Source organism: Ipomoea nil, unplaced genomic scaffold, assembly GCF_001879475.1.
Source record: "Ipomoea nil cultivar Tokyo-kokei standard unplaced genomic scaffold, Asagao_1.1 scaffold2610, whole genome shotgun sequence".
NCBI classification, from domain to species: domain Eukaryota; kingdom Viridiplantae; phylum Streptophyta; class Magnoliopsida; order Solanales; family Convolvulaceae; genus Ipomoea; species Ipomoea nil.
Genome location: NW_017619038.1, coordinates 154,945 through 443,302, shown reverse-complemented (window position 1 = coordinate 443,302; position 288,358 = coordinate 154,945). Strand labels below are relative to the sequence as shown.

Here is a 288,358-nt window from a genome sequence, read left to right as displayed (position 1 = left end):
CACTTATCCGCATTACACGATGAAATGTGGGAAGTTATTACTAGTGGTCCTATTGAAATTTTACAAGTCAACACTTCATCTGTACAAACAAGTGAGACTCCGCAATACATTCCAAAACCGAAGGTAGAATGGTCTCGTGAAGATAGATATTTCCAAAAGTTCGAAAATGCCAATCCGCAAAAGAAGTTTGGGAAACGCTCATTCAAATTGGTGAAGGAGATGAGCAAGAAAAGGATAATAAGCTCACCATAGCATTAAAGAAATTCGAGGATTTCAAAATGCTAAACGGCGAGAATATTACCGACATGGAAACAAGACTTGCTAAAATCTTAGGAGAGATTAATGATCTTGGAAAAGATATTAATCAAAAGGAAATTTCACTCAAAATTCTACGTGGTCTACCATCTACATGGGACATGAAGGTCACGGCCATGAGAGATCATAGGGATCTAAAAACCCTATCAAGCAATAAGCTCTTTAGTGATCTAAAAGCTTATGAGTTTGAGATGAAATCAAGGATAGAGGAAGATCATGAAGAAAAGAACAATGCACTTATAGCCGAGCAACCATCAACTTCAAGGTCAGAACAAAATGTTGAATTATTGCCTAATGATCAATTTGCTCTCTTTGTCAAGAAATTTAGGAAATTCATGAAGAGAAGCAACTACAAGAAAAATCCACAAGGAAAACAATGGAATGCAACGAAAAATTCGAAGAAAGAAATGGTTGAGGAAGATTCAAATTTGTGTTACAATTGTAGAAAGCCTGGACACTTTGCAGCAAGCTGTCCACACCCCAAGGTAAGTAAAAGTCAATACACAAATATTTCTAACTCTCAATAGGAAGAATTCAAGACCAAAGATAAAAGATTCACAAAGGAGAGAAGAAAAACACTTATGAGTGACCCACTTGAGACAAGTGAGTCAGAAGAGTCTTCAAGTAATGAAAGTGACACCTCAAAAGATGAAAATGCAATGTTTTGCATGAGTATCTCCAACAACTCATCCTACGAGGACATGTGTCTTATGGCAAATGAAAATGAAGAAAATAAGGTAACATCTAATTCTTATGATTCTGTAAATTCTTCATTCTCTAGAGAGTCCTTCTTTCACTTAATGAAAGATTGCCAAACCGTAATGGACACTCACTCTCAACTCAAAGAGCGCAATAATTTTTTAATTCTTGAAAAAGATGAATTAAATGAAAAATTGCAAAATGCTCTACTTGAAGTGAAAGACTTGAAGGATAAAATTATTTGTCTTCAAGAAGAGTGTAAATCAAGGGAAGTGAGAGAACACAACCTTAGAGAGGTTATAGCAACATTTACACATTCATAAAAAATAATGGACAAAATGGTAAATATGCAAAAACCCTCAAATGATAAAACCGGACTTGGTTATGATCCTTCGTGTTCTCAAGCTTCTACGAAATTGACCAATTTTACTGCTACTTTGAACAATAAAGTCCAAGTGGTAAAATTTGTAAAAAGTCAAGATAGCACAATGAGACAAGGAATTGGTTATCCTGTTAGACTAAAATATCACATGCATCACTATAATATGTGATAATAGGATCGACTAACCTCCAGCCATAGTTCTTGATACGGTTGAGCGATCCGGACTGCTGCAGAGATAACGAATATTTTGTCTTTCACTTTACTCAGCTCTCTCTAGATGGTGTATGAGGTATGTAATGTGAGCAGTGAGAGGACTAGTGACCTTATATAACCACTGGCCATCATTGTGGTTGATTGTCTTTAGGTCTCCTAAACCCTAACTAGACTCCTAATCATAATGGTAGTCTAGCTATTAGGTTATTAGTGTTGCACCACATATCAAATACTGAATATTATCATAACTTATCCTAATGTTATAATAATAGTAACGGATAAACGTTACATTCTCCCACTTGGTGCAAGAACTACCACTCATTAACAGAAAAACACCAACCATAATGATATGTTCTCATTAGCACGAGTAGTATCCATTATGATCAAATGCAAACTGCCATTGGGCACTTAATTAGGAAACAAAACCCAACGAAATAAACCCTATGTTTATTCCAAGTCCCTGAAGTACATTTTCTCATCAATATGAAGCAAATGAAGGTGTACACACTTAATTGAGAAAATGTCTGAATGCCAAAGAATTTTATTGAAACTGAATGTATATACAAATCACAAAGTGGATGAAAGTCTCATTTTCTGAACCAGATCCTTGAATTTAACTGAAGGCATGCATTTAGTCAAGGGATCTGCTAACACCAACTCAGTATGAATGTGTTCAAAGAATATAACTTCATTTTTGACACGCTCCCTAATTGCTAAGAACTTGATGTCGATGTGCTTAATTCGACTCCCACTTTTGTGGTCTTAGCTAGGAAGACTGTAGCTGAGTTGTCACAGTAGACTTTTAATGGCTTAGATATAGAATCCATAATTCTAAGCCCAGAGATAAATTCTTTAGCCAAACACCCTATGAAGTTGCCTCAAAACTGGAAACGAACTCGGCTTCCATGGTAGAAGTAGCTATTAAGGACTCTTTAACACTTCTCCATGAGATAGCCCCACCGGCCATAATGAAGACGCACCCAGAAGTTGATTTTCGAGAATCAACACAGCCAGCGAAGTCCGCGTTTGAATAACCGACAAGATCTAAATTGTCCGTCTGCCTAAACCCAAGCTTGTAACCTTTGGTTCCTTTGAGATACCTTAGAACCTTCTTTACAGCTCTCCAATGGTCCAACCCCGGATTGTGTTGGTAACGCCCTAGCATTCCAACCGCAAAAGCAATATCTGGCCTCGTACAGACTTGAATATATCCAAGACATCTAACTGCTGCAGCATAAGGGATGTTCTCCATGGATTCATTCTCCAAATCATTTTTCGGACATTGGTCCAAACTGAATCTATCCCCCTTAGATATGGGAGCAGCGTTTGGTGAACAATTTTGCATATGAAATCTCTCTAAAACTTTGTTTATATAGGTTTCTTGAGATAAACCCAGTATACCCCGGGACCTATCTCTCTGAATTTTAATGCCAATAACATAAGAGGCATCACCCATATCCTTCATATCAAAGTTCTTAGAAAGAAATTGTTTCACATCACGAAGCATCCCCTTATCATTGGTGGCAAGTAAGATGTCATCCACATATAAAACAAGAAAGCAAATTTTACTCCCACTCACCTTTTGGTATATACAGTTATCTGAGGGATTTTCAACAAAACCAAATGAAGAAATTACCCCATCGAATTTGAGATACCATTGACGGGAGGCTTGTTTTAAACCGCATATGGATTTCTTAAGCTTACATACTAAATGCTCACCACCCCTAGAAGAGAAACCTTCAGGTTGTTTCATATAAACCTCATCTTCTAGATCACCATTTAGGAAAGCGGTTTTCACATCCATTTGTTGCAACTGAAGATTAAAATGTGCAACTAATGCCAGAATGACCCGAAGTGAATCTTTCTTTGATACAGGAGAAAATGTCTCCTTGTAATCGATTCCTTCTTTTTGAGTAAATCCCTTGGCAACAAGCCGGGCCTTGTATCTCTTAATGTTGCCTAATGAGTTTCTTTTAGCCTTAAAGACCCATTTACAACCAATGGCCTTGGCCCCATTAGGTAACTCAACAAGATCCCAAACTCCATTGTCCTTCATGGAATTCATTTCATCTTTCATGGCTTCTAACCATAAGTTAGACTGTGCACAATTTGTGGCTTGAGAGAATGTTTCAGGATCATCTTCAGCCCCTATGTCAGATTCTTGTAGATACGAAACATAATAACTAGGAACTGCCGATCGCCTTATCCGAGTAGACCGTCTTAAAGTTGGACCCTCATCACCTTGTACAGGCTATGGGGCAACTACCTCTTCAGAAACTGGTGGCAATTCTTGAATCGGTTCAGTCTGCTTCGGCTCAGAATCTTGCTGTATATCATAAGTTGGTTCAACCATTGGTTCGAAATCTAGTTCAGGCGGTTGCTGCAAGTCCTGAACTGGTTCTTCCAAAGGCTGATCCTCAACAGTTTGTGGAATCTCAACGGTAGGTGGTATATCTGCAGGCATAACTAAAGGAGCACTGCGGATAAGTACAACCCCACTAGATGAAGTAGAGGGTTGAGAGTCAATATGATCGAAGGAAAGAACTAAGTCCTTAAACCGATCACTCCCACTAATCAAGTCATCTTCAAGAAATTTAGCATTCCTTGATTCCACTATCCTAGTAGTATGAGATGGACAATAGAATCTATAACTCTTAGAAGACTGTGCATATCCAATAAAGAAAGCACTAATCGTCTTTGGGTCAAGTTTCTTCTCGTGTGGGTTATATATGCTCACCTCAGACGGACATCTCTAAACGCGCATATGTTGCAAACTCGGTGTCTTATGGACAACCTTGGTTGGAACACGAATTAATATATACGTTGCCGTCTTAAGTGCTTCATCCCACAACGACTTAGGAAGCTTAGAGTTGCTAAGCATACTCCGCACCATATCCAGAAGGGTCCGGTTTCTTCTTTCAGCTACACCATTTTGGTCCGGAGAACCAGGCATGGTGTATTGGGCAACAATCCCATGTTCTTAAAGAAACTTAGCAAAGGGACCAGGTGCTTGTCCATTCTCAGTATATCTACCATAGTATTCACCACCCCTATCAGACCTAACTATGTGTATTTTCCTGTTACATTGGTTTTCAACTTCAGCTTTAAATGATTTAAAGGCATCTAATGCTTCATGTTTATGATGAAGTAAATACACATAGGAAAATCTTGAGAAGTCATCAATAAAGGTGATGAAATATTTCTGACCAGGTATTGTCATATCAGGACAACATATGTCAGTATGAATAATTTCCAACAACGTTGAACTTCTATTGGCACCTTTCTTTGACTTGTTTGTCTGCTTACCCTTAATGCAGTCAATACAAGTCTCAAAGTCAGTATAGTCTAGAGTAGAAAGTACTCCATCCTTTACCAACGTTTTAATACGCTCAAGGGAGATATGACTTAATCTCCGATGCCACAACATTGAGGAATTGTCGTTAATACTACACCGTTTGGTGCCGTTTTGAACATGTAAAGAATTGTAAACTGAATCATTCTTTAATTTAAGACGGAAAAGACCATTAGACAATGTACCAGTACCAACACAAGTAGAATAACGAAATAACTTGATATTATTGGTATTAAATTCAAAAGAACAACCGAAGGGTACAAGTCTAGATACTGAAACTAAGTTCCTAGAAAAACTAGGAACATAAAAAGTCTTTTCTAACGTCAATACAAAGCCATTGTCCAAAACTAAATTGCAAACTCCGGCAGCTTCGACTGGTGACGCAATCTTGTTTCCAGAGAAGATGCTACACTCAGTTCCCGTTGGCTGTCTCAATTTTGTCAAATCCTGCAAAGAGTTTGCAATGTGGATTGTTGAACCAGAGTCAACCCACCAAGAATTAGTATTAACTTCTGACATATTAGATTCGAAACAAACAAAAGAAGATGGAACATACCCAAGCTTAGCCACAAGCCTTTGTTCGTCCATTGCACACATGGTTATCAACTCATTGATAGACCAGTCCTCTTTATGTGTGATGTAGGAAATCTTAAAAGGATTGTACTCCTGAGGGAGGGTATCAAGTGCAAAAAGCACCAAATAATCATCTGGTAGAATGATTTCCAACTCCTTTAATTGAGCCACAATATCCCTGAGTTGCATAATGTGTTCACGCATTCCCTTGACAGTGGAAAGACGCATATTGATAAACTGCATTATCAGGGTACTTGCTAGAGATTTGTTCGCGTCAACAAATTGATCATCGATGCCCTTGAGTAATGGCTCAATGTCCTCAATATCATTGACGGGACCACGAATTTCTCTGGCAATTTTAGACTTAATGAGGAATACGCCCAAGCGATTGGCTGTTACCCATCGCTCATATAGCGTTTTTTGTTCCTCAGTGTTTTTCGCAGTAAGCTCAGTAGGCTTCTCAATGCGAAGAGCATAATCAAACCCTAATATTCCTAAATTCAATAAAACAGCGTCATTCCACTCTTTGTGATTATCATAATTAAGGATAGGAATATCAATTGTTATTGATTGAGTGATTGGAAGAGTGACTGTAAAAGAAAAATTGAAAGCTTGGTTAGAATATTTTCGAGGCACAAAATTAGAGAGAGATACTGAAGTACATAATATTACCAATGTAAAATTATGCAAAAGATAAATTCGGATGCCATAAAAATTGCCTGTGGGCTAAATTTTTACGCATAATGAATTTACCAAAGCTGAATGGTGGAAACGGAATGAGTGCGATTTTAATTTTTCCACCCTTAATGACAAAACTACCAAAACTATATGCCGATACATAATCCCTGTGGGCAAATTATGATCATAGCATGGTATCTCATCCTAATTAACCCTACAAATATAACAAAATTGCCTGTGGGCTAAATTTTGCCATATCACGCAGAGTGAATTACAATATTCTTGCATTAACTTTATGTGAGTAAAACTTAATATGTAATTTTGGAAAAATTAAAGATGCTGTGGCTACTCTTTAATTAACCGAAGAACATAATCACATTAGCAAGAAAACCTAATAAACAAACAGATTAAACCAAAATATGATAGACAATCCTTAGGTATACTCTCAGGAAAGTTGGTCGTGGTGAAGCTCGGTTAAAAACCAACTCCTTAGACAGAGTAGTGTCGCAAGGGGACTAGTAGCAACAAGGCTTTTAAGCCAGGGCCATAGAACTAGTATTCCTCCCCAAGAAACTTCCCTAATTCATGTGTTCTCATTTTTGAAGTAAAATCGTTTGAGAGATCTAAAGAGTAGTTTCACCTATGGATAAGGCTTTGAATAGGGTAAACTACGAATTGTTTATGTACTTTATGTGCTTTAGGAACTTTATAAAACACGAGTGGAGTAATAACTGAAGATTGAGTAATAATTTGCATAATCTAACCTGAAATCACTAATTCACCTAAAAGGCACTAAATCATGCATAGCATATAATTCAGACCTTAAAGGCTCTAAATTTTTCTTAATGAACATGCTTCTCTACAGGCATAATTATAACAGTCAAATAATTATTGCAACAAAGAGATAAATGTCATGCTCAGATTATGCATATTACTCACAAAATACTCCACAATTAAATTGCAACACTTAATACAATTTAAACTGAAAACATTATTAAATTTAAATTCAACTGAAGAATTAAAACTGAATAATTATTCAAAGTTGAACAATAATTTAATAATAGACTTAATAAAAAAATTTCAATTGGATAATTTAATTAGAAGAAGTCCAAATATGATGAAGATGTTAATCTGAATGAATTGATGTAGTCCAAATATCAATTCAGATCTGACCCAAAACCAAAACAGGCCCAGATTAAATTAAACAATTTTTTTTTTAATAATAATGAGCCCAAGTCTGGCCCATTAACTTAAACATCTTCATTCATCATCTTCTTCGTCTAAACATCTTCATTAAACATCTTCAGTTACAGCAGCGCAGTAATAATCAGTTGTTCGTCCGTCTCCAGCGCCGGAACCCTGTTCTTGATGGAAACTGAATGGAGAGGACGACCAGAACCAAATTTATTGTTTGTTCGTTGATGAATCGTCGTCTCCAACCATGAACAAAGGGCCGACGATGTACTGAAGACCGGCGACCGGAATTCCGAAAGGACGGCGAAGCAGAAAATATTATCCATTTTTTTTTTTTTTAATACTTAATGCGGAAAAAACCAAATTTCCAGAAGCCCAGATTATTTAATTGCGAACTCAAGAATATTCACATAATCTCAATTATATAACAAAGTATATAAAATATGCAAATATTTAAGCAATTAAAAAAAAAATAGGCAGAGATTATTTATGGCGACTGATACCAACTGTTAGACTAAAATATCACATGCATCACTATAATTTCAAGCACATTATGTGATAATCGTACGCACATTAATTCTTACAACAGGAATTCTGCACTGGTTATGCACAGTCTCTGCAAAGGTTTTCTGATGAGATGGTAAGCCTAATTGAGTACTCAAAAACTTCACCAGTCTTGATTGAAAAAAATGAGAATGTAAAAAACCTGCATTCAATGGCTATAAATGCACTTAGTCTTGTGATTCAAGGCGTGCAATCATGTCTCTCCCAAGAAGAGCGAGAAGCATTTAGCAGCCAAGACTCCTTTTGGGGCGATCCACAAACATATATTGCAATTGACCTTGCAATACAAAAAAGGAAAGAGTATTTGGAAGAACAGCTGTTTGTATTTCCCAGTTTCAACCTTTTAAAAACACCAATAGCAAGCCCCATTTGCAGCAATGCTGATAGTGCTACAGTGACCCCCGTTGTCACTTCCAATCCAAAGGAAACACAAAGAGAAACAAGTATTTCAGATGAGGTTTTAAATATTACTGCTTGCTACGTTGTTGATGATCTTTAGCAGACTACATGGAATGGGAATAAGAATGACCAGGTTAAGTCTCGTGACGAAGAGCACCATGCTGACAGTACAAATAAAGTACGTGTTGAAAAACATGCTCTTGCCAAAGAATATGAAACACATAAGATTTAGAATACAATCAGGATAAATTCTAAAGAAGCTGCAAAGGAAACAGCAACACCTGCTGAGGGGAGACTATAGAGACACTGTTTGGAAAGCAAAATGATATATGCAATGGAATCTCCATGCTTTACAATGAAACTGAACTTCACTGCACCGCACACTCCGAATGAAATCATGCTCAACAACTGGGTTTATAACGCCAATTATACAAATATGTAAGTTATAGTTGAAATTCCTATGTATGAAATGAGTTTCATAACAGGTTAGTGTTTCCTGTGTGCTATTAGAGGTGAGTAATGTGTGTGAGTCTTATACTTAATGTGCCTGAGATTTCTACTTAATGTTGCGTTTGTGTAATGGTTAATGTGCGCTTGTGTAATGCCTAATGTGAGTGAGTTTTATGCTTAATGTGCGTCAGTGTCTACTTAGTGCGAGTTGTTGTGTGAGTTGTTAAAACTTTAAATTGCATGATTTGTGTGCTTAATGTGTGTGAGTTTTGTGCTTAAGGTGTGTGAGTCTTGTTCCTAAGATGTGTGACTCTTATACTTAATGTGCCTGGGATTTCAGCTTAATGTGCATTTGTGTAATGCTTAATGTGCGTGTGTGTAATGCCTAATGTGCGTGTGTTTTATGCTTAATGTGCGCCAGTGTCTACTTAGTGCGAGTTGTTGTGTGTGTTGTTAAGACTTTAAATTGCATGATTTGTGTGCTTAATGTGCGTGAGTTTTGTGCCTAAGGTGTGTGAGTCTTGTTCCTAAGATGTGTGAGTTTTGTTCTTAATTTACTTGAGTGTTTATTTAATGTGAATTGTTGTTAAAACTTAAGGTACATGTGTTTTTGTAGAAAGACACACCTATATTAATTGTACCAGTTAAGTTTGCTTTTTTATTAATTTACTTATTGATTTTTTTACTTCATATATGAAATTTTTTGTAGGTATGAATTTGTTTTTAAACATGGAGAGAAACGTTTATTGATGATTGAGTTGAGGTCATTGAGGAAGGGTGAACATGTGGAAGCTGATGTTTTGAATACTTGGGCTTTAATTCTAAATAACATGGAGATCTACACCTTTAAGTATCCTAACAAAAGAAGATTCTTTTTCTCAACAACACTAGTTATAAGTTATTTTATTATTGATTTACAATTTCATGCACATTAACAAATGTCTTGGAGCACATACTGCATTGCTGACAACATTATCATACTCCTGTAGGCATCTTCTATTTTGTATAAACCACCCGGATACAGTACTGATCAACTGTATGAAAAGTTTCAAGAAAGTGTTAATCATGACATTGACACTGCTACTGGTGACACTACAAACTCTCGTTTGGTAAATTAAATTCTACATACTTACATTACATTTGTATTTATAATTTCTCCAAACTAACATGTACAAAATGCAGCTCTTTTTTTCCAGTCATTGCAACTGATCAAATATATGTCATATGCATTCATTTGGATGTTTATCATACATGCATACACATACTTGACAACTCTTCTGCTGATGGTGCTGGTATTGCGAAATATGGTGATATACCATTTCTTTTGGTGAGTACTAAGTCACACATTTTAAAACATTTTATGAAGTGTAGTTTTTTCTGTTTTTAATGCTTTTCTATTTATTTGCAGAAAGACTACTTTGTGAGATATTTGAACCAAAGGGATTCATACAGTGCTGCAAACAGACTTAAAAAGTTACACCTGAGAGAATGCTAATGCAATGGAGTGATACTGAGAAGAAAGATGATTGTTGTGTATTTACAATGTGCCACATGCAAACATACATGGGGGATGGAATGATTGGTTTTCAAAGTGACAGCAGTAAAAATAAACCATCAGATCTTGCAGACCTCAGGGTCAAATACATTAGAGCAATTTTAACTGTTGAAATCAATGAACTGTCAGGAAAAAACATGGAATAGGCTGGTATTAAAGACAAAAAATAGTGAATATTTTTTAGTGTTAAAGGTTTTATTACATTACAGTAGTTCAGCATCTTGATATAAACTCCTTTGGTTTTGAAACACATTAATATATATTTTCACGCAACTTATATGTTGCATGGACGCATATTAAAAATCACCTTATTAATTCATACAATTGATAATCATAATATGCGTCCACTTATCCTTGAACGTGCTTTTTAAAAAATTTAATGTGCGTTCATTTTCGTGATAAATAAGTAATTGAAAGAAAAAAAAATAAACATGAAAAATCTTAACATGTTTATAAACCAAAGTTAATATGTGTTGATATTCGGTATTAAAAATTACATTACAACTTGCATAAGTTCATATCTTAATGTGCGTTCATTTGCATACTAAAATAACATGGAAAATAATAATTATTAAAAAAAAATTATAAATAAAAGAATACAAATTCAAATAAATTAATGTGCGTTCAAATTCACCATTACGTGCGAGTTATTAAAGTAGAATGTGTGGGACCTCAGTTCTTGATGTGCGTTCGTTTGAGTACCAATTAAAATAAATTATTTTACTCTCATAACTCTTTAATATGCGTCTCATATCTCTTTAATATTTGTCTCATATATCTTTAATATGCCTCTCATATATCTTTAATGAGCGTCCGTCCGTCTAACACTTACTATGCGTGCATGTATTACACAGTGTGCTTCAAAAATATAACTTAACGTGTTCCATTTTCATAACCAAATAAACTAGATCAATTTTCTGAGATGAAAAAAAACAAATGCAGATCCACGAGAAATAAATACAATATAACAACAGAGAATGGAAAAAGATTTGAAAACAAAAACAATGGACACCGCAATGCTAAACGACAGACAACTGAATGATTCTTTGAAAAACAAAAATAAAGGGGACAGCAATGCGAACGACGATAGAGAACAGTGATGAAGATTAATTTATTCAAAATTGCTAATTTGTCCCTCAGTACGCGAATAAAAGTAAAAATACGCGAATTTCAATCTTTGAGATCAATAGTGAAGATATTTTAACTCATTAAAAACGAACGACAGCCTTACAACCGCACATCCGCACCTAATAGTGCCAACCGCACCAGAACCCGAGGCGCAAAAATTGCGCCTAGGCGCTAGGCGGTGGGAGGCCACCGCGACTGGCCGACTAGACTTCTTTTTTTTTTTTTTTTTTTTTTTTTTTTTTTTTTTTTTTTTTTTTTTTTGGTTGAAAATATGGGAAAAGTTTCGTAAGGTATAACTTTTGACTTGGTTGTCCGATTTGAACAATTTTTTTTTTCAAATCGCGTATTTTTTGGAGATCTATCCACCTTCGCCGGTTTGGTCCACTAATTTCTCAAAAAAATGCTTCTTTTGCTCTTAATTTTAGTTTTTTAATTATTTAGATGTTTTAAACAATCCTTTAAACAATTTTCAACCACTTTCGTATATAGTTTCTAAGAAATAACTATTGAAACCTTATGTTTTATTACTAAATTTTGAAATTATTTTATTTTTAATAAAAAAAATAAAAACAAAAATTAAAAAATTAAAAAATCGGCGTCTAGGCGCCCCCTTGGCGCCTAGGGGGCGCTATGTATATATATATATACATACACACACACACACACACACACACACACACACACACACACACACACACATATATATATATATATATATATATATATATATATATATATATATATATAGGCGGGTTCAGGTGCGGCAGTGTCTTATGGTGCGGTTATTTCTTACGGTGCGGCAACACCAATAGTTTAACAAATATGCAACATCAACGTTAGGAAAATACACCACACAAAATAGAGTAAACAGAGCCCTGCATCACCAAACACACACCATTAGGTGTGAGTAAAAACACCATACACTGTTCGGAAATACACCATTGGGGGTGGTGAGTTATATGGTGTATTTTTTTGAGTCTATTGTGTATTTTGTGATGTTTTATTGCATTTCATTGTGGTGTGTTTTTATTACACTGTTGGTGCATATTGTTAACACTGTTGGTGTATTCTGGAATTTGACCGTACCGCCACACGATAAGACCCCGCCGCATATGAGCGCTCTTCTATATATATATATATATATATATATATATATATATATATATATATATATATATATATATATGAGTTATTACCAATCGAGGTCCTCCGAGTATAGTGGTTTTGCCACGTCTAGTCCTAAACTTTCAAATTAGCCATTTGTGGCCCTTCGATTTTAAAATTTAACCATCCGTAGTCTAAGTTTACCACTCATGGTCCTTCAACTATTAAATTTTAACCAACATTGGTCCTTTCAAGAGGACCACAACTGGTTAAATTTCCAAACTTGAAGGACCCTGGGTGGTTAACTTAGACCACGAATGGTTAAATTTGAAAGTCGAAGGACTACAAATGGTCAATTTGAAAGTTTAGGACTAAACGTGGCAAAACCACTATACTCGGAGGACTTCAAATGGTATTAACTCTCTCTCTCTCTCTCTCTCTCTCTCTCTCTCTCTCTATATATATATATATATATATATATATATATATATATATATATATATATATATATATATATATATATATATATATATATATATATATATTTTGAATCCGGTGCACACCCCCTTGTCAGCCGAGCCCGTGAGCACACTCCCTGATCGTTGATTTTAATTTTTAACGCTTCAGATGATGTTGTAATTAAACCTATTCTGATATACTATTGGGGGTAAGGCTGTAATTTCCGATATGCATTTATTTTCTTTCCGTTTAAAATTGATTCTGCACTAGTGTGTTTCCTTATGTATGTGGTTTATTTGGAGTCACGCACTCTCCTCTCATCGGAAACATCGCGGCAGAGAAGAACTCTGGAATCAATCTTCATTCCTTCATCTCGTCGCTGCAACTCTTGTTTCTCCATGGCCGGCTCTTCGTCCAGGCGGTTGAAGCATCTGAAGGGTTCTTTGTCCGGTGCTGCTCAAGGTATTTTCTTCTCCTTTGCTTATTTCTTCTTAGTTTTAGGTGGGTTTTTTTTTTTTTTTTTTTTTTTTATGTTTGTGTGGCCAGGGGGGAGTGGGTTTATGGTTCAATTCAATAAGGGGTTTGGGGTGAGATTTCGTTTGTTGTCTTGTTCGGTTGGGTAGTTCTGTTTTTTTTTTTTTTTTTTTTTTGGGGTTTTCACATGGGTGGTGTTCGTGCATTGGATTGGGTTTAGGGTTGGGGGGCGGCGGATGTGGTTGTGAGGGGTGTACGATTTCTGGGTTAGAGTTTTTTTTTTTTTTTTTTTTTTTTTTTTTGGATATGGGTGTTCTGGTGGTGTTGGGGTTTTTCTTAACATAAGGGTTTTTTTCTTTGTGGTTATTTATTATTATTATAATTTTTTTCTTGTGACTTTTGTATGTTGACTTCCAAGTGTGTATCCTTTTACTAGTTCTGCAAGTGCAATTTTCCCATTTTCTTGATAATTTTCCGTTCGAAGAAAGTGAAGGCAATAATTCGCGTAGCTCTGTTCTTTGCGTGAGAAAAGACAATGGATTTTCTAATTACTAAATAGTTCTCAGATGAACTCCAAGGCAAATATTGAAAACATATTAGACAATTAGAACCCCTCTTATCAATTCTTATGTTGGTAATTACTCGTTTTTTTTTTTTTTTTTGTATTCGTTCTAAACGTATGGGGTCTTAGTTTGGGGGTGGTTCGACGGTGTTCATTTTTTTCAGTTTTTTTTTTTTTTTATATGGGGGGCACGGGGGGCGGCGTGTATGAGTTTGATTTTTGGGTTGATTGCAGCTTTCTTCAAAGGGTTATGGAAGATTGGCAAAAAAAAAAAAAAAAAAACACTTGAGAGGTGCATATAAATTTTGCTTATTAGTGTTTTAAATTATGCTGTTCCTTTTGTAAATTATGTTCTTGGGATCATGCATGCAATGAGTTCTTAATTATGTAAGTAAGCTTTTTTTTTTTTTCCTGATCTAAATTCCATGCTTTTCCTTTCATGGAAAAGATTATATCTGTTGAGGCAATTCTTGTTGTTTCCTTAATCTTGAACTCCCCTCTCTGTGGGGTGGTGTGTGAAAATTTTTGGGTCTGTAACTTGTTTTTGTTTTTTCTTTTCTTTCTGCAAGTCCAACTATTTCCTATTTCTCTCTGTTAAACTCTTAATATTGATAGGGAACTAAGGATAAAAAATATCTTGCAGTGTTCATTTATTCAGAGAGTAAATGAATTATTTCTCTGTCAACTCCTTCACCCTGTCCCCATATTCTCTGTTATTTGTTCTTGGGTGGGTTGCATCAAGATCAGGCATGTACAGCAAAGTTAGTAATACCAATTTCTTTTATTAGGTTTTTCTTGCAGAAATTTATAGGCTTTATTTGTGTGTGTCTATGTAGAGTTGATCGGAAAATTGTGATGCTCTACTGTTTCTTCAAGGTTGAATTTTGTTTGAACAGTTACCTGATGTTCCTATTTATGGTTGTTATAATTATATCCTGCTTTCTTGAGGGTGGTTGTGTGTTTCATCCATATGGTTAGGTTAAGTGTTGTTGGTATTTACTATTGCTGGTTTTGTTGTCGGTTAAGCATTTATGTTGGTGCGTCACTGGTATTGGGTCGGTGCGTGTTTATTTATTTAATTTTTTGATTTTTTGGGGCTGCGTAGTTAGGTGTGGTGGTTTGTGCCTAATAGTATGTTACCTTGTGCAAGTTAGGGTGAAATTTAGGTGCTAATTGGCACTAGTTTTTTTTTTTTTTTTTTTTGTTTTTTACATTTAGGTTGGTGCGCTACTGGTATTGGGTCGGTGCGTGTTTATTAATTTATTTATTATTTGTTGGGAGTTCGGGGGGTACCGCGGCTACGGGAAGTGGTTTGTGTGTATTAGTTTGTTATCGTGTGCAAGTTAGGGGTAAAGTGTTTGTTGAGAAATGCCACTGCGTGTTTTCATTTTGATCAAGATGTGCTCGGTTTTGAAATTCCCTTTTTGCGGAAATGATAGTGTATATTTTGGTGGGTTTTGTTATTCTTGACCTGAACGAGTAGAAGACTCTTGATTAAATTGTCAATTAATTCTTTCTTCTAAATATGATGCTTGAGTGCTTAATTAGATCATAAGTTGAAGGTTTATGTGATGGTTCACCAGATCATATAGAAAAAGATAGTGATAATGATTAAAAACCTTGCCCGTGCTCTTCATATCGCTTCAATGGTATAGTGTTGCATTGCTCTTGTTTCTTTAACTGATTAGTAGCATTCTGAATCTCAAAATTTAGTGTTTCTGATCTTTGGCAGTCTTCATGTTTTTCCTTTGTTATCTCAAAAGGTTTTATTTCTGAGTAAATGATGAAAAGATAAAGAGACCAGAGAGTTAGATATGACTTTAGTATGTTTTAATGTTTAGCGATCTTTGCATGGTTTGTGAAATCAGGTGTGTGTGTTATTGGTTGTGGGTTTGTGCGTGTGTCCTTATTTTATCAGTTCTATGCTGTCATGCAGTTGTATATCTTTGTTTTTTTTTTTTTTTTTTTTCTGTGATTAATATTTGCCATCCCCAGGTGATTTTGTGGTTGAGCCGGTAGTTGTTGTTGTGGGTGAGCTGGTCGGTGCTGGCGATGTGGTGGCAGCTTTGCCACAACCCAGTGGTGCCCAAGTGCCGCCTCAACCCGCACAACTAGCCACTGATTCGGATGGCTCAGGGTTGAGCCCGATGAAGTTGATGAGGCAATATTCCCCCCTCTGAAGATTCGCGCTGCTCCGGAGCATCTGGTGAAACTGATGAAGCGATTTAATGGTTGCCAAAGGAAGGTGGTTGTTGAGTTGGAGTTGCCGTTGACGTAGTTGATGATGCATTATCATTATCCCCCCCCCCCCCCCCCCCCCCCCAAGATTTGTGCGTCTCCCAAGCATCTCGTCAATCCAATTAAGTGATTTAACGCTTGCATGATGTGCGTGGTGTGGTTTTTGTGTTTTGTTATGTGCATATAAGGCAACCAGCATGTGTATATTACTGTTTCTGGAGAAATGCATTTTTTATCATGTACCTAATCACATGGTTTGTACTAATGTTTAGTGGTAGCTAGTGTGGACACTGGTACTGCTATTAGTTGATCATGAATTGCCTAATCTCAATCATCTTCATCTTGATAGGTTGTGATAATATAAAAAAACAAATGTATGTGCGTACGGGGCAACTAGTCTGGGCAGATTGCTGTGTTGGTTAACAGTGTGTATTTGAATTTAATTATAATTTAATTTCTGATTTATTTTCAAAATAAACGTGCAATAGACATTTTAACCTCTAACTAATCACACGCCGCCCTCCCAATGCACAGCATTGCATTTCACGCTACTCACACCCACCATTCCGTCCAGCCAAACGCACACGCTTCCATTACTAAAATGCACACACAACCACCCATACGCACACACTACTTTCATAATATGCATCATAGTCCAAAAAACCAAACGCCCCGTATTCCTGCACAGTCTACCCCATACCATTCATTCCCGTCGAATCATGTTTACGCACGTTCCACCAAACACCCCCAAAACACCAATGTCATTTACTTCCCTCACCCAAAAAACAAATACGCCACTAAAAAAAACTGCCTCATGCGCACACGCTGTTGACAAATATGCACCTACCAATGTTCGTCTTATCATCCAACATCACAATCTATAATTTAAGCTACCACTACCTCTTTAAACATTCTGTGTCTTACTGCACTCTAACAAATAGGTTACTCACGCACACACGTCCCATTCTACGTTGTTTGTATTAAGATGCATTCTAAACAAACACGACAAAAAATGAAACCTAAAATATGCACAGAGCGGAAAAAAGTAATGCACACGCCTGTTGACAAATATGCATCTACCTATGTTCATCTTATCATCCAACATCACAATCTATAATTTACGCTATCAATACCTCTTTAAACATTTTGTGTCCTACCGCACTCTAACAAATAGGTTACTCACGCACACACATCCCATTCTACGTTGTTTGTATTACGATGTATTCTAAACAAACACGACAAAAAATGAAACCTGAAAAATGCACAGACCGAAAAAAAGTAATGCACATACCGGAGTTGCTAGAAGCCATTCCCCATTCTTGAGCTGCGCTACTACCTCCCGGTTCAGGTATACACTCCCAGTGGTGTGTCAAATAATTATTAATATCCATTTCCATTCATATTCTGCTAAAAATAAGCCAAAAGATTCCAATTTAAATCTATCCATAATTAAACAAATAACTACAATTACTATTTAACCCTTTTGGTTTCACTATATCCTTATTTAATTGAATATTTTCTTCTAATCTCCACCATTCATGAAGAATGAATCAATGGCTATTAGGAGATCTCATGATTTCATCTATAATAGGGGTGCACCGGATTCGAAGCCTATATATATATATATATATATATATATATATATATATATATATATATATATATATATATACACACACACACACACATATATATATATATATATACATATATACACACACACACACACACTGGTTAAATTTCCAAACTTGAAGGACCCTGGGTGGTTAACTTAGACCACGAACGGTTAAATTTGAAAGTCGAAGGACTACAAATGGTTAATTTGAAAGTTTAGGACTAAACGTGGCAAAACCACTATACTCGGAGGAGTTCAAATGGTATTAACTCTCTCTCTCTCTCTCTCTATATATATATATATATATATATATATATATATATATATATATATATATATATATATATTATATATATATATATATATATATATATGTATATATATATACATATATATATATATATATATATATATATATATATATATATATATATATATATATATATATATATATATATATATATATATGTATTGGTGTTGCCGCACCGTAAGAAATAACCGCACCGTAAGACACTGCCGCACCTGAACCCGCCTAAGGGGGGGGGGGGGTGTAACACCCCGTTTTACGGCTTTCAATCCCGGATTAATTATTTAATTAATTTCGTTAATAATAATTAAAAAGGGATTTAATTTGGCTATGATTCCCTTTAATTAATTAGTGTGGTCCACCATGGATCATGGACCCTTGCCTAAACTAGAGTTTTAAGCCTATTAGGAATAAAGAGAGTAAACCTTTTACTAATCAGATTCTAATTTGGAGTCCTAGACCTAATTATCTATTAGGAATGATGAAAGTAGGCCTTTAATATTCAGATTATTATTAGGATTCCTGATTCTATAAATAGGGGATTAGAAAAGATTAGAACCCTTACCACCATAGTTATATTACACAAAAGTATTCCCAAGGGGTTCCCCACCACCAAGCCTAGGGAGATCAATCGGATGGAAATTTTAGGGAAGATCCTTAATAGCCAAGGGGGGATTAATTAAGGCTAAGAGGTAACCCATGTCTCAACAAAACCTATTTTCTTTGCTCCTTCTTTGGCTCCTTCTATATGCTTGTGCCTTGATGAAATCTTCTATGATAATTATTATATGATCTTGATGATTGATGATATGATTTTATGTGTGATCTTGATAATCTTGATGATGATAAGAGGATCTTGATGATTGTGTGATATTCTTGATAAATCTTAATGTTTCTTGATATTAAAGATGAACTATGATCTTGATAATTTAAATATGATTAGAGTCCTAGGTTGAATCGTGAATTTCGTATTGGGATATTCTTGGTATATTTGGGTGGGAATTCACATGTTCAGGTGTTGATTATGTCTAGAAGTCACGATAGGATGTGTTCTATGTGATTCTTGCTTTTGATCCGTTAATTGTCTACGTGGTGTCATCAATTGCGTTTAAAAGTGTCTAAGCATGGTTTCGGATTCCACGAAGGATCCCGGGACGTATATTTTGGAAAAGAGTCAGTGGGGGGTAGGGGGACCTGCCACCTACCCGCGGCCAATTTTAACGCCGCCGGCAGCGGGCAGCCGGCGGGTAGACGTCTGCCCGCCGGGCACCCGCTGACCGGAGGTTCTTCACCGGCGGGCAGCCGGCGGGTGATCCTCCACCCGCCGGCCACCCGCTGGAATTTGTCCACCTTGGGACTACGGGTTCCCCGTTTGATGTTCCCAACCCCCGTGGTGTCCTAACGGACCCCGTTTGTCGTGCATGATTCTAGTTTGATGTTTCGGGTACCATTCGTAGGATAAAAGAGTATTGTGTATTGCATGCTAGTTGAATCGGTAACCCGTTGGCCTAGGAGGAAGATGTATGAACCCCTTAGGACTATTCTTAGTATGTGGATAATCATGCATAAGTTTATTTATACGCTTTCCCCCTTCCCAATGTGCTAATATGTGTTACTATGTGTTATGTGAGCATGATACCCCAATTTAGTTGCGATCAAATTGATTATACACAAGCTGCGGTTCGTTATCTTGGCTGCGGTTAGTGATCCACTTCTTGGGCTGCGGTCCACATGGGGCTTGTGTGCTATGGTCCACCGACTGGACGCGCCAGGCGGTGTGTAGGTCCACTAGCCCGAGGAAGGCCATAGTCCACCGAATTAGTGATCAGGCGGTGTGTAGGGCTATGGTCGGCTGCGATCCACCGAGTGTATGTGCCAGCGGTGTGTAGGGTCATAGTCCCCAAAGATCATTGCCCACTGAATGAGTCCCTCAGGAGGTGTGTAGGGCTTTGATCAGCTACGACCCACCGACTGAGCTCGTCAAGCGGTGTGTAGGGTCGCAGTCCCCAAAAGAGGATCACAGTCCACCGACTGAGCGCGTCAGCGGTGTGTATGGCTGTGATCCGCCGTTGAAACTATCGACGGTCTATACAGTTGGCTGCGGTCAACTCCTTCATGCTGCGGTATGAGGTAGGGTGCTGCGGGGCCGTGTTAGTACTATATGCACTAACCTTCATATTCGGGGCATGCGATTGGTCCCGTGGCGCCACCAACGTGTGCTTATGTGACATGAATGTTGATTGAATGATGATGTGAATGAGTTGAAAGTAAACCGTGACCTTAGATACATGTTCTTTATGATATTACCTCTATATAAGTGATTATCATTGTTAAATGTGTTTATCCCTATCTGTCCAGTCTAATCCTGGTTTTAAAGCTAGAGTCTCCTAAGTATATATCTTCCTGCTTCAAAATGGTTTTCATATATCTATATATATATTTACCTATAATGTATTTCAACCTGTTAGAGTGGGTTACCAGCATCATTCGCTGAACAGATATATTTGGCTTTCAAGCACAGATGATTAGCTTCCGGAGCGCGCTAGAAGAACTTGGATTAGATAGATAGTTTTTCCTTTCGGCCTGCGTGCCATGATGATGTATTGAGGATATTTAGTTAGTTTAGCCTGTGCATCTGAGTTCTCCAGCTCAGATGTGGCATAGCACCCCGCACTCTTATGTTTAGTAATGCTCTGTTTTGGGATTTAATGAGAATTTACCTTTATTATATAAGTTTTAAAAGTTTCGAAAATCTGGGGTGTTACAGCTACAGCTGCTCCGACGCTGACAATCACCACCCAAACCACCTCACCTCGGCTCACCATTTCGTGTCGATCAATCTCATGACACGGAACTATCTCTTCTGGCGTACACAACTCATTCCTTTCCTCCGGGGCCAGAGCCTTCTCGGCTTCGTCGACGGAACCACGTCGTGCCCATCGGCGTTGGTTATCACCGCTGTAAATCCGGCCTTTGCCATATGGGTTCAACAAGATCAGTCCATCTTGTGACTATTGATCTCTTCCCTCTCCGAGGAGGTCATGTATCTTGCGGTCGGCCGCTCCACCGCACGAGAGGTATGGTGCTCCATCGAAACCGCCCTAGGCTCGTCGATGAGAATCCAATGCCTCAACCTTCTTGGTCAGTTTCAGGAGCTTCGCCAAGGGGAGATGTCGAATGCCGAATACCTCGGCCGTGCCCAAATTCTTGTCGAAGACCTTGCACAAGCCGGCCGGCCGCTGCCCCTTGATGAGTAGAATCTGTACGTCTTCAGGGGACTCCGGCCAGAATTCCGGGCGATGGCCTCCAGTCTGCCAGTATCCAGCACTCCGGTTACCCTCCCTCAACTATCGGACTATCTCCAAGCCCAGACATTCATTCACTCCGACGACTTCGTGACTGGTACGGGTACTGGAATCCCTACTGCTATGGTTGCCACTCGGCGCAGGCAAAACGGTGGGGGCTGACAGAATCGCGTCGGCGTCCGCACCAACCAGTGGCAGAATCACGGTGGTGGCCTCGGCGGACAAGGCCGTGGTCGTGGTGGCTCTCCCCGGTGTCAAATTTGTCGGTCGCACGGACACACGGCCATCTACTATTTTCGGCAGTACTCTGATCAGCCACCATCACCGCAGGAGAATGTCGCGGTTCCTTCCGATGGCAGTCCTCCGCCGGAGGTTACAGCCTGGTATCCTGATACTGGCGCATCCTCCCACACCACTCCCGATCCGGCCGTAATGTCGTATTCCGAGGGTTACACCAGCAACGACGTTCTCCGTATTGGTAACGGTACATGTTTAAGTATTTCTAGTACTGGTTGTGCAACGATACCATCTGTTTCTAGAAATTTAAAATTGTCAAACATTTTACATGTTCCTGATCTTTCAGTTTCGTTATTATCTGTTCATCGGTTTACCACTGATAATGTCTTTTTTTGAATTTCATCCCGAGTATTTTGTTGTGAAGGACCACACAACCAAGGTGGTGCTGCTTAAGGGTCCCAGTTCGGGTGGTCTCTACTCCTTAACCATTCCGCAGCCTCATTTGGCTTTTCTATCGGCTCGGGCTTCCTCCGCAGTTTGGCATTATCGATTAGGACGCCCACATGCTCGTGTCTTACAACGTGCACTTCAGTCATGTCCCGTTACACCACAGAAATTGAGTTCTTTGAGTCTTTGTTCAGCTTGTTAGTTGGGCAAGTCTAGTCATTTTCCTTTAGATAGAATAACATAAACTAGTAGTTTTGTTCTTGATCTAGTGTATTCGGATATTTGGGGCCCTGTACCTGTCGTTTCTGCAGATGGCTTTTGTTATTTTATCTTATTCGTGGATGACCACACTCATTTTTGTTGGTATTATCCACTCCGTGTAAAAATTGATATATATATATATATATATATATATATATATATATATATATATATATATAAGGTGTTTGATGTGTTTCGTTCCATGGTAGAACGTTTGTTTTCACGTTCTATCAAGGTCATCCAGTCTGACTTAGGGGGCGAGTATCACCGTTTGCACAGCTTATTCGATACTCTTGGGATTGTACACCGCCAGTCTTGTGCATACACCTACGAGCAAAATGGCTGTGTTGAGCGCCGACATCGAGACATTATTGAGACCGGTTTGGCTCTTCTGGCTCAAGGATTTGTTCCGTTGAAATACTGTGACTCCGTTTTTGAAACTGCTACATATCTCATAAATCGTCTCCCTTCGTCAGCCATACAATTCAACACCCTGTATTTTCGGTTGCACAACAAAACTCCCGATTACACGTTTCTTCGGGTCTTTGGGTGCTTATGCTACCCTTACTTACGGCCCTATAACCGTCACAAAATCGAGTATAGTTCTGCCTCATCTGTGTTTTTAGGCTATCCTACTTCTTTTAAAGGGTATCGTTATTTAAACCTTGTTACTGGAAAGACTTTTATCTGTCGTCATGTCCGGTTTGATGAAACTGTTTTTCCATTTTCTAAAGCTTTAAAAGAACAAGATACAGTGCAGTCAACTAATCATAATGTGCCATGGGGTTCGGGCCCAATTATACCATCCACTGATGTCACACCAAACCCTCTGGTTCTCCCGGGAGCCGCACCACCAGCCACTCATGACAACCGTACCACTCGAAGACGTGGGGTCACTGACCCACAACAACGGGCTCATGTGATGCGTCTTCGTCATATGACACATGGCACTAATGAAAAATTTCATGCGCTTACAGTAACCAACAGCCCTACTGATCCAAGTTGCTACACCCAGGCTGTTGGTCATCCTCAATGGCAGGATGCCATGGACCAGGAATTTAATGCCTTGCGTCACAACCACACATGGGACCTTGTTCCTGCAACACCGGGCATGAATATCATTGGTTGTAAATGGGTTTATTGCACCAAACGCAAGGCAGATGGGTCTATTGAACGCTATAAAGCACGGCTTGTAGCCGAAGGGTTTAATCAGGTAGCTGATGATGAATTCTTTGATACTTTTAGTCCTGTGGTTAAACCCACGACTGTCCGGCTTTTGTGTTCTCTCGCTGTCTCTCATAATTGGACCCTACGACAACTAGATGTTCTGTTGGTCCCGATAGGGTGATAAAAGTCTAGGTGGGGGGGGGGGGGGGTGAATGGACTTTTACAACTTTTTTCTCAATAAATAACTCTTTGGTAATTTCAACTCTAAATAATAAGTAAATAGAGAAGTAATTAAATTGAATTGCACAGCGGAAAAAATAAGTGTAAAGAGTTATGCCAAATCAATAATTTGAATCACATGCACGTGTAGGATAAGCTCAGATGAGGTGTAAGGATGGCATGAATATCTTGAATATTTAAAGGAGATGGTGCACTCAATATTTAACAATAATATTCAAGACTATAAATAAGATTTCGTGTCACGTCAGCCGTATGATAAATGTCACATGCAACACGTTAAACTTGCTTAGAATAATTCAAATGTTAAGCATGGAAAGTTTGAGTTACATGCATACGTGAAAACACATTAAACCCGAAAGATTAAGATAGACTGTGAATAGTAAACGGTTTAGTCGGATGATAAATAAATAAAGCGAATTATGTAAGTGCGGTATGTAAATGAGAGAGGCAATTTATAGTGGTTCAGAAGTGGCGTAATCTTCCTAGTCCACTTTACACCATTCACTTCTAGGAGTAATTCACTATTTTCCACACACAGTTACAATAGTGAATAAGCGCTACACAAGCACTTCTTCCGGATGTCTTGCACACAGCTACACCTAACTCCGAGTGTGTCGCACACAGCTACACTCAACTACGAATATTTCGCACACAGCTATACTCAATGCCAACTAAGTGTCTTGCACACACCTACACTTAGCAACAACGAGTGGTTTGCACACAACTACACTCACTAGAGAATTTTGCATACAGCTATACTCTTTTAACAATTACAAATACAAAGGTAATTGTATCTCTCTCTCCAACTAGTTTTGAGACTATTCAGACTAACAAGTCTCTTTTCTAGATATTTCAAAGAATATTTGAGCACTTGAATTTTTAAAATTCGCACTTGTTCATCCGTGTGTTCTCTTCTTGTCTTCAAGTCTTCATGGCTTTTTATAGGAAATCAAATATATCCGTTGGAGTGGGATAATTTGATATTCGAATTTTGAATCTTATAGCCTGATATTGTTGACAATGGTAGGTCTTCAATTTTGATTTGATTGTCAACTTGCCTGACAAGATAATATTTTATTTCAACTTGATTTTCAAGTTGTTTCTAAAATATTATTATTTTTGCCAATTTTGAATTTCAAACGTATCTTTGAAATAAATCATTCTGATAGAATTTATTTCTAGGATAAGATTTTATATTCATGTCTTCATGAATTTATCACCGTTCTGATCATATCTTCAGGCAATTTGGATTCTTGTGGCATGTGGGGTGAATCAAAATAAATTCCTTCGAATTTATCCACTTTCTGATCATCTTGCTTCTTTGCCACATTTTGCTTCCTAGAAGACACATTGTGCTCCTTTGGATACATCTTGCTTGTTTGACTTCGGCACTTCTTGCTTGTTTGACTTGAAATATTGTGCTTTTCTGATAAGGCCACATTGGGCTCCTTAAGGCACATCGTGCTTGTTGACATTGTGCATTTCTTAAATAACATTGAGCTTGTATGAACATTGTACTCCTTTGGAACATTGTGCTTGTAGACATCGTGCTCCTTTAGGTCATTGTGCTCCTTGTGCACATCTTGCTTGTACACATCGTGCTTGTCCGAATTCTTGACTTGTAAAAAATAAGGCCTTAGGGGAAATCAATCTCGGGTGTAATCGTTATGAGTAATGACTTCTACCATTTCGCCGTTAGGCTTGTCCGATCATTTGTTGCAATGCCATTCCTTTATGCTTCTTTCCTAGATGAATACTTGTAGGACCAAAATTAATTGTTCAAATTAATTTTGTTCTTCATGTAGTAGATTTTCCTTTGACTCGATATTCTGGATTATGATGCTTATACTAAAGACCTAAATTCTAAGGGGATCTAAAGTACATTTGGCTCACCAAAACTTTATTACAAAAATATTCCTATCAATTTTCCCCCTTTTTGATGAAGCCAAAACCTATACTCAGTCATTTGGCTTGTCTCTTAAAAAATTATTTTTCAAAAGATTTTATTAATCTTGACATAGCCATGACGAGTTTAACATTTGATTTTGAATCTAGGAAAGGTATTTTTAGCAACAAGTTTCCTATTCGCATTTTTGGATTTTTAATGTTAATGAACTTTGTAACTTTTCCAATTATGCGATTTTTACAACCTAAGCTAAAAATGTTACCTTTCAAGACAAATAAAATAACAATAGATAAAATACTTAAAGGCATCATAATCAGATAATCAAGAACATCATTGCAAATTGTCTTATGGTCATACTCCAAGTTCGTAGACCATACAAAAATATTGTGACATCAATCATACAAATCACTTGATTATTCTACTTCTCCTTTCTTCTAGCACATGATTTATATGATTCTTAATTTCAATGAAATTGTCACTAATGGCATAATCTTTGCATACCTGCCCAATCACGTAATAGTTGAATGCTTCAATGATATTGTTTCCGGGTAGTATACCTTCTTCATACCATATGATGCATTCTTCTAGACTCTTATCTCCTTGAAGCTTGGCATCATTCACTTTGATGTAGTCTAGAAGTACCATGATCATCAAAGATCTTGCATAGCTCTTGATTCTCCTGAAATTCTCATTCGAAACCCACATGTTTTGGTCACTTGGACCACTCTTCTTCATCCCTTTTGGTAAATCATTTAGATTTGCCAATCTTGGCATTTCAACTCTGCCATCTCTTGGTGTGGATTCCAAATAAAGAGCTGCTTTGTTGTATCAGTTGATTTGCTCTTGATTTCCACCTGCACAAATAATATCACGAAATGATCTGTTAGTGGTATTGGTACTGCTTGATCTTCCTGGATTGCTTACATCACCACCGAACCAATATTCCACCCCTCCTCTTCTCGCAATGTTGCTTCTGCCACCAGATCTGCCTCCTCCTCTACTGCTGCTTGCACCAATATTTTTGGTAGCCATGGCAGTCCTGATAGTTTCCAACATGCCTTCCAAATGACTAAATCTTTCTTCCCCCTTTTTGGCATAATCAATCAGTGTATGTACCGATGCACGAAGAGAGGACACAGATTCTGATATATTTTCATATGAACCTCAAAGGCAGCCTACTTTGGTGTTGATGGAGATGAGATCTGTGTGGACATCATTGATTTGTTTCTCTTGTTGATGTACCACATTGAGAATTCCCTTGCTTTGATTCACGGAAATTTCTTCACTGGCTTTTCTATCATTTTTGAGGGATTGACTGACAGTAGGATAAAGAACTCATTGAGTAATCCTTTGACATTAGCATTCACTCCGCCAACTTCTCTCTCAAGTGCATGGTGTGTATCAATCAAGTGTTGTTGACTTCTTCTATTTTCATCAAATGAATTTTCGAATTTTTCTCCTTGTGTGTTGACAACATGATCCACATGAGTATAGATTCCTTGAATCATACTCTCCATTCGGTCAACTAGTCTTAGTACAACACTTTCCAGATTTTTCAATTGATCATTTGAAGTAATGCCATCAAGATTATGCTCTTCTTGGGATGCGAGAATATGTCTTGCTCCTTCTTGAGCAGAATTGTCTTCAATCATGTGAGATTGTGCTTGATTTTCTAGAACATTTCTTGCTTCTTCCGGTGTGTTCTCTTCCAACACGTGTGTGTCACCTTGAGTACTTTCTGCATGTCTTGACTGATTTTCCTCCGTATGGTGACTGGCTTGCATGGCTTGATCTTCATGGCTAATTTCAGTCTGATTTAACACACTAACATTGTAAAGATCGATGTCCATAAGAAGTGAATTCACATCATGTTGATCGAAAATTTGAGCATGTGTATCATTTCCTTCTTCTGAATTTGTGACGTGTCTAGAGAGCTCAATAGGTTGATCAAATCAGCAATATCCACCAGAAACTCATTTTCAGTTGGCACATTCTCTTGCATGATATTTACTTGAGAAGTCTCGGCCATCTTGGCTTTTAGCTTGGATAAGAAAACTCCATTGATGGTTGATATCATAGTTGCATGACCAATGTCTAGACTACCAACCCAATGCAAAGAGAATACTTCTTCTTCTTCCATACTTGGTCCTCTTGTCATCAATTCTTGATAAGAGCGAAGTCTCCACTTTCTCCATTTTCTCCATTTGAGTACTCTTTGATACTCATTTACCAAGACTAAGTCAAGTCCATCAAATTGGTAAATTTCTTCATTTCTCATTGATTCGAACAGGGCTATCCGAGAGAAAGGGTTCATGATATTTTGGCTAGCTAGTGTTGGGATCATAGTTTGAGGTAGGATTGTGGCTTATGGTGGGATTTTGGCTTGTGGTTGTGATAGGATTTTGACTTGTAGTAGGGTTATGACTTGTAGTAGGGTTATGGCTTGTGGTTGGATTTGCAGTAGATTGGGTTGTGAGTTGAGGGTCTAAACCAAGAATTTCTGCCACTGGTCTTTTTTCTAGTAGGAATACCTCTCGGTTTTCTTTTTCTTTTGGGGTTGGACTCAGTTGAGATCTCATGATCTTTGTAGAGTATCCGGTTATTCCCAAATGGCTTTCTAGCTCTCATTGTTAATCCTTTTCTCTTGATTATTTCTCCAATGAGTAACCCGAAACATAGAACATGGTTGAACTTGCCATTTTTTATTTTTGCACCTTTTACAAAATGAGCAATCCTGCTCAATATCAACTTGTTCTAGTCTCCCCTAACACCAGTCATCAAGGCATGCAAATATCCAATTCTTGTAGGTGATATATCCTCCATGCTATTTAATTTGCACAAAATACATTTGTAGATAATTTTGACTAGCATTTCATATTCTGCCTTGACGTCAGATTTTTAACCGGAAAGATTGGGCTCAAGAGATGCATTCTCGTTTCTAATTTCTGCCCAGACTTCGGCTTGATCATATGCATGTACGTCTAAGTCCAACAGTGGTTGTTCTGGACTAGATATAGGAAGTCCAAAAGTTGAGTGTAACTCTTGTTCATCAATGGTAATTAGAGTTCCATTTACGGTGGACTCAATGGTCCAACCAACAACTTTGGCATTGACATAAAAATCTGCTACATCTTCATCATAGAAGCCAGAGTATGGATAGGAACATAACCTCATTAGTTCGCTGCTTTGGAGTGCATGGATGATTTTCTGAGCCAATTCCGAGTCTTTGGCAGTTTTGAGAAATCCTTGGGGGTCAAATTTTCCTCCTGCTTTGATTCCAATGGCTAGCTTGGTGAGATTGACTTGAATGGACTGTTCTTCATTCGGATGAGAGCTTGAATCTCCAATGGTTGCCATAATGTGTTTGGTATTTTGATGAAGATTGAGAAAGATGAAGCTTGAGGGTGATTCGGTTATGGAAGATGAAAAGTTTTGGAGGGTTTTGATTTGAAGAGGTAGCTTTTCAACCGGTTGGGTGGAGGGGGTGTCTTTTACAAAGATATCCTCAAAAGTTTAATTTTGACTTTAAGATGTAAGGGTTGTTTTTGACATTCCATGAGATTCAAACCTTTGACCTAACTGATAGTTAGTTTAGGTTATATATTCTCCATCCAATTTGTTTGCTGATGTGGCGCCAAAAATTTAGATACTCGGACCAATTTTTACCTGGAATAAAATTTTACAAAGCACTAAAATTGTTCTGAAGGAAATGTATATATATATACACGTTTGTGTATAGTTAAGAGAAAAAAAAAATTGTTTCTTTTTAGAAAATTTATTATGTGCACCTACCATAGAAAGGTGTTCTTCATTTATGAAAAAGGAAATAATTGTCACACTATCTTGTCAACTCTTTAATGCTAAAGATTTTGTGTATCTAACCAATTTTGGTTTAACATATATATACATACATACATATATATATATATATATATATATATATATATATATATATATATATATATATATATATATATATATATATATATATATATATGCACGTTTGAAGAGGTATGCATTTTTAGATTTACAAAGTACAATTAAGATAGGTAGATACTAAGATGTGACATGTTTATGCATGTCAGACACATAAGCACGAAAAAAATATCACCTAAGTCAGATATAATTACATATTTACAGATAAAAAAATATTGAGCTCTTGAATTTAAATAGAGTTTAGAAACTTAGCTTAACTCAATCATGCCCATCTCGTGTCTTAGTTCTGAAAATTTTGATTCACACAGTGGTTTCGTGAGAATGTTAGCTATTTGATTTTTGGTCGGGATGTATTCTATTGTCAGTTCCTTCTTTTCAACATGATCTCGGATAAAATGATGTCTCACATCAATGTGCTTGGTTCTTGAATGTAACACGGGATTGTGTGTTATAGCTATAGCACTTGTATTGTCACATAATATGTTGACATTTTCACAATTCACGCCATAATCTTTCAGTTGTTGTTTCATCCAAAGAATTTGTGCACAACAACTCCCAGCAGCTATATACTCAGTTTCGGCTGTACTTGTAACTATAGAGTTTTGCTTTTTGCTAAACCATGATACCAATCTCCCCCTAAGAACTGGCATGTCCCTGAGGTACTTTTTCGATCGATTTTACATCCTGCAAAATCTGCATCTGAGAAACCAGTTAGTGTAAAATTACCTTCTTTGGGATACCATAATCCCACATTGACTGTTCTTTTTAGGTATCGAATGATTTTCTTGGTGGAAAGAAAATGACTTTCTTTTGGCTTTGATTGGAACCTGGCACATACTCCCACTGAATAAGATATATCTGGTCGGCTTGCAGTGAGGTATTTTATATATATATATATATATATATATATATATATATATATATATATATATATATATATATATATTATTTTTTAATTTTTGGTATACAAGTGTTTATTAAAGCACATTATAATATACTCATATTATATTAAAGGCACATATTATACAATCTAACGCATATAAAGATTTTACTATAGTCATATTGCCTTCCCTTTTTAACGCACATAAGGTTTAATGTTGCGCAAGTTAAATGGTTTATCAACGCATTTTTAAGCATCGTGAAAATGACCAACTTCAGCATAATAAAATTCATATTATAAAAACATTAAACACTGGACACTTATTACATCAAAACGTAATATTAAGAACGTGCGTCCATCATACCATAATCAAGCTTAACCTTTCCTTTCTTTCTTCACGAAGATTGGCCCATTTTTTGAGTCGACTTCTTCCTCTTCATCAGCTAGGTGGGCAAGAGCCTCCATTTTCCAAGTGTTGAAAGAGACTTTTGAGCCTGTGTCGCTGCCTGAATCATCAGGAATACTCTCAACACGGTAGTTGTCAATAAATGCTTGAAACCGTTCTTCGAAAGTTGGATCATTCAGATCCTTCTTCAGTGATGGTAGATCTTCTTTTGGTATTTTGGAAAGGGGTTTTCGGGCTTTCTTAGACTGTTTGACTTTCTCAATATTTTTTGTTTTTTTTTTTAAAATCCATCTTGCTTTTGAGATGAGAAGATGTGATGGATTATCCATTCTTTAAATAGACTGATCAACATATTACTGGCTTATGAACGGGTGCATGTTACGTGTTCTAAAATTACATATGGTTCTGACAACGAGATAGACATATGACTTACCTTTAAAATAAGTGACAAGTCTATTTCATTGTCAGCAATTTTTTCATTTCCCATAAACGAAATCTGTTAAAGTTGAATGGTCATTCAACTTATAAAAAAACGCACCCATTAAGGTTTTTTTTTTTATTGGGTCTAAGTCAGTTAGTATACAGTCTAATGCATATTTAGACAGAAATACACGAATAATAAAGTATAAATGTGCGCATATTAATGAATAAATTGACGCATATCCTTTTAAGAATACCCCAACGCACATTGTAATATTAATAGACGCATTTTAAATTACTTTGCTCCATATATTTTAAGTTATACATACACGCACATGCATGTTAAGTGTAGATGTAACGCATATTAGAGCAATAAGGTCTGTTAGATATGTAATTGGCATTGGAAATAAGTGACAAGTCAATTTCTATGTCAGCATTTTTTCTATTTCCCATAATGGGAATCTTTTAAAGTTGAATGGTCATTCAATCCTTAAAAAAATGCACCCATTAACGTTTTTTTTTCTTTTCTTTTTAATGGGTCTAAGTTAGTGAGTATACAATCTCATGCACACTAAGAATGATAGATACGCATAATAAAGTGTTAACATGCACATATTAATGAATAAATTGACGCATATTCGTTTAAAAATCCCCCCACGCACATTCAAATATTAATATAGGCATTTTAGATTATATTTGATGCACATGTTAAGTTATACATACACTCACACGCATGTTAAGTGTAAATGTAACGCATATTAGAGCAATAAGGTCTGTTAGATATGTACTTGGTATTGGAAATAAGTGACAAGTCAATTTCGATGTCAGCAATTTTTATATTTCCCATAATGGGAATCGTTTAAAGCTGACTGGTCATTCAATCCTTAAAAAAACGCACCCATTGAATTTTTTTTATTATTATTGGGTCTAAGTCAGTGAATATACAATCTCATGCACATTAATAATGAAAGACACGCATAATAACGTGTTGACGTGCGAATATTAGTGAATAAATTGACGCATATTCTTTTAAGAATACCCCATCGCACATTGCCAAATTAATAGACGCATTTTAAATTATTTTGATCCATATATTAAGCTATACATACATACGCATTCTAACAATGGAAAGGGATTTAAAAATGGAAGAAAAATATTTCAATATATCAAAGATAAATTAAAAATGGAATAAAATAAAAATTATTTGAATAACAATACCCTTTATCATAATAGAAAACGGATTCTTCAATGGTTGCGTTTTATTAGGCGTTGAATAACCAATTCATATTTAACTCAACCGCTAAAAAAACGCACTCATTCACGTACATTAAAATCTTAACTAACGCACACTAAAGTAGAAACGCACGCACGCACCCTGTACGTTAAGTGTGAACGTCAATTTATTTTTAAGTTCACGAAACGGTCAACATTGAATTTTTCCAATCGGTGAATTTTACCAAGTTATTCGCCTATAAAAATGGAGTATCACCTTACCATACATCATATATATTGAAACGGTGTCATTTGAGTTTTACAGACCATCATTTATTCATCGTCATTTTCTTCACATTCATCAAGATGTTTACCCATCCTCATCATACTCGCCCTCCTTCTACTTGTTTGTCAATGTAGTTGATTACAATAACAACACATTCTAAACATCCCATGGATCAAATACAATACCACAACCCTGGAAGTTTATACGAGGATGGAAAGGAACTATTAGCGAAGCCGACCTCATTTGAGTAGAGCACATGTTCTCGTTGTTTTCATCTAAAGCAACACATTTTAAGCCTGAAAAGATCTTCTTCTGTGGATCTAAACGCTAATTGATTTGGATGTATTGGACTGTCGGGTATGTTATATTCAATTTAGAGATCAAATTTGTCTGTAAGTTGAATATAACATGTGGTGCAGTCGAATACATCTGGATCAGTTAGATTTTAGATTCATAGAAGTCGATCTTTCCAGGTTTAGAATGTGTTGTTTTAGCCCAGACATGCGACAGGATCCTCTAGTCCATTTGGAGATATATCTTTTGGTACCTTAATGCAGGCTTAACCAAAAGGAATATCTCCAAAAGGTATAGACGGATCCTGTCGTTTGCCTGGTTTTTTTTTTTTTTTTTTGTTATTAAAAATAAGCTCTCATGTCCGCTTCATTATTATTACTGATGTTGTTATTATGATTATTATTATTATAGTTGTAGTAGTAGTAGTAGTAGTAGCAGTTCAAAGTGTAAATTATTTCAATGTAAATAATAAATCTTTCTGCATTTTATTAATTTTTTTTTGGGTTGTTTTTTATAATGGTTAAATAAACTAGCAAATCCGAGTAGCATTAGACAAAAATCAATGGAAGTTATGTAATTTGTGATCTTAATAGTTCCGTGTTACATGATAATTTAATAGAAAAAGTCAAGCACATTAAGACTTTTTTCAAGGAAATATAAGTTATAAAAAAAACGCACATTAAGATCAAATTCTACGCATATTACTATGTCCGGAAAAAAACACCCAGACTCACGTATTTTCTAATGCACATTATGTTACTGTATTGCGCATGTTAAGCTCTTTTGTATTTGCCACGGACTATAGTTTTAATACATAAAGCAACGCACATTTTATTGCTGTATTACGCATCTTAAGCGTACGTATTGAATTTTAAATATATTCATTTTTTTCTTTGTTTTTAATTTTCAGGAATTGTTGTTTAATATTTTTCATATAATTAAAGTAATGGATGAGCCCACTAACGAAATGGTAGAAGTCTTTGATCATATTAATTCCGCCCAAGATTAAAACCCCCCTAAAAACTTGTTTTTTTTTATATTTTATTTTTTTGTTTAATAATGAACAGGTGAGTATGGTCTTTGTCCAATTTACGATTATTAAGCTTTAACATTGCGCAAGTTAAATATTAATAAACGTAGGTAAAGCAGTTGGCATTCACGATCGATCAAAGTTTTTACGCATAAACAAAAAGCATGGTCTGTTAAAGTATTACGCATATTACGCTTGAATGTAGCGCACGTTAAATATATTGTTTTTTCAATTTGGATAATTGTTTTTCTTTCGGGTCTACAAAGTGTTGAGTTTAATGAAACAAGCGGATGAGTGCACTGGACAAATGGCAATAGTTTTTGAAAATGTTGATTATGTGTGGGATCGAATCCCCAATAAAGACTTACAGTTCATTTATCATCACTTCTTTGATGGTTTTCGAATTCGATTGATGCAAATAATATCACCAAGGTGCGTTAGATAAACTATTATATGCGTTGCTAAAGATTTTTAAGATGCGTGGATGAATAGATCAGGGTGCGTGGGTGACCATTTAAAGTGAATTGATTTTGGGTATGTAAGTTTTCATTTGGAAAAACATCTATTAAACATTGTTTATACAATGAATAAACTGATGAGATTCAAATGCCCTTAAAGATTTAGTTTTCGTAAGGTGAACAAATGTAATGGCATTTGGTAGTTGAATACATGCACATTAGGACTTAAATAAACGCATCTTAAAGTGATATTTCACGCACTTTAATTGGTTTTCGACGCACTTTAAACTTTTGGCTTTTAAAAATCTGTTATTACGATGCAATTTAATTAAATGTAAATTTACACGCATATTGTTCTTGTAGTTCGCGCATGTAACAGAGCAAAGCAAAGCACATTATGTCTTTTATACCAATCCGTCTTTAAGTAATATTCAAAGATATTCGATGTCAAAACTTTAAGGTATTTGTAGTTGGGGAAACGGATAACATTGAATGGTCATTCAATGCCTTAAAAAACGCACACATTAAAGGAAATCTTGAAAAATCTAATGTGTCTGTAAATCACACAACATCGAAATCTCAACGCAGTGCATGTGACCAAGTTATTCACCTATAAATTAGAAGGAACAACACACAACTGAGCATAAGGTTATTGAAATGGCTATCTCTCACGTTTCCGCACGTACAGAAGAACCCTCTTCATTTATTCCTCATCTTCTATGTCCTTTTCATCTTCCTCGCCCTCCAGCTTGTAGTGATTGTAACTAACTACAAAAACAACACATTCTAAACCTGAAACATCATTCGTCATTCTCAGCTTCAAGCTCATCATGCCGCAACCAAACATCATCCAAGGCTGAGAGTTGAGCATTGTGGCAGGCTGGCAGCATGTCGGATGCTGCCGGAACCAGAAGAAATGTCTTCAAAGTACTAGAAAACACACACTGAATGTGTTTGTTTTTATTTCAATGTGTATTTACGTTTACAAATACTAACATATTAGAGTGTAAATTATTATTATTATTATTATTATTATAGAAACCAACGCTCATTGTGTTCCCATATTACGCATTTTAAATTGATATGTCGCGCATGTTAAATTAAAATCATAAAGTACTAAATCGATCATGTATTTAAGCCAACAGGGGTTTACCACGGGAGGATTCCATGATAACTTGGGCGGACCACATTATGGTTTACAACCAAAAAAATAAAATAAATAAATAAATAAAAATCGATTATGTATGTGCCATTTTATCTGCAAATTATTTCATAATCAAACAAACGCACTTTAAGTTTTGCAATCGCGCATATTAGACTAATTTTTAACGCATCCTAAATTAACTAATAAATAAAGAAAAAGAAAGTGTAAAATATTGTCTTTGTCCAGATTACGCATCTTAAGCTTTAATGTCGCGCAAGTTAAACGTTAATCAACGCATGTAAAGACTTTGGCATTTACCACGGACCAAAGTTTTTATACATAAACCAACACACATTCTGTTTCCGTATTACGCATATTACGCCTTAGTGTAGCGCACGTTAAAAGTGTAATCAACGCATATTAAGAATTAACTGCACGCACGTAAAGTATTAATGAAACGCTATTTAAGCTAGTAGCAGTGATTGTTAAACACAAATCAGTGATAAAAACAAAAACTAGTAATGGCTTAACATTAAATTCAAGTATCTCAACTGTAAAAGCGTTCTAAAATGATTTAAATAAGTATTTGTGTTTCATATTTGCTATTTATTTTCGTTCTCAACTGAAAAGGCGTTGTAAAAATAAACTGCTATGCCTTTTTCTTACCCTGTTGTTTGTCCTTATTTTTGGAGTTAAGTGGGCAAGTCCTAGTGTCATGTTGATCTCCTCTAACACCACAAAAATTGCACCTCCTGCTCTTTTCTTTTTCCATTGCCAACTCATTGCTGCTTTTGATACGTTTGCCACTGCCCTTGTTCTTTGCATGTTTCGGTGGAAGTATATTGATCTCTGAAATCTCTATTGATCCACAAAATGATTCTATAACAGTCTTCCTGCTGTGCTGAGGGGATAACTTTTCCTTTCCTGACATTTGCAGCTGTTTCTGTTCATTAATCACTTGCGAAAATGCATCCAATTGCTCCATGTTTGAACCTGCTAGATCAATACAACAGTGTACATCATACCACAGTTTGTTCAACAACATCTTCTTTTCATCCTTTGGTCTATTCTGATCATAAATGACACCATCTATTTCAAATGAAGCCTTTAAAGATGCATCCTTAGTCCACCGATTAACCACATACTTCAGAGGGATCTTTTCAAGGTCTCTAAAGACCACAAATATGTGTATATACAACTGTCCAACCATCTCAAACATCTTGCAACTGCATTTGGCCTCATGGTCATTTACATTGTGCACCACAGTAAATATTTTGTTCTTTCCATCCATAATATCATAGAGTAACATTCCACCATCTTCTCTAACACTCAACACCATACATTTGAAACAGGAGGCACATATTTCTTCCTGAACTTTATAGAAAGCAGTAATGGTGTAGAGGATTGAAGCGTGTTTTTCGATCCCCAGAGGCGTCTTCATATGGATTGTAGCCTTCATTGTCACTGTTGAGCTTTGCGTTTGTGTTTCGTTGTGATTTAAGAACACTGTCAAAGTTCATCATGAATTCAACTAGGCTAGACTGTGGCCAGTAAAACGGCTGTACGTGTAGTTCTCACTTTCGGAACGAGACGTTGTCCTGAGTAGACCCCCCATAAAGTCATCTCTAAAATAGGCTGGGATCCAATGGTTTCTAGCCTCAAACATAGTTGTAAACCAATTGTGTTCGACTAAGTTGTACTTTTCCATGAGCTCTCTCTATTGTTTCTCAAAATCAGGAGGTTCCAAAGATGATGTCCAAACAATTGAGTTCAGTTTGTTCTTGAACTCCTCATTCTTGTTCAACGTAGGACCCACCTTTTCCCCAACTTTACACATAATGTGCCACATGTAATAACGATGCCTGGCTTGCTTGAGAACTCTTGGAATCGCCACTTTCATAGCTGGATCTTGATCAGTGACAATTATTCTTGATTCCATACCCATTGCCTTTTTAAATTTTTCAAAGAGCCAAACATAAGACGCAATGTTTTCTTTCAACAATAGTCCAGAGCCAAATGTTATACATTTTTTATGGTTATCAACTCCGGTGAAGGGTGTAAAAACCATATCGTACCTACAAGACAAAAAGCGACATCACAGTATACAGGTGTCAAACTGGCGCACTTAGAGCATTAAAGTAACACACATTAAGTTTTAAATTCGCACATATATGTACTTCAAGTCTAATTCTGGATGTTCCACATTAATATGCGCGACATTAGTGTTTAATATGCGTGGTATAAAAAGACAATGTGCGCTTATTTATATTACAATTCTTTTCAAGTAAACAGTGAACATGTCTAAATCTTAACGTGACTCAACATATAAGGCAATGCTTAATGTGAATTAATTAATGAAACGTACGCAAGAATCTGAATAGAATAATACCTGTTGGTTGAATATGTGGCATCAAAAGAGACAACATCTCCAAATGCAGCAAAATTCTTTTTTGACATTGGATCTGCCCAAAATAATCTACTCATCTGCTCATCTTCATCAACTTCGTAGTCAAAAGCAAATGCAAGGCACATCTCTTGTTTTTTAATAAGATTATGCACGAGTATTTGTGCCTCAGCACCCAATATGTATGCTCTGAGATCCCTTCTGACATTTTTAAAGTCAACTACAGTTGCCCCAACTTCAGAGTAATCCCGCACAATCTGACTGTAACACCCCGTGTTACAGCCTCCAATCCCTGATTAATTATTTAATTAGTTCCATTTAGTAATAATTAAAAAGGATTTAATTGTGTTAGGATTCCCTTAAATTAATTAATGTGGTCCACCATGGATTGTGGACCCTTGCCTAAACTAGAGTCTTAAGCCTATTAAGAATAAGGAGAGTAAACCTTTTACTAGTCAGATTCTAATTAGGAATCCTAGACCTATATATCTATTAGGAATAAAGAAAGTAGGCCTTTATTATTAAGATTATGATTAGGATTCCTGATTCTATAAATAGGGGATTAGAAAGCAATTAGAACCCTTACCACCCATAGTTATATTACACAAAATATTCCCGGGAGATTCCCCACCACCAAGCCTAGGAAGATCAATCGGATGGGAAATCTTAGAGAAGAACCTTAAATGCGAAGGGAAGATTAATTAAGGCTAAGAGGTAACCCATGTCTCAACAAAACATATTTTCTTCGCTATAATCTCCTTCCTTGGCCTCCTTCTATATGCTTGTGTCCTGATTAATTCCTCTATGCTATTTGTGATATATTCTTGATGATTGATAAGATAATTTGTGTGTATTCTTGATAATCTTGATGATCTTGATCATGAAAAGAGGTTCTTGATATTGATGTAATGAGTCTTGACAAATCTTGATATTTCCTGATGTTAAAGAAAAATCGTGATTTTGATGATTTGGGAGGGATTAGAGCCCTAGGATGGATTGGGAATTTGTGTTGTAATGTTCTTGATATATATTGGGTGGGAATTCGCATGTTCGGGTGTTGTTTAGGTTTAGAAGTCGTGATGGGATGAGTTATACGTGATTCTTGCTTTGATCCATTAATTGACTACGTGGTGTCGTTAATTGCGTCTAAAAGTGTCTAAGCATGGTTTCGGGTTCCACAAAGGATCCCGGGACAAATTTATGATGAAAGAGTCAATGGGGGGTTGGTGGGGGTAGGGGTACCCGCCACCTACCCGCTGCTCGAAGATCACCGCCGGGCAGCGGGCAGGCGTCCGCCCGCCGGCAACCCGCTGCCGGGCAGTGATCTCCGGCGGGCAGCCGGCGGGTGATTCCCCACCCAACGGTTACCCACTGGTCCGTTACCCACCCCGGGTCCTCGGCTTCCCCGTTTGATGTTCCCCATTCCCCGTGGTGTCCCAACAGACCCCGTTTGTCGTGTTTGAGCCTAGTTTGATGTTTCGGGTGCCGTTCGTAGGATAAAAGAGTCTTAGGAATTGAATGCTAGTTGAATCGGTAACCCGTTGACCTAGGTGGAAGTCGTATGAACCCCTTAGGATTATTCTTAGTATGTGAATGATCACACATAAGCTTAATTATATGTCTCCCCTCCCCAATGTGCTATTATGTGCTATTATGTGCTATTGTGTGTTATGTGATGCATGATTCCCCAACTTGGTTGCGATCAAGTTGGCTATACGGGCAGTTGAATGGGCTGAGAACCATCCCAACTGTTAACCAGGCCGGTTAAGATCGGTCAGGTATATAAATATTATATAGGGCTGCGGTCCACTATACGGGCAGTTGAATAGGTTGAGAACCATCTCAACTGTTAACCAGGCTGGTTGAGATCAGTCAGGTATATAAAGATTATATAGGACTAAAGGTCCACATGGGCCTCGGTGATATGACCCACCGACCTGAACGCGCCAGGCGGTGAGTAGGGCCAATAAGCCGAGGAAGGCTTTAGTCCACCGACCTAAGTAATCAGGCGGTGTGTAGGGCTACAGCTGGCTGCGATCCACCGAGTGATGGGACAGTGGTGTGTAGGGCCGTAGTCTCCGAGGATCTTCGCCCACCGACTGAGTTTAGCTCAGCGGTGTGTCGGGCTTGATCCACTACGGTCCACCGACTGTACGCATCAACGGTGTGTAGGGTCGTAAGTCCCCCCTTATAAAGGGGATCGCGGTCCATCGACTGTGCGCGTCAGCGGTGTGTTGGATCATGGTCCGACGTTGTGTTCATCAGCGGTTCTCAAAGGGTTGGTTGCGATCGACTCCCCTTATACCACGGTACTGAGGTAGGGTGCTGCGGGGCCGTGTTAATGCTATAAGCATTAACCCTCATGTTCGGGGCATGCGATTGGTCCAGTGGCACCATCAACGATTATGTGATATGAATGATGATTGAATGATGATGTGTTTGAATTGAAAAGTGTTCTGTGACCTTAAATGCGTAGTCCTTATGATGTTATGTCTACTTAACTGTTTATCATTGTTTGATGTGCTTGTCCCTACTTGCTAAGTGTATTCCCGGTTTTAAAACTAGTGTCTCTTAAGTATATATCTTCCTGCTTCAAAATGGTTTTTCGTATATCTATATATATCTCTATATAATGTATTTCAACGCGTTGGAGTTTGTTACCAGCATCTCTCGCTGAACAGATATATTTGGCTTTCAGGCACAGATGAGTAGATCCCAGAGCACGCTAGAGATTCGAGGCGTAGAGTAGCTAGTTCCCTTTCGGCCTGCGTGCCATGATTATGTATTGACGTTATTTGAGGATTTTAGTTAGTTCGCTTGTGCACATGAGTTCTCTAGCTCAGGTGTGGCATAACACCCCATACTCTTATGTTTGATTTTGGGATTTAATGGGGAATTACCTTTATTATATAAGTTTTAAAAGTTTCAAAATTTCGGGGTGTTACAGTTGGTATCAGAGCCTAAGTTTGACCCTAGAATAAGACTCTTAAGACCAGACTTTAGGACATTAGGCTTGAACTTTAGGTATTTAGGAACAGAGGATTCAGGAATCTTAGGACGCGCGGTGAGATTGTGAGCCTACTTATCATCACATAACTTTCCCTCACTCTATCCTGCATTTAGCTTAAAGAACTCCCCCTACACTTACCACACCAAGGTAAGGGTGCAGCACACTAACTCATCATTACAATAAATATTGACCCTGAGAACCAGCAGCATAGCGCCAACAAGAAGTCAGTCGAGGACCCCCGAACCCTCCGCTCACAAATCTCTAGCTCAGAATCTACAAACTAGCTCAGGTCACCCAGGCACTAAGCGACGCAATCCTCCGCAACAACAACAGACCACCACCACCACCAAACAGAAACTCAGATTTCACTCAGCAAGTTTCGAACCATCGCTCACCCACCTTCTCAGGGGAAGAGGGCCCCACACTCCTCGAAGAATGGATCCGAACCTTCGACAAAGTCCTCGGGTTAGTGGAATGCCCAAAGGAACGCCGCGTGGAGATAGCCTCATTCTACTTTCAGACACGAGGGCGATCTTTGATAAAACCACGAAGGACCCACTTATGAGCAACAACCGGAGATTCAATTGGGAATGCCTAGAAGCACGGCGACAAGAACGATTCCACCTCGAACCCCTAACGAAGCCTATACCAGTGCTACCGAATCCAACTTCTACAACGGGAAATTCAGGAACAAACCCAAAAGGAGGAGTAACAGAAGTGGGGGACCACTTGTAAAGAGGACGGGGAAACGCCAATTAAATGCAAGGAAGTGAAGTAGCACATAAACAATAGGTTTTCTTAATCTTTAGCGCGAATCGTCGAAAAAGACTCGACATGACAAGAAATCGCGACAGACGCGTAGAAAGTATCATACAACTAAAGCTTCCCTGCAATAAAGGTCTTACCTTGGAACAAGGACCTGGATGGTTTTAAGACACCGTAAGAAGTACATGTGACACACAAAATCGCCAAAACACTATGCGACGTCAAGGACAGCCAATCAAATGCATTCCAAGGAAGAGAAAGGCATCACTAAGCATTTGGTCACCAATGGATTGCACAAGGAACGGGCGACAAGCCGAACCCCAAGAAAAACCAAGAAGGCTTGTCATTAATCAAGCAAGGAAAAGACAAAGTTGGCTTATGACCAACTACCCGGTGAAGGTGACAAGGTTGCTAATTGGAAACCGGACCGACCTACTGGGTGGAAAGAACACGCAAGGGTCTTGACTCATCTAGGACTCGTACTTAAGGATCAACAACACAGTATGATGAGTCATTCTATGTATTCAAGTCCCTTTTATTGTTCACATGGGCATGGGGCTTGTCGGGACTTGAATCTGTGCACTCTTGGGATTTTTCCCAAAGGAATTCCCCCTTCCTAGTTACCTTCCCGCGAGTCCCCAACGGGACCTTGATGAGACCCTAACGGGTCCTTGACGGGACCCTGACAAGAGCTTGGCAGGCGGACGACCGCCCACCTTGCGCCCACTGGTACAATGCGTTGATTTCTTAACTCCTCGTTTTATTGATTCATGGCGCACTTGTGTGCCTCGGGTAATGAACGCGAGTCTTGAGAAAGGAATAATGGGTTGTCCAAACATGGTGACCTCGGTTAAAGACCTTGACCTGCGAAACACCGTCGGAAGAGCACAACCAATTGCATTACACAGGGAATTGTAGTTGGACTCTACGATGCAACCGATTAGGGGTGATCCGCGAGAAGGATTGTGCAAACCAAAGAGGCAAGTTGGGAACTCGTGCTAAGGACTCACAAAGGCCTTAAAATCAAAACGCTAAGGATGGATCGGGACTCCCTCAAACCATGGATATCGTTCAAGTAAATCAGAGGGTTCCTTACAAGTTGTATGAAATCAAGAATGACGTTGTCCGTGGTGCTAAGGAAAAAGTAAAAAGCACATTTGTTCCAAGGCCTCAAGGGTTATTAAGGACCAACAAGGAAATAAGATGACTCGTAAAGTCACCAAGATATTCCGCAACAAGATTAGGTAACCAACTGCACCTCAAGAAGAAGAGGAGCATGCAAAGGCACCCTCATCATTAAAAGTAACACGAAAGGGCACAGCAAGCCGAACCCCAGGAACACGAAAGGGCACAGCAAGCTATACTCCAGAGAAGACATGAAGTCTTACTAAGAATTCCATTCACTAAAAAGGAGATGAAATTCAATAAGGAGAGAAAGTCAACCCGAAGTTTATTAACTCCCAAGAGACTTTAGGAAGAATTTGGGAAGTGCGCCCTAAAAGATTGGCTTGGTTGACCAAGCTTGGTCAAGACCTTGGGCGCATTAAAGAAGTAAGTGTTGAATCATCACGGGACTCATCACAAAAATTCCTTCAAAAGCGGTAAAAATGGATGAGACTTTAGCATGGGAAGAAAATATCAACGGAAATCTTAGAGCCAAGCAGAGCCAAAACTAAAGAAAAAGGGCTCATCAGTTCGTCTTGACGTCATAATCGGGCTTCAAACAAGAATAATCACCCAATGTCAAAAATCCTTAAACCATCCTAGCCGAATTCCATCCCATCCCTTTGACAACCGAACCCTGTCTTATTGCAAAACCCTTTCTACCCTTCAAGCCTCATTCTTGATTCCCCATTTTAACGATTCCATACAAGGTAGCAACCTCACCTCCTAAGTTTGCGTTTGTGTTACGTTGTGATTTAAGAGCACTGTCAAAGTTCATCATGAATTCAACTAGGCTAGACTGTGGCCAGTAAAACGGCTGTACGTGTAGTTCTCACTTTCGGAACGAGACGTTGTCCTGAGTAGACCCCCCATAAAGTCATCTCTAAAATAGGCTGGGATCCAATGGTTTCTAGCCTCAAACATAGTTGTAAACCAATTGTGTTCGACAAAGTTGTACTTTTCCATGAGCTCTCTCCACTGTTTCTCAAAATCAGGAGGTTCCAAAGATGACATCCAAACGATTAAGTTCAGTTTGTTCTTGAATTCCTCATTCTTGTTCAACGTAAGACCCAACTTTTCCCCAACTTTACACATAATGTGCCACATGCACTAGCGATGCCTGGCTTGCTTGAAAACTCTTGGAATCGCCACTTTCATAGCTAGATCTTGATCAGTAACAATTATTCTTGGTTCCATACCCATTGCCTTTTTAAATTTTTCAAAGAGCCAAACATAAGACTCAATGTCTTCTTTCAACAATAGTCCAGAGCCAAATGTTATACATTTTTTATGGTTATCAACTCTGGTGAAGGGTGTAAAAATCAGATCGTACCTACAAGACGAAAAGCGTCATCACAGTATCAGGTGTCAAACTGGCGCACTTAGAGCATTAAACTAACGCACATTAAGTTTTAAAATCGCAAACATATGTACTTGAAGTCTAATTCTGGATGTTCCACATTAATATGCGCGACATTAGTGTTAAACATGCGTGGTATAAAACGACAATGTGCGCTTATTTATGTTACAATTCTTCTTAAGTAAATAGTGAACATGTCTAAATCTAAACGTGACTCAACATATAAGGCAATGCTTAATGTGAATTAATTAATGAAACGTACGCAAGAATGTGAATAGAATAATACCTGTTGGATGAATATGTGGCATCAAAAGAGACAACATCTCCAAATGCACCAAAATTCTTTTTTGACATTGGATCTGCCCAAAACAATCTACTCATCTACTCATCTTCATCAACTTCATAGTCAAAAGCAAATGCAGGGCACATCTCTTGTTTTTTAATAAGATTATGCACGAGTATTTGTGCATCAGCACCCAATATGTATGCTTTGAGATCCCTTCTGACATTTTTAAAGTCGACTACAATTGCTCCAACTTCAGAGTAATCCCCCACAATCTGACTGTATAAACCGTGTGATTTTGATGCTCCAATATTTTCTTTAGCACAATCTAGTATAAACTTCTGATGAACACTTGAGATGTTTCTATTTCCCTTTAGGAACTGCCTTGCCAGAACCGAAGACATGCTGTGATTATGTTTTTCAATAAATGTCGTAACTTGGTACCCAGCTACTCCAATGTACTTAAAAATAATCCTAGCTCTGCAACCAGTTCTGTTTGAAACCCTCCGTCGCTTTGGACGCGAAGGACCTTCCCCCGCATCTGCAGTTGATTTTGAGTGACAATGTTGAGCACCCGTATTCTTAAATCCCTCTCTATTGCAAACGATTTTCTTTAGAGTTTTCGTCCTGTCGCGTGCTCTAACGAGGGAACTAGACCTCTTTTCAAACCCGACTTTGGCAGCATAATTATTTTAGAATTCAATACCAGCATCCAATGTTTTAAAAATCATGTCAACCGCTGGTTTGATTTCATCTTCACAGTGCGGAGTCCAATACTGTGTCATTGTAGGAGATATGGTCAATGTATAACCATTGCTGCTGCTGCTGGGACTCAAACTTGGGTTGTTCATAGATTGAAAGTCACTAGGAACTGTAATGTATAAGCATGAAGTTATTATTGCGTTGTTGTAAGCCTCTATGTGCGTAGTGTGAATACTTGATATGCGTTAATTTAATCAGATTATTGTCAATATGGCAGATTTATAAAATACAAGAGTATGTGAATCTGAATAGAATAATACCTGTTGGTTGAATATGTGGCATCAAAAGAGACAACATCTCCAAATGCAGCAAAATTCTTTTTTGACATTGGATCTGCCCAAAATAATCTACTCATCTGCTCATCTTCATCAACTTCGTAGTCAAAAGCAAATGCAAGGCACATCCCTTGTTTTTTAATAAGATTATGCACGAGTATTTGTGCCTCAGCACCCAATATGTATGCTCTGAGATCCCTTCTGACATTTTTAAAGTCAACTACAGTTGCCCCAACTTCAGAGTAATCCCGCACAATCTGACTGTAACACCCCGTGTTACAGCCTCCAATCCCGGATTAATTATTTAATTAGTTCCATTTAGTAATAATTAAAAAGGATTTAATTGTGTTAGGATTCCCTTAAATTAATTAATGTGGTCCACCATGGATTGTGGACCCTTGCCTAAACTAGAGTCTTAAGCCTATTAAGAATAAAGAGAGTAAACCTTTTACTAGTCAGATTCTAATTAGGAATCCTAGACCTATATATCTATTAGGAATAAAGAAAGTAGGCCTTTATTATTCAGATTATGATTAGGATTCCTGATTCTATAAATAGGGGATTAGAAAGCAATTAGAACCCTTACCACCCATAGTTATATTACACAAAAATATTCCCGGGAGATTCCCCACCACCAAGTCTAGGAAGATCAATCAGATGGGAAATCTTAGAGAAGAACCTTAATAGCCAAGGGAAGATTAATTAAGGCAAAGAGGTAACCCATGTCTCAACAAAACATATTTTCTTCGCTATAATCTCCTTCCTTGGCCTCCTTCTATATGCTTGTGTCCTGATTAATTCCTCTATGCTATTTGTGATATATTCTTGATGATTGATAAGATAATTTGTGTGTATTCTTGATAATCTTGATGATCTTGATCATGAAAAGAGGTTCTTGATATTGATGTAATGAGTCTTGACAAATCTTGATATTTCCTGATGTTAAAGAAAAATCGTGATTTTGATGATTTGGGAGGGATTAGAGCCCTAGGATGGATTGGGAATTTGTGTTGTAATGTTCTTGATATATATTGGGTGGGAATTCGCATGTTCGGGAGTTGTTTATGTTTAGAAGTCGTGATAGGATGAGTTATACGTGATTCTTGCTTTGATCCATTAATTGACTACGTGGTGTCGTTAATTGCGTCTAAAAGTGTCTAAGCATGGTTTCGGGTTCCACAAAGGATCCCGGGACAAATTTATGATGAAAGAGTCAGTGGGGGTAGGTGGGGGTAGGGGTACCCGCCACCTACCCGCTGCCCGAAGATCACCGCCGGGCAGCGGGCAGGCGTCCGCCCGCAGGTAAACCGCTGCCGGGCAGTGATCTCCGGCGGGCAGCCGGCGGGTGATTCCCCACCCACCGGCTACCCACTGGTCCGTTACCCACCCTGGGTCCTCGACTTCCCAGTTTGATTTTCCCCAATCCCCCTGGTGTCCCAACGGACCTCGTTTGTCGTGCTGGAGTCTAGTATGATTTTTAGGGTGCCGTTCGTAGTATAAAAGAGTCTTAGGAATTGCATGCTAGTTGAATCGGTAACCCGTTAACCTAGGTGGAAGTCGTATGAACCCCTTAGGACTATTCTTAGTATGTGAATGATCACACGTAAGCTTAATTATATGTCTCCCCTCCCCAATGTGCTATTATGTGCTATTGTGTGTTATGTGATGCATGATTCCCCAACTTGGTTGCGATCAAGTTGGCTATACGGGCAGTTGAATGGGCTGAGAACCATCCCAGATATATTTGGCTTTCAGGCACAGATGAGTAGATCCCAGAGCGCGCTAGAGATCCGTGGCGTAGAGTAGCTAGTTCCCTTTCGGCCTGCGTGCCATGGTTATGTATTGACGTTATTTGAGGATTTTAGTTAGTTAGCCTGTGCACCTGAGTTCTCTAGCTCAGGTGTGGCATAACACCCAATACTCTTATGCTTGATTTTGGGATTTAATGAGGAATTACCTTTATTATATAAGTTTTAAAAGTTTCAAAATTTCAGGGTGTTACACTGACTGTATAATCCGTGTGATTTTGATGCTCCAATATTTGCTTTAGCACAATCTAGTATAAACTTCTGATGAACACTGGAGATGTTTCTATTTCCCTTTAGGAACTGCCTTGCAAGAACAGAAGACATGATGTGATTATGTTTTTCAATAAATGTCTTAACTTGGTACCCAGCTGCTCCAATGTACTTAAAAATAATTCTAGCTCTGCAAACAGTTCTGTTTGAAACCCTCCGCCGCTTTGGACGCGAATGACCTTCCCCCGCATCTGCATTTGATTTTGAGTGACAATGTTGAGCACCCGTATTCTTAAATCCCTCTCTATTTCAAACGATTTGCTTTTGAGTTTTCGTCCCATCGCGTGCTGTAGTGAGGGAACTAGACCTCGTGTCAAACCCGACTTTGGCAGCATAATTATTGTAGAATTCAATACCAGCATCCAATGTTTTAAAAATCATGTCAACCGCTGGTTTGATTTCATCTTCACAGTGCGGAGTCCAATATTGTGTCATTCCAGGAGATATGGTCAATGTGTAACCATTGCTGCTGCTGCTGGGACTCAAACTGGGGTTGTTCGGAGATTTCAAGTCACTGGGAACTGTAACATATAAGCATGAAGTTATTATTGCATTGTTGTAAGCCTCTACGTGCGTAGTGTGAATACTTAATATGCGTTAATTTAATCAGATCATTGTCAATCTGTCAGGTTTATAAAATGCATGAGTATGTGCGGCAAGTGAGCACTTAACGTGCGTCAAGGTAATAGTTAGCGTGCGTATGTTGAACATTTAACATGCGTAAGTGTTTTTTAAAATGTTAGGTCATTATTTAACGTGCGTCAGTGAGTCGATTAACATTAACATGCGTCTGGAAAGCACTGAACGTGCGTAACAGATAACATGCGTAAGGGTTGTTTAAAATTTTACGCGGGTACTTAACCGGCATCAGTGAAAACTGTAATATGCGCATTTGTAAAAATTAACATGCGGCTACCTAATCATCTACGTGTGTAAGTCTTTAGGCTCGTAATAATTAAAGTAGGTCAGTAATTCAGTTGTTAAGTTCCATGCATGTAATGTTTAATGTGTGTAATTAAGACAAGAATGAGGCCAATACAAGAGCAGATAAAATTAATTCCAAATGAGCGATAATACCTTGATCGAATTCTTCCATTCTTGATCGGTTGACATTGTTGCTGGGTTTAGGGTTTCTTTTGACGAATAAGCTATTGAACGATGAAGAGAATAGATTATATTGTCAATTTCATAGAGATCGCAAATTCGACTGAGATTTGGAAATATCGAAGATTAGGAATCAATGGTGAATTTTGAAAACACGCAAAGAAGAAGAAGACTAGAAATTTTGAATTTTTTTTTTAATATAATCAAAACGACCAAAATGCCCTTAATGAGCAATTCGCGTTTATATTTTGCTAATAATCTTATTCGTTGGATCAAGAGCTACGTAAGGCTTAGATTCAACCTCATTTTTCACGGAAAAGACTAAATGCACGCGAGCCCTTCCCTATATATATAATCCGGATCAGGTGAGGACCTAATCTTAGGTGAGGACGTGAGGACTAATCTTGTGCGTTTGTTTTTTTATTTGGATGGTCCAGATTTGAGTTTTTGAGATGACATGGATTGATCTTTTTTGTTAAAGTGGGATAATAGTGTCTTTTTTTATTTTTTTTTAAGTGTGAACGCATGTATAATCCTTGGACCCTATATATATATATATATATATATATATATATATATATATATATATATATATATATATATATATATATAGGTGCGGACCTACAGTGCACTGCCCCCACTCACCCCACGCCATCCCATATATACCCCTTGTATGTATGTATGTATGTATGTATATATATATATATATATATATATATATATATATATATATATATATATATATATATATATATATAGACGGGTTCAGGTGCGGCAGTGTCTTACGGTGCGGTTATTTCTTACGGTGCGGCAACACCAATAGTTCCCTAAATATGCACCATCAACGTTAGGAAATACACCACACAAAACAGAGTAAACAGAGCCCTGCATCACCAAACACACACCATTAGGTGTGAGTAAAAACACCATACACTGTTCGGAAATACACCATTGGGGGTGGTGAGTTATATGGTGTGTTTTTTTGAGTATGTGGTGTATTTTGTGATGTTTTATTACATTTCATTGGGGTGTGTTTTTATTACACTGTTGGTGCATATTGTTAACATTGTTGGTGTATTATGGAATTTGACCGCACCGCCGCACCGTAAGACCCCGCCGCATATGAGCGCTCTTCTATATATATATATATATATATATATATATATATATGTGTGTGTGTGTGTGTGTGTGTGTGTGTGTGTGTGTGTGTGTGTGTGTGTGTGTGTGGTGTGTGTGTGTGTGTGTGTGTGTGTGTGTATTCAAATGAGGACAAGTATATTATAGAGGACTGTGAGGACAGATGTAGTGTGTGCCATTAGCCGGTATGTCGTGTGCATGGCTGAATGTAGTCGTGTGTGACATTTTGTATGTCGCGTGCTAGATTTGTTAATTTATAGAGCCTGGGTTCGAAACCTGATGTTTACATTTATTCTTGTGTGCCATTATGTATTAAGTTGTGTGCCTGGTATTAATTTGTTGTGTGCCCATTATTTGTCCTCACGGTCCTCTATATATTGCTGTCCTCATTTGAACTCAACCCTATATACATATATATATATATATATATATATATATATATATATATATATATATATATATATATATATATATACATGTTTAGATATAAATATAAGAAAACAGATAAAAATGACTGTTACGCGTTTTGGGTGAGTTGGCAAGGCGCATGCCTGATGTTGGGAAGGGTCTGGGCACTACAAGAAAAATGCACATAGACAACACTAGAAAGACAACAGTTTTTAAGAAAAGTGTTGTCTTTTGTATAAAAGACAACAGTTTGGTCCAAAACCGTTGTCTTTGATGCAACACTTTTGTCAAAGACAACGGTTTTTACTTAACCGTTGTTATAAGTGTGTTGTCTTTGTGCATTTTGTGAAAAGACAACACTACAACGACAACGGTTTTTTAAAACTGTTGTCTATGTGCGTTTTTTTTTTTAAAAAAGACAACGGTTTTTTTAACCGTTGTCGTTGGTGTGTTGTCTTTAAGAGCATTAGAATACACAACACTAGAAAGACAACGGTTGTTTAAAACCGTTGTCTTTGTGCGCTCTTTTTTTTTAACAAAGACAACGGTTTTATTTAACCGTTGTCGTTGGTGTGTTGTCTTTAAGCGCACTAGAATACACAACGCTACAAAGACAACGGTTTTTTTAAACCGTTGTCTTTGCGCATTATTATTTTTTAAAAGACAACGGTTTTATTTAACTGTTGTCATTTATGTGTTGTCTTTAATAGCACTTGAATACACAACACTACAACGACAACAGTTTTATATAACCGTTGTCGTTGCGCGTTCTTTATTTGTTTAAGACAATAGTTTTATTTAACCGTTGTCTTTGGTATGTTGTCTTTAAGCGTATTTGAACACACAACACTACAAAGACAACAGTTATAAAAAATCGTTGTCTTTGCGCAATATTATTTTATAAAAGACAACGGTTTTATTTAACCGTTGTCATTTATGTGTTGTCTTTAATAGCACTTGAATACACAACACTACAACGACAACGGTTATATAAAACCGTTGTCGTTGCGCGTTCTTTATTTGTTTAAGACAACGGTTTTATTTAACCGTTGTCTTTGGTATGTTGTCTTTAAGCGTATTTGAATACACAACACTACAAATACAACGGTTATAAAAATCGTTGTTTTTGCACATCATTATTTAATGAGTTGTATAAAGCAAAGATAAGGATGTTAATAACAAGAGTCAAACCTTTAACCTCAAACTTAACAAATAAGGTTTAACCAACTAAGCAACATAAACTCTTGTGTTTGAATGTGCAACATTTAGTATATAACTGGGTTGCTTCTGTGTTGTTTGTGAAAACCAAGACAACAATTTTAGAAAATAATTAAAGGATCCCTTAGAAAGAATAGAACCCAAGACCTCTAACATAATAAACTAAGCTAAACCCACCAAACCAAATCAACACTTCTGTACTCAAGTAAACTAATATATATACTTGATATAACCAATTTTCTTATGTGTTGTCTTTGAGACCCAAGACAATGATTGTATAAAATAGGTTAAGGATGCCACCACAAAAGATAGAACCCAAAACCTTTAACATAACAAACAAAGCCAAATCCACCAAACCACACCAACTCTTGTGTACTAAAGTGTTACACCTTATCTTTTAGCTATTATATCCTGAGTGTTAACAAGAATAAAAATGTAATTAAATTTTTTTGTCCAAATATATTGCATAAAAATTTAACAAATAAAGAATACAATTCAAAAGTTAATTTAATAGTTATATTTTTGTTCATATTTAAATATAAAATTATTCACCAAAATTTCAAAGTCAATTCATTAAAGTTTTATTTTCATATTATAATTAAGACCAATCTATGAATTCAAAAAAAAAATAAAAATATCAAGTATAAAAAACAATAGATTATATCTATAATATTTTTTAAAAAAAATTTGGGCACCCAAAATTGAGATACGTGGAAAATGAATATGAAATAGTAGTTGATCGATGCCGTACAGTTAGCTATCACAAATTATGTCGTACATTGATCAAAGTCCACTAACGGCACCGTTACCGTGTCCACACTACAGTGTGGACACGGGTCCATAGCATAACGATTGGTTAGCTATATCCCATTTCTTTTGCCATGATCTTAGCTTTGTAATATAATTGGGCCGCGAGTTGTCGGTAATAAACCTCGGGGTATTAAAGGGCAAATTATGCTGGGCAACTGTTCTATGTTCATAATAGCTGAACAATGCATTGTGAACACGAGTCCAAAACGTACGACGTCGTTTTCAGGGAACTTTGATTTTGTCTCGCCGTTAACGGTGTTATTAATTTGTGGGATTATGAATGTATAGTTATGACTTTATGAATGTACAGTTATGGAATTATATATGAATGTACAAATATGGAATTATGAATGTACAATTATGGAATTATGAACACAGAGCTCTGACATTATGAACATATAGTGATAAAATTATGAACATAGAGCTATAAAATTGTGAATATATAGAGCTTCGAAAATTATGACTTTATAGTTATTGAATTATGAATGTACAGTTACGGAATTATGAACATATGCTCCTATAATGAACATAGAGCTATATCCCATTTCTTTTGTCGCGATCTTTGTAATATAATTGGGCCGCCAGCTGTCTGGGTAATAAACCTCCGGGTAATAAATGACAAATTATGCTGTGCAACCGTGTGCACCATGCATGATGCACACTGTTCTATGTTCATAATTACCGAACTATATATTCATAATTTTTGAAATTCATATTCATAATGATTGAACTATATATTCACAATTACAAAACTTTATGTTCATAATTTTCGATGTTCATATTCCCAATTGTTGAACTCTGTATTTACAAATCACAAAACTATATGTTCATAATTTGATAACTATACAGTTTAGAAATTATGAATCAACAATACAGAAATTATGAATCTGTAGTATAGAAATTATGAATCTATTGCATAGAAATTATGAATCTACCTATTTAAATTATGAATCTACGCTTTAGAAATTATGAATCTAGAGTAAAGATTTTATGAATCTACAGTATAGAAATCTGTGAATCTCGCGTTCTGTACCTATATACCCGGTACTATTTTAATTGGGTCTAGTGACCTGGGTAATAAAACTAATATTTTCTTACCCTGTTCTATATCTATATTGTCCGGTTTAATTGGGTCGTTCCGGATGCCGCAAAAAATTTATTATTATTTTATTAGAGAGCGCGAAAAATCAACCCAAAATTTAGCCCTACCCGCCCAAACTTAGAAAATTTTCATTTCGCCCCATTTTATTCCTCGATCAAGAGAGTTCTACCCCCAATATTCCAAAATTTCATTTCGCCGATCAGGAGAGTTCTTCGCTGCCATCCCTCTGCCGACGACGACAACCAACAGCCACCGCCTCAGCCTCAGCCACACTCGCCGCCGCCCTTCATCTCGCCCTCTCATTTCCGAGACCTCCTGCCGCCGCTCTTCCTTCGCCGACGACGACGGCCGACAGCCACAGCCTCAGCCTCAGTCACACTCGCCGCCGCCGCTCTTCCTTCTACAGCTCTCTGTTAAGTGCACAGGCCTCATTGTAAGTCTAATCTTGCTTGTCTTTCTGTTTTTTTTTTTCATTCCAGTCTAATCTTCCTTCTATACAGCTCTGTTATATGCATGCTATTTAGGTTTCACTCTTTGTGGTTAAAGAAAAGGTCTCAATTTCTTTAAAAGATTTGTTTGTGTGAATTGTTGTTGCTTTGATTTGCTTTTGAATTTTGCATTTGGATAAAATCTGGGCTAGTCTCATATTGTTTTAATCTGCTTTAATTTTTAAGGTTTTGCTTCTGTTTTTGCAATGATGAACAAGATTAATTCATATTTCTTAAGCAAATTTAATTATATGTGTGTTAAAAGATCTTCTATTATGTGATGTTAATTAGGCTGCATTGATTGTATAGAAATTGTTATGTTGTGGAACCGTATCCACCTTGCAAAGGAGTTCTATAATCTTACTTATGCACATGAGTAACTTGAAAGAGATGGTGTGTTACTTGAAAGAGAACTTCAATTTCTGAGGTAAATAAACAAGCTAAGTTCTGAGGGATTCTCACTACCAAACCAATCATTGCATGTCTAGTATTATGCTTTCCTTACTTAGTGAAACACTTTGCATGTTTAAGGAAAAGTTGAAATGGATACACGAATGGGAGCTGCTCCTGCACCAAATCAAGTTCTGGTGAGTTCAGTATTATGCTTTCCTTACTTAGTGAAACACTTTGCATGTTTAAGGAAAAGTTGAAATGGATACACGAATGGGAGCTGCTCCTGCACCAAATCAAGTTCTGGTGAGTTCAGGTAATTGCATTTTCTTGATATTCAACTTAGTTTAATCATGCATATAGTGGAGTCTTGTTGATACGTTCGTTTCTTGTGCTTTAGTGAAATTATGCCTCGGATTAAAGATTTAAAGCTAAAAAAATGCTTTCTCCTTCCTTCTTTACTTGAGTTTCAAGTTCAATGTTGGAAAAGTTGTAAACCTTTAGTTCTAATAAAATGCTCTAAATGTTATTCTGTGGTGAGGGAGTCTACATTATATTAGTATTTGAATCCTTGTTGTGCTTGCATCATTTGAAAATTTATGAGTCTGTGAGTTGAACACAAGTCATATGAGTGTTTGTAGGGAAGTTTGTCATTGTCTTGGAATGGTAGTCTATAGCAGGCACTCATATATACAGCCATACAGGATGAGCTCATACCTCCTATGAGGTTGTTGTCATGGAAATTGTCACTGCAAAGATGAACATTCATAATGGGTGTCCAAATCTGCATTCAATATAAACAGGACACAAGCTGATTGAATGATTTAGTGGTGATGCAGTTGTACATTATATGCCTTGTAAAATGAACTGTTTGATTTTTCCTCATGTCCACTTAATTGCTGGTGGATGAATAATTTTGATATGAAGTTACAGCATTCCCATATGTTAGCTTGGATTGAGATAGAAGTATTTTCTAGATTTAGTTAGCTTTCCCAGAAGGTGGACCATAATATCAAACAAATTGTCAGATGCTTTGTTGAAGTATTCAGATGCTTTCTATTCTACAAACTGCAGGCGCTCATTTCTAGAGCAGAAGTTGGCAAGCTTAGATTTGCCAAAGTAGGAGCAAAAGGTTCTTCTCAAGGACTTGGAACGTAAAGAGACAAAATATATACGTTTCCAAGTATGTTTAGATTATCTTTTTAGATTTAAATATATTATGCACCTATAAGTTCAATAAATAAATTTTTTTTTTTAGCCATTAGCATTATATTTCTTGCAAAAATGGTTGCTAAAGTACATATAAACAACACTTAACTTTACATATTAAAAAACATGTTTACCTAGTAGATATACTTTTCCCAACCAACCCTTATTTCTTCACTATGTAAAGTTGATTGTTGTGTATTTATGTTTTTGATCAACTATAATTGATCCTTAACTTTATCATCAGTTCTCAAACTTTTCCCTTTGAATTACCTAATTTTCAGTTTTGTGTTCCTATTTTAGGCTATACTTTGCAATTCATTAGGCTCTTGAACCTTTCACCATTGGCTCTTGGACCATTTTAATCATTTGGAAATTTCACCAAGGGCTTTATATACAAGGCTGCTTGACAGCTGCTCTTCTGGCAAGTCTGATTTTGTATGGCAAATTTGTGTTTCTTTAAATGTTCTTCTCTTCTTTTGTGAAACCACCCTCATCCTCTTAATCTTTAAAGTGATCAAACTCCTTAATGAACTAGTAAAGGCTTGTCCCATATTAGAGAAATATTGTAAGCTCTAATAGTCTAATTACCTCATCTTACCATAGCTGGTTTTTCATACGGATATGATGAATTCAATGTTTCCCAGGCTAACTTTTCTGAAAGTTCTGTTGATACAGATTGTTATTGCATTTCCTTATCGAAGGAATGGCGAAATTGTAAGCTGCAAATACCGGGATATAAACAAAAGAAAAAGATTTTGGCAGGTGCTTGTCAATACCATTTCTTTAGCTAAGAAACACATTGATTTTAAAGCTTGATATAGTGCTACAGTTTATTTTCTAAACTCCACTAGCTGCATTCACACATTATTCATATTATGATTATTATCCACATTTATTGATTCAACCCTTATTGTGTCTTATCTGTAAGGCTAACCTCTTCACCTTTGAGTTGGGGAAATTCCCTCTTAATTCTTTCATTATAAAAAGTGGTGACTACTATTCAGATTTTTCATTTTAAGATTTTCTTCTATTTATTGTTCTTGATGCTTTTGATTCTAAACTATGAATATCATTTGCTTTTTATTTTGTTTTTTGGCACAGTGTTACGTTACTAATCTCTTATTGTTGTGCCATTGTTACTTTTAGGAAAGTGACACTGAAAGGATATTGTATGGATTGGATGATATAACGGGAGCAAGTGATATAATTATTGTAATCTCAAGTCTCTTAAATTTTCCTCTTTATAGAAGCACTTAAGGATTGTGCTCTTTATAAATGCCTACTCTTTTATTGCAGATTGAGGGTGACAAAGCAATTATTGATCTGGTGCGTTCTGAATGAGCCGATATTCTATGAAGATATTAGAGTAGGTATGATTTGATCATTAGAACGTTGTGATCATTTAGACTTGGTTCGTGGAATTGTTTTTTGTAGTATTATGACTTGGATGATATATGATTCGATTAGAATTGGTCATGGAAGTATTTAGACTTGTTATTTTGAACCTTAGCTTGTGCAAAATTATGTAACTACACTTGGCCATGGTTTATGGATAAATTGATTTTTTATATGATTAAAATTTAAGCAGGTTAAAAACGGTTAAAAACCGTTAAGATAACGGTTAAAAACCGTTGTCTATTTTACAATAGACAACAGTTTGAAACTGTTGGCTTTTGTACAATAGACAACAGTTGAAACTGTTGTCTTTTTTACAAAAGACAACAGTTTATTGGCGTGACTTTTAACAACAGCGATTTCAACAACACACAATAGACAACAGTTAAAAGCCGTTGTCTATGTGCATCACTTTTAACAACATCGGTTTCAACAACATTGAATAGACAACGGGTCAAAAACCGTTGTCGTTGGTAGAAAAGACAACGGTTAACCGTTGTCTATGTGCGTGACTTTTAACAACACCGATTTCAACAACACTTAATAGACAACGGTTAAAAAACCGTTGTCGTTGGTAGAAAAGACAACGGTTAATAACCGTTGTCTATGTGCGTGACTTTTAACAACACCGGTTTCAACAACATTTAATAGACAACGGTTAAAAAACAGTTGTCGTTGGTAGAAAAGACAACGGTTAATAACCGTTGTCTATGTGCGTGACTTTTAACAACACCGGTTTCAACAACACTTAATAGACAACGGTTAAAAAACCGTTGTCGTTTCTAGAAAAGACAACGGTTATTAACCGTTGTCTATGTGTGTGACTTACAACAACACCGGCTTCAACAACACTTAATAGACAACGGTTAAAAAACCGTTGTTGTTTCTAGAAAAGACAACGGTTAAAAAACCGTTGTCTATGCGCGGGACTTACAACAACACCGGCTTCAACAACAGAAATTATACCCCTACGACAACGGTTATTAACCGTTGTCTATGTGCATTTTTCTTGTAGTGGGGGTTCAAACTCTTGTTGTTCAACAAGGGATTCTAGATTTTTAATCCCTTCTTATCTTTTTTAAATATATATAACTTTTTTTATATTAATAATGAGATGAGATGTGTAATTTATAATGTGTTTTCTATTTGAATCTTTTTTAAATATATATAACTTTTTTTATATTAATAATGAGATGAGATGTGTAATTTATAATGTGTTTTCTATTTGAATTAATTTATCAAATTAGTTATGTTTCATATTTTGTTATGAGTATTTTTATAAAGTTTTAATGTGTTTTATTTTTCGCCTACATCCAATAATATTTAATTATTTATGACTATATTTCTTAAGTGTTTCATTGTTCTTTAAACTATAATGTTTTGCCCCCACTGAACAAAAAATATAACTTTTTTATATTAATAATGAGATGTGTAATTTATAATTTGTTTTGTATTTGAATTATTTTATCAAATTTGTTATGTTTCATATTTTTTATGAGTATTTTTATAAAAGTTTTAATGTGTTTTATTTTTCGCCTACATCCAATAATATTTAATTATTTATGACTATATTTTTTAAGTGTTTCATTGTTTTTAAAACTATAATGTTTTGCCCCCACTGAACAAAATTTCTGGTTCCGCCACTATATATATATATATATATATATATATATATATATATATATATATATATATATATATATATATATATATATATATATATATATATATATATATATAAGAGAGAGAGAGAGAGAGAGTTAGGTTCAGGTGCGGCGGACTCTTTCCGTGAGGCGGTGCGTCGTCACCAATAGTTAAGTAAATATACACTATCAACGTTAGGAAATGCACCACAAAAATACACACAAATTACGTACGCATCACCAAAAACACATCATTAGGTGTGAGTAAAAGCACCCTACAATGTTCTGAAATACACTATTAGGGGTGGTGAGTTATATGATGTATTTTTTGATTTATTTTTGCATTTCATTGTAGTGTATTTCCCTTACACTGTTGGTGATTCTCGTTAACACTGTTGGTATATTCTGGAACTCCGCCGCACTACAGCACGGGAAGGGTCCGCCGCATTTGAACTTTTTCCTATATATATATATATATATATATATATATATATATATATATATATATATATATATATATATAGTGAAAGGTTCCCGTGCGGTTGAATGCTTCCCTTGCGGATGTGCGGTGGATTAATGTGCGTGAGATTTGTACTCAATGTGCGTGAGTGTTGTGCTTAATGTGCCTGAGATTTGTACTTAAAGTGCGTGAATGTGTAAAATGCAGCAGAAAATATTGATGTCAGCTTCTTCCCCATCCCCAGTAGCCATTGCCCCGTCCCTGATGATGATGATGCGGAGGTGGGCTATGGTGGTTAAGAATTATGGGAATAATACAATAGAAATCCACACTTAGCTGCTATGCAAATTTTACTGTGCGTGCGTCATCTATATAAACATTCAACTGCACTGAAGGTAGCTGATAATCCAGAATCCATGGCCAAATTGAAGGAAGAAGTAACAAGAAACTTGGGCGTTAATGTGCGTGAGTTTCTATTCTACTTCCTTCTGAGCTCGTAATTCTGAAATACTCACGCACATTAAGCACAAATCTCACGCACATTAAGCACAAATCTCACGCACATTAAACACAATACTCAGGCACATTAAGTACAAAACGCACACATATTAACATGACGCACATTAAGTACAAATCTCAGGCACATTGAGTACAAATCTCACGCACAATAACTATAAACCTCACGCACATTAATCCACCACACATCCGCACGTGAAGCCACAAATGCACCTGATCTCTTCCCTATATATATATATATATATATATATATATATATATATATATATATATATATATATATATATATATATATATATATATATATATATATATATATATATATATATATATATCATTCTCCCCATCATCCTTTGCTTATTCTTTTATTTTCTCCCTTCTTTAATTCGCTTTTCTTCCTCTTATTCTATTTTTTCCTCATTTGTTACGTTATATAAAAACTAGTTACAAACACATAAGTTGCACATAATTTTATGCCTAATGAAGTATTGAGTAAAATTTTGAAATTTAATTATGTATCTCAAATTTTGATAGTTGGATACAAAAAGAAAGGAAAACAAAAAGCTACATATGCAAACAATCTAGCAAGGCGATAATTTTCATTAGGGATAGACCGATGTTATAAATATTATTTGAACTAAAACCCAAAATTTAAATTGAATTTAAAATTTTGGGTAAACTCATAGAATTTTAGGTTTATATTTATTAAATTATGGTATATCTAAATATAAACATGATTTAGATATGGAGGGTAAAATTTTAACCATACCCAACCCAAAACTTGAAATGTACATACTAACCTAACACTCACATGAGCAAATATTACAATTATCACTTGATATTATTTTACTTACAAATAATCCCAAATTGGTGATGAAAATTTTACATTTTTCAATCACCCTAAAGAATAAAAGAAAAAAATTCAAATATAAAATTTCTAACAACCATGACAAAATATGTTTATATCGAATTCAAACGTAAACAACATTTTTATAGAATTGACACTAATATTGTTAGAGTGTTGACAAATAATCCTAACATGCCAAAAGTCCATTGGGTCAAAGAAACCAATAGGCATCTAGGTTTTTGTGGGTAGAAAAATTGAGATTTTTGTGGGTAAAATAACAGATATTTTAGTGGGTGCAAGTAAAATTTACTTTGAGCATCAATACTAAGTGCATCTATAGTTATAAGTAGTTGCACTTATAGTTATAAGTAGGTGCACCTAGGTGCATGAATGTTTGCGGGAAGTGAATGTTAATAAGGTAAAATTACATGCACTGATAGGTTAAAGTAGGTGCACCTATAGTATAAGTAGTTGCACCTATAGTTATAAGTAGTTGCACCTATAGTTATAAATAGGTACGGTGCACTTAGGTGCATGAACGTTTGCGGGAAGTGAATGTTAACAAGGCAAAATTACATGCACTTATAGGTGAAAGTATGTGTACTTGTAAGTGATTTTACTTGCACTTCGATGTTCAATTATTTACGAAAATATCACCGCGTTTTTTTTAATCTATTAGATCTAGACACGTGTCGCGCGTTGATTCGTTCGCATATTTCCTCTTGGACACTTATTCGCACCTGAGTGCATCCCTCTGTGTGTGTATTTCTATTAGAATCCGACAAAATTAAAAGTTTATTGTTTGTGTAAAAGCTTAAACCTAGCTCTATATTTTCGCTCACAAAAGTTTCAATTTTTAACAAAATTATAAGTTACTTTGCCACAAAATCTTTCATTTTTCAGCCCATAAAAAATATCAATTACTCACCTATAAAAATCTTGATTTCTCTACCCACAGAAATATCGATTAGTTCACCCGTAGAAATTTAATTTCTCTGCCCACAAAAACCTAGATGCTTATTAGGGATCTTTGACCCAGTGGACTATTGGCATGCTAAGATGATTTCTCATCACTCTAACAATGTTTATTTCGATTCTAGAAAAATGTAGTTTATGTTGAATTCAAAATAAACATATTTTGTCATGGTTGTTGGAAAATTTAGAGTTTATTTTTTTATTTAATTATTTTTGTGGCGGTAAAAAATGGGATATTTTCATCAAGATTAGTGACTAATTAGTAAGTAAAAATAATATCAATTGATAATGATAGTATTTGCACATGTGAGGGTTAAGGCTAGTACAATTCAATTTTTGGGTTGAATAAATTAAAATTTTCAATATCTGAGTCATATTTATATCCGTATATACCTGTAATATATATACAACTCTAAAATTATACGAGTTCACACAAAATTTTAAATTTGACGAGGAGAAAGCAAAAATAAAAAACTATATATATATATATATATATATATATATATATATATATATATATATATATATATATATATATATGGAAGGGCTCGCGTGCATTTAGTCCTTTCTGTAAAAAATGAGGTTGAATCTAAGCCTTACGTAGCTCTTGATCCAACGAATAAGATTAACAACAAAAAAAATAAACGCGAATTGCTCATTAAGGGCATTTTGGTCCTTTTGATTATATTAACAAAAATCAAAATTTCTGATCTTCTTCTTTGCGCGTTTTCAAAATTCACCATTGATTCCTAATCTTCGATATTTTCTAATCTGAGACGATTTTGCGATCTCTATGAAATTGGCAATAAAATCTATTGTCTTCATCGTTCAATAGCTTATTCGTCAAAAGAAACCGTAAACCCAGCAACAACGTCAACCGATCAAGAATGGAAGAATTCGATCAAGGTATTACCCAATTATTATCGCTTTTTTGGAATTAATTTTATCTGCAGTTGTATTGGCCTCCTTCTTGTCTTAATTACACGCACATTAAACACTACATGCATGCAACTTAACAACTGAATTACTGACCTACTTTAATTATTCCAAGCCTAAAGACTTACGCACGTAGATGATTACCTAGCCGCATGTTAATTTTTACAAATGCGCATATTACAGTTTTCACTAATGCCGGTTAATTACCGGTGTAAAATTTTAAAAAAACCTTACGCATGTTATTTGTTAAGCACACGCACTTTCAGTCCTTTCCAGACGCATATTAATGTTAATGGACTCACTGACGCACGTTAATTAATGACCTAACATTTTAAAAAACTGTTAGGCATGTTAACTGTTCAATATACGCACATTAACTATTACCCTGACACACGTTAAGTGCTGATTTGCCGCACATATTCTTGTATTTTATAAATCTGCCATATTGACAATAATCTGATTAAATTAACGCATATCAAGTATTCACACTACGCACGTAGAGGCTTACAACAACGCAATAATAACTTCATGCTTATACATTACAGTTCCCAGTGACTTTCAATCTACGAACAACCCAAGTTTGAGTCCCAGCAGCAGCAGCAATGGTTATACATTGACCATATCTCCTGGAATGACACAGTATTGGACTCCGCACTGTGAAGATGAAATCAAACCAGCGGTTGACATGATTTTTAAAACATTGGATGCTGGTATTGAATTCTAAAATAATTATGCTGCCAAAGTCGGGTCTGACACGAGGTCTAGTTCCCTCGTTAGAGCACGCGACAGGACGAAAACTCTAAAGCAAATCGTTTGCAATAGAGAGGGATTTAAGAATACGGGTGCTCAACATTGTCACTCAAAATCAACTGCAGATGCGGGGGAAGGTCCTTCGCGTCCAAAGCGACGGAGGGTTTCAAACAGAACTGGTTGCAGAGCTAGGATTATTTTTAAGTACATTGGAGTAGCTGGGTACCAAGTTACGACATTTATTGAAAAACATAATCACAGCATGTCTTCGGTTCTGGCAAGGCAGTTCCTAAAGGGAAATAGAAACATCTCAAGTGTTCATCAGAAGTTTATACTAGATTGTGCTAAAGCAAATATTGGAGCATCAAAATCACACGGTTTATACAGTCAGATTGTGGGGGATTACTCTGAAGTTGGAGCAACTGTAGTCGACTTTAAAAATGTCAGAAGGGATCTCAGAGCACACATATTGGGTGCTGATGCACAAATACTCGTGCATAATCTTATTAAAAAACAAGAGATGTGCCCTGCATTTGCTTTTGACTATGAAGTTGATGAAGATGAGCAGATGAGTAGATTGTTTTGGGCAGATCCAATGTCAAAAAAGAATTTTGGTGCATTTGGAGATGTTGTCTCTTTTGATGCCACATATTCAACCAACAGGTATTATTCTATTCACATTCTTGCGTACGTTTCATTAATTAATTCACATTAAGCATTGCCTTATATGTTGAGTCACGTTTAGATTTAGACATGTTCACTGTTTACTTAAGAAGAATTGTAACATAAATAAGCGCACATTGTCGTTTTATACCACGCATGTTTAACACTAATGTCGTGCATATTAATGTGGAACATCCAGAATTAGACTTCAAGTACATATGTCTGCGATTTTAAAACTTAATGTGCGTTAGTTTAATGCTCTAAGTGCGCCAGTTTGACACCTGATACTGTGATGACGCTTTTTGTCTTGTAGGTACGATCTGATTTTTACACCCTTCACCGGAGTTGATAACCATAAAAAATGTATAACATTTGGCACTGGACTATTGTTGAAAGAAGACATTGAGTCTTATGTTTGGCTCTTTGAAAAATTTAAAAAGGCAATGGGTATGGAACCAAGAATAATTGTTACTGATCAAGATCCAGCTATGAAAGTGGCGATTCCAAGACTTTTCAAGCAAGCCAGGCATCGCTAGTGCATGTGGCACATTATGTGTAAAGTTGGGGAAAAGGTGGGTCCTACGTTGAACAAGAATGAGGAATTCAAGAACAAACTGAACTCAATCGTTTGGATGTCATCTTTGGAACCTCCTGATTTTGAGAAACAGTGGAGAGAGCTCATGGAAAAGTACAACTTAGTCGAACACATTGGTTTACAACTATGTTTGAGGCTAGAAACCATTGGATCCCAGCCTATTTTAGAGATGACTTTATGGGGGGTCTACTCAGGACAACGTCTCATTCAGAAAGTGAGAACTACATGTACAGCCGTTTTACTGGCCCACAGTCTAGCCTAGTTGAATTTATGATGAACTTTGACAGTGCTCTTAAATCACAACGTAACACAAACACAAAGCTCAACAGTGACAATGAAGGCTACAATCCAGATATGAAGACGCCTATGGTGATCGAAGAACACGCTTCAATCGTCTACACAATTACTGTTTTCTATCAAGTTCAGGAAGAAATATGTGCCTCCTGTTTCAAATGTATGGTGTTGAGTGTTAAAGAAGATGGTGGAATGTTACTCGATGATGTTATGGATGGAAAGAACAAAATATTTATTGTGGTGCACAATGTAAATGACCATGAGGCCAAATGCAGTTGCAAGATGTTTGAGATGGTTGGACTGTTGTGTAGACACATATTTGTGGTATTTAGAGACCTTGAAAAGATCCCTCTGAAGTATGTGGTTAATCGGTGGACTAAGGATGCATCTTTAAAGGCTACATTTGAAATAGATGGTGTCCTTTATGATCAGAATAGACCAAAGGATGAAAAGAAGATGTTGTTGAACAAACTGTGGTCTGATGTACACTGTTGTATTGATCTAGCAGGTTGAAACATGGAGCAATTGGCTACATTTTCGCAAGTGATTAATGAACAGAAACATCTGCTAATATCAGGAAAGGAAAAGTTATCCCCTTAGCATAGTAGGAAGACTGTTATAGAATCATTTTGTGGATCAACAGAGATTTCAGAGATCAATATACTTCCACTGAAACATGCAAAGAACAAGGGCAGCGGCAAACGTATCAAAAGCAACAAGGAGTTGGCAATGGAAAAAGAAAAGGGCAGGAGGTGCAATTTTTGTGATGTTAGAGGAGATCAACATGACACTAGGACTTGCCCACTTAACCCCAAAAATAAGGACAAACAAAAAGCTGCTAATGTCAGGAAAGGAAAAGTTATCCCCTTAGCATAGTAGGAAGACTGTTATAGAATCATTTTGTGGATCAACAGAGATTTCAGAGATCAATATACTTCCACCGAAACATGCAAAGAACAAGGGCAGCGGAAAACGTATCAAAAGCAACAAGGAGTTGGCAATGGAAAAAAGAAAAGGGCAGGAGGTGCAATTTTTGTGATGTTAGAGGAGATCAACATGACACTAGGACTTGCCCACTTAACCCCAAAAATAAGGACAAACAAAAGGGTAAGAAAAAGGCATAGCAGTCTATTTTTACAACGCCTTTACAGTTGAGAACGAAAATAAATAGCAAATATGAAAAACAAATACTTAGTTAACTCATTTTAGAACGCTTTTACAGTTGAGATACTTGAATTTAATGTTCAGCTATTACTAGTTTTTGTTTTTATCACTGATTTGTGTTTAACAATCACTACTACTAGCTTAAACAGCGTTTCATTAATAATTTACCTGTGTGCAGTTAATTCTTAATATGCGTTGATTACACTTTTAATGTGCGCTACATTAAAGATTAATATGCGTAATACGGAAACAGAATGTGCGTTGGTTTATGTATAAAAACTTTGGTCCATGGTAAATGCCAAAGTCTTTACATGCATTGATTAACGTTTAACTTGCGCGACATTAGAGCTTAATATGCGTAATCTGGACAAAGACAATATTTAACACTTTCTTTTTCTAATATGCGTTTATTTATTAGTTAATATAGGATGCGTTAAAAATTAGTCTAATATGCGCAATTGCAAAACTTAAAGTGCGTTTGTTTGATTATAAAATAATTTGCAGATAAAATGGCACATATATAATCGATTATTTATTTATTTATTTATTTATTTATTAATTTTGGTTGTAAACCACAATGTGGTCCGCCCAAGTTATCATGGAATTCTTCCCGTCGTAAACCCCTGTGGGCTTAAATACATGATCAATTTAGTACTTTATGATTTGAATTTAACATGCGCGACATATCAATTTAAAATGCGTAATGTGGGAACACAATGAGTGTTGGTTTCTATATTAATAATAATAATTTACATTCTAATATGTTAGTATTTGTACACGTAAATACACATTGAAACAAAACCAAACACATTCAGTGTGTGTTTTCTAGTACTTTGAAGACATTTTTTCTGGTTCCGGCAGCATCCGACACGCTGCCAGCCTGCCACAATGCTCAACTCTCAGCCTTGGATGATGTTTGGTTGCGGGATGATGAGCTTGCAGCTTAGAATGACGAATGATGTTTCAGGTTTAGAATGTGTTGTTTTTGTAGTTAGTTACAATCACTACAAGCTGGAGGGCGAGGAAGACGAAAACTACGTAGAATATGAGGAATAAATGAAGAGGATTCTTCTGTTCGTGCGGAAACGTGAGACATAGCCATTTCAATAACCTGATGCTCAGTTGTGTGTTTTTCCTTCTAATTCATAGGTGAATAACTTGGTCACATGCACTGATTTGAGATTTGAATGTTGCGTGATTTACAGACACATTAGATTTTTCAAGATTTCCTTTAATGGGTGCGTTTTTTAAGGCATTGAATGACCATTCAATGTTATCCGTTTCCCCAACCACAAATGCCTTAAAGTTCTGACATCAAGTATCTTTGGATATTACTTAAAGACGGATTGGTATAAAAGAGTTAATGTGCTTTGCTTTGCTCTGTTACATGCGCGAACTACAAGAACAATATGCATGTAAATATACATTTAATTAAATTGCATCTAAATAAGAGATTTTTAAAAGCCAAAAGTTTAAAGTGCGTCTGGAAACCAATTAAAGTGCGCGAAATATCACTTTAACATGCGTTTATTTAAGACATAATGTGCATGGATTCAACTACCAAATGCTACATTCATGCGTAATATGTGTAACACTTTAACAGGCCGTGCTTTTTGTTTATGCCTAAACACTTTGATCGATCGTGAATGCCAACTGCTTTACCTGCGTTTATTAACATTTAACTTGCGCGACGTTAAAGCTTAATAATCGTAAATTGGACAAATACCATACTCACCCGTTCATTATTAAACAAACAAAAAATATAATAAAAAAATCAAGTCTTTAAGGGGATTTCGATCTTGGGCGGAATCAATATGATCAAAGACTTCTACAATTTTGCCAATGGGCTCATCCATTACTTTAATTATATCAAAAATATTAAACAACAATTCCTGAAAATTAAAAACAAACAAAATGAAAAAAAAAAGAATATATTTAAAATGCAATAAGTACACTTAAGATGCGTAATACGGCAATAAAATGTGCGTTGCTTTATGTATTAAAACTATAGTCCGTGGAAAATACAAAAGAGCTTAACATGCACAATACAGTAACACAATGTGCATTAGAAAATACGTGAGTCTGGATGTTTTTTTCCAAACATAGTAATATGCGTAGAATTTGGTCTTAATGTGCATTTTTTTATATCTTATATTTCCTTGAAAAAAAATCTTAATGTGCTTGAATTTTTCTATTAAATTATCATGTAACACGAAACTATTAAGATCCCAAATTACATAATGTCCATTGATTTTTGTGTAATAGTACTCGGATTTGCTAGTTTATTTAACCATTATCAAAAACAACCAAAAAAAAAAAAAGAATAAAATGCAGAAAGATTTATTATTTACATTGAAATAATTTACACTTTGAACTGCTACTGCTACTACTACAACTATAATATTAATAATAATAATAATAATAATAATAATAATAATAATAATAATAATAATAATAATAACAACAACAACAACAACAGTAATAATAATGAAGCGGACATGAGAGCTTATTTTTAATAACACACAAAAAAAAGACCCAGGCAAACGACATGATCCGTCTATACCTTTTGGAGATATTCCTTTTGGTTAAGCCTGCATTAAGGTACCAAAAGATATATCTCCAAATGGAGTAGAGGATCCTGCCGCATGTCTGGGCTAAAACAACACATTATAAACCTGAAAAGATCGACTTCTATGAATCTAAAATCTAACTGATCCACATGTATTGGACTGCCCCACATGTTATATTCAACTTACAGACAAAGTTGATCTCTAAATTGAATATCCAAATCAGTTAGCATTTAGATCCACAGAATAAGATCTTTTCAGGCTTAAAATGTGCTGCTTTAGATGAAAACAACGATAACATGTGCTCTACTCAAATGAGGTCGGCTTCGCTAATAGTTCTTTTACATCCTCGTATAAACTTCCAGGGTTGAGGTATAGTATTTGATCCATGGGATGTTTACAATGTGTTGTTATTGTAATCAACTACATTGACAAACAAGTAGAAGGAGGGCGAGTATGAAGAGGATGGGTAAACATCGTAATGAATGTGAAGAAAATGACGACGAATAAATGATGGTCTGTAAAACTGAAATGACACCGTTTCAATATATATGTTGTATGGTAAGGTGATACTCCACTTTTATAGGCGAATAACTTGGTAAAATTCACCGATTGGAGAAATTCAATGTTAACTGTTTAGTGAACTTAAAAATAAATTGACGTTCACAATTAACGTACAGGGTGCGTGCTTTTCTACTTTAGTGTGCGTTAGTTAAGATTTTAATGTACGTGAATGAGTGCATTTTTTTAGCGGTTGAGATAAATATGAATTGCTTATTCGACGCCTAATAAAACGCAACCATTGAAGAATCCGTTTTCTATTATTATTCAAATAATTTTTATTTTTTTCTGTTTTTAATTTATTTTTGATATATTGAAATATTTTTCTTCCATTTTTAAATCCTTTCCAATGTTAGAATGCGTATGCATGTATAAATTAATATATAGAGCAAAATAATTTAAAATGCGTCTATTAATATGACAATGTGCGACGGGGTATTCTTAAAAGAATATGCGTCAATTTATTCACTAATATGCGCACGTCAACACGTTATTATGCGTGTCTTTCATTCTTAATGTGCATGACATTGTATACTCACTGACTTAGACCCAATAAAAAAAAAAAACATTAATGGGTGCGTTTTTTTAAGGATTGAATGACCATTCAACTTTAACAGATTCCCATTATGGGAAATAGAAAAAATGCTGACATCGAAATTGACTTGTCAATTATTTCTAATGCCAAGTACATATCTATCGGACCTTATTGCTCTAATATGCGTTACATCTACACTTAACATGCGTGTGCGTGTTTGTACAACTTAAAATACATGGAAGAAAATAATTTAAAATGCGTCTATTACTATTACAATGTGCGTTGGGATATTCTTAAAAGGATATGAGTAAATTTATTCATTAATATGCGCACATTTATACTTTATTATTCGTGTATTTCAGTCTAAATATGCATTAGATTGTATACTAACTGACTTAGACCCAATAAAATAAAATAAAATAAAAAACTTTAATGGGTGCGTTTTTTTATAAGTTGAATGACCATTTAACTTTAACAGATTTCCTTTATGGGAAATGAAAAAATTGCTGACAATGAAATACACTTGTCACTTATTTTAACAGATTTCCTTTAACATGCACCCGTTCATAAGTCGGTAATATGTTGAAGAGTCTATTTAAAGAATGAAAATCCATCACACCTTCTCATCTCAAAAGAAAGATGGATTCTAAAAAAAAAAAATGATGAGAAAGTCAAACAGTCGAAGAAAGCCCGAAAACCCCTTTCCAAAATAGCAAAAGAAGATTTACCATCACTGAAAAAGGATCTGAATGATCCAACTTTCGAAGAACGGTTTCAAGCATTTATTGACAACTACCCTGATCAGAGTACCCCTGATGATTCAGGCAGCGACACAGGCTCAAAAGTCTCTTTCAACACTTGGAAAATGGAGGTTCTTGCCTACCTAGCTGATGAAGAGGCTGATGAAGAGGAAGAAGTCGACTCAAAAAATGGGCCAATCTTCGTGAAGAAAGAAAGGAAGGGTTAAGCTTGATTATGCAGTGTTATGATGGACGCACGTTATTAATATTACGTTTTGATGTAATAAGTGTCCACTCATTAATGTTTTTATAATATCAAGTTTATTATGGTGAAGCTGGTAATTTTCACGATGCTTAAAAATGCTTTGATAAACCATTTAACTTGCGCAACATTAAACCACCATTTAACTTGCGCAGCATTAAACCTTATGTGCGTTAAAAAAGGGAAGACAATATACATATAGGAAAATCTTTATATGCGTTAGATTGTATAATATGTGCCAATATAATATGCGTATATTATAATGTGCTTTAATAAACATTTGTATTCCAAAAATTAAAAAACAATATATAGTATGTATATATATATATATATATATATATATATATATATATATATATATATATATATATATATATATATATATATATATATACTATATATTGTGCAGGAGCAGATAGTGGTTACTTCTGAGGGGAATGAGTGCTGGTCTCTCTCCTACTTTGGAGACTTTACTTTCTCCTCAGCGTACGAGGCCCTACGCGAGAAGGCTGGCAGAAGTCTTTCGTCGCAAAGCATCTGGGGAGGTGGTTTGCCGTCGAGGATCTCGCTGTTCATGTGGCGCCTACTTCGGCGGTTACTGCCTTTTCCGGACATCATACAGAAGCTAGGAGTGGTGTGTCAACCGTCTATTTGCCCTTTCTGCCATTGTGACTCGGCATCCATGGAGCATTGCCTCTATCATTGTGCAATGGCGCAGCAGGTTTGGAGTTATTTTGCAGGACTTTTCGGGCTTTCCCAAACTCAAGCGAGCTCGGTTAGAACAGCGTGCCATGCATGGTGGCTGCTAACGCCATCCTCGGCAATCAGCTGGTGTGCAAGGCTTATACCTGCTATCATTTTATGGACCCTGTGGTGCTCCTATAATAAGGGAATTTATGAAGATGCATCTCTATCACCGCCAGAAGCCATCAACAGAGTGCGGCAAGAGATTTATTTAATCTCTTTAACGCGTGAGTGTAACAGAAGAGGACCGACCGATGACTTCCTTCTCACGGCTGGGCTTATATCTCGTTTTGGCCTAACACCGCGAAAGGTTACGGTGTGGGTACGATGGCTAACACCTCCAGCGGGAAGGTTAAAACTCAATTCGGACGCGGCATACGCGGCAGAAGGTGCGGCAGGAGGCGCCTGCTTGCGCGATTCCAGTGGTCGTCTAGTAGTTGGGCTTAGCTTCCGCCTTGACGCAGCCTCAGCTCTAGAGGCCGAAGCTGTTTCCTTGAATCTTGCTACCCAGTGGTGTTTAGCCTTTGCTAAGCGCCCATCAGAGAGAGAAGTGGACTCAAAAATTTTGGCAGAGTTGATTGCGTCTCGCACAAACAGAATACCATCGAGAATTAAAGCCGCGGTGGCTTTCATTCGTTCTTGCCTGAGCTGCTGGAATGCCCAGATTAGACATATCTACCAGGAAGCTAACCGGGTTGCCGACGCGCTTGCTGAATCTGGCATTGCTTCCTCTCACTCGATGATCTTTGTTGATTCTTGTACTTTGCCTGAAAAGGCCAAAACAGCTCTTTTGTATGACCTCAGAGGCTTTGCCTCCCATCGCACTATTCGCCATCAATAAAACTCTCTCATTTATTAAAAAAAAATGTATATACACACACACACATATATATATATATATATATATATATATATATATATATATATATATATATATATAGAAGAGCGCTCATATGCGGCGGGGTCTTACGGTGCGGCGGTGCGGTCAAATTCCAGAATACACCAACAGTGTTAACAATATGCACCAACAGTGTAATAAAAACACACCCCAATGAAATGTAATAAAACATCACAAAATACACCACAGACTCAAAAAAACACACCATATAACTCACCACCCCCAATGGTGTATTTCCGAACAGTGTATGGTGTTTTTACTCACATCTAATGGTGTGTGTTTGGTGATGCAGGGCTCTGTTTACTCTGTTTTGTGTGGTGTATTTCCTAACGTTGATGGTGCATATTTGGTGAACTATTGGTGTTGCCGCACCGTAAGAAATAATCGCACCGTAAGACACTGCCGCACCTGAACCCGCCTATATATATATATATATATATATATATATATATATATGTATGTATGTATGTATGTATATATTTAAATGGTGGTACATGAAGCCTTAATATGCGTAATAAATCTATATATATATATATATATATATATATATATATATATATATATGTATATATATATGTATATATATATATATATATATATTTAAATGGTGGTACATTAAGCCTTAATATGCATAATAAATCAACAGTATGCGAGTTGGCTTCTGTATTAAAACTTTACTGCATTATGAAATTTAGCCAAAGTTACATGCGTTAGATAACATCTAACATACATGACATTAAAACTTAAAATGCGCAAACTTCCCAAATACAATATTCTCCCTATCCTTTATCAAAAAAATAAAAAATAAATAAAAAACCAAAAAAAAAAAAAAAAACACCATGTTCATGTCCTCTGCGAGCTTGTAAATTTCTTGGGCTTTACAACGATCTATATACCCACTTTAGCAGCACCCCTAATGCACTATTGACCGTCCTGTGGATCTGCTTTGAATGGGCGAGAAGACCACGTCTATCAAACTGGAAGCCGTGGCAGAGAACATCCCAAATTTTCCAACAATCTCAAGTTGGAAATTTGCATAAAGGGGTGTTTTGTTTTCAGGTTTAGAATGTGTTGTTAATGAAATCAATTACAATAACAACAACAGGAGAAGGAGGGCAGGTATGATGAGGAGGGTATACATTGTGAAGAATGTAAAGAATACGACGATGAAGAACTGACGGTGGTTGTGCTAATGGTGTGAAAGACTCAATCAACGCCATTACAATGTGTGCTGTATTGATGAGTGTTCCTCCCCTTTTATGGGCGAATAACTAGGTTAAATTAAGTAATTTGAGAAATTCAGTGCTAACCGTTTCATAAAATAAAAAATATCCTTTTTCCATTTTTAATTTACGTATACTTGGTGTTGTATACAATTATCGATATAATCAAATATTATCTTTCCATATATCATAATATTTGCACCAAAAAAATGATTTAAAATGCGTATGTTAATATTTCAATGTGCGTGAGGGATTTTTAGCAATATATTATAATGTCCATCTATGTAAAACTTAATGTGCGTAATCGAATGTATTAACATGCGTAACGAATTTGCGTGAATTTAATCTCTAATATACGCTAAAGAATACTTTAGAATGCGTGTATTTAAATGTTAGTGTGCGAACAAACTTAATGTGCGTATCCAGATGCATTGACATGCGTAAATGAACACACCAATGACCATGCGCTAATACTTTAACAAATGTGCGTGATTTTCGTCTCTAACGTGCGCACATGAATAATTTAGCATGCGTATAGTCAGATCTTAGTGTGCGAACAAACGATCAAAGACAATTTGCCTTGATGGTTAATACTCTGAAGTTGTTTATTCGGAAAAAAAAAACTTAAGTCTTAAATAGGGAGAGGGTTCGATCTTAGGCAGAGTCAATATGTACAAAGACTTCTACCATTTTGCCAATGGGCTCATCCATTTATTTATTGTATTCCAAAAATATATATAACCTTTCAACTGATCACAAATTAAAAAGTGTGAGTGTAACGCACATTATGGCCTTAATGTGTGTAAAACACAAACTTAATGTGCGTCTCAAACCACTTTAACATCTGTGTAGTGTGTGTGTGAATGCTTCATTGTGCAATTGTACTGTTTTAACGAATATGCGTGAAGTTAGTTTTTAATATGCGAACAGTAATATTTTAACGTTTAATAATTTACATATGCAACATATTATTCTTATTGAATGGGAAATATAAAAATTGCTGACATCGAAATTGACTTGTCACTTGTTTCCAATACCAAGTACATATCTACCGGGACTTATTGCCCAAATATGTGTTACATCTACACTTAACATGCGTGTGATTGAATGTATAACTTATTATATGGAGCAAAATAATTTAAAATGCGTCTATTGATATCACAATGTGCGTTATTATGCATGTCTTTCATTCTTAGTGTGCATGAGATTGTATACTCACAGACTTAGACCCAATAAAAAAAACTTTAATGGGTGCGTTTTTTTATAAGTTGAATGACCATTCAACTTTAACAGATTTCCTTTATGGGAAATGAAAAAATTGCTGACAACGAAATAGACTTGTCACTTATTTTAAAGGTAAGTCATATGTCTATCTCGTTGTCAGAACCATATGTAATTTTATTTTTATTTTTTTTGAATATAGCACCATATGTAATTTTAGAACAGGTAACATGCACCCGTTCATAAGCCAAGAATATGTTGAAGAGTCAATTCAAAGAATGGATAATCCATCACACCTTCTCATCTCAAATCAAGATGGATTCTATCACGATGTTTAATAAGTGTCCACTGTTTAATGTTTATATAATATGAAGTTTATTATGGTGAAATTGGTCATTATCACGATGCTTAAAAAATGTGTTGATAAGAATGTGTACGAAATAAATAATATAACGCAGAGATGTCGTAAGGTCGCAGGGACCGTATATTGTATTAATTATCGCTAATAAGCTATTACAAGACTTGATTAGGACAATAATGCTAGAAGATAGTAGTTCAAGAATATGTTGTGTCCCTGTTTAGGACAAGATGGAGGCTTTTTATATCAGCTCAAACCCCCAACCGCACCCCTAGAACCAGGGGTGGTTAGATCGGCCCGCTTTGACCGCGTCTCCTCCGGGACCAGGTCCAAAGCGGGCCGACTCGGCATGGCCGAGCTGGGCACGTGCCGAGTCCACCATGGACCGGCTCGGTAATGGCCAAGTCCATGGTGACGAGCTCGGGTGTACCGAGCTCGTCCATGGCCGGGCTCGGCCCAAGGCCGTGATGCTTTGGGCCGACTCGGCCACGGCCAAAGGGATTGGGCCGAGGCGTCCCAGGTCCGTCTCTCCGGGTCGGTTCGTTCCGGGTCCAATATATCCATCACGAGTCCCCCACTCTCTTCGTTGTGATAAGTTGACAACGATAGAGAGCAGACACCTTGCGAGCCGACTCCTGCGCGATTGTCCCGAGTTGAAAATTGGCCGACCTCGTCAGAATAAAATCCTTGTTGCGGATAGAACTTTCCTTCCGAAAAATCCTCCTCAGATATGGTAGAATCCCACTCAAAATGCAACTCCTTCCCTATAAAATCTTGAGAATCCCCCTTATTATTCCCATCAAATCTACTTCCCATCCCCATCACCTTTTCCTTTTCCCCATACACCTTTTCAAAATTTGAATTTCTAGTCAACTCTTCCTCTTCCCCCTCTTTTCCACCATCCATCTCCTATTTAAACACCCCCAATCCTCTCATTTTCGGCCATATCACTCCCAACCACACCAAAAATCTCTCAAGCTCCTCCTAGGGTCACAAGCTCTTCTCCGGGTCTCCAAGTTCCGTCCCGAGTTCGGTTAGTTGTCTCTTTTCCCCCTTTTCCTCCCTAGCTTCGAGTTACACGTGATTTGCGTTTTTTTTTTTGTTTGTTTCGGCCGAGAGAGGGCTCTTGGTGCGATTTTCTACTTCCTTGTCTCCTTTGCATGTCTATTAGCTTTGACTTTTGTGTTCTAGGCGCCATAGACGAGAGTGAAATTGATATGGGCGACCCCCACTCTCCGAATGGCTCGATCCCACTTGAGGACGAGCTTCCACTTCTCCCCGAGGGGTCCGAGGACCGAGGGGACGACTCGGCCACTACGGGCCCGTACGAGGTCGAGGTCGGGTATACCGACCTCGACCCGCACATCCCGAGAACCACTATGGCCCGCCTCTCCTCCTACCAACATGAAAAGGCCCTTCAAATAGTGGGGCCGGGCATCGAGGTGTTGGCGCCCAAGCCGGATGATAATGTGACCTCCCCGCCCCGAGCCGACTTCTTTGGGGTGCACGTCGCTTCTCTTTCATACGGGTTGCGTTTCCCACTCCACCCCTTTGTCGTGTCTCTCCTCAATTACTACGAGATTGCCCCGGGACAACTAGTCCCGAACTCGCATTGTGTACTCTTGGCTTTCCTCCTTAGGTGTAGAGAGGTGCGGGTCATGCCTTATCACGATCTCTTCAATTATCTTTTCCAAGCCACCAACTCCACGGGTCGTTCTAGTAGGGGGTGGGAGTCCTTTTCGGCTCGTGCCTGTATGAAAACTTTCCAAGATCTCAACTCCTCTAACCACAAATTGAAACCCAAGTTTGTGTATGTCTCCGTGGGCCCTGACTTTCCCTTCATATCACCTTGGAGTCCCCGGTTCCGGAAGCATGTCACCCCTAGGAAAGGAGCCGCTTTGCTAGAAGACGTCCGTATTTTCCGACGGGGTGGCCCGATCATCTACATCACCCCGATGGTGACCGAGGAGAGCCTGACGGGTTTGGGCTTTGCCCGGGGTGCCCCACTTCCTCCCTCCTTGCCGGGTCCCCCAGCGGATGAGCCTAAGCCCATTGCTGTGGACTCGCCCTCCGGAGGTGAGAACTAGGATGACATGGTCTTCGAGTTTTTGCCACGGGATCGGGACGAGACCCCAGCTCGGCCCCGGCGGGGCCAATTTCTACACACGAGGTCCTGTTTGAGTCCGAGCTTGAGCTTACCATGGCTACGCCGAGAGGTCGGTGCTCCTCCCTCTAGGTTATTTCCCGTGCCCTTGTGACATCCCCTTGTGTTTTAATCATGTACTTTGATTGGTGATCTGCAGGAGACGTTCCCTTGATGGCTGATCGGGTCGCGAGATACCGAGAGAGGAAGCCCCATAGAGAGGCCGAGGGGGGTGAGGGCGCGATGCGTCCTCGTTCTACTGGGCCGGCGATCCCACCTCGTCCTATTGGGCCGGTGATTCCACCGCCCTGGCCCCCCGCCCCACCGCGAGCACCTCTTGTTCCTCCACGCCGGTCGGGACCCACCGATCTCTCGCGCCTCCGCACATTGCTCCAGGACTTGGTTTCTTCGCGAGGACCGGCTGTCGCTGATGAGGGGGCCATGTATAATCATTTGATAGAGGTGAGCATGTTTTGTGTTCCCCTCAAAGAGGGGTAGTCTTGTGTCTCTCCTCTAGGGGATGAGACTTTATGATTCACATGTTATCTCTAACTTGTATTTTCTATTTTTGGGTTGACAGGCTGTTCTCCACTGCACTTCCCTTTGCGGGAGCCATGAGGCGCTCCGGCGCGCAATGGTGCTCTTGAGGGACGGGTCACTGAGCTCACCCAGTTGTTGGACCAGGAGAGGGAAGAGCGCCGAGTTGATGTGAACAGGCTGAGAGAGGAGATGGGCCACGTGGTGCCGACTTACCAGAGGTCTCACCAGTTCACTTTGGATGCTATGTCATATGCTCGGGGCCGGCGGCAGGAGTTCATAGACGAGTGGCTTGCCTCGGAGGAGGGGAAGAGTCGCCTCGAGGACGAGGGGATGGCTGCTTATGATGTGGGCGAGTACACGATGCAGCAGGATATATATGCCATCCTGAAGCGACAGGATCCCACTTTTGATCCTGTGGCGAGGGGCTTGCCAGGTTATCTTCCCCTGCCCGAGGGCTCTGCAGCCGGTTCTTCTGCTGGGGCGGGTACTTCTACCCGCGTTGTTGGTGGAGGTGTGGCTTCTTCTGCTGAGGCAGGTACTTCTACCCGTGCTGTTGATGGAGGTGTGGCTTCCAGCTGTGCGGATGCATTGGGGAGGTTGGATGCCTTGCTCGTGAGCCTGGCCCCTCTTGCGGGTTCCGTTTCTCCCTCCACGGAGAACATCCATGCTAGCTTGAACACTTATGTCGAGGGGATGGCTGCTCCCGAGGTTGCCCGTGACGGCCCCGACTTGAATGGCTAGTCCGTAGTTGCTTTCTTTTTGTGGCCCTTAGAGCCAAAAACTGATTTCTTTTTGTGGCACTTAGAGCCAAAAACTTATGCTTGTTTTGGCTTCGCATGGAGCTCGTTTATTTTGTCCGAACTTATTGTCCGTGTGAACTCCGTGTTTCCTTGACTGGATATTGCACCTTCTATCTTCTATGGACTTCTTCTTGTTTTTAAATTTGTTAGAACACGCCTTGGTTGTCTTTATGCTTTCACAAAGGAAAAAACCAAAGAGAGAACACCTTGGTCGACCGGGGCCTAAACCTGGGGCCCGGGGTCGATGTGGGACTCGGCCGCGGTCGAGCCGCTGGGTCTCGGCCGTGGTCGAATTGTCAGGACTCGGCCATGGCCGAGCTGCTGGGTCTCGGCCGTGGCCGAGTCGTTGGTTCTCGGCCTTGGCCGAGTGGACAGTCAATTTATTTTATTTTATTATTATTATTATTTTTTTTGATAGCCGTTCGAACCGAGTTCTTTGGAAACTAGGTCGGGGGGCTCTTCCGTCGGGGTTGGTACGCGAGGTCGGACCTCGTGCCCCCTCAGGGTATGTTAGCCGCGATAGCCTAGTCTTTGCTGGACTAGACCATGGGTTTCCTCCGTCGGGGTTGGTACTCGAGGTCGGGCCTCATGCGCCCTTAGGGTATGTTAGCCGCGACAGTGTAGTCCTCGTTGGACTAGACCATGGGGCTCCTCCGTCGGGGTTGGTACGCGAGATTGGGCCTCATGCCCCCTTAGGGTATGACTGGGGAAGTCAGGTAAGAAGCCGCCTCCCTTCTTGACGAGTGAACAAGATTGGCTGAAAAAATGTTTCTTAATACATAACTTTATTCTGTTCATAGCAACGGAGGGGGTCTGCCGCCTCCTATGACATTATTTCCAAAAAATGAGTGGAGATGGCCCTAACTCCTAATGGTCGAGCCAGTTCATGGTGGATCACTGGTAATACCTCAACAAATGCTCCGAGTTCCAAACTCTAGGTATCACCTTCCCTTTGGGGTTCTTGAGTTTGTAGCTGTCGGGACGGACCACCCCTGCCACAATGTAGGGGCCCTCCCAGTTCGCGGCGAACTTCCCTCCGGCTTGGGGTTGGCTTGCTTCTCTCCTCCTGAGTACATAGTCCCCTGCTTGGAAATAACGGGACTGCACTCGTCTTTCGTGGTAGGACTCAGTTTGCCTCTGGTAGTTTTCAGCTCGGATGGAAGCTTCCTCTCTTCTATCTTCCACCATGTGGAGGTCAGCCCTATGGTGTTCCTCGTTGGTGTCGGGGTCATATTCTTCTTCTCACCGGGAAGGTATGACCGCCTCTGCGGGGGCTCGGGCTTCAAAGTCGTAAGCTAAAGAAAACGGTGTCTCCCCGGTGGCCCTTCTGGGGTGGTGCGGTAGGCCCATAGGATGGCGTCGAGCTCCTCCACCCATGCTCCCCTTGCGGATTCAAGTTTCTTCTTTAAACCGTTTACTATGGTGCGGTTGACTTGTCACTTGTTTCCAATACCAAGTACATATCTACCGGGACTTATTGCCCAAATATGTGTTACATCTACACTTAACATGCGTGTGATTGAATGTATAACTTATTATATGGTGCAAAATAATTTAAAATGCGTCTATTGATATCACAATGTGCGTTATTATGCATGTCTTTCATTCTTAGTGTGCATGAGATTGTATACTCACAGACTTAGACCCAATAAAAAAAACTTTAATGGGTGCGTTTTTTTATAAGTTGAATGACCATTCAACTTTAACAAATTTCCTTTATGGGAAATGAAAAAATTGCTGACAACGAAATAGACTTGTCACTTATTTTAAAGGTAAGTCATATGTCTATCTCGTTGTCAGAACCATATGTAATTTTATTTTTATTTTTTTTGAATATAGCACCATATGTAATTTTAGAACAGGTAACATGCACCCGTTCATAAGCCAGGAATATGTTGAAGAGTCAATTCAAAGAATGGATAATCCATCACACCTTCTCATCTCAAATCAAGATGGATTCTATCACGATGTTTAATAAGTGTCCACTGTTTAATGTTTATATAATATGAAGTTTATTATGGTGAAATTGGTCATTATCACGATGCTTAAAAAATGTGTTGATAAGAATGTGTACGAAATAAATAATATAACGCAGAGATGTCGTAAGGTCGCAGGGACCGTAGGTCGCAGGGACCGTATATTGTATTAATTATCACTAATAAGCTATTACAAGACTTGATTAGGACAATAATGCTAGAAGATAGTAGTTCAAGAATATGTTGTGTCCCTGTTTAGGACAAGATGGAAGCTTTTTATATCAGCTCAAACCCCCAACCGCACCCCTAGAACCGAGGGTGGTTAGATCGGCCCGCTATGACCGCGTCCCCTCCGGGACCGGGTCCAAAGCGGGCCGACTCGGCATGGCCGAGCTGGGCACGTGCCGAGCTCAGCCTAGCCGAGTCCACCATGGACCGGCTCGGTAATGGCCGAGTCCATGGTGACGAGCTCGGGTGTACTGAGCTCGTCGATGGCCGGGCTCGGCCCAAGGCCGAGATGCTTTGGGCCGACTCGGCCACGGCCCAAGGGATTGGGCCGAGGCGTCCCGGGTCCGTCTCTCCAGGTCGGTTCGTTTCGGGTCCAATATATCTATCAATGCCTATAGTAAAATCTTTATTTACGTCAGATTGTATAATATGTGCCTTTAATAATATGCGTATATTATATGTGAGTCAGAAGAATCTTCAAGTGATGAAAGTGACACCTCAAAGGATGACAATGCAATGTTTTGCATGAGCATCTCCAACAACACACCCTACGAGGACATGTGTCTTATGGAAAATGGAAATGAAGAAAATGAGGTAACATCAAATTCTTATGATTCTGTCAATTCTTCATTTTCTAGAGAGTCCTTCTTTCACTTAATGGAAGAATGTCAAACCGTAATGGACACTCACTCTCAACTCAAAGAGCGCAATTGTCTTTTGATTCTTGAAAAAGATCAAATAAATGAAAAATTGCAAAATGCTCTACTTGAAGTGAAAGACTTGAAAGATAAAATTATCTATCTTCAAGAAGAGTGTAAATCAAGGGAAGTGAGAGAACACAACCTCAGAGAGGTTATAGCAACATTTACACATTCATCCAAAATAATGGACAAAATGGTAAATATGCAAAAACCTTCAAGTGATAAAACCGAACTTGGTTATAATCCATCGTGTTTTCAAGCCTCCAAGAACTTGGCCAATTCTACTACTACTTTAAATAATAAAGTCCAAGTAGTAAAATTTGTAAAAGGTCAAGAAAGCACAGTGAGACAAGGAATTGGTTACCAAACTAATGTCAAAATTAATGCTGTTAGGTCGAAGCCTCAAAGAAACAATATTTCGCCTAAACAGTATGCAAAAAGACAAAAGTTTATTCCTAAATGGAAATACACCAATGAGTCTAGTGCACAAAGTCCTCATAGGAGAATGGGAAGGAATCCAAGAATTGAGGCAGGGAAATTTTATCCCTCCAAACAAGATTGGTTTGATAATATTAAACCATGGACTAAGTCCAGATTTAATGCCTATCATAGGCTCAAACAATCTACCTCCCACGTGCCAAAAAATCGAGTCAATTTTCAAAAACCGGCACAAAAAATGTTTTCAAAAATTAAATATGTTATACTGTGTTTAATGGTTACCAATCACCTAGACTTAGATCAGTGAGTACAAGGTGGATTTGGGTACCAAAAATGACTAACGCCCAAGGACCCAAGTCAAGTTGGGTACCTAAAACTGTGTAATTTATTTGCAGGAAGTTTGGTACTTCGATAGTGGATGTTCTAGACACATGACTGGAAATAAATCTAGTCTTGTGAATCTTAAAAATATCGAAGGACCAAAAGTCGTATTCGGTGGAAATGAACGATACGGCATAACCAAAGGAATTGGTACAATATTTCGAAATGGTTTGAAAATCGAAGATGTATCCTTTGTTGAAGGTCTAAAATTCAACTTGTTAAGTACAAGTCAATTATGTGACAAAGGATATCTAGTAGAGTTCTTCAAAGACAAGTGCCAAGTGAAGAATAATTCCTCGGGAGAAGTTGTGCTCGAAGGAATAAGGAAGAAAAATATGTATGTTGTGGATTGGAACACAACAAAAGAATCAGTGTGCCTATTAGAAAACAACTCACACGTGACAAGTTGGGAATGACACAAAAAGTTGAATCATCTAAACTTCAAGACTATCAACAAGCTAGCAAGAAACAAACTCGTTGAAGGTCTACCCGACATTGTCTACAAGAAAGATCAAATATGTGATGCTTGCCAAATCAAGTTATCTTTCAAATCCAAAGCTCAAGAATCTACAACAAGACCGCTAAGTCTACTACACATGGATCTTTTCGGTCCAGTAGACCCAGTAAGTCTAAGTGGTAAGAAATATACACTAGTTGTTGTTGATGATTTTTCCAGGTACACATGGACAATATTTCTCAAGAAGAAAAATGAAGTACAGCAAAAGTTGCCAGAACTACTCAAGCTACTACAAAACAAGAAAGACTTGAAAATTGAAAAGATCCGAACTGATCGTGGAACAGAGTTCGTGAATCAAGTAATTGAAGCCTACTGCAATTCTCAAGGAATTCTACATCAATTATCTGCCGCACGTACACCTCAACAAAACGATGTAGCCGAAAGAAGAAATAGAACGCTAAAAGAAGTCGCACGAGTGATGATTACGTCAGTCGAGCTACCTAAAAGATATTGGGCTGAAGCAATCAACACCGCTTGCTATACGCAAAATTGAAGCTTGATACACAAGTCTTACAATAAGACTCCGTACTAATTATGGAAAGGGAGAAAACCTAAACTTAATTATTTTCATACTTTTGGCATCAAATGTTTTATTCTTAATAATGGTAAAACATATCTAAAGACTTTTGATGAGCGTGCAGATAAAGGAATATTTTTGGGATATTCATCTACCAGCAAAGCTTTCAGAGTATTGAACAAGAAATCAATGGTGGTAAAAGAATCAATTCATGTTACATTTGATGAAGCTCATAAGAAGGAAACCCAGAGCAACAAAAATGATCAGGAAAGATGTCAAGTTGAAAAATCATTTAATGATACTGACATATCTTTTAAAGATCAAATTATACAGGGTATGGAGCAATTGGACATTGATTGCAATAGTGAAGGACACGTGGAAGCTAATGAAGGCTCACACGTGGAAAATCAAAATTCTCAAGTTGAAACACAAGTTGGAGAACAATCTGATGAGCAAAATGTGCCTACCTCCAACTTACCTACTGAATAAGGGAACGTGGAAAGCCCATGCAACCTAAAACCTGACTTGAGATGGCTCAAAAATCACCCTCCAGAGCTAGTGATTGGAGATCCACGAGAAGGAGTAAAAACAAGGTCCTCAAATATACATACTTTATTTTCTTGTTTTCTTTCTCAGGTGGAGCCCACAAGCATTGAAGAAGCTCTAAGTGATCCAGATTGGATTAATGCAATGCAAGAAGAGCTTGATCAATTTAAAAGTAGTGACGTATGGGAATTAGTTCCGAGACCTAAAAATTACAATGTAATTGGAACAAAATGGGTCTTTCGGAACAAGGCAAATGAGGATGGAATTGTCATTCGAAACAAAGCACGATTAGTGGCAAAAGGATATTCACAAGAAGAAGGCATAGACTTCGACGAAACGTTTGCACTTGTTGCAAGACTAGAAGCCATCAGAATATTTCTAGCTTATGCCGCGTACAATAATTTCACTGTCTATCAAATGGACGTGAAAAGTGCATTTCTAAATGGCTTACTTGAAGAAGAAGTCTACGTAGAACAACCACCCGGTTTCGAGGTAAAAGGTGATATTGATAAGGTCTACAGATTAAAGAAGGCGTTATATGGGTTAAAATAAGCACCGAGAGCTTGGTATGACACCCTATCAACGTTCCTAATTAACTGTGGTTTCACAAAAGGCCTTGTTGATAAAACCTTGTTTAGAATTCAAGAAAATGATCACATTTTATTGGTACAAATTTATGTTGATGATATTATCTTTGGTAGTACTGATAAAACTTTATGTGAGAAATTTTCCAAGCTAATGTAGAATAAGTTCGAGATGAGCATGATGGGAGAGTTGAACTACATTCTTGGCTTACAAGTAAAGCAACTCAACGAAGGAATATTCATCAATCAGGCCAAATACACAAGAGATCTTATAAAGAAATTCGGTCAAGATGGAAAATCCTCAATCAAGATCCCGATGAGCACATCTTTAAAATTGGATAAAGATGATGAAGGCAAGGACGTTGACGAAACAAAATATCGAGGAATGATTGGATCATTACTATACCTCACTGCAAGTCGACCAGATATATCTTATTTAGTGGGAGTATGTGCCAGATTACAGTCAAAGCCAAAGAAAGCCATTTCCTAGCTACCAAGAAAATCATTCGATACCTAAAAGGAACAGTCAATGTGGGATTATGGTATCCCAAGGAAGGTAATTTTACACTAACTGGTTTCTTAGATGCAGATTTTGCAGGATGTAAAATCGATCGAAAAAGTACCTCAGGGACATGTCAGTTCTTAGGGGGAAGATTGGTATCATGGTTTAGCAAAAAGCAAAACTCCATAGCTACAAGCACAGCCGAAGCTGAATAAATAGCCGTTGGGAGTTGTTGTGCGCAAATTCTTTGGATGAAACAACAACTGAAAGAGTATGGCGTGAATTGTGAAAATGTCAACATATTGTGTGACAATACTAGTGCCATAGCCATAACACACAATCCAGTGTTACATTCAAGAACAAAACACATTGATGTGAGACATCATTTTATCCGGGATCATGTCGAAAAGAAGGAATTGTCAATTGAATACATCCCAACCGAAAATCAAATAGCTGATATTCTCACAAAGCCTCTGTGTGAATCAAGATTTTCAAAATTAAGACACGAGATAGGCATGATTGAATTGAGCTAAGTTTCTAAACTCTATTTAAATTAAAAGCTCAATTTTCATCTGAAAAATTCGTTACTTTATCTGATTTAATCATTTTTGTGCTTATGTGTCACACATGCAAATTTGTCACATCCTAACATTTAAGTCTACAATAAATATTGAAAAAGCACACATTTCATGCATGTCTAACCGTGTATCTATTTACTTATATGCACAAATAAAAATTATTTAGATTTACACAATCTTACCATTTAAGAGTTGACAAGATGGTATGATGATGAGTTATCTTAAATGAGAACATCTTTTTATGGTAGTTGCACATAATAAATAGTCTAAAAAGAATCAATTTCTTTTTCTTTCTCCCAATTACATTTCACGTGTATATATACATACACATATTATTTTCGGAACAGATTTAGTGCTCTATGAATTTTATTTCAGGTAAAATCAGTCCGAGCATCTAAATTTTTGGCGCCACATCAGTAGACAAATTGGATGGAGAATATATAACCTAAACTAACTATCAGTTAGGTCAAAGGTTGGAAATCATTGGAATATCAAAAATACCCCTCACTTATTAAAAGTCAAAATTCAATTGTGAGGATATTTTTGTAAAGGCACCTCCTTTTTCACCCAACCGTTCGAAAAGCCACCATTCCACTCAAAACTCTCCAAAACCTTTACACCTTCCATAGCCGAAACCTCTCGAGCTTCATCTCTCTCAATCTCAAATCCAAAAATACCAAACACATTATGGCTGCCATTGGAGATTCAAGCTCTCACCCGAATGAAGAGCAACTCAATCTTGCCAAGCTAGCAGTTGGAATCAAGGCCGGAGGAAGTTTTGACCCTCACGGATTTCTCAAGGAGGCCAAGAACTCCCAACTAGCACAAAGGATCATCCATGCACTTCAACAAAGCAATCTCATGAGGTTATGTTCTTATCCATACTCAGGATTTTATGATGAAGATGTAGCAGATTTTTATGTGAATGCCAAGGTTGTTGGATGGACCATTGAGTCCACCGTGAATGGAACTCTCATCACCATTGATGAACAAGAGTTGCACACAACTTTTGGACTTCCTATATCTAGTCCAAAACAACCACTGTTGGACTTAGATATACACACATATGATCACACGGAAGTTTGGACAGAAATTCAAAATGAGAATGCTTCTCTCGAACCAAATCTTTCTGGTAAAAAATCTGATTTGAAGTTAGAGTATGAAATGCTAGTCAAAATCCTCTACAAATATGTATTATGCAAACTGAATAGTATGGAGGATATATCACCTGTGAGAATTGGATATTTGCATGTTGTGATGAATGATGTTAGGGGTGACTGGATTAAGCTTATTTTGAGCCGGATTGCACATTTTGTGAAAGGTGCAAAGATTAGGAATGGCAAGTTCAACCACATTCTAGGGTTCGGGTTACTTATTGGAGAAATCATAAAAAGAAAGGGATTGCCAATGAGGTCTAGAAAGCCATTTGGAAACAACCGGATTTTGTTTAAAGATCATGAAGTGTCAACCGAGTTGAATTCCAAAAGAAAGAGGAAACCGAGAGGTATTCCTGCTAGGAAACGGCCAGTAGCAGAAATTCTTGGTTTAGCCTCTCAACCCTCAATCCAACCCCATGAAAACCCAACCTCTAGTCACGAACCAAACTCAAGCCAAAATCCAAACTCAAGCCAAAATCCTACCACAAGCCAAAATCCCACCATGAGTCACAATCCCACATCAAACCTTAATCCCAACACAAGCCAAAATATCTTGAACCCTTTTTCCCAAATAGCCGAATTGGAGACAGTGATGAATGAGGAAATATATCAAGTTGATGGACTTGATTTGACATTGGTGAATGAATACCGAAGAATTCTCAATTGGAGAAATTGGAGACTTGGTTCCTATCAAGAGTTGATGACAAGAGGACCGAGTGTGCAAGAAGAAGAAATATTTTCTTTGAATTGGATTGGCAGTTTTGATGTTGGCCATGCAACATTGATTTCTATCGTAAATGGAGCTTTTGTGAGCAAATTAAAAGCCAAGTTGGCCGAGACTTCTCATGATGACACAGTCCAAGGAAACATGCCAACTGAAGATGATTTTTTAGTTGACATTGATGAGTTTGTTCAAAGAAACGAAGAAGAAGAAAATGTCACACATGGTGTACATTTGATGGACAGTGGTCTATATGATGTTAGTGTGTTGAATCAAACAGAAATTAGCCAAGAACATCATGCCATGCAAGTTAGCCACCATACGGAGGAAATTCAATCAATTCATGCAGAAAGTATGCAAGGTGACACACACGTGTTACACACGCCAGAAAGAGAAGGGAATTTACTAGAAAATCAAGCACAATCTCACATGCTTGGAGATAATTCTGCTCAAGAAGGAGCAAGGTGTATTCCCGCAACCCAGAAGATCAAAACCTTAACGGCACAACCTCAAATGAAAAATTGAAAAATCTGGAAAATGTTGTACTAAGCCTTGTTGACCGAATGGAGAGTATGTTTCAAGGTATCTACACTCATGTGGATAATGTTGTCAATACTCAAGGAGGAAAATTCAAAGCATCATTTGATGAAAACCGAAGGAGTCAACAACACTTGATTGACACACATCAAGCACTTGAGAGACAAGTTGGTGGATTGAACACAAATGTCAAAGGGCAACTCAATGAGTTCTACATCCAACTATCTCAAATCCTCAAAAATTCTGGAAAAGCAAATGAAGCAATTGCCGTGAATCAAAGTCAAGGAATTCTCAATGTAGTTCATCAACATGAGAAGCAGATTAGCGATGTTCACACAGATCTCATCTCCATCAACACCAAAGTGGGCTGCCTTCGAGGTTCATATGAAAACATATCTGAATCTGTTTCATCTCTTCGTGAGTCAGTTTATACACTCATTGATTACGCCAAAAAGGGGGAAGAGAGATTCAGTCATTTGGAAGGCATGCTTGAAATGATGATGACTGTCATGGCTACCCGAAACGTTGGTACAAGCAGTAGTAGAGGAGGAGGAGGCAGATCTGCTGGCAGGAATATTGCTAGAAGATGAGGATTGGAATATTGGTTCGGTGGTGGTGAGGCTGGCAGTCCAGGAGGATCAAGCAGTGCAAATACCACTAACCGTTCTTTTCGTGACATTGTTTGTGCAGGAGGAAATGTTGAGCAAATCAACTGGTACAACAAAGCAGCTCTCTATTTGGAATCCACACCAAGAGATGGTAGAGTTGAAATGCCAATATTGGCAACCTTGAATGATCTACCAAAGGGAATGACGAAAAGTGGTCCAAGTGACCAAAATTTGTGGGTTTCGAATGAAAACTTCATGAGGATCAAAAGCTATGCTAAAGCTATCGTTCTTAAAGACTATATCAAAGTCAATGATGCCGAGCTTCAAGGAGGAAGAAGTCTAGAAGAGTGCATCATATGGTATGAAGAAGGAATACTGCCCGGGGACAACATTATTGAAGCATTCAACTATTATGTGATTGGGCAGGTATGCAACAATTATGCCATTAGTGACAATTTCATTGAAGTTCAAAATCATATAAATCATGTGCTTGAAGAAAGGAGAAACAGAATCATCAAGTGATTTGTATGATTGTCACATTTTTTTTGTATTGTCCACGAGAACTTGAACTCATGATCATGGAACAATTTGAAATGGTTCGAATTATCTGTTTATGATGCTATTAAGTTTTCCTTATTATCTATTGCTATTTTATTTGTCTTGAAAGGTAACATTTTTAGCTTAGATTGTATCAAATCGCATAAAATGGAAAAATGCAAAAATTCGTTATTATTAAAATCCAAAAATGCGAATAGGAACTTAGTTGCTAAAAATACCTTTCCTAGAGTCAAAATCAATTGTTAAACTCGTCTTGGCTATGTCAAAAGTTAATAAAATCTTTTGAAAAATAATTGTTTTTAAAAGACAAGCCAAATGACTGAGTATAGGTTTTGGCGTCATCAAAAAGGGGGAAAATTGATAGGAATATTTTTGCAAGTTTTGATGAGCCAAATGTACTTTAGATCCCCTTAGTTTTTAGGTCTTTTAGTACAAGCATCATAAATCAGAATATCGAGTCAAAAGGAATCTACCATAGGAAGAACAAAATTAATTTGGGAAATTAATTTTGGTCCTACGAGTATTCATCCGAGAAAGAAGCATAAAGGAATGGCGTTGCAAGAAATGATTGGATGAGCCTAATGGTGAAATGGTAGAAGTCCTTACTCAAAACGATTACACCTGAGATCAATTCCCCCCTAAGGACTTATTTTTTTACAAGTCAAGTTTTCAGACAAGCACAATGTCTCAAAGGAGCACAAGTCAAGTTTTCGGACAAGCACAATGTCTCAAAGGAGCACAATGTTCCTAAAAGAGCACGATGCGGACAAGCACAATGTTCCAAAGGAGCACAATGTTCCAAAGGAGCACAATGTCCTTAAGGAGCACAATGTGTACAAGCAAGATATGCCCAAGGAGCACAATGTCTGTAAAAGAGCACAATGTTCTAAAAGAGCACAATGTGAACAAGCACGATGTGTTCAAGAGAGCACAATGTGACCAAATCAAAAAGAGCACAGTGTTCAAGTCAAACAAGCAAGAAGTGCCCAAGTCAAAGAAGCACAATGTGGCAAAGAAGCAAGATGTTCAGAAAATGAATAAATTTGAAGGAATTTATTTTGGATCAGCCCACATGCCACAAGAGTCCAAAATTGCCTGAAGATATTTGATCAGAACGGAAAAATATTTATGAAGACATGAATATAAAAATTTATCCTAGAAATAAATTCTATCAGATGAATTTATTTCAAAGATTCATTGGATATTCAAATTGGCAACAAAAATAATATTTTAAGAAACAAATTGAAAATCAAGTTGAGATAAAATATTATTTTGTCAAGCAAGTTGACAATCAAATCAAAATTGAAGATCTACTATTGTCAACAATATCAGGCTATGAAGATTCAAATTTCAAATATCAAATTATCCCACTCCAACGGATATATTTGATTGCCTATAAAAAGCCATGAAGACTTGAAGATACAAGACAGAAGTGCAATACACACGGATAAACAAAGTGCAAAATTCAAAAGTGCAAGTACTCAAATATTCTTAGAGACTTAGTCTGAATAGTCTCAAATCTAGTTGGAGAGAGATACAATTACCTTTGTATTTGTAATTGTAAAAAGAGTATAGCTGTGTGCAAAATACTATAGTGAGTGTAGGCTGTGTAGCTGTGCGCAAAACACTCGTAATTGCTAAGTGTAGCTGTGTGCAAGACACTTAGTTGGCGTTGAGTATAGCTGTGTGCGAAATACTCGAAGTTGAGTGTAGCTGTGTGCGAGACACTCGGAGTTGGGTGTAGCTGTGTGCAAGACATCCGGAAGAAGTGTTTGTGTAGCGCTTATTCACTATTATAACTGTGTGTGGAAAATAGTGAATTACTCCTAGAAGTGAATGGAGTAAAGTGGACTAGGAAGATTACGCCACTTCCAAACCACTATAAATTGCCTCTCTCATTTACATACCGCACTTACATAATTTGCTCTATTTATCTATCTTATCCGACTAACCCGTTTACTATTCACAGTTAATCTTAATCTTTCGGGTTTAGTGTGTTTTCACGTATCCATGTGACTCAAACTTCTCGAGCTTAAATATTGAATTATTCTAAGCAAGTTTGACATGTTGCATGTAACGTTCGTTACACGGTCGACGATACGATATTTATTTACAATCTTGAATATTATTATTATATAGTGCACCATCTCCTTTATATATTCAAGATATCTCTGTCACTTTACATATCATCTGTACTCATCTTATATGCGCATTTAAATTATTGGTTGGGCATAACTCTTTACATACTATTATTCCACTGTGCAGTTTTAAACTTACTCTATATACTTGTTACTTAGAGTTGAAGTTACCAAAGAGTTATTTATTTTGAAAAAGCTTGAAAGTCTATTCACCCCCCCCCCCCCTCTAGACTTTCACCACCCTATCGGGACCAACAGTAAAGAATACGACGATGAAGAACGGACGGTGGTTGTGCTAATGGAGTGAAAGACTCAATCGATTCCATTACAATATATGCTGTATTGATGAGTGTTCCTCCCCTTTTATAGGCGAATAACTAGGTTAAATTGAGTAGTTTGAGAAATTCACTATTAACCGTTTCATAAAAATAAAAAATATCTTTTTTCAATTTTTTTTACCTATACTTGATGTTGTATACAATTATCGATATAATCAAATATTATCTTTCCATATATCATAATATTTGCACCAAAAAATGATTTAAAATGCGTATGTTAATATTTCAATGTGCGTGAGGCGTTTTTAACAATATATTATAATGTCCGTCTATGTAAAACTTAATGTGCGTGAACAAATGTATTAACATCCGTAACTAATAAGCATGAATTTAATCTGTAATATGCGATAAAGAATACTTTAGAATGCGTGTATTTAAGTGTTAGAGTGCGAACATACTTAATGTGCCTATACTGATGCATTGACATGCGGAAATGCACACACCAGTGAGCATGCGCCAATACTTTTAACAAATGTGAGTGGTTTTCATCTCTAACATGCGCGCAGGAATAATTTAGTGTGCGTATAGTAAGGTCTTAGTGTGCGAACAAATGGACAAAGACAATTTGCCTTGTTCATTAATACTCTGAAGTTCTTTATTCGAAGAAAAAAAAAATTAAGTCTTGGGGGGGAAGGTTCGATCCTAGGAAAACTCGATATGATTAGAGATTTCTACCATTTCACCAATGGGCTCATCCATTTACTTATTGTATTCCAAAATATATGTAACCTTCTAACTGATCACAAATTAAAAAGCGTGTGTAACGCACATTGTGGCCTTAATGTGTGTTGTAGACGAACTTAATGTGCGTCTACAACCACTTTAACATGTGTGTCGTGTGTGTGTGAATGCTTCATTGTGCAATTGTAATATTTTAACGAATATGCGTTAATTTAGTTTTTAATATGCGAACAGTAATATTTTAACGTTTAATAATTTACATATGCAATATTGTATTCTTATTGCGTGCATTTAAAAGACAAAATCAACACATATTATGGATTTTGCACCACTCACATTAAAAAAAGGTATTAGTCCTACTGTGTGGATAATAATAACAATATAACAATAATAATACGCGTTTGATTTTTGTTTGTTTAATTAATGACTATCAAGTAAATAAACAAAAAAATATATAAGAGCCAAACAAATATTTATTATTTACATTGAACCAATTTATACATTGATCTACTACTACCACTAATGTAATTAAAATAATAATAAAGAACATCCCACTAACGATCTAAATCAACACCAACCAACACAACAATTCAAAGCAGGGCCACATGATAGCTTATTTTATTAATTAAAACCCCCAGGCAAACGACAGGATCCGTCTACACCTTTTGGAGATATTTCTTTTGGTTAAGCCTGCATTAAGGTACCAAAGGATATATCTCCACAAGGAGTAGAGGATCCTGTCGTATGTCTGGGCTAAAACAACACATTCTAAACCTGAGAAGATTGACTTCAATGAATGTAAACCCCAACTAATCCAGAAGTGTTAAATTGCTCCATTTGTTATGTGCAACTTAGTGGAGTATCACTGTTAGAGATTTATATAGTAAGGAGAGTTAATGGTTCATATGAACTACCATGAAAAGCTTAAATAATATTTGGAGTTGTGGAGTTATAAATATTATTTTAGTTTGGTAGAAAGTAAGTTGGGAAATATGTTTTCGTATCGTTGAAGTTTCGGCTATATGAAGTTTCGGCTATATGAAGTTTCGGCCAAATGGAACCGTTTGGCCAAATGAAACCTTTTAGCATTTTGACATCTTTCGGCCAAGTGGAGATAACGAAAGTGAACTTTCATTTAAATGAAATTTCACTTTCGGAATCGTAAGTTCACTTTGGCTTATGTTGAATCATGCATGTTAGTAATATATATATATATATATATATATATATATATATATATATATATATATATATATATATATATATATATATTATCTTGTTTCGGCCTTAATGAAAGTAACGAAATATTGCTTTCATTTTGTGTAGTTTATGGCTGCTGCATGCATGTCTTTATTATAATATATATTATTAGTTTATTTATTTTGCATATTAATATGCAATGAATAATAAATAAATATAATATATATATTATATTGTATGCAGTGCATGAACCTATGAAGGTCCATATGATATGAATATATATAATATTCAATTATATATTTCCCATGCTTGATATATCAGATAAGATATATTTTATGGAAGTTAAGTTTTAAATTTAAATAATTAACTTCCATGTAACTTCTCCAAACTGCTATATTTACATCTATAAATATGTGGAGAAATGTCTGAAAAGAAAAATGCAAAAAACTTGCATAAGACTCAGATATTTCACAGTACTGCATTTCAACAGGAAATTCTTAAACAAAGCAACTTAAGAATTTCATCATCTTCTTGTATCCCATAAGATTAAATCTTGAACCTTGTTGCTTTATATAAGGGAGATTTAAAGCTTATAGGAAAGTGATCACACGCCTGAAGATCCTGTTTCCTCACTTCCCTATCATCAAACACTCCACTTTTATAACAATCTATAAGCTTTAAAATTCTGTTTCTGAGGAAGGATGAGTTCTGGACTTCTGGACTTTGCAACCAACTTCCCTAAGTTGGAGCAGTTTGAAGGCGTGGGCTTCCGTAGGTGGCAGAAGAAGATGAAGTTCCTCCTTGCGGCTCTGAACGTGGCATACGTACTAAGTACCCCAAAGCCGGAGGAACGGGAGGATGAGACTCTTGAGGCTACTCGCCGGAGACTCAAATGGGAGAATGATGACCTTGCTTGCCGCGGCCATATTCTGAACAGTATGTCTAACACCCTCTTTGATATTTATCAGTATGAGGAATCCTCAAAGGACCTCTGGGATGTACTTGAAGCAAAGTACATATCTGAGGATGCCTCCAGTAAGAAATTCCTAGTAAGTGAATTCAATGATTATAAAATGGTGGACAATTGTCCGGTCATGGAACAATTCCATGAGATTGTCAGGATACTTGGGCAAATGAGGCAACATGATATGCATATGGATTATTCCATTGCCATAGCCAGCATCATTGATAAGTTGCCCCCTTCCTGGAAAAAGGTACAACGTACCTTAAAGCATAAAAAGGAAGCTCTTACCATGGAACAGTTGGGGGTTGACCTTCGGGTTGAGGAGGGAATCAGACTGCAAGAAAGTAAGAATGCTGGTGGTGCAAAGGCCACCGGGGCTTCAGGTTCTGTCATCAACTATGTTGATGAAGGCAAATCAAGTGGGAACTGTAAAGGAAAAAGGAAGCCAGGAAAGGCCACAAATTCTTCAAAGTTTAAGAAGAAAGGAAAAGGAAAAGGAAAAGCATCTGTACCATGCTGGGTGTGCAACGGTCCACACTTTAAAAAAGACTGTGAAGTCTGGAAGAAAAGAAAGACACAAATGGAAGGTAAAAATTCTGGTGATCATGGCCAGGGAAGTGGCCAATGGAAACAAGGTAAAATAATTAATCTTGTTTCTGATAGTACTGAAAATTTCATTGCTATGATATCTGAAATTTGTGTCATGCAGACTGATGACTCGTGGTGGGTTGACACTGGGGCAACTAGACATGTCTGCAAGGATATAAATCTTTATAAGATTTATAAAAGTCTGAATGATGGTCCAAGCCTGTACATGGGAAATGATTCCGTGGTGAAAGTCAAAGGCATTGGAAAAGTTGAGTTGTTGCTTACTTCAGGAAAGAAGTTGACACTCACAGATGTATATCATGCCCCAGATGTTAGAAAAAATTTAGTTTCTGGCATTGCATTAAACAAGTGTGGTTTTAAACTTGTTTTTGAAGCAGACAGATTTATTTTATCCAAGGCCGGTATCTTTGTAGGCCAAGGATTTCTTTCTAACAATATGTTTAAGTTGAATATTAATAATATTGTTGGTTCTGTGTATTCAGTTTGTACATCTTCATTATGGCATTTTCGTTTATGTCATGTAAACTATAAACGTGTATGTGAGATGGCTAAAGATGGATTAATTCCATCCTTTGATCTGAATATGGAACAATGCAGTGCATGCATGTTAAATAAAATAACTAGGAATCCATTTCCTAGTATAAAAAGGAATTCAATTTTACTTGAATTAATTCACAGTGACTTGTGTGATTTTCATAGCACCCCATCTTTGGGAAATAAAAAATATATAGTCACATTCATTGATGACTATTCAAGATTATGCTATGTGTACCTCCTGCACTCTAAGGATGAAGCCTTAGAAAAATTTAAAATATTTAAATTGGAGGTGGAATTGCAAACTAGTCAGTTAGTAAAAATATTACGTACTGACAGAGGTGGTGAATATTATGACCCATTATTTTTCCAATCTGTTGGTATCATTCACGAGACCACAGCTCCTTATACACCACAACAAAATGGTATAGCAGAAAGGAAAAATAGAGTACTCAAAGAAATGGTAAACTGCATGTTATCAGTTTCCGGTCTGAGTGAAGGTTTCTGGGGAGAAGCCATGCTAACTGCATGTTATATTCTCAACAGAGTTCCTAACAAAAGAAATAGGGTAACTCCCTATGAACTTTGGCACAAAAGAAAACCAAACTTGAATTATTTGAAAGTTTGGGGTTGCAGGGCCGTGGTACGGTTGCCGGAACCTAAACGGAAGGCTCTGGGAGAAAAAGGCATAGACTGTATTTTTATAGGATATGCAGAACACAGTAAAGCATACCGGTTCTATGTTATAGAACCAAATGACTTTATATCGGTTCATACCGTAATAGAGTCCCGGGATGCTATCTTTGATGAAAATCGTTTTTCATCAATAAATAGAACTAAGGATTTAATTCCTAGTTCTAGTGGGACCAAAGTTGATGATCAAATTCATGATCATGCAACTTCACAGGAACCTGAGCTTAGAAAAAGTAAAAGAACAAGAAAAGAAAAAACATTTGGACCAGATTTCCAAATGTACTTGATAGAAGGATCAAGGGAGTCTACAGAGACTAAAAATCTATATTATTTTAATATAGAGGATGATCCTAATACTTTTGAGGAAGCCATGAATTCTCAAGATGTTGCTTTCTGGAAAGAAGCAATAAACGATGAGATGGATTCTATAATGGGGAATAATACGTGGATTTTAACTAATCCACCGAATGGTTGTAAACCAATAGGCTGCAAGTGGATTTTCAAAAAGAAAATGAAAGTTGATGGTACCATTGATAAATTTAAAGCCAGACTTGTCGCACAGGGCTTTAAGTAGAAAGAAGGAGTTGACTTCTTTGACACTTATGCTCCAGTAGCAAGAATTGCTACTATTAGATTGTTAATTTCCATTTCGGCAATACACAATCTAGTGGTTCACCAAATGGATGTTAAGACTGCATTTTTAAATGGTGAATTGGAGGAGGAGGTTTACATGAAGCAACCAGAAGGTTTTGTGGTTGCAGGCCAAGAAAATAAAGTTTGCAAATTGATTAAGTCACTTTATGGCTTAAAACAAGCCCCTAAGCAATGGCATGATCGGTTTGATCAAGTGGTGCTAGCTAATGGGTACAGAATAAATCAGTCAGATAAATGCATCTACAGCAAATTTAATAACCATGGACAAGGGGTTATTATTTGCTTATATGTAGATGACATGTTGATTTTTGGTACTGATTTGGAAAAAGTTAAGGAAACTAAGAATTTTCTTAGTTCCAGTTTCTCCATGAAAGATTTAGGAGAAGCAGAAGTTATTCTTGGAATAAGAATAATTAAACTTCAGGATGGTGTAAGTTTAACACAATCTCATTACATTGAGAAAGTGTTAAAAAGATTTAATCACTTTAGTGGTTCCCCAGTTTCTACTCCAATGGATCCTTCATTGAAGTTAATTCCTAATGAAGGTGATCCGGTCTTACAATTGGAGTATTCTAAAGTGATAGGATGCCTTATGTATGCAATGACAAGTACTCGACCTGATATTGCTTTTGCAGTAGGGAAACTGAGTAGATACACTAGTAATCCTAGTGCAGTACATTGGATGGCATTAAAATATCTGAATAAAACCATTACTTATGGTTTAAAATATTCAAAAGATATTTCCATCCTTGAAGGATATTCTGATGCCAGTTGGATATCAAATCAGGAAGATTATTCCTCAACTAGTGGATGGGTATTTCTGCTTGGAGGAGGTGCTATCTCCTAGGCTTCTAAAAAGCAAAGTTGTATTTCAGACTCAACTATGGCATCTGAATTTATTGCATTTGCAGCAGCATGCAAAGAAGCTGATTGGCTAAGGAATTTAATTCTTGAAATTCCAGTTTGGCCAAAACCGATGTCACCTGTTTTAGTACATTGTGACAGCGCTACTACACTGGCCAAAGCATATAACAGTGTTTATAATGGCAAGTCAAGACACATAGGCTTGCGACATAGCTATGTGAAAGAGCTCTTAAGTAATGGTGTTGTAGCACTAGACTTTGTACGGTCCCGGTTCAATCTAGCGGATCCGTTTACAAAAGCCTTGGCAAGGGACATGGTTTTAAAGACATCGGAAGGGATAGGTTTGAAACCCGTTGTTAGTCAAGAGATGAAGGAAAGCTCAACTCACGCCTAAGTTATCACGTTAGGCCTTGAGTTCAATGTAGATGATTACTTCATTTATTGGCGGCAAGTACTATATTAAAAGGTATCCCTAAAGTAAGTACTCGGTCTGCATTGTAGTAGGGATGAGTTTTACTCTTAATTGATCTTTTGAAAAAATGCTTGGTGCAGGGCATGAAATAAAAGATCAACCTATGTGAGCATGAAGTGTGGCCGCTTCAACAAGTATGGGTTTGGCTTGGAAATGCTTATGAATGGATACGGACACAGGGCCTTTAATAGTGTCAAGTTATTTTGAGTTGTAGTAATTGTAAAGCTTGTGTGTATTATATCTACGTTTCTTCAAAGAGACTGCGTGATTCAAGGTTCGTCCATCACTGCAATCCGAATTAATGTAACGCATATAATACTATGTGAAAGTTCAATCTGTAAGACACTTTCATTTATGCATGAGTTTTGGATCTATCTTGGTACAGTATTAATTTTTACTATATAAATGGAGGAGGAATGTTAGAGATTTATATAGTAATGAGAGTTAATGGTTGAGATGAACTACCATGAAAAGCTTAAATAATATTTGGAGTTGTGGAGTTATAAATATTATTTTAGTTTGGTAGAAAGTAAGTTGGGAAATATGTTTCCGTATGGTTGAAGTTTCGGCTATATGAAGTTTCGGCCAAATGGAACCGTTCGGCCAAATGAAACCTTTCGGCATTTTGACATCTTTCGGCCAAGTGGAGATAACGAAAGTGAACTTTCATTTAAATGAAATTTCACTTTCGGCATCGTAAGTTCACTTTGGCTTATGTTGAATCATGCATGTTATTAATATATATATATATATATATTATCTTGTTTCGGCCTTAATGAAAGTAACGAAATATTGCTTTCATTTTGTGTAGTTTATGGCTGCTGCATGCATGCATGTAATTAATTACAATCACAACCAGAAGAAGGGGGCGAGTATGAAGAACATGAGGGTAAATATTATGAACAACATGAAGAACACGACGAGGAAGAAATGATGCTTGTTGTTGAGATGGAGTGGGTAACTCAATTGATGCCATTTCAACATATAATATAAAGAAAACCCTTAATACTCGATCGTTGGGTGTTCCTTCCTTTTTATAGGCGAAATACTTGTTCACATTCCCAGACTTGCCAAATTTAATTTTGACATTTCATAAACATTGAAATGAAATGGAGTTCACACATTTAATGTGCTTCAGATTGATTTATAAAGTGCACGAAATACTAGTACTGTGTACGTGAAATACGAATGCCTTAGATTTATCAATCAATACTTAATATAATAGATACGTTTTTTTATTACCAAATAAAAAAAAAGGATGTTCGTTTTTTTAGTTGTTTAAAGCATTGAATGACCACTAAAAATACTGTCTGTTTCGCCAACTACACATGCATAGTTAATAGTTTTGAATGACAATTCAATGTTGAAAGATTCCCTTTATGGGAAATAGATAAATTACTGACAACGATTAGTCTTGTCACCTACCTTGCCCATACGACTGGTAATTGAATAGTGACGGTGTTCAACAATTTTTAAGGTGCTTTAATTCCCTCTGTAATATGCGCGATTAAACACTACAATGTGCGTGTTGATAATAATTTATAATGTGAGATGATATCGAAAACGTTAGATTTTCCAAGATTTCCTTTTTGAATGACCATTAAAGTGCTGTCCGTTTCCCCAACTACACATGCATAGTTAATAGTTTTGAATGACAATTCAATTTTGATAAGATTTCCTTTATGGGAAATAGATAAATTGCTGACAACGATTAGTCTTGTCACTTGACCACGCAACCCCACCGTATGGGTGTGTGGTGGGGAGGATTTATAGGGGTGAGGTAGTTAATTTTCCTATACATGACAATTTTATATGTAAATCGCCTTATGGCTTTAGGGTGCGTTGGATTCACGCTTAATGTGCATGACCAAATACTTTAAAATGCGTTTATTTTTTACTTAATATCGGCTCATGAATACAATAATATGCGTATAGTCAAATTATTCGTTGATGCACGCTATATTATTTAATAACGCGCATAAGCAACTAAGTAAGCGCATATTAAAAGATGATCTATAACCACGAAAGTAAATGTCCCCCCTCCCCACCCACACCCCGTACCATGTTATTAGTGTGACACCCCGTAATCCAAAATCGATTAAGGGATTAATTAGGTAATTAATCCTAATTCAATTGGTATCTTTTTTTTTTGGAAAACGTAACTCAATTCATTAAATCATCCGCAACAATCAACACAAGATAATTGGGGGGTTCCTCTAACCACTCCCCAGGACCTGACACATAAACAACCTCCCTAGCTAGAACATGGGCCGCACGATTCGCAGATCGCCTAGCATATCTAAAGCTAACCCCATTCAACAAAGAGGCTACATTCTTTACATCATCTACTAAAAAACCAAACGCAGTAAAGAAAGAATCATAATTCAATTGGTATCTTAATTCCTAAAAATCCTGAAAATTCAATAGTCGGGGACTAGTAATTGACTAGTCAACCCCAAAGTCAAGGTTGTACCTTAAGCTTTGTGAGGAGTTGCCTTGTCCCCTTACACCTCTTCATTTTAGTAAGGGTATTCATGACTTTTCACCTTGTGTTAGTATTGCAAGCTAACCTAGTAGACACCTCATTTCTCTCCTTACACTTTCCAAACTTTAGACCTTCTCTCTAAAAAAGTATATAGCTTTTCTTCCAAGCCAAGTTGAAGCTTTGTCAAATCTTCAAGAGTTGTCTCCAAGATTCTACCTTTCATACATTTGGGCATCTAGGAGGGTAAGATCTATGTTCATCTTGTGTTTTTAGTGTTTTCTAAAGTGTCTTTTCGAAGATAGAATCTTTATGATATTTTGGTGTGTTCTTGAAGTGGGTTTGGAAGGTGAGCCTTATTAGGAGCTTGGTGAAGTGTTAAGTGAAGGTTTTTGTCTTCAAGAGGTAACCCATGCTCTACAAAATCTATTTTGCTTAACTATATGAAGATTTCTTGGATTCTACATGTGATTTTGCTATGAAATGTGAGTGTTTATGCATTGTCTTGTGAAAATGCATATCTAGAGCTTGTGTTTAGGGTTCTTGTAAGCCATTGCTTGGCTATTCCTTTGATTCAAGTCATTTTGTTGTATTTGGTGTGATTTGGCATGTTTTGGACTTGAATTTGAGCTTGGAGTTGAAAATCCCCGAAGGGATTATTTGGTGTACAGGTACGTACCCGCGGGTGGAACAGCGGGTAGGCGTCCACCCGCCGCCCACCCGCGGGGTACAAGTTGGTCGTGGGTGTGTACCCGCAGGTAGAACCACGGGTGGGAGCCTACCCGTGGGTCCACCCGAGGGGGACATGTTGGTGTGGTTGGGGGATTTGTTCCCCATGATTCTTTTGACTCCGTATTTGGTCTTTTGACTTCCCGTTGTTCTTTTGTAGAACTATTTGAGTGTCTTCTTGATGTTTCGTATGTCTAGAACTATATGGTAGGGATCCATGTAGGTTTTGGTGTCTTGAATCGTGCTAAGTGTTCAACATTGTGATTTGTTGAACCGCGATGAGTCTTGTGTGTTCTTTGGAACTACGTTTGGTTTACCCGTTTGATGAGCATGCTAGTTCGGTGTTTAAATGCTAGCGTGTGTGTTGTTTGTACATTCCTATCGTTGATGATGACTTGTGTTATTCATCGTTGTTGTTGGGTTGTGACCCATTCCTTGATTGAGTACGGTTTCATATCTTCGTTGTGATCTGTTGGTTGATTCCTGTTGAGGTGTGGTGTGTGTGGCTGTACCTGGATTGCACGATTAGTGGTATGGGACACTAGTCACCAAGGTACGGCAGTGGTCCTCGTGGTGGCCATGACGTGATTATGGAGTTTGTGGCCTAGTGTAAGGTTCACGTGTTTATTTCTGGGATAACATGTGTTATCCAGGGCGTGTGTTGCCATGTGTGATCGGTACCCTCGTGTACTATGAAATCGGTGGTTCTGTTGGAGATCTGTCGGAGAGTGGACGACGGTCCTCGGGGGAATAAGGTTGGACTTGGTGTACAGGGGTCCTGGAGGTAAAGGTTGGAACTAGACATAAGGTTGGGGGTAGCCATAAGGTTGGAACCGGGCATAAGGAAGGCATATCAATTCGTGATGAGTGATGTCACGAAGGCTTGTGTAGCCGTTGTTGTGAGTTCTCTTCTTGTGACGTGTGTTGTCACAAAGGCATGTGTTGCCTAGGCATGTGTTTCCATTGGTCGTGTCCTTATTCCTTTGAGTTGTGCATGTCGGGTGTTAATCTATTGTGTGATGATAGATTATACATTGAGCCGTCCTTGTGAGTTGTTGGTGTTCTTCGTAGTCTTGGGATGTGTTCCCTTATCTTGTTGTGAGTGCTTTGAGTCTTGTGTTGACCTTTGCTCTTGGTTTTGAACTTATATATATATATATATATATATATATATATATATATATATATATATATATATATATATATATATATATATATATATATATATATATTCCACTTTGCAAATGACTTTACAAATGTATATCTTATCTATGTATGATATTTCACATGTATTGGTGGGTTACCAGCATTATTCGCTGACTGGGCGTCGTCCCATCTTATATGTGTTTCTTTCAGGTGATGTTTAGACGAGAGCGCGGTTTAGTGCCAGCTAGTGTAGCTCCTTTCTTGTGTTTTGTGGCCTGTGAGCCAAGTATAGACTTAGTACTTTGAACATGTACGGTTTTAGATGTTGAACTATGCAGATGTTAACATGTGCGTTCACCTCTGGGTGAGCGTGGCCTAGCACCCCTTTTACCTCCAGTTTATATAAACCTCTTTCAGTCTTCCGTTGTGTTTGATGTTCTGTTTAGATATCTGCATGTTTAAGGCTTAAAATAGCATGGAAATTAGGGGGTTTTACAATTAGCCTATAAAAGGGAGGTAAGATGCAGCAATCGAACATCAAATTTTATTACCTATTGTCTAATTGTCTAACACTCGTACTTGGTTTCTTTGCAATATATGGATAGAAAAATTCCGTCAGGTGACTTTTTCACACCCACGCTGGATCCCTCATATTTTCTTCATCTCCTTCTTATTCTTCAAATTCTTTATCCTGCTCATATTCCCCCTCTCTCTGGTTGTTTTAAACATAATTAATTACTAAGGCAACACATTCTAAACCTTAAACAATTGACCTAGACAAAGAAGCCCAGGTGACGGTTTTTGACCTCTGATGAAGTCTTAAACCGTTTCCAATTGCTTTGTCCTCGTCAACTGCAATTGCCAAATATCAGCAAACCAATGCCAAGGATGCATTTGGCTTGCTTTTTGCTTCTTGGTGCATCGTTTGATGTTATTTGGCAATTAGGGCATGTTGTGAAGGTATAAACCTGGCAACAGGCTGCCCGCCCTCCAACCTCTTGTAGCAACATAAACCCCTAATCACCGCTGCCTGAAAGTGATTTTAAAAAAGAAGGCTTAGCTACAAAACATGTTTCTGTTGGTGTGTGAAGAACAAGATGAAGACAGTGGCTATGAGATGAAAGACGGCTGGAAATATGGTCATTATGAGGGAACCAGTGCACATTATTATTGTTATTGTTATTATTATTAATATTGTTGTTATTGTTATATCTAAGTATTTGTTTAAATGTGAATTTAAATTGAATTATCGGTGGTTTTGGTTATGAAATGAATTCACGCATTTGAATGCGTCATTATACTACTTTATATGCGTCTTGATACTTTGACAAATTGAAAAGAAAACAATATGCCTGCATTTAATTGTTTATGTGCGTTAGATTATTCAATCAATGCCTTTTAACAAAATCATTAAAAAATTCAGTTACTTTCATTTAAATTCGTCCAATTATCTCAATCGTATAATGTGCGCTTATGTATAACTTAATGAGCGTATCCACATGGATTAACATGCGTAACGAATTTGCATGAATTTAATCTCTAATATGCGCTACGGAATACTTTAATTTGTGTATATCTAATACTTAGTGTGCTTCGGATATCAGTGACATGTCCTAATTAACAACAAGCGGTCAAAAATAATTTGTTGATTAATACTCCGCCATTATTTATCCAAATAAAATAATTAAAGTCTTTATACGAGGATTCTGTTCTTGACTGGGGGTGAAAATCTACAAATACTTCTACCATTTGCAAAGTGACCACATCCGTCTATTAATCATATACCCAAAATACACAACCTTGGTTAACAACTAATCACAAATTAATCAAAAAAAAAAAAACAAAAAAAACAGAATATGCCTTTAGTTAAGCCTTTATATGCGTTAGATTCCATAATCAACAACTTTTAACAAGATCATTACAATGTGAATTTTGTTTATTTAAATTTATAAAATTCGTGCAATTATCTCGAGCATATATCATAAACAAGTATATGTTAATTAAACGAGAATATACTGATTTGAATCAATAATATAATAATTTGTTTAATTGTATATATTATGTGTGTGTGCCTAGTTAATAAAGGTACACTGCGCGTGTCCGAATAGCTTAATGTGTGTGTCCATATGCATTACATGCGCAAATGCACACACCATTGCACGTGCGCGAGTACTTTAACGAATGTGCGTGAATTTTATCTTTAATATATGCGCACAGTAATACTTTAATATGCGTATATTCAGTTCTTGCTGTGTGAACAAACGGCCAAAAAAAAACTTAAATCTTTTGGGGGGATTTGATCCTAGGCGGAGTCAATGTGTTCAAAGACTTCTACTATTTCGTCAGTGAACTCATCCGTTTATTCTTTGTATACTGAAATATATGTTGCCTACCAACTGATCACAAATCTGAAAGAAAACAATATTCCTGTATTTATATAATTGTTTATGTGCGTTAGATTATTCAATCAATGCCTTTTAACAAAATCATTAAAAAATTGAATTACTTTAATTTAAATTCGTCCAATTATCTCAATCGTATAATGTGCGATTATGTATAAATTAATGAGCGTATCCAAATGGATTAACATGCGTAACAAATTTGCATGAATTTAATCTCTAATATGCGCTACGGAACACTTTAGTTTGCGTATATCTAATACTTAGTGTGCTTCGGATATCAGTGACATGTCCTAATCAACAACAAGCGGTCAAAACAATTTGTTGATTAATACTCCGCCATTATTTATCAAAATAAAATAATTAAAGTCTTTAGAGGGGGATTAGTTCTACCATTTGCAAAGTGACCACATCCGTCTATTAATCATATACCCAAAATACACAACCTTAGTTAACAACTGATCACAAATTAATCCAAAAAAAAAAAAAAAACAGAATATGCCTTTAGTTAAGACTTTATGTGCGTTAGATTCCATAATCAACAACTTTTAACAAGATCGTTACAATGTGAATTTTGTTCATTTAAATTTATAAAATTCGTCCAATTTTGTTAATTAAACGAGTACATACTGATTTAAATCAATAATATAATAATTTGTTTAATTGTATATATTATGTGTGTGTGCCTAGCTAATAAAGGTACACTGCGCATGTCCGAATAGCTTAATGTGCGTGTCCATATGCATTACATGTGCAAATGCACACACCATTGCACGTGCGTGAGTACTTTAGCGAATGTGCGTGAATTTTATCTTTAATATGCGCACACTAATACTTTAATATGCGTATATTCAGTTCTTGCTGTGCGAACAAACGGCCAAAAAAAATTTAAGTTTTTTGGGGGGATTTGATCCTAAGCAGAGTCACTATGTTCAAAGACTTCTACCATTTCGCTAATGGGCTCATCCATTTATTTCTTGTATACCGAAATATATGTTGCCTACCAACTGATCACAAATCTAAAAGAAAACAATATACCTGTATTTAATTGTTTATGTGCGTTAGATTATTCATTCATTGCCTTTTAACAAAATCATTAAAAAATGAATTACTTTCATTTAAATTAATCCAATTATCTCAACCGTCGATCAAAACATAATGAATTCCGGTCATTTGAATTCAACTTCGTGCGATCACAACGGAAATTAACTAAAATACCACTCCGGGTATTATAAAAAAAAAAAAAAAAAAAAAAAAAAAAAAAAAAAAAAAACGAAACAAAATACGCAAACCTTTCTTCTTCACCACGAACAGTTAGAAATTCATTTTCAGATCTTTTTAGCTTTACACCCGCCATTTCCAATTTGTTTAGTGTTAGGGAGATACCTTTTCAAGCTTTTAGTACTTTGACAGTGTTTAACTACCAGCACCTTGCGTCGCAGCCCGTTTTATTATCAACTAAAAGCATATATGGCGTCTGAAGAACATGCAACCCCCACGGCCGAATCCAGCCAACTTCCACATTCTAGAAAAGGTAAATTTCATATATTCATTTCACATACGCAGTTTATAGATTAATTTCACGCACGTTAGGTTTTGTATGTATAATTTTAAGATTTCAATTTCTCACGCATTATGATTTTAGTTGACAATCCCTAATAAATTCGAATTCACGAATATTAAAGGTTTATTTTGCCGCACATTGTTTACTATTTATACGCATATTCTATTTCTATGTTTTATAATTAACCCCAAAAATTATGAAATTGTTGTACGCATTTTATTTTCATGCTTTAACGCACCCTAACTTGTAGACTGACGCACATAAATTATAAACTCACATACCTTCGACCAATGCACACACATTCTGCATTTAATCTCTTTTGCAGTTTAAAAGAGCAAATGTTTGTATTTGTTTGCAAATATAGGTTCCAAACGCAAGAGGGAACGTAATATGCAGATTGTTGTAGCTGAAGCGGATGAGGGGCCTATTCAGTCTTCAAAAAAGACTCGATCCCGAAAGCCTAAATCCGATGACATTCTTGCAAAGTTTAAAGAAGTTCAGAACAGGGGATCATCCTCAATGTTGGTTAAGGCCATTGCAAAATTTAGTCCACAACAACAATCTGCAGTTCAGGAGATGGGATTTGAAAGTCTAAAAATCTGACAATCACAGAGTTCCCGAACCACATATGCTTCTGGATCCTAAAACACTATGACGGGATGGCAGGCAAGCTGACACTACGTTCAAAAGAAACTTTGGACGTAACTAAAGATGATGTGGAAGCTGTTTAGGCTTCCCTAGGGGACCCCTTGAGATTAAATACAAGGGAGAGAGGATCTCCTCTACTAATGCATTATTCAATGAGTTGGAAGACTAAGATTGTGGCAAAAAATTTGTCGTCTGTGAAGTATTCGGAGGTTGTTACAGCAATGCATGCTTGCACTGATGGGGGGAAATGGTTCAAAATCTATTTTATTCTTCTCTTCAACTCCATGTACATTGAAAGTACAAAAAATGGATATATTAAGCCACATATTCTGGAAATTGTGGACAATGTAGACAAAATTCCCCATTTCAATTGGTGCAGATTCCTCCTCCAAACCTTGAGGGTTGCAGCTGTCAGTTGGCAGAAAAAATATACTGGATATTTTCCCGGTTGCATGTTGTTTATGCTTGTAAGTTTTGAGGCATATTGAATTTCTTTAAAAAAAATAAAAAAGAAGGCAAAATGTGGCAGTTATTGATGTTAACGATCTTTTCATTTGTATTCAGGTACATTATGTTGATAGGGTGATTTTCCACTTCCAACGACCTGTCGAAAGGTCTAATCCGGCATTAGTAGGATGGACAACTGCACTTCTAAAGGAACGACAGAAGACTGAAGCTGAGGCTGGTTGTTTTGGACGTGGAAGAGTCGAGCCACGCAATCCAGAATATATACCAACCCAACCAGCTTCTCACATTCCTGCTGTTGATGCTCAGAGTCACCCTGAGATAGAGCATGTTACGATTGATGCTGAGGAGGTATGTTCATTTTTTATTTTTTTAAACGCATATTATGTGATAATCATATGCACGTTAAGTATTTTTATCACGCACATTAGGATTTACTTTGACGCACACTAGTTGATAATCCTTTGCATATTACCACGGTTATATACATATTGGTTGAACGCACATTAACACAATACAGGACGCACATTAAGGTCTGTTAGATGTAGTTAACATTGATACACATCATGTACTAATCATACAAACGTTCATTTCCCACACAGGAATATTGCACTGCATATGAACAGAGTTTAAAAAACTTCTGTGATGAGATGAACAATCTTATTCAATACAACAGCAGATCATCCTCCGTCATCCACAACAAAGATAGGGTGACGAATCTGAAATCCCTTGCTCACAAAGCACTTGCTGTTGGAATTCCAGGGGTGGAATCGACTCTCTCCCAAGAGGAAAGAAGTGCATTTAACCCTGAAACATGTATTGCAATTGAATTTGCAATACAGAATAAACTGAAATATCTTAAGGAATCTTGTGATATCCCTGTTTCTGACTCTGGAATTAGCCCCCTTCAAACAACCCCCATTCCAACACAAACACATATAAATACTCTGGATGATATTGCACATGTTGCCTCTAACTACCTTACTGAAGAACAACAAGACGACGTTTCAGAAGAGGGGCATGAGGATTCAGACCAACTGCCAAAGTCCGCTGAAAAAGAGGGTGAGCAGGTTAAGGCTGTTGCCAGTGAACCTCGTGCAGACGTTGCAGAGAAAAATAGAGTTGAGGGGGTTGAGCAAGCTGAGCTTCCAGAACAACTTTCACTGCTAGATAGTGTTAGACATACTGCTGATGATGAGTGTGAGAAAACTATGACTGCTGGAAATGAACAGCACCTAAGAGTCACACAAGACATTACAGTATACAACATAGAGCAAGGTGAGATCGAAATACAACTTCAAATGTCACCTGTTGATGCACAGGGTATTGCGACGGATGCTGCGCATGCAGTATATTTTTCAGAAGTTGAGAAACAACAACATGAAAGCATACCAGAGCCGTGTCATGAAGTAGCTCATCTTTTTCTCGACGGAGTGTCTCCTAGTGTTCAAGCAGACATAGTACCAGTGGCAGTAGCTTCGAAGAAAGATGGAAAGGCTATATCAGAGCCTACTAAAGAGCATCAGCATAAAGAACGGAGAACACGAAAATGGTCAGATTCATTAAAATCTCTGTTCTTTTTAAGACAAGTGCAACTCACATCAACAATCACTGCTGCTGAGAATGCATTTAAAGTTTGGATTAAATAAGCAGATGAATCGATTTAGTAAGTTATACCTAAAATCTCTATTTTGGTTTTTGTTAAATTAACCTGCTAATATCTTAAATTTTTTTTTTTTTTGGTTTTTTCTAATCTTTATGTTAAATATTTTTATCTGCATATTTATAGCTTTCAAGAAGTGTTTAAGAATGGTGATAAAATCCTATTCTTGCTGAATTTGAGATCATTGCTAAAGGATGAGCATGTCGAATCTGCAGTGTTGGACACTTGGAGTCTAATTCTCAATTACCTGGAGTATAACAGCAGTTCTAAAGAATCGGTTAAGAGATTCTTTTTTACAACAAATCCAGTGGTAAGTTATTTTTTGAACCAGTTATAGTTTCATGCACATTTAATAACATATTGAAGCATATATATGATTGAAACTGTAATTATAAACTTTTTCATTTAGAAATGCACACGATAACATATGGTTTCACACACTTTGATTCAAAAAAAAAATAAATAAAATAGCATCACTTATTAATGAAATGTATAATTAATATCTAAAAGTCATGATTTTATAGACACATTGTATTGTGAACGCACCAACACAAGAGGGCACTGATGCATTCTACCGTAAGTTCGAAGAATATGTTGATGGCGAGCTTGACGTTTTTGACGATCCTTTGAAACGACGATTGGTACATTATATTCCAAATTCTTTACATAAGATTTGTATTTATTGTTTCTCTGTGCTAACACATTTAAAACAAATTTCAACTTGCAGTTCTTTTTTCCAGTCATCCAATTTGATCACATATATGTAATATGCATTGATATGATACATGAGTATACACGGGTTGATATACTTGACAATTCCTCTGTCGGTGGTACTGACACACACAAATATGGCAATCTACCTTGTACATTGGTAAGTATTGACTCACACATTTTAAGTCATTATACAAACTTTAACATTTTGTTATAATTTTTTTTTTAAATAATTTTCTATTTTATTGCAACAAGACTATTTTGCGCAATATTTGCAAAGGAAGATGATGTACACTGCTGCAGAAACACTTAAAAAGCTCTAACAACAAGACTGGATATGAAATGTAGAGATCAAAAAAACAAAGATGACTGTGGTGTATTTACAATGCGCCACATGGAAACATACATGGGCACTGGATCGAATGATTGGGACTATAGCATCAAGACAGGAAAGAAAAAAGATCTTGAACATCTCAGGATCAAGTACATTGCAGCGATTTTAAATGCTGAAAATAACCAATTGTCCCTTCAGAACAACAAAAACGCTGGTCTTGTAAAGAAATTGCCCACTTAGTATTAGTTTATGTAATTAGCAAACATTAATATATTTTTGTTATATAAAATCCTTTTGCTACATTAAGCAAATTAAGTTATATTTTGACGCACAGTACAACTTGCGTGAGTGCATATCTTAATGTGCGTTCATTTCCATACTAAAAATAACATGGAAAATAATAATTATTAAAAACAAAAAAAATTAAATAAATTAATGTGCGTCCATATTCTCCATTACGTGCGAGTTACTAAAGTACAACATGCGGGACCTCAGATCTTGATGTGCGTTCGTTTGAGTACCAATTAACAAACTATTTCTCTCATATCTCTTTAATATGCGCTTCATATCTCTTTAATATGCGTCTCATATATCTTTAATATCTGTCTCATGTTTCTTTACTGTGCGTTTCATATCTCTTTAATGTGCGTCCGTCCGACTAATACTTCAGTGTGCTTTTGTGTTAATTTATTTTGCGCATTGAACTTAAAAGATCACTGAATTAGTACTCCACAAATAAAAACAGAAATCTTCCTACCTTCGCGTTGTTCAGTTTCCAAAAGCGTTTTTCAAAAATTTTACCGATTACAGTCATCGTTCTCCATTCCAAGCTTTTTTTAACAACACCGCACATATGGCGTTGCCGGGAAATGCTCCACAGTCTGAAAAATCTACTCAACTAGCAACTACTGTACAAGGTAAATTCGACCCATATTCATTCCAAAAATATCGTTTACTGATTAATTTCTCGCACAGTATGATTTGCATGTTTATTTCAGAATGATACAAAATAAGGTTTAAATGCAAAAACAATGTCATACTAGTTCACGCACACTATGAGTTAAATTGCTGCAATATATATACATATATATACTCATTGACGCACACTGGTATCTAACTGTACGAACATCTTATTCCTGCGAATTGATTTTCAAATTGATACATTAAGTTTTAATTAAACACACACCTTAAGTAATGCTTGTATGCAATTTACTTTACGTCTTAACGCACAATAAGTAATAATATAACGCATCACTTGTACTCACCTAACGCACATTAAATTTCAAACTCACTGAATAAGTTATAGTTACACGCATATAATGTACTATCCTAACGCACATTAACTTTCAAAACTCCCATATCTTTATGTTTGATAAATTATGTTGTTTTCCTTGTGCAAACTATATTCAACTTAATGCACATTGATTATGCATTTAACCATTCTTGCATTTTGCAATCAATTTATATATTTTTTTTATTCATTTATTTCTTTTTTAAAAAAACAATAGGTAAAAAATGCAAAAGCCAACAGAAATTAGACATGGTTGTTGTTACATCATCTAGGGTGGCTGTATAGGTTGTGAAACAAAGACAGAGATCCAAAAATAGAAACCAAGGAATTTATGACGGTGTGCCTGAAGTTAAGAACAGGGGATCATCAGCTAGGTTGATTAATGCAATCAAAGATTTTAGCCCTGAACAACAAGCTGCTGTCAAGGATATTGGTTTTGGGAGTATCCTTAGTCTACAGATTACAGAATTCTCAATACGGCTATGCCACTGGATACTGCACAACTATGATCCAATGGACGGTACATTGACATTGCATTCTGGTTCTAAACTTGACATGACAGAAGATGATGTTGAATCTTCTTTAGGCTTCCCAAGGGGACCACTTCAAATTGTATACGAGAAAGACAGGTTATCTCCTACTCTCCCATTGTTTTTGGATTGGAAAGCCAAAATTCAACCAAAAAACCCGACCTCAGTGTTGTATGGTAAGGCTATTGAAGCAATGATGGACTGCACTGACGGGGGTGAATGGTTCAAGATCCACTTCATGGTCATACTAACATCTATGTACATTGATGGCCCTAAAAGTGGATATGTTGGTCCACGTGTCTTGGAGGCGTTGAATGATGTCACTAAAATTCAGGATTGCAATTGGTGTCGCTTCCTATTGCAAAGATTGAATACTGCAGTACTTGCTTGGCAACCGAACCCAACTGGTTATTTCCCCAGGTCCCTCCTGTTCATGCTTGTAAGTCTTAATATGCATTTATTCTATGTAAAATACAAAACATAGGAAGTTATGTTGCTAACATTTGTCATTTGTATTCAGGTACATTATGTTGATCGTGTTCTGTTACAATTCCATAGACCTATTAAAAGAGTTATTCCAGCTTTAATAGGATGGACAACTAAACATTTAAAAGAACGAGAGATGGAAGAGTTTAAGTCTGGGACTTTTGGACGAGGCATAATTCATAGACATAATCCCCAGTTTGTGCCCACTCAAACAGATTCAGAAAAGTTAGATTGTAATGATCAACAAGAAATGTAAGTATTGACATGTAGTGATCAACAAGCATTTCCACATTTTCCTGCTCTTAGAGGTCAAAAACAGACTGAAGTCCAACATGTGCCGCTTGAAGGAGTGAAGGTGTGTTCTTCATTCTATGATGTTTTTGATTAGTTTTATTCAAACTACTTTCAGTTTTATTAGTGTATAATTATAACGCACATTAGGTTTTACCATCACACACACAATAATTCATGTGCAAGCAAGTTAAAGTTTCTATTTCACGCACATTATGTGATAATCGTACGCACATTAATTCTTACAACAGGAATTCTGCACTGGTTATGCACAGTCTCTGCAAAGGTTTTCTGATGAGATGGTAAACCTAATTGAGTACTCAAAAAATTCACCAGCCATGATTGAAAAAAATGAGAATGTAAAAAACCTACATTCAATGGCTATAAAGGCACTCAGTCCTGTGGTTCAAGGCGTGCAATCATGTCTCTCCCAAGAAGAGCGAGAAGCATTTAGCAGCCAAGACTCCTTTTGGGGCGATCCACAAACATATATTGCAATTGACCTTGCAATACAAAAAAAAAAAAAAAAAAAAAAAAAAAAAAAAAAAAAAAAAAAAAAGGAAAGAGTATTTGGAAGAACAGCTGTTTGAATTTCCCAGTTTCAACCTTTTAAAAACACTAATACCAAGCCCCACTTGCAGCAATGCCGATAGTGCTACAGTGACCCCCATTGTCACTTCCAATCCAAAGGAAGCACAGAGAGAAACAAGTATTTCAGATGAGGTTTTAAATATTGCTGCTTGCTACGTTGTTGATGATCTTCAGCAGACTACTTTGAATGGGAACAATAATGACAAGATTAAGTCTCGTGACGAAGATCACCATGCTGACAGTACTTTTTCCATAGAATTTGAAACACATAAGATTCAGAATACAAACAAGACAAGTGTTAAAGAAGCTGCAAAGGAAACAGCAACGCCTGCTGATGGGAATATACAGAGACACTGTGTGCAAAGCAAAACGATATATGCAATGGACTCTCCATGCTTTACAATGAAACTGAACTTCACTGCACCGCACACTCCGAATGAAATCATGCTCAACAACTGGGTTTATAACGCCAATTATACAAATATGTAAGTTATAGTTGAAATTCCTATGTTTAAAATGAGTTTCATAACAGCTTAGTGTTTCCTGTTTGCTATTATATGTTAGTAATGTGTGTGAGTCTTATACTTAATGTGCCTAAGATTTCTGCTTAATGTACGTCTATGTAATCCTTAATGTGTGTGTGTGCAATGCCTAATATGCGTGAGTTTTATGCTTAATGTGCGTCAGTGTCTACTTGGTGCCAGTTGTTGTGTGATTTGTTAAAACTTTAAATTGCATGATTTGAGTGCTTAATGTGCGTGACTTTTGTGATTAAGGTGTGTGAGTCTTGCTCCTAAGATGTGTGAGTCTTATACTTAATGTGCCTAAGATTTCTGCTTAACGTGCGTTTGTGTAATGCTTAATGTGCGTGAGTGTAATGTCTAATGTGCGTGAGTTTTATGCTTAATGTGCGTCAGTGTCTACTTAGTGCCAGTTGTGTGAGTTGCTAAAACTTTAAATTGCATGATTTGTGTGCTTAATGTGCGTGAGTTTTGTGCTTAATGTGTGTGAGTCTTATACATAAGATGTGTGAGTTTTGTTCTTAATTTACTTGGGTGTTTATTTAATGTGAATTGTTGTTAAAACTTAAGGTACATGTGTTTTTGTAGAAAGACACACCTATATTAATTGTACCAATTAAATTTGCTTTTTTATTAATTTACTTATTGATTTTTTTTACTTCATATCTGAAAATTTTTGTAGGTATGAATTTGCTTTTAAACATGGAGAGAAACGTTTACTGATGATTGAGTTGAGGTCATTGAGGAAGGGTGAACATGTGGAAGCTGGTGTTTTGAATACTTGGGCTTTAATTCTAAATAACATGGAGATCTACACCTTTAAGTATCCTACCAAAAGAAGATTCTTTTTCTCAACAACACCAGTTGTAAGTTATTTTATTATTGATTTATAATTTCATGCACATTAACAAATGTCTTGGAGCACATACTGCATTGCTGACAAGATTATCATACTCCTGTAGGCATCTTCTATTGTGTATAAACCACCCGGATACAGTACAGATCAACTGTATGAAAAGTTTCAAGAAAGTGTTAACCATGACATTGACATTGCTAGTGGGGACCCTACAAACTCTCGTTTGGTAAATTAAATTCTACACACTTACATTACATTTGTATTTATAATTTCTCCGAACCAACATGTACAAAATGCAGTTCTTTTTCCCAGTCATTGCAACCGATCAAATATATGTCATATGCATTGATTTGGATGTTTATCATACATGCATACACATACTTGACAACTCTTCTGATGATGGTGCTGGTATTGCGAAATATGGTGATATACCATTTCTTTTGGTGAGTACTAAGTCACACATTTTAAAACATTTTAGGAAGTATAATTTTTTCTGTTTTGAATGATTTTCTATTTATTTGCAGAAAGACTACTTTGTGAGATATTTGAACCAAAGGGATTCATACAGTGCCGCAAACAGACTTAAAAAGATTACACCTGAGATAACGCTAATGCAATGGAGTGATACCGAGAAGAAAGATGATTGTGGTGTATTTACAATGTGCCACATGCAAACATACATGGGGGGTGGAGTGACTGGTTTTCAAAGTGACAGCAGTAAAAATAAACCATCAGATCTTGCAGACCTCAGGGTCAAATACATTACAGTAATTTTAACTGTTGAAATCAATGAACTGTCTGGAAAAAACATGGAAAAGGCTGGTATTAAAGACGAAAAATAGTGAATATTTTTTAGTGTTAAAGGTTTTATTACATTACAGTAGTTCAGCATCTTGATATAAACTCCTTTAGTTTTGAAACACATTAATATATATTTTCACGCAACTTGTATGTTGCATGGACGCATATTAAAAATCACCTTATTAATTTATACAATTGATAATCATAATATGCGTCCACTTAGCCTTGAACATGCTTTTTAAAAAATTTAATGTGCGTTCATTTTCATGATAAATAAGTAATTGAAAGAAAATAAAAAAAAAAAAAACATAAAAAATCTTAACATGTTTATAAACCACACTTAATATGTTTTGATATTGTGTTTAATAATTACATTACAACTTGTTTAAGTTCATATCTTAATGTACGTTCATTTGCATACTAAAATAACATGGAAAATAATAATTATTAAAAACAAATAAAAAAAAAAGAATACAAATTCAAATAAATTAATGTGCGTTCAAAATCACCATTACGTGCGAGTTATTAAAGTACAACATGCGGGACCTCAGTTCTTGATGTCCGTTCGTTTTGAGTACCAATTAAAATAAATCATTTCTCTCATAACTCTTTAACATGAGTCTCATATCTCTTTAATATGCATCTCAAATCTCTTTAATATGCTTCTCATATGTCTTTAATATGCGCCTCATATCTCGTTAATATGCATCTCATATCTCTTTAATATGCTTCTCGTATATCATTAATGTGCGTCTCATATCTCTTTAATATGCGTCTCATATATCTTTAATATGCGTCTCATATCTCTTTAATGAGCGTTCGTCCGTCTAACACTTACTATGCGTGCATGTAATCACAATGTGCTTCAAAAATATAACTTAACGTGCTCCATTTTCATAACAAAATAAACTAGATCAATTTTCTGAGATAAAAAAAAAAAAAAACAAAAAACAAATTCAGATCCACGATAAATAAATACTATATAACAATAGAGAATGGAAAAAGATTTGGAAACAAAAACAATGGACACCGCAATGCTAAACGACCGAGAGACGATAGACAACTGAACGATTCTTTGAAAAATAAAAACAACGGCAACGACAATGCGAACGACGATAGAGAACAGCGATGAAGGTTAATTTATTCAAAATTACTAACTTGTCCCTCAGTACGCGAATACAATAAAAAATACGCGAATTTCAATATTTGAGATCAATGGTCAAGATATTTTAACTCATTAAAAACGAACAGGATCCTTGCAACCGCACAACCGCACCTAATAGTGCCAACCGCACCAAAACCCAAACCTATATATATATATATATATATATATATATATATATATATATATATATATATATATATATATATATTAGTTTCTATTAGAATCTGACAAACATTAATTTTTAATGCTATAGTAGAAATCTTGATTTTTTTTTATCATAAAAATCTAAGTTTCTCCACCCACAATAATATCGGTTACTTCGCCACAAAAACATCGATTTCCTTGTCCACATAAATATCGATTGCTCCACCAACAAAAATCTCAATTTCTCTACCCACGAAAATCTTGACTTTTTTTAACTCACAAAAAACTCAATTTCTACCTCACAAGTACATGAATTGTGTAATAGCACAATGTGCAAAAGTAAGTGATGATCCCATGAAGAACTGCTCATAACTCAATAAAATAATTAAACAATCAAAAAATGTTTTATGAAAATTAAAGAATTAAATACACTAAACTACTTTTTTTTTTTAGTACCATTGACTATATTACAATGTAATGTATTTATCCATACATACTCTATCAATCTACTGAAACACGAAGAATCAATGTCCCCACTAGGTTCGAACTTGTGACCTCTCATTTAAGAGAGCCAGTTGTATCGTTCGACTACAAGGTCTTTAATTTGGCAAATCACTAAACTACTTAAAAGGGATGGAATTCAAAAATCAAGCCGACAAGCAGAAGAACACATATAAGCAATTTAGCAATAAGAAAAATACTACGAATATAAAGTCATTATCAAAACTAATCTTATATAGTTTATCAACTCTTATTACATGTTTGAATTCTAGTGGGGCATTGAATCTTTGTATTTTATTAGGTTGAGAAAGTATACATTGACATGCATTACATTGTAATAGAGTCGGTAGTACTAAAAAAGTCGGTAGTACTAAAAAAATGATTACGATAACTTTATCATATTCATATACCAATTATTTCTCATTATAATTTCCATTGAAAATAACATTGTGAAAGCAAAAAAGAATAAATCAAAAATATTTAAATAATGCTTGAATGCTTGATCAACAAGTGGTAAAGCAGATAAAAAGATTTGAAGATGAATAATTGCTCAAATTCTTTTCTTAATTATATCACTTAATTGAGAAGGTTGAACCAATTTTATTGGTTTCCCTCGCTCTACCATGGCCTCCGCCATGACTGGGGGAGAAGAGGCCTATATATGCACCCTTCATGCTGCAAATTAATGCATATTTATATCATTTTTGTAATACCCACAACCTTATAAATAAAATATATATATATGTTTAGTAAATGAGGTCAACAAGTCAAAGCTTATTAAAATTTGATATTAGATAAAATTACTAAATTACCCTTCTCTACCCTTAAAGATTAAGGAATCCCTTGGTCTTGGAGAAAGATATCTTTTAAAAGAAGATAAGGGGAGTTGACTAGAGAGAGATAGGGGAAGGGAAGACCTTGAAGCTTGGATCTCCATCTTCTTCAAGCTTAGATCTCTAAGATATTGGGTATTCTAGGTGAGTTTAACCTCTAATTTTTACTCATTATGAGTTGGGTTTATCTTTGGAGCCCTAAGATTGATATTTGAAAATATTAGGGATTTTGACAAGGAGTATTTGGGCAAGCTAAATAGCTAAGATTTGGATGTTTTAGGTAAGTGTTTATTTCTCTCAAACTATTTTTACCCTATACTATAAATTAAACTTGTGTTTTAAGTTGTATATTGATGTTTTGAGCTGCGTTTTTGGACTGGAAATGTCTACCGGAACTGTGTTTCAAAACTCTGTTTTTTTGCCCTGGAAATGTTGAGTATTTTGGACTGAAACTGTTTCGGGTCTTGACTTATATATTCTGGACTGAAAGTTGGCATTATGTGTAGAGGTGTTGGAGTGGTTTGTTGGTGCTGTGTTGGTGCCTTGGTGAGATGTTGCATGTCGTGTGTTCAACTCCCCTTGCTAACATTTTTGTGTGCTATTTTACTTGTATGCTATATGTTTATAAAATGGGTTGTTTGCTTAAAGTGAGATTTGAACTCTTAACCTCATGCTTATATTAACTTAAGTTCTTCTAACTAAGCCATTTCAATCCCTTTAAAATTACTTTGGTTTAATAAACCATTCTATGATGTCTAAAGAGTTATGTACTAAGAAAATTATTATTTTGAGAATGGTTTATACCTTGCATATTTCTTAGTTTGATAAACTTATTACCTATTTTGGAAATATGAACTTTGTTATGTGATTTTAAGCAAATGATTTTTGCTACATCAGGCTATTTGATTATAAGAACTATTTTGATTATTTGATCAAACTCATGAGGCAACCTACATTTTGTTGTTTGTTTTGTTTGGCTTGGAACGTTCCTAATTGCTCATTCCGAAGCGTCGAGCTTGACTCATTCCGAATCGTCGAGTCTTTCGAATTATTTGTTGGAACGTTCCATCCGGCTCATTCTGAATCGTCGTGCCTGACTCATTCCGAATCGTCGAGTCTTTTTGGACCATTATACCGATAATGGCATGTGCCACATAATATAATGGTGGTTGTAGGTTGCCAATGAGTTATATGTAAAGGAATGATTGGTGCTTTTGAAAGTATTGTTTTATGAAATAATATTGATGCCCATGTAGCTAAAGTTTTTCGTTTTGGGAATTTGTGTATAGTATGATGGAAGTATGTTATGATTTTGATATAATTTAAGGATTGAGTTTTGCATCTAGTTGTTACTCTAAAGCTTTTTGTATTATATTGGGGCTACTTGATCCGGGGTTGAGAGGAGTATCACTTACTGGGCATTAGCTCATTATTTGTATTTTTCTCATGTTTCAGAGTAGTTAAGGACATGTGAATAGCACGAGCACAAGTGGTGGGGTCTCGAAGGTGACTTTTGAAACTTGGAGACTTAGTCCTACTTTTGGAGCTTATCATGGATTTTTGTTTATTTAGACATTCCCTTTGACCCTTTGTGTTTTTTGGTAGACCATTGTGCTTGGCTTTGGTGCTTGTGATGCATTTTGGACATACTACTCTTGATTGTAAATATCTAATAGTGGATTTGATGAGTTTTTGGGAAGAATAAGTCGATTATATTTTGTCATTTTGGGTTGTGGAATTATTGTATATTCAAGTGTTATTATGAAGATTCTGAGAGGTATGTATGGTTAGGCTTCGTATTGTTACAGGTCTTCACGTAACGATACGGCCGGGTCATGTCCTAAAAGTGGGGCGTGACAGAGTGGTATCAGAGCCTAGGTTTAAATATTTAGTTGGTCAAGAAGTTAAGTTTGAATTTTTGCAAGATTAGGCTTTAACCTAGCGAATGATAAGTTTAGGCCTTGAGCAAGTTTTAGATGTGATTTCTTAAACATTTCGCTAATGTGGCCATACTTTCTCTGTTTGAATTTAAGGAGTATTGCTTTACAAGGATGAGGAGGGGTGTTCTTAAACGTGGTCGAACTCGTCGAGTTAGCCTGTTGATAAATATGTCGCCTATTCGGAATATAGGTTTAGATGTTTACGTGCTGTGTGATTCCGGTGCTTCGCATTATTTTTTTTTATGAGAAGTTGCAAAGGATTTAAATTTGCAAGCTAAGAAGTTGAGTGATCATTTTTATGTTAATAACCCTATGGGGAAGATTGTGGTGATAGATACTTGGTTTCAAGATTGTCATCTACAACTTAATGGGAGTGATGTGTCAATTGATTTAATTTAGTTGGATATGCAGGATTTTGATGTGATAATAGGAATGGACTAGCAAAAAAAAAAAAACAAAACTATGCCTATATTGATTGCGCTCGTAGGAAGGTGGTATTTCAAATTCCTGGACAATCTATCTTTACTTTGAGACACTTTCCTAGGAGCGGAATGTTGGTGTCGAAAGTGGCATTGAAAGTAATTTCTGCATTGAAGGGTAAGAAAGAATTGAAAAAAGGGTGTAGCGGTTTCTTAACTTATGAAATGGATACCCACCAGAAAGAAGTTAAGTTAGATGATATCCCAGTTGTTAAGGAATTTTCGAATGTGTTCCCAGAGCATTTACCTGGATGACCTCCAAATAGAGAAATTGATTTTGAAATAGAGGTTCCCGGAACTACTCCAATCTCAAAGGCCCCTTATCGCATGTCACCGTCAGTTAAATGTGCAATTGCAAGAATTGCCTGATATGAGATTTATTAGACTTAGTGTATCTTTTTGGGGTGCACTAGTGTTATATGTGAAGAAAAAGGATGGTAGCTTGTGATTGTGTATTGACTATTGGAAATTGAATAAAGTTATTGTCAAGAACAAGTATCCTCTACCTCACATAGATGATTTATTTGACCAATTCAAGGTGCTAAATACCTTTCAAAAATTGATTTGAGATTAGGGTACCATCAATTGAAGGTTAAAGCTAGTGATGTACCCAAGACTACTTTTAGGACCTGGTATGGCCATTATGAATTTTTTTTTGTGATGCCGTTCGGACTAACTAATGCTCCTACTTTCTTTATGGATTTAATGAATAGGGTCCTCAAGTCGTTTCTGGACAAATTTGTTTTGGTATTTATTGATGACATTTTGCAATATTCAAAGAGTGAGGAAGAACATGCTCAACATCTAAGGACCAACTTGCACGCCTTGAAGGAAAATGAATTGTATGACAAGCTAAGTAAATGAGAATTTTGGCGTAAGGATGTATCTTTTCTTGGTCATGTAATTTCTAGAGACGGGATTTCTGTAGACACAACTAAAGTTAAAGCAACAACACAATGGCCGAGACACACTAATGTTACAAAAGTAAGGAGTTTTCTGGGTTTAGCAGGTTAATAACTATGTCATTGATTCGGTTAACTCGGAAGGGTATAAAGTTTAATTGGGATGAGGAGTGTGAGAAGAGCTTTCAAGAATTAAAGGAATTATTGGTTAGTGCACCTATCTTAGCCCTATTATCTGGGGAAGAAAGATTTGTTATTTATAGTGATGCTTCAAGAAGCGGATTAGGATATGTGTTGATGCAAAATGATAAGGTGGTAGCCTATGCCTCTTGACAATTGAAGTCTCATGAAGTTAACTACCCCACTCATGACTTAGAACTAGCAGCTGTGGTATTTGCTTTAAAAAAATTTGGAGGCACTACCTGTATGGAGAATCTTGTCAAATATTTACAGACCATAAGAGTTTGAAGTACCTCTTTACCCAAAAGGAAATGAACATGAGACAACGACGATGGTTGGAGCTAATAAAAGAATATGATCTCACTATTAATTATCGTCCATGTAAAGCTAACATGGTAGCTGGTGCTTTAAGTAGTAAGTTTTCCACAGTTAATGTGATAGTGGTAACTACTCATACCCAATTGTTGAAAGATTTTCAAGATTTAGAAGTTGAGGTTATTTTGCAAAATAAGCAAGGAGGGATATTGGAAACTATGATTACAAAATCGGTATTATTAGATCGCATTAAAGTTGCCTAAGTTGATTAAGATTCGTGGGAAAAATACAATTTGGGTTATTGTGGATCGACTCACTAAGCTTGCACATTTTTATACCATTAAGAAGACCTAGCTAAGTTGTATGTGAAAGAAGTTGTAAGGTTTCATGGTGTACCTGTTAGTATAGTATCTGACTGAAACTCTTGATTTGTGTCAAAATTTTGGAGAAGCCTATAATGAGCCATGGGGACTGAATTAAAATTAAGCACTGCATTTCATCCACAAACCGATGGGCAAACCGAGAGGACTATTCTGACCTTGGAGGATATGCTTCGAGCTTGTGGCTTGGATTTCAAGGGTAGTTGGAGTAAATACTTAACTTAAATTGAGTTTGCATATAACAATAACTACCAATCGAGTATAGGAATGACACCTTTTGAAGCTTTATTTGGAAGGAAATGTAGATATCCTTTATATTGGAATGAAGTTGTAGAAAGAAAGATCTTAGAGCCAAAACCTGTACAACTCACATTAGAGAAGATTCAATTCATTAGGAAAAGAATTAAAGCTTCTCAAGACAGACAAAAGAGCTGGGCAAACTTGAAAAGAAGAAAATTGGAATTCAAAATTTGAGATTTTGGGTATTTAAAGGTTTCACCAACCCGAAGAGTAGTGAGGTTTGGAGAGAAAGGAAAATTAAGTCCACGTTACATTGGACCATTTGAGATTTTGAGTAGAGTTGGTAGTTTGGCATATGAGCTAGCCCTACCACCACAACTACCTGGAGTTCACAATGTATTCCATGTATCAATGCTACGAAGATACATTGCAGATCCGGGTCATGTGGTGGAGTATCAACCTTTGCAAGTTAGAGATGACTTAACTTATGAAGAAGTACATCTTCGCATCATTGACCAAAAGGAACAATTGTTGAGGTCTCGATTAATCCCCTTTGTTAAAGTGCAATGGTCACATCATACTCCAAGAGAAGAAACATGAGAAAAGGAAGATGATATGAGGATAAATATCCAGAACTCTTCAAGTTTGAAGGTATGCAAGTTTCGAGGACGAAACTTATTTTAAGGAGGGGAGATTGTAATACCCACAACCTTATAAATAAAATATATATATATGTTTAGTAAATGAGGTCAACAAGTCAAAGCTTATTAAAATTTGATATTAGATAAAATTACTAAATTACCCTTCTCTACCCTTAAAGATTAAGGAATCCCTTGGTCTTGGAGAAAGATATCTTTTAAAAGAAGATAAGGGGAGTTGACTAGAGAGAGATAGGGGAAGGGAAGACCTTGAAGCTTGGATCTCCATCTTCTTCAAGCTTAGATCTCTAAGATATTGGGTATTCTAGGTGAGTTTAACCTCTAATTTTTACTCATTATGAGTTGGGTTTATCTTTGGAGCCCTAAGATTGATATTTGAAAATATTAGGGATTTTGACAAGGAGTATTTGGGCAAGCTAAATAGCTAAGATTTGGATGTTTTAGGTAAGTGTTTATTTCTCTCAAACTATTTTTACCCTATACTATAAATTAAACTTGTGTTTTAAGTTGTATATTGATGTTTTGAGCTGCGTTTTTGGACTGGAAATGTCTACCGGAACTGTGTTTCAAAACTATGTTTTTTTGCCCTGGAAATGTTGAGTATTTTGGACTGAAACTGTTTCGGGTCTTGACTTATATATTCTGGACTGAAAGTTGGCACTATGTGTAGAGGTGTTGGAGTGGTTTGTTGGTGCTGTGTTGATGCCTTGGTGAGATGTTGCATGTCGCGTGTTCAACTCCCCCCCGCTAACATTTTTGTGTGCTATTTTACTTGTATGCTATATGTTTATAAAATGGGTTGTTTGCTTAAAGTAAGATTTGAACTCTTAACCTCATGCTTATATTAACTTAAGTTCTTCTAACTAAGCCATTTCAATCCCTTTGAAATTACTTTGGTTTAATAAACCATTCTATGATGTCTAAAGAGTTATGTACTAAGAAAATTATTATTTTGAGAATGGTTTATACCTTGCATATTTCTTAGTTTGATAAACTTATTACCTATTTTGGAAATATGAACTTTGTTATGTGATTTTAAGCAAATGATTTTTGCTACATCAGGCTATTTGATTATAAGAACTATTTTGATTATTTGATCAAACTCATGAGGCAACCTACATTTTGTTGTTTGTTTTGTTTGGCTTGGAACGTTCCTAATTGCTCATTCCGAAGCGTCGAGCTTGACTCATTCCGAATCGTCGAGTCTTTCGAATTATTTGTTGGAACGTTCCATCCGGCTCATTCTGAATCGTCGTGCCTGACTCATTCCGAATCGTCGAGTCTTTTTGGACCATTATACCGATAATGGCATGTGCCACATAATATAATGGTGGTTGTAGGTTGCCAATGAGTTATATGTAAAGGAATGATTGGTGCTTTTGAAAGTATTGTTTTATGAAATAATATTGATGCCCATGTAGCTAAAGTTTTTCGTTTTGGGAATTTGTGTATAGTATGATGGAAGTATGTTATGATTTTGATATAATTTAAGGATTGAGTTTTGCATCTAGTTGTTACTCTAAAGCTTTTTGTATTATATTGGGGCTACTTGATCCGGGGTTGAGAGGAGTATCACTTACTGGGCATTAGCTCATTATTTGTATTTTTCTCATGTTTCAGAGTAGTTAAGGACATGTGAATAGCACGAGCACAAGTGGTGGGGTCTCGAAGGTGACTTTTGAAACTTGGAGACTTAGTCCTACTTTTGGAGCTTATCATGGATTTTTGTTTATTTAGACATTCCCTTTGACCCTTTGTGTTTTTTGGTAGACCATTGTGCTTGGCTTTGGTGCTTGTGATGCATTTTGGACATACTACTCTTGATTGTAAATATCTAATAGTGGATTTGATGAGTTTTTGGGAAGAATAAGTCGATTATATTTTGTCATTTTGGGTTGTGGAATTATTGTATATTCAAGTGTTATTATGAAGATTCTGAGAGGTATGTATGGTTAGGCTTCGTATTGTTACAGGTCTTCACGTAACGATACGGCCGGGTCATGTCCTAAAAGTGGGGCGTGACAATTTTTGACCCCAACAACCATCAATACTCTCTGCAAATTTTCTTCCATGAAATCAATTAAATAGCTTCTAAATCGATGATTGAAGTGACTCACAGCCTATATTTTCTTCCACATATAGTAGTTCAAAAAATATGAATTTATTTAAATAAAAGCATGAATTTTTATTTCCTCAATAAACTAAAAGAAAAACTAAAAAAGTTTGTATTTATTTATTTATTTATTTATTTTTAAGTAAAAGAATCTTAACTGATATATGTGTAGTCAAACATTTTGTATAGTTGAATCAAAATTACTAAGAAGTAATTTTCATTTTTTTTTTTTTTTGTAATAGTATATTTACGACTTCTAGAAGAGTTTGGGGTCATCTTTTGCTATTACTTTTTCTTCTTATTTATTTTTCTTGTGAAAATCACCATTTTGGTCCCTCAATTGTCAATATAGTTCCTAATTTTTAATTTCAACTAATTTGATATTCAAATTGTTTAAAATTTTGTCAATTAAATCCTTCAGAGATCAAATTGACAAAATTTAAAAAATGGAAAAATTATCATTTTAGTCCCTCACAGGGTTTAATTGACGAAATTTTAAACAATTTGATAATCAAATTAGTTGAAATTGAAAATTAGGAACTATATTAACAATTGAAGAACCAAAATGTTGATTTTCTATTTTTTCTTTATATTGCTTGATTTTCTCTATTGATTTTTTTTTTGGGTGTAAACCACGAGATGGTCCGGGCCTTTTTATGTCCATTTTCATGCCCACCCAATTAATTCACGTTTGCTCCGAGAGGCACGGAAAATGGCCCAAAGAACTACCAGAAAAGATGGTTGGAGATACTACGAAGGTGGTGACAAATTGGCCTGTGTTTGTTTATGCAGTGACTCAGGGAGTATATAGTTGTGGATGTGGTAAGGTGGTGGAGATTTTGAACATAATTTTTTTTTTTTAGTACTATTCTATTACAATGTATCTGTTCATATATATTCTTAAATTTATGACTTTTAAGTTGGGATTGTCATTCTGTACTATTAGATTAAAAGATTATTGGCATATATTAAGAAGTAGGTCGTTGATCAATAGTTAATTAATATGGCATTTATGCTGTAAGTGGATGGATTGGCTAAATTAAAGTGAGTTAGTGATGGTGACCAAGAGATTCTAAATTGATTAGTGGTCTATGAATTAAGGTTTTTTTTAATATTTATTTATGCGAGTGATAACTTTAAATAAATAAAAAGAATAATAATAAGAAGATGGGACAAAGACATGACCCTCAAACAAATGGGAGGAAAAAGTTTTACCAATAGCAAAATATTTGGTTAAATAGATGTAATTCATATTAATAAATCAATAAAATCAATAGTCAATACAATAATAAATTATGTGTCTGTAATTTATCTATATGTACAACATTTATTAACTGAAGTCATATAATATATTAATTACAGATACATAATTTAAATGTTGTTTTGGACTAGTGTTTACTATGTAAAATAAACTGTGATCCATGGTATAATTTATCGAACAAAACTAGATGTATTTACTTAGGAGATAAAATTGTAATTCAACATTAGGATGAATTTCAATGAGCTATATTAATCTTGAAAATTGAAATTACCATATTATACTCAAAGGATCAAAATGGGAAGAAATGGGGCAAAATAGGAGAAAACAAATGAAAATATGGATTTGCCCTTGATTTTAACTTCAACTTAACCAAAACTCTAACGGAAGACAAATTTGAGTAGAAATTTCATAGCCAAAGGATAAATTAAATTACAAAAAAAAAAAAAAAAAAAAAAAACGAGAACACAAATGTAAAAATGACCATAGTCAATGGATTATTTTGGGAATTAACTCAAAAACTAATTACATTTAAAAAAAAAAAGGATTAATATGAGTTTTTTTTTGTTCAGAGGATAAAATTGAGTGATTTTAATTTAAGGTTTATATGGTCATTTTCTTTTTTATATTACAAGAACCTATAAATATAGATTTCGGCTATATAAAGAGTTAATTATTGAAGTGGTCCCTTAACTATAGCGAAATTAGCAATGTGGTCCTTGATTATTTTTTTTTTACCTAATTAAATCATTCAACTTTAAAAATCTTAACCAATTTGATCATCCATTTATTTAGTCGTCAGACGTCCGTTTACTCGGGACCAAATTGGTAATATTACTATAGTCAATAGACCATTTCGGTAATTAAATATTTGGTTTAATAAGAGATGAAATGGTGCATGTGACGACCGAAATGGTCCCTTGACTATAACCAAATTACTAATTTGGTCCCGAGTAAATGGATGCTTGACGAATAAACAAATGGATGATCAAATTGATTAAAATTTTTAGTCGAGGGACTTAATTAGGCAAAAAAAAAAAGTCAATGACTAAGTTGATAATTTTGCTATAGTCAAAGACCATTTCGATAATTAACTCTATTATAAATAATTGCTGCCGCTTTTCAGCCAAAACCCAATAGTTATATCATGGACTTGGATCCACCTTGCAAGGTGGATCTGAGTCCAACATATACTATTTGCATATTGAATGTTCACAATTTATATATACAATTTACACACTAAGGCCCTCCTGTTTGGTAAATGGCTGTTAGCTGATTTTGTTAATTAGAGAATAAAACTAGTTGATAACATTAACTTATTATAGGGAGGTATTTGGTAAATTAGCTGTTAGCTGTTTGATATAATTTCTTTTCTCAAAAAGCTAATTGAAAAATGCTGCTTTGAGCAACTTTTTGAATTTTAGCATTTTAGAGTTGATATTTTAACCAAATTAAATAGTGGTCAAATAAGTCAAAATTAACTGATAGACTAATATGTAAATTGTGTATTTTGGACCCGCAAGGTGTACCCTGGTGTACCGAATAATTTTCCCTGGTTTCTGTATACTGCACCTTTAAACCGCAAAAACCCTGTTTTTCTGTATTCGAGTATTCATAGATATCCTCATTCGCATTTTCCTACTAAGAAATACCGGCTCAAATGGCGGACGGAGCAGCTCAGTTTGACGATGGATTTCCGGCGGTTAAATTATTTAATCAAGGTTATTCTTATACCTATGACGATGTTATATTTCTTCCAGGATACATAGATTTTCCGGCCGACGCCGTCGACCTAACCACGAAGCTCAGCCGCAATGTTTCCCTGTCCATACCGTGCGTGGCTTCGCCGATGGATACAGTTACTGAGTCCTCAATGGCAGCTGCCATGGCAGCTCTCGGTGGGATTGGTATCGTCCATTCCAACACCACGCCTTCGCAACAAGCCTCCATTGTCCGCTCCGCCAAGTCTCACAAGATCCCGTTTACTGCCGACTTGGTGTTTGTATCCCCTGGCGATTCTATCCACTCCGCGGATGAGTTCGGCTCGGCTCCCTGCGTTTTTGTTACCGATTCGGGAACTCAGAGGTCGAAACTGTTGGGTGTGGTGTCGAGGTCTTCCTGGGAGTCTTTGAGTAACAAGGAAGCTAGAGTTTCAGATTACATGACGAAGTCGCCGGTGTCATTGCCCTCGAGCTACAATTTTGAGGATGTAGCTGGGTATTTGGAGGCACAAAAGCTTCAATTTGTGCCATTGGTGAGCGAAGTGGATGGCGAAGTGGTTAATTTGGTGACCAGTGCTAATGTGGATACTATCAGAGGATTCCCTAAATTAGGTTTGCCTTCACTGGGGCCTGATGGGAAGTTCTTGGTTGGAGCAGCAATAGGGACGAGGGATTCAGATAAAGAGAGGCTAGAGCATTTGGTGAAAGCAGGGATTAATGCTGTGGTTATAGATAGCTCTCAAGGATTCTCTGAATACCAAATCAATATGATCAAGTTTGTGAAGAACACATATCCTGAGTTGGATGTCATTGGAGGAAATGTGGTAACAACATATCAAGCCAGGAGTTTGATTCAGGCTGGGGTTGATGGGTTAAGAGTTGGGATGGGATCGGGCTCCATCTGTACCACTCAAGAAGTTTGTGCTGTTGGACGGGGTCAGGTAATCTTCTCTTTGTATCATTTCCATAATTTTAACATTAATTTCTTATGATTCGGTATGTATATTGTGTTAGCTAGCTTTCAATTTACATGTCAAAATGCAGTGCTAGAATAACTGTGTATGTTTGATTGCTTGGATTGTGAATCATTTAAACTCAATGGTTTTCCCTATCAGCCTGATCCCAACAATTTTGATGGTTCTTGGAAGAAAAGGTTCACTTGCATTTCTTCACTTTAGCTGCTTCTCATGACTTGCATAAAAAATTTCTGTAATACTTTAGTTGGTTCGAATTTCGAATGTCATGCATCTCCCTTTCACCATTTATGTTTTAAGCTGTTAGACAAGTAAGTACATCACTTGTGGCCTCAAGACTGACCTTCAATCATATGAAATAATAGCAATGTCTGTCAATATTTTTCAGGCTACAGCTGTATACAAGGTGTCATCTGTTGCTGAGGGAAGTGGTATTCCCATCATTGCTGATGGTGGAATTAAGAATTCTGGCCACTTTGTTAAAGCTTTAGCCCTAGGGGCATCGACTGTGATGATGGGAAGCTTCTTAGCTGGAAGCAGTGAAGCTCCTGGTACTTATGAATATACTAAGGTACAACAATATCCTGTGATATTTCTTCTATAGTTTCATACTGTTAAGAGTTCCACATTAAAAAAAAATAATAAGAGAGAGCATATGGGTTTAGACTAACTAATTGATTGGAGTTAGTCTTTTGGTTTGGCCCATGTGCATTATAGCCCAGTTGAATGACCATGGTCCAATCCCAAGCCCGTGGTCGACTGGTTAGATTCAAAATGGCCTGGTTGTACACTTGAGGGGATAGACTAGCTAATTGATTGGATTCAGTCTGTGGTTTATTTTGAGAGTCATGATGTTTTCAATCACATATATTTATTTTCATAATGCTTACATGTTCTTAATACCTTGCCAGTGCATGCTTTTAAAATATAAGTCATGTTTGGCTTTTCCTTTCTTTAAATAAATTCTTTTCCACATGTAGGATGGTCTGCGAGTGAAACGATATCGAGGGATGGGATCATTAGATGCAATGACTAAGGGAAGTGATGCAAGATATTTGGGTGATAAAGCAAAGTTAAAAATTGCTCAGGGGGTTGCTGGAACAGTTAAAGACAAGGGTTCTGTTCTGAAGTTTATACCATATACTATGCAAGCCCTAAAGCAAGGATTCCAGGACATCGGTGTTTCGTCCATCCAATCAGCCCATCAGCATTTGAGATCAGGGGCAACAAGACTAGAGGTTGGTTTGTGTATCTTTGATTGCTATGTTAGGTTGCGAAACTTGTGTTGTTTTGTAAGAGCTTGTATTTCCAGAATTACTGTAACTCAATGAAGATTTTTTGCTCTGTTTATATAGGTTCGGACTGGAGCAGCACAAACTGAAGGTGGAATTCAAGAGGGCGGAGCTCATGGACTGGTTTCTTATGAAAAGGGGAAATACTTCTGAAACTGCTCGTGTAGTCCATGAACTGCTTGTGTTTGATAGATTTAACAATGGTGTAGACCTTCACATTTCACTAATAAGTTATTTAGTGTTGTTTGAACAATGTAGTGGTTAAATTATTTGGTTTAAACAGTGAGAATTAAGCAGACTTTGTTCTTGAACTCTTTCAGTATTTTTTATTTACTTGAAATGAAATCAAATTTTGCAACATACAACAATATTTGACCATCTCTTCACAAAAGGTTAACATATGATTTTCTTTTGCCTGTAATATATAGCTTCTGGTGCACATTGTGGATGAAAATAAGTATGGATGACAAAACTATGTGATATCTAAGCAATGCAACCTTTGTATTCTTGAATTATTCTTGAACCCTTTCAAAGTTCACACAGCAGAAGGAAGATTAAATATTGCAGAGAATTTTGAATTTCAGCACGAGAGAATGAATAACTGGAGAAGTCAGTCTATGGACTAAATTCGGAATTCGTTCGTATTTACAAGTATGGTTATTATTGGAATAAGTAGAGAAGTTCATTTTAAAAGTAGATGCAAAAACAATGGTCTTTTGTAAAGTAACTAAGTAAGGCCATTTATCCTCATTTACAAAACTTGTTGACATTAATGTCAGTAAACTAGCAATTCCCGAGTTCTCAAGCCTTCCTGGTGCAGTGAAGCGGATGAACACTGATATGATGCAACAGAGACGAGCAATGCATTCTCGAGTTCTCTGGATAAACCTCGGCTAAGAAGTGAAATGATGTAGTTCATGAAGACTGCATCACAAGGTAGTGTAATAGGCCCATCGCTTGGAAGTCCAAATTCTTCTTCAGACAAGTTTAAGAGTTGCCTAATAATCTCATTCTCGAGATAAGATACAGGGACAACAAACCTCTTCTGATCAGCTGTGTAGATAGCAAAATGACCATTGTTGACTGCAGAGGAAGTACTACAGCTGTCTGCGTCATCATTTTCTCTCGGGAATGAAATCCTCTTTCTTCGGATAGCGGCAAATTTCTGCCATCTTCTTACAAGCTTGATGAGCTTCTTGGAGCTGATCATGGTATTAACTTAGAAAATATAGAGAGATTGAAAAGAAGAGAATAAGATGTGTAGAAAGCTTAAATCTTTGGTGGACAATGAGTTGCAGTTTGATGATCAAAATGAATATGGAAGTGATCTATTTAAAGTGTAGAGGAGGCTAAGATAGGCATTAAGGTCTTGAGGAGATCAAGGAAGACAAAACCATGTGCTGCTACCTAGTTGTATGGGGCCTAGAGTGTGGGCATATATAAATGAGGAAACACATGGTTATGTTTACCAATCATCTCATTGATTCAAACAAATTGATTAAGTGATGAGTTTTGGATGACAAGACTGTGTGGTGATGTCTCTTATCTTTCTTGGAATAACAGTAGTTAGGCCAGCCTATCTATTAGAAATTCTTGATGATTTCTGGATGACCTACAGAACCATGTGATGATGTTGTACGTCTGTCTTATCATGCATGCTAGCTGGCTGCCCTTCCATCCAAATATCTCTTAGCCACTCAATCCACCTCCCAAATCATCTATATAAACACTCAAATATTTCCTTCACAACTAACTACCATACTTTCTGATATATAGCATCTTTGATTTACACTGCCTCTGCTTTAACAAGAAACATCCCAGAATATAATGGCGATTAGTATGACTCGCATTCTCCATGCTAAGCAGGGCCTCAGAAGGTCTTCTTCAAGAACAAACAGAGAAATTGAGGTTCCTAAGGGGCATTTTGCAGTTTATGTGGGCGAAAGTGAAAAGAAGCGCTTTGTTATTCCAATATCATACTTGAAGGAACCATCGTTTCAAGATATGCTAAGTCAAGCTGAGGAGGAGTTCGGATTTGATCATCCAATGGGTGGACTTACAATACCTTGTACGGAGGGTACCTTCCTTGACATCATATGTAGTTTGAGTAGATATTGAGATACAACAAAGAGCTTAGTTTAGTAGAGAAATTTTTTGCAGAGAGAGCATTCTTGTACAGTTTTTTTCTTTTACCTGTCTCATCATCAGCTTGGAAACTGTAAATTTCAGTGGTTAGTTATATGAAGGCCTATTGTGCACTAAACGTCTATATATCTGGAGATTTGGGTAGTTACACTAATATTATGTTTTCAAGAAATCATTGATGACTTCATGGAAAGTGTTATTCACTATGATACAATCTGCAATAACTTAGAAAATATCAGAAAGATCCTTAAGACTAGAACTTTCATTGGCTGCAATGTTTTTTGCTGTTTTGTCCCTAATATGTACAAAAGTACTTAAGCAATTGAAGCAAGTGCAAACAAGAGGAGGGAGTGAGGGACATCGTTAACGTTATTGTAATTTGCATCTGGTGGATTCCAATGCTAACTATTCTTGAAGTGCTTTTTGCAATGAAAATTAATTATCATTAAAAATGACAACTTCTTTAAGGTCCATTGGACATTTAAGAATGAACAATACCACTTTTGTATCAGAACACATGCCAACTCATTTCATTTTTGGGATAACTAGAAAAGTCCAGTTTCATAAGTAATAGGGAAAACCATGTTCTTTTGTATAAATTTAAAAAACTGGGACAAGTCTTTTTTTTTTTTTTTTTTTCTGCCATATTTACTTGTACTAAATATTCAAAGTACATACATTAGACCAAACTCTAGTTTAAGGACAAAAGATTATTGATTTCAGATCATTTCATTCTTAGAACTACTGATCACTTATGGAGTTATGTATATAGACAGGCCTTAGTTAAGCAGACCAAAATATTACTACGTTTTCATCATCAAAGTCAGTTATGTGAAAATAAAATTGAATACAGGGGAGGGGAGGTAGGAAATCTGATTTAAAAAAAAAATTCTTGAAATTTGGAAGCTATGAGTTGAGTTACATTTCAATTTTTAAGTATACTAAAAGTAATCAATACTATCTGTCAGCAAACTAGCAATTCCTGATTTCTCGACCCTTCATGGTGCAGTGAAGCTGATGAACACTGGGATGAAGTAACTTGGATAAGCAATGCATTCTCGAGCTCTCTGGATAAGCCTCGGCCAAGAAGTGAAATGATGTAGTTCATGAAGACTGCATCGCATGGTAGTGTAATAGGCCCATTGCTTGGAAGTCCAAATTCTTGTTCGGACAAGTTTAAGAGTTGCCTAATAATCTCATTCTCGAGGTAAGATAAAGGGATAACAAACCGCCTCTGATCAGCCGTGTAGATAGCAAAATGACCCTTACTAACTGCAGAGGAAGTACTACAGCTATCTGCATCATCATTTAGTCTTGGAAGTGAAATCCTCTTTCTTCGGATGGCAACGAATTTCTGCCATCTTTTCACCAACTTGATGAGCTTCTTGTTACTGATCATGATATTAAACTAGGAATTCGAGAGAAATATAATGGAAGAGAACAATATGAGTAGAAAGCTTAGATATTGGGTGGAAGAAATTGGAGGGTTTGATGATCAAATTCATACCCAGAAGTGATCTATTTAAAGTACTAAAGAGTAAATCAAAGAAGGCAAAATCATGTTCCACTCAGTTGTATGGGGCCTATTAGGGTTGCCATAAATAGAGACAGAGAAATGAGGAATCACATGGTTTTGTTTCCGAATTCAAACAAATCGATTAAGCTATTTTCTAGGTGAATAACATGATCTTTCTGCACTCTTTCTTCATCTCTCATTTGTAGTTAAGCTATCCCCATCTATTCAACTTTCATTGAAGCATGTGGGGAATGATGTCCATTCACACAAGTTTAGTAAAAATTGTTGATGATTATTGGAAGACAAAACAGTGTGGTAATGTCTCTTATCTTGCTAGCTGGCTGCCCTCCCATCCAAATTTCTCTTAGCCACTTGATCCACCTCAGCTCCCATAGGATCTATATAAACACATTTGAGTTGGACTTGGTATTCACCACCACACTCAATCAATTGCATCACAAAAACCATAGTTTCTATAGCTTGCTTAATTAGCACTTCCTATACCTTCCCAAAAAAGCATTTGAACATGGCAATTGGTATGGGGCATATTTTCCGTGCTAAGCAAGGCCTTGGAAGATTTTCTTCAAGAACAAACAGAGAAAGTGAAGTTCCTAAGGGCCATTTTGCAGTTTATGTTGGGGAGACTGAAAAGAAGCGCTTTGTCATTCCAATTTCGCACTTGAAGGACCCTTCATTCCAGGACTTGCTATGTCAAGCTGAGGAAGAATTCGGATTTGATCATCCAACGGGTGGACTCACAATACCTTGTCCGGAGGATACATTTCTTGACATCATCTGTAGTTCAAGTACATCTTGAGAAACAACAAAGAGAATAGTTTAGCGGATAAATTTTTTGCATAGATAGTATTCTTGCCCCCATTTTAAGCTGTCTCATTATCAGCTTGAAAACTGTAAATTTCACTGATTATATTAAGGCCTATTGTTCACTAAATTTCTGTATATCTATGGACTTGGGTAGTTACATTATTATTATGTTGTTAACAAATATTGATGACTTGCTGGAAAGCAAATTTTTTTTTTTTTTTTTTATATATATTCTTGTCTGCTTTTCTGCAGTAACTTTGAAAACATCACACAATCTATCCAATTTTTACCAAATATTTTTCTCAATTTGTTTGCATAAGATACTGTGAATAAAACTAGGATTATGCTGAACTTCCAAAGAGCAGATGTATCAGAAAGACCCTTAAGACTCGAAACTACCATTTTCTGCAATGTTTTTTGCTGTTTTGTCCCTATTGTGTACACCTGGTGGATTCCAATACTAACTATTCTTGAAGTTCTTTTGGCAACGAAATTACTTATTGCCAAAAAAGTCATGTTCTTTAAGGTACGGTCCATCGTACAAGTATTTCAAACACACCCTCAATAAAAACAATTATGTTCTTTCTTGTAATAACAAAGAACAGAGAAAACTATGTTCTTTTCTAAAAATATGGCCATTTGTCATAGATATAGCAAGAAAAACAAAGTGTAGTGTAAGGAGAAAATATTATCGATTTCAGATCATTTCATTCTTAGAACTACTGTTAAGCTTATATAGACTGGCCTTAGTGAAGCAGAACCAAGTATCACTCAAATCAGTTATGTAAAAACAAATAAATAAATAAATACAGAGATGGGGGGGTAGGCAATCTGATATAAAAAGCAAACTTGTTGAAATTTGAAGTCTATGAGTTGAGTTACATTTGAAATCTAAACTTTCTAAGTATACTTAAAATAGTTAATTCTATCTGTCAACAAACTAGCAATTCCTGAGTTCTCCACCCTTCATGGTTCAGTGAAGCTGATGAACACCGGGATGAAGTAACTGAGATAAGCAATGCATTCTCGACTTCTCTGGATAAGCCTCGGCTAAGAAGTGAAATGATGTAGTCCATGAACACTGCATCACATGGTAGTGTAATTGGCCCATCGCTTGGAAGTCCAAATTCTTCTTCGGACAAGTTCAAGAGTTGCCTAATAATCTCATTCTCGAGATAAGATAGAGGGACAACAAACCGCTTTTGATCAGCTGTGTAGATAGCAAAATGACCCTTGCTAACTGCAGAGGAAGTACTACAGCTATCTGCATCATCATTTAGTCTTGGAAGTGAAATCCTCTTTCTTCGGATGGCAACGAATTTCTGCCATCTTTTCACCAACTTGATGAGCTTCTTGCTACTGATCATGATATTAAACTAGGAATTTGAGAGAAATATAATGGAATCCAACAAGATCAGTAGAAACCTTAGGTATTGGGTGGGAAAAATTGGAGGTGTTGATGATCAAAATCCATACAGAAGTGATGTATTTAAAAGGAAGGCAAAACCATGTTCCACCCCCAGTTGTATGGGGCCTTTTAGTTTCAATCAGAAATATATGGGATCACATGGTTTTGTTGAGACACAGAAATGAGGAATCACATGGTTTTGTTTCCCAGTCATCTTATTGATTCAAGCAAATTGATTAAGCTATTTTCTAGGTGCATACCAAGATCTTTCTGCACTCTTCCCTCATCTCTCATTTCGTAGGCTTTCTCGGAAAGACACAAGTAGTTAAGCTATCCCCATCTATTCAATTTCATTGAAGCATGTGGGGAATGATGTTCATAGACTCATCTTTTTTCTTCTAACTTGTTTGTAGAAGAAATTCTTGATGATTTTGGAAGACAAAACCATGTGGTAATGTCTCTTATCTTGTTAGCTGGCTGCCCTCCCATCCAAATTTCTCTTAGCCACTCAATCCACCTCCCAATGGATCTATATATATTTACACATCTGATTTAGTATTCACCACACTCAAGTAATTGCTTCACACAAACCATAGTTTCTACAATTCTACACTCACAAATTGTTTCTATAGCTTCTTCAATTAGCACTGCCTCAATCTGCTTTCCAAAAAAAAAACATTTGAAGATGGCAATTGGTATGGGGCACATTCTCCGCGCTAAGCAAGGCCTTAGAAGATCTTCTTCAAGAACAAACAGAGAAAGTAGTGAAGTTCCTAAGGGGCATTTTGCAGTTTATGTTGGGGAGAGTGAGAAGAAGCGCTTTGTCATTCCGATTTCATACTTGAAGGACCCTTCATTCCAAGACTTGTTGTGTCAAGCTGAGGAAGAATTCGGATTTGATCATCCAATGGGCGCACTCACAATACCTTGTATGGAGGATACCTTCCTTGACACTATCTCTAGTTTGAGGAGATCTTGAGAAACTACAGACAACTTAGTTTAGTGAAGATAAATTTTGCATAGAAGAGTTTTCCTGTACACTTCATATATATACATTTTTGTCTGCATTTTTGCAGTAACTTTGAAAATATTCCTATTTCATCTTATTGCACTGAATATGCTTTGAGCAAAACTAGCAGTAAATATCTCTTCAAGCTAACAAAATTCAAGACATGTTCTACACACTAAAAGTCAAGACAAAAGAAAATTCTGCAAGTTAAGAATAAAGGAATAATCTCGAAAACAGTCTACATTTTAGCTATGATGTGCTGATCTACAATTTTTTTTTTCTTTTTTTGTTTTTTGGAACAAATAATGATTTGGGTAAGAGCATTGATGTCCACAACCTTAAAGCGTATAGCGCATAACTGTGCATTATAGCCCAATTGAATGACCTTGGTCTGGTTAGAACTGTTCAGGATTTTTTAGATAACAAGACTTGCTATCTCATCATATGGTTCAAATTGCATCTGCCTTCTGGTTATTATTATTGGTAGGTGCTAAGCCGCCTGAAATGGAAGTGGAAAAATTTTATTGTTACAAATTCAATAAGGCAAAACTATATAGTTTGATGCTTTTTGCTAAAATTTGAATAAAATTAATGAAAATAAGCACTTGTAACAGAAAATATGTCAACTATGTGTGTTGCAACAAACTGAAGATTAAGGAGAATTTGAAAGTAATGAATATACTTGAATTTTCAAAGAAGACTACTGAACATATTGATTATCAAGTATTGGTGTATTTGTACATTTCACAAGATGTATTGAGCTACAACTAATATCCTCATTTACAAAACTTATTATCAGCAAACTAGCAATAATTCCTGATTTCTCAACCCTTCTTGGTGCAGTAGAGCTGATGAGCATCGATATGAAGTAACTGAGTTGAGTAATGCAATCTCTAGTTCTCTGGATAAACCTCGGCTAAGAAGTGAAACGATGTAGTCCATGAAGACTGCATCACATGGTAGCGTAATAGGCCCATCGCTTGAAAGTCCAAATTCTTCTTCAGACATGCTTAGGAGTTGTCTAATGATCTCATTCTCGAGATAAGATAAAGGAACAACAAACCGCTTCTGATCAGCTGTGTACACAACAAAATGACCCTTGTTTGCTGCAGTGGAAGTGCTGCAACTATTCGCGTCATCATTTAGTCTTGGAAACGAAATCCTCTTTCTTCGGATGGCAGCAAATTTTTGCCATCTTTTGGCGAGCTTGATGAGCTTCTTGGAGCTGATCATGGTATTAACTTAGAAAATAGAGAGCGAGGAATTGAATGGAAGAGAAGAAGATGTGTAGAAACCTTGGAAATTGGTTAGACTGAACTTCAGTGTTTGATTATCGAAATGCATATGGAAGTGATCTATTTAAACAAGCTTAAGTTGTAGAGGAAATAGGCATAACCATGTGCAAGGGGCCTATTAGCTTCAATCAGAAATATATGGAATCTGTTGTGTGGCCATATAAATGAGGAATCACATGGTTTTGTTTCCCAATCATTCAAACAAATATTCTCTTAATTGGTGAATTCCATTAACTTATCTTCTCTGCCCTCATCTCCCATTGGAAGGCTTTCCTGTATTGACAGAAGTGGTTAAGCTATCCCCATCTCTTCAATTTCATTGAAACATGCATGTGGGGAATGATTTTTGAGAAACAAAACTGTGTGGTAATGTCTCTTATCTTTGGTATTGAAAGGGGCCATTTAGTTTGAATTAGAAATATATGGGACTGGAAATATCCCCAATTGTGGCGACACGCAGTTGAGGAATCACATGTTTATGTTTCTCAATCGATCATAGAACTGATAGATTCAAACAAGAAAGAAGATTAAGATAACCCATAGGCGAACGACATCAATCTATTGCACTTCATCCTTATCTAACATTTGGTAGGCTTTCATTTCTTGGAATAGCAGTAGTTAGGCCATCCTATCTATTCAATTTCATTGAAGCATGTGGGGAATGATGTTCAAACAAGCTCTTTATCTGCAATGTTGATAGTAGAAAATTCATAATGGTTGTTGGAAGACAAAACCATGTGGTAATGTATGTGTCTTAACAAGCTATCTGGCTGAATGGTGCCGTTTTGCCTCCGCGTGCTTGGGGTAAAAGTGAACTACTGTTGTTCTTGGCCATCCCTTCGCCGAAAGGAACAGTGAATGTTTTGACATGTATGACTGTTGACCCCTGTTGTTTAAACTTTTTGTTCCATTTCCCACTTTTACCCGGCGCGCACGTCGTGCATTGTACTATCATTGCGTGTGCGTTGCCTTCCCCATTTATCATTTACTCCGTATCATTTATCATTTACTATCATTTGCGATACATGAGTGGAGATCTACGACTATGCTCCTTTTTCTTTAAGGTCATCGTTTGCAATCTGCGGGTTGTTTGCCGTTTGCTCGAAATCCTGCCAAGAAATCTGTTGTTTCTTTATGTGTTCGTTGGAATACAGCTTGTGTTGTTGTTTCTTTATGTGTTCATTGGAATACAGTTTCGCTTCGTTATAACGGCATTCCTCAACAGAAATTTGTTGTTTCTTTATGTGTTGACTGTTGTGGGATAGCTCTGTCGCAGGTCGCCGTTTCGCAAACATCTTCTCTGTCCGGCGTGTCTTTTATCGGCTATTTTGACCGTCGTTTCTGTTTAGGTTATTTCTTTGCGTCTTCGCCGTTTGGTCTGAGTTGCACCTGGGCGTGCATTTTGTCTCCGTCCAACATTCGTCTTGCTGATATATATTGTCTGCGGTATCGTTTACGGTATATACATTTGAATTATTATCTTCTGTTTTGTTGCCGTTGCTTTTCAACTCTTGTCTATATTTTGACTACGCGTTGGCGATTGTCGACTTTAATGCTTTGTCCTCTACCGAATACACTGCTGATCCGGTTGTTTTTTCTGCCCTCGGTTTAGGCTCAGTGTCTTTTGCGCCGGAAATGCAGACGACGCCATTAATGTTTTATATTTTCCAATATATATATATATATATATATATATATATATATATATATATATATATATTTATAGATATATTTCAGTATATTATATATTTCGTTTTTCTTTGTATTACAAAGTATTGTTATTATTATTATTATTATTATTATTATTGCATATTATTATAATATATATTGTTATTGTTATTGTTATTGTTATTGTTATTGTTATTCTTATGTTATGTTGTCTTAGCGGCGTTATTTACTGGTTAGCCGTGGTTCTAAATTGCGTCGTATACATATGCCATCAATTAACCATGTACTTGCATATTCTGTTCGTCTTTTGTTGTTATCCACTTGTTTAAGCCTTAATGGATTATCAAAACGAGAGCGTACACATTATGCCTAAGCAAAATCGGCGGCGGTTTTCGACGCCGGCCGCGCAGGTTCGCCCTCAAGTTGGTGCCTATTCAAGGGACTCACGCCCTTTTCCGTTAGAGGTGTCTTCAGACGAAGATGACAACTCTAGGGCGGTCAGAGAGTGGTTGTTCTCTGATTCAAATGATGAGAACATGATGCCTCATCCGTCAAAGCAGATCGTGCCGAGCCGTGGAAGTGAGCATGCATATGGTGGGCAAGTTCGTGCCTATTTAGGGGACCCCCACACTTTTCCGATAGAGGTGTCTTCAGACGACGGCGACGACTCTAGGGCGGTGAGGGATTGGTTGTTCTCTAATTCAAATGATGCGGACCTAATGCCTCGTCCGTTGAAGCAGATCTTACCGAGTCGTGTACGTGAACATGCGTGTGGTGGGCGTACCTCGGTGACGGACAAAATGTTGCCGCAGTCGGTGAATAAAGAGGTCCATTTTGGATGGTGTCGTTGTATGCTGAAGCACGCTAACGCCGACAACGACTATATGGACTTTGCAACTTGTTATGAACGTGTTGTCCGTTCAAGGTCTCGGTCGTTAACTGACCCAGAACCAAAGGTATCATTGGGCGTTGCTGGCTGCAATTGTCGACCCTGTAGAGATTCATCGAATCATTAGTGCTCGCCGTACCTTGATTAGCTGTTGTGGAATGCGTATCTTTTGGACAATTTTGTAAACACAAGAAAGTTACACCTATGTTTTTTTTTTTTTTCCAAATAAATCAAAAGAAATGGGCCAATTTATTTAATATTTACTGAATTGCTGAAATGATGTTCCCTTTGTGGATGTTGCCTTGTTTAGTTATAACTGTTGTTGTTAGATGCTTATGTTTTCCTCTGCTTGTTGTTGTGCTAAAAAATGGTTGTGTTTGCAGTTTTATTGAACAAAATGCAGACGCAGGCAAAAGGCCGGAAGCGTTTTACTGCCAAGGAGGCACGCGAACAGAAGAGAGTACGAACTGCAGGTGCATGGCAACGACTGATTGCTGATAAACGCATTACTATTCCCCCACCGGGTGCTGTTGGCGGGCCATCAATGTCCAGACATCAACTTCTGTGTGTAATGAACATAACACAAGTGCACTATCATATTACTTTTTTGGGAAATTAGCTAGTTATTCTTTGATTCTTTTATGGTGCTACAGCTGACCTTGTTTGATTTTGCTTCTTTTGTTATGTTTCTTGTGTTCGCGATCTGGAATGCCTTGCTGTTACTGGAATGTTTTATCTTGTGAATGTTGACTCACACAAATCCATTAAATTATATTCTTTGCTTATAAATGCACATATTTCTAACAATTTCAACCATGAACATCTATTCATTTATTTGATTACACTCCTTTATACATTGCTTTTTGTACGACTGGGGTTTTGTTTTCTGTTTGTTGGACTTCTTTATCCACTGAGATTGCGATGCAGCTGAATCTCTAACTTTCCCGCCTGTACCTGATTGTAGCTATTGTGGTGCAATTCGTATGCTTTATGAACAACCTCAGTTCTGCTGTTGCAAAGGTGAAGTTGTCCTTGTGTCGAATGAGATGCCAAACTTATTAAGGCAAATGTATACTGCAAATGATGATAAAGCCAGGAATTTCAGGGCATCTGTTAGGACGCACAATAATACAATTGCGTTCATGTCTCTTGGCATACATAAGACTGACCCGAACTTGTGCATGCGTAATAAGGGCGTTTATAATTTTAAAGTTCAGGGTCAGATGTATCATTTTATCGATGACGTGTTGCCTGCTGGTTGCCCTCCGCGTAATCTTCAATTGTATTTTTATGATATGGAGCATGAAATTGAAAATAGACTCGGGTCGTGCTCGCGCCTAAATGAAATCACTGTTAAGAATTTGGTCACGCTCTTGGATTGCAATCCGTACGCACGTTTTTTTAGGAGCCTAAAGGATGTGGCCCATTCTGATGAGTTCAGTATTTGTTTGAACTCCTCACCTTCACTTGATCAGAGAGTTTGTAATACCCCAACAACTTCGCAGGTCACAGCTGTCTGGATTGAAGAGTCTGATGGCATTTGTGAAAATAGGCATATTCGCGTATATGCCCGTTGTGGCCGCAGCCAAAATATTCAATACTATTATGGCTGTTATGATCCGTTACAATATCCGCTTCTGTTTCCGTTTGGTGATGTGGGATGGCATGAAGGTATTTAGAAAATTAGACGCTCATCTCATGTGCAACCCGTTAGCTATACAAACTCGGTCTCTATTGATGTTGCTGATGTAACGATTGCCGATGAATTGATTAGGGTAGAGGATGCAGGCTTCCGTGAAGGGCGTAAGTGGCAGAGTGTGTCCTGCAGAGAATACTATGCTTATAAATTTCAAATACGCCAAGGAGATAGATCTATGCTGCTCCATAGCGGCCGCTATTCCAACAATTTATTGTTGACATTTACATTAAAGTTGGAGACACATCGACTAGATTATTTCACGCAGAAACAACAATTTTTCCGGGCTGATAACTATCCGGGCCTTGTGGACAGCGTTGGTGTTGGTGCTGTTTTTTGAATTGATGTTGGTCGCCGAGTTATTTTGCCGTATTCGTTCATTGGAGGCCCTAGGGATATGCAGAGTCATTATATGGATGCAATGTGTCTTGTACAAAACTTTGGAAAACCTGATCTCTTCTTAACAATTACATGTAATCCTAATTAGCCAGAAATCAGGAATCTTCTGCAGCATGCCGATGAAGCACAAAGCAGGCCTGACCTCATTGCACTGGTTTTCCATGCTAAGTTGCAAGCGTTTAAGGACCAGTTGACCAAAAAGTCTTTTTTTTTGGTGATGTTGCGGCATACACTTATGTTATTGAGTTCCAAAAAAGGGGCTTGCCGCACGCTCACTTTCTTCTTATTCTAAAGAACAAATATCTTGTTGCATCGCCATCTTTTGTCGATGCTTTTGTGTCTGCAGAAATACCTGATCCACAGATTTAGCCTCGACTGTATGAACTTGTTAAAAAACATATGGTTGATGGCCCTTGTGGCGTCCTGAATCCTGTTTTCCCTTGTATGGTTAAGAGGATATTACAGCCTGTTGCTTCTTGCAAGAGTAAATACCCGCGACCATTTTCTTGTCAGACTTTGTTTGCTGATGATTCTTATCCCGTTTATCGGAGACGTAAAACGGCACTTTCTGTTCGCGTTAGGAGGGCCAAACTTGATAACAAATGGATTGTCCCTTATAATCCGCAGCTGTTGCTTATGTTTGATTGCCACATCAGCGTTGAGGTCTGTGCAAGTATTAAGACTGTCAAATATATTTATAAAGGACATGTTAGGGTAAGCATGTCTTGGGTCATAATAATGAAAGTCAGATTATTGATGAAATAAAAGAGTATCAAAATGCGAGGTGGATATCTCCTTCCGAGGCTGCTTGGCGTATATTTGGGTTTGTAATTGCTGAGATGAAACCGCCTGTTATAAAGTTGCAGGTTCATTTGGAAAATTCTCAGTATATTAATTTCTATGGCCACGAGAGGATCACCTATATACTAAGTAGGGAAGAATCGTGCCGTACAATGTTAACTGAATTTTTTAATTTTGTCCGTCAATTAATTTTTTACTATTTTCCGCGACAATCAACACTTCAGAGACTAATAATCCAAACGACGTCATTTATTTTTGCTTTTTCCCTCTGTTTATTTCGTAAATCTAGCTAATTCACCGTTATTTATTGACTTTTTTTAATCACCATGGCCAAATTGTATAATTCGTGTCCACATAAAAAAAAAATTACCAAATGACGAATAATTACAAATAATTTGTTAACCACTAAAACTATTAACCATCCTTGTGCCTTTACAATTTTTCACCGTTCGAATACATTCAACATAAACCGGCCTTCAATATAATCAATTTGTTTCGAACCGCGGCAAACTTCTACATCAATCCAGCACATAATTACTGTCGAAGATAATAACTTAACAATATACTAAGTACAAATACAAATGCACAACTTAAAAACGATCTACAACCACAACATCCGAACGACCGAACTGTCCTTTTCTTTAACATACAATTCAGTCTTTCAATTTGTTCTTCATTTCGGTTTATCCTCTTCAGTAGTCCTGGTATAATCGTCTTTGCTCTTGCACACATCGAAGGGTCTGCCCATTGAAAATACCCACAGCTGTTCGTGCCCTAAAATAAACAACAGCCGTAGAAAACGAAATTCTTAACTACTGTCAAACACATGTATTTAAATATGGTATATTACTTACCGACACATCCACACATTTCCAGAATCGTCTACCCGGATTTTGATCATTCCATGACGTCTTCATACACATTTGATTGCCGCATTGCCGACAGTCTCTGATCTGTACAAATTCCGTGCAAACATTCGGTGTTCTACAGGTCCAATTCCATGCATCGTCAGGTGGGAATTCCTCCATTACAGGTGCCGTTACAAAAAAAAAAAAAAAAAAAAAAAAAAAAAAAAAAAAAAAAAAACTTCGGGAATTGGTATGCCAACACAAATATATACTCCGTGTTTATTAGCTTTGAGAATTGCTATGCCAACCCAAATCTATATCGCTATTAGTAACCCACTTAGTAAATGACATTTTTACCCTTTACAAAAGCCTAGACCTCCCTACGCTAAACGACTATTCACGCGCGTACAAATACAAACCAAACCTATTTCGCATTCAATTACGTCTAAATATATAAATAAATTTGTAACATGCATTGCAAAATAGACCAAAACGTACTGACCAAATCTTATACTCCGTGTCTTTACAATCCAAAAGAATTAAATTGTACCACTATTGTTCATCAATTAAAATCATTCCACAAAATCCAAAACAATTAAATTGTACAACTATTGGGCATCAATTATAATCATTCCACGACGCGCAACGCGCGGATTCCTGCTAGTCATCAACATAAACCAAAGATATATACTTTTTCCAAGTAGATGTTTATAGAAGACAAAATGGTCAACCTTGCTTTGAATCATGCCAAATTGTTGGATCACATCTCTAAATCTCCCAAACCAAGCACGTGGAGATTGCTTCAACCATAGAGAGAGCGCTTAAGACGACAAACAAGATTAGCTCCTGTCTTAGCCACAAATCCAGGTGGCTGATACACTTCCTCATTCAGATCCCCATGTAAGAAGGCATTCTTTATATCCAACTGATATAGCATCCAGTGATGGTTGGCTGCCATTGAGAGTAAGAGGCGGATAGAAGTGATCTTGGCCACCGGTGAGAAGGTATCCGTGTAGTCAATGCCAAAAACCTGTGTGTATCCTTTAGTCACAAGTCGAGCTTTGAGTCTATATATCAACTTGTCCATCTGGACCAACCTTCACATTATACACCCATCTACAACCAACCACAGTTTTACCAGGAGGTAAAGGTACTAACTCCCAAGTCCCGGAAGAATGTGTGCTTTCATTTCATCAACCATTGCTTGAGTCCACCCTGGATGAGTTAATGCCCCCTTGACATTGTTTGGAACAAAATTAGTTGACAAACTAGCAATGAAGGCACAATATGATGGAGAAAGACATTTTTGTGAAAGGAAATTATAGATAGGGTAAGGATTTCGAGTGGATCTTTTACTTACTCAACTAGTAATGGGAGAGTCTGTCGTCTTGTTTTGGGCATCATCATTGGGTAACAATGATGTAGAACATGACTCAACTGGATGTCTATCCTCTTGGGAATCTTGACGATTGCGTCGCTGGTAGGTGTACAACAACGGTGGAATATGTCCTTCCTCTTGAATGGTTGGAGTTGGTATAGTTCTTTTAGGAATAGGTATGGTCCTTTCAGGAACAGTGGGAGATACAGGTTCTGAGAAAGTAGGAACAGGGAGAATTTATGTGATTTCAATGGGTTCGCATAGGAAATTAGACTCAACAGAGGTGGAAGAGAAAAAATGTGTTGTTTAAAAAAATGTAACATCGGAAGAGGTATAAAACCGGTGTGTTCTAGGACAGTAACACTTAAAGCCTTTTTGGAGGCGAGAATACCCAAGGAAAACACATTTTATTGCATTGGCATCAAGTTTATCACGCCCTGGAGAAGTATTATGAACAAAGCAAGTACACCCAAAGATTCGCAATGGAAGCTTATGGAGAGGCTCCTGTGGACGTAAGATATGAAGAGGAATTTTTCCTTCCAAAACAGAGGAAGGCATCCAATTTATGAGATAGCAAGAGTTAAGTATAGCATGCCCCCAAAAATTCTTAGGTACCTTGTTATGAATAAGCAAAGTACGAGCTGTTTCAACAAGATGACGAATTTTTCATTCAGCAACTCCATTCTGTTGAGGAGTTCTAGCACATGACAATTCATGAAGTATTCCATTTGAGGAAAAGAAAGAAGTGAAAGGGTCAGAAAAATATTCTCTTGCATTATCACTGCATAAGATTTTGAGAGATGCCCCAAATTGGTTCACGATTTCATTGTAGAATTTTTGAAACACATCAAATAATTCAAAACGATTCTTCATTAGAAAGACCCAAGTGCATCGGGAGAAATCATCAATGAAGACAACAAAATATGAGAAACCCAAAGTGGATGAAACTCGACACGTTCCCCAAACATCATAGTGAACTAAAGAAAATGGGGTATTGGCCCTCTTATTCACTCTACTAGGATATGAAGCTGTTGAGTGCTTCCCAAGCTGACACGATTCACACTCTATGGTTTTTAAATTTGACAATCCAAGAACCAGTTGTTTTAATTTATTGAGGTCAGGATGTCCTAAACGACAATGGTTAAGAAGGGGTGAAATAGAAGCCGAGCAAGTTGTTTTGTTATTGGCGGAACATGAAAGATGGTATAAACCTCGTGATTCATATCCTACACCAATTGTCCCTTTTGTTTGGCGGTTCTGAATAACCACTGAATCAGAAGAAAAGGTGACAAGGCAATTAAGTGAGTGAGTAAGTTGATTAACTGAAATCAAATTGAAATGGCAACCAGGAATGTAAAGGACATTGGATAAAGACAAAAAATGAATGGTGACTTTTCCAACTCCTATAGCTTTTCCTTTTGATCCATCACCAAATGTGATATCGGGAAGAGAGTCTGAGAACTCAATATTATAGAAAAATAAGAGATTACCAGAAATGTGATCAGTGGCTCCAGAATCAAGAATCCAAGATGAATCAGATTTTAATGCAAGAGCAGTATGAGACAAGTTGGTCCTAGCAACTTTCAGCATGTTGTTTAAACTTTCATGTTTTGCCATAGCTTTCAGAAAAATATGAGAAAATCACCATAGAATCGCAGACAAGGGACGAACTGATTTGGAAAATTTTGTCGGGAAAGGGATGCTGAACAGTGCTAGTCACCACTGTTCATCGGCCATAGGTGATTGAGAGAAATTTCAGGCCCTAAAAAAGAGGCTTTGATACCATGTTAAAAGCTAGAAAGGGTTCTTGTATTTATCTAACTTCAAGTTACAAGTCTATATATAGGTCTACAAGAGTATTGAGAAAAAAGCAATAATAAATAAATGTTGGAATATGAGCAGTGTTAGAATATGAGCAGCCTACTCTTATTATTATGCTTTTATTATGCTTTTAAGTCTTTGGGGAGTGGAATAGTTTTAGACCTTTTACGTCCCTTCCCAATACTTGTTATCTTCCTATATAATGTCTTGTAATGTGTTGTTCTTTCTAAGATGGAATAACAAGAAGATAGTTCAGGTTCCTTTTAGTTTACCTTTCAACATGGTATCAGAGCCAAGTTTGAAGGGCCTGAAAATTTCCAGATGAACTCACTGCGGAAAACAGTGTTCATCATCACTTTTCTATACTATCTCAAACTAAGAGCTTTATTCATTGATTTGGTGCCACATTCCTTCAAAAGAAGCTCCGACGACACTGCTCACTCTTTTCCGGCAGCTTTTTTGGCAGCTTTTTCCGGCCAAAATTTCCAGATCATCTCGCCTTGTTCCTGCAACACTACGGTGTTTTTCTCATATTTTTATGACAACTATGGTAGAACATAGAATTTCTAGCAGTGTACCAGCCGGGAAGTCTGCCTAGGTCACCAAAAATCAGACTCATGCTCTTGCATTAAAGTCAGACTCAGTTTGGGTCTTGGATTCTGGAGCAACTGATCACATATCTGGTAACCTTTCTTTTTTCTCCCATATTGATTTCTCAGACTCTCTTCCTGCTGTCACTTTTGGCGATGGGTCAAAAGGAAAGGCTATAGGAATTGGAAAAGTTACTCTTTATCCAATGTTCTTTACATTCCCAGGTGTCCCTTCAATTTGATTTCAATTAATCAACTTACTCAGTTTCTTAAATGCCTTGTTACCTTTTCTTCTGATTATGTGATCATTCAAGATCGTCAAACAAAGGAAACAATTGGTAAAGGATGTGAATCACGAGGTCTCTATCACCTTTTTTGTTCTACCAATACCAAAATAGCTTGCACTGCTACTACCTCACCTCTCCTTAACCATTGTCGCTTAGGACACCCAGATCTGAATAAATTAAAACAACTTTTTCCTGGTTTGTCAAATTTAAAAACCATAGAGTGTGAATCATGTCAACTTGGGAAACACTCCAGAGCCTCATATCCTAGTAGAGTGAATAGAAGGGCCAATACCCCATTTTCTTTAGTTCACTCCGATGTTTGGAGACCATGTCGAGTTTCATCCACTTTGGGTTTCTTGTATTTTGTTGTCTTCATTGATGATTTTTCTCGGTGCACTTGAGTCTTTTTAATGAAAAACCGTTTTGAGTTATTCAATGTGTTTCAAAAATTCTACAATGAAATTGTGAATCAATTTGGGGTTTCTCTCAAAATCTTACGGAGTGATAATGCAAAAGAGTATTTTTCTGACCCTTTCACATCTTTCTTTTCCTCACATGGAATACTTCATGAATCTTCATGTGCTAGAACTCTTTAGCAAAATGGAGTCGCTGAACGAAAAATTCGTCATCTTATTGAAACAGCTCGTACCTTGCTTATTCATAATAAGGTTCCTAAGAATTTATGGGGGCATGCTATACTTCACTCATGTTATCTCATAAATCGAATGCCTTCTTCTGTTTTACAAAGAAAAATTTCTCTTCATATCTTGCGCCCACAGGAACCTCCCCATAAGCTCCCGTTGCGAATTTTTGGGTGTACTTGCTTTGTTCTTGATACTTCTCCAGGACGTGATAAACTTGACGCCAAGGCAATAAAGTGTGTTTTTCTTGGATATTCTCGCCTCCAAAAAGGCTTTAAGTGTTACTATCCTAAAACACACCGTTTTTATACCTCCTTTGATGTTACATTTTTTGAAACAACACCCTTTTTCTCTTCCAACTCCGTTGAGTCTGATTTCTTAGGGGAACCCATTGAAATCACAGAAGTTCTGCCTGTTCCTACTTTCTCAGAACCTGTATCTCCCAATGTTCCTGAAAGGACCATACCTATTCCTGAAAGAATTATACCAACTCTAAACATCCAAGAGGAAGGGCATGTTCCACCATTGTTGTACACCTAACAACGACGCAATCATCAAGATTCCCAAGAGGGTAGACACCCAATTGAGTCATGTCCTACATCACTGTTACCCAATGATACAGTCCAAAACACCACAACACACTCTCCCATTGCTAGTCGAGTAGGTAAAAGATCCACTCGAAATCCTTACCCTATCTATAATTTCCTTTCACAGAAACGTCTATCTCCATCATATTGTGCCTTCATTTCTAGTTTGTCAACTGTTTTTTGTTCCAAACAATGTCAAGGAGGCATTAACTCATCCAGGGTGGACTCAAGCAATAGTTGATGAAATGGAAGCACTCCATTCTTCTGGGACTTGGGAGTTAGTTCCTTTACCTCTTGGTAAAACTGTGGTTGGTTGTAGATGGGTGTATAATGTAAAGGTTGGGCCAGATGGATAGGTTGATAGATTTAAAGCTCGACTTGTTGCTAAAGGATACACGCAGGTTTTTGGCATTGACTACACGGCCACCTTCTCACCGGTAGCCAAGATCACTTCTATCCGCCTCTTACTCTCAATGGCAGCTAATCGCCACTGGCCACTGTATCAGTTGGATATAAAGAATGCATTCTTACATGGTGATTTGAATGAGGAAGTATATATGGAGCAGCCCCCTGGATTTGTGGCTAAGACAGGAGCTAGTCTTGTTTGTCGTCTTAAACGCTCTCTCTATGGGTTGAAGCAATCTCCACGTGCCTGGTTTGGGAGATTTAGAGATGTGGTTCAACAATTTGGCATGATTAAAAGCAAGGCTGACCACTCTGTCTTCTATAAACATCTACTTGAAAAAAAACATATATCTTGTGGTTTATGTTGATGATATCGTCATTACAGGCAATGATAGTGAAGGAATAAATCAGCTTAAGAAACATTTGTTTCAGCATTTCGAGACAAAAGATCTTGGAAAATTGAAGTATTTTCTTGGTATTGAAGTTGCTTAATCCAAAGAAGGTATCTATGTGTCTCAACGAAAATATGTTTTGGATATTCTTGAAGAAACAGGAATGACAAATTGCAAACCAGTTGACACACCCATGGATCCAAATGTCAAACTTCTTCGAAGACAGGAGGAGCTCCTATCCAGTCCAAGTAAGTATCGGAGGTTAGTTGGCAAGCTACTGTACTTGACTATCACTCGACCAGATATCTCATTTGCTGTAAGTGTAGTTAGCCAATTTTTGCAAGAACCATGTCAAAGTCATTGGGATGCAGCCATCAGAATATTGAGATATCTGAAAAGATCCCCAGGTACAGGATTACTTTATAAAGATCATGGAAATACAGAAATTGTCAGTTACACAGATGCAGATTGGGCTGGATGTCCTTGGGATAGGAGATCGACATCAGGATATTGTGTCCTATTCGGAGGGAATTTGGTTTCTTGGAAAAGCAAGAAACAAGATGTGGTTGCACGATCAAGCGTAGAGGCAGAATATCGAGCAATGGCACTAGGGATTTGTGAACTAATTTGGGTTAAGCAACTTCTCACAGAACTCTATTTCTGCAAGCTTGGGCCTATGAAACTAGTTGTGACAATCAGGCAGCTCTACATATTGCCTCCAACCCTGTCTACCATGAAAGGACCAAACATATCGAGGTTGACTGCCACTTTATACGCGAGAAGGTTGCATCCGGAGTCATTGTTACCACATTTGTTGGGTCAAACGATCAACTCGCTGATGTTCTCACCAAAGCTCTTCGTGGACCTAGAATTGAATATATTTGTGGCAAGCTGGGAGCTTTTGATTTATACGCTCCAACTTGAGGGGGAATGTTGGAATATGAGCAGTGTTAGAATATGAGCAGCCTACTCTTATTATTATGCTTTTATTATGCTTTTAAGTCTTTGGGGAGTGGAATAGTTTTAGACCTTTTATGTCCCTTCCCAATACTTGTTATCTTCCCATATAATGTCTTGTAATGTGTTGTTCTTTCTAAGATGGAATAACAAGAAGATAGTTCAGGTTCCTTTTAGTTTACCTTTCAACAATAAAGAAACTACTCCCCTCCCCAAGGCTTTAATTACTAAGGCTAGTGAACTGCCCATTTAATTACTAAGGCTAATGAGTTGCCCAAGACTTTTAATATTCCAACACTCTTGTACCATTTATTTTCTCCATCTTCAGTTGTGTCTCATATGGAGGCCTAATTTGCTCTAAATGTCTAGGTCTAAATATCAGTTGTGCCTCGTGATCAGATTGGCCGATATATCCTATTAACAGTTTCACATTGAGAAAATAAGAAAGAACATAGGGTTTATAAAGTCATAAGCTAGATTAATTAATTGATTAGATTTAGGGTGTTTTTGGTTCATGGGTTTAGCCAGCACTACTATGGGATTAGTGCCTCCCTTACCAAGTATGTTTGGCTTACGCTAACTCTTTCCAATATAGAAATTTAATATACAGCTTTTGGTTCTTACTGTCAATGGGCTGATTACTTTATGTACTCAACACAGGTTGCAGTAAGCCTAATGATGAATATATCAAAATCTCAGAGTTCTTGAACTGTAGTTGTATATCAGACTTTAAATACACCAATATCTAAGTGGATTTTCTAAGAATGCAGCTTTGTATCTATCTTGAAACCTTTTCAAATGGTAAAAAGGAAGACTAAATATTGGCGATCATTACGAATTTTAGCACTGAAAGGGCAAAAATACAGACAGAGCTAAGGACAATGAAGCAGAACCAAGTATCTTTAGTTTCCATCACTAAAGCCAGTTATGTTAAAACAAAATTGAATATATTATATGTCAATTCTTGTATTTCTGTACATTTCACATGATGTATTGAGCTACAGCTGATATCCTCATTTACATTATATCAACAAACTAACAATTCCTGATTTCTGTGCAGCTATCGAAATGACCCTTGTTAACTGTTATGCAGCTATCTGCATCCTCATTTAGTGTTGGAAATGAAATCCTCTTTCATTTCTGCCATCTTTTGGCCAGCTTGATGAGCTTCTTGGAGCTGATCATGGTAGTTACTTAGCAAATAGAGAGATTGAAGGGGAGAAGAAGATATGTAGAAACCTTAGATCTTTGCTGGACTGTGAATATCAGTGGTTGATGATCACAATGCATATGGAAGTGAAACTTGTGAAAAGCACTCGCGCAAAAGCCAGGCGAGCGACGAGCTCCATGGCAAAGCGCTCGCCTGAGCTCGCTTTCCGGCGAGGCGACGAAGCAACGAAGCGACGAAAAGCGTCGCTTTCTCTTACGGAGCGCAAGGCAACGTCAGCCAAAAAAAAAAAAAAAAAAAGCAAAACAAAACCAAAAAATACAAAACAAAACGACATCAGATCTAACCTCAGTTGCGACTTGCAAAACCCTTCTGCTTCCAAAATCCAGACCAAAGCCTCCGTCCCTCGCTGCGACACTGCCTCGAACGTCGCCGCGACGCCGCCTCCACCTCGCCGCGACACCGCCTCCTCCTCGTCGCGACGCCGCGCTCACAGTCCCGAGGTAAATAGCTGAGTTCGCTGCTTCTAACCTTCCGGCTCTTTTGTTTTTTCCTCTTCTCTTCTTATGTTGATGCCAGTGACTGAGGTAGTTGTGAAATAAGAATAGAGTTGAGGACTCGTTGAATCTTTATTGACTTGAGAGTTTGGCACTTGGCAGTTACAAGCACTGGACATGTTTTTTTTTTTTTTTTTTGTTTTTTTTTTTCCTCTATTTTTTTTTTTTTTTGGTATTAAATTAAGTTTTGAAATTTTTATGATTAAAATCTTAAATTACAATTTACATTTAATTAAATTAAGTTTTATTATTGAATTGTTGATGTTGATTGTTAAATTGAATAATTTGTATTTTTAGGTCAATATTACGGCATTATCATAATGTCTAATCCAAAACATCAAGATCTCGGATGGGATCATGGTATTCCGGTTTTGGATAAGGGCATTACGCATGTGCGATGTAAGTATTGTCATAAAATTACGAAGGGAGGTATTTATCGGCATAAATTGCATCTCATTGGAGGAAATAGAAATGTTACGAGGTGCACAAAATGTCCCCAAATTGTTAGAGATGCAATGAAAGAATTTATGCAAAGTAAGAAGAAAATAAAGGATGAATGGAGTTCAACGGGTGTTCCTTCTATGTTTTATGAAGATTGTGATGAAAGTATAGATTTTTCAAAGGCGGCAGAGATGGGATGTAGTATGGAATCTTCTAACAAAACAATTAAAGGTCCCATGGATTTGTATTTTAATACAAGAGAACACCAAAATTTGAAAAGATCAAAAGGCGGCGAAAATGTAACTCTGGAGACATGCAAGCAAGAGTTGAGGGATAGAGCTCTTGTGCAATTTTCACGGTGGATGTATGAGGCTGGACTACCATTTAATTGTGTTTCTTATAATAAAAGTTTGCAAGGATTTATTGATTGTGTTGCACAACATGGCCCGGGAATGAAGGCACCTTCATATCATGAAGTTAGAGTATCATATCTTAAAAGGGAGGTAGAGCATATTAAGGAGTTGTTCGAAGGGCATGAGGAGATGCGCAATAAGTATGGTTGTTCTCTAATGATGGACAAGTGGACAGATAGAAGAGGTCATACATTTATTAATGTCTTAGTTAATTGTTCACTTGGATCATATTTTCTCGAGTCAGTTTGTATTAGTAAGGACATGGTGGATGGAAATAAAATGTTAGAGCTTTTTGAAGCTTTTGTGAATCAAGTGGGGAAGGAAAATGTTGTACAAGTCATATCTGACAATGCTTCTGAAAATGTGAGAGCTGGTATGTCTAAAATATATATGTTTTTCATTTTTTTTTTAAATTATAATTTTTTAACTATTAATTCTTTTCATTTTCATTTTCATTTAGGCAAGGATTTAATGGAATTGTACCCGACTTTGTATTGGATGCCATGTGCTGCTCATTGCATCAATTTGATATTCGAAGATATTTTTGAGATTCGTCATTTTGCATTGGCGTACAAGCGGGCATTGAAGTTGTCGGTGTACATCCATTCAAAGACAAAACTTTTGAATTTGTTGAGGACATATACCAGAAAGCGGGATTTGGTTAAGTTTGCTAAAACTCGATTTGCTACAGTATTCTTGACATTCAAGAGGCTTCACGAGCAGAAGAACAATTTGAGAAGATTGTTCAAATCAGAAGAATTCCTCACTAGCTCTTATTTCAATGAAGCAGCAGGGAAGGAGTGTTCTAAAATTGTAGAAATGCCAAATTTTTGGAATACAATTCTAGAGGCACTTAAAATAGGTGATCCATTGATTAGCACCCTCCGGTTAGTTGATGGGGAAATTAAGCCATCTATGGGCTATATTTATCCTGCGATGGAGATTACAAAGGAAGCAATTGCAAAAGCTTTCAACAATAATTCAAGCAAGTACAATAAGGTCTTTGAAATCATAGATAAAAGGTGGAGTTCCCAGTTTCGTCAACCATTGCATGCAGCCGCATACTACTTGAATCCAGATTACTTCCGGTATATTGGCGAGACACCGATTTCTCCTACTGTTCGTTCGACAGAGGTTGTTGCTGGTTTTTATGAGTGTTTGGAGAGATTGATTCCAGATCAAGATTTGTATGAGAAAATTACTAAAGAAGTATCTACTTGGGAAGCTGGTCGGGGTTTATTTGGCTTGACAGTTGCAAAGAAACAACGTGGTGTTAAGCGTCCAGGTTCTTAAACAATCTAACTTATGATTTTTATTTCTAATCAAAATATTGCAAACTTTGATTAATTTTTAAATGCTACAGATGATTGGTGGTTTTCTTTTGGGAGCTCAACTCCACATTTGAAAGATTTTGCGATTAAGATCCTCAGCCTCACTACTAGTGCATTAGGATGTGAAAGAAATTGGAGTGTGTTTGAACATGTAAGTCAGTCAAATTATCATTTTAAGTCACTAATTAGCAATTATCACATATACTTAAGTACTAATTAATTTTAAAATTTTCAGTTGCATTTGGAAAGGAGAAACCGCCTTGAGCACATGCGCCTTAATGATTTGGTTTTCATCAAGTATAACAGATCATTAAGACGACGATGGGAAATGCGGAATACCATTGATCCAATTAGTTTGGATCAAATTGATTTTTCTAATGAATGGTTGACAGGTATTCCGGATGATGTTAATGAAGAGTTGGTGTTTAGTGATGGAGATGATTTGACTTGGGGAGATATTGCAAGGTTTTCCGGTGCGAATGAGACTCCTTATTCCCTTAGGCATGCTTTTAAAGGAAAAGAGAAGGTAGGGAGTTCAAGGTCTAAGGAAAAAGAAAAAGTTGTGGAACATAGACTAGTGGATGAAGATGATGTTGATGAAGAAGATGGAGAAGCATTTGAGGATGAAGAGGCAAAACCAAGTGCCACCTTGTTGTATGGGGACTTTTAGCTTCAACCAGAAATATATGAAATATGGAGACAAGCTGAGGAAGAATTCGGATTTGATCATCTCATGTCCCGAGGATATCTTCCTCGACATCATTTCTAGCTCGAGTAGATCTTGAGAGACTGCAAACAGCTTAGATTAGTGGAGAGCAGAAAAGAGTTTTCTTGTATACAACTAAGTTACTTGTTTCCCTTTTTGGCTGTCTCAGGATCAGATTGTGAAAGTTTTTAATCTTGAGATAATATAAATATTACTGACTATATGGAGGCCTAATTTGCTCTAGTTGTCTATGCATGTCTAAATCTGCATTTATCAACCTTTAAGATATATCTGCTATTTCGATCAGTTCAAAGAAGCTGGTGAAAAGATGGCAGAAATTTGCAGCCATCCGAAGAAAAAGGATTTCATTTTCAAGACAAAATGATGACACAGATTATTGGTGCAGTAAACAAGTTAAGGGTCATTTTGTTGTCTACTCAGCTGATCAGAAGCGGTTTAATTTGTTGTCCCTCTATCTTATCTCGAGAATGAGATCATTAGGCAACTCTTAAGCATGTCTGAAGAAGAATTTGGATTTCCAAGCGATGGGCCTCTTACACTGCCATGTGATGCAGTCTTCATTTCACTTCTTAGCCGAGGTCTAAGTAGAGAACTTGAGAATGCCTTGCTCATCTCACTTATTTCACATCGGTGTTCATCATCTCCACTACACCAACAAGGGTGGAGAAGTCAGGAATTGCTAGTTTACTGATATTAATGTCAATAAGTTTTGTAAATTTGGATATCAGCTGTAGCTCAATACATGATGTGAAATGTACAGAAATCCAAGATGATGTTAAACATATTCAATTTTACTTTCACTTAATTGGCTTTTGTCACGATAATTAGTTCTGCTTCACTACACCCTCTCTAGGTAAGCTGAACAATACTCCTTTATATATGAGACACAACTGAAATTTAGACAGACATCTTCAGAAAATTTGGCCTCCATATAACTAGTGATATTTATATTTCCCCATCTGATCATGAGACAGCTAAAGATGTTTGTTTTTAAAGAAGTGGCTGTGTAAATCAAAGATGCTATAGGATCGGAGCAGATTTAGAATGTAGAAACTAAGGTAGGTGTGAAGGAAATATTTGAGTGGCCTGGGGTGAATACATACTAACTCAATTGTGTTTATATATATAGATCCTTTGGGAAGTGGATTGAGTGGCTAAGGGAGGGCATCCAGCTAGCATGATCACATGGTTTTGTCTTTGAGAAATCATATCCAAGACTAAATGATGTCGCGGATAGCTGTAGTTCTTCCTCTGCAGTTAATAAGGGTCATTTTGCTATCTACACATATGACCAGAAGCGGTTTGTTGTTCCTTTATCTTATCTCGAAAATGAAATTATTAGGCAACTCTTAAGCATATCTAAAGAAGAATTTGGACTTCCAGGCGATGTGCCTATTACACTACTTCATGGACTACATTATTTCTCTTCTTAGCCGAGGTTTATCCAAAGAACTCGAAAATGCATTGCTCATCTCAGTTATTTCTCTTCATGGACTACCTCACTTTCTCTGTTTGTTCTTGAAGAAGATCTTCGGAGGCCTTGCTTAGCACCGAAAATGTGACCCATACTAATTGCCATGTTTTTTTTTTTCCAGAACTTTTTGACAATGCTAATAGACACAGCTTGACAGATACCAGGATTTGTGTGAAGGAAGAAGTTGAGTAGGGTGAGCATAAACTCAAATGCATTTATATAGATTCTTTAGGAGGTGGATTGAGTGGCTATGAGAAATCTGGATGAGAGGCCAGCTAGCTAAAACGATTAGACATGGTTTTGTCTTCCAAAAATCATGAAAAATTTTCAACTAAGAAGTTTGTAGATAAAGAGCACCTTTGGGTACCACCCACCATGTGTTTCAATGAAATTGAAGAGATGGGGAAAGCTCAACTACTTGTGTCATTCCAAGAAAACCTACCAAATGAGGGAACGATACACATAGCTGTAAGTTAATGGTATTCACTAAGAAAATATGTTAATCGATTTGTCTGAATCAATGTGAAGATTTCTTATTTTGATGTCTCTATATATCTATCCCACATGCATATTTGTGATTGAAGCTAAAAGGCCCCCTATACAGCTGGGTAGAACATGGTTTTTCCTTCACTGATTTCCTCAAGAACTAAAAGCAGTTTGAATAGGTGATTTCCATGTGAAGTTTGAACATCAAACACTACAACTGTACTGTTTCAAGCCACTATCCATCCAATGTTTCTGCAGATCTTATTCTCTCCCATTCGATTTTTCTCTCTTTCCCAAGTTAGTAACATGATCAGTTCCAAAAAGCTCATCAAGCTGGCAAAAAGATGGAAGAAATTTGGTGTCATCCGAAGAAACACGATTTCACTTCCAACTACCCTGAGTTAACAGAGGGAAGATGCAATCTAAACCAACTGATGATGCTTGTATAGTAGTGAGCACCACGTTTCAGTGGCAGGATGCTCGGCTCGGCTCGGCTCAACTGACTGTCTGCGGATGGTCATTAAACGGCAACACTGCAATCAGCTCCACCTACTGCATACAAGATATCATACCCACTCCTTCCATTTTCTGTCTTATATACTAATCTGCCATCTTTGTGTGATGGTTAATACACACTAATTTTGCATAAAGGTCAGTGAAGTTGGACACCACTATGCACTTAAACTGCAAACATGAATATCTTGGTCATACACATCAATGCTCTTGCAAATAATGTAGCACATCATATATAAGATGGCAGAAACTTGCTGCCATCCGAAGAAAGAGGATTTCATTTTCAAGACAAAATGATGATGCGGATAGCTGCAGTACATCTTCTGCAGTTAACAAGGGTCATTTTTCTGTCTACACAGCTGATCAGAAGCGGTTTGTAGTCCCTCTATCTTATCTCGAGAATGAGATTATTAGGCAACTCTTAAACTTGTCAGAAGAAGAATTTGGGCTTCCATGCAATGGGCCTATTATACTACCATGTGATGCAGCCTTCTTGGACTACATCATTTCGCTTCTTAGCCGCCGAGGATTATCCAAAGAACTCGAGAATGCATTGCTCATATCAGTTACTACTTCATATCGGTGTTCATTAGGTTCATTCCACCAAGAAGGGTTGAGAAATCAAGAATTGCTAACTTGCTGATATTTATGCAAATAATTTTTGTAGACAAGAGACTAGCTGTAGCTCAATACATGATGTGAAATGTACAGAAGTCCAAGACTCGATATCTAATACATTCAGTAACAACTGGAACAGGAAACCAGCTGGCCCAGTTTGCAGTTACATACTGTGGGTTTACATGGCTATCCTACTGGTTATAGACCAAAGTCTAAGCTAAGGGTGCAGGAGCAGCAAACCAAGTTCAAGGACCACTTACGCATACAAATAACAATGTGCACATGGAAAATCTGAGTCACTTACAACACTATATATATGAACATATATGGATTATTCTCCTAATTTAATTTGCACCAACTTTGGTAACCATCTCACAACAAGAGTACAGTAAATTGCTTGGTTCAAAATCTAATCCTAAGAACATTAGGATCTTAGATACTGGTGCAACGTAACACACCACATTGTTTGCAATAAGGACTTATTATCTGATATGATGCTAAAACCATGGGGGGAATACATGTTGAATTACCTTATGGTCTTTCACTAAAAGTGAAGACTAATCAGAGTCGTTCATCAATGGTTGAAGATTTTAGTAAAAAAAAAAACAAAATAATGAATCTATTTTATAATTATTTCAAACTTTCAAGTTTGTAACATTTAACATTTATAAAAACAACTCCACCCTTTATTCCAGCAACTTTCAACTGTTGGTCTACTCAGATGAATAACATATTCTCACATGAACTCTATCCATTCTCCTCATATGCATCTCTCTATTCTCTTTATATATCAATACTCTTCTAAAAGCCTCGTGTTTTCCTTTAATCACACTCAAGATTAAAAGTTTGCTATTACCACATCAGATTCTTATCAAAATATTTTCATTGTCCAAATCGAAGCCAACAGTGGTGAATAGAGATTGAACCCGACGTGAATCGAACACGCAACCTTCTGATCTGGAGTCAGACGCGCTACCATTGCGCCACGGATCCCCTTATTTATAACGCTTTAAAACTATATATAATCATGTTTAGAGGTGTTGGAATGTTTTTCCCAGCAGGAATTTTACGCAGTTATCTAACAAGTAAGAAAGTAACAACCTGCGAAAAAGAAAAAAAAAACATCTAACAAAACTACCAACAAAAATATTTACCGGAATGGATGTGGTCATTGGTTCGAACCCTAAGAGGCTTAGATTCTTTGTGCTGAAAATGTTTGAGAAAGTATAGAACAGATATGTAAAGAATCATGAGTAAAAAAAAACTACATCTGCTGCCGTCCTAATCTTCTTTGTCTCCAATACTTGTTCTATGAGGTTAACATACTTCTCACCAAAAAAAATGAGGTTAACATACTTCTGCTCTTCACCAACACCAAATTTCTTTATCAATTTTTGGATTTAATTTGCATTTTCTAAGATTGAAAACTTGTGTGCAATTTTTTTTTTTCCACTAAAGCTGAACTGTTTGTAGTTTCTCAAGATTTACAAATCCCAATCTGATATGAGACAACTGAAAAAGGAAAAAAAAAAAAAAAAAGTAACTGTACATAGAAACTGTTTTGTGCAAAATTTTTCTCCACTAAACTAAGCTGCTTGTAGAGTCTCAAGATCTACTAGAACTAGAGATGATGTCAAGGAAGGTATCCTCTGGGCAAGGTATTGTGAGGCCACCCATTTGATGATCAAATCCAAATTCTTCTTCAGCTTGACTTAGCAAGTCTTGGAATGAAGGGTCCTTCAAGTATGATATCGGAATAACAAAGCGCTTCTTTTCACTTTCGCCCACATAAACTGCAAAATACCCCTTAGGAACCTCGATTTCTCTGTTTGTTCTTGAAGAAGACCTTCTGAGACCCTGCTTAGTATGGAGAATGCGTATCATACTAATTGCCATTCTGAAATGCTTCTTTTTAAACCAAAGATGCTATAGGAACAATTTTAGAATGCAGAAACTATGGTATTTGTGTAAGAAATGTTTGAGTATGGTGAATACTAACTCAAATGTGTTTATATAGATCCATTGGGAGGTGGATTGAGTGGCTAAGAGAAATTTGGATGGGAGGGCAGCCACCTAACAAGATAACAGACATAACCACATGTTTTTGTCTTTCAAGAATTTTCAAGTAACAAGTTAAAAGAAAGAATATCAGTGTATGAACATCATTCCCCACACGCTTCAATGAAATTGAGTAGATGGGGATAGCTTATATACTTCTGTCTTTCCAAGAAACTCGATCTGTCACATAAGAGATGAGGAGAGCAAGCAGCAAGTCTTGAATCAAATAAAGAGATGATTTGAAAACAAAACCATGTGATTCCTCATTTTTTATGTCTCCATATTTGTGGTTGAAGCTAAAAGGCCCCATACAACTAAGCAGCATAACCACGTGGTTCCTCAGTGTCAAGCATGTGGTTTTGCCTCCAAAACAGCTTAAAGACTGTCTTAGCCTCCTCATCACTTTAAATAGCAAAGATTTAAGCTTCATACAAATCTTATTCTCTATCTTCCGATCCATTCAATCTCTCTGATCTCGATCTATTTTCTAAGTTAATATCATCATGAACAGTTCAAAGAGGCTCATTAAGCTGGCCAGAAGATGGCAGAAATTTGCTGCCATCCGAAGAAAGAGAATTTCATTTCCAAGTCTATATGATGATTCAGATAGCTGCAGTACAGTTTACAAGGGTCATTTCACTATCTACACTGCTGATCAGAAGCGGTTTGTTGTCCCTCTATCATATCTCGAGAATCATATCATTAGGCAACTCTTAAGTATGTCTGAAGAAGAATTTGGACTTCCAAGCGATGGGCCAATTACACTACCATGTGATGCAGTCTTCATGGACTACATCATTTCACTTCTTAGCCGAGGTTTATCTAGAGAACTTGAGAATGCACTGCTCGTTTCAGTTACTTCTCATCGCTGTTCATCAGCTCCGTTACTCCGAAATCAGGAATTGCTAGTTTGCTCATATTAATCTCAATAAATTTTGTAAATGAGGATATATATTAGTTACGTTGTAGCTCAATACATGATGTCAAATGTACATATATATTAAATCCAATACAGCACCTATATATATATATATATACACGCACTGTACATTATATCTTAGAATGCTTGAGTTCCCCACTCCCATATTCAAATTTTCTTTTTACATAGGACTTTAATGATGAAAACATAATGATACTTGCTTCTGTTTCATGGTTTCTGTCTAGAATAACTGATAAGTAGTCTGAAGAATTAAAATGATTAATATTTTCTCCTTAAAGATCTAATATATTGCAAGTAAGTACAGATGAATATTAATGAAAAGATAAGTTCTTGTGTATAAACTCCAAATAACTTCCATTTCTGTCCTAGCATCACTGCGCCAACTACCAGGAATAAGGAGAAGGCAGATGTAATTTGAAGCATATGATGAGAAAACAATATGGTTTTGTTATCTCATTTTCTTTCATTTCTTATGTCGTATATATATACTAATCTGACACTTTTGTGTGATGGTTAACATGTAACTTTCACCCTGACCACACTATTTGTGTAAACCTGCAAATTAGTTAGTTCCAAGAAACTCATCAATTTGCCAATGAAATATAATGGAAGATACATGTTGCTGTCTAAAGGAAGAAGAATTCATTTTGAAGACACAATTTAGACTGTGTGAATAGTTGTGGTAAATCCTCTGCACTAAATTTTACTGGTAGCTTCATTTTATTTTTCAATATAGACTGTTCTCAAGATTATTCCTTTATTCTGAACTTGTAAAAGTTTATTGCTTAACTTTTAGTGTAGAATATGCCTTGGAGAGATATTGCACTGCTAGTTTTACTCAAAGTATATTCAAAGCAACAATTTGGAATAGGATTTGGTGAAAATTGGACAGCATTTCTGATATTTTCAAAGTTGCTGCCAAAATGCAGACAAAAATCTATACAGGAAAAGTCTTCTATGCAAAATTTTTCTTCACTAAACTAAGTTGTCTGTAGTCTCTCAAGATCTCAAACTAGAGATGACTTCAAGAAAGGTATCCTCCATACAAGGTATTGTGAGTCCACCCGTTGGATGATCAAATCCGAATTCTTCCTCAGCTTGACTAAGCAAGTCTTGGAATGAAGGGTCCTTCAAGTACGAAACTGGAATGACAAAACGCCTCTTTTCACTCTCCCCAACATAAACTGCAAAATGCCCCTTAGGCACTTCACTTTCTCTGTTTGTTCTTGAAGAAGATCTCCTGAGGCATTGCTTAGCGCGGAAAATATGCCCCATACCAATTGCCATGTTCAAATGTGTTTTTTGGGAAGTAGGATTTCTGAAATATTTTTCAGTATAGACACAATTTGTGAAGGCAGAAACTAGGAGTTGTGTGAAGGAAGAACTTGAGTGGGGTGAGAATCAACACAAATGCATTTATATATATAGATCCTTTAGGAGGTGGATTGAGTGGCTATGAGAAATTTGGATCAGAGGCCAGCCAGCTAGAATGATTAGACAACATCTCCACATGGCCGGTTTTGTCTTCCAAAAATCATAAAGAATTTCTACTACCTTTGGACATCACTCACCATATGCTTCAATAAATTTGAACAGATGGGGAAAGCTCAACTACCTTTGTCATTCCGAGAAAGAGATCAATATACACAGCACTAAGTTAATGGTATTTGCCTAAAAAACATCAATTGATGTGAAGATTGGGACACATAACCATGTGTTTCCCTATTTGTATGTCTTAAAGGCCCCCCATACAGCTGGGTGGAACATGATTTTGCCTTACCTGATTTCCTCAAGAAATTGAACCGCTTTAAATAGGTTGCTTCTCATCCAATTCTGATCATCAAACACTACAACTTTCTGCAGATCTTGTTCTCTTCCCTTCAATTTCTCTCTATTTCCTAAGTTAGCACCATGATCAGTTCCAAGAAACTCATCAAGTTGGCAAAAAGATGGCAGAAATTTGCTGCCATTCGAAGAAAGAGGATTTCATTTCCAAGTCTATATGATGATGCGGATAGCTGCAGTACTTCCACTCCAGTTAACAGGGGTCACTTTGCTATCTACACTGTTGATCAGAAGCGCTTTGTTGTCCCTCTATCTTATCTCGAGAATGCAATTATTAGGCAACTCTTAAACATGTCAGAAGAAGAATTTGGACTTCCAAGCGATGGGCCTATTACACTACCATGTGATGCAGTCTTCATGGACTACATCATTTCACTTCTTAGTCGAGGCTTATCCAGAGAACTCGAGAATGCATTGCTCGTCTCAATTACTTCACATCGGTGTTCATCAGCTCCACTACACCAAGAAGGGTGGAGAAATCAGGAATTGCTAGTTTGCTGATATTAATTTCAATAAATTTTGTAAATGAGGATATTAGTTTTAGTTCAATACATCATGTTAAATGTACAAAAAATCCAATACAGCAATACTTAATGATATCCAATATGTTCAATATTCTTCTTAGAAAATTCAAATATATAATATTCTTCTTAATCTTCAGTTTGCTGCAATACACGTAGTTGGCATATTTTCTGTAACAAGCAAGTGCTTATTTGCATGAATTTTATTCAATTCTTAACAAAAAGCATTAAACTATATAATTTGAACCATATTAGCATAGTAGCATTGCTATGGCAGATGTATTATGGGATAGCAAGTCAGAGTAGGGCTTACCATCTGCCGCAATAGTGCCATTTTAGTCTGACCTTGAGGATGAATTGTGTTTGAACCAATCAGACGGGAGCCTGAAGCAACCAGAGTTGAACAGATCAGATGGGTTAACTAGCCTTCCAAATGAGAGATGAAGATATATATGGTCACATTCACCTGCACAATATGTCAGCCTTTTTTGTTTGAATCAATCCTATGAATGAGAAACATACACAAGTGATTCCTCATTCTTATGTCTCCATATATTTCTGATTGAAACTAAGCGGACCCATACAACTCCAGTGCACATGGTTTTGCCTTCAATAATTTTCTCAGTAACTTATAGCTTGTCTTAGCCTCGTTTGCGCTTTAAATACGTCACTTCCATATGTATTTTGATCATCAAGCACCAAAAGTCAGTCCAACCAAGACCTTATGTTTTTATCTTCTGTTCAATAGTCAGGAAAGAATTCCTGTTCACGAAAATAACGTCTATACCTGCCTTTGGGATGTGTAAAGCATGTAGTTATATTCTCTTCATTTGTCTTGACAGGAATCTTCTGAGAGAGTAAAAGAGACATATTCCCTTGCCATAAACCCGTAGAAGCATGGAAACAAACCTTCTCCGAAACCACTAATGATGACTGAATACCAAATGTTGGACACAGCTCTGTATTCCAAAATCTTGATAAATCCATTCTCCTTAGAACATTAGTAAGAAATGACCAAAGAAACTCAATGATATGCTTCAAAGTAACATCTTCATCATCCCCCGAAAACTTGATTATTTTATGAATACACATTCGCATTCTTTTGTCCTTCATAATGGAATGGAAGAGCATTATTCTGTTTGTATAAAAAGACAAACGTTATTGTATTTCCTTGAACCTTTTTGTTTCATACCTTCTCAACCGAACCCAGAAATCATTCATAGTCATTCCAAGCAATTATAACCGTAACTGAAATGGATTAGCAGAACTCCCAGTTGATCTAGCACAAGTTATGTGCATCAGATCAGAGAATGGTCAGAAATAGTACTTTCTAGCCAAATGGCATAAGAACCATACCCGCTATTCAACCTGATCATAGAATTACCATAGAAACGAATATGAAATAATCCACAAGCATCGACACACTGTACTGCAGGATAGCCAACCTCTTCTGTATAGTAATCCACAAAACGTAGATCTATCTTACAGCCCCATAGATCCTATATCTATCTATGTTAAGAAGAGATCATGTAACAAATGGGATTCTTTTTTGTACTGCAAGTGAGAAATATCTTTAAAAGGTTCAAGAATACCAACCTATAATTAGAGGCCAGGGCGATACTTCTTAATGAAATATTTGTCACTGAGGGATACTTTAGTAGAAATCTCTCTAGCATTCCAAATTATGGCCACTAATCATTTAAGAGGGGTAGCAAGCTAAGGGGGGGATGGAGTACTTCCCTGATGGCTTTCCAGACTTGTTTGAATGTGATCTTTACTGTGTTTGGAAAACAACGACGTGCTGCCCTGGAGGATAAGATTCAACCCATTTTGCTACTGAAGCTGAAGACATCTTGTTTGAAGTGGACACAGCAGGCCGGAGTTTTCATCTTGTTCATCGTCCTGGTTGGCAAACTGTTGAATGGATAACAAATATATGTGTGAAGGAAGTATTTTAGATGGTGAATTCACAATCAAGTGTGTATATATACATCCCTTAGGGGTTGATTTAGTGTCTAATACAAAATTTGATGGGAGGCCAACCTGCTAGCTTGTTAAGACACATTACCACATGGTTTTGTCTTCCAACAACCATTATGAGTTTCTACTATCAACATTGTAGATAAAGACCTTGTTTGAACATCATTCCCCACATGCTTCAATGAAATTGAATAGATAGGATGGCCTAACTACTGCTATTCCAAGAAAGCCTACCAAATGTTAGATAAGGATAAAGTGCAATAAATTGATGCCGTTCGCCTATGGGTTATCTTCATCTTCTTGTTTGAATCAGTTCTTTGATTGAGAAACATAAACATATTGAAAATTTGTAAAGCGCAGCACCGAAACTGAAGTTGTAACACAAACAATTTGTAACGCAGTTCGGGCAAACAACCCTAATCTGTGATGCACTTCTCAATTTGAGAACTTGCCTAAATCCACTAAAAGCTCAATATTTAAAGTACACTGTTTGGAACCTGAGATTACACAATAGAATGATCTTTCCTACCAAACTATTGAAACCTAAACACATGTACTACATTCTAGGGAATTTAGTATCCTATTCTCAAAGACTCTCGTACCTCACAAGATTAATGTTGAATGCTTGAGATCTACAATAAAGGACATCCCCTATTTATAGTAGCTATTCCTAACAGATTCGTGAATAACAAACTATTCCTAATCAAAATAGAACTAGAAAATCTTCAACAACAAATCCCCTTAGAACTAGTATTCTTCAATAACTATTCCTCTTAGTACTGATATTCCTTTAGAGAACTGGAATTTTTTTTGCAAATAACTTTGACAAAATACTTTGAGTCAACATTCTCCCCCTTTGTCAAATTTTTGGAAAACACCTTGGTCTCTGTCTTTCTCCCCCTTAGTTGATGCCACAGTGGTGTTTGATTGATGGTAGATTAATGACAGGTTAGATCACCATCCCATGTGTAGCTTTTATCAGATGATCTTTTCCCCATCATAACACATTCATGTTTTTGGTTGTAAACTTTACAATTCTCTTTGGAAAATTCTACTTTGAGTTCATCATCACACAGTTGACTTATACTGATAAGGTTTGCTTTGAGTCCTTGTACCAAAAAGACTCTTGGTAATCTGGGCAGTCCATGGACATTCAAGGTACCACTTGCGATAATCTGTCCTTTTCCTCCATCTCCAAAAGTGACATGCCCTTCATTTTTGTACTGGATATTCTCAAGATAATGTGGATTTCCTGTCATATGTCTTGAACATCCGCTGTCAAAATACCAAACACTTTGTTCTTGGCTTGTTTCTGAGGTATACGCAACAGCTCGTGTTTGTTCCTTTCTTACTCATACTTTCTTGCTGTTATTTTTGCTTTGTACTGCCCAATCTCTGTTGTTTTGTCTGTAATAGAGATCATTTTGTCTTTTGAAGCAGTACGCCTTTATGTGTCCCAATTTGTGGCAGTAATAACATCTGATTCTCCTTCGGTGTTGAAAGTGATGTTGTGACACCTCAGGATTTTCAGAAGAGTGGCTTTCACTGGACGCTGGATTTGGAAATCTAGGCCTTCCATCTAGTGCCTTGATTTCTTGTAACAGTTTGGCCTCTCTGTTTTTAGATTCTAATAATTCATTTTGAGTTTCTTTGAGGCGCTTTTCTTCTCTCTCTTTTTCACCTTTTAGAAACTGATTTTCTTGCATGAGCACTAGATTCACTTTGATGATTTGTTCCCATTTAGCATACAATTGGGTATATGACTCTAGCAGTTCTTGCATATCATTTTCGTTTCCGTTGTCATTATCATGATTTACGGTGAATGCTACGAAATTAGTGTTGGTGTCTTCTTCACTATCTGAGTCATCGCTTAGTGGTGCCACATATTTTTTGTTCTTCCTTTTAAAATATGTTGGACATTCTGACTGGATGTGTCCAAACCCTTTGCACTCGTAGCACTGAATTCCTTCAGGTTTTAGACTCTCCCTTCCTTTTGAAATAGATTGATTTTGTCCAATTGGGAAGTTCCCTTGATTGATTGAAACACTTTTGCTTCTAAATTTGTTGAATTTTTTGAGAACTCTGTTGAAATTCTTTGTTAGGAGAGCAATTGATTGTTCCATGGTTTCATTATCAATTTCTGGACTCTCTTTCTGCTTTGATTAGAGCGCAATTCCTTTGTCATTATTTTTCCCTTTTTGCAGTATCTCAAGCTCATATGTTTGAAGATTTCCCATTAGATCACTGAGTTTGTAGGTGTTTAGATCTTTGTTTTCTTGGATGGCTGTAACCTTTATCATAAATCTCTCAAGTAGGGAACGTAGGACCTTTTTGACGAGCCTAGGTTCAGGAATAGGTTCGCCTAGGTTAAACGCATCTCTAGCAATCCCTAAAACTCTTGCACTAAACTGTGAGATATCCTCATCTTCTTCCATTTTTAAATTCTCAAACTGTGTTTGTATCATTTGCAGCTTGGATTGCTTAACAGAAGTATTTCCTTCGTGATGATCACATAGTATATCCCATGCAACTTTAGCTATGTCAGTGGTAGCGATTAGTTTGAAAGTATCTTCACTTACCGCTCCATAGATGGCATTCATTGCTTTTGAATTGTAATTATATTCCCTTCGCTCTTCTTCGTTCAATTCTGTTTTAGGTTTTTGATTACCTTTATCATCAACTGGATTCTTCCATTCTTTCTCAACGGCATCCCAAACTCCTTCTCCTTGTGCCAAAATATAGATTTTCATTCTAGCTTTCCAGTAGGAGAAATTTGTACCAAAGAGAGCAGGGGGCCTGGTGCTTGACAGTCCTTCTCTGGGAAACTCCATTAGGATCCTGCTAATAACTTAAGCAGTTTGGCTCTGATACCAATTGAAAATTTGTAAAGCGTAGCACCGAAACTGAAGTTGTAACACAAACAATTTGTAACGCAGTTCGGGCAAACAACCCTAATCTGCAAGGCACTTCTCAATTTGAGAACTTGCCTAAATCCACTAAAAGCTCAATATTTAAAGTACAATGTTTGGAACCTGAGATTACACAATAGAATGATCTTTCCTACCAAACTATTGAAACCTAAACACATGTACTACTTTCTAGGGGAATTTAGTATCCTATTCTCAAAGACTCTCGTACCTCACAAGATTAATGTTGAATGCTTGAGATCTACAATAAAGGACATCCCCTATTTATAGTAGCTATTCCTAACAGATTCGTGAATAACAAACTATTCCTAATCAAAATAGAACTAGAAAATCTTCAACAACAAATCCCCTTAGAACTAGTATTCTTCAATAACTATTCCTCTTAGTACTGATATTCCTTTATAGAACTGGAATTCTTTTTGCAAATAACTTTGACAAAATACTTTGAGTCAACACATATGATTCCTCAACTGTGTGTCTCTGCACTTGGGCACACTTCATATCCCATATATTTCCGATTGAAACCAACTGGCCCCTGTAAGACTTTCCCATATGGGCCTTAATTATGGGCAAATTATGCTGTGCATCCGTATGCACCATGCATGGTACATACGGATGCAAAAACGACGTTGTTTTATTAAAAACGCGCGTCTCCTCTTAAAAAAAAAAATTCAGGTTCGATTCCCAACAAAAACATATGAACTAAAATTCCAGAATCGATGAACTATAATTCCAGAATCTATGAACTAAAATTCCAGAATCTAATCTATGAACTAAAAATTCCAGAATGAATGAACTAAAATTTCAGAATCTATGAACTAAAATTCCAGAATCGATGAACTACAATTCCAGAATCGATGAACTATAATTCCAGAATCAATAAACTAAAATTCCATAATCTATGAACTAAAATTTCAGAATGAATGAACAACCTAATGTTGTTGCTGGGAATCGAACCTGATTTTTTTTAAGGGGAGACGCGCGTTTTTAATAAAACGACGTCGTTTTTGCATCCGTATGCACCATGCATGGTGCATACGGATGCACAACATAACTACTCTTAATTATGTGGTGTAAGTGGACTAGGCCCATTAAGTAATTGGTTGGACTGGACATTAGGTTAAGTCTGTATTCCACCAATATGCCTATATAAAGTCTGTATTGATGGGATACATGACACATTCATTATATAGCACTTAAGTTATGGTACTCATACTGCTCAGAAAATACCAATACACCATCTAGGGTTCTGAGTCAAGTATGAGACAAAATGGCTAATGCTATTCTGCAGATCTACTGTTCAAGAGGCAATACAATAGGATATCAACCATGGCTGGAGATCTACCGTGCTTCCGCTTCCGCTACTACGAGTTAAGTTTCTCGTAGAGTATGCTCTGTATATTTAAATCTCACATTTGGTTACAATAACCAAATATCGGAAGCTATGGCTGGAGGTTAGTACGTAGTACTTTAACACGATCCTGTGTATCACGTATTTATGTTCCTACGTGATTTATATGCTTACAGTTGGTATCAAGAGCCTGATTTAACTCTGCCTAGCCTAAGTATATTGATTTCATATGTTGAATATTTTTTTGACATGAATAATTATATGCAATTGTTTGGACTGCTGGATGTTTATTTTCCGCATTAAGTTTATTTTTTTTTTAAAAAATCAAATTAGATTTTATTAAAAAAAAATTAAAATTGGATAATATTTTGCTTGCTACTGCTTCGCCGTTCTCTTTGGATCTCCGGTCAGATTGCTGGTGACCTTTGTTGATGGTGGAAGACGACGGTTTATCAAAAAAAAATGTTTTACTCTTATCGTTTTCTTCCTTCAAGTATACCGTCAACAATGGAGCCTTAGTTTTCCGGTGATGGAGACGGATCGACGGAGATGAAGGCACGACCTTAAGGAGTGTCGTATTCTGTATGTCGTCGGTTGGCGTTGCGTTACGGTTGAAATGCTTCGCGATGCAGCTGCGGTGGGCGGACGGCAGCGGTGCTGGCGTTGCGAGGAGGCCAGGTGAAGGTGGCGGCGTTGGGTTTCCGGCGACGTTGCTGCCATCTGCTTCCCTATTGGCGATGCCGGCGACATTTTAGGTTGCTGGTTCGTCCTTCGCCTGTGCGTTGCTGGTCACTGGTTCATGGTTGTTGTACAACGCAGCTGGTAGATGAAGAAGATGATGAATGAAGAAGGATTTAATGGTTTGGGCCGGGTCTGGCCCAATTTGGCCAGACCTGGGCCTCTACTAAAATTTTTTTTTTTTATTAAATCTGGGCCTGTTTGGTTGGGCTTGCTTAAGCATTATCTGTTCATCATATTTAGACTTCTTCTTATTAAAATTGTCCAATTGATTTTGCCTAAAGTCAATATTAAATTGTTATTCACTTTTGAACAAATTATTCAGTGTTAAATTTGTTTGAATATTAATTTAATATTAATTTTTTTTTTCAGATTTAAATTGTATTAAGTGTTACAATTTATTTATGGAGTATGAATAATTGATATGCATAATCTAAGCATGCCTTATATGTTTATTTCCATAATTATTTTACTATTATAATTATGTCTTTAGAAATGCATGCTCTTTTCAGGATAAATTTAGAGCCTTTTAGGTATGATTTAAATGCCTTTTATGCATGATTTAATGCCTTTTAGGTGAATTTAGTGCCTTATAAGGAATAGATTGTGCATATCAATATTATTCTTCATTTATTACTCCATTCGTGCTTAAAGTTCTCAAAGCACATAAAGTACATAAAAAAAAAATCGTAGTTACCTATTTAAAGCCTTATCAATAGGTGTATCAAATCTTATAGATCTTCCAAACGATTTTTGGTTTGATATTGTTAGAATTTGTAAATTCAGTTATTTCTCATAAATTTGATCTTTATGCGTTAAACATTTTGTCATGGGCTTACAGTTTAAAATTTCAAAATTATTGAAATCTCATATTGTAAATTGCTTTAAACTATGCAATTTGTTTGAAATATATGAGTTTAATGTTTAATTTTATGCATGTTTGTCCTAAGCATAATATTTTGTTTTAAATTATGCAATTTTGTCTTATATATTATGCCTTTAGAAATGAATAAATTTAGGATGAAATTATATTAGTTCCTACTTAAGTTGGACTAATGCATAAACTTTAGTTGCACGCGGTAGTGCTTGAATTTAAGCACGTTTAGTCCGTTAATTTAGTTCATCAATTTAAAGCCTTATCCATATGTGAATTTACAATATTATAGATCTCCCAAACGATTTTACTTCAAACATGAAAACGCTTGACTTAGGGAAGTTTCTTGGGGAGGAATACTAGTTCTATGGCCCTGGCTTAAAAGCCTTGTTGATGTACCCTTGCGACGCTATTCTGTCTAAGGAGTTGGTATTTAACCGAGCTTCGTCTCGACCAACTTTCCTGGGAGTATACCTAATAATTGTCTATCATGTGTTGGTTTAATTCGTTTGTTAGGCTTTAAATTCCCTTTTTGCCAAGTGATTACAATTTTAGATTACTTAAAGAGTAGCCACATCCAGCATCTTTAATTTACTAAAATTGTCTAAGGTTTTAAATTACATAAAGATGACAATGATAATTGTCTAGTGATCTTATAATTTTAATGAGTTGGAGAGTAGCCACAGCATCCTTAATCAGTTAAAATTATATATTAAGCAGTTTATATTGATCACATACAGTTTTGGACATATCATTTGTGATTAATTGTATGTAATATGATGGAATTTAGCTCACAGGCAATTTCGTTATATTTGTATAGTTAATCAGGATGAAATACTGGACTACGGTCATAATTTAGCCCACAGGCAATTATGTATCGGAATGTAGTTTAGTAGTTTTATCGGTGACGATAGAAATAATTCAATTTTATTGACTTTATGGTTATTTGTAAATAATTCTCATCTCTATCATAAAGTTTAATTTTATGATGTAAACTTTAGATCATATTTCTTAATTTACCCATAGGGATTAAGGAAAGTAATATGATTTCTTAAGTTTTTATCATAATAGTTGTAATGAATCTTATTGACTAAAATTTTAGCCTACAGGCAAGTTTTATGTCACTTGATTCTTCAACTTATTTGATAATTGTTTCATCATAAAATTCAGTTGGATCTAATTGAGTAAAACTTTAGCCCACAGACAAGTTTTATGTCACTAGATTCTTCTGTCTATTTAGTAATTGAGATAAAATATTATCATAAGGGTTTAATTGGATTTAATAATTAAAACTTTAGCCCACAGGCAAGTTTTATGTCAATAAATCCCTCAACCCACTATATAATAATTTTATCACAATTTCTTAGAATTTATAAATTTAGTTCAATTATAATTCTAAGTTTCATGGCTCGCATTGGCAAAACATGTATTCAGTCACTTTCCAAAATTTAGCCACTTTTATTAATTGTTTCATGAAGCTTACTTGGTTATTTGGATCAACTATAGTAAGTTATGTGATTTGATATAACTCTATTGGATTCCAAGAATAAAATGTACATTTTTTGAGCCAAATTCTAAATTGGTTTTGGAAAGTGTGTTTTATTATTTAGTATGTCCAACTATGGTGGGGCGTTATGTCCTTATTAGTTATTCCTTTAGTTGGACTATAATTGGAATCATATATTGATTATTTAGTATGCCCAACTAATGGTGGGGAATTATATCTTCATCAATTAGTTGGTAAAATCAATTATGAGTACTTATATCATTAATTTCGCTGAAGAATATCTTAATCAGTGGGAGTGGTAATTTAGGAAAGGATCATTACTAAAGAATATTTTAATCAGTGGGAGTGATCATTTAGAAAAATGATCATTAAGATACTCCACTAAAGATTTTGGATTTAATTGGCTTCATACATCCCATATTGGATTGTATGTCAAACAATAAGTCCAAAAGACTCCACAAGTATTAATCTTGTATTTGTTCATATAAATTCATATTGGTTGTGCAACATATTTATGAAAATGTTGTAACAATATTAAGGAGTTTATTAGCACAAAATATTTAACTTGTGGTGCACTGTTATTTAATAAATTCTTTAGCATTTAGTAGAGTCTTTAGTTTCTTCAAAATTGATCCTCGGTCATTTTGGTTTGTAAGACTCAAGACAATTTTGAGAGACATAAAAGTAATACTCATAATGTTCAATTCATTTTAAAGTGGACATTGAGATTATTTGGGAGGTTATGGTGTATGTTTAACATTCCAAATTTATGGACTTAAAGTTTTGGTTTATTGTCTAAGTTATTGGAATGCTTCCTTGACTTGACTATCTTTTGGCTATTTTGATAAGTGGGAGTGACAGACGTGTCAACTCCAAGCTCTTAGCCATTAGAGATAGTGCTTAAAGTTAACTTATAAAGAAGTCATGGAATATATAGTTAGCATTATGCTAACATTATGAGATCTCTACTTAAGGCATGCTTTTAAGGATCTTAGAGATCATACCGTGTACTCTTTTGTACAATTTGGATGGTTTCTCTCTTAAGTTGCGCATATATATATATATATATATATATATATATATATATATATATATATATATATATATATATATATATATATATATATATATATATATATTTTATTTTGAGAAACATCTCTTAAGGTACCAAGAATAAACATTGGGTTTGTTCATAAAGGATTCAAGTTGGGGAATCAAAAATGCATGTGATCATAGGAAATATTACCCACTTATTTAGTAGAGGATATATTACTATGGTTCGTGTGTTTTGTTCTTTGATGAGAATTGTGCTAGTACTTGCACCAAGTGGGAGACTGTAAGACTTTCCCATATGGGCCTTAATTATGTGGTGCAAGTGGACTAGGCCCATTAAGTAATTGGTTGGACTGGACATTAGGTTAAGTCTGTATTCCACCAATATGCCTATATAAAGTCTGTATTGATGGGATACATGACACATTCATTATATAGAACTTAAGTTATGGTACTCATACTGCTCAGAAAATACCAATACACCATCTAGGGTTCTGAGTCAAGTATGAGACAAAATGGCTAATGCTATTCTGCAGATCTACTGTTCAAGAGGTAATACAACAGGATATCAACCATGGCTGGAGATCTACCGTGCTTCCGCTTCCGCTACTACGAGTTAAGTTTCTCGTAGAGTATGCTCTGTATATTTAAATCTCACATTTGGTTACAATAACCAAATATCGGAAGCTATGGCTGGAGGTTAGTACGTAGTACTTTAACACGATCCTGTGTATCACGTATTTATGTTCCTACGTGATTTATATGCTTACAGTCCCATACAATTATATGGCACATGGTCTTTGTGGACTATATCATTTCACTTCTTAGCCGCGGTTTATCCCAAGAACTTGAGAGTGCTTTGTGTTTTTCAGTTTCTTCAATCTAGTAATGCTCATCAGTTTTATTGCACTAAGGATAGAGAAATCAAGAACTTCTAGTTTGCTACGTTTTTAGTTTTGTTTAGTTTTTCTTTCTTGCTAATCCAATAGCTTATTTGATCACATGAAATGTATATAATACTGAGACTTCATATCCACTGCATACAGCAAAATTTGTAGACATACCCAATTTTTTTCTTTGGATTATCCAACCCCCCACACATGAAATCCACATTTTGTTCTTTGCTCTCCTATTCCATTAACATATCCTTGTGGTTCTTCATTTCTTTGGCACAATACCAACATTTCTTGTCCAAAAATGATTGTCCTTCCCTCTGTCTGTACTTTAGCCCCCTGAAATTAGCTTTGTAATATTTATGAAAATGATATATGTACTATCATATCATAGAGTATAACTCCCGCAACGTGTACAAATTTTATTGGGTAAATAAAAGTGAATGGATAAAAACAGTGGTCCACTTTGTTATTTAAATCAGACACCTCACCAGGGAGTAAAAAATAGAGTAGAAAGTAAGAGTACATCTGTACATGTAGTATTACTCAATATTTATAGTTCAGTCATCCTTTCTTACCATCCATTTCAAAGCATTCAAGAATGTTATGAAATGTATATATATTAGGTAGCATGTGGATTTATAGGGATTTGAGTAGGCAATCATAAGAAAATTAAATATAATTGTTTTGTTTCCTTGACGTCTTCTAGCATGTATATATAGGGCTGTGTATTTCCTTTATATTAATTTATTCAAAATTCTTTTCTTCACCTTCGTACATGGTATCGCAGTCTTTATGAAAAACAATTTTTTTTTCTTGATCTGCTTTCGTAACGCCCACCTAGGGAGGAGCGTTGGTGTTCGGCGATCGTGTCTGGAAAATTCAAAGCCGTTCTTGCCAGCACGTGAGGCTCATGTGCCATCGCTTAATTAGGCACCGCCCGCCCGCCTAGCGTATCACCATAATCGGTGGTCTAGGCGGCCGATCGACTAGGCTGCCTAGGCACTAACCACGTAGGCTGCCTAGACACCAACTAGGCTGCCTAGTCGGCCAGTTAGCTATTGTTTTTTTTTAATTGATTATTTCACTCAAAATGAATTGTTCAAACCCTAACTATTTTTAGGTTAATATTTAATATTTTAGTATTAATTATTAAAGTATTAAATAGTTTATAATGATCCAGTCTTAAAAAAATAAAAAATAAAAAAAAATTTAAACAATTTTTTTAAAAAAAAAAATACACGGGCGCCCGAGGAGGGCCTAGCGAATTTTTCAACCATGCTCTCACCACACGCTGTCACCTAGGTCTGCTTACCTTGGTTTTGGACTTGGTTTAGACCATTGCATCTTCGCATCTTTTGCGTCAGGGTTAGTTTGTCTCGCACACACTCAAACTTGAATTTGTGTGGTTTGTGATCCTTTTTTTTTTCTTTTCTCTTTAGGGTATGGTTGAAAATAAATTTGTTGTTGTGACAGATATTGTTTTTGTGATTTCCAAAATCACAGACTGTAAACTTAATAGATCTAATTATTTGAAGTGGAATAAGTTTATTTAGCTTTACCTCACTAGTGCGGGTAAAACAGACCACCTAACTAAGAGTTTTGTCTAATGAAGATAGTGTTTGGGTGCTGGATGATGCATGTTTGTTTCTATAAAGACGAAATTCAATTGATGATGATATTGTTGGGTTTATTAGTCATTGTGACCCAGTTAAATAACTGATGGACTGTTTGGAGTACTTGTATTATGCAAAAAGGAATATCACTCGTATGTATGATGATGTTTGTCTCTTACTGCATATTTTATGGAATTTAAGAGAACATATGAGACACTTAATAAACTTATGCTATTCAGCACTGACATTAAAGAGCAGCAAAAGCAACGTGAACAAATTGTTGTTATGAGTTTTTTGACAAGTTTCTCTCCGAGTTCGATACAGTGAGGTCAATGATTCTTAGTAACTCCAAGATCTCTACTGATATCCTCCCATGATTGATTCGATTGGAGCAATCGCAACAAAGTGTGCATGAGGTGATGATCCCACCAAGCAGTGCTCTCGTTGGTCAGCATTCGCACAATGGGAATGGTAGCAACTCCTAAGGACACACACCAGGTAGGGGTGAGCATCGGTCGGTTACGGTCAATAACCGAATAACCGACCGTGTTTCTTAACCTCCATAACCGACGAAAACTGATCGAACATATAAATATAACCGACCGAAATCGATTATGTCGGTTTCGGTCGGTTATTACGGTAACCGAAAAACTAAGAGTTTATAGTTGATTACTAAATAAAAAAATAATTAATGTAAGTTAATTACTTGCCAAAGGCCTTGTGGTTGAGCGGCATAGTTGTGGCCCCTTAAATGAGAGGTCTTAGGTTTGAACCCCAGTGTGGGGGTATTGACATTTATATATATGTTCATAAATGAGCCCACTCATGGTAATAGCTAAATAATCATTTATGTTTACAAATATATATATATATATATATATATATATATATATATATATATATATATATATATATATATATATATATATATATATACTTACATAAATGATTTATTAGCATAAGGCAAGTGCGTTAGTCACCAAAGTGGTCCACTCATGGTAATAGCTAAATAATCGTTTATGTTTACAACATAAATTAAGTTTTATTAACATAAATAAATTATTAGCATAAGGCGAGTGTGTTAGTCACCAAAGTGGCCCACTCAAGGAAATAGCTAAATAATTATTTATGTTTACAAATGTTTATCGTACACATGTATTTTGCATCATTGAATGACACTAAAGAATTGATAAACATTTGTGATCATTAACACATGGTTCTAGCGTTCGCCCAAAGGTGGATCAGACATGTGATTAATGACAATTTAGGAGATTATGATTCTTGTTTTGTTAATATGTAGCGCATGTCCAAATTAAAGATGACCTATATATTAAATTGAAACTTCATGAATTGTCTCATTCAAGTATGTGTGACTGATGCATGTCAGTAAATTGACATTGTATTTAAATTTGACCCAAGGGCAGATTTAAATGCAAACTTAAGGTCTATAAATTATAGTTTGGATAAAGGTTTGTTACTCAAAACAATTGATATGTGAGATAAATGTTTGCAGTGAACTCTATCGTATCACGCTATAATGGTGACAGTTCTGATGTCAATGATAGTAGCAGCAAGTCTAAAAGTAATAAAGAAGGGCAAACATCCTATGAAGGTGCAAGGTGCTGTTCAGAAAGTGCAGAAATGCTATTTCTGTAACAAACCTGTGCACAAGAAGGCTGAATGCCTGAAGAGGACAGCTTGGATGGAAAAGAAAAGTATACATTCAGTTTTAGTATGCTTAGAATCCAATCTTATAGAGGTTCCTTCTAATACTTGGTGGTTAGACACTGGTGCTATAACACATGTTTCTAACATTATGCAAGGTTTCTGATGTTTCAACCTCAAAGGGAAAATGAAAAGTTTCTTTTCATGGGAAACATGATGAAAGCTAGAAATGAAGGTATTAGAACTTACAGAATTAAGCTGGATACAGGTTTTCGCCTTGATTTTGAAAATTGTCTGTATGTTTTAGATTGTTCTAGAAATCTTGTTTCAACATCTAGGTTGGACACATTGGGTTTTTACTTTAAGATTGGAGACAAATGTTCATATCAACAAAAGACCTTTTATGGTTCTGGTGTTTTGTTAGATACATTATATTGTTTCAATCTTAATGATGACTTTTTAAATTCCTTGCTTAATGTTATGAGTGATGTTTGTGTTAAAATGAGTGCACCAAAAGAATCTTCAGCTAACTTGTGGCATAAAAAGCTTAGCCATATATCCAAAGAAAGGATATTGAGACTTATTAAGGTTGGAATTTTGTCTCAATTGGATTTTACTGACTGGAATGATGCATGTGTCGATTGCATAAATGTAAAACAAGTTAGACATGTATCAGTACATTCAGCCACAACAAGCTCAAGATTACTTGATTTAATACATACAGATATATGTAGTCCTTTTGATGTTCCGTCTTGGGGCGGTGAGAAGTACTTTATTACCTTTATTGATGATCATTCTAGGTACTGTTACATCTATTTACTGCATGAAAGATATCAGTCTATGGATGTCTTAGAGACATTCATATTTGAAGTTGAGAGACAATTAAATATAAAGGTAAAGACAATTAGATCAGATAGAGGTGGTGAGTATTATGGGAAAACATCATAAGTTAGGCAAATTCCTGGCCCATTTAAGAAATTCGTCTTCCAAGCACACCACAACAAAATGGTGTGGAAGAAAGGCGAAATCGTACTATAAGGAAAATGGTTAGGAGTATGGTCAATAAACTGTATATTGCCTGTTTCATTGTGGATATATGCATTAAGGACAACAAGATACTTACTCAATAGGGTTCCTAGTAAGGATGTTTCTAAAACACCTTATGAACTGTGGACAAGAAGGAAACCTAGTTTGAGGCATATTCACATTTGGGGCTGTCAAGCTGAAGTGAGGATATATAATCCACATGAAAATAAATTGGATTCCAAAACCATTAGTGCTTATTTCATTGGATATCCAGAAAGGTCTAAATGGTACAAGTTTTATTGTCTTAATCATAGTACAAGGATTGTTGAGTCTGGTAATGCTCGCTTCATTAAAAATGGCAAAATCTGTGGGAGTGTGGGAGCTCGTAATGATTAAGGAGTCATTGATGGATCCAGATTCATCAAGTGATCCTTTTCTTGTTGTAGTTCTTATTGTTGCGTGCAGCCTTATGGAAATACTTTGAAACAACAACAATTAGATGCTCCAATTCCACATGAGGAAGCTATTATAAATGAAGATGAGATTGAAACTGAAGCTGATGATCAATTGCAAGCTTAGCAGGAAGTGGCATTAAGGAGATCTACTAGACAGAAAAGATCAGTCATTCCTGATGATTATATTGTTTATGCACTTGAGCATGAAAGTGACTTGAGCATTGATAATAATCCAGTCTCGTTTAACCAAGCCATATAGGATAATAATTCTCCTTGAGAATTATTTTCGCTTTGGTGGCTCATTCTGATCTTGAGCTCTACCAAATGGTTGTTAAAATTGCCTTTCTGAATAGTAAATTAAAAGAGGAAGTGTACATGAATTAGCCGCAAGGCTTCATGGCCACAGGAAAGGAAAATCTGGTATATACCAAATATTTCATACTTCCAAGCATAAAGTTTAAGTTCAGAAGTTATAGAATTTAGCAATACAACACTAAGTGATAACAAATTCTTAGTTTCCAAATTCCTGCCAGAGTTCATCAAGACATCAACTACAATCCATGCACAAGTCATCAACATGCTTCATCAAGTCATGCCCAAGTCATCAACATGTTTCCAAATTCCAACAGCCAGAGTTCATCAAGACTTGCTTAGTTGCATCAAAAAGATAATCAAAAGTGAATATATAATATATGAATATTATAATTAATACATAATAAATAAACATAAACATACAGTACTAACTTACACAGTTATAGAGTCAATTATCTTCTTCTTGCATCTTGTTTTTCTAATCAATCACATGATCATATTCAAACTCATTTTTGACATATCTAAATCATATAAAAATACAAGCATTAAATAAAGAAATAACAATAAGATTTTTTTTTTTGAAAACAACAATAAGAAAATTATAATATTTAAAATAAAGAAATGATTTCGATACTTGCCCATGTCAAGTTTATACCTCTCTCAAACATCATATGCTCAACTAAATCAGTCATTGAAATGGTGTTTTCTTCTCGTAACCAATCTTGAGTGCACCCAAGAGCTTGTACAATTTTAGGAGTTAATGAACTCCTATAAGTATCAAGCACCCGTCCACCAGTGCTAAATGCAAATTCAGATGCGACAGTGGATATATGAACTACCAATATATCACGAGCCATGCATGAAAGAATGGGAAATCTATGGGCATTTTCTTTCCACCAACGGAGAATATCAAATTCACCACCACCAATATGAGTATCAAGCTCTTCATTGATGTATTTATCCAATTCGATTTTTTGCTCCCAACGTCCAATTTCAACCAAATACTTTTGAAAGTCAGTTTTAATGTTTAGTTGACTATGTGACTCATCTTCCACATCCTCATTAGTGGCACTCATTGGTTGAGTAAAATTGCTACATTCACCTTGTAAAACTTTCAACAACCCATTGTATTAATAAAACAATTGACTAGTCACTTCTCTAATTTTAGAACCCAACATTAAAGCTTGATTAGATGAATACATTCTCTTGAAACAAAAATCAACAAACACATATTTCCTTCTAGGGTCAAGAACAGTTGCAACATAACGTATCATATTCATCTTCTCAACATTCCTCCAATATTTGTCAAATTTCTCCTTCATTCTTTTGGCCATAGCGCTAAACTGTTCGTCAGAACTCTTTAAACAATCACACAAAGTACAATACAATTCACAAATTTCAGGAAAGTAAGCATTGCAAGTCACATATGTAGTACCAGAAATTTTCAATGTGAAGTCATACAAATGTTGCAAAAACTTGCTCCACATCCTAACATTTTCCCAATCCTCATCCTTGGGTGTGCCACTATTCAACACAAGCTCATAATTGTGATCAACCTCTTCAAATCTCTCAAATGCTCTTTCAAATTTTTGAGCCACAACATCTAACATCAAGTAGGTAGAATTCCACCTAGTGCTACAATCCATGCTCAACAAATATTTAGATTGAATTTTTTCCAATTGTATACATTCTTTAAACCTATGCAATCTAGCGGTGATTGCCTCACATACCTCACCGCGGATCTAACACGAGCAATTGATTCATTCACTTCCTTCAACCCTTCCGTGACAACTAAATGAATAAAAACACATCTCATGTGAATAAATTTGTCCTTTAAGATAGTTTCACTAACATTGTTCAATTTCTTTCTCAAGTACGTATTGAGTAGCCACATCATTTGAACTAGCATTATCCACGGTAATTGTGAAAACCTTGTCTATTGCCAAATCACGCAAACATTTTTCAATCATGTTACCAATATCTTCACCTTTATGACTATTAATTGGACAAAAATTAATTATTCTCTTTTGCAATCTCCAATTATTGTCAATAAAGTGACAAGTAAGACACATATAATTTTCTCCTTTGCAATGATGTCCAAGCGTCAGTGGTAAGTGATACCCTAAGTGAAGACATATGCATTAACTTAGACAACTTTTGCTTCTTCTCCAAATACATACCATAACAATCCCTAGCAATAATCCAACGTGATGGAACCTCAAACCTTGGACAAGCAATAGACAAGCATTTTCTAAAACCCTTAAATTCGACAAACTTGAAGGGTATTTCATGATTTATAATCATTTCAGCAATGCTCTTTCTAAGTGCCTTGGCACTATACTTCACACAACCTAGTGATCTTTCCCCTTCACTTGATGGGACAAGCAATTCAATTTGGCTAGGGTCACTACTAGCACGAGGCATTTTTGGATAGCTTCTAACATGAGCTTTTAGTGAACTAGTGCCGTTCATTTTAGGATCAGTAAACAATTCTTTCATACAATAATTGAATCTAGTTTTTCGCTCACATTTGTCATTACTAATTCTAGTAAAATGATCACATACCTTAGATCTTTGTAAGATATATTTAATATAATATATCTATATATATTTGAGAGGAGAAGAAAAAGGAAAGAAACTTAAGAATTTTTATGACTTCACATGATGTTCAAATGCATTGTACCACAATCTATTTATATCAAAGGAAACCACAAAATAACCCACTAACACCACTAAATAACTAACCACTACTTGGTTTAATATAATAATAATATTATTATTATTATAACATTGCCTCCTTTAAATCAAGTTGGATATATTGGTCATCCCAATATCCTTCTTCAATTTAATAAATGTCTTTATCTTTAAGTTGGATATATTGACTTGTATTTCGTTCTGTAAACCCACTTTACTTCAATCGGCTTCTTTCCAGGAGGTAATTCTGTTAACTCCCAGGTACCATTCTTTTCAATGACACGAATATCCTCATCCATCATCTTAAGCCAATGAGTTTATGTAGTAGCTTCCTCAGAAGATAGAGGGTCACAATCTACAAAAAAGAGCAAATCGAACAATCTCTTTGTAACACCCTCAAATCTAGGCATAATTTTAAGCATTTAAAACTTAAGAGAGAGATAAATAACACCTAAATCTGAAATAAACAACGGAAGCAATAAAACTAAGTTAGGGTGTTATGCCAGACTTAGGTCTACTCGCCTAAGTGCACACGCTAAATCCATAACAAATCCAACAACAGTACTAATATAAAAAGGGTTTACTACATCCCATCAGTCATCCAAAACATTGCTAACTAAGCTAGGAGGCTACTCATCCTGCTAAGCGCGCTCGAGAAGGTTCTCTACTCCAAACCTGAAAACATTTTGAAACCATTAGCGATTATGCTAAGCAACCCCACTCCAATGTGTAAAGATACATAGATATACATTTGATACTTCAAAATAGTTTTGAGACTTGGGAATACATAAGTATATCGCTAATCAACTCTAATTCAGTAAATCACGAGGAATGGAATCGACACCAGACCATACAAGAGATATACTCAACAGTACACAATAAACCACAAGAACAATAGAATAGACTGAATCAACGAGGCAATGATAATGGATCAAGAATGAAGATCAAGGTAAGACAATCATAACAAGCAACAAGGATAGTTCTCATCAAGGTTATGCAATAACATCAGTATCACAATTCCAAGTCCACAATGGACACAATCAACAATCATACACCGCGGAGTCAATCTCAATAACTCGATTCCAAGGTGAATCAGTGTGAAGGGCTCAATCTCAGCAAGTAATACAAGAGATGTCGCGGGGTCATAGACCCGATTGTGGTAAACCACCATCTCAATAACACATAGATTCCGCGGGGCCACAAAGACCCAAATAGGATGTCGCGGGGTCACAAAGACCCGATTATAGTTTCGCGGCGTCAAAGACCCGATGGAGGCGGACCTAAGTCCTTAAGTATATACACCCCTATTGGGATTTCTAGGCCCCAATAAGTAGAAATAGGTCCGACAAGCCGGATAAGTTTCAACAAGTTGTCCGTCAAACCATCATCCTGAATCTGTAAGAAATCCCCACACTATTCACCGTACCAGCTCCATCATCACAACAAGAGTTCATTACACAAGGAATCTTAAGAAACAAAGAAAGGAGTAGATTCCACAAGATATGTACTCAACAACGAATTAGCTCAATCAATAGCTCAACTCAAGGAATTCTCAAGGATAAGATACAACAAGAGTACAAGCTCATAATGATAGTTCAAACGGATATCAAGAGAGAAATACAAGAAGGGTATTCCAAAGACAATGACTCAACATCAAAGGATTCCAACAAAGTGTCACAACGAATAGATAAGCTCAAGTTATCAATTCAATCAAGAGTCAAGCATAGGCTATCACAACGGATCATACTAGCATCAAGACACAACATGCTAATACACAAGTCAAAGAGTAATCACAAGGGTTCATACGAACATCATAGACTTCATCAAATAATCCAACGAATAGAAATATTGGATATTAACCACGATTCATGACTCAAAACCTAACCATTGGGTTCATAATACACCGCTCTAGACTTATGTAACATCAATAAACACTCACAAACACACGTGAGTTAACAAATCAAGAAGTCAACAAAACATACCAGTGGGCGGTTTGGGCGGGTACATAAGGTCCCGCCGAAATCCCATGGCATACTAGTGGGCGGTTCCGGCGGGACCCAAAGTACCCGCCCAAACCGCCCTCGACAACAAGGAACCGGCGGGTGGTTCCGGCAGGTGGCAAACTGCCGCCAGAAGCCCCCGCTGGTACCGAACCTGTAGAAGAAAAGTGCTCGGGAAAAATTTCAAGAATGTGCAATCTAAGTCCAAACATATCAATACACTCATCAACAACAAATATGACTTGAATAGAAGGAATAACACATCCAATAACATCATACAACCTAGATACAAGCCATAAGCATAAACACAAGAATATGCTCATACAACACAAGATCATCAAGAATACACATTGTATAGTTTTAAATAGGTTTTCATGGACATAGGGTTACCTTTTTAGCTTAGCAATCCAAAACAACGCCAATCCTAGGCTCAACTCACAAAGCCAATCTACTGCATAGAACCTGCGGACCAGATCGGACCTTACTCAATTAATAAAACTACTGATCTAAGATTAAATACATCCTTGCCATCTGATCTAGACGTCCCTTTGGTTACCTATAAACACTTATTAACACTAATTAAATCCTTAACCATAATATTATCAGCACATCAACGCCCACCACCATCCATAATAACATCATTATCCAATACCATGCTTATCATCATCATTGAACCAACATCATCATCATGCCCAACGTCATCAACATTATCCATACTTCAGTACTGCATAATAAACTTTTAGAACAGAACATTACCTACTGCCCCAAGCTTGTCGATGAGGCCCACCGCCAGAGGGAAGAACAGAGAAGAGAAGCTGCCATTCAGACCACCGTCGCTCACCACCGAAACCGTCACTGCAGCTCACTGCCGTCGTCAGCCGGGAAGGGGAAAACCATCGTCGGTCCTGCTCTGCTTTGTTGTTCTGCCCGTAGCTGCTGTTCTACTCCACCAAAGCTGCTGTCGGTCAAGAAAGGTAGAGGGGAGGACGAAGATGGGGGTTCAAGGGTGATGGCTTAAGGGCGATGAACAACTTGGCAAATCATTTAGTTGAGCCGAGAGAGAGACAAACGAGATGGTGAAAGTGAGAAGGGAAATGAGAGAGGAGGGAGCTGCTAGCTGATGTCTAGGGAAGAAACAATATACTACTTACATATACACTATAGATAGTAGGTTAATATTATTATTTTGGGCTTAGCTAAATGTAGAAGGTTGGGTCACATTTGGAATATTGGGCTGGGCTATATATATATATATATATATATATATATATATATATATATAAAGAATGGGTTAGGCTTTGGGCTTAGATAATTGGGTCAAAGACTAGTTAGAAAATAAATACATTTGGGGTTAGGAGAATTTAGGAAATAAATATCATAACCCAAAACATAATCATGCAAGCGAGCTGGTAAGTGGCGCTCGCGTTGAGATCGTCGGACTGATGACTCTGGTTGTGAAGGAGACTGGACATTATTTGGAATCGATTGCTCATCAACAATATTTTCAACAACATGAATAACAACTGACATTTCATCTTTAGCTGACCAATCCCAGACACCATATTCATCAAAAGTGACACCACGGCTTATAACTACCTTTGTAGTTTCAGGATTGTATAGTTTATAAGCCTTTGAAGTGTCACTATAACCAATGAATATACACTTCTCACCTTTATTATCTAACTTCTTTCTCAATTGATCTGGCACATGTGCATACGCCAAACATCCAAAAATCTTAAGATCTCTTATAGAGGGTTTTTTCCCACTCCAAGCTTTCTCAGGTGTCTTATCACGAACACTCTTAGTTGGACACCTATTCAACACATAGACAACACAAGTAACAGTTTAGCTCAAAAAGGCTTAGGCAAATTTTAAGATTTCAACATGCACCTCACCATATCCATGATAGATCTATTCTTCATGTCAACCACTCCGTTTTGTTGTGGAGTGTATCTGGCTGTCATCTGGTGCTGAATACCCTTCTCCTTCAAAAAATCATCACAAGCAATATATTATGTACCTTTATTAGTTCTCAAGATTTTAATTTCATAACCACTCTGCTTTTCAACAAAAGTCTTAAATTGTTTGAAAACATCACATGCATCAGACTTTTGCCTCATAATTAAAGCAAGCAAGAAGTGCATGATTGATTGTCAAAGGAAATAGTCAATTTTGGGACATATTTACCTTTGCAATCAAAACTCCCTTAGCATCTGCAATGGTACAACACCCCTGAGTAATGTTTATCTTATATCATTTTTTTTTACTACTGTCCCATAATCCTCCAAAGTGCAATTACCTACAAATATTATTTTAGTATGGTAAAGTAATGAATAATCAATTAAAAATAATTTGTTCAAATAAAATTTCTTACTTTCAAGCAACCAACTTTGAGAACACATTAATGCCTCCAAAATATTTGGATGAAGTCTACTAAGATGAGGCGACACCAATCTACCACTAGTACTGAAAGCAGATTCTGAAGCAACGGTTGAAACTGGAATAGCTAATAGATCCTTGGCAACCTTACTCAAAGTTGGATTTTTCTTTCCTTCAGTTTGCCACCATGATAAAGCATCCAAATCATCATCAAATGGTGACCTCTTAGCCTCTAAATACGAGTCCAACTCTGATGTCTCACCCACGTGAGAAATTTCCATAAAGTTTTTCAATTTGACCCTAAGTGGGTCACCCTGAGTCAAGTTTTCCCCTTCAACATTGATTGGACGCGTTTACTTGCAAGTGTTGATATTGAAGAACACTCATATTCACGGCACAAATCATTGCAATATGTCTTAACCCTCTCAATTTATGATGCAGCTTTATCTCCATAAAATGTTTGAAAGAAGAATTGAACAACTCCTAACTTATACCTTGGATCAAGAACATTAGCTACTACTAGAATCCCATGCATCACTTCCCAATATTTATCAAACTTTGCAAGCATACTCTTAGCCATATTTGCTATCACCAAATCAGTTGACTCAACCCAATTGCACAAATTAACCTTAATCTCAGACATCAATAGGAAAAAAAACATTGGAAGTTGGATATTTTCTTCTAGAAAATACATTTGATGCTTTATAAAACACTTTCAATTTATCACAAATGTTCTCAGCTAACTCCCAATACAAACAAATGAAGGATCTTGTTGTTACAAATGGTAAAAAACATCTTTGTATTGCTGTCACGCCCCACTTCTACGACATGACCTGGCTGTATCATTACGTGAAGACCTGTAACAATACGAAGCCTAACCATACATACCTCTCAGAATCTTCATAATAACACTTGAATATACAATAATTCCACAACCCAAAATGACAAGATATAATCGACTTGTTCTTCCCAAAAACTCATCAAATCCACTATTAGATATTTACAATCAAGAGTAGTATGTCCAAAATGCATCACAAGCACCAAAACCATGCACAATGGTCTACCAAAAATACAAAGGGTCAAAGGGAAAGTCTAATAAACAAAAATCCATGATAAGCTCCAAAACTATGACTAAGTCTCCAAGTTTCAAAAGTCACCTTCGAGACCCCACCACTTGTGCTCGTGCTATTCTCATGTCCTTAACTACTCTGAAACATGAGGAAAATACAAATAATGAGCTAATGCCCAGTAAGTGGTACTCCTCTCAACCCCGGATAAAGTAGCCCCAATAGAATACAAAAAAACTTTTAGAGTAATAAATAGATGCAAAACTCAATCCTTAAATTATATCAAAATCATAACATACTTCCATCATACTATACACAAATTCCCAAAACGAAAAACTTTAGCTACATGGGCATCAACATCATTTCATAATACAATACTTTCAAAAGAACCAATCATTCCTTAACATATGACTCATTGGCAACCTACAGCCACTATTATAACACGTGGCAAAGGCCATTATCGGCACAATAGTTTAGAAAGACTCGACGATTCAGAATGAGTCAGACTCGACGGTTCAGAATGAGTCAGGCTCGACGATTCAGAATGAGCCGGATGGAATGTTCCAACAAATAATTCAAAAGACTCGACGATTCGGAATGAGCAATTAGGAACGTTCCAAGCCAAACAAAAAAAATAACAAAATGTAGGTTGCATCATGAGTTTGATCAAACAATCAAAATAGTTCTTATAATCAAATAGCCCGATGTAGCAAAAATCATTTGCTTAAAATCACATAACAAAGTTCATATTTGCAAAATAGATAATAAGTTTATCAAACTAAGAAATATGCAAGGTATAAGTCATTCTCAAAATAATAATTTTTTTAGTGCATAACTCTTTAAAAATCATAGAATATTTTATTAAACCAAAGTAATTTCAAAGGGATTAAAATGGCTTGGTGGAAAGAATTATTTTTAATAAACATGAGGTTAAGAGTTCAAGTCTCACTTTAAACAAACAAACAATTTTATAAGGCATATGATATAAAACAAACACACAATATGCTAGTAGATGGAGTCCGACCTACTACCTACACAACAGCCACAAAACCATTCTACCGTCTCTACACATAGTGATAATATTAGTCACAAATAATTTAGCTTAAAATGCATTCCGAAAACAGCTTAGCATTTCAGACCCAAAAACGTAATCATAATCCAAAATATTTTTAACTCATACTAACCCTAAAATGGGTATTCAAAGTAGTGGAGATTATTCCATAATAAGTTATGGGTTTTGCAAAATAAGGAGAGGAGAGTTAATCAATTACCTAAAAATATCCAAATCTTAGCTATTAAGCTCGCCCAAATACTCCTTGTCAAAATCCCTAATATTTTCAAACATTAATCTTAGGGCTCAAATGATAAATCCAACTCAAAGAGTGAAATATAGAGGTCAAACTTACCTAGAATACTCCAATAGCTTTGAGATCTAAGCTTGAAGAAGATGGAGATCAAAGCTCCAAGGTTTTTCCTTCCCCTATCTCTCTCTAGTTAGCTCCCCTTATCTTCTTTCAAATGAAATGTTTATCCAAGACCAAAGTGATTCCTTAACCTTTAAGGGTAAAGAGGGGTAATTTAGTAAATTTATCCAATATCAATTTTAATAACCTTTGACTTTGTTGACCTATTTTAATAACATAGGCATATTTTTATTTCTAAGATAGTGGGTATTACAATTGCAATGCAACAAAAAACATCAAATAAGTAGAATTTCATTGAGTCTTACAGTTTTGAACTAACTGTTTTGAGTATTCTATACCCAAATGTGTTGCACTTTCTTTAAAGAGTTGTTGTCTTTTTGGTCTAGCTAACCAAAAACTAACACTATCTCTAACTCTTTCCAATCCATTCCCCATAACTTTTAACCCATCTTGCACTATCAAATTCAAGATATGACACAACAACACATATGAAAAAATTTCCATTCCCCCATCCCCGCTCCCCGAAAAAATCACCGAACCCGCCCCGTCGGGACTGGGATCAGTTTTCTCCGTCGAGGGCGGGTTGAATTGTCATCCCTAGGATCATGCCCAAAACCTTTGTTTTTACTATTCCAAGGTTTAAATGATTTATTAAACTAGGTATACCATCTATTACTTTTTTTTTTTTAAAGGAGGTATACCATTTATTACTTTATAAATATTTAAAATTATTTTTTTTACCACCAATATATTAAATTAATATGTTCTAATATAAATAGTTACAAACATGTTCCTAATGAGATTTGGACAATTGTTCTTAGTTTCACCACTTTTTAAAGTAGAGGGACTAAATTGAACAAAACACTATAGTACAAGGACTTCATAGGTACTTTGACCTTATTAGGACTATTAGGACTCTATTATCCATATTAGACTAGGACTATATTATTCGTGTTAGACTAGGATTCTATCTAGCATCTCTATATATTCGCTCCCTGTACTCTCAGACATTATGATTGAATACAACACAATTATATTCTCATCTGGTATCAGTTAGCCAGGGTTTTCTTTTCCAACATCCATGTTCCTCACTTCGTAGCAGTAGCCGATGGCATCAAACCAAGATACATCGTATCAGAAGTGGTCCGGTCAACGACGTGACGTTGATGATCCCTGTCAAATTTGTAAAGGTTTCGGCCACACGGGAGCCAATTGTGTTTGGCGTTATGATGATCCGTGTCAAATTTGTGAACGTTTTGGTCACACGGGAGCCAATTGTTTTTGGCGCTATGATGATCCGTGTCAAATTTGTAACCGTTTTGGTCACACGGGAGCCAACTTTTTTCGGCGTTATTCAGGGGCTCTAGGTTTTCTGGCTAATGTGGCCGTCTCTGGTGATAATGGTGATTCCAACGGTCCTCATCAGTGGTTCCCTGACACTGGTGCTACAAATCATGCAACGCCTGATTCTTCTTTGATGACTTATGCGACAAGTTATGATGGCCCGGAGACTCTGCGAGTCGGCAATGGTACAGGCTTGCCTATTGTTAATGTTGGTTCTGCTTCGTTAGCCACTGATTCTATGTCTTTTAAGTTACATGATGTTTTGCATGTCCCTGGTCTCTCTTCTTCTCTATTATCTGTCCAGCGTTTTGCAAAGGACAATAATGTTTTCTTTAAGTTCCACCCTCTTTGTTTCTATGTGAAAGACATTTTGACCAAGAAGGTTATTTTTAAGGGACATGCGTTTGGGGGTCTCTACACATGGCCTGCGTCTTCTGCTTCCCCTGCTGCATTTGTTGCTGCACGGTCCTCTTACGTTTGGCACATGCGGTTGGGGCATCCTCATTCTCGAGTCTTGCGTAAAATTTTAGCGTCTTCGTCTGTTGGTACATTTAATTCTAGTGATCTTCCCAATGTCTGTTCCTCTTGTCAATTAGAAAAATCTTCTCGTTTTCCTTTGTCTCGTGTCGAAACTACTAGTACGCATCCTTTGGAATTAATTTATTCAGATATTTGGGGCCCTGCGCCATTACTTTCTGCGTCTGGCTTTAAATATTTTGTGTTGTTTGTGGATGATTACACTCGTTATATGTGGTATTATCCCAGGCGTGCTAAATCTTATTTGTATGCTATATTTGATAAGTTTCGTTCACTAGTTGAACGTTCATTTTCTCGCAAGATTATTTCTTTTCAATCTGATTTAGGGGGAGAATATAAAAAGCTTGGTTCCACTCTTGCGTCCTTAGGTATTCGTCACAGGCAATCATGTGCGTATACTCATGAACAAAATGGCAGGGTAGAACGTAAGCATAGGCATGTTGTTGAAACGGGACTAGCATTAATGGCTCGATCCTCTGTTCCGTCTCGTTTTTGGGATTATGCTTTTGAAACTGCGGTTTATCTAATGAATAAAATGCCCACTCCTGTCTTATCTGATAAATCTCCTCATTATCTTTTGCATCGGTCTCCTCCATCTTATTCATATCTGCGTGTTTTTGGGTGTTTATGCTTTCCAAAACTGCGTCCCTATAATCGCAACAAACTACAGCTTCGGTCATCCCCTTGTGTCTTTCTAGGATATCCTCCATCTTTTCGTGGCTATCGTTGTTTAGACACTAACACTAACAAGGTTTTTATCTGTCGCCATGTGCGATTCGATGAGGCTGTCTTTCCTTTTGTTGCTTCTGTGGATTCGCAGGTTCCAAAACCACGCCCGGAGCCATGGGGTGTTGCACCAATTGTTTCTGGTGGTGATCCGACTATTGTCACGGCTCGTGACCCTCCTGCCGCGCCCATAGCCGCTTTTGACCACCACCGCCAGCAGCTTGCTACTGCCGAGCCCATGACCGAGTCCGAGCGGACAGTCACGGACCAGCCGGCTCCTCGGCCAAGAGGCCGGCCTCGTGGTCGGTCTCGTCACGCGCCATCACCCGTTCGCTCTCATGGAATGAATACGAGAAGTTCGGGATCACATGATCATGTTGCTTTATCTGCTGCTGCTGTTACTCCTGAACCTACATGTTTTACTCAAGCGGTTAAATTTCCTGAATGGCGGGACAATAGATTTGGAATTTAATGCCTTGGTGCACAACAATACATGGAGGCTTGTTCCCTTTAAATCAGGTGTGAATGTAGTTGGATGTAAGTGGGTGTTTAGAACCAAGAGAAAGGCTAATGGTTCGATTGAGCGTTACAAGGCTCGGTTAGTTGCCAAGGGATTCAATCAAATTTCCGGCGAGGATTTCTTTGAGACCTTTAGTCCCGTTGTTTAACCGACTACGGTACGTCTTCTTTTATCCTTAGCTATTTCTCGTGGATGGACTATTCGACAGTTGGACATACTCAATGCTTTTCTAAATGGCAATCTCGCTGAGACGGTTTATATGCGCCAGCCCCCTGGTTATGAAGACAAAACGATACCCGGGCACGTTTGTCTCCTTCAACGTTCTTTATATGGGCTTAAGGTGCTTGGTTCACTCGTTTGCATGATTTTCTGGTTTCTGCTGGTTTCTCACCTTCCAAGACGGATATATTCTCATATAGCTATATAACTCATATGTGATGGGAGAGGGAATTGATCTCGACATGAATAAAACACACAACTTTTTGATTTGGAGTCAAATGCACTACCATTACACCACGAATCCACTTATTTATAAAGCTTAAAACCTATAAACTATGTAAACTCATGTGTTGGAAGGGTTTTTCCCAACTGGCATTTTACGCAGTTAGTTATCTAACAAGTAAGAAAGTTACAACTTGCGAAAAAGAAAAAAAATATATCTAACAAAACTTACATCTACTGCACTCCTAATCTAGTATTCTTCTTTGTCTCCCATACTTGTTCTATGAGGTTAACATACTTCTGCTATTCACCAACACCAAATTTCTTTATCAATTTTTTGGATTTAATTTGCATTTTCTAAGTTCAAAAGATTCAAAATAATTAAGAGTGCATACATCAGAAGCCATTTTTTTGTGTAAACCACGGGATGATCTGGGTCTTTCTGAGCCGTTTAAAGGTTCAGGTCCGCCCAACTAATCCTCGTTCGTTTCGGAAGGTACGGGAGCTGACCCAAAGGGAATCATCACAAGAAAACGAACCTATCCCAGAATTCTCCCCCACAAAAAGAGTTCATTTGTCACTTAAGCTACCCCGTTGGGTTATCAATTCACCTCAGCTTGTCTTAGTGTCTCCATCAAACTTGTTGGATATTCTTTCTGCATGTAATTGTGTAAAATCTTTATTGAGTAGATCAAGAAATCAGCAGCTTAGTTAATACACCAATATCAACTGATAGTTCAGCATAATCTCATCCACAATGTGCACCAAAAGCAGTATTAAATCTCTGCATATTTTGCCAATCTGATCACAAGACACAATGGAAGTAGAAGTAAAAACTGTACAAGAAAACTTGTGTGCAAAATTTGTTTTTCCACTAAAGCTGAACTGTTTGTAATTTCTCAAGATTTACAAATCCCAATCTGATATGAGACAACTAAAAAGGAAAAAAAAAAAAAAAAAAAAAGTAAGTGTACATAGAAACTCTTTTGTGCAAAATTTTTCTCCACTAAACTAAGCTGCTTGTAGAGTCTCAAGATCTACTAGAACTAGAGATGATGTCAAGAAAGGTATCCTCTGGGCAAGGTATTGTGAGCCCACCCATTTGATGATCAAATCCAAATTCTTCTTCAGCTTGACTTAGCAAGTCTTGGAATGAAGGGTCCTTCAAGTATGATATTGGAATAACAAAGCGCTTCTTTTCACTTTCGCCCACATAAACTGCAAAGTGCCCCTTAGGAACCTCGATTTCTCTGTTTGTTCTTGAAGAAGACCTTCTGAGACCCTTGTTAGCATGGAGAATGTGTATCATACTAATTGCCATTCTGGAATGCTTCTTTTTAAAGCAGAGGCAGTGTAAATCAAAGATGGTATAGAAACAATTTTAGACTGCAGAAACTAAGGTATTTGTGCAAGGAATGTTTGAGAATGGTGAATATATACTAACTCAAATGTGTTTATATAGATCCATTGGGAGGTGGATTGAGTGGCTAAGAGAAATTTGGATGGGTGGGCAGCCACCTAACAAGATAACAGACATAACCACATGTTTTTGTCTTACAAAATCATCAAGAATTTTCAACTAACAACTTAAACGAAAAATATCAGTCTACTTCTGAAATTGAGTAGATGGGGATAGCTTATCTACTTCTGTCTTTTCAAGAAACTCGATCTGTCACATAAGAGATGAGGAGAGCAAGCAGCAAGTCTTGAATCAAATAAAGAGATGATTTGAAAACAAAACCATGTGATTCCTCATTTTTTTATGTCTCCATATTGCATATATTTGTGGTTGAAGCAAAAAGGCCCCATACAACTAGCTAGGCAGCATAACCATGTGGTTTTGCCTCCTCAACAGCTTAAAGACTGTCTTAGCCTCCTCATCACTTTAAATACATCACTTCCATATGCATTTCAATCATCAAACACTGCAATTCATTCTACCCAATTTTACAAATCTTATTCTCTTCCATTCAACCTTTCTCTCTATTTTCTAAGTTAATATCATGATCAGTTCAAAGAGGCTCATTAAGCTGGCCAAAAAATGGCAGAAATTTGCTGCCATCCGAAGAAAGAGGATTTCATTTCCAAGTCTATATGATGATGCAGATAGCTGCAGTACTTCTTCTGCAGTTCACAAGGGTCATTTCACGCTCTACACTGCTGATCAGAAGCGGTTTGTTGTCCCTCTATCATATCTTGAGAATGAAATCATTAGGCAACTCTTAAGTATGTCTGAAGAAGAATTTGGACTTCCAAGCGATGGGCCTATTACACTACCATGTGATGCAGTCTTCATGGACTACATCATTTCACTTCTTAGCCAAGGTTTATCCATAGAACTCGAGAATGCATTGCTCGTCTCAGTTACTTCACATCGGTGTTCATCAGCTCCGTTACACCGAAATCAGGAATTGCTAGTTTGCTGATATTAATCTCAATAAATTTTGTAAATGAGGATATTAATTAGTTGTAGCTCAATACATGATGTGAAATGTACATAAATCCAATACACCAATACTTGATATCCAAAATCTTCAGTATTCCTCTTAGAAAATTCAAATATATTCATTGCTTTCATAGTCTCCTTAATCTTCAGTTTGTTGGAATACAGTTATACCTGTGACAAGTGCTTATTTGCATTAATTTCATTCAAAAGCATTAAACTATATAATTGCCTAATTGAATTTGTAATAACGAGAAGGCAGATGTAATTTGAAGCATATGATGAGAAAGCAATATGGTCAGTTTGTTATCTCAATTTTGAACAGTTCTGACCATCAGCTGCAATAGTCCCATTACAGAATTACTGATTGAATACCCACAAATTCTATACACACTCCCTCCATTTTCTTTCATTTCTTATGTCCAATATACTAATCTGGCACCTTTGTGTGATATTTGAGTAAATCTGCAAAGATGAATATAATGGAAGATATTTGTTGCTATCTAAGGGAAGAAGATTTCATTTTTAAGAAACAAGGACTGTGAATAGTTGTGGTAAATCCTCTGCAGTTAGCAAGGGACACTAAATTATAGACTGTTCTCAAGATTATTCTTAACTTAATTGCAAACTGTTATTGCTTAACTAAGTTGGATTTGGTGAAAATTGGATAGCATTTCTGATATTTTTAAAGTTGCTGCAAAAATGCAAACAAAAATCTATACAGGAAAAGTCTTCTATGCAAAAATTTTCTTCACTAAACTAAGTTGTCTGTAGTTTCTCAAGATCTCCTCAAACTAGAGATAATGTCAAGAAAGGTATCCTCCATACAAGGTATTGTGAGTGCGCCCATTGGATGATCAAATCCGAATTCTTCCTCAGCTTGACACAACAAGTCTTGGAATGAAGGGTCCTTCAAGTACGAAACTGGAATGACAAAACGCCTCTTTTCACTCTCCCCAACATAAACTGCAAAGTGCCCCTTAGGCACTTCACATTCTCTGTTTGTTCTTGAAGAAGATCTCCTGAGGCCTTGCTTAGCACGGAAAATATGCCCCATACCAATTGCCATGCTGAAATATGTTTTTTGGAAAGTAGGATTTCTGAAATTTTTTTCACTATAGACAATTTGAGTAGGCAGAAACTAGGATTTGTGTTAAGGAAGAACTTGAGTGGGGTACTGGGGTGTACATCAACTCAAATGCATTTATATATATAGATCCTTTAGGACATGGATTGAATGGCTATGTGAAATTTGGATCACAGGCAAGCCAGCCTGCCAGCTAGAACGATTAGACAACATCACCACATGGTTTTGTCTTCCAAAAATCATCAATATTGTAGATGAAGACCACCTTTGGACATCACTCAACATATGCTTCAATAAATTTGAACAACGGGGAAAGCTCAACTACCTTTGTCACTCCAAGAAAACCTACCAAATGAGAGATCAATATACACAGCACAAAGTTAATGGTATTTGCCCAAAAAATAGCTTAATCAATTTATTTGAATTTATGTGAAAATTGGGACACATAATCATGTGTTTCCCTATTTGTATGTCTTAAAAGGCCCCATACAGCTGGGTAACATGGTTTTGTCTTGCCTGATTTCCTCAAGAAATCGAACCGCTTTAAATAGGTTGCTTCTCATCTCAATTTTGATCATCAAACAACAACTTTCTACACATCTTATTCTCTTTCATTCAATATCTCTATATTTTCTAAGTTATTACCATGATCAGCTCCAAGAAGCTCATCAAGCTCGCCAAAAGATGGCAGAAATTTGCTGCCATCCGAAGAAAGAGGATTTCCTTTTCAAGACAAAGTGATGATACAGATAGCTGCAGTACTTCCACTCCAGTTAACAGGGGTCACTTTGCTATCTACACGGCTGATCAGAAGCGATTTGTTGTCCCTCTATCTTATCTCGAGAATGAGATTATTAGGCAACTCTTAAACATGTCAGAAGAAGAATTTGGACTTCCAAGCGATGGGCCTATTACACTACCATGTGATGCAGTCTTCATGGACTACATCATTTCATTTCTTAGTCGAGGCTTATCCAGAGAACTCGAGAATGCATTGCTCGTCTCAATTACTTCACATCGGTGTTCATCAGCTCCACTACAACAAGAAGGGTGGAGAAATCAAGAATTGCTAGTTTGCTGATATTAATCTCAATAAATTTTGTAAATGCGGATATTAGTTGTAGCTCAATTCATAATGTTAAATGTACAAAAAACCAATACAGCAATACTTAATTGATATCCAATATGTTCAGTATTCTTCTTAGAAAATTCAAATATATTCATTTGCTATAATATTCTTCTTAATCTTCAGTTTGCTGCAATACACCTAGTTGACATATTTTCTGTAACAAGTGCTTATTTGCATTAATTTTATTCAATTCTTATCAAAAAGCACTAAACTATATAATTGCATAATTGAATTTGTAGCAATACAATTTTGCCACTTCCATTTTTGGACTTGCATAGTAGCACTGCTATGCCAGATGTAATTTGAACCATATAATGAGATTGCAAGTCATAGTAGTGCTTACCATCTGCGGCAACAGTGCCATTTTAGTCTGACCTTGAGGATGAATATTGTTTGAACCAATTGGACGGGAGCCTGAAGCAACCGGAGTTGCACTGTTATCAAGTTGGCAATGAAATATTTGAATAGTTGATGTTTGTTAAGGAATATTCAAATATGGAATTCTTACATATTACGAAGCCTAGAGATTAGGGGCCTGTTTACTTTCATTCTCTGTTTTCTATTCTCTGTTTTCGAAAACTGAAATTGAAAATTTGTTTACCAATATGTTCAGTATTCTTCTTAGAAAGTTCAAATATATTCATTGCTTTCATATTCTCCTTAATCTTCTGTTTTACTCAAAGTATATTTATCAAAGCAACAATTTGGAATACGTTTTGGTGAAAATTGGACAGCATTTCTGATATTTTCAAAGTTGCTGCAAAAATGCAGATAAAAATTTTACAAATGAACTGTACAGTAAAACTCTTCTATGCAAAAATTTTCTTCACTAAACTAAGTTGTCTGTAGTCTCTCAAGATCTCAAACTAGAGATGACTTCAAGAAAGGTATCCTCCATACAAGGTATTGTGAGTCCACCCGTTGGATGATCAAATCCGAATTCTTCCTCAGCTTGACTAAGCAAGTCTTGGAATGAAGGGTCCTTCAAGTACGAAACTGGAATGACAAAGCGCTTCTTTTCGCTTTCGCCCACATAAACTGCAAAGTGCCCCTTAGGAACCTCATTTTCTCTGTTTGTTCTTGAAGAAGACCTTCTGAGGCCCTGCTTAGCACGGAGAATGCGAGTCATACTGATCGCCATTCTGGGATGTTTCTTCTTAAACCAGTGGGAGTGTTAATCAAAGATGCTATATATAGAAACAATTTAAGAATGCAGAAACTAAGGTAGCTGTGAAGGAAATATTTGAGTTGGGTGAATACTAACTCAATTGTGTTTATATAGATCTTTTGGGAAGTGGATTGAGTGGCTAAGGGCCCGGGTATGGTAGCCAGCTAGCATGATAAGACAACATTATCACATGGTTTTGTCTTTGAGAAAACATCAAGAATTTTTAAACACAAGTTTGTAGATAAAGCAAAGGCTTTTCTAATAACACAAGTCCCCACAAGCTACAATGATATTGAATACATAAGATGGCTTAAGTAGTTGATAACATTAGCTGATTGTAGAAAGGTGTTTGGTAAATTAGCTGTTAGTTAATAACTGTTTAGTATAATTTTTTTTATCAAAAAGTTAATTGAAAAAGTTGCTTTGAGTAGCTTTTTGAATTTTAGCATTTTGGAGTACAAAGAGCTAATTAACCAATCACTTATATTGATTTTTAAACCAAATCAAACAACTAATAGTGATCAAATAAGCCAAAATTGACCTATAGACTAACTATTTTACCAAACAAGACCATAGTCACATTCAGCTGCACAATATCTCAGCCTTTTGGTTTGAATCAATCCTATGAATGAGAAACATACACAAGTGATTCCTCATTCTTATGTGATTGAAACTAAGCGGCCCCATACAACTCTGGTGCACATGGTTTTGCCTTCCAGAATTTTCTCAGTAACATATAGCTTGACTTAGCCTCGTGGGGCACTTTAAATAAGTCACTTCCATATGTATTTTGAGCATGAAGCACCAAAAGTCAGTCCAACCAAGACCTAAGGTTTTTACTGCTGTTTTTATCTTCTGTTCAATAGCCATGAAAGAATTTCTGTTCACGAAAAAAACGTCTATACCTGCCTTTGGGATGTGTAAAGCATGTAGTTCTATTCTCTTCATTTGTCTTCACTTAGTAATCCTCTTCAATCTGGGGTTGCTTTTAGTAAAGGCCATTTACCTTTGTTGGATCTTCCTCTAACTTTATCTCAAATTCTTGCACCCTATTATATTCCAATTTCCAGCTCCTCCTGTTCTATTCCATTCGCTCAATACATTCCATAAAATTTTCTGTTTGTATAAGAAGACAAACATATTATTTTCTTGAACCTTCTCAACCGAATCCAGAAAGCCTTCATAATCATTTCCAGCAATTATAAACTGCAATGGATTTGTAGAACTCCCAGTTGATCTAAGCACAAGTTATGTGCATCAGATCAGAGAATGGTCAGAAGTAGTACTTTCTAGCCTAATTATGAATAAGCAATATGAAAAATTGCATCCCAAGCATGGTTAACAAGCATTCTGTCAAGCATTTTCCAAATGGCATAAGAACCATACCCGCTATTCAACCTCATCATAGAATTACCATACAAACGAATTGAATATGAACTAATCCACAAGCATTCACACACTATACTGCAGGATAGCCAACCTCTTCGTTCTGCATGTTGTCTAGCACTCCTCCAAACTTTTTCTGTATAGTAATCCACAAAGCGTATGTCTAACTTACTGCTCCATAGATCATATATGTATCTATATGAAGAAGAGATCATGTAACCAATGGGATTCTTATCTGTACAAATGGTACTTCAAATGTGGAGTGAGTACGAAAATATTGACAATACTCCCCAATCTCACAGGGGGGAGTATTAGTATCTATACTATCTGCAATTTTAGTGAACTCATCACAGAAAGTTTCTCTAGGTGCCTTCATACATCTTGCGTAGAAAATAGAAAAGTTTATAGGCCTTGGTAGAACTGTATGAGACAGAGAAAAACTGAGGGATTTTTCTGAGTCTCAAGTGACCTGAACAACCAACTCAGCATTCTGAAAAACCCATATTTAAGTTGCCTTTGAAATGCTCAGATAATTACAAAAGTACTGTAAGTGAGAAGGGTGTTTAAAAGGTTCAGGATACCTAAAATTAGAGGCCAGGGTGATACTTCTTAATAAAATATTTGTCATTGAGGGATCCTTTAGTAGAAATCTCTCTAGCATTCCAAATTATGGCCACTAATCATTTAAGAGGGGGAGTACTTCCCTGACTGCTTTCCAGACTTGTTTGAATGTGATCTTTACTGTGTTTGGAAAACAACGACGAGCTGTCCTGGAGGATAGGATTCAACTAGGCCAATGGCTGGCTTGGTGCACTGCTTGACTGAACCCATTTTGCTACTGATGCTGAAGACATTTTGTTTAAAGAGGACAAGGTTGTTTCCAAGTTGACACAGCAGGAGTTTTCAGCTTGTTCATCCTTCTGGTTGGCAAACTGTTGAATGAATAAGAAATATGCGTGAATTGAAGGAAGTATTATAGATGGTGAATTCAAAATCAAATGTGTATATATATATATATATATATATAGTTCCCTTAGTGTCTAATACAAAATTTGATGGGAGGCCAGTCAGCTAGCTTGTTAAGACACATTACCACATGGTTTTGTCTTCCAACAACCATTATGAATTTCTACTATCAACATTGCAGATAAAGACCTTGTTTGAAAATCATTCCCCACATGCTTCAATGAAATTTGAAATTGAATAGATAGGATGGCCTAACTACTGCTATTCCTAGAAAGCCTGTCAAATGTTAGATAAGGATAAAGTGCAATAAATTGATGCCGTTCACCTATGGGTTATCTTCATCTTCTTGTTTGAATCTATCAATTCTATGATTGAGAAACATAAACATGTGATTCCTCAACTGTGTGTCTCTACACTTGGGCACACTTCATATCCCATATATTTCTGATTGGAACCAACTGGCCCCAATTGGGAGATGAGGGCAGAGAAGAGTAAGTTAATGGAATTCACCAATTAAGAGAATAGCTTAATCAATTTGTTTGAATGATTGGGAAACAAAACCATGTGATTCCTCATTTATATGGCCACACAACAGATTCCATATATTTCTGATTGAAGCTAATAGGCCCCTTGCACATGGTTATGCCTATTTCCTCTACAACTTAAGCTTGTTTAAATAGATCACTTCCATATGCATTTCGATAATCAAACACTGAAGTTCAGTCTAACCAATTTCCAAGGTTTCTACACATCTTCTTCTCTTCCATTCAATTCCTCGCTCTCTATTTTCTAAGTTAATACCATGATCAGCTCCAAGAAGCTCATCAAGCTCGCCAAAAGATGGCAAAAATTTGCTGCCATCCGAAGAAAGAGGATTTCGTTTCCAAGACTAAATGATGACGCGAATAGTTGCAGCACTTCCACTGCAGCAAACAAGGGTCATTTTGTTGTGTACACAGCTGATCAGAAGCGGTTTGTTGTTCCTTTATCTTATCTCGAGAATGAGATCATTAGACAACTCCTAAGCATGTCTGAAGAAGAATTTGGACTTTCAAGCGATGGGCCTATTACGCTACCATGTGATGCAGTCTTCATGGACTACATCGTTTCACTTCTTAGCCGAGGTTTATCCAGAGAACTAGAGATTGCATTACTCAACTCAGTTACTTCATATCGATGCTCATCAGCTCTACTGCACCAAGAAGGGTTGAGAAATCAGGAATTATTGCTAGTTTGCTGATAATAAGTTTTGTAAATGAGGATATTAGTTGTAACTCAATACATCTTGTGAAATGTACATAAATCCAATACACCAATACTTGATAATCAATATGTTCAGTAGTCTTCTTAGGAAATTCAAATATATTTTTATATATTCATTGCTTTCAAATTCTCCTTAATCTTCAGTTCGTTGCAACACACATAGTTGACATATTTTCTATTACTTGTGCTTACTTGCATTAATTTTATTCAAATTTGAGCAAAAAGCTTCAAACTATATAGTTTTGCCTTGTTGAGTTTGTAACAATAAAATTTAGCCACGTCCATTTCTGGCTTAGCAACTACCAAATGGGTCAAACAAACACTAAAAGATTGAATCCTGTTAGAAGGGAATAGGATAGGAATGTGAAGGGTCATGACATATGAAACGTCCTGGGATGTGAAGGGCCTTGTACAGTGTGCTTAGCATGTATATATATGGCAGTGTGTTTGTTTAGTTGTATAGAGAAGTAAGAAATAATAGAGAGTATTATTTCTTAACATGGTATCAGAGCCCAGTAGGCATTGATCGGCGCAAGAAGGCGACGCCGCCGGAAGAAGCGGAGCGACCAATGGAGCCTCCACGTGCCGCCGCTGACCAGAGCTCCGGTGAGCACGTGCCGGCGCGTGGGGGCGTGTAAGGCCTTTTCCGGCAGAAATTTGTCTCCCTCGTCTCATCTTGATGAGCCCGTTCCATTATGGTGTCATTGGTGCCCGTCTTCATCAACTTTCGAGACTCAATCGTTATACCCTGCACCACGGCGCGCGCAGCACTATGCGCCCCGTGCCTCCCAAAACGACGTCGTTTTGGGAGGCGCGGAAGGGAGTTGAAATGATTTTGTGTATTTGTTTACACCATTATGTGTATTTGTTTATACAATTATGTGTATTTTTTTTTTATACAATTATGTGTATTTGTTTATACAATTATGTGTATTTTTTTATACAGTTATGTAAAACGACGTCGTTTTGCATCAGGGCGCACAATGCAATGCGCGCCCTGGTGCACGATATAAATTGCCTTCGAGACTTCGTCTCTCTCTTCACTTTTGGCCCAGCAGAACAGCTCCAGCAGTAGAAGCAGTAGTTGAAGAGATAGTTGGGAATCATAACCATGTGATTCCTTACTTGTATGTCTATATATATGGCTACACTTGATATCCCATATATTTCTAATTGAAGCTAAAAGGCACCATCATATAGTTGGGTGGAACATGGTTTTGCCTTCTCTGGTTTCCTCAAGAAATTAAAGTCTCTCAAGTACTTTAATAGGTCGTTTCCAAGCGAACTTTGGTCATCAAACACTACAACTTTGTCTAGCCAATATCTAAGCTAGGTTTCTAAAGATCTTACTCTCTTCCATTTTCTATTTCCTAAGTTAATACCATGATCAGCTCCAAGAAACTCATCAAGCTGGCCAAAAGATGACAGATATTTACTGTCATCCGAAGAAAGAGGATTCCATTTCCAAGACTAAATGAGGATGCAAATAGCTCCATAACAGTTAACAAGAGTCATTTCGCTATCTACATAACTGATCAGAAGCGACGGTTTGTTGTCCCTCTATCTTATCTCAAGAATGGGATCATTAGGCAACTTTTAAGTATGTCTGAAGAAGAATTTGGGCTTTCAACCAATGGGCCTATTACGCTACCATGTGATGCAGTCTTAATGGACTACATCATTTCACTTCTTAGCCAAGGCGTATCCCAAGAACTCAAGAATGCATTGCTAGTCTCAGTTACTTCACACCGGTGTTCATCAGCTCCACTACACCATGAAGGGCAGAGAAATCAGGAATTGCTAGTTTGCTGATATAATGTAAACGAGGATATCAGCTGTAGCTCAATATGTCATGTGAAATGTACATAAATACAAGAATTGATGTATAATATATTCAATTTTGTTTTCACATAACTGGCTTTAGTGATGTAAACTAACTGATTGTGACACCCCGTAAATCCAAATTCTATTTAAGGATTAATTAGATAATTAATCCTAGCTTAATTGATAATCTATTCCTAAAATCCTGAAAATTCAATAGTCGGATGACTAGAAATTGACTAGTCAATCTAAGTTAATGAGTTGTACTCTATGCTTTATGAATTGTTCCCTTGTCTCCTTACACCATGCCTGGTTCTCCAGACCAAAATGGTGTAGCTGAAAGCAGAAACCGGACCCTTCTAGATATGGTGCGGAGTATGCTTAGTAACTCTAAGCTTCCGAAGCCGTTGTGGGATGAAGCACTTAAGACGGCAACGTATATATTAAACCGTGTTCCAACCAAGGCTGTCCCTAAGACACCGTTTGAGTTATTCAAAGGTTTAAAACCGAGTTTGCAACATATGCGTGTTTGGGGATGTTCGTCTGAAGTGAGGATATATAACCCACACGAGAAGAAACTTGACTCAAGGACGATTAATGTTTTCTTTATTGGATATGCACAATCTTCTAAGGGTTATAGGTTCTATTGTCCATCTCATACTACTAGGATATTGGAATCAAGGAATGCTAAATTTCTTGAAGATGACTCGATTAGTAGGAGTGATCAATTTAAGGACTTTCCTTCCTTCGATCATACTGACTCTCAACCTTCCACGTCATCTGGTGGGGTTGTACTTATCCGCAGTGCTCCTTTAGTTCCGCCTACAGATATACCACCTACTGTTGAGGATCAACCTTTGGAAGAACCAGTTCAGGACTTACAGCGACCGCCTAAACTAGATTTCGAACCAATGGTTGAACCAACTCAGGATATACAACAAAATTTTGAGCCGATGCAGACTGAACCAATTCAAGAACTGCCACCAGTTCCTGAAGATGTAGTTACCCTGCAACCTGTACAAGGCGATGGGGGTCCAACCTTAAGACAGTCTACTCGGATAAGGCAATCAGCAGTTCCTAGTTATTATGTTTCGTATCTACAAGAATCTGACATAGGGGCCGAAAATGATCCTGAAACATTCTCTCAAGCCACAAGTTGTGCGCAGTCTAACTTATGGTTAGAAGCCATGAAGGATGAAATGAATTCCATGAAGGAAAATGGAGTTTGGGATCTTATTGAGTTGCCTAATGGGGCCAAGGCCATTGGCTGTAAATGGGTTTTTAAGACTAAAAGAAACTCATTAGGCAACATTGAGAGATCAAGGTCGGGCTTGTTGCCAAGGGATTTACTCAAAAAGAAGGAATCGATTACAAGGAAACCTTTTCTCCTGTATCAAAGAAAGATTCATTTCAGATCATTCTGGCATTAGTTGCACATTTTAATCTTGAGTTGCAATAAATGGATGTGAAAACCGCTTTTCTTAATGGTGATCTAGAAGAGGAGGTTTATATGAAACAACCTGAAGGTTTCTCTTCTAGGGGTGGTGAGCGTTTAGTTGTAAGCTTAAGAAATCCATATACGGTTTAAAACAAGCCCCCCGTCAATGGTATATCAAGTTCGGTGGGGTAATTTCTTCATTTGGTTTTGTTGAAAATCCCTCAGATAACTATATATACCAGGGAGTAAAATTTGCTTTCTTGTTTTATATGTGGATGACATCTTACTTGCCGCCAATGATAAGGGGATGCTTCGTGATGTGAAACAATTTCTTTCTAAGAACTTTGATATGAAGGATATGGGTGATGCCTCTTATGTTATCGGCATTAAAATTCATAGAGATAGGTCCTGGGGTATACTGGGTTTATCTCAAGTAACCTATATAAACAAAGTTTTAGAGAGATTTCATATGCAAAATTGTTCACCAAACGCTGCTCCCATAGCTAAGGGGGATAAATTCAGTTTGGACCAATGTCCGAAAATTTATTTGGAGAAAGAATCAATGGAAAACATCCCTTATGCTGCAGCAGTTGGATGTCTTGGATATATTCAAGTCTGTACAAGGGCGAACATTGCTTTTGCGGTTGGAATGCTAGGGCATTACCAGCACAATCCGGGGTTAGAGCATTGGAGAGCTGTAAAGAGTGTTCTAAGGTATCTAAAATGAACCAAAGATTACAAGCTTGGGTTTAGGGAAACGGACAATTTAGATGTGGTCGGTTATTCAGACGCAGACTTTGCTAGCTGTGTTGATGCTCGAAAATCAACTTCAGGGTGCGTCTTTATTATGGCCGGTGGGGCTATCTCATGAAGAAGTGTTAAATAATCCTTAATATCTACTTCTACCATGGAAGCCGAGTTCGTTCCTGTTTCGAGGCTACTTCACAGGGTGTTTGGCTAAAGAATTTTATCTCTGGGCTTAGAATTATGGATTATATATCTAAGCCATTGAAAGTCTACTGTGACAACTCAGCTGCAGTCTTCCTAGCTAAAAACCACAAAAGTGGGAGTCGAATTAAGCACATTGACATCAAGTTCTTAGCAATTAGGGAGCGTGTCAAAAATAAAGTTGTATTCATTGAACACATTCATACTGAGTTGGTGTTAGCAGATCCCTTGACTAAATGAATGCCTTCAGTTAAATTCAAGGATTTGGTTCAGAAAGTGGGACTTTCACCCACTTTGTGATTTGTATATACATTCAGTTTCAATAAAATTCTTTGGCATTCAGACATTTTCTCAATTAATTGTGTACATGATTGTAGTATATTTGCAAACAAATAATACCCGAAGTATCGGGTAATCGATCCACAGGAAAGTGATTGTATTAAGCACTAGTTAGTAATTTATTCATTAAAGCTAATCCTAACGATAGACTTGGATGGTTGCATTAAATAAATAAAATAAAGTAGTGATTCAGGGTTTTGAAAACAAAATAGAGAGATTGAGATTCCTGGGATTCAAGTGTTTAATCCCCTAGTGCCTAACCTAATGTAATATTAAATCTGGGTTCATACACGTGTGAGAATGCAAGGTGATATAGAGCTACTCTCGTAGTCACTAACATTGGTGAATTTCCACTCTCGTGGCTTAAACACCCAATAAAACAAGATCAAGAATCATAAATTCCTAACTACTACCATCTCTCGATGTGCAATAATCTAGAATTAAACCCCCTAAATAAATTACCCTTTCTCAAGGTACAACAATTATGTGCAATTATGTGTGCCCTAAATTATGTCCAACTCTCGTTGTGACACAAAGAAAGCAAACGAAGCAAGTAACTATGGCCACTAATTTACAAGCATCAAGCAATAAAATCACAATTGCAACACAAGTATTAAACCCAAATAATAATATATTAAAGAATCTGAGAGCTCAGGCACATAGGTTCATAAACAGTTTTACCCAAGAATTTCTAATGGAATTTAGCCAAGCATGGCTAAATTATACATAGCAGATAATAATAAATACAAATTATCGAAAGAGTACAAGAATGAACCAGACGATTCTCTCAAATCTCCCTAGTCTTCTTCTTGCTTTCCAAGATAACTTGTGGCTCTTGATTTCTCTCATTCTTGTCTCTAAAGATCTCTGAATGAATATTAAGGTTGAGGAAGGTGGTATTTTAAAGTATGTACAAAGCTAGAACCAATCCTAGTCTGAATAGGGAAATTCTATTTGCACCACCCATTTTGCTATTTACAACCCCGATTTAATAGGTGTAATAGCTTTATAGGTGGTGCAAATAAAAAGGTACTATTTGCACCACCTCATTAAATGAAGTCAAACATTAATCTCTATTTTTTTAATTTTTATTTAATAATTAATCTCTTTTTATTTTATTATTATTATTATTATTATTATTATTATTATTATTATTATTATTATTATTATTATTATTATTATTTTTAATGCCTAATTATTTTGTGCAATATTTTTTTAAGTTTTTATTTTCAATACATTTTTTTTAAAGTTTCTATTTTCAGTACATCTTTTTTTGTTCAATACATGTTTTTTTAAGTTTATATTTTCAATACTTATTTTTGTTTATGTTTTAATTTTAAATAAAGAGAAATAATTATTAATTTTGTTATTCTAATATTTTTTATAACTCAAATTTGTTGTATACATTATTTTAAATTGATTTAACTATAAATTGAAATATAAAATGATTACTAGTGATATTTGAAATGAATAAATATAAAGTGATTTTCTAACTATCTTTTTATACTGTAAATACTGTAACAATTTTATAAAGATATATGTGGGTTAGAGTTCTAACAATTTTGATGTAGTTAAAATTCTATAAATATATGTGGGTTAGAGTTCTATTGAGACTTTGAAATATAAATTGATTTTCTACTTATCTTTTTATACGGTAAATACTGTAACAATTTTATAAAGATATGTGGGTTATGAAAAATGTTATACTATAATTTTCTCTCTTGAAATGGAACAAAGAGATTGTTATTTAGTCAATTGAAAAATTATATCTAATTTAAATGAGTCATAATTACCTATACTAGCAAGCAATAACAAAGTGGCTTAAAATACAAATAGCAACACCCATAGAAATAAATAACAATTCAATTCTACCTATCTTTTTATACTGTAAATACAATAAATTTTTTAATTTACAACTATATTCACAACAAGTTAAATTAATTTACAACTATATTCACTAAATTGATTACTACTATAATTTTCTCTGACATGGAACAAAGAGATTGTTATTTAGTCAATTGAGAAATTATATCTAATTTAAATGAGTCCTAATTACCTAGCAAGCAAGAACAAACTGGCTTAAAATACAAATAGCAACACCCATAGAAATAAATAACAATTCAAATAACAACTTAAAATACATCATAATGTCCGACTTTGATTTTGATCATTGTAACTAAGTAACTGGCTTTGATTCTGATTATTGTAACTAAATCCAATCATCCATGGCTTATAGATTGTGTGATACATATACATAACACACACACCCCACATATATATATATATATATATATATATATATATATATATATATATATATATATATATATATATATATATAGAGAGAGAGAGAGAGAGAGAGAGACATATGAGTCCAATTTGTATTCTCTGCCGCCCAAATTATCATTAATTTCATCTCACAAACATCAATATTGATTAATTGTTTAAAAAAATATGTATTGAAATTATAAACTTAAAAATATGTATTGAAATTATAAACTAAAAAAATTGTATTGAAATTAGTAACTTAAAAAAATGTATTGAACAAAAAATATATATATCGAAAAAAAATGTATTGAAAATAAAAACTTAAAAAAAATATGTATTGAAAATAAAAATTTTAAAAAAAATATTACATAAATAATTAGGCATTAAAAAAAAAACAAAAACAAAAAAACAAACAAAAACAAAAGCAAAACAGTGACAGGGCTCATCTTTTTTTTTTTAAAAAAAAAATTTAATATTTTAATTAATTAAGTTTTGAATTAAAATATTATTAATTACACTTCATAAATGAGGTTTGACCAAGGTGGTGCAAATAGCAAAATGAACCCTCATTTTGCTATTTGCACCACCTATGTAATTATTAAAAGTTTTCTCATTTTTACAATTTCAAGATACTTTATACACACTTTTGGTCAAAGGGTGGTGCAAATAACAACACTCATTCCTTTTTGGAAATTAATGATTGTCATTAATGTAATGCAATGCTGCTTTGCTTTGGAATTTAATATTACCGTCCCTTTCTTTTAATAGTAATTCAGCGCCTTGCGCTTCGTAGTTGCATGTCGAAGTCTCGACGCGTCGAACGTCCTGATGCCAAAACGGAGTGCGTTCTGTCTATTTTTGACGCATCGAGTCTTCTGGGCTCCAATCTTGTCCATTTTGACTTCAAACTCGCCCTAGAACTTTCCTTGGTCATAGAATTGACCTATAATGGTTCAAAAACACTAACAAACACCGTAAAACATTCAAAACAAGTGTGGACCATATTTAAATAATAAAATGAGGGATTATGCAATTAAATCACCAAAATTATGGACCCAAGCCTAACAAATATAATTAAATCAATACTAAAAATATGCACAATTGGACTCATATCAGTACACCTTCATTTGCTTTATATTGATGAGAAAATGTACTTCAGGGACTTGGAATAAACATAGGGTTTATTTCATTAGGTTTTGTTTCCTAATTAAGTGCTCAATGACAGTTTGCATTTGATCATAATGGATAATACTCGCGCTAATGAGAATATATCATTATGGTTGGTGTTTTTCTGTTATTGAGTGGTGGTGTTTGCACCAAGTGGAGAATGTAACGTTTTCCTATTATATCATTATTATAACATTAGAATAAGTTATGATAATATTTAGTATTTGTAATACCCACTATCTTGGAAATAAAAAATATACCTATGTTATTAAAATAGGTCAACAAGTCAAAGGTTATTAAAATTGATATTGGATGAATTTACTAAATTACCCCTCTTTACCCTTAAAGGTTAAGGAACCACTTTGGTCTTGGATAAACATTTCATTTGAAAGAAGATAAGGGGAGCTAACTAGAGAGAGATAGGGGAAGGAAAAACCTTGGAGCTTTGATCTCCATCTTTTTCAAGCTTAGATCTCAAAGCTATTGGAGTATTCTAGGTAAGTTTGACCTCTATATTTCACTCTTTGAGTTGGGTTTATCACTTGAGCCCTAAGATTAATGTTTGAAAATATTAGGGATTTTGACAAGGAGTATTTGGGCGAGCTTAATAGCTAAGATTTGGATGTTTTTAGGTAAGTGATTAACTTTTCTCTCCTTATTTTGGAAAACCCCTAAATATTATGAAATAATCTCCACTACTTTGAATCCTCATTTTATGGTTAGTATGAGTTAAAAATATTTTGAACTATGATTATGTTTTGGGTCTGAAATGCTAAGCTGAATTCTGGATTGAAATTGTATTTGGCTTTGTTGGAATTGTGATTTCCGGAATGTATTTTTAAGCTAAATAAATTCTGATTGATACAATCGCCATGTGTAGAGACGGTAAAGTGGTTTTATGGCTGTTATACAGGTAGTAGGGCGTGGGTTTGACTCCAACAGCTAGCATATTGTGTGTGTTTGTTTTATATCAATATGCCTTATAAAAATGGTTTGTTTGTTTAAAGTGAGACTTGAATCCTTAACCTCTTGTGTTTATTAACTTTAAGTTCTTTCCACCTAAGCCATTTCAATCCTTTTGAAATTACTTTGGTTTAATAAACCATTCTATGATGTTTAAAGAGTTATGTACTAAGAAAATTATTATTTTGAGAATGGTTTATACCTTGCATATTTCTTAGTTTGATAAACTTATTACCTATTTTGGAAATATGAACTTTGTTATGTGATTTTAAGCAAATGATTTTTGCTACATCGGGCTATTTGATTATAAGAACTATTTTGATTATTTGATCAAACTCATGAGGCAACCTACATTTTGTTGTTTGTTTTGTTTGGCTTGGAATGTTCCTAATTGCTCATTCCGAATCGTCGAGCCTGACTCATTCCGAATCGTCGAGTCTTTCGAATTATTTGTTGGAACGTTCCATCCGGCTCATTCTGAATCGTCGAGCCTGACTCATTCCGAATCGTCGAGTCTTTTTGGACCATTATACCGATAATGACATGTGCCACATAATATAATGGTGGTTGTAGGTTGCCAATGAGTTATATGTAAAGGAATGATTGGTGCTTTTGAAAGTATTGTATTATGACATAATATTGATGCCCATGTAGCTAAAGTTTTTCGTTTTGGGAATTTGTGTATAGTATGATGGAAGTATGTTATGATTTTGATATAATTTAAGGATTGAGTTTTGCATCTAGTTGTTACTCTAAAGCTTTTTGTATTATATTGGGGCTACTTGATCCGGGGTTGAGAGGAGTATCACTTACTGGGCATTAGCTCATTATTTGTATTTTTTCTCATGTTTCAGAGTAGTTAAGGACATGTGAATAGCACGAGCACAAGTGGTGGGGTCTCGAAGGTGACTTTTGAAACTTGGAGACTTAGTCCTAGTTTTGGAGCTTATCATGGATTTTTGTTTATTTAGACTTTCTCTTTGACCCTTTGTATTTTTGGTAGACCATTGTGCTTGGTTTTGGTGCTTGTGATGCATTTTGGACATACTACTCTTAATTATAAATATCTAATAGTGGATTTGATGAGTTTTTGGGAAGAACAAGTCAATTATATTTTGTAATTTTGGGTTGTGGAATTATTGTATATTCAAGAGTTATTATGAAGATTCTGAGAGGTATGTATGGTTAGGCTTCGTATTGTTACAGGTCTTCACGTAACGATACGGCCGTGTCATGTCCTAAAAGTGGGGCGTGACAGTATTTGATATGTGGTGCAACACTAATAACCTAATGGCTAGACTTCTCCCAAAAGGTTGAATCCCCAACCCTAAGGGCCCCCCACACTCCGACTCAACAGAGCATGTGAGAGGATGACCTAATGGCTAGACTACCATTATGATTATGAGTCTAGTTAGGATTTAGGAGACCTACAGACATACAACCATAATGATGGCCAGTAGTTATATAAGGTCACTAGTCCTCTCACTGCTCACATTACATACCTCATACACCATCTAGAGAGAGCTGAGTAAAATGAGAGACAAAATACTCGTGTTATCTCTGCAGCAGTCCGGATCGTTCAACCATCATCAACACAAGAACTAATGGCTGGAGGTTAGTACGATCATGTGTCATATATTATGATGCATGTGATATATTTTAAGTCTAACACAACTATATTGTTCCGAAATTGAAAATTTCCCAACAAAATCTAACATACATAATTTTACCTTATTTCGGGTTGTTTCTGAAAATAGCAAACTGCCCAAAAATAATAAAATTAGCATACTGTATTGTTCAATTTGATCCTCATCTGCAATGTCAACATTAAAACTAGAGATGGCTAATTCTAACATTGACATATTAAGAGTTGTACCGGTGTACTAGTTGTTTTCAAAAGTAAAACCTAAAAACTCTTGTACTTGAGCTAAACGAGCTTCTTTAGTCCGTTCTATTTTGTCGGTCCGTGGTTGCCCATCAATTTTATGCCTAACAGCATTTCTACGTCTTGTAATGTAACCGTTACCTCACTGAATGACATGTGGAAAGCATGTACCTCAGGCTGCCATTGCTCTAACCAGTGCCATGATCAAGGTGATAATCAAGCTTCATGTATCCTAATAAACGTGTAATTGCATAAAATCCATATTCACATAGCAATGCATCAACCTGATGATTAGAAATGACGTTCCTGAAAGCACTATGCACATAATGTGCACATCACAGAATACTATTATACTCTGGATTTGCCTAAACCGACTCTGATCGGTGGTGCACTTGAAAAGTCAATAAGCTTAAATCAATTGGAGCCGGATGCAAGTAACTTCGGCTCATTTTCTAACTAATTAAAAGTTAAAACAACACTATTATGAAATGCGTTGGAAAAACACAAATGAAGTGAAGTATGTTTCAATTTTCGTAACTAGATTATGAAGATGTGTACCACTCCATATTTATATTTCAATATATCGGATGCAACCGTTTTTTTTTTTTTTTTTTTTTTTTTTAAATTTAATTCACGCCATATAATTGAAAGGGGCCATTTAGAAATATATGGTGGGACTGGAAATATCCCCAATTGTGGCGACACGCAGTTGAGGAATCACATGTTTATGTTTCTCAATCGATCATAGAACTGATAGATTCAAACAAGAAAGAAGATTAAGATAACCCATAGGCGAACGACATCAATCTATTGCACTTCATCCTTATCTAACATTTGGTAGGCTTTCATTTCTTGGAATAGCAGTAGTTAGGCCATCCTATCTATTCAATTTCATTGAAGCATGTGGGGAATGATGTTCAAACAAGCTCTTTATCTGCAATGTTGATAGTAGAAAATTCATAATGGTTGTTGGAAGACAAAACCATGTGGTAATGTATGTGTCTTAACAAGCTATCTGGCTGGATGGCCTCCCATCAAATTTTGTATTAGACACTAAATCAACCCCCTAAGGCCGGGATCTATATATATAAACACATTTGATGTTGAATTCACGAAAACATATTTGTTATCCATTCAACAGTTTGCCAACCAGGACGATGAACAAGATGAAAACTCCGGCCTGCTGTGTCTACTTCAAACAAGGTGTCTTCAACTTCAGTAGCAAAATGGGTTCATTCAGGCAGTGCACCAAGACAGCACGTCATTGTTTTCCAAACACAGTAAAGATCACGTTCAAACAAGTCTGGAAAGCCATAAGGGAAGTACTCCATCCCCCCATTGCTACCCCTCTTAAATGATTAGTGGCCATAATTTGGACTGCTAGAGAGATTTCTACTAAAGGATCCCTCAGTCACAAATATTTCATTAAGATGTATCACCCTGGCCTCTAAGTACAGGCTGGTATCCTTGAACCTTTTAATGATATTTCTCACTTGCAGTACAAAAAAGAATCCCATTTGCTACATGATTTCTTCTTCATATAGATAGATATATATAGGATCTATGGGGTTGTAAGATAGATCTACGTTTTGTGGATTACTATACAGAAAAAGTTTGGAGGAGTGCCAGACAACATGCAGTATAGTGTGTCAATGCTTGTGGATTATTTCATATTCGTTTCTATGGTAATTCTATGATGAGGTTGAATAGCGGGTATGGTTCTTATGCCATTTGGAATGCTTGTGCAATTTTTCATATTGCTAGAAAGTACTACTTCTCACCATTCTTTGATGCACATAACTTGTGCTAGATCAATTGGGACTTCTGCTAATCCATTTCAGTTACGTTTATAATTGCTTGGAATGATTATGAAGGCTTTCTGGATTCGGTTGAGAAGGTATATATGAAACAAAAAGGTTCAAGGAAATACAATGTTTGTCTTCTTATACAAACAGGAAATTTTGTGGAATGTATTGAGTGAATGGAATAGAACAGTTCTGGGGAACATTTTTCGTCAAACAGGAGGAGCTGGAAATTGGTATATAGGGTGCAAGAAGTTGAGATAAAGTTAGAGGAAGATCCAACAAAGGAACTCATGCTGAACTATAATAAGGTAAATGCCCTTTACTAAAAGCAACCCCAGATTGAAGAGGATTATTCGAGGTAAACAGTACACACTAAGTGGATTCTTGAGGGGGATAGAAACACAATAATGCTCTTCCATTAACCATTGTGAAGGACAAAAGAATATGAATGTGTATTCATAAAATAATCAAGTTTTCAGGGGATGATGAAGATGTTACTTTGAAGCATATCATTGAGTTTCTTGGTCAATTCTTACTAACGTTCTAAGGAGAATGGATTTATCAAGATTTTGAAATATAGAGTTGTGTCCAACATTTGGTATTCTGTGATCATTAGTGGTTTCGGAGAAGGTTTGTTTCCATGCTTCTAGGGGTTTATGGCAAGGGAATATGTCTCTTTTATTCTCTCAGAAGAATTCCTGTCAAGACAAATGACCCATATACAGAAGACTATGGCTTAATGCCACGGGTGGCATGGAAAGCTATTATCCTGAGGGGGTAGAGCAGTTCTTAAGGAGACTGTACTCCAATCCTTTCCTAACTATTGAACAGAAGATAAAAACAGCAGTAAAAACCTTAGCTCTTGGTTGGACTGACTTCTGGTGCTTGCATTGATGATCAAAATACATATGGAAGTGACTTATTTAAAGCGCAAACGAGGCTAAGACAAGCTGTAAGTTACTGATAAAATTATGGAAGGCAAAAGCATGTGCACCGGAATTGTATGGGGTCGCTTAGTTTCAATCAGAAATATATGGAGACATAAGAATGAGGAATCACTTGTGTATGTTTCTCATTCATAGGATTGATTCAAACAAAAAAAGCTGAGATATTGTGCGGGTGAATGTGACTAAGCTTGTTAAGACATCTTATCTATTCAATATCATTGTAGCTTGTGGGGACTGTGTTATTAGAAAAGCCTTTGCTTTATCTACAAACTTGTGTTTAGAAATTGTTGATGATTGATTTCTCAAAGACAAAACCATGTGATAATGTTGTCTTATCAATTATCATGCTAGCTGGCTACCCTTCCTTAGCCACTCAATCCACTTCCCAAACGATCTATATAAACACAATTGAGTTAGTATTCACCCCACTCAAATATTTCCTTCACACCTACCTTCTAAAATTGTTTCTATAGTATCTTTGATTAACACTCCCTCTGCTATAAGAAGAAACATCCCAGAATGGCGATCAGTATGACTCGTATTCTCCGTGCTAAGCAGGGCCTCAGAAGGTCTTCTTCAAGAACAAACAGAGAAAGTGAGGTTCCTAAGGGGCACTTTGCAGTTTATGTGGGCGAAAGTGAAAAGAGCCGTTTTGTCATTCCAGTTTCGTACTTGAAGGACCCTTCATTCCAAAACTTGCTTAGTCAAGCTGAGGAAGAATTTGGATTTGATCATCCAATGGGTGGACTCACAATACCTTGTATGGAGGATACCTTTCTTGAAGTTATCTCTAGTTTGAGATCTTGAGAGACTACAGACAACTTGGTTTAGTGAAGACAAATTTTGCATAGAAGAGTTTTAGTGTACAGTTGATTTGTATAGAATTTTTTTTTTTTTTTTTGGTCTGCATTTCTGCAGTAACTTTGAAAATATCAGAAAGTCAGTCCAATTTTCAACAAATCTCATATTCCTACTCCAACTTATACCACTAAATATTGGCTGAGTAAAACTAGACTTACAATCTCCTCCAAGGAAACTTAAGATATATATATATTCTGCACACTAAAAGTTAACACAAAATAAAATTCAGAATAAAGAAATAATCTTGAGAACAGTCAACATTTTAGGTATAATGTGCTGATCTGAAAGTAGTCTATGTGTCCTTGCTAACTGCAGACGATTTACCACAACTATTCACATAGTCCTTGATAACAGTGCAACTCCGGTTGCTTCAGGTGACAACTTTTCAGAAAAAGAGTGAATGCCCAATTCTTTGATAAATTTTCAAATAAATAATGATTGATGTACAACCTATTTTAGACAAGAAAATATCTACACTGATTACGCTAATTATTGCTATTCTACATTAGGTAAGAATATATACAACTAATACACAAATTATGACAAATGGGATCTTAAAACCTCAGTCATAATGTTAGCAATTGACAGCCAATTGACAGCCCACAACCTCTGCCTTTGATAAGCACTACTATCATACTATGACTTGCTATCTCATATAACATCTGGCATAGCAATGCTACTATGCTAATATGGTTCAAATTATATAGTTTAATGCTTTTTGCTAAGAATTGAATAAAATTAATACAATTAAGCACTTGTTGCATAAAATATGTCAACTAGGTGTATTGCAGCAAGCTGAAGATTAAGAAGAATATTATAGCAATGAATATATTTGAATTTTCTAAGAAGAATACTGAACATATTGGATATCAATTAAGTATTGTTGTATTGGATTTTTTGTACATTTAACATGATGTATTGAGCTATAACTAATATCCTGTTAGAAATGAACAGACAAGTATGTGAAGAGTCAAAAGTAGGTGAACAGACATGGATGTGAAGAAGCATAGATAACCTTCCATCTTGTATATATAGATGAGTCTTGTACTTGTAGAAACACATAGAAAATAGACAAAATGGAAACAAGGTCAGTGTTCGTAGAATAGCTTCTTCCTTTTAGTTTTCTATATGGTATCAGAGCGGGTGAGAGTGAAGTAGTGGGCTTTGCTCGGAACAGGGGGACGACGTCGGAGCTCGAGTCGCGACGTCACCGGAGCAGCCACGCGCCACCGTCACAACCTGCTTGCCGACTCACTCACCGGCGCGTGGAGGGTTTTCCGGCGACCATCTTCGACCGCGACTATACCGGTGGGCTCGCCGTGGAGAGTAGAATCCGTCTGAGTGGAGAGAAAGAGGGTTCGAGCAATTCCATATCCTTCGCGAGAGAAAAGACGAACCTGCTGTGCGAGAGAGAGAAGACAAACATGCGGTAATATTGTTTGTTTTTGCCTTTTGGAGTATTGTTTGCCCTTTTTGCTTTTTGGAATATTGAATATTGGAGGTTCAGTACTGTGGTGAGCATGAACTTGGAATATTGTTGGTTTTTTTTTTGGCACTTACAAATTATGGCAGAAAACAAAAATATTACTATTGTGACTACTCCGTCTAAATTAATTGATGTAGTCCTGACTGTTGATGGGTCTAATTTTGCTGAATGAAAATTTTTGGTCAAAATTAATTTAGATGGAATGGGTAAAGGTGACCATTTAGATGAAGATTTCCCTCCAGATAATAAAGAGTGAGAGGCAGATGATAAAGCTTTGTTATCCCAGGTAATTAATTGTATTGATAGGAAAGTGATCTTATCAATGCAACATTGTACCACGGTTAAAGCAATGTGAGATCTAGTGTCTGAATGGTTTAGTGGGTCAAGTAATTTGAGGAAACTGTATCAGTTGTCTCAGTATGTCTATTGTCTTAATCAAAAGGGTCGAGATCTATGAGACTACTATTATGATTTCAAAAGTTTAAGTGAAGCTTTGTGTACTGCGATGCCTATTACAACTGAGGTTCTTAGGTCACAATTGCTAGGAAACAATGAGTTAGGATCATTGGATCAAGTATTCTCCCACATACAGAATGCACCAGTAAGTACTGATGAACCCCCCGAAAAGAATGTTTTTATATCACAAGGAAGCAATAACGAAGGAAGTACGTTTGTGTCGCAAGGGAGGTACACTAATGAAGGGTACAATAGTCGAGGTGGAGATGGTCGCCATTGAGGACGTGGAGGAAGGGGTGGTGGAGGAGGTCGTGAAGGACCAAAGGTATGTTTCAATTGTGGAGAACCAGGAGATTTCAAGAATCAATGTCCTAAACCACCCAGACAGCAAAGATTTGCTAACACAACCTCTGGGCCTGAAGTTCATATGGTGGTTATGACAGATGAGGAGTTAGCAACATTCAATCAACTGAAGGTGTCTTCTTTTATGTAGTCTTCACCCCAGTTTCCATCCAATCAACCGCCTTCTTCTGCAACCTTTGTCCAAACAGGTAATCCTGTTGCATGTGTGTCTTCCTCATCTACATAGTGGGTCATTGACTCCGGAGCTAGTGACCATATGATAGGTAATTCTAAAATTTTTTTCTCATATTCTCCATTAAACCCTAGGGCTATGGTTACTTTGGCGGATGGGTCATCTGTTCCAGTTTTAGGTAGAGGCAGTGTTGTTGCAACCTCATCATTACCACTGTCATCTATATTACATCTTCTAAAGTTTCCCTTTAATTTGCTTTCCATTAGCCAAATCACACGGACTTTGAATTGTTTTTTTCTCTTTTTTTTTTTTTTCCGGGTTATTGTTTATTTCAGGGTCTTTTGACGAAGAAGATTATTGGTAAGGGGAAGGAAGTCAGAGGACGATATGTTTTGGAACAGTCTGTATCTCCGTCCAAGGCCATGTTGAGTGATACCTCTCATTTTCAACTACACTGTCGGTATGGTCATCCATCACTGTCGATCCTAAAGAAGTTGTTTCCTAGTTTAGAGTCATTGTCTACTTTGCAGTCTGAGTCGTGTGAGTTTGCTAAGCATTGTCGGGTTTCCTACCCTCCTCGTGTCAATAAAAGAGTAAAATCAATATTTGATCTTGTTCATTATGATGTCTGGGGTCCTTGTCATGTCACAAGGAAGAACGGGTTTTGATATTTCGTAACATATGTAGACGACTTCTCTTGGTGTACGTGGTTATACCTTATGAAATCTAGAGAAGAGTAGTTATTATGTTTTGTAATTTTTGTGCTGAGATCAAAACCCAGTTTAATAAAACTATTAAATGTGTGCGGAGTGACAATGCACAAGAGTATTTCTCTAAACCTTTTTCCACTTATATGAGCCAAAATGGGATGGTTCATCAGTCCTCGTGTGCGTATACCCCCCAGCAAAATGGAATGGCAGAAAGAAAGAATTGTCATGTGTTAGAAGTAAAGCTCGGGCAATTTTGTTTCAAATGAAAGTGCCTAAGGTCTTTTGGTCTGATGTTGTTCATACTGCATGTTTTCTTATCAACAGGATGCCCTCATCTATCCTTAAAGGTCAAATTCCTTATTCTTTGGTGTATCTAACGGAACCTCTTTTTCATCTCCCACAAAAAATATTTGGGTGTACTTGTCTGTCCAGGATGTTCGTCCTCAACGCAGGAAACTTGATCCTAAATCACTTAAGTGTATATTCCTGGGGTACTCGCGTACTCAGAAGGGTTATAGGTGCTATTCACCTTACTTGGGGCGGTATTTAGTATCAGCTGATGTTACTTTCTTTGATAACATGGTGTTCTCTGGGGATGTTGGATCGTCTGGGCATGGGTCTACTCCAGATAATGACTTCCTTACATATACTATTACCATACCAGTTGACTTTGTTTCTAGGCCCCCCATTACACAGGTTTATACTCGACGGACGAGAGATGAAGTGGCACCGCTTGAACCGCAAGTGAATACTTCCTCCTTACCATAATCTTCGTCAAATGACCTGGATCTTCCCATTGCCCTTCGTAAAGGTAAACGTCGTTGTCAAAATCCTATTTCCTCTTTTGTGTCTTATGATCATTTGCCATTGTCATCTTGCACCTTCGTATCACGTTTAGATCTGTGTTAGTTCTAAACACTTTGAGTCAGGCTATAGCTCATGATGGGTGGAGACAAGCAATGGAGGAGGAGATGGCTACTCTTGAGGACTATCATACATGGGATTTGGTACCCCTCTCGGCCGGTAAGATTGTAGTTGGTTGCAAGTGGGTTTATGTTGTGAAAATGAATCTTGATGGGTCTGTGGCTAGACTTAAAGGTCGTTTAGTAGCAAAGGGGTATACACAGACTTATGATGTTGATTATATAGAAACATTCTCCCCTGTAGCTAAGATAGCTTCGGTGCGTATCTTTATTTCCTTAGCTGCGTCTAATCATTGGCCTCTGTATCAGCTAGATGTCAAAAATGCCTTTTTGCATGGTGATTTGGTTGAGGAAGTCTGGAGCAACCTCCTGGGTTTGTTGTTCAGGGGGAGTCTGGGAGAGTGTGTAAATTGAAGAAGTCTCTATATGGTTTGAAGCAATCACCACGAGCTTGGTTTGGGAGGCTTAGTAGTGTGATTATTGAGTTTGGTATGCAGAGGAGTATGTGTGATCATGCTGTCTTTTTCAAGTATACTAATGTTGGGTGCATTCTCTTGATCGTTTATGTGGATGATATAGTAATCACAGGTAATGATGTAGTGGGGATTGAAGCTCTTAAATCTTTTCTCAAAGAAAAGTTTCACACGAAAGATTTGGGAGTGTTGAAGTATTTCCTAGGGATTGAAGTTGCTCGCTCTCGGAGAGGAATATTTCTTTCCCAAAGGAAATATGTGCTAGATTTGCTTGATGATACTGGGTTGTTGGGATCAAAACCATGCGAGACCCCTATGGAGCAGGGTGTTAGACTTGTGGCTGGTGAGGGGGAGACCTTTGACTCTCCAGAGAGATATAGGAAGTTGGTGGGAAAGTTGAACTATCTCACCATTACGCATCCGGACATTGCTTTTCCAGTCAGTGTGGTAAGTCAGTTCATGCAAGCACCTACGCGAGCTCATTGGGAGGCAGCAGTTCGAATTGTAAAGTATCTCAAGAATGCGCCCGGTAAAGGCATTCTATATGCTGTTCGTGGACATATGAGAGTTGAGGCTTTTTCAGATGCTGATTGGGCAGGTTCGTTGAGCGACATGAAGTCTACAACAGGATATTGTGTATTCGTAGGAGGTAATTTGGTTTCTTGAAAAAGCAAGAAACAAACTGTTGTGGCTCGGTCCAGTGCAGAACCGGAGTATAGGGCGATGGCTCATGTGACATGTGAGATAACTTGGGTGGACAATATGTTGAAGGAGGTTGGTGTGGAAGTGATAAAGCCTATACGTTATGGTGTGATAATCAAGCAGCTATACACATTTCAAATAATCCAGTGTTCCATGAGCATACCATGCATATTGAGGTAGATTTTCATTTTGTGCGTGAAAAGATTCAACAAGGCTTAACTTCTATGGCTCATGGTCGTAGTGGCGATCAACTAGCTGATTTGTTCACCAAAGGGCTTAGTAGCCAGTACGGACATGGTTGAATATATTTGTAACAAGTTAGGCATGCTTAATATCTATGCTCCAGCTTGAGGGGGAGTGTTAGAAATGAACAGACAAGTATGTGAAGAGTCAAAAGTAGGTGAATAGACATGGATGTGAAGAGGCATAGATAACCTTCCATCTTGTATATATAGATGAGTCTTGTAATTGTAGAAACACACAAAAAACAGACAAAATGAAAACAAGGTCAGTGTTTGTAGAATAACTTCTTCCTTTTAGTTTTCTACATATCCGTATTTACAAAATGTATCGAGATTAATATCAGCAAACTAGCAATTCATGATTTCTCCACCATTCTTGGTGCAGTGGAGCTGATGAACACCGATGTGAAGTAATTGAGGCCAGCAATGCATTCTCGAGTTCTCTGGATAAACCTAGGCTAAGAAGTGAAATTATGTAGCTCATGAAGACTGCATCACATGGTAGTGTAATAGGCCCATCGCTTGGAAGTCTATATTCTTCTTCAGAAATACTTAAGAGTTGCCTAATAATCTCATTCTCGAGATAAGATAGAGGTACAATAAATCGCTTCTGACCGTGTGGATAGCAAAGTGACCCCTATTAACTAGAGTGGAAGTACTGCAGCTATCTGTATCATCACTTGGAATGGAAATCCTCTTTCTTCGAATGGCAGCAAATTTCTGCCATCTTTTTGCCAACTTGATGAGTTTCTTAGAACTGATCATGGTGCTAACTTAGGAAATAGAGAGAAATTGAAGGGAAGAGAACAAGATCTGCAGAAAGTTGTAGTGTTTGATGATCAAAATTGGATGAGAAGCAACCTATTTAAAGTGGTTCAATTTCTTGACAAAATTAGGTAAGGCAAAACCATGTCCACCCAGCTGTATGGGGGGCCTTCAAGACATACAAATAGGGAAATACATGGTTATATGTGTCCCAATCCAATTCAAATAAATTGATTAAGATATTTTTTAGGCAAATACCATTAACTTAGTGCTGTGTATATTGATCTCTCATTTGGTAGGTTTTCTCGGAATGACAAAGGTAGTTGAGCTTTCCCCATTTATTGAAGCATATGGTTAGTGATGTCCAAAGGTAGTAGAAATTGTTGATGATTTTTTGAAGACAAAACCATGTGGAGATGTTGTCTAATCGTTCTAGCTGGCTGGCCTCTGATCCAAATTTCTCATAGCCACTCAATCCACCTCCTAAACGATCTATATATATAAATGCATTTGTGTTGATGTTCACCCCACTCAAGTTCTTCCTTCACACAACTCCTAGTTTCTGCCTTCACAAATTGTGTCTATACTGAAAAAAATTTCAGAAATCCTACTTTCCAAAAAGCATATTTGAAGATGGCAATTGGTATGGGGCACATTCTCCGTGCTAAGCAAGGCCTCAGAAGATCTTCTTCAAGAACAAACAGAGAAAGTGAAGTTCCTAAGGGCCATTTTGCAGTTTATGTTGGGGAGAGTGAAAAGAGGCGTTTTGTCATTCCAGTTTCGTACTTGAAGGACCCTTCATTCCAAGACTTGATTAGTCAAGCTGAGGAAGAATTCGGATTTGAACATCCAACTGGTGAACTCACAATACCTTGTATGGAGGATACCTTCCTTGAAGTCATCTCTAGTTTGAGATCTTGAGAGAGACTACACACAACTTAGTTTAGTGAAGACAAATTTTGCATAGAAGAGTTTTCCTGTACATTTCATTTGTATAGATTTTTGTTTGCATTTTTGCAGCAACTTTGGAAATATCAGAAAGCCTCTCCAATTATCACCAAATCCTATTCCAAATTGTTGTGTTCAATATACTTTGACTAAAACTAGCAGTAAAATATCTCTTCAAGGAAATTCAAGGCTACCAGTAAACTTTAGTGCAGAGGATTTACCACAACTATTCACACAGACCTTGTGTCTTAAAAATGAAATCTTCTTTCTTTAGACAGCAACAAATATCTTACATTATATTTCACTGGGAAATTGATGAGTTTCTTGGAACTAATCATGGTTTTGGCAAGAAGGGTAAACAATGGCGTAAAAAGTATGCATCCAATCAGATTGCCAACTAGTCTGCAATACCTTTAACGACTCTCCCATGGACTTCTCATACACCAACACTGTAATTAGGGACTGTCGTTACTTACTTTCTGATTTTCAGGCTTTTGCCATCAAATATGTTAGCAGATCAGTGAATATGCAGGCCCATAACTTAGCCCGGGCTGCACATTCGAATGCTGGTCGTTGTATCTGGGAAGATTCCGCACCCCACTGTATTCGATTTTTGATTAATTGAATTTGTTTCTTCAAAAAAAAAATCATGGTTTTGGCAAGAGCATTGACATCTATGGCCAAGATATTCATCTTTAATTTGCAGGTTTATGCAAATAGTGTGGTCAGGGTGAAAGTTCCATGTTAACCATCACACAAAGGTGCCAGATTAGTATATATATAGGACATATGAAATGAAAGAAAATGAGATAACAAGATTAGTATATAGGTCAGAAATTCTCTAATGGCACTATAGCAACTGATGGTCAGAACTGTTCAAAATTGACCATATTGCTTTCTCATCATATGCTTCAAATTACATCTGCCGTCTGCTTATTCTTGGCGGAGCGATGCTAGGCCAGAAATGGAAGTGGCAGAATCTTATTGTTCAATTACGCAATTATATAGTTTCATGCTTTTGAATAAAATTCAAGCAAATAAGCTATTGTAACAGAAAATATGTCAACTACAGGTATACGTGTATGGCAAAAAACTGAAGATTAGGGAGACTATGAAAGCAATCAATATATTTGAATTTTCTAAGAAGAATTCTGAAGATTTTGGATATCAAGTATGCTGTATTGGATTTATGTACATTTCACATCATGTATTGAGCTACAACTAATATCCTCATCATTTACAAAATTTATTGAGATTAATATCAGCAAACTAGCAATTCCTGATTTCGGTGTGACGGAGCTGATGAACACCGATGTGAAGTAACTGAGACAAGCAATGCATTCTCAAGTTGTCTAGATAAACCTCGGCTAAGAAGTGAAATGATGTAGTCCATGAAGACTGCATCACATGGAAGTGTAATAGGCCCATCACTTGGAAGTCCAAATTCTTCTTCAACATACTTAAGAGTTGCCTAGTGATATGATTCTCGAGATATGATAGAGGGACAACAAACCGCTTCTGATCAGCAGTGTAGATAGTGAAATGACCCTTGTAAACTGCAGAAGAAGACAAGAAGTACTGCAGCTATCTGCATCATCATATAGACTTGGGAATGAAATCCTCTTTCTTCGGATGGCAGCAAATTTCTGCCATCTTTTGGCCAGCTTAATGAGCCTCTTTGAACTAATCATGATTGTTATGGAATATATATTTGATGCATTATTAAAATATATGCTCCAACTTGAGGGAGTGTTATGGAATATATATTTGATATATTATGGCCGTGTTTGGTAAAAAAATAGCTTATAGGCCAATTTTGGCTTATTTGACCACTATTAATTGTTTGATTTAGTTAAAATATCAATATAAATGTTTGGTTAATTAGCTTTTTACAACTCCAAAAGGCTAAAATTCAAAAAGTTACTCCAAGCAACTTTTTCAATTAGCTTTTTGAAAAAAGAAATTATACCAAACAGCTATCAGCTAACAGCTAATTTACCAAACACTTTTCTACAATTAGCTAATGTTATCAACTATTTATACCCTCTAATTAACACAATCAGCTAACAGTTAACAGCTATCAGCTAACAGTCATTTTACCAAACAGGGCCATAGAATCTCTATATATTAGGCAGTTTAGGGTTGTAGGTAGATAGGACATATGGAAACTTGTTTCCTATTCGTAGTTTTCTAGCTCCTATTTATAGGACTTTGTATTCTCTATTCAAAGGATAGTATGAGACAATATACGACAGCACATTAGAAACTCTCTCTCTTCACTTTCGTAACAATGATATTAACTCAGAAAATAGAGAGAAAGATTGAACGGAAGAGAATAAGATTTGTAGAAACCTTGGAAATTGGGTAGAATGAATTGCAGTGTTTGATGAATGAAATGAATATGGAAGTCATGTCTTTAAAGTGATGAGGAGGCTAAGACAGTCTTTAAGCTCTTGAGGAGGCAAAACCACATGGTTATGCTGCCTAGCTAGTTGTATGGGGCCTTTTAGCTTCAACCACAAATATGGAGACATAAAAAATGAGGAATCACATGGTTTTGTTTCCAAATCATCTCTTTATTTGATTCATCTCTTATGTGACAGATCGAGTTTCTTGGAAAGACACAAGTAGATAAGCTATCCCCATCTACTCAATTTCATTGAAGCGTGTGGGGAATGATGTTCATACACTGATATTTTTCGTTTAACTTGTTAGTTGAAAATTGTTGATGATTTTGTAAGACAAAAACATGTGGTTATGTCTGTTATCTTGTTAGGTGGCTGCCCACCCATCCAAATTTCTCTTAGCCACTCAATCCACCTCCCAATGGATCTATATAAACACATTTGAGTTAGTATTCACCATACTCAAACATTCCTTGCACAAATACCTTAGTTTCTGCATTCTAAAATTGTTTCTATAGCACAAATACCTCTGCTTTAAAAAGAAGCATTCCAGAATGGCAATTAGTATGATACACATTCTCCATGCTAACAAGGGTCTCAGAAGGTCTTCTTCAAGAACAAACAGAGAAATCGAGGTTCCTAAGGGGCACTTTGCAGTTTATGTAGGCGAAAGTGAAAAGAAGCGCTTTGTTATTCCAATATCATACTTGAAGGACCCTTCATTCCAAGACTTGCTAAGTCAAGCTGAAGAAGAATTTGGATTTGATCATCAAATGGGTGGGCTTACAATACCTTGCCCAGAGGATATCTTTCTTGACATCATCTCTAGTTCTAGTAGATCTTGAGAGTCTACAAGCAGCTTAGTTTAGTGGAGAAAAATTTTGCACAAAAGAGTTTCTATGTACACATTTTTTTTTTCCTTTTCAGTTGTCTCATATCAGATTGGGATTTGTAAATCTTGAGAAACTACAAACAGTTCAGCTTTAGTGGAAAAAAAAAAAAATTTGCACACAAGTTTTCTTGTACAGTTTTTACTTCTACTTCCATTGTGTCTTGTGATCAGATTGGCAAAATATGCAGAGATTTAATACTGCTTTTGGTGCACATTGTGGATGAGATTATGCTGAACTATCAGTTGATATTGGTGTATTAACTAAGCTGCTGATTTCTTGATCTACTCAATAAAGATTTTATAGAATTACATGCAGAAAGAATATCCAACAAGTTTGATGGAGACACTAAGACAAGCTGAGGTGAATTGATAACCCAACGGGGTTGCTCAAGTGGCAATTGAGCTCTCTTTGTGTGGGAGAATTCTGGGATAACCCGGGTTCGATTTCTTGTGACGATCCCCTTTGGGCCAGCTCCCGTACCTCCCAAAACGAACGGGGATTAGTTGCGTGGATCTGGACCTTTAAACGGCCCAGAAAGACCCAGACCATCCTGTGGTTTACACAAAAAAAATTGCTTCCGATGTATGCATTCTTAATTATTTTGAATCTTTTGAACTTAGAAAATGCAAATTAAATCCAAAAAATTGATAAAGAAATTTGGTGTTGATGAAGAGCAGAAGTATGCTAACCTCATAGAACAAGTATGGGAGACAAAGAAGATTAGGAGTGCAACAGATGTAGTTTTGTTAGATGTTTATTTTTTTCTTTTTCACAGGTTGTAACTTTCTTACTTGTTAGATAACTAACTGCGTAAAATGCTTGTTGGGAAAAAACATTTCAACACATGAGTTTATATAGTTTATAGTTTTTAAGCTTCATAAATAAGTGGATCTGTGGCGCAATGGTACCATGTTTGACTCCAGATCAGAAGGTTGCTTGTTTGATTCACGTTGGTTTCAATTTCCTCATCCATTATATATAATTTATAATAATGTGCATTATGAGTTATAGTGGATGATATGAAAACAATACAGTATGTATCAACTTTTTGATAAAATTGCAAACAATACAGCACTGTATATGATTTATGTAATCAAGGAGATTAGCTCAACTTTTTCATAAAATTGCAAACAATACAGTATGTATATGATTTATGTAATCAAGGAGATTAGCTCAACTTTTTCATAAAATTGCTTAGGTCAAAGTACCTATGAAGTTCTTGTACTATAGTGTTTTATTCAATTTAGTCCTTGTACCTTTATTCTGTTCAATTTAGCACATCTATTTTAAAAAATGTGAAACTAAGAACAATTATCCAAATCTCATTAGGAACATGGTTGTAATTATTTATTTTGGAACATATTAATTTAATATATTGGTGGTAAAAAAATTAATTTTAAATATTTATAAAGTAATAGATGGTATACCTCGTTTAATAAATCATTTAAACCTTGGAATATTAAAAACAAAGGTTGATCTTTAGTGAAAAAAGTTTTAGACATGACCCTAGGGATGACAATTCAACCCGCCCTCGACGAAGAAAGCCGATCCCCGTCCTGACGGGGGCGGATTCGGCGATTTTTTTCGGGGAACGGGGGCGCGTGGATGGGGGATTTGAAAATTTTTCATATACGTTGTTGTGCTCATATCTTGAATTTGATAGTGCAAGATGGGTTAAAAGTTATGGGGAATGAATTGGAAAGATATAGATATAGTGTTAGTTTTTTGTTAGCTACACCAAAAAGACAACAACTCTTTAAAGAAAGTGCAACAAATTTGGGTATAAAATACTCAAAACAGTTAGTTCAAGACTATAAGACTATGGAATTCTACTTATTCAATGCTTTCTATTGCATTGCAATACAAAGATGATTTTTACTGTTTGGAACAACAAAGATCCTTCATTTGTTTGTATTGGGAGTTAGCTGAGAACATTTGTGATAAATTGAAAGTGTTTTTTTTTTTTTTTTAATTTTTAAATGTGTTTTAGTTTTCAAAAAAAAATAAAATTGAAAGTGTTTTATAAAGCATCAAATGCATTTTCTAGAAGAAAATATCCAACTTCTGATGATTTTTTCCTATTGATATATGAGATTAAGGTTAATTTGTGCAATTGGGTTGAGTCAACTAATTTGGTGATAGCAAATATGGCTACGAGTATGCTTGCAAAGTTTGATAAATATTGGGAAGTGCTGCATGAGATTCTAGTTGTAGCTAATGTTCTTGATCCAAGGTATAAGTTAGGAGTTGTTCAATTCTTCTTTCAAACATTTTATGGAGATAAAGTTGCATAAGAAATTGAAAGGGTTAAGACATATTGCAATGATTTGTGCCGTGAATATGAGTGTTCTTCAATATCAACACTTGCAAGTAATTAAACGCGTCCAATCTAATGTTGAAGGGGAGAACTTGACTCAGGGTGACCCACTTAGGGTCAAATTGAAAAACTTTATGGAAATTTCTCACATGGGTGAGACATCAGAGTTGGACTCGTATTTAGAGGCTAAGAAGTCACCATTTGATGATGATTTGGATGTTTTATCATGGTGGCAAATTGATGGAAAGAAATTTCCAACTTTGAGTACTAGTGGTAGATTGGTGTCGCCTCATCGTGGTAGACTTCACCAAAATATTTTGGAGGCATTAATGTGTTCTCAAAGTTGGTTGCTTGAAAGTAAGAAATTTTATTTGAACAAATTATTTTTAATTGATTATTCATTACTTTACCATACTAAAATAATATTTGTAGGTAATTGCACCTTGGAGGATTATGAGATAGTTGTCAGAAAAAGGATATAAGATAAACATTACTCGAGGGTGTTGTACCATCGCAGATGCTAAGGGAGTTTTGATTACAAAGGTAAATAAGTCCCAAAATCGACTATTTCCTTTGACAATCAATCATGCACTTCTTGCTTGCTTTAATTCTGAAATTTGTGATGATAATTGGTTATGTCATATGCGGTTTAGGCATTTCTGTTTCTCTAGATTAAATAATCTGTGATAAAGGAACTTGTTTATGATTTACCTATTGTGAATGTCCTTAATCGTATTTGTGAGATTTGTTTGATTAGGAAGAAGCATAGAGATCCCTTCCCCGTGGGCAAGTCAATGAGAGCCACAAAACAATTGGAGATTGTTTACTCAGACATGTGTTCGTTGGAGGTTCCCTCACAAGGAGGTTGTAAGTACTATTAGGACTAGTATTATGATGAGAACTGTAATGAATTGTATTGAATAAACTTTTACAACTGTACAGACACGGGGAATATATATACAAGAGGAATCATAGGAAGACTAGAATAGGGAGTCATACTATGACACAAATACAAGAATCCTAATACTAGTCCTAATACTCTCCCTCAAGCGCATGATACACTTGTAACTTGTAGCTTGTCTCTGAGAAAAGAAAAGCTAGGACTGGGCAAGGCTTTGGTAAATATATCTGCAAGTTGATCTTTTGTTGAGATGAAATTTACTTGAATCTCTCTAGTAGCAACGTTATCTCGCACAAAGTGATAATCTATCTCTACATGTTTGGTGCGGGCATGGAAGATGGGATTGGCACACATATATGTAGCTCCAAGATTATCACACCATAATTTGGGAACCGAAATCCCTGTCACATGGATTTCACGCAGGAGAGACATGGTCCAAATCACTTCAGCACAAACATCTGCTAGAGCTTTATATTCAGCCTCGGTAGAAGATCTAGCAACAGTTCTTTGTTTCTTGCAGATCCATGATACTAGATTAGATCCAAGAAAAACAGCAAAGCCACTTGTGGATTTCCTATCCTCCGGACAGCCGGCCCAATCAGAATCAGATAAGGCATGAATTTCCCTTGAGGATGACTTCTGACTCGTAGGCCGAAATTAACAGTTTCTTTGACATACCGTAATACTCTCTTTAGTTGTTCCCAGTGAGTAGTTTTAGGTGCATGCATGTGTTGACATAACTGATTAACTGCAAAGGATAGATCAGGACGAGTGATGGTTAAATACTGTAATGCACCCGCTAAACTCCTGTATTGTGTAGGATCATCATGTGGAGTTGCGTTAATGGGGATGGATTTTGACGTGGGAATTGGAGTGGACAAGGACTTGCAGCCTGTCATTCCAGCACGTTTTAGAATATCCTGCATGTATCTCTGTTGGCAAAGTAAAATCTCGTCATTGTTTTTAATTGCCTCAATTCCAAGAAAAAAACCTGGTTCACCAAAATCCCCGATTTTAAATGCAGTAGAGAGTTTTGAAACTAGTTGAAGAACTAGATTCGTATCGCTTCCCATCATAAGAATGTCATCCACATAAACAAGTAGATATACAAAATCAAATTCATGTGAGTAATAAAAAAGAGACACATCTGTTTTCGATGCCTGAAACCCAATAGATAGTAAAAAGGTGTGCAAACGATTAAACCAAGCTCGGGGAGCCCGTTTTAATCCATAAAGAGACCTTTTTAGCAGACAAACATGATCTGGATAGGAAGCATCAATATATCCAGGCGGTTGCTTCATATACACAGTTTCAGAGAGATGACCATTCATGAAAGCATTATGAACATCCAATTGCTTAATAGTCCACCCAGAAGATAAAGTAAGAGAAAGAAGCAACCTGACTGTGGTTAGTTTAACCACTGGCTAAAAGTATCAAAGAAGTCCTGACCTGGAACTTGATTAAACCCTTTTGCTACAAGTCTTGCCTTATGCCTTTCAATAGAACCATCAGCTTTCCGTTTGGTACGAAAAATCAATTTACACCCAATGATGTTCATGTCTGACTGAGATGGCACAAGAGTTGCCAAGTCTAATTTTGTAGTAGGGCATTAAATTCCTAATCCATAGCCTCTCGCCATTCCTAATGTTTAACAGCCTGTGTGTAACAAGCTACGTGGGATCCGAAGGACAAACCTGAGCTGCTAAAATAGAAAGTGGAGCCCGAGACCGACTCCGAGTGTGCATCTCATGGGTCCGAACCGTGGACTTGATTGTTTTCCCGCGAGGACGCCCACGTGGGCGTTTGACAGGCTGGACAGCCTCAACAGGCAGCTCACGGTTCGGCGAGGCAGATGGACCGACGACAGCAGTAGGCGGTGGTGGAGAGGAGTCCGAATCACTGCCGGCGGTACTGGGTGGGACGGCAACAAGACCAATCGGCGGCGAAATCACAACGAGATGAAGAATCGACTCAACCCACGGATAGAATTTCTCAGGTGGAGATGGCTGCACAGTATTTTTAGTAGCAAAAGGATAAACTGTTTCATCAAACCTTACATGCTTGCACACATAAATCTTGTTAGCCTGTAAGTCCATGCATCTATACCCACGAAACGACTCAGGATAAACTAGGAAAACACATGGAGTGGACCGAAACGAGAATTTATGACGATTATATGGCCTGAGATATGGATAACACAAACACCCAAAAACACGAAGAAAATAATAGGAGGGATTGGAATTATGCACTTTAAAGTGTGGACTAAGATTATTGAATACAACAGAAGACATTTTGTTAATTAAATAAACCGTCGTTTCAAATGCAAAATCCTAGAATTTATATGGGACAGAGGCACGAGCTAGATGAGCCAGACCTGCTTCAACAATGTGTCTATGTTTTCGTTCAACACGACCATTTTGTTCATGAGTGTAGGCACATGATTGTCTATGAAAGATACCTAACTGAGTAAAGCAATGATGTACTTTTTTTGTATTCAGCTCCTAGATCTGATTGAATGGCTTTAATTTTTGTGTTAAAAGATCGTTCAACCATAGTACAGAATTTATCAAAGATGACATACAGATCAGATTTTAATTTCATGGGAAAATACCAAGTGTAACGAGTATAATCATCCACAAAAATAACAAAATAACGATAGCCATCAATTGACAAAAGGGGAGCTGGACCCCAAATATCTGTGTATATTAAATCAAGGACACTAAAACTGGATGTCTCAACACGTGCCATTGGGAATCGAGAGGATTTACCCATTTGACACGCATTACAAAAACTAGAATTAGATTGAATAGAATTATTTGACCCACTAACCGGACACGACTGAAGAATACGAAGTAAAGCACGATGATGTGGATGTCCAAAATGATCATGCCACACTGACGGAGAGGTACAGGCTGTAAGGAAAACTGAGGGAGATGGTGTTGCAATTGGGAGCTTGTAGAGACCCCCATGACTATTGCCTTTGAGTAGAATTTCCTTGGTGTTGATATCCTTCACAAAAAAAAAAAAAAAAAAAAAAAAGACGGGTGAAACTCAAAAAACACTTTATTATCTATCGCAAATTTTTGAACAGATAATAAAGAAGTAGAGACACTGGGAACATGAAGGATATTAGACAATTGGAAGGAACGGGATGAGGTACGTATTAAAAGAAGCATGACCTACACGACTAATAGAGAGCGCCTTACCATCACCCACACACAAAGTGTCATTACCCGTGTATTCCTCGGATGTAGATAGGGCTGCAATATCTGGAGTCACATGATTGGTGGCCCTTGTATCAGGAATCCATGTCTGTGAGTCATTAGGATGCGACTCGGTATTCTGATACATCAAATTTGCTGGTGGAGGAGGATCATAGCGATTGTAGCATTAGATAGCCGAGTTTCCCATACGACCACATAGTTGACAAACAATTGCCAAACCACCACTGCCGCCACGCCCGCGATTGCCTACACCTCTGCCGGAATGTGTTCGGCCACCGCCTCCTCCACACTGAGCAGCGAACGCCGCCGGTGCACCGCTGGTAGCACCGCCTCGAATAAATTCCTGGGCACCAAAAAAATCAGCCAACTCACCTAGGATTGCAGTACCACGAACCGAGAGATATGTAGTGAGATTTTGAAATTCCGGCCGTAAACCACGAAACACATAGAGATTCATCTCGTCAAGTCCCACCAGTCTATCGGCCAAAGCAAGATCCTCCAAAATAACTTGGGAACGACCAATATAATCAGCAACCGTGGAATCTCCTTGGCTTAGGGACTGTATTTGGCCAAGGAGAATTAACGAGCGGGCGCGAGATGCGGAAGCCAATGACTGTTCTATTGACTCCCAAACCTCCCGTGATGTATGACGACCAACGGTGAGGTGCATAACTTCTTCACTAAGAGAAGAAATCAACATGGACATAAGAGCCCGATCATGACGAAACCATGTTGCGTAATCAGGATTAGGCGCCGGCGAGCCACCTTTGATGACGAGAAGATAAGGTGGCGGACTGGGGTTGGTTCGATCGACGAATGACATGAGACCATGTCCATCAAGAAACGGAACGACCTGAGTTCTCCAAAATAAATAATTTTTGTGTGTAAGCTTAATACTGATAAAGTGATGAGCATTAGAAAGCGAAGAAACAACAATGCTAGGAGAAGACGTAGCAGCGACGTTGGAGACGGTTCGTTCGGATGATTGGACAGATTCGGTAGCCACTGAGCCAGAGAAAATAGAGAAAAATCCTAGCTTAACTGATACCAGATGAGAACTGTATTGAATTGTATTTGATAAACTTGATTACAATTATCCAGACACGGGGAATATATATACAAGAGGAATCATAGGAAGACTAGAATAGGGAGTCATACTATGACTCAAATACAAGAATCCTAATACTAGTCCTAATAAGTACTTTGTTACTTTCATTGATGATTTCAGTAGGAAAACATGAGTTTACTTTCTGAGGCAACAGTCTGATGCATGTGATGTTTTCAAACAATTTAAGACTTTTGTTGAAAAGCAGAGTGGTTATGAAATTAAAATCATGAGAACTGATAGAGGTACATAATATATTGCTTGTGATGATTTTCTGAAGGAGAAGGGTATTCAGCACAAAATGACAGCCAGATACACTCCGCAACAAAATGGAGTTGCCAAGAGGAAGAATAGAGCTATCATGGATATGGTGAGGTGCATGTTGAAATCTAAAAATCTTCCTAAGCCTTTTTGGGCAGAAGCCGTTGCTTGTGTTGTCTATGTGTTGAATAGGTGTGCAACTAAAAGTGTTGGTGATAAGACACCTGAGGAAGTTTGGAGTGGGAAAAAACCCTCTATAAGATATCTTAAGGTTTTTGGATGTTTGGCATATGCACATGTGCCAGATCGATCAATTGAGAAAGAAGTTGGATGATAAATGTGAGAAGTGTATATTCATTGGTTATAGTGAAAATTCAAAGGCTTATAAACTATACAATCCTGAAACTAAAAAGGTTGTTATAAGCCGTGATGTCACTTTTGATGAATGTGGTGTCTGGGATTGGTCAGCTAAAGATGAAAGGTCAGTTATTATTCCTGTTGTTGAAAATATTGTTGATGAGCAACCGATTCCAGATAATGTTCAGTCTCCTTCACAACCAAAGTCATCAGTCCGACGATCTCAATGCGAGTGCCACTTACCAGCTCGCTTGCAGGATTATGTTTTGGGCCATTGATAAGTGCTTATTTGTCTATATTTTCCCCTCTTTCACTAAGCCATTTTGCTTATAGATCATTCCAAATTTCATGAGATTATGATTAAATTGTGTTATTTTGAAAGGAGTTTTGTTTGGAAACAAAGATGAGTATTTTCAGGCATTTTGGTGGACATTGGAATTAAATGGAGCATTTTGGATGCATTTGGAGTCCATGGGAGCCAAGGAGAGGCTATGGAGATGGGAAAAACACTTCCAAGGAAGCCTAAGGGTGGTGCTTTGAATGGTCTTGGTCATTTGAGCAAACCAAAGCAAAAGAGAAGCAAAAGATCAATGCATTGCAATTCCCGACCTGCACGTCGACGTCATAGTATTTGGATCATATCTCGAGCTAAAAATGTCCAATTGAAGTGATTCTTATGTCATTGGAAATCTAACTTGAAGGGCTACAACTTTGATTCAAGCACCAAAGGCTAATTCAGACGTTTCTGTCAAGCCTGTATACAATAGTTGACATATTCTACTGTATTCCCTATCTGTATTCCTGTAGTTTAGGATTGTTAGTAACTCCCTGCTACTTCCCCTCATCTGTATCCTATTTATACTTGGCTCATTTCATTAATCAATCTCAAGCTTTTGTATTATCATAACATGGTATCAAGAGCCTAAATCTCCAACGAAGATTTTTTTTTTTCTATTCCTTCCACCGGTTACAATCATGACCGGAGTAATTCAATTAAATGCTCCTTCTCACTTCCCCATCAAACTAACTTCCACAAACTTCCCTGTTTGGAGCCGTCAAGTCCAATCCACCCTCATTGGCTACGATTTACTTGGGTACATTGATGGCTCTGTTAAAGAACCAGCCCGGTTCACAGACACCGCTTCCACCAGTAGGAATCCCACCCATTTAATTTGGTATCGCCAGGACCAAATTATTATAAGTGCTTTACTTGGGAGCTGTTCTTACACGATCCAACCTGTTATTTCTTCGGTTGCAACGGCCCGCGACGCTTGGCAACAACTTGTTGCAAGCTATGCCAGTGCCTCTCGAGGTCGAATTATTTCCCTCAAGGCAAAGCTAACAAAAAACCCGAGAGGCTCTCGGTCTGTTACTGAATACCTCAATGATATGAGGTCCATTGCTGACGATCTTGCGTTGGCTCAAAGTCCAGTTTCTGATGAAGACCTAGTGGTTTATATCCTAAACCAACTAGGGGAGGAATACAATCCCATCATCTCGGCTGTTCGCATCCGTGAAGCCTCCATCTCCTTGGGTGAATTAAGTGATGTTCTGACGGACCACGAACGCCACTTAAAAGAAGCTGATGATGCGCGCCAAACCTTGCTTGCCACTGCTAACGTTGCACAACGTACTTTTTCTTCATCCCGGAACAATCAATCATCCAATTCTGCTCGGAACAATCAATCATCCAATTCTGCTCGGAAGTTTCGTAATAACAATAACGCCAATTGGCAAAGTTGGACACAAGGGGGGAATAATCGGTCTGGGATTATTTGCAAGTTCTGCAACTTTCCCGGGCATGAAACGAAGGTATGCCGTAAATTAGCAAAATTTTTAAAGGAGCATAATGTTATACCCATGCAGGCCTCTACGTCTCTTCACTCGCCTACAACCAATTCCACTATTGGTCCATCACAGTCGTGGCTATTTGACAGCGGAGCCTCCCACCATGCCACTCCGAGTATGACTCCTCTGCAAACTTTTTCTGAATACAGTGGCCCGGATGAGATTCGCTTGGGTGACGGTAACTCCTTAGAAATCTCTCATGTTGGTCGGTCCACCATTCCCACCTCATACTCTACCCTTACTCTTGATAATGTCCTACGTGTTCCTAAGTTGCGTAATAATTTAGTTTCTGTATCCCAACTCTGCAAAACTAACTCAATATCGGTTGAATTTTTTCCGTCCCATTTTATTGTGAAGGATCTGCGAACGGGGACATCGCTAATGCGGGGGGAGAACGTTAATGGCGTTTACTATGGTCCTCTTCCTCGTCAGCCAACAATAAATGTTCTACACATGTCGAGTGTGTCTCGATGGCATCATCAACTTGGTCACCCATCAAATAAAACATTGCATCTTATTTTAAAGCATTGTAATGTTCCAGTTAACCTGTCCTTGTTAAAACAATTTCATTGTTCGTCTTGCAGCATACACAAGAGTCACAAGTTGCCCTTTTCTAAAAATACTTTTACTAGTATTAAGCCACTACAATTGCTTTATACTGACGTATGGGGCACCTCGGACAAATCTATTGATGGGTGCCTCTACTATGTTATATTTGTTGACCATATCATAACAGTTTCTAGGGTGAAAATTGACCTAGAAGACAGACTTAGTGCACAGGCAGTGCACACTGCCTTGTGGCCACGGGTCTGGCCACGCCCGTGGCCACACCCGTGGCCACTGGGCAGTGTAAACTGCATTTCTGGCCATGGGTGAAGCCACGCCCGTGGCCACACCCGTGGCCAGCCCTCTGCAACTTTATAAACTGCGTTTTTCACTCATTTTAGCTCGGTTTTTGACCCATGGTTGAGCCCTAGCTTCTCTCTTTCACTTCCTTTCATATTGTAGTGTTAGATTAGGTTTAGATTTAGGTTTCTTAACATATTTCAAGCTTGTAATCAAGGATTCAACACTTGGATTCCAACATTTCAAGATTTACCATCCATTTCTTAGTGAAGTTTTCTTCCTTTTATCTCTTTATTTTGCAAGATTAATGCTTATTACTTGTGTTTTTGTGTTATTTATGCTATTTAATCATGAGTAGTTAGTTTATGGACTTGAGTTAGGGTTGTATTATCTATCTTGATGCTTGATTTGTGATTATTGCAAAAAAGGGGAAGAACTCCAACCTAGGGTTCATGTGTTTGTGAAGGTTTTGTATTTATATCTTGTTAATGTTTGATGTACACATTCATTAGCTTGTTTTTGGAGGATTCCTTGCCTCAATGAGAGTTGGGTGATGAATCCAAGCCACCCCTTGCATAGACCCGATTTCTTCATACGAAAATAGGGGAAATTGGGGGCTTTAGATGCTTTGTGTGCTTGATAGACTTGGAATTGATTCACCACGAAAGTGGGGCAATTCCTTGTTCTAATCCTTGTTTATTAATCATGAGAATGATTCGTAGACTAGGATACCTACGTGCTTTCCCGCCTGATTCCTTGGTTACTTATTCTCCCTAATCCCTTAGGTTGTTAAAGCATCTAGATGATAATGCTCCCTAGCTTGAGTCTTATCTCTTTATTTTGTGTTTATCTTTGTGTATATGTGTTAGTCTTATCATTTCCTTAAACTTTTAGTTTGCTTAGCTTCTTGTTGATTTCCTTATGCTAGTGCCTAGTTTATTGTGATTGCATATTGCGTGCCATATCCCCCAATCCCCTGAGGACGATATTTCACACCCGAGCTCCCATCTTATTTTTGCTACATCAAAAATTGGCGCTGTTGCCGGGGATTGGCAATTTGGTGGTTCTATGTGATTGCTTGTTTTACTAGCATTAGAGTTTAGGGAATCTTAGGAGACTAAGTTTTGTTTTTATTTGCTTATTCTTCTTGTCAAGTTTACTTCATTTGGTTTGATTGAAAGAGATTTTGCAAGATGGACCAAGGAGGATATTATAACTCTCAATCTTATGGGGGTTATGGATACTACATGCCTCAACAAGGATACTATAATGCCCCATCCATCAGTCCTTGTACAACTCAAACCCCTCCTCCAAATAGCTACCATGATGCTCAATTTCAAGATCTTTACCTACCACAATCCTACCAAGACTTACCTTGTCATTCCCAACCTCCATACCATAATCCATATCCTCAACAATACCAAGATCCCCAATATGCTTTTTATGATCAATACCCTCAATGTTCACAATACTACAATCCACCTCAACATCCTTTCCCACCACAAGATTACTCTCCAAATCCATACCCTTCACCCATTCATTACACACCATACCCCCAAGACACTCAACCATCATATGATCATCACATCCATTCACCAAGTGTTGGAAAGTTTGGAGTAGATGAGGAGGCCTTGGCATTGGCTAGGAGTTGGGGAGTTACTATTGTACCCGATGTTGACATTGAGGATGAAGGATATCCCATGAGACCAAGTGAGGAAGAATATGCCAATAATCGATGGGAACTTCAAGAGCCACTCTATCAAGAACCTCAACAACATTATCAAGACCAATTTCAAGAAGTCCATTACCAAGAACCTCAACGAGAATGTCAACCATTTGACCAAGATCCGGAGATGAAATTTATGATGTCCAACATGCTTAAGCAAATGAATGAGCAACAAGTTCTATTAGACAACATGATGGCTCAAATACAAGGTTTGACAACTCAAGAACCCGTTCAAGAATTGTTTTCTAAAGGAGATGTTCTACAAGAGTTGCTCTTGCCAAATGAAGGTCATGTGGTTGAAGAGAACGAGAAGATAGGCGAGGACCTTGAAGATGAAGACGATGAGGTTTATGATGAGTGCATTGAGATGGAAACACCAAGTTGGGGAGAAAGTGTAAACTTGCAAGGGAATGGTGATAAGGAGCAACTAGAAGTTGGTCCAATTGAAGAAGTGCAAGAAAATGATGGTGTTGAGGAAGAAACAAAAGATGAGAGTGTTGAGGAAGAATGGAAAGCGAATATGGAAGTCGGTGACAAGGATCACATTGAAAGTTGTCCATTTGAAGAGAATTTGAAGGAAAATGTAGTTGGGAGAACACAAGACTTAAATGAGGAACTCCCTTTAATGGAACATGTTGAGAATTTGAGAAGAGTTTGGGAACCGGGAGGAGTTAATGGTTTTGAGAGTATTGGCCCACATTGGCCGATATTCATATTTAAGGACTCCAAATTCTTATTGGTGAATGACAAAGTCCCAAGCTTCTCCTTGCTTATTCAAGATGGGAAATGTCAAGAAGAGAAAAGATGTGGAACTAAAGAGAATGATCAAGCTCTTGAGTATTATCATGATCCAAGGTTTAGAAAGAAGACATCATTTGATTTGTGGATTAAAAATAGATTTGAGGAATGGGTATGCTTGAAGTTTGATTTGGATGAACATTATTTCTTATGCTTTGAAGTGGTGATGTTGAGTTTAAGAGAACTTATTGATGGCCACCACTTGAAGTGCTATTTGGAAGAAAAAGGTTGAAGAAAAAGAGTTGAAAATTGAAGAATGGAGCATATTCTTGGAAGTGGATCATTGTAATTTCTTTGAAGAGAATATGCTACTTTTGAGCTTAAAGGAATTCCTTAATGCCCGACATTTAAGGACATTTATTGAAGAGAAAGTGGATGGAGAAAAGGAACTCATCTTCATCCAATCATGCATGGATAGTTCCTTGAGAGGTTGAGTCGAGCTAGCGACATTAAACTTAGCGCTTCATGAGAGGCACCCCATGTTATCTTTCATTTTATTGCACTTTACTTTCTTCTTTATTTTTCTTTACATTTTTATTTTTGATATAGCTTGCTTTCACTTGTGCTTTCATGTCTATATGCTCTTGACTCTAAGAATGACACTAAGGAGTATGCTCAATTTCAAGAAGGCTTCATGATGATTCTTTGGCACTAAAAGATTCATTAAGGGAGTCTCATCTACCTTCTCTACTTTCTTTAATTGTGTATAGTGCTTTACTTGGTGTAGTTAGTAGAGTTTGTGCTCCTTGTGGTTATTGTGCCACCCTTTCCCCCTTGTGCTTTGTTTTCTTTCGCATCGAGGACGATGTAGCCTTTAAGTGTGGGGGAGGGGATAATTTGGGTTTTTTTCTAAAAAAATTGAAATTTTTGAAACTTTTCTTGGACGACTCATTGTGCATAATGTTTTTGGTAAATTACCTTTCCTTGCTTGAAGTTGTGACTACTCCCTCTTTGTTGGTTTGTGGTTTGTTTTGGTGGAACTTGTTGCAATTTAACTTGGGATTGATGAGCCAATGGGTAATACATGATTGATCTATTCTCTTGCCAATAGCCTTGTTAACCACTTAATAATTGAATCAATTCTTGATCTAGTGTGTTGTGCATTGCTAGTGAAGGCTTATGTGAGATTCCGGTCATGGTTGTTTTGCTAGAACTTGCCTCATTACTCCTCGTGTGAAGTCTAAGGTTTGCATGTTTTGAAATGATTTAGGCCATTTTTTGTTTAGCCCGAGCCTTTCAAGCCTACCCTTTACACATGTGTTTACCACTAGTTGTCCCCGTTGAGCCTTTTGCGTTTGTTTAATAAGTGTTAAGCACTTGTCCATTCATTGTGATTGTTTTTCCTTGTGTTAACCCTCATCATTTAACCCTTAACCCCTAGCCAAAATATTTCCCTCCACCCTTGAGAGAATAGAGCATTTATTCTTTTTATTTGAAGAAATCTTTATTGGATCTTGTTTTGTTAGCAATCCTCTTGATAATTTTGTCTAAGTGTGGGGGTATTGGTTCATGGAATAAGTTTGTTTATTGTTTTGAATTAAAGAAAAGAAAATGAAAAAATGATGAGAAAATTGAGAAAAAGTCTTGAAAAAGAGATGAAATGAGAAAGAAAGAAAGAAAAGAAAGAAGAATAAAAGTTTGAAGTTTGATTCTAGTTTGTGTTGAAAGTTGTACTCAACCCCCACTTTCTTTAGAGTTTTGCTTTGTGTCATTTGTTAATTGCTCCTTTGTTCATAGTTGTCATGTCTCTTCTAGCTCCAATTGTGAATAAATGTGAAATTCTCTCTTTTGTTTATTTCCATACCCCTTCATTGTTAACCTTTCACCCTTAGCCCCATTACAAGCCTAATAAAGACCTACTTGATCTTAGCATTCAATCTTAGAGTTGAACTAGTGGGAGTATGAAGGGCAAGCCTCTGGAATCTCATTCAAAGCCAAGTTTTGCATAATCTCAACTTAGCATTTGTGCACACTTGATCATCACACACTTAAATAATTTTGGTGCTTGGTTATTGGCTTGAGAATTGAACTTGTGTGGAAGGCTAAAATGATTCTTGAAACGAGTTATCTTGTAGCAAGTTGGTTTGTGGTTTGATAGGTTGTGCAAAGTGGGAGTATGATCAATTTCATTGATAGGTTGGTGATTTATTTATTGTCTTTGCTTGAGGACAAGCAAATGTTTAAGTGTGGGGGAGTTGATAAGTGCTTATTTGTCTATATTTCCCCCCCTTTCACTAAGCCATTTTGCTTATAGATCATTCCAAATTTCATGAGATTATGATTAAATTGTGTTATTTTGCAAGGAGTTTTGTTTGGAAACAAAGATGAGTATTTTCAGGCATTTTGGTGGACATTGGAATTAAATGGAGCATTTTGGATGCATTTGGAGTCCATGGGAGCCAAGGAGAGACTATGGAGATGGGAAAAAACACTTCTAAGGAAGCCTAAGGGTGGTGCTTTGAATGGTCTTGGTCATTTGAGCAAACCAAAGCAAAAGAGAAGCAAAAGATCAATGCATTGCAATTCCCGACCTGCACGTCGACGTCATAGTATTTGGATCATATCTCGAGCTACAAATGTCCAATTGAAGTGATTCTTATGTCATTGGAAAGCTAACTTGAAGGGCTAAAACTTTGATTCAAGAACCAAAGGCTAATTCAGACGTTTCTATGGTGAAAATTGACCTAGAAGATAGACTCAGTGCACAGGCAGTGCACACTGCCTTGTGGCCACGGGTCTGGCCACGCCCGTGGCCACACCCGTGGCCACTGGGCAGTGTAAACTGCATTTCTGGCCACGGGTGAAGCCACGCCCATGGCCACACCCGTGGCCAGCCCTCTGCGACTTTATAAACTGCTTTTTTCACTCATTTTAGCTCGGTTTTGTACCCATGGTTGAGCCCTAGCTTCTCTCTTTCACTTCCTTTCATATTGTAGTGTTAGATTAGGTTTAGATTTAGGTTTCTTAACATATTTCAAGCTTGTAATCAAGGATTCAACACTTGGATTCCAACATTTCAAGATTTACCATCCATTTCTTAGTGAAGTTTTCTTCCTTTTATCTCTTTATTTTGCAAGATTTATGCTTATTACTTATGTTTTTGTGTTATTTATGCTATTTAATCATGAGTAGTTAGTTTATGGACTTGAGTTAGGGTTGTATTATCTATCTTGATGCTTGATTTGTGATTATTGCAAAAAAGAGGAAGAACTCCAACCTAGGGTTCATGTGTTTGTGAAGGTTTTGTATTTATATCCTGTTAATGTTTGATGTACACATTCATTAGCTTGTTTTTGGAGGATTCCTTGCCTCAATGAGAGTTGGGTGATGAATCTAAGCCACCCCTTGCATAGACCCGATTTCTTCCTACGAAAATAGGGGAAATTGGGGGCTTTAGATGCTTTGTGTGCTTGATAGACTTGGAATTGATTCACCACGAAAGTGGGGCAATTCCTTGTTCTAATCCTTGTTTATTAATCATGAGAATGATTCGTAGACTAGGATACCTACGTGCTTTCCCGCCTGATTCCTTGGTTACTTATTCTCCCTAATCCCTTAGGTTGTTAAAGCATCTAGATGATAATGCTCCCTAGCTTGAGTCTTATCTCTTTATTTTGTGTTTATCTTTGTGTATATGTGTTAGTCTTATCATTTCCTTAAACTTTTAGTTTGCTTAGCTTCTTGTTGATTTCCTTATGCTAGTGCCTAGTTTATTGTGATTGCATATTGCGTGCCATATCCCCCAATCCCCTGAGGACGATATTTCACACCCGAGCTCACATCTTATTTTTGCTACATCTGCCATGATAATGACATGTCTGATGAAGAAATTGTTCAATTTGTTCTTTTTGCAGATTGTGACCCTCTGCTTACCGTGGATTGAAAAATGCCATGTATATATATATATATATATATATATATATATATATATATATATATATATATATATATATATGTATATGATTTCCTTGGCTTTGTTTTGTTTTTTTGTTTTTGTTTTTGTTTTTGGGGTCGGTATTTTAGGGTTCTGCATTGTGGTATGGTGTTTTTTTTTTTTTTTTTTTTTTTTTTTTTTTTTTTTTTTTTTTTTTTTTTTTTTTTTAGACTGGGTAGACTGTACAATGTTGGGGGTTTTTGGTGTGGCGGTGGGTTTACTGGACTTAGGGTTCCGGCCGGATAGTGGCCGGTGTTTTTTTTTCTTTTTTTTTTTTTTTTTTTTTTTTTTTTTTTAAATTTGGGTTTAGGGTATTATAACTTAATTTTGACTTTTTATTTAATGGGTATGCCGGTGGGGGTGGTGGTGGGTGACATGGGACGGTTGCTGGTGGGTTTTCCGGTGGACTGTTGCCGATGAGTATGCCGGTGGGTGGTAATGTGGGGAGGGGTGTGTGCGTTTTAGTAGTTCGGCGTGTGCATATTATTTGCATTGGAGCTTTTCTTGGGGTGTGTACGTTGTAGTAGTTCGACGTGTGTAGACTACTGGCTTTGGAACTTTTCATCAAATGCTGTTTTTTGTTTTTGTTATATTTATTTATATTTGGGTGTGGTGGTGTTTGGGGGGGGGGGGGGGGGGGTCAATGTGCGGTGTGGGGTTTCAGTTTGGGCACTGATATTTTTTTTCTTAAACTTTTGTACTGCTTTAATTACATGCTTGTCAAATTAATTGAAATGTCTTTAATTATGTTTTTAATTAATTCAATTTTTATTAAAAAGTTTAAAATTTATTATTGATAGCGATATCAAACTTAAGATTATACTGAAATGCCATATTATTTTAGAATATGTCATAGAAGTTCAATTTGATTTTAAATAAAATGTCAAATTTTAGTTCCATTACAGTACAAAAATGAAAAAAATTCAAATGTGTGCACTATAGTAGTTGAGTGTGTGTAAAAACTAAAAAATAGTATATTGTATTTCTTGTTTAATACTAAATGATACGTACCATCCCTAGACTTTGATTCATAATGATGTGTGCGCTATAGTAGTTCAGTGTGTGCCCAGAGCTATTAATTGTTACACTTGATTCATTAGTGACTTCCCATCCCTACAGTGTTATGCACACACCCAGCTGTAGTAACGCACCCATCCAAAACTCAAGAACTAGGTGTTTGCGCTGAAGTTGTGGAGTGTGCATGTGCTCAGGTGCATAATAACATTTATTATGATTTTGTCCACTTGATCAGTTTTTGTTTTGGACAGTTTTTTGTTTTTGTGTATTAATCTTGGTTATTAGGGGTGTGTGCGTTTGAGTAGTTCGGTGTGTGCATATCACTGGAAGTGTCCATTTTACATTGTCGGTGGTGGCACCATTGGTTGTTTAGATTGGCATCTCTAGCTGTAGCACTATTGGGCGATATTGTCAGTGCTCCTGGGTGGTGTTGTCACATACTACTAGTGATTGTGCTCCGGCGAAGGGCGATAATGGCGACAGTGGTTGCATCCCGGTCCAATCGTTTCATTTGTGTTAGCGCCGCATAAAGGGAACTTAACGAGTATGGTTTGAGGCTCACCGAATCTGTAGCACGGTCTGAGTACTTTCAATCAGTGTCGTAGTAGCGTCGTTGTTTGCCTTTTGTCCTTTGAACTTGGCAGAATTGGCGTTGATGAGCTCACTCGAATTTCATTGAAAATAGAAGGGAGAAACTTTCATTCATCATAAAACAAAGAATTTGTAATGTTACACTTGAGAGGAAATCTGTAAATAAGAAAAAAAATGATAAAGGAGGGAAAGCTTAGGGTTTTTAAAGAGCCCTAACTAACTTTAACTACTTAACATAAATCTAACTAATTCAGGGAAATTACAAAAGAGCCCTTGTGCTAGAAACTGCTGTCTACATTGCTGAGTGTATGCTTGCTTCATCACCCCCTCCTTAAGCTGGAGAGTGAAGGTCTTGAAGTCCCAGCTTAGAATGGAAGATTTCAAACAAATTAAAGGGTAGAGCCTTAGTAAAGCCATCTGCAATTTGTTTGTGGGAAGGAATATTCATCAACTTGATCACTCCTTCATGAACTTTGTGTAACAAAATGACAGTTAATTTCAATATGTTTAGTTCGTTCATGGAAAACATGATTCTCTCCAATGGCCACTGCAGATTTGTTATCACAGAATAGAGGTATGGTTGTGTTCTTGCTGACTTTCAAGTCTGTTAACAGGTAAAGGATTGGTGGCTAGGGCCCTGTACTCTGCCTCAGAAGATGACCTAGAGATTGTAGCCTATTTCTTTGTTTTCCAAGAGATGAGAGATTCCCCAATGACGATGCAAAAACCTGTTATGGACCTTCTTATTTCAGTACAAGTAGCCCAGTCAGAGTCAGAAAATCCTTGTAGTTTAATCTCAGTGTTAGAAGAGTAGAACAAGCATTTTCCAGGTGAGCCTTTGAGGTATCTTAGCACTCTATGTGCTGCAACAAGATGAATGTCCCTTGGTTTATCAATATACCGACTGAGTTGCTGCACAGAATAAGATATATCAGGCCTTGTATTAGTTAGGTATAGCAGCTTACCAACTAACCTCCTATAGGACTCTAGATTATCAATCAATGTTCCCTCAAAGCTGGTGAGTTTTGACCCTGGTGTGCAAGGTGTCTTTGCTGGTTTGGCATCTAGAAAGCCATTTTCTTGCAGTATTTCCAGAGTGTACTTTCTTTGACATAAATTGATACCAGTGGGAGTTCTGAAGGCTTCAATTCCCAAGAAATAATTGAGTTGTCCAAGATCCTTTATTTTATAGAGAGTGTTCAACATGCTTTTGAGCTTTCTTATCTCATTTGAATCTATGCCTGCCACAAGTATGTCATCTACATACACAAGTAGAGCAGTGAAGAAATTGTTGCAACTTTTAGTAAATAAGGAAGGATCAGCTAAGGACTGCTGAAATCCATCTGCTTGTAAAGACTTTGTGAGCTTAGCATTCCATTGCTTGCTAGCTTGCTTCAGTCCATATAGAGATTTCAGCAATTTGCAGACTTGATTAGGCTTACCACTTTTGAATCCTGGAGGTAGAACCATGTAAACTTCCTCATCCAAGTCACCATGCAAGAAGGCATTGTTGATGCCAAGTTGTTGGATATCCCACCCTTTGGCAACTGCTATGGCTAGAAAGGTTTTGATGGTGGTCATTCTGGCCACAGGGGAAAAAGTTTCCATATAATCCACCCCCATATGTTGAGTATATCCTTTGGCAACTAGCCTGGCTTTATGTCTTTCTATTGTCTCATCTGCTTTATGCTTCACTTTGTATACCCATCTACATCCAATAATTGTTTTTCCCTTAGGTAAATCAGTTAAGATCCAAGTATTAGTCTGGTTCAATGCATCTATCTCAGATTGCATAGCTTTCTTCCACTCATCATACTGGACAACCTCATGGTAGGACTGTGGCTCAATGACAGAGGAAATAGAGGCAGCACATAGCTTATGCTCAGAAGATAAATTGTCATGAGAAATAAAATTTTCTATAGGATGGGGAGAAGACTTTTGATTAGTCTTTTTTCCTACTATGAGCTGGCAGTAGTAATCACCTAGCTTATGAGGAGCAGCCCTTGACCTTGTAGACCTTCTAGGCTGTGGTTGATTTTCATGGCTCTGTGAGGAGTGGCTACTGTGTATTGATATAGTTATAGAACCTTTGAAAAACAGGCTTGACTTGTGACTTATTTCTCAACATGTGCAACCAGGTGAACCTGCTACAGTCATCAACAATGGTAAGAAAATAATGCTCCCCTTCAAGAGTGGCAACAGCAAAAGGACCCCATACATCCATATGAATTAACTCAAAACATTGTTGAGCCCTAGTTATGCTGACAGGAAAGGTGGACCTTTTATGTTTGGCAAAGTGACGAACATCACATATAAAACTATGTTGTTTCTGCAACTGTAAGGACTCATAATTTATTCCATACAAAAAAGGGATTTTATTAATGGGATAATGTCCCAATCTATTGTGCCACAACTGAATTGTCAAACTGTTACATTGAGAATCACTTTTATCGAATGACTGAATCTATTTCTTCATAGGGGGAGTCTGAACTAGGTACAATCCATTTCTTTCTCTAGCAAAACCAGCCATTGTTCCAAGAGGTCCCTAAATGGTACAATAATCAGCATCCATTACAAGTTTACCCCTAGACTGTTTGACCAATTTACTGATAGAAACAATATTGAAGGTAAATGATGGGATATATAGAACATTTTCCAGCAGCAGTCCCTTATCAATCTTAACCTGCCCCATATGTGCGACACTCACAACTTCACCATTGGGAAATTTAACAGAAATCCCATCAATTTTGCAGTACTTATCAAAAAACTGTAAGGAGCATGTAATGTGGTCTGTAGCTCCTGAGTCCAATATCCAGACTAAATGAGTGTTTAGAACAGCATTAACAAGAATGTTAGGGATAGGGGTACGTTCAGTATGGACCTTTATAGATCTTCCAAAGTCAGGTGTGATTCCAGGCTGAGTAACTACTACAACTGCATTGCTGTGAACATGACTTTGGCTTTGCAAAATAGTCAGCAATTTCTGAAACTGGTCAGTAGATAACCATGTATCAGATATCTGATTTACAGAGGGGCCTGGTGGTTGTTGTAGATCGTGAGACTGCCTATTCTTGGATTTATAGCCTGGAACCCACCCAGGGGGATAACCATTCTTCTTGTAACATTTCTCTATAGTGTGACCACTCATGCCACAGTAGGTACACTTGGGGACTTTCTTGCCTCCATTGTTAGAGAATTTCTTCTTGTTGTTAAGGACTGCTGCTGCCATTTGGGATTGTTCTGCATCTAGTTGTTCTTGAGCATTTTGGATGGCATTGGATTGAACAAAATCATTAGCCCTTTGGGTAATTGCCCCTTTGATTTTCCTTTCAACCTTCAATGTCATGTTTATAACCTTTTCCATATCTGGAATTGGATCCATGACAAGAATTCCAGACTTAATTGTCTCATATTCTTCATTCAGACCCTCCAAGAATCAGATTATTTGATCCTCCTCTCTTTGTTTTTGCATTCTGTTCATCAAAGTACAAGAACACCTAGGAGTGCACTCACAAAGCAGTAAGGGCCTCAGGGCATTCATTTGTTGCCACAAGGCATTACTTCTAGTAAAGTATTCATTCACAGTCATCTTTCCTTGGACATTCTTGAAAATTTCATTTTGAATTTCAGAAATTTTGTGAGGATCGGATTGGGAATACCTTTTCTACAAAGCATTCCAAATATTTGTGGCCTTGTCAAAGTACACTATACTCTCCGCTATGCTTGGACTGACAGATCTCAGGATCCATAAACAGACTATTCGATTGCATCTCCTCCAAGTTCCAATCCTTGGATCAGTTTCATCTGGAATTGAGGCTGCTCCATTGACAAAAACAAACTTATTCTTGACTTCCAATGCGATTCTCATCGCTCTACTCCAACATGCGTAATTGATCTCGGTGAGGGGGGGGGGGGGTGAAATAAGACTGAGATTGGGATTTTTTGTGACATGTAGGTAGAAGGGGTCATCGAACTCATCGATGCGCTGGTTCTGAATCGAAATTTGGCTAGATGAGGCTCCGGCATGTCCTGCTTGTCCGGGATTGCCATTATCATCAGGTTCCATTACCACTGTCGCAGCGTAGCTTCTCAACCGCTCTGATACCATGATGAGCTCACTCGAATTTCATTGAAAAGAGAAGGGAGAAACTTTCAGTCATCACAAAACAAAGAATTTGTAATGTTACACTTGAGAGGAAATCTGTAAAAAGGAAAAAAAAAACGATAAAGGAGGGAAAGCTTAGGGTTTTTAAAGAGCCCAAACTAACTTTAACTACTTAACAGAAATCTAACTAATTCAGGGAAATTACAAAAGAGCCCTTGTGCTAGAAACTGCTGTCTACATTGCTGAGTGTATGCTTGCTTCATCAGCATCGCTTTTTGAGTAACGACGATATGCGGCGTTTTGTTTCTGGCTTCATTTTGGAAAACGCATCGCTGCAACTTCCGGCATGTAAGATGAGGGCCGCTGAGCCTTCATAAGGCATGAAGAAGTGAGGCGGTTTTCCGCTACTGTACATCATGAAGCAGGTTAGCAACTATCCTATTAGCCAACAGAAGTTTGTTGATGGTGCTGGAGTCTCCATTATAGCGGTGTACGGTTTTCTGGTTAACGGCAGTCGGCAGTAGTAAATTAGATGGCATTGAGAGGGCTACCAGCTATTACGTTATTTTTCCAAAGAATAACGCGTAGTATTGCGCATTAAGGTGAGGGAGTCTCGTTTTCAATAATGAAGAATTGCAATATAATTAGTTGCCTTTTTTATAGTAATTATAGTAAATTATTATTATTATTGGTGTAATTTCTGTATTTGTGTTAAATATTGTGTCTAGATAATATTTCAGTATGATTCTGTTTGAGTGATTGACTTAGCACTGTCGTAGATCAGTCAGTAGATCAGTGAATAGTCTTGGTGCGGAAATTAAATCAAACAGATGTAAAAGATACAAAATATTGTTTACCCAGTTCGATACAATGTGTATCTACGTCTGGGGGACGATCACCGATGCGTCCAATCCACTAACTCATAATCCAATGTACAAAGGTAGAGAAAAACGATCTCACCCAAGTGCCCCACACAAGGTCAGTACCTAGTCTACAGAGATTTAGTGGATTGTTGAAGTCGGAGAGCCGCGCATCCAGAAGTCCAATGAAATCCCTTCAATGGAGAGATAACTCTGATGCAGTCCGCTTCACTGACGCAGTCCCACGTTGTTCCCACAACTGAGTGATCTTCACGTCCACTGGTTTAAGCATGATTGATTCTTCTCAAGTTCATCTTCTTAATCACCATGAACTGTATTTCTTGAGAAGGAATGGAATAGTCAGAGCTGTGTATTCTTTTTGAATTGAGAGTATTGGCTTCAAGGCATTCAACCCTAACTTGTGAAGACTTGTATGCATAAATACTTCTTGTCTTTGATTCTCTCCAAAAATAGCTCTGGTTGTAAACGGTAGGACTTGTATAACTAATCAATCTTGATTTTTTAAGGAGATTTCGTCCATACCTAAGGAGATATGATTTACTGATATTCTTTCTTGAAATATCACCCAAAACCGTGTTTGCCAGCTCATACGCGTCTTCAATAGATGATCTCCAACGGTTTTAATTCTGAGACGCTCTGTCGGAATATCTTATCAATAAGAACTTCAGTCTTCAAACTCTAATAGACTCTAAAACAGAAAATCTATCTAATTTGCCATAATAATTTTGCCAATTACATGTTGGGGTTTTAGACTCAAAACACTAACAATTGGCAACATATAATAATGTGCTCCAATTTGAAATTTCTTTTTACATTTGAAATGTGGTCTCCAGTTTTAATTGCGTTGGCTTTTCAAATAAAGATAATTGCCATTATTATTTATGGTGATCTATGATTTATGCTTTTGCCACCTATTTATGGTATAATTGTTTATAATGATAATAAATTTTTTATATATAAACCGTTTTCATATATATATATATATATATATATATATATATATATATATATATATATATATATATATATATAGGCTTCGAATCCGGTGCACCCCCTTTAATAGATGAGACCATGAGGCCTCCTAATATACATTGATTCAATTTCCATCAATGGTTGAGATTATAAGAAATTAGGGTAGTAATTAAGGACATTTACCAATGTAAAGGTTATATTAGTAATTGTAATTCTAATTTATTTATGGACATAATATTATTGGAATGTGAAGCATTATTTTAGGGATTTGTGGATGGAAATTAATAGTTTCAATTATTACAAAGCTTGAAGAAGTGAACGTGGCGTGGACAATGCTAAAGGAGAAAATGAAGCGGTGGGAGGGCAGGAACAACACTGGAGCACACCGGTAAGTGCATTCGCATGTCAACGTCTGTGCATACACTGAAGAATGGGTTTTTTCTCCCGGTGGGGGTGGGAGGGGGGTGTGGTTGTTGGACGAAGTAGTAGTCCATTGACGTGCGTAGCGTGTTCGTGTTCAGGTGGGTGCGTACATGATTATTTGTTTGACCGATAGGATGGCGGGATGATGCGTAGACAGCAAATAGTATGTGCGTAGACATCCCATCCATTTGTTAATTTGTAATGGATGGATGAGATTGAATGAGGAATATAATGTAGATAAGGACATATTTTAAATAGGTGGGTTTGGATTGTAACACGGGTAGGTGATGCTGTTTTGGATTGTAAATTGATTTTGAACGTCGGTTTGTGCATTGTGGACCTACGCGTGTGCGTACGAAACATTTAACGCATTTGTTATTGTGTTTTGTTGATGTGTTTTGAACAATTAATATGTAACGGGAACACGAAGCCATTGGGGGTTTTTTGTTTCTGATTTTTATTAAAAAGAAGAATGCAAATGCAGTTGGGTAATGGGTAGACTATTGGTGTGTGCGTGCGTTTAAATTGGCATGTGCATGTTGTAGATTAAGGGGGTTTGGAATTTGTTTGTTTTTCATTTTGTATCCAAAATAATTATTATAAAGGGATGTGCGTGTAATGATATTGTTAGTTCATTTTGAATGAATTAGACGGTATAGGTATTATTTGGTTGGTCTGCTATGAAACGTATTTTTTATAGACACTAGTGTGTGCGTGTATGTTGGTAGGTTTGTGCACGGTACCCGATTAAAGGGCAAAAACAGTAAAATGCACACGCCAACATTCAACTGCGCACAAACCAGTGTCAACACATCCCCGATTAAAAATATTCGCATACCACAAGTTATAAAAAGCAAAACATTATATCCCTAAGATAAAATGAATCTTGAAAACCGATTAAAACTCATGCTCACTGTAAGCACCAAAGATCCCTAATCAAACTCAAAAAGATAAACAATACTATACCATCGACACACCAAAATCACATGTGACAGTACAATGCACAGACTGATGGTATTCTAAGCACAAACCATAAAACTAGTAACATGCACACGCCAATACAGAACTGTGCATCCACTATTTGGTCCTACAAGGGGGTTTGGAATTGATTTGTCCTTCATTTTGTATCCGCAATTATTATTATGTGTGTGCATGGAATGATATTGTTAGTTCATTAAGATTGAATTAGACCCGTATGGGTATTTATTTGGTTGATTTACTATGCCACGGGTTTTTTTAATACATGTTGGTGTGTGCGAGTATGTGTGAAGGTGTGTGCGTGTATGTGCGTATACTTGGAGAAGCATGTGCGTCTGCAGATATGAACATTAAGATGGAATAGAATAACACAAGCAAATTGTTAAAAAATGAATACGACGAGAGGGGAAATTGCATTACACAGAGTTGATTTAAAAAAACGGTTCAAATTAACTAAAATAAACGAAATACGTCAAAAGTCATCGTAATAAGAATGAAGAGACAAACATAAAGTATTTTAAGCAGCATATAAGGTGTCAACGAGCATGCCCCCGGAACCCACAACACAACTGATATTCGATATACGGTGTGTGTTAGCCAGAAATAGTAGAATTTCGTACGAAAAGCACACGCGTAGTGCAAGCATGACCCGTGCATAACCCCTACGAAGTCCGCAGTCCCATGAAGCGAACGGATGTCCGACATACGACTCCATGTGACACATAGCAAACACGCCGTAGTCAGCAAAAATCTCATCAGCTGTCTACAATGTTAGAATCCAACTATTGTTTAACAAAGACGAGTAGTAAAAGGGAGAATTTAATAAAATGGACATATGAATTAGTATGCACCACCAAAAAGTAACAAACGCACATGAAAAAACTACCCTCCAAAATCCCTAACCAAACAGTATGTAGTTACACAGTAAAATGCACATGCCATAAATCGACCATGCACAGAGTATGCTGAGACGCGACTATACACCTCGGGAACCAGGAAATAAAAAGTAGCTACACCCGCCTCGCCTACTCAAACTGCCACAGTCCGACCACCGTCGAAAAGCACACAAGCAGCGACAACCCCCCCCCCCCCCCCCCCCCCAAAAAAAAAAAAAAAAAAAAGGAAACCCCAAAAAATAACAACGAAAACGAAACACCCGAGCAAAAAAAACCCACCCCTGCAATCGAACACATACCATAAAGCCGTAAGTAAACCTGTAATGCCACGTCCAGATTAACGCAACATGCACCTAGTGAGTCACCCCTACGCACAGACCAAGTAACCAAACATTCTAAGCCCCCACAATAGACTTTTATAAATGAAAATGACAATACATACCACTTAAACATATATTTTTTTTTGTGCAAACCAACCTTACAAATTGAATTTAACTTCACATTGTAAATACAACTACACGAAGAGATTTAATGCAACACATATGAATTAAACTTATTTTTACAGAGTAATTCAACCTTACAAATTTAATTTAATTTCACCTATGCAATGTAAATAAAACCCACCACGGTGATGTGTGAAGTAAAACAATAGAAAACAAAACACACATGATGCACAATCCCAAATCCCAAACCAAAACACTATAGAATATCAACCCCATGAGCAACTACCAAAGCAAATGTGTATAAAAATAAAAATGTAATGCCCAGACCATATTAACCCCACCACGCACATGGTAGTGCACCACTACGCACAGACCAGACACCCAAATTAAAAACCCTGTAATGTCAAGTCCAGATTAACGCAACATGCACATAGTGAGACACCACTACGCACAGAAAAAAAAAAAAAAAAACCAAACTGCAAATCCCCCAAACCTTAACCCAGAAATCAAACAAACACCCGCAGTCATACTCGCACCCCCCCCCCCCAAAACCCTACGTACAGCGACGAACACAACCAACATGTGATAACCCCCAAGAAAAAACACAAAACCATCAACTTCAAACGCACAAGTAATCGAAAACCCTAAATCCCAACCCAATCCCCTTCTCTACAGTAACAAACCAACCAAAATCCGGAAAAACCCCCACAAAACAAACAAAAAAAAAGGACGAAAAATAGAACCCGTACCTGACGAAGATGATATCCCCCTAATCCGCTTGGACTGCATCCTGCTAGACCCAACCATGGAGACTTTGATGCCGGGTAATCGCTGCGAGGCTTCGAAGAGAGGAAGAAGAATCGACAAGGGAGATGAGATGCACGGGAATACAGACTCCACCGAGCGTAGAAAACGAAAAGGGAAGACTAATAAATCACTACCACACGGCGGAATAAAGCAATTAGATAATAAAAGCATAAGCCAAATGACAAAAACACCCCAGCTTTCCTCAAGAAATACGCGCACATGGGGAATAAACACAACACCATCCGAACCATTGATCAAAATAAATCAACGACCAGGGAGTGTGCTCACGAACTCATCCAACTAGGGGGGTTGCACCGGATTCAAAATATATATATATATATATATATATATATATATATATATATATATATATATATATATATATAATAAGTCTCAATCAAAGTTATATCCTTTATTTTTGTCCATGTTTTTAATGCTAACCATTTTGTACATTGTGCTTTTAGAGTTGTACTATACAATTTTTTGGACAAAAGTACCCTTACCGTTATAACTTTCGTTATCTTTTCCATTACTTTTACCATGCACATGCATCTACCATATCTTTTCTTATATTCTTTAATGATAACAATATTTGTAAAACATTATATATTCATTATATATTGGATTAATATAATATAAATACATTTTATTTCACTTACATTTTAATTAGTAAAAGTTTGTTAGTTATTTTAAAAAATATAAATATTGGGCATATGTTTTTGCGCATCAAATTATATTTTGGTCAAAAATTATGAAAATTATATCGATAATATTTTGGTCAAAAATTATATTGTTATTGATATTTCGGTTATTAAATATTTTTCGGATTAAAGAGCTATTATTAAGCTTCAAAACTTTTTTCGAAAAAGGTTTTAAAGGCTTGCGGTTCCAACAAATGCTTTTTTCATTTTAAATCTTCTAATTGTGATAATATTATGTGATTATTATGGCTGTTTATTTATAGAATTTTGCAACTTTGCTATAATTCAATATTTTAATTGTGGAGTGTAATTTTTTGTTTTCGATTTTGGACAAGCATATGTTTTTTATGGCACTTGGATATTGCATCTTTTTCGGTCTTGCCATAATGATTTTAATTATGAATTAATCATATTTTGAAATTGATTATTCTGTTATTACTGTTATGTAATAATTATTAGAATTATTATAGTAATAACGATTATCAGTTTTTGAGCCGATGAAGCAATGTTTTGTGCCGTTATTATCGTCATTAGTTTTTGATTTTGATATTATCATTTGAAATCATAATTTTGAAAACAAGTTTATTTTTATCAAAAACATACGTGTTAATAATGATAATATTTTGTGGCATTCTAATAATTGTTGCTATTAAATGTCAAGTGTTACGATTATGGTAAATTGATTGTTCTATTAATTATTAGTATTATTATTATTAAAGTAATAACGATTATCGATTTTGAACTGAAGAATCAATATGTCGTAACATTGTTATCATTATTATTTTTGGATTGTAATGCCCACTTTAATTGAGTATGAATATTTGATTTTATATTCATATTTTTGAGTTTGTTTTATGCCTATAATTAAATTAAGTGCATAATATTATTGTTTAAATTATGCAATTTAGTTTTGTGAGAATTTAATTTGTAAATGTCAATATATCATATGGTTTTGATATGGTTATAATTTACAATTTTAAGCTAGTTCTCATAAAGTTTACTATATGCATTGAATCATTATATTTTTGTATTGGGCATACAAGTTAAAACTTTTCAATAATTGAAAAGTATATGGTTATTATAAATTATTATTCAAATTTTATAATCCTTTATGTTTTGGATTTATGTTGTCATTTGAATAATAATTTTATAGCTCATTTTAAATTGTTATTATGGTGTACAATTTATTTGGATATGAGCTTATTGAATTTCATACATAACTGTTCACTAGCATAACATTGTATTTTCTAGTTGTGTGAATTTAATTATGCATTTAGAATTGCATAAGTTAGGAATTATAATAATTCCTTGTTAATGTGAACTTTATGCATGTGTGGAATTATCTACGGTAGTGCATTATGTTTAAGCACCTTTAGACCGTCTAGAATGTTCACTTGATATAAAAAGTCTTTTCCATAGGTGAACTATTAAAGATTTGGAAAGATTACTCGTCAATTATGCATTTAGTGTGAGAAAATATGAACGGGGGAAAAGTTTCTTGGGAAGTGGCCAATGTGCTACTAGTTTTCTTGAAACATTACTTTGTCTAAGGAGTTGGTTTTTAATGAGGCTTTGTTCCAACCAACTTTCCTGGAAGTATACTTAAAATTGTTTATCACATTGTTGCATAATTGTTTTTAGGCTTTAAAGTTGATGCCTAAAATATCAAGATAATCGTCGAGTGATCAATTGATCATATATATAATTTTGATTAATTAAGGAGTAGCCACAACATCTTTAATTAATTGAAATTTTCTGAGCTCACATACAATCATAGACATATCATATCGATTGTGATTAATTATATATGATATAAAGAAATTTAGCCCACACGCAATTTTGTTATGCTTATAAGATTAATTAGGGTAAAAACACTAAACTATGATCGTAATTTAGGCCACAGACAATTATGTATCGGAATATAGTTTTGGTGAGTTTTATCATTACAGATAGGAAAGTCAATTTATTTAACATGCATATGGTTATAATGTAAATAAATCGGAGTCCATCATAAAGTTGTGATATATGTACATATTTAAAGAATATTTTTCTATGTACATTTTATGGTATTAGTCTAGTTTCTTTTATGTGTATTTATTATGCATGAAAAAAATTGGATTAATAGCTTGGTACAATAATATTCTTTTGTGTACAAATATCAAGTGATCAATACAATTTCATAAATGAAATTATTAAGATATTTTGATCACTTTGGGACTAATTAATTACATAAAGTATAATAAAATCTACCACATGAACTTTATTATAATGGAAATAGTCAGAATAAAATATTGAATCATATTTCTTAATTATTTACCCACATGGATTAAGAAATGGAACATAGTTTGATAGTTTTATCATAAAGTTGTAGATGCATCTAATTGAATAAAATTTTAGCATACATGCAAGTTTTATGTCACTAGATTCTTCCATCACTTTGATAATAATTTTATCATAAAGTTTTGGGAAAATGTACAAATAGGCCATTGAACTATTTGGGGATAGCAATTAAGCCACCGAACTCGAATAAACTCCAAAGTCATCCATAAACCTAAAAAAAAATGCAATTAACATTTTTAGCAGGTTAACAACGTAACAAGTTTTTCCTACTAAGCATTTGACCCTTAAAAAAAAAAAAAAAAAAAAAACAAAGATATTTGACCCTCAACTATAACTCATTTGGAAGTGCAAGTAATTCTCCAGCAGCATTCCTCCCACGAAATCCGACGTCAGAATTATTGCCACACCGATACATTTCTTGTCGGAAAAAAAGTACTTTTTTCTAATATTTTATTGATATTTACCACTATTATAATTAACTGAACTTCCAGCGTTAGATAAAGCAACGCTAGAAATGCTATAGTGGTAGAGATCAATAAAATATTATCCTAAATTTCTTAGTTTTTTTTTTTTTTTTTGGGTCAAATGCTTATAGTAGGATAATAATAATAAAAAATGTAAAATAAAAAATATACATGACATCTTAATTAACAAAAACTTGTTATTAACCTACTAAAAATACTAATTGCACTTTTTTTCAGGTTCATGGATGAATTTGGAGCTTATCCGAGTTCGGTGGCTTAATTGCTATTCCCCAAATAGTTCAATGGCCTATTTGTACCTTTTCCCTAAAATTTTAGTTGAGTCTAATTGAACAAAACTTTAGCCCACAGGCAAGTTTTGTGTCACTAGATTTTTGTATTTGATTCTCATAAAGTCTCAATTGAGTCTAATTGAATAAATTCTTAGCCTACAGGCGAGTTTTATGTCACTAGATTCTTCTGTTTAGATTGATGATCAAGATAAAATTTTATCATACCATTTTTAGAATTTATAACTTTAAGGCATGTTATAATTCTATGTTGCATGAGTTGCTTTGGCTTGAAATTGTTACTCTATGTGGCTTACTTGGTTTTTCAGCCCAACCACAGTAGAGCTTTTGAATTTGAATATGATATACTTTTGGATTCTTATATTTGAAGTGTACATATATAGCCAAATTTCAACCAAAGCAATTTAATTTGTTTATGTAGTTGGAAATTGTGTTTGTTACATGTACATATTTAGAATGTCCAACTATGGTGGTGAATTATAATCCTTGTTAAATTAGTTGGACTTGAGGATCATTAGTGTGTATATCATTTATGCATGTCCAATTATGGTGGGGAATTATAATCATTGGTAAATTAGTTGGACTTGAGGATCATTAGTGTGTATATCATTTATGCTCAAGAATGACTTTATTAGTGGGTGTAATGGTTTGATTAGTGGGAGTGATCATTTGGAAAGATATCATTAAAGATGTCCCACTTCAAGATTGCTCCACTTCAAGGATAAGACATCTTGCATCGTTATTATAAAATTAATAGTTCAAATTGTTGAACTACAAGTTGTGCAACATATTTCTGAAAATGTTGTAACAACATTAATAGTTTTTATTATAACAAATGGCATTAAGTTTATGGTGAACTATCACAAGTTGGATTCTTTAGCATTTATTGTAGTCTTTCGTCTCATCAAATTAATCATAGGCCATTAAGATTTAAAAATGCTCAAAATTCAATGTTGAGAGACATAAAGCAAGCAAAGACTCATGATGTTGTTTCATACAGACGAATCTTGAGGATTTTTGGTTATGTTGATATAATAATTTTGTTGTTTCATAAAGTTACATTAATAAATCCTCATTATTGCTCTCTGACATGAAAGTTGAGCTTTCTTTTTGTTTTGGAGATTATTTATAAGGTGTATGTTTAAAGTTTCGTTTGTGGCTTAGACTCGTGGATTTGTTATCTAAGCTGTTGAAATATGGACTACTCAATTACTGTCTTTGGCTAAGATTAATGAGAGTGGGAGTGGCAGACGTGTCAACTTTGAAAACTTAGCTGCTAGCGATAGTATTAAAGATAATGAGTTAGTCATGCAATTTATCAGCATTTTGCTAATAGTTTCGGATCCCTACTTAATTCTTATAAGAATTTTAGGGATCATACAGGGTACATGGAACTTATTATGTGACTATATTGTACGTACTTTTATGTTGTCACTTCTATGCACATATTTATTTGAGAAACATCCATAAGGTTGGACCAAGAATAAACATAGGGTTTATTCATAAAGAACTTGAGTTGGGAATCAAAATTCATGTGATGTATAGATGGTATTACTCACACTTTAAGTTAGAGGAAATACCACTATGATTCATGTTTTTTATCTTTAATAAAGGTTGTGCCAATACTTGCACCAAATGGAAAATTGTAACATTTTCCATTAATGTTGTACAAATCAAGTGGTGTAAGTTTATTATGCCAAATTTAGTCATTGCGGCAATAATTAGTTTTTGCTTACTAATTACAATCAAGAATGAACATAATGTTTATTCATTAAGTTTATACCACATAAGGTACTTAGAGAACAAGTTGCATTGTAATCATAAGTGGATACTACTCACATTAAGAGGAATTATCTCTATGATTCATGTTTTTTGTTTCATTGATTAATACTTGCACCAAGTCGGAGAATGTAACATTTTCCATTATAATTAATGACACTGTTAAGTGATGCAAGTTTAATAGGTCATTTATGACCATTATGTTTTGAAACGGATGTAACGGTTTCTGTTACAAAGCCTATATTGATGACATATAAGGCTATATAAGTATAGGTCCTGCCACTGCTCCGGAACACCTGAAATACACCACCTATATTGTTCGAAGATCAAGTGGGAGACATTGTTATTATGTTCAAGTTGCTACTACCATTTGGACATCAACACAAGAATACTAGCTACATCAAATACCATGCTATTCACCAAGATCCTATGGCTGGATGTATGCATGATCCTATCGCTTTCGCTATGAGCACTACAAGAAATCTGTCATTTAGTGACGTTTTTTAAACGTTGATAAAAATAAAAATACGTCGCCAAATGTCTTTACTGACGAAATAAAAACGTCACCCAGACCATCGGGTTAGCGGCGTATGGAAAGGTATTACTGACAAAGTTAATTTTTCGTCACAAAATATTACGATTACTGAAGTTTTTGCATGGTCTTGATAATGTCATTGAATACATACTTTTTGCAACGTAATATTAACAAAAACGTCGGTAATAGTTTGTGACGAAGTAGAATATTTCGTCAGAAAATGTGTCGTTACTGACGTTTTCCATACAATTATGCTTGTCATTAATAAATTTAATTGGTGACGAAAAATGAAATGCGTCAATAAAATAATATTTATTGACGAGTGTTTACATTATTATGCTATCAGTAAAAAGACATTTACTGACGTTTTTTCCATATTCAGTTTTCATCGCAAAATTTTATATTTGGAGATATTTGTAATTTTTTTACCCTTGATTGATGATAATTTACATATACTTGTATATAGAGTGGTTTATACAACAGTTTCATGTAATTGAAAATAAAACATTTTAGCATCAATTAAATATTCAAAATAGAAGAATATTTTTCATAGTATAATATAGAATTACAAGGATGTAATGTGATACAAATGATTCTTAAATAAGGTCAGACTAGACACGGGAATATATACAATTCTATATAAAGATAGATAATAATGCTCATGTTTATCAAAACTATTGAGACCGGCACTTTGGAAGTCCTTTGTCTTGGGGAGAAGGACTAATTTGATGAGTACTTCTAGATATGCTATAAATTTCCTGCCAAGTAAAAAACATTGTACAAGAAATCAGAATCTTGCCAAATTTATCTCATTATTAGCAGTACAAAGGTAAAGGTAAAATAGGAGTATAAAAGCTATATAAGCTGTAAAAACTAAAAACCAACAAACATGAATTTAGAAGCTGGCATAAACACAATAGGAAAAATACTACTCCGTATTAATTTTCCAAATAAGATTATATGTCCATCAAGTGCTATATATTATAAGAAAACAATTCACTAAAGACTCAAAATTAAGGAACAGTATAATAAATTCGGCATAAAATAAGTTGAAGCTCTAATATAAACTTTCCTCAAGTCTTGCAAGAACAGTGGTGCGCTCAAACAGTCAAACCTCTGCTTATCAACTATCATCTCACTTCCAGCTTCATAATCACAAGCCTCTGTCCGTTGACTGCCAATAAAACCCCAAAATGTTTTAGTATAATCTTAAGACATACAATTTCCAGGCTTAGAATTCATCAAATGATCTATCAATATTTGTAACAGAGCAAGGAGAGGGTGACATCTACTATGACATATGATTAAACAAAATCTTAATCTTAAAATTAATAAATAAATGCATGAAATTCATCAATGACTCAATGCTCTTCATTCATGATAACAAGTATGCAATGGGAAACAAGATACAAATGGTAATCTGAAAACAAAAGCCAGGAGAAGCACAAGAAAATTAGGAAAACAATTACAAACACCCACCAGAGCAAGTGTTTAAGAAAATTACCTCAGCATCCGCAAAGTCATTAGTTCGATAAAGCTCTCTTCTTAAGTTATGTGGTTGTCTTCGTGCAACAGTTTTTTTCTGGAATAATATACCAATGAGCCTTGAATCGGTAAGTACCGTCTACATCTTTCCATATACTGAAATTCATAGAAAATGCTCACCATTAATACACTAAGAAGAAAAGCATATAGGCAAGAGTTGGCTTAGTGAAGCCCCTCATTTCACCTATTTGATTGTTATTTGCTTTGTTCATTACTTTCATCTCACACAAACCTTATCACTAAAATCAACCTTTCAAGAATTTTTTTTTGTTTTTTTTTTGGTTTTTAAAAAAAATTTACCTCTCAATGTGAGCTACATATAGATCATTGGCAAACAACTTCTCTCTTGCTGTCCTAGCCATTTTCTTTCCCTTAGGAGGGACAGGCAATTGCACATCTTTTCCCAATTTTCTCTAAGTTTTCTGCTATCCTGTACTAAGCACTTATTTGGTGCACCTTCTCCACTATCAAGTGACAGCACAAAAAACTGGTGTCTAGTGTTTTAGGAAGAATAGAAAAGAATGCGAGGTGCAAAAACAATTAAAGAAGAGTGATTGAATTGTAGGAATTCCACCTAGAGTTCCAACAATATATTTCCACAAGATAAATTTCAGCAGACTATGAAAACTTAGAAATCAAGAGAAACAAACATTCATTATCATCGAACTTCTAAAATATGTACACAATTTTGAAATCTGAGAGAACAGAAACTCTATAAGTTTATGATGAGAGCTATAAATCATCAAAAAACAAGAGAACCATTGAGATAAAGGCATAACAAAGGAGAAAAATCTTTAGCTCTATATCTAATCAAGCTTTGACAAACAGCAGGATATAATCTAGCTAAGTGTTACTTACAATTTCCATATGAAAGAGAAGCTATGTAAAGTGCAGCTCCACATAAAACTCTGTTTTTGAACAATTGGGTGCTCCTCAAGGCTTAGAAGTTTGCAAAGATTTACGAAGACAACACCTAATTAAAAGAGGCAAGAATATTGTTTCAATGTTAATATGAAGTTCCAAATGTAAATAGGGTGTAGTGATCATCAGGTGCCAATTTGGTACTCTCCTCGGAGCCATTAGTCTTCTAAAACACCCATGAAGATAGATGAAGGGCCAAGAAATACATAGTGTGCAATTCAAGTTATATATTCCCAGATAAAACTCACAACTCAAGCTAAAAGACATTCATAAAACCTTAACTCAAGAATAAATTAGCAAACTTTAAATGAAGAAAAATTTAAATAGCCATAGTATGTTATAATATGCACTCCTGGACACATATTTGTCATAGAAAACTTATATAACATTGTATCCCTATCATTTTAGTCATTCAGTTCTATGCATTATCATTCAGTCCACTGCATCACTATAATTGCAGTCACCACATGTAACACCCCACTTTTCTTAATCTTAATTACAATTCTAAAACCAAAATTAATATAAACTAAGCAGCGGATAAACAACTTAATAAATAAACTAGTGGGAATGTCACCCCGCCACAACCACCACTCCATGGTAATTACACAGGCTAAGGATGGAACTAAATCAATAAACCAAACTAACATTCAAATTACTTAACTTAAAGTCATTTGGGGGAAAAACACCCCGATGTCTAATCATCAAACTTGAACATCATAAGTCTACAATCCATCAAAATAAACAACATGATAATAATAAGAGTTTAGACTACTAGATCTACTAAGCTAGTCTAACTCGATCATCTCTCAAGCTGGGCCCACCTGAAAGGGGTTTTGCAAAACAACACATAGACAAGTAGGACAACACCAGTTAGCACGAAGCTAAGTATAACCACACTCAACCCTGTAAAGTACTACAGTATATACTTTGGAAAAACATTTGTTCACAACCTCTAATCAAGCAATCTCAACACTTAGACAACTTTAAGATACATCACAGATTTTCTATATGCTTGCAACCTATAATATCAACATGCATACTTCAAATATAAATAACTCATCAACATGAATATTCCAACACATAATTCTCCTAAAAAAACTCATCATAACGAACTCATGCTATTAATCAATTTCATACTAACAACCAATACGAAATTATCATCATGCTTTCAAGTTCTCATCATGCAGACTAGATTTATAAGACATCAAAAAGCAACTAAAGCAATCGTGCTCAATATACAATCTCGATTAATCATTCTCATTATGCAATCTAGTGCAATACTATACTCGAATGCAATCTCGTGCAATACTATACTCGAATGCAATCTCATGCAATACTATACTCAAATGCAATCTCGTGCAATACTATACTCAAATGGAATCTCGTGCAATACTATAAGTATACTCATACACTCATTTGTAAAAATAGAATACTTTTCTGTAGAGGTCTCTTGCTTGCTTTCTTTCTTTTCTTAGAGTCGCAATGACTCGCTTTCTTTCTTTCTTTTCTTAGAGTCGCAATGACTCGCTTTCTTTATAAATGGACGAGGTGGGAACTTCACCATATTGTGAACGAACCTATACGGGCACGGCGTCTAGCCGACCTAATACTCTGCTCGTCCACCGAACCACTCTCTTGGTTCTATGCTCAAACTCTGTGGAATCAAGTATCGAACTATCAGCGTGCACACCCCCTGACCAAGATTCCAAGCCTAGCGGGCAGTTTCTAACCTCGTAATGTGGGAATACACCGCGTTACATATACTGGGACCGCAATGTCCATATCTTTCATCCGAGAGGACATAGTCCAAACGGGGTCCTCCAAAACCTCACTGATATAGATAATATACATATATATCTCTCATGCACCAAACTTATGCATGCCACAACTCAACAATTTCTCAATGCAACAAAGTAATGATATACCACATGCTCATGAGTTTTTGAAAATAGTACTTAGGCTCACGTGGGCCATTTATGCACTTTTGAAATATGATATACTTGAAATGCAATTTACTGTACAACATGCTTCAAATATATATATATATATATATATATATATATATATATATATATATATATATATATATATATATATATATATATATATATATATATATATATATATATATATATATATATATATATATATATATATATATCACATTGAACTCTCAAGATAAAACAATAATTCTAGTTGCAAAAAGACATGCTCTGTACATTTCTATCATCAAATTAGGCTTCAAATTCCATGGAACATACAACACATTCTAGTCATGCTTCTCTATAATTCTTATTCACAAAGTGATCATATTTCTCTATTCATTACACAAATAGCATCAGGGGAATAACACAAAGCAATTCTCAAAGGCAGTGAACACAAATCATACTACTGTGAAGCAATTTCATCATAGAAACCACCATAAAATGTTCATTTCTAATCCAAAATCATCGAAATCAAAACCAAAACGTGCGTCAAGACGGACTCGAGGTACCGAGCCACAAGGGCCCGTGACACCTGGTCCGAAACGACACGTAGCTGAGCCACAAGGGCCCGGCCACTGCACAGGATAAACTCACGGACCATGGAGCGGGGCTCAGCAAAGCCCGCCCCCTCGGGCCGTTAGAATGCCGGCCCTAGGCAACGGCCCTCTCCTAGGGCCGTGCCCTAGGCCCGGTCGGCCACGGATCTAGCCAACGGTCCCCTTGTTGGGCCGTTTGCTAGGGTCGTTACTTCATCTGGTGCACACTGTCTGTGCACCAGATGATCTATTTTCATCTGCAAGATAAATTCAGCAAACTCCATCTCATCCAAAACATTAACAACACATCATAGACAAGTAATATATCACTTCATATCTCAAACACATCAAAATCTAGCATTTCTACCTAAGAAACAAGGCTTCACAGAGCCAAAAACTAAAGTGGGAGTCTATGGGGTTATACCTTTGTAGACTTCTTCTTCTTGTTGGGATTCCTCCTTCTTCCTAAGTCAGCTACAACCCCCTTCACCACCTAAACATCCCAAACAAACCATACAACAAGCCTTAAGAGCTAAGTTCCCAGAGATGGAAGCTAGAAATCAAAGAAGCTAGGAGAAGAGTGGATGAATGGTTAAGATAGGCTAAAACTTACTGTGTTTTTCTTTGGCTTCTTGCAGAGCTTCTTGGTAGGGAAGACAAGGATGGGAATCAAGAGGCAATGGCTGAAAACATTTCATTTTATAGGGCTCTAAACCCTAGGAGAATCTACAATGATTGGTGGAGGGCAAAGTGGTAATTTAATTTGGTGGTTGTTCTATAAAGATCAGACAAGGTGTTGGATGGTTGTGGTCTACCAAGCTTCATGGACCAAGTCTAGAATCATAGTTTAAGATAGTTTTTGGGGTCAAAATGTATTTTTCAAAAAATACTTTCTAGACAACTTCTTAGTTTAGATTTCTCAGATTTCTCCCGGTTTCACTCAGATTGACTTTTGGGATTAAAACTTGGTACGCGATGTACCCAAAAATTTAGGATTTTGGAATTAAAATAAGTTTTGGTGTTGAATTAATTTAAAATGTAACTCAAAATAATTTATTCAAACACCAATTTATCTCAAAAAAAAAAAATTAATGGAGTGAAAATGGCTATTTTGGAATTTCTTAAAATTGGATTTATAAAATTAAATTTTGGGTTGTCACACCACATCAAGTGTCAACAAACTATATAAACAGGATAAGAACTGTTGAATGCACTATTCAAATCATACATCCTCAGTACAAACACAAAATTCGAAAATCAATTTCTTTGCCTTTCGGCTGTACAAATATATATGTTGTCTAACAATGATTATCATCACTATTCAATACTTAATCCTAATCAATAATAACAATAATAATAAAGTAAAGCATAAGTGTATACTGTAGACTAGAAATTACCTGCCGTGCTGCGAAGGGGAAGGCGCTGGAGGTGGCGATGGCTACTTGCGACGAACGAAAGAAGCTGTGTGGCGAACTGGGCAACTGGCGATGGATGTCTGGAGGTGGCGATGGCGGTCTGGAAGCGGCGACGGCGGCTTGCGAGTTGCGATGATCTAAAGGAAGAGGCGATGACTAGGTCAGGGCGTCTAGCGGCTTAGGAAAACAATTAGGGGAGGTGGAAAGAGAAGAGAGATGAAGATGTGTGGCTGTAAAATCTAATGTACAAGAAGGCGCCCAAAGAATAAAATTTTGGTGGGATTTTGATTTTATTGAAATAATTTTTAGACATCAATAATGAGAGTAATAGTATCTTTCATACCAAAGAGATTATTTTTTTTAATGGCGCCAGAGGTTAAAAATTTTGTTGCACAATAATTTTACTTTTTCTGACGTTTTATGCTAAAATTAATTTTTAAAATAAAACAATTCGGGACGTTTATTATAAAACGTCATTGATTCTATACCTTTACTGACAAAAAAATTATATTTCGTCAGAAAATATTAAAAAAAAAATTATTGTCTCTACCATAATATATAGTGACGTTATTTAATATAACGTCGCAAATTGTTATATTTTGCGACGCTTTGTAGAGCGTCGTTAAAAATTTCATCGGGAAATGACAGATTTCTTGTAGTGGAGGTTAGATTATTACAAATATTATGATTGTATAATTATTCTAAAATCAATTGCTCGTGTTAAATCTGCTGTGGGGTATGTAATAGGTTTAAAGAATGTATACAATTGGAAAAAATTCAATCTAAATCTTTGTTGAGCATGGATTATAGCACTAGGTGGAATTTTAACTACTTGATGTTAGAGGTTGACCACAATTATAAGAATGGGCTTGTGTTGAATAGTGGCACACCCAAGGATGAGGATTGGGAAAATGTTAGGAAGTTGAGCAAGTTTTTGCAACGTTTCTATGACATCACAATGAAAATTTCTGGTACTACATATGTGAGTTGCAATGCTTACTTTACTGGAATTTGTGAATTGTATTGTACTTTGTGTGATTGGATAAAGAGTTCTAATGAATAGTTTAGCGCTATGGCCAAAAGAATGAAGGAGAAATTTGACAAATATTGGGGGAATGTTGAGAAGATGAATATGATACTTTATGTTGCAACTGTTCTTGACCCTAGAAGAAAATGTGTGTTTGCTGGGTTTTGTTTTAATAGAATGTATTCATCTAATCAAGCTTCAATGTTGGGTTCTAAAATTAGAGAAGTGACTAGTCAATTTTTTATGAATACCATGGGTTGTTGAAAGTTTCACAAGGTGAAGGTAGTAATTTTACTCAACCAATGAGTGCCACTAATAAGGATGGGGAAGATGTGTCACATAGTCAACTACACATTAACTGACTTTCAAAAGTATTTGGTTGAAATTGGACATAGGGAGCAAAAAATCGAATTTGATGAATACATCAATGAAGAGCTTGATACTCAGATTGGTGGTGGTGAATTTGATATTCTCCGTTGGTGGAAAGAAAATGCTCATAGATATCCCATTCTTTCATGCATAGCTCGTGATATATTGGCAGTTCTTATATCCACTGTCGCATCTGAATCTGCATTTAGCACCAGTGGACGTGTGCTTGATACTTATAGGAGTTCATTAACTCCTAAAATTGTACATGCTCTTGTGTGCACTCAAGATTGGTTACGAGAAGAAAACATCATTTCAATGACTGATTTAGTTGAGCATAATGTTGGAGAGATGTATAAACTTGACATGGGTGAGTATCAAAATCATTTCTTTAATTTAAATATTATAATTTTCTTATTGTTCTTCTTTATTTAATACTTGTATTTTTATATGATTTAGATATGTCAAAGATGAGTTTGGATCCTATGATTGATTAGAAAAAACAAGATATGTCAAATATGAGTTTGGATCATGTGATTGATTAGAAAAACAATATGCAAGAAGAAGATAATTGAGTACTATTGACTCTATTACAATGTAGTGCTCGACCACAAGGCCTTTGGCCAGTAATTAACTTACATTAATTGTTTGTTTATTTAGTAATCAACTGTAAACTCTCGGTTTTTCGGTTACCGTAATAACCAACCGAAACCGACCTAGTTGGTTTCGGTCGGTTATATGTATATGTTCGGTCAGTTTCAGTCGGTCATGGAGGTTAACAAAACATGGTCGGTTATCGGTCTGTTATTGACCGTAACCGACGGAGGCTCACCCCTACCTGGCATGTGTGTGACACCCCAAAAATCCTACCCTTTAAATAGGATTAATTGAGTAATTAATCCTAAGTTATCCTTGTTGACTTTCTAATCAATTTCCTAAATTGATAGTCGGAGGACCTAAATTGACCAACTCCTTGGTCAATTGATTTATGTAAAAAAGAAGTACCTTTAGCTTTGATGGTTGTTGGTGTTGTGAGTGATTTGATGCATGATCTTGTGATAATGCATGTTTAGAGCTTGTATCTAGGTTTCTTGAATGCTATCCTTTGATCTATTCTTGGGTTCAAGTCATTTCCTTGTTGTATGTGAGATTTGGGGTGTTTTGGACTTGAACTTGACCTTGGAGATGAAGTTCCCCGAAGGGAATTATTTGTTGCACAGGGTGTTCCTCGCGGGCGGAACGGAGGGCAGATGTTCACCCGCCGCCCCACCCGCGGGTGGTAGTTTTTTACCCGGCGGGTAGAGCCGCGGGTAAGGACCCACCCGTGGGGTACATTAAGGGTGGCGTGTCGGGTGTTGTTTTCCCGTGGTTCCATCCTTTGGTTTGTGATGTTTTGACCTTCTTTTGTTAGATTGTTGAACTTTTGGGTGTCTCCTTGATGTTTCCTATGTCTAGAACGATGTCCTAAGAATCCATGTTAGGATTTGGTGTCTTGAATCGTGTTTATGGTCCAACTTTGTGATTCGTTGGATTTATGTATGTCTTTGAGGTTCGTTGGAACCATTTTGGTTTACCCGTTTGATGAACATGTTAGATATGTTGTCTTTGATGCTAGTATGTGTAGTTTGTCCATTCCTTTGAGGATTGGCAATTTGTGTTGCCAATCATGTTGATATTGGATTGAAGTCCATTGTTGTTGTTGAGTATTGTTTCATGTCTATCATTGAAACCTCTTGATTGATGTCTATAATGTGATCTTGTACATTTGTTGTACCCGTTGTTGATGCTTGATTGGGCTATTGATGAGCCTCAATCCTCTTGATGATGACTATGTGTGATTATGAATGAGATTGGTGGTATTGTGACTTGAGCTTTGCTCATGAGTTTGGCGGTATGTGACTATGATATTTAATGGTACCCTCGTGCACTTAGAGTTTGGCGGTATTGTTTGGCGGCAGTTTGGCGGGAGACGACAGTCCCAGGAGGGATAAGGTTAGACTCAGAAGTACAGGGTGGCACTCGGAGGTACAGGTTGGAACTGAGATAAGGCCGGGGGTAGCCATAAGGGTGGTACTAAGGTATAAGGTTGGAACGTGAAACTTGTCATTATGTGAATTGTTGTATTTATTGCTTATGAGCATGTCTATTGGGAACTCTACCATGTTCATAGTAGGTTGCGTCTACTGTTGAGTATGTTGCTTGTTGTCTTTATTGACTTGTGGATTGTTGTTGATGGTTGGTCTTTGTTGAGAGCGTGATGTTGTGTCCCTTGATGTTCCCTCTCTCGGTTTTGGAAATGATATATACTGTATTCCTCTGTCTCAAATGGTTTTGTAATATCTATATATTATGTACTTAACGCGTATTGGTGGGTTACCAGCATCCCTCGCTGATGGGTGTTATCCCTATGTCTTTACAGGTTATGAGTAACTTGGAGAGCGCGCTAGTGGACCCTAGTTAGCGTAGTTCTTATGCTTTCCTGTTGTTTAGACTTTTGGCCGGTGTGCTTTGTTTCTTATGACTCTGTTGATCGATAGTTTGTGTAGACTTAGCCTGTGCACCTATAGTTGTATAGGTGTGGCATAACATCTCCCGTTTTGCAGTTGTCTAGCTTCCGCTTTGTTTATGCTTTTAGTAGATATTATCTTTTATATAAGCTTTTAAATTTTGGTAAAATCGGGGGTGTTACAGTTGGTATCAGAGCCTAGATTTGAGTCTAGGATGCTAAGAGTTGAACTTTAAGAAGTTAAGTTAGAATTGAGACTCTAAGTTGACCTCTAAGTGACTAAGTGTTAGGACTTAAGACTCTTAGGACGCGCGGTGAGCTGTGAGTTTCCTTTATCGCTTGTTGTGTTTGATTTGTTTGTTCTTGTTTAGCCTTAGCTCTCTCGCTTTAAGCATCGAGTAAGGGTGCAAGTCTCCTCGTTTCTTTGCCGTAACCGTGTTGTTTCTGTAGAATCTTGTGATGGAACCTCCTCGCTATCGTGCCCGGACCCCGGATACGCCCACAAATGAACAGCTAGCACAGAACCTTCAGCACCTCACGCAGACTATGCACAACAACAACAACCCTCCGCCACCGCTAGCTGGAAACCGCGATGTGGGTCGGCAAGTTTCGAGTCACCGACCTCCCGTCTTCGCCGGGGAAGAAGACCCCATTCTTTTAGAAGAGTGGATCCGTGCCTTGGACAAAATCTTCGCAGTGGTTGGATGCCCTGAAAACCGTCATGTGGAGCTAGCGAGGTTTTACTTCAGTCACGAGGCGGACCTATGGTGGGTCCATGAAGGTCCGGCATGTCTTGAGGAACCGGGGTTTGATTGGTCAGCGTTGAAAGATAAGCTCTGGGAAAGGTTTTATCCAGCTCATGTAAGGGCGGCTATGTATGAGGAGTTCCTCCACTTGAAGCAAGGGACCCTGTCCGTAGTGGAGTATCATAAGCGCTTTCTTGAGTTAGCCCGGTTTGCGCGCGTGTTGGTTCCCACCGAGGCTGCTAAGGTGGATAAGTTTGTAGCAGGGCTCAGCTATGAGGCAAGGAAGGCCTTGACGGTCAGCAAACCGATGACGTTCAATGAGGCTTATTTGAGTGCAGCAGATTTGTATAGGGTTCAGCAGTTGCAATGATGGTCTTTTGACGCGGTCAGGAGAAGAGGTGAAGGTAGTGGGCAACAAAACTTCAAGAGGCCAAGGCAGAGCTTTAGGAGTGGGCCAACCTCCCCACCGACTCAAGGGACGGCTAAGTTGGACAATGGCAAGACGGGAAAGCCTTTTTGGATGCCGGAGATGTGGTAGGAACCACATTGGAAAGGACTGCCAAGGGAATCCGTTGCTTTGTTTCAAGTGTGGGAAGAGGGGTCACAAAGCCTTCAAGTGCAACCTCCAGTCGGATCAAGGAGCTCCAAAGTCTAGTGCAAGGCATGCACCGTCGGGACAGGCAGGAAATGGGTTTAACCGTGGTTCCAGGAATGCGTCTTCGGGAGGAGCTAGGTGTCAAGGCAGGGTGTACGTGATGAGCCGATCACAGGCTGAAGCTGAGGGTCTGACCGAGGACAAGGCAACAGGTACCATTCTCGATTCAACCTTTCTTGTCTTTGAGTTGTACCCAAAATTAATTACGAGAGTTAGTTGTTTCGTTGATGTTGACAAACCTTAGTCTAAAACCCAAGAGCTAAAAGATTTAATTTTTTTAAGTGTAACCTAAAGCCTTTCTTCTTCTAAAACCTAGACTTGGGTAAATCATTAATGGCATGTTTGGTTCATGTAATAGGTTAGGAATGGAATAACATTCCTTGGAATAGACTTATTCCATCGTTTGGTTGGATCGTTTTGTCATGGGAATAACATGCCTAGGAATGAGCTATTACCTTCGCAAGGGGAATAGCCATTCCTAGGGGGGCCTTGGTATTAGCTATTCCCATGGTATATATATATATATGTGTGTGTGTGTGTGTGTGTGTGTGTGTGTGTGTGTGTGTGTGTGTGTGTGTGTGTGTGTAATGAATAATACACACATTTTGCAACGTTTGCAATTGACATTTTGGGAAAAGAAAAGTATTTTCTCAAAACACCCTTGACAGTTTATATATATATATATATATATATATATATATATATATATATATATATATATATATATATATATATATATATATATATATATATATATATATATATAATAAAAATTAATTGTATAAGACTCTTTAATTATGGAGCAAGTAGCCTGCCCATCTTCATGCCTAGCGGATGGGCATTGCAAGCTTGCCTAGCGGATGAGCATTGCAAGCTTGCCTAGCGGATGAGCATTGCAATTGAAATTATGGAGCCTTGAGGCTCCTTAAAGGAGCCTCAAGGCTCCATTCCTTACTTCTCCAACCGATGTGGGATAAGTGGGAAAATAAATATAAATATAAATATAAATATGTATTTGCGTAATAATATATATATATATATATATATATCTAAAAACATAATAAGTGTCAATACAAGTTATGTCCTTGATTTTTGTCCCTTTTTTATATGCTAATAAATATATACATTTTGCTTTAATTGTTGTACATTCATTTGCATTGGACAAAATCATCCTTACACCGTTATAACACCGTTAGTTTTTAATATATCTACCAATCTTACCATACACCTACATCTATCATATCTTTTTCCTATTTTTAATTATCATTTTATTAAAATTACCATATAACAATTAATTTAATTATAAATTATATTTTAATTAAATATTTATATGAATGTTAAATTATATATATATATATATATATATATATATATATATATATATATATAATATGTATGTATATTATTTGTGTATCCATATCAATATATCATATATGTGGGTGCATGTTAGCTTAGTATTATTTGTAAATTATTATTATATAAAAATATATATATTTTTTTTTGTTTTGATCACTATATTATTCAAATATATTGGGCAAAACATAATTTTAACTAATTTTTTAAATTTTGTTACTTACAAATATTTTAATATTGGGCATAAATTTTCGCGCATCGCGCGTATATATATATATATATAACACGTTCAGTATATCATAATCATATTCATTATTATTATTAAAATTATCATTATTATTATTATTATTATTATTATTATTATTATTATTATTATTATGTATAAGGGTATTTATGTGGAATACAATTACTAAAGTTTATTCCTTCAGCCAACCAAACAACATAATACAATTCATATTCCATTTCATGTGGAATAGCATTCTTATTCCCTCCAAATTCATTCATTCCGTGAACCAAACGTGCTGTAAGTGTAGAGCTTAAAATTTTAATTTGTTGTTGATGAGTTTTAAACTTAGGCATTAAAGTTTTCCAACCAAACCCTTAAACCTTCTTAACTAGCAATGATTCTTAAACTTTATTCCTCTTTAATTCCTCTTAACCTATTCCTTTCAACCCAAACTAAAACCCCCAAATTAAAAATCCATTTTCCCCATCTTTTCCCAAAAACCCTCCTCTCTCTTCTCTTTCCTTCTACCCGTAGCAGCCAAGAACCCCCCCACCCCCTACCCATCGCTACTCCTCCACCCATCGACCTGCTGCCGCCACCCGTCGCCGCACCACCTCGCCAGAAGTCGCCGCCGCCGCCGCATCAACTGTCGCCGTCGCCGTCGCCGATCCCCTTCGCCGCAGCAACGCCAGAAAAAACAACCGAGAAAAAGGGAAAAAAATAAAGAAAAAGAGAAAAAAGAAGAAGGAAAAAGAAAGAGTTTTGGGTCTACCTCACCTTGAGTTTCTTGCACCATGCCTAGAAGGTCAAAAACCATCAAGAGGGTGGAATGGGTGGATGCCCATTGCTCAGTTTTGGAAGGTAAAGCCTTTGAACCCGAATCTTTTTCAAGTTTCCTTTTGGATGTGCTTAAATTTCAAGATTTGTTGGATGGGTTTTTGTTGATTAAAAGTGAGACATACCCGAATTTGGTAAAGGAATTTTATCGTCACATGAATGTGACCAAGGATGGGGGAAAATTGGAAATCACCTCTAAGGTGAGGGGTGTTAAGATTTCCTTGAATGAGAATCGGTTGGCTAAACTCCTGAATTTGACGACCACTGGGGTCTCGGAGTATTGTAGAGATGCTTGGGTGAGTACCGAAGACTTGGGGTACCAAGATTATTTGGAGTACCTTTTGGGGAGAACCAGTGGTTTTACCCAAGCCACGAGGCCGGAAAAGAAGTGGCTCTCACCGGGGAGCAAAAGATTCTGATAATGCTTGTTACGGATTGTCGGTTACCCAACAACAACAAGAGTAATCTTTTGGGAAATTTGGAGTGTGCTTTTGCTTATTTCTTGAAGCATAAAGTGAACTTCAACCTACCAGCCCTCATGCTTCAACACATGGATTATTGTGTGGATCATAACCGTAAGAGCCTACCCTACGGTATGATTCTGAGTTGTATTTTCAAGAAGAAAGGGGTGAAGGTTGAAGGGACATTTGCCAAGGCCGTTGGCAAAATGATGTTGGATGCTGTGAATCTTCAGAGTTGTAATTTGTTTCAGCTGGAGGACAATGAATAAATCACCTTGAAAGAGGTAGCTAAGAAATCCCCATCTGAGAGGAAGCTTCTGACAGAGCAGTTGGGGGTTCCTGTCAAGAAGTTGAAGCAGACTGTCCAAGATTTGGGAGGAGATGAGGAAGAGGAAGAAGTGGAGGAAAGCGACTCCGAGGACGGGGAGAACCGCCGAAGGAAGGAAGTGAGGACCAAGAAGGAGAACGACTCTATGACACACGAGGACCATGTGGTAGCTCTTCTGCGGCAACAGAACCGGATGATCGAGGAAGGCTTCTCGTTTATGAAGGCTCAGTTTGTTACCATGAATCAGAAGTTGACAGCGCTGGAAGCAAGTTCTAGCCGGGATGGAGCCGAAGAAGACCTTGAGTCTGATGAAGAAGCTGAAGAGGGCTCGGAGGACGACTCGTCCCAAGCTGAGGAGTGAGGTAATCCTTTCTAGCTTTTGTTTACCTTGTGTGTTATCTCTAGCGGTAGTTGATGATAGCTGTGGGTGTAGGGTAGATTGTTTGTAGATGTGCTAAGGTTGGTTGTTAGTTTAGGCCTTGGTTTTGGGAGTGTGCTTTAGATTTTGTAAGTGTTGCTTGGTGAGAGCTTGTTGCCTTTAAGCCTTGTTATCTTTCACTTCTATTCTTGTCACATTTTGTTCACCATTATCCTTTTTGACAACCCTTGCTGCACCCAAGCTTCGGGGACGAAGCTTATTGTTAGGGGGAGAGGATGTGACACCCCGAAAATCCAACCTTTTAAATAGGATTAATTGAGTAATTAATCCTAAGTTATCCTTGTTGATTTTCTAATCAATTTCCCAAATTGATAGTCGGAGGACCTAAATTGACCAACTCCTTGGTCAATTGATCTAAGTCAAAAAGGGGTACCTTTAGCTTTGATGGTTGTACCTAATTCTTTGGGGTCTTCTTAAGCCTTTCTAGGGAAAGTAAGGGCATGATGGTTTTTTTCCCTTGCTTGGTCTTGAAGCCTTACCCTATCAAACCTAAAGTTCATTTCCCCACTTTGGCAAGACAACTTTTCTCTCCCTTCTCTCTAAGAAAACTTGGCTTCTTCCCCAAGCCAAGAAAGATCTAATCCAACCTTGCTAGGAATCATTCCAAGATTCCACCTTTCCACCTCCCAAGCTTGAGGAAGGGTAAGATCTAGGATTAGTTGGTGTTTTTATTTGTTTTTACCTAGTATTTTTCTAAGATTAGTGTTTTCTTGTGGTTTTGGTTGTGTAAGAAGATTTGGTTGAAGAGGAGCTTCAAGGAGAATCTTAGGAGGGTAGAAAGGAAGAGATTTTTGGTCTTCAAAGGCAACCCATGCTATACAAAACCTATTTTCTACTTGCTATTGATGATTCTTGGTGTTGTGAGTGATTTGATGCATGATCTTGTGATAATGCGTGTTTAGAGCTTGTATCTAGGTTTCTTGAATGCTATTCAATGATCTATTCTTGCGTTCAAGTCATTTCCTTGTTGTATGTGAGATTTGGGGTGTTTTGGACTTGAACTTGACCTTGGAGATGAAATTCCCCGAAGGGAATTATTTGTTGCATAGGGTGTTCCCCGCGGGCGGAACGGCGGGCAGATGTCCACCCGCCGCCCCACCTGCAGGTGGTAGTTTTGTACCCGGCGGGTAGAGCCGTGGGTAGGGACCCACATGCGGGGTACATTAAGGGTGGCGTGTCGGGTGTTGTTTTCCCGTGGTTCCATCCTTTGGTTTGTGATGTTTTGACCTCATTTTGTTGGATTGTTGAACGGGTGTCTCCTTGATGTTTCGTATGACTAGAACGATGTCTTAAGAATTCATGTTAGGATTTGGGGTCTTGAATCGTGTTTATGGTCCAACTTTGAGATTCGTTGGATTTATGTGTGTCTTTGAGGTTCGTTGGAACCATTTTGGTTTACCCGTTTGATGAACATGCTAGATATGTTGTCTTTGATGCTAGTATGTGTAGTTTGTCCATTCCTTTGAGGATTGGCAACTTGTGTTGCCAATCACGTTGATATTGGATTGAAGTCCATTGTTGTTGTTGAGTATTGTTTCATGTCTATCATTGAAACCTCTTGATTGATGTCTATAATGTGATCTTGTACATTTGTTGTACCCGTTGTTGATGCTTGATTGGGCTGTTGATGAGCCTCAATCCTCTTGATGATGCCTATGTGTGATTATGAATGAGATTGGTGGTATTGTGACTTGAGTTTTGCTCATGAGTTCGGCGGTATGTGACTATGATATTTAATGGTACCCTCGTGTACTGAGAGTTCGGCGGTATTGTTTGGTGACAGTTTGACGGGGGACAACGGTCCCAGGAAGGATAAGGTTGGACTTAAAAGTATAGGGTGACACTCGGAGGTACATGTTGGAACTGAGATAAGGCCGGGGGTAGCCATAAGGGCGGTACTAAGGCATAAGGTTAGAACGTGAAACTTGTCATTATCTGAATTGTTGTGTTTATTGCTTATGAGCATGTCTATCGGGAACTCTACCATGTTCATGGTAGGTTACGTTGCATCTATTGTTGAGTATGTTGCTTGTTGTCTTTATTGACTTGTGGATTGTTGTTGATGGTTGGTCTTTGTTGAGAGCGTGATGTTGTGTCCCTTGATGTTCCCTCTCTCGGTTTTGGAAATGATATATACTGTATTCCTCTGTCTCAAATAGTTTTGTAATATCTATATATTATGTACTTAACGCGTATTGGTGGGTTACCAGCATCTCTCGCTGACGGGTGTTATCCCTATGTCTTTACAGGTTATGAGTAACTTGGAGAGCGCGCTAGTGGACCCTAGTTAGCGTAGTTCTTATGCTTTCCTGTTGTTTAGACTTTTGGCCTGTGTGCCTTGTTTCTTATGACTCTGTTGATGGATAGTTTGTGTAGACTTAGCCTGTGCACCTATAGTTGTATAGGTGTGGCATAACATCTCCCGTTTTGCAGTTGTCTAGCTTCCGCTTTGTTTATGCTTAATGCTTAGATATTATCTTTTATTTAAACTTTTAAATTTTGGTAAAATCGGGGGTGTTACAATGTGTCCCTAGGAGTTGCTACCGTTCCCATTGTGCGAATGCCGACCAATGAGATCACTGCTTGGTGGGATCGTCTCCTCATGCACACTTTGTTGTGATTGCTCCAATTGAATTAGTCATGGGAGAATATCAGTTAGAGTAGAGACCTTAGAGTTACTAAGAATCATTGACCTCACTGTTTCAAACTCAGGAGGGAAATTTGCCAAAAAACTCATAACAACAATTTGTTCACCTTGCTTTTGCTGCTCTTTAATGTGAGTGCTGAATGGCATAAGTTTATTAAGTTCTCATATGTTCTCTTAAATTCCATAAAATATGCCGTAAGAGACATTGTTTTTTTTCTACATAGTAAAAGGACTTGCAAACATCATACATACGAGTGATATTCATTTTCCTAGAGTACAAGTACTCCAAATAGTCCATCAGTTCGTTAACTAGGTCACAATGACTAGTAAACCCAACAATATCATCATCAATTGATCGAATTTTGTCTTTATAGAAACAAACATGCATCATCCAGCACCCAAACACTATCTTCATCAGACAAAACTCTTAGTTAGGTGGTCACAAACCACACAAATTCAAGTTTGAGTGTGTACGAGACAAACTAACCCTGAAACAAAAGATGCAAAGATACAAGGGTCTAAACCAAGTCCAAAACCGAGGTAAGCAGACCTAGCTGACCCAACAATAGTCGACGGAAAAATTTTCTGGTGACAGGAAACACTGGACGTGACAGTGTGTGGTGCGAGCATGGTTGAAAAAATCGCTAGGCGCTTATTGGGCACCCATGAATTTTTTAAAAAAAAATTGTTTAAATTTTTTTTTTTTATTTTTATTTTTTTAAAACTGAATCATTATAAACTATTTAATACTTTAATAATTAATACTAAAATATTAAATATTAACCTAAAAACAGCTAGGGTTTGAACAATTTAGGATTATTTCGCTCAAATCAACGTCGTTTTGAGTGAAATAATCAATTAAAAAAATAGCTAATTGGCCGACTTGGCGGCCTAGTTGGCGTATAGGCAGCCTAGGTGGTTAGTGCCTAGGCCGCCTAGTCGGTCGGCCGCCTAGACCACCGATTATGGTGATACGCTAGGCGGGCGGGCGGCGCCTAAGCGCAATTTTTGCAACAGTGGGTGAGGGTGGCAGTGGACGGCGATGGCACATGAGCCTCACGCGCTGGCAAGAACAGCTTTGGATTTTCCAGACACAATCACCGAACACCAACGCTCCTCCCTAGGTGGGCATTACGAAAGCAGATCAAGAAAAAAAAAATCATAAAGACTACGATACCATGTATGAAGGTGAAGAAAAGTTTCTGAATAAATTAATAGAAAGGAAATACACAGCCCTATATATACATGCTACAAGACCACTAAAGAGGAAACAAGACAATTATATTTAATTTCCTTATGACTGCCTACTCAAATCCCTATAAATCCACGTGCTGCCTAATATATATATACATTTCATAACATTCTTGAATGCTTTGAAATGGTAAGAAAGGATGACTGAAGTATAAATATTGAGTAATACTACATGTACAGATGTACTCTTACTTTCTATTCCATTTTTTACTCCTTGCTTAGGTGTCATCCTTTGATTGATTTAAACAACAAAGTGGACCACTGCTTTTATTCATTCACTTTTATTTACTCAATAAAATTTGTACACGTAGCGGGAGTTATACTCCATGAGAGTACATATTTCATTTTCCATAAATATTAGAAAGCTAATTTCACGGGGCTATAAAGTACAGACAGAGGGAAGGACAATCATTTTTGGACAAGAAATGTTGGTATTGTGCCAAAGAAATGAAGAACCACAAGGATATATGTTAATGGAATAGGAGAGCAAAGAACAAAATGTGGATTTCATGTGTGGGGGGTTGGATAATCCAAAGAAAAAAATCTGGGTATGTCTACAAATTTTGCTGTATGCAGTGGATATGAAGTCTCAGTATTATATAAATTTCATGTGATCGAACAAGCTATTGGATTAGCAAGAAAGAAAAACTAAACAAAACAAAAACTTAGCAAACTAGAAGTTCTTGATTTCTCTATCCTTAGTGCAATAAAACTGATGAGCACTAGATTGAAGAAACTAAAAAACACAAAGCACTCTCTAGTTCTTGGGATAAACCGCGGCTAAGAAGTGAAATGATATAGTCCACAAAGACCATGTGCCATATTTTGTATTAGACACTAAATCAACCCCCTAAGGGATGTATATATACACACTTGATTTTGAATTCACCATCTAAAATACTTCCGTCACACATATTTCTTATCCATTCAACAGTTTTGCCAACCAGGATGATGAACAAGATGTCTTCAGCTTCAGTAGCAAAATGGGTTGAGTCAGGCAGTGCACCAAGCAAGCCATTGGCCTAGTTACGTTGAATCTTATCCTTCAGGACAGTACGTCATTGTTTTCCAAACACAGTAAAGATCACATTCAAACAAGCCTGGAAAGCCATCAGGGAAGTACTCCATCCCCCTCTTGCTACCCCTCGTAAATGATTAGTAGCCATAATTTGGAATGCTAGAGAGATTTCTACTAAAGGATCCCTCGGTGACAAATGTTTCATTAAGAAGTATCACCCTGGCCTCTAATTATAGGCTGGTTGCTGGTATCCTTGAACCTTTTAAAGATATTTCTCAGTTGCAGTACAAAAAAGAATCCCATTTGTTACATGATCTCTTCTTCATATAGATAGGTATAGGATCTATGGGGCTGTAAGATAGATCTACATTTTGTGGATTACTATACAGAAAAAGTTTGGAGGAGTGCCAGACAACATGCAGAAGAGGTTGGCTATCCTGCAGTATAGTGTGTCAATGCTTGTGGATTATTTCATATTCGTTTGTATGGTAATTCTATGATGAGGTTGAATAGCGGGTATGGTTCTTATGCCATTTGGAAAAGGCTTGACGGAATGCTTGTGCAATTTTTCATATTGATGATGTTCATAATTAGGCTAGAAAGTACTACTTCTCACCATTCTTTGATGCACATAACTTGTGCTAGATCAACTGGGAGTTATGCTAATCCATTTCAGTTACATTTATAATTGCTTGGAATGACTATGAAGGCTTTCTGGATTCGGTTGAGAAGGTACGAAACAAAAAGGTTCAAGGAAATACAATGTTTGTCTTCTTATACAAACAGAAATTTTGTGGAATGTATTGAGTGAATGGAATAGAACAGGAGGAGCTGGAAATGGGAATAAGGGTGCAAGAATTTGAGATTAAGTTAGAGAAAGATCCATCAAAGGAAGTCATGCTGAACTATAATAAGGTAAATGCCCTTTACCAAAAGCAGCCCCAGATTGAAGAGGATTATTCGAGGTAAACAGTGCACACTAAGTGGATACAATAATGCTCTTCCATTCCATTGTGAAGGATAAAAGAATGCGAATGTGTATTCATAAAATAATCAAGTTTTCGGGGGATGATGAAGATGTTACTTTGTAGCATATCATTGAGTTTCTTGGTCATTTCTTACTAATGTTCTAAGGAGAATGGATTTATGAAGATTTTGGAATATAGAGCTGTGTCCAACATTTGGTATTCAGTGATCATTAGTGGTTTCAGAGAGGGTTTGTTTCCATGCTTCTAGGGGTTTATGGCAAGGGAATATGACAAATTAAGATCTATATTTCTCTGTCATCACCATTCATCCAGAAGACTATGGCTTAATACCATGGGTGGCATGGTACTTCAATCCTTTCCTGACTATTGAACAGAAGATAAAAACAGCAGTAAAAACCTTAGGTCTTGGTTGGACTGACTTTTGGTGCTTCATGCTCAAAATACATATGGAAGTGACTTATTTAAAGTGCCCCACGGGGCTATAAGTTACTGAGAAAATTATGGAAGGCAAAACCATGTGCACTGGAGTTGTATGAGGAAATATATAGAGACATAAGAATGAGGAATCACAAACTTGTGTTTAGAAATTGTTGATGATTTCTCAAAGACAAAACCATGTGATAATGTTGTCTTATCATGCTAGCTGGCTACCATACCCGGGCCCTTAGCCACTCGATCCACTTCCCAAAGGATCTATATAAACACAATTGAGTTAGTATTCACCCCACTCAAATATTTCCTTCACAGCTACCTTACTTTCTGCATTCTATATCTGCATCTTTGATTTACACAGCCACTGCTTTAAAAACAAACATCATAGCATGGCAATTAGTATGACTCCCATTCTCCGTACTAAGCAAGGCCTCAGGAGATCTTCTTCAAGAACAAACAGAGAATGTGAAGTGTGTTAAGTATTGGAACCCAGGAAGAGTGTGTATATTCATATATCTCTGTACAAGTAGAAGCCCTATTTATACATAGGCTGAAAGACTACCAGCCAAAGGATTTGAAATTCAAATGAGAGACTAAGCACCTAACTCTAACCAACCCTTATTCATCTAACACTTCCCCTCAAGTTGGAGCATAGATGTCAATCATGTCCAGCTTGTTACAAATATACTCAATTCTGGCTCTACTAAGGCCTTTTGTAAGCACATCTGCCAGCTGATCACCAGTTCGGACATGAACAGTAGAAAGTAGCCTTTGTTGAACCTTGTCCCGCACAAAGTGACAATCTACTTCAATATGTTTAGTGCGCTCATGAAACACAAGATTACTCAAAATGTGTATAGCGGCTTTGTTGTCACACCATAAAGGAACTGGTTTACTCACCTCTACACCGATGTCCCCAAGGACATTACACAACCATGTCACCTCACATGCCACATGAGCCATTGCTCTATACTTAGATTCTGCACTAGAGCGAGCCACAACACCCTGCTTCTTACTTTTCCATGACACTAGGTTGCCACCAAGGAACACACAATACCCCGTTGTCGACCTCCTGCCACTCGGTGACCCAACCCAATCAGCGTCAGAGAAGGCCTCAACACTCACATGCCCATGATTGGCATACAAAATTCCTTTCCCAGGAGCACCCCGGTATCAGAGAACATAGTTTCCTCAAAAAACGTGACGTCAGCCGAAACCAGATACCTCCCCAAATCAGGGGAGTAACACCTATACCCTTTTTGAGTTCGAGAATACCCCAGGAAGATACACTTAAGAGATTTAGGATCAAGCTTTCCCTTTAGTGGACAGACATCCTGTACAAAGCATGTACAACCAAAAACCTTAGGGGACAGGGCAAACAGAGGTTTGGAGGGATACACAACTGAATACGGGTTTTGACGACGGAGTACAGAGGAAGGCATCATGTTGATAAAGAAACAAGCAGTGTGAACAGCATCTGCCCAAAAAACTTTAGGCACTTTTATTTGGAATAAAAGGGCACGGGCAATTTCTAACAAATGGCGGCTCTTTCTTTCCGCGACACCATTCTGTTGGGGGGTGTAAACACATGAAGTTTGATGTATGATACAATTTTGACTCATAAAGTTAGAAAAGGATTTAAGAAAAATATTCTTGAGCATTATCACTTCTCAAACACTGTATAGTCTTATTAAACTGAGTTTTAACTTCAACACAAAAGCTTCGGAAAACATCAAACAATTCACCCCTAGACTTCATGAGATACAACCGAGTACACCTAGAGAAGTCATCAACAAGGGTTACAAAATACCGAAAACCATGTTTGGACGTAACCCGACACGGACCCCAAACATCATAATGAACTAATTCAAATAAAGAATCTACTCTACTATTTACCCGAGAAACATAAGGAATACGATGGTGTTTTGCGAACTCACACGACTCGCACTGCAAGACAGTCAAAGCCTCTAAACCAGGACACATCTTCTTTAGTGCTGGTAAAGACGAGTGGCCAAACCGACAGTGCAATTGAAAGGGGGAAACATTGCTCACCAAACCAGTAGAGACGTTCTCGAGTGATGTAAACTGCTCTAAGACATACAGACCGCCAATCTCCTTCTCCTTACCAATAATCCTCCTCGTCAAAAGATCCTGGAACAGACAATAGCCAGGAAAAAACGTAACATAACACTTCAGGTTACAAGTTATTTGACTAATAAAGAGTAAGTTAAAGGGAAATTTTGGGAGGTATAACACAGAAGCAAGGGGTAACGAGTATGTTGCAGTGGAACTACCTTTACCCAAAAAAGTTGTTATAGACCCATCTGCTAGAGTAACGGTATGACCAGAAGTGACGGGCAGATACGTAGAAAAAACATTGTAATTACCTGTCATATGCTCAGAAGCCCCTGAGTCAATGACCCACTGCCGAGGCGCAGAAGAAACACAAGCAACTGAATTACCTGTTTGGACAAACGTTGCGGAGGAAGGCACTTGACTGGATGGAAACTGCGAGGAAGAAGAAAGCTTCA

The 288,358-nt window shown here is 36.8% G+C and overlaps 16 protein-coding genes, 1 long non-coding RNA gene, 1 other non-coding gene and 1 pseudogene across 20 annotated transcripts; 12 read left to right on the top strand and 7 right to left on the bottom strand.

Moving 5' to 3' along the window:
• Positions 1-35,449: 35,449 nt before the first annotated feature.
• Positions 35,450-37,349, bottom strand: LOC109154143 (protein FAR1-RELATED SEQUENCE 5-like). Its single transcript, XM_019302008.1, has 2 exons — positions 36,546-37,349; positions 35,450-35,644 (listed from the first exon to the last, which is right to left on the bottom strand). The coding sequence occupies exons 1-2, from the start codon at positions 37,347-37,349 to the stop codon at positions 35,450-35,452; spliced, it is 999 nt and encodes a 332-aa protein (XP_019157553.1).
• Positions 37,350-63,641: 26,292 nt separating this feature from the next.
• Positions 63,642-67,151, top strand: LOC109154141 (protein FAR1-RELATED SEQUENCE 5-like). The gene is made up of 7 exons (XM_019302007.1): positions 63,642-64,042; positions 64,356-64,455; positions 64,615-64,730; positions 64,832-65,439; positions 65,575-65,683; positions 65,846-66,038; positions 66,957-67,151. The coding sequence occupies exons 1-7, from the start codon at positions 63,642-63,644 to the stop codon at positions 67,149-67,151; spliced, it is 1,722 nt and encodes a 573-aa protein (XP_019157552.1).
• A 61,424-nt stretch (positions 67,152-128,575) lies between these two features.
• LOC109154223 (inosine-5'-monophosphate dehydrogenase-like) lies at positions 128,576-131,347 on the top strand. The gene is made up of 4 exons (XM_019302060.1): positions 128,576-129,662; positions 130,084-130,266; positions 130,676-130,933; positions 131,051-131,347. Exons 1-4 carry the CDS (start codon positions 128,661-128,663, stop codon positions 131,138-131,140), a joined length of 1,533 nt encoding a protein of 510 aa, XP_019157605.1. The 5' UTR covers positions 128,576-128,660; the 3' UTR covers positions 131,141-131,347.
• Positions 131,348-131,570: 223 nt separating this feature from the next.
• LOC109154229 (auxin-responsive protein SAUR68-like) lies at positions 131,571-132,261 on the bottom strand. Its single transcript, XM_019302066.1, has one exon. The coding sequence runs from the start codon at positions 132,195-132,197 to the stop codon at positions 131,763-131,765; it is 435 nt and encodes a 144-aa protein (XP_019157611.1). The 5' UTR covers positions 132,198-132,261; the 3' UTR covers positions 131,571-131,762.
• Positions 132,262-134,011: 1,750 nt separating this feature from the next.
• On the bottom strand, positions 134,012-134,619 carry LOC109154232 (auxin-responsive protein SAUR68-like). Its single transcript, XM_019302069.1, has one exon. The coding sequence runs from the start codon at positions 134,529-134,531 to the stop codon at positions 134,097-134,099; it is 435 nt and encodes a 144-aa protein (XP_019157614.1). The 5' UTR covers positions 134,532-134,619; the 3' UTR covers positions 134,012-134,096.
• A 1,513-nt stretch (positions 134,620-136,132) lies between these two features.
• LOC109154227 (auxin-responsive protein SAUR68-like) lies at positions 136,133-229,150 on the bottom strand. Of its 2 annotated transcripts, none has more exons than XM_019302065.1 (2): positions 229,110-229,150; positions 136,133-137,358 (listed from the first exon to the last, which is right to left on the bottom strand). In XM_019302065.1, the coding sequence occupies exon 2, from the start codon at positions 136,838-136,840 to the stop codon at positions 136,406-136,408; it is 435 nt and encodes a 144-aa protein (XP_019157610.1). In that variant the 5' UTR covers positions 136,841-137,358; positions 229,110-229,150; the 3' UTR covers positions 136,133-136,405. The 2 variants fall into 2 exon arrangements, with proteins under 2 accessions (XP_019157610.1, XP_019157609.1); XM_019302064.1 differs by lacking the exon at positions 229,110-229,150 and adding an exon at positions 154,060-154,394 and having other exon boundaries at positions 136,133-137,410.
• On the bottom strand, positions 138,522-139,308 carry LOC109154225 (auxin-responsive protein SAUR68-like). The gene has a single exon (XM_019302062.1). It carries the CDS (start codon positions 139,121-139,123, stop codon positions 138,686-138,688), a length of 438 nt encoding a protein of 145 aa, XP_019157607.1. The 5' UTR covers positions 139,124-139,308; the 3' UTR covers positions 138,522-138,685.
• Positions 154,151-157,156, top strand: LOC109154222. The gene is made up of 5 exons (XM_019302059.1): positions 154,151-154,215; positions 154,567-155,496; positions 155,584-156,408; positions 156,487-156,605; positions 156,690-157,156. The coding sequence occupies exons 2-5, from the start codon at positions 154,590-154,592 to the stop codon at positions 157,122-157,124; spliced, it is 2,286 nt and encodes a 761-aa protein (XP_019157604.1). The 5' UTR covers positions 154,151-154,215; positions 154,567-154,589; the 3' UTR covers positions 157,125-157,156.
• Positions 159,448-160,297, top strand: LOC109154140 (auxin-responsive protein SAUR68-like). Its single transcript, XM_019302006.1, has 2 exons — positions 159,448-159,501; positions 159,902-160,297. Exons 1-2 carry the CDS (start codon positions 159,448-159,450, stop codon positions 160,295-160,297), a joined length of 450 nt encoding a protein of 149 aa, XP_019157551.1.
• On the bottom strand, positions 161,194-161,265 carry TRNAW-CCA. Its single transcript has one exon. It is a non-coding gene; the product is annotated as a tRNA-Trp (tRNA).
• Positions 161,542-161,811, top strand: LOC109154238. Its single transcript, XR_002049668.1, has 2 exons — positions 161,542-161,588; positions 161,619-161,811. It is a non-coding gene; the product is annotated as an uncharacterized LOC109154238 (long non-coding RNA).
• On the top strand, positions 162,834-163,253 carry LOC109154139 (auxin-responsive protein SAUR68-like). The gene has a single exon (XM_019302005.1). The coding sequence runs from the start codon at positions 162,834-162,836 to the stop codon at positions 163,251-163,253; it is 420 nt and encodes a 139-aa protein (XP_019157550.1).
• LOC109154230 (auxin-responsive protein SAUR68-like) lies at positions 165,024-165,710 on the top strand. The gene has a single exon (XM_019302067.1). It carries the CDS (start codon positions 165,182-165,184, stop codon positions 165,614-165,616), a length of 435 nt encoding a protein of 144 aa, XP_019157612.1. The 5' UTR covers positions 165,024-165,181; the 3' UTR covers positions 165,617-165,710.
• On the top strand, positions 197,010-206,516 carry LOC109154236 (auxin-responsive protein SAUR68-like). 2 transcript variants are annotated; one of them, XM_019302071.1, is made up of 2 exons: positions 197,010-197,540; positions 206,385-206,516. In XM_019302071.1, the coding sequence occupies exons 1-2, from the start codon at positions 197,169-197,171 to the stop codon at positions 206,409-206,411; spliced, it is 399 nt and encodes a 132-aa protein (XP_019157616.1). In that variant the 5' UTR covers positions 197,010-197,168; the 3' UTR covers positions 206,412-206,516. The 2 variants fall into 2 exon arrangements, with proteins under 2 accessions (XP_019157616.1, XP_019157615.1); XM_019302070.1 differs by lacking the exon at positions 206,385-206,516 and having other exon boundaries at positions 197,010-197,716.
• On the top strand, positions 199,295-199,853 carry LOC109154231 (auxin-responsive protein SAUR68-like). Its single transcript, XM_019302068.1, has one exon. The coding sequence runs from the start codon at positions 199,342-199,344 to the stop codon at positions 199,774-199,776; it is 435 nt and encodes a 144-aa protein (XP_019157613.1). The 5' UTR covers positions 199,295-199,341; the 3' UTR covers positions 199,777-199,853.
• On the top strand, positions 203,967-204,674 carry LOC109154226 (auxin-responsive protein SAUR68-like). The gene has a single exon (XM_019302063.1). It carries the CDS (start codon positions 204,147-204,149, stop codon positions 204,582-204,584), a length of 438 nt encoding a protein of 145 aa, XP_019157608.1. The 5' UTR covers positions 203,967-204,146; the 3' UTR covers positions 204,585-204,674.
• Positions 219,044-224,424, top strand: LOC109154224 (uncharacterized mitochondrial protein AtMg00810-like). Its single transcript, XM_019302061.1, has 2 exons — positions 219,044-219,049; positions 223,515-224,424. Exon 2 carries the CDS (start codon positions 223,651-223,653, stop codon positions 224,296-224,298), a length of 648 nt encoding a protein of 215 aa, XP_019157606.1. The 5' UTR covers positions 219,044-219,049; positions 223,515-223,650; the 3' UTR covers positions 224,299-224,424.
• On the bottom strand, positions 227,472-227,980 carry LOC109154234 (annotated as a pseudogene).
• A 45,754-nt stretch (positions 229,151-274,904) lies between the features above and the next one.
• On the top strand, positions 274,905-275,561 carry LOC109154137. The gene has a single exon (XM_019302004.1). It carries the CDS (start codon positions 274,905-274,907, stop codon positions 275,559-275,561), a length of 657 nt encoding a protein of 218 aa, XP_019157549.1.
• Positions 275,562-288,358: the final 12,797 nt, after the last annotated feature.

What these genes read in the sequence shown, in the direction of transcription:
- LOC109154223 (XM_019302060.1), top strand. Translation starts at nt 128,661, where the DNA reads ATGGCGGACGGAGCAGCTCAGTTTGACGATGGATTTCCGGCGGTTAAA. An exon ending in GTACTTATGAATATACTAAG is followed by an intron (nt 130,267 to 130,675) that starts GTACAACAATAT and finishes TTCCACATGTAG; the next exon opens with GATGGTCTGCGAGTGAAACG. An exon ending in CAGGGGCAACAAGACTAGAG is followed by an intron (nt 130,934 to 131,050) that starts GTTGGTTTGTGT and finishes CTGTTTATATAG; the next exon opens with GTTCGGACTGGAGCAGCACA.
- LOC109154225 (XM_019302062.1), bottom strand. Translation starts at nt 139,123, where the DNA reads ATGATCAGCTCCAAGAAGCTCATCAAGCTCGCCAAAAGATGGCAAAAA.
- LOC109154230 (XM_019302067.1), top strand. Translation starts at nt 165,182, where the DNA reads ATGATCAGTTCCAAGAAACTCATCAAGTTGGCAAAAAGATGGCAGAAA.
- LOC109154143 (XM_019302008.1), bottom strand. Translation starts at nt 37,349, where the DNA reads ATGAAGGCTACAATCCATATGAAGACGCCTCTGGGGATCGAAAAACAC. An exon ending in AACAACAGGGTAAGAAAAAG is followed by an intron (nt 35,645 to 36,545) that starts GCATAGCAGTTT and finishes TGGTTCCGGCAG; the next exon opens with CATCCGACATGCTGCCAGCC.
- LOC109154227 (XM_019302065.1), bottom strand. Translation starts at nt 136,840, where the DNA reads ATGATCAGTAGCAAGAAGCTCATCAAGTTGGTGAAAAGATGGCAGAAA.
- LOC109154140 (XM_019302006.1), top strand. Translation starts at nt 159,448, where the DNA reads ATGATCAGTTCCAAAAAGCTCATCAAGCTGGCAAAAAGATGGAAGAAA. An exon ending in AAAGATGGAAGAAATTTGGT is followed by an intron (nt 159,502 to 159,901) that starts GTCATCCGAAGA and finishes ATAAGATGGCAG; the next exon opens with AAACTTGCTGCCATCCGAAG.
- LOC109154229 (XM_019302066.1), bottom strand. Translation starts at nt 132,197, where the DNA reads ATGATCAGCTCCAAGAAGCTCATCAAGCTTGTAAGAAGATGGCAGAAA.
- LOC109154224 (XM_019302061.1), top strand. Translation starts at nt 223,651, where the DNA reads ATGCAGAGGAGTATGTGTGATCATGCTGTCTTTTTCAAGTATACTAAT.
- LOC109154231 (XM_019302068.1), top strand. Translation starts at nt 199,342, where the DNA reads ATGATCAGCTCCAAGAAGCTCATCAAGCTCGCCAAAAGATGGCAGAAA.
- LOC109154141 (XM_019302007.1), top strand. Translation starts at nt 63,642, where the DNA reads ATGTCTTCGGTTCTGGCAAGGCAGTTCCTAAAGGGAAATAGAAACATC. An exon ending in AAGAAGACATTGAGTCTTAT is followed by an intron (nt 64,456 to 64,614) that starts GTTTGGCTCTTT and finishes GTTGGGGAAAAG; the next exon opens with GTGGGTCCTACGTTGAACAA. An exon ending in CTGTTGTATTGATCTAGCAG is followed by an intron (nt 65,440 to 65,574) that starts GTTGAAACATGG and finishes GTGGATCAACAG; the next exon opens with AGATTTCAGAGATCAATATA.
- LOC109154226 (XM_019302063.1), top strand. Translation starts at nt 204,147, where the DNA reads ATGATCAGCTCCAAGAAGCTCATCAAGCTCGCCAAAAGATGGCAAAAA.
- LOC109154236 (XM_019302070.1), top strand. Translation starts at nt 197,169, where the DNA reads ATGATCAGTTCAAAGAGGCTCATTAAGCTGGCCAAAAAATGGCAGAAA.
- LOC109154137 (XM_019302004.1), top strand. Translation starts at nt 274,905, where the DNA reads ATGGAACCTCCTCGCTATCGTGCCCGGACCCCGGATACGCCCACAAAT.
- LOC109154139 (XM_019302005.1), top strand. Translation starts at nt 162,834, where the DNA reads ATGAACAGTTCAAAGAGGCTCATTAAGCTGGCCAGAAGATGGCAGAAA.
- LOC109154222 (XM_019302059.1), top strand. Translation starts at nt 154,590, where the DNA reads ATGTCTAATCCAAAACATCAAGATCTCGGATGGGATCATGGTATTCCG. An exon ending in TTCTGAAAATGTGAGAGCTG is followed by an intron (nt 155,497 to 155,583) that starts GTATGTCTAAAA and finishes ATTTTCATTTAG; the next exon opens with GCAAGGATTTAATGGAATTG. An exon ending in ATTGGAGTGTGTTTGAACAT is followed by an intron (nt 156,606 to 156,689) that starts GTAAGTCAGTCA and finishes TAAAATTTTCAG; the next exon opens with TTGCATTTGGAAAGGAGAAA.
- LOC109154232 (XM_019302069.1), bottom strand. Translation starts at nt 134,531, where the DNA reads ATGATCAGTAACAAGAAGCTCATCAAGTTGGTGAAAAGATGGCAGAAA.